Here is a 219292-nt window from a genome sequence, read left to right as displayed (position 1 = left end):
ACGAACAGTGGACTTTGGATCAAACTATCAAAATCTTGACTAAACGACTGAAATATGTAACATGTCGCCTGGGCGATTTGCCTGAATGTTTGGTAATGGTATGTTTTGGCAAAAGAAATCGTTGGAAAATGAGCAGTTGTTAACGTGTGACTTAGGCCCTGTGCGTATATAAATGTACGTTTTACAAATACATACACCTACTTTATTAACATTTGTCCAAAATCCACTGAAAGGATCAGAGAGCAAACACATATTAGACACATAATATATGAACTGTTAAATACGTGGACTTGGGCAGGATACGTCGCTCGGAGCAATGATGGCCGGTGGTCGAGAATAATGACCCAGCGGCAGCCAAAGGGGGGAACACGCTTCGTGTGCGGGTGCTACATTACAGGACCGTGATAGATGGTGATAACTTTTGGGAGACCTTCGTCCACCAGTTTATAGATCATGGCTGATGACGATGCCCACGTGAAGGTGACATCAATTAATGCATCAACACAAATATTTATTTAACACGTGTATAAGAGTGGCAATTTACAAGGCCTTGTGGATGGGGTCCCTTGAATGTAAAACACAACGGACAAAGCAAACAGGTGTAGTGTCGTGGGTCTCTTCTTCCTTCTCCGCGAGGCTTGTGTGTGTGTGCGGGAGGCACACCACCCACGCACACACACATGGAGACGAGGTAGTCGCAGGAGGCACCGTCTTTCCTTTATTATGTTCACGCCACCTACTCCGGCCCCCTCTCTCACGACCACGCTGCCGTACGTCCGGACCCAAGCACGACCCTGTCCGCGTTGCACCGACAGCATCGACCGGGACAGGCAACTACTGTCCAGCCATGCAATGATCGGGCGAAGGCGGCAGCGATGAAGGTGGCGACGATGACAGTGACAATGAGATGAGTCCACTCCTAGAACCGGCAGCCCGGAGTTCTTGCTCTCTGCTGCTTATATTCCCCTTGGCGCGGCTTGGCTCCGCCCTAGCCGCGTCTCCTTTCTCGAACCCACCAGAGGGTTCCAGGGTCTACCCTGACCCTTGCCCCTGTCCCTCCTCTCTGCCGGCACACCCGTGTGTGCTAAGTGTCCACCTGCAGTTGCAGCTGCTGTACAACAGTCAGCGCTGTGTCACTACATCACCCTCCCCCTCCGTTAAAAAAAACTGCCATCCCAGCTGTCATTACAACAGCCGCAACTGATAGGCAGGCAGGGCAACTCCCCTTCCTCGAGGAACTCTTAATATCAATGAAAATAATCCCGTTAAACCGCGGTATCCCCCGCAAATCAACAACACATCTCGCTACCCCCCGGTGCCCCCCGATAAACAAACCAACATCACCCCAATGCGACGCCCTCGATCTCACGAATCGGCAACTCCCCGCGGCATGGCGCCCCCATCCGCGAATCAGCAACAACTCCCACAGGGCCCCCCCATCCGCGAGTCGGCGGCAATGCCCACCGGGCCCCCCATCCATGAATCGGCGACACCTCACACACAGGGTCCACCCATAATTTACACACCGACACCCCGCTCTCCCTCAGTTCCCTTACCAGTGCAAGGGAGCGTCCCCCCATACCGGGACATAACTCACGTGATTTGGTCCATGGTGCCGATCACCCTTGTCTCAGCGGGGTCTTGCACCTTCGGAACCCATAGGGCCAAGAGACGATGGAGACAGAGTCCTCGGCTCAAAGGGCGTGACCCCTCACCGCTCGGCAGCATCTGCTCAGATCCGGTCCCCGAGACCTCGCACTTGGCGGTCTCAGTAGGCCTCAGGTACCCGGGTCTGGCGGGACTTGAGTTGACTATGCCGGCGGGCCAGAGAGCGCGGGTGACTCCGCTGGTGGACACTTGTCACCCCGACACTTCGCAGCGATGTGGCCCGACCGACCACACATGAAGCACTTGGGCGTGGGTCACCAGGGCAGAGGGAGCTGCCCCCACCGCGGGTCCTCCCGTGGGGATGATCTCGATTGCATCCCCCCGGCCCCCCACTGCTGCCATCATATCTTCCATGCTCCATGTCGCGGCCTCCCACCTTGCCCGCTGCTGCTTCTCCTCGAAGACTTGTATCTTCCGGGCCACCGCGGAGGATGAAATTTCTGTGCCAATGGCAGAGGGCAGGCCAACCCTCAGCTTTCTTGCCAGCTCCCGCAGCCTTTCCGCCACTTGAAGGTCGAGCGCCCCCTCACCCAAAAGTGGGTATGGCTCCTGTTCCAGTGGCAGAAGTGCTGCCCAGAAGGCGTAGGGCATCTCGTCCTCCATCCGCTCCCTCTGGAGGAATCTTGAGCGAGCCTCCCGCGCCAGATCAGGAGCAGCTTCTTGCAGCTCCGTCACTCTTCGCACCTCCTCCGCACGCTCCCGCGCTCACCTCAAAATGGCGCCTGCTGGCCACAGGAGGTCCTCCAAAGACAAAATGGCACCCGCCATGTGCACGGTCCCCTGTCCGGAGACCCTTGCTCCTGCTCTGATGGAAGCTCCCGCTTGGTTTTCCCCGCTCTCCTTCACGCCGTCCTCTGGGGTACGCGCCTCCTGCCGGCCTGCGCCCCTCTCCACATGGCGGTCCTCCGCCATGCTGCTTGGTCGGCACATGATCACAGGAAAATCTCAGCCGCTTTCCCCGTAGACGTGCAGCTTCCAATCTTTCCGTCGACTTGCAGCCCCCGCTCTCTCTCTCCGTCGACGTGCAGCCGCTCTCTCTTTGTAGACGTACGGCCGCTCTTGCCGTCGATGCGCAGCTGCTCCTGCCTCCTGGAGTAGCCACTCCCGTTGTCGACGCTCAGCCGCTCTCTCTCCGTCGACGTACGGTCGCTCTCGCTGTCAATGCGCAACTGCTCGCACCACCTGGCGTAGCCACTCTCACCATCGACTTCCAGCCACTCTCCCCCCACGGATGCGTGGCCGGCATAGCTGCTGTCCCGCCAATCCATGGTGGCTCCTCCGCTGCCCAGCAGCCCACGGGCTTCGTAACCGGGATCCTGGGCCCCGGAGCTGTCGGAGGGATGACCGTCTCGACATCCTTGTCCCGACGACACTATAGGTGGGTTTTTAATACCCCACTTCTGACACCAAATGTAGTGTCCTAGGTTTCTTCTTCCTTCTCCTCGAGGCTTGTGTGTGTGTGCGGGTGGCATGCGTCACACACACACTCAGTCAGAGACGAGGTAGTCGCAGGAGGCACCATCTTTCCTTCATTATGTTCACGCTATCTACTCCGACCCCCTCCCTCACGACGACACTGACCAAGACACGACCCGTCCGCGTTGCACTGACGGCATCGACCGGGACAGTGAACTACTGTCCGACTAGACGAGCCCACTCCCAGAACCGGCAGCCCGGAGTTCTTGCTCTCCGCTGCTTATATTCCCCTCGGCCTTCCAGAGGCCTCCGCACAAGGTCTACCGTGACCCTTGCACCAGTTTCTCCACCCTGCCGGCACACCCATGTATATGGTCAACGGCGTGTGTGCTAAATGTCCACCTGCAGTTGCAGCTGCTGTACAACAGTCAGCGCTGTGTCACTACACAGGTATCGCATAACTCCACAGCAAACACGAGTTTGAAACTTTGTTCACCAGAAAAATTACGTTTAAAAGTGACATTAGGCTCCATAAAAGAGCGGTCACTGGTGTGAGTACTGAGTGTCAGGTGAGAGGTGAATTTATTAGTTAAGTGTATGAGTGATGAAGGTCAGGTGTGTGGCATCACATGAGTAGTGAGGCTTATTTGAGTGGTGAGTGTCTATTGTAGACATGAGTGGTGAGTGTGTAGAGGGGGTCAAGTGAGTGCTGTGTGTCAGTTAAGTGCTGTCTACTGTTGGTTAATGGTCAGGTTAGTATCAGGTATCTCATCATACCATCTGTAGAACGAGCCACCCTCTAGTATGCGTTATAGATTATCTATTTAAAGCATACATTTGGGCTAATTTCAAAGTAAAACCTCTCAGCCACTAAACACGCAGCGTTGAGAAGGTGTGGATGACTGCCGTGGCGTAGCAGTCGTGTAGCTACCGGCAATGCATCTGCACCGAAGCTTCGGCGCCAGAGGAGTCTAGACACCACGAAGGGGAAGGGAATTGCACCAGGGCCCATGCCAACCACACTCGGCCACTATCACACAGCAGCCTGGAGAGCCCCCGGCTGATGGCTTCACACCTTCTCAGCTCATTATCGACTCTTGTAGCTGCGCGCAGGCATCGCCCGCGGCCACTATTAACTCAGTCATGGTGACATGGGCTGGCGGTGCAATACGCAAGCCAAGCTTCACTCTATTTCATTCCCACTTGCTCTCTCTCAGCAGGTGGCTAATGATTTGTGTAATTTAATGGACAGCGCAAATATATGTGTAATGATTGGCAGCGATGCAGCACAGTTGGGATGCATCAGCCAACTCTAGTTGCAGAAATCGCAAGTTCAGATTATTGCCAGGGTTTGTTGGCGGTTGGTCTTACCGCCATCAGATCATGATAACCTCTCGTCTCACAGCATGATGAATCTCAGATCTCAACATCAATCAGCATTTTATCCATTCTCAGTACCATAATCATCATCTACAATTTGTATAATCTTCGCCGTCAGTTAAACTGCCAGAGATGATCGGTAAGCTCCTCTGTAATTTTTGATGCAACTGCTCGTATCAAATTAGAGTTTACTTGCCGTGTGTGGATGTCTGAAAGGATATTCTGGTATCTGCTATAGCAATGGGAAATCTTAGCCACTACCAACTCAGCGCCACCAATCGAATTGTACATATAAAGCCCATCTGTATTGTGCCCTGGACCTGGTGAATGCTATTTTAGTAGTCATAATAATGCCCTTATCCATAAAACCAACTGCCAAGTCTCACATCTCATTTTCAAGAGTGGACATATGACGTTGAGATATTTAGCCAATGACATTCAATAGTATTTGGCTCGTGTGAGAAAACCGGCACACCCAGAGAAAAGCCACTCAGCATATTGTGGGAAAACACTCAACGCTGTACTGGTCGATTTCAGCAGTGTTGCTTGTGTAAAGACAACTCTGCACGCGTACTCTCCCCACCAACACTCTGCACTCTCCCTACCGACTTTCTGCACTCCTCGTTGAGACCACAGAGCCCGTGCGGAGAGTACAGAGTTGGTTGTAAGAGTGCAAGATTGTTGGGTAAGAGAGTGCAGACAATCTCTGTCTGCACTCTCGTCCCCTCGTGTGCTCTCCCCACCGACTCTCTTGCACCCTCTCCTCCTGTGTATACAGTGCGAAGGCTGTGAGCGCTCGCCAGGGGAAGCCTCTGGTTCTCTCGCTCCCTATAACAAAGCTCCGCCTGTGCGCAAGCCCCTCAGCCCGCGGGTTCTGCGAGGATCGTATTCCTGGACTCTCTCCCCCCCCCTCTTACCCCCCACCCCCTTCAACTCCCCCCTCCACCCCCTTCAACTCCCCCCACCCCATTCAACCCCCCCCCCACCCTATTCAACTCCCCACCCCATTCAACTCCCCCCCACCGCCTTCAACTCCCCCCCCACCCAATTCAACTCCCCCCCACCCCATTTAACCCCCCCCCCCCACCCTATTCAACTCCCCACCCCATTCAACTCCCCCCCACCGCCTTCAACTCCCCCCCGCACCCAATTCAACTCCCCCCCACCCCATTCAACTCCCTCCCCACCGCCTTCAACTCCCCCCCCACCCCTTCAACTCCCCCCACCCCTTCAACTCCCTCCCCCACCCCTTCAACTCCCCCACCCCCTTCAACTCCCCCCCACATCCTTCAACTCACCTCCTTCAATTCCCCCCCACCCCCTTAAACTCCCCCCACCTCCTTCTACTCCCCCCCCACCCCCTTTAACTCTCCCCCACCCCCTTTAACTCCCACCCCCTTCAACTCCCCCCCCACCCCCTTCAACCAAGGCAACGTTCCCACGTGTAGCCTCTAACAGACTGTTGGGGCAAGTGCTGTTATCGAGCACCGCTGAAGGCCTGTAGGGCACACGAAGGAGGTGAGATGGTCAGCACCACCCCCGGCCGCCTTCGTATCCCCAGTGATGATGTTATACACGTGGGACCAGGTAGAGTACTTCGTTTAAGGCTGAGTCGATCTAGGGAAGGCCCAGGACCCGTTCAAATATTCGCCGCTGCTACTGGCGGCGACCGGGAATCAAACTCTGGCCCCTAACTACTGCGCCACCGTTCCCCACTCACATACAATATGTATATACTACATACGTACACACATTAATGCATACATAAGCACACGGGACAAAGGCAATCACACGTGCCCACACATGCCTACACGAATACACGGCGCGATTGCACCGCCTGCACACTCGATAGCTACTGCCACAGCTCCACACATATATAATGTACGTCAAAGTGTCGAAATCCCGCTGGCAGGAGGTCATGGGGCAGACATAGGTGCCACGGGTCGACTGACTGAGACGACTGGCTGATGCACCACCTGTGTCCCTTACTGTGTGCCAACTTGCTGTGCTTTAGCCACCCGGCACTCCGCTCGTCGTTGTGAGCGTCGCTCCTCCGCCCTCCGTTGTTGGAGGGCGACTGCCTCCAACTGCCCAGTAGCGTCCTTCACAAGCCTCCTCCACTGAGGCCGATCTTGACGCCGCTGGTACCAGTCATCGGCAAGTCCACTTAGCTCCACGTTCTCCTGTACCACATCACTCCATCTCTTCTCTAGCCCGTGCCGTGCCCGTTTATTCCCCTCTATCCGGCTGAACAAAAGCTGGTTAGGCATGCGGTGGCTGGGCATGCGGGCTACATAGTCCAGCCAACGCAGCCTTGCCTGCCGGAGGAGCTCACCGATGGGACTTTGCCCAGATCTTTCAAAGATTTGTGAGCTCCTCACACAATCCAGCCTGGTTCAACCCAGGATGGATGGTAGGCAGGCCAGCCTAAATGTTTCTAACCGGCGACAATGTTCCATTAGGGGGGTCCACGTTTCGCAAGCGTAGAGAAGGGAGGGAATGACCGTGGCCGAGAAGACCTGAAACCTCGTGCGGAGTGACAGACCAAGTAGCTTCCACACAGCGTTACGCAACTGATGAAAAGACATTCGGAGTGAGACCTCTGCTGTTAAACCGGAGCCGATCATAAGCACACTGCCCAGGTATGAGAAACTCTCCACTCTCTCCACAACTGCCCCATCACCGATTGGGAGTTGTGGGGGTGGAGTGTCCAATGGTACAAAATACTCAGGCAGGTGCTTAGTTTTGGTGGGGCTGATGGTAAGGCCCCACCTCTTAGTGGCACGCTCCAGTTTCAGCAGCAGCGTCTCCAACTCCTCCTCTGAATGAGCAGCAATTACCAAATCATTGGCATACATAACGTGGTTGACCAATAGGGAGCCATCCCTTGACAGCACCCGGGCATCGATCAGCCTCCTATTATATCTGTACCAAATGGAAATTCCGCCGGTACAGCTATTGAAGGCTTCATGAACTACGTGGTCAAAATAGATGTTAAATAATGTGGGAGCCAGAGGACATCCCTGTCGCATCCCAAGGTGTACAGGAAATGGATCTAACTCCCGGCCACATAGTTTTACCCGGGCCCGCTCACCATCTTGAATGTCCTTCGTGAGCAGAGGGTCAGGGACTCCAAAAGCATGAAGAACAACCCAGAGCCCAGGCCTACTGATGGTATCATAGGCCTTGACCAGGTCAATTAAGCAGAGATGTAGGTCTTGTTGGAATTCCCTTCACCTCTGCTGTAGCAGACGGACAGAAAATATGGCATCTGTGCAGGACCGCCCTTTCCGGAAACCGCATTGGGGCTCCGCAAGCCTCTCCTCAGCGTGCCTAGCAAGGCGATGTTGAATAATCCTTTCCAAGACCTTTCCCGGCTCACTAAGGAGTGAGATGCCCCTGTAGTTGTTACAGTCTGTGCGGTCCCCCTTCTTAAAGAGGGCATCCTTGCAATTCTGCGGAACCCGTCCAGTGGTCCCCTTCTTAAAAAGGGGGACCACCAGGGCATCCTTGCAATCCTGTGGAACCCGTCCAGTGGTCCAGACTGTTGTTATCATATCATGTAGGGCAGTCTGTGCACAAACGCCACCCTCCCTCAGCATTTCGCTTGGCAGATCATCTCTGCCCAATGCCTTTCCTGGTCTCAGACTCTGGATCTCCTTCAGTACTTCCTCAACAGATGGCACCTCAGCCAGCCACTCACAGGGGGTGACTTCTTCTTCCAATATTTGAGGCACTGCAGCCTCAGCAGGGTCATCCCCACTTTGTGCCACGTTGTTTTCCTGGCTGAGGGATTTCCCCTCCCCTAAGACCTCACAGAAATGCTCAGCAAATCTGCAAACCTGTTCCTGGGGGTCAGAGATTGGATCACCGTTTTTTCCCCTAATGATAGTAATAGGTGTTGTGCTGCAGGTTACTTTTTTGATGGAGTTAAATAGGGATTTGTGATCGTGGGTCACTGAGGCAGACTCCATCTCCTCAGCAACCCGCGACCACCACCCATCCTTGCAGCGCCTCACGACTCTCCGAAGGCTGCGGTAAGCCTCCTCATTCTCTGACGTGGGATGCTGTAGACGATTAGAGTGGGTCTGTCGCTTTTTCTCAACCATCCTGAACACCTCCTCTGTCAGCCTGGGTCTCTGGGGAGGTCTAGACCGCATACCCAAAGCAGCCATTGTAGCTGCATGAGTCACAGTCCTAAACCTCGCCCATTTACCCTCGACACCAGGAGTGGGGGACGATGCCAACCCCAGCCGCAAGCGATGATGAAATTTTCGCTTACAACTTTCATCAGCTAACTGAGACCAGGCCACCTTAGGTTGGAAGGCGGTCCTGGGTGTGCACCCACCACCGGAGTGGAAGAATGGCAGGCTCATCTTACAGATGGTCAGAGGGCAGATCAGCTCCACGGTAGGTCCTGGTGTCAAGGACATGGGCTCGCATCCGCTGGTCCGTCACTATGTAGTCCAGCAGATGTTCTTGCTTGGACCCGGCATGCATCCATGATGTTGTGTGGATGCGCCGATGCCAGAACAGCGTGTTGGTAATTACAAGCCCACAGGCTGCACAAAAATCTAGCAGCCTCCTACCGTTGTTATTGAGCTGATCTGGCCCATGTCTTCCAATCACTCCAGACCAGGTGCCAGCATCATGACCAACTCGGGCATTGAAGTCACCCAACAAGATGACTCTATCCCGAGGGGCCACTGTAGCCAGCACCTGTGACAGGAGGTCATAGAAGGCATCTGACTCATCGACCTTGCCTGCATCCCACCACGGATGTTCGTCTTCAGTGGGGGCATAGGTAACTACGACCACCACTCCTTGCCTCCGGTTGATGGGAAGGCGAGCCCAAAGTAGCCTGGGGCTTACAGCTTCATTCTTTTGTTCAGAAGAAGAGCCACACCCTGTTGTTTGGCAGTCTCCTGCCCCGAGTAGAGGACTGTCCACCCCTCATGGTGGCAGGAGCCAGAGCCGGTCCACCGAACATCCTGAATGCCACAAAGATCCAGGTGGTACCGGTCCAGCTCCCGACAGAGGAGTGGCAGCCTCTCCTCCACAGTGAGCGTTCGAACATACATACATACACCTATGCACATAGACACTACATATAATTACAAATAACCAGCATACCTACATGCACATAACAAAACAAGACAAATCTGCCGCACAGCCACAGACACACGGGCACACAAACACATGCGCGCATTGTTAAAGTATAACTGGAGCAGCACCAGTTTGGGATCACTTCCTGAGTTAGATTTGTTCAGGACAAAGACACCCGTGACGCGTACGTGGGTTATCCGCGATGATAAAGTCACTGCAATTTCAAATGTCGTACCCCTCCCCCCCACCTAGATATCTTAGGATCACCACTCCACAACCCCCACCCCCCAGACGATCACATCTCACCCTACCCCCTTTCACATTCCCTCATCCCTCCCCTCCCACTTTCCGAGAGCCTTTTCCCTCCCTCGTTTATCGTTGTGTCACATGTCCATGTGGCTGTTTGGGTGTATGTATGGAGCGGTGGTGCAGTGATTAGCGCAATGCCCTGTGCACCCGGCAACATGGGTTATATTTCCGGTCACGCTTACGATTAAGTGAATAATTATATCCGAAGCTGGCTTTGGGGTCTACCTCAGATTGACCCGACTTTTAATGAGTGCCTGGTGCGGTGTGTAAACATCAGCACTGGGAAGACAAAGGCGGCCGGGAGTGATTCTGGCCACACCACCACCTCGTCCTTCGTTTCGGTCCTAATAGGTGCTCGTCAACAGCAATTGCCCCCTACAGTCTAGAACGCTATACGGGGATCTTTTAACATCTACCTGAGTTCAACAGGTTTGTTCTCGTGTTTTCCATTTGTTTTCAATCATCGTAAGTGGGGCGCTAGTGCAGTTGTTTAGCGCACTGTGCTATGAACTCCGCAACCTGCTTTCAATTCCCGGCCACAAACACATCATACCTGAATGAGTCATCGGTGCATCTTCTTCAACCGGTACTCACCAGCTTGGTAAATGATGGTCAAAAACCCTCCATGAACGACACGACGCGGGGAGGCCTTCGTCCAGCAGTCAACGAACAAACTGCGGCATATATTGTGTGCATGTGGTTATAAAGTAACCACAGCAAGTTCTATCAGATGGTGTGTTAGCCATTTACTCATCTCCCGCGATTCGGTTACATTTAGAAATCGATTACGCAAATTGCATTTGCCAAACCATTACGCAGGCTCCACTGGGTTGTTTTTTATATTTTATTAGATGTATTTATACAATACAATTAGTGCTGGTGATTAGTGTTGGTGTTATTTGGGGTTGTGGCGACTCGGCTTACAGCTGGGCAGCCAAGGAATTCACCTGCACAGACAGGAATGAATCTGCACAGGCAGGAATTCACCTGTCCAAGCAGGAATTCACCTGTCCGTGACGAGAGAGCACAGTGAAGACTACAAACCAATCTCGGACAAAAACTGCAAAGATAAAAAAAAACATCTTGGAAATGGGAAAGAAAGGGTAATAAATAAGTGGTTTGAGTGCGGAGCACTCGAGACCACTACTGCACCCGAACCCGAACCAACGATCCAACCGGTCACAGTTACTATCCCATAGACCCTGTGCAGTACTCGTGACAGGGATGGCGAAGCCACTCCACTCTTCGTGTTTTGAAGCTTTGCAATGACATATTAATCTCCCCGCTACATCAACAATACTTTCTGTCCATCTTAGTCTTTGTTTACATGTGTTCACATTCTCCGAAAGACCGTGATTTAAAGTGTGTGTTGCGTGTGAGAGTACGTCGGAATACCTGGAAAAAGGCCCATTACTCAAATGATATATATATTTTATTGTGGAGAACGCCCGCCCGCCCTACGGCAGAGTCGTTCCCTCAACGCCGACGGCTTTCTCGAGCCCACTTGCTAAACCGCCGTCTCCTAGCCATCTCACATTCAGCCCCAGATGATTTTGGATTGTGCACAAGTGTTTAAGTGATCCACCAACCTCTGGCTCCAAAAGCGCTAGACCAGAAGGCACGCATCGCCACTACGGTCGGATGAATGTAACTCTTTACAGCGGTGCTTCTTAACTTGGGATGCGAGATGCCCTTTCTGGGGGTTGCGAGACATGCCAGATTTTTTTTAAGGTTAATCATCGAAAAACAAATTAATCACGGGCATGTAAGTACAACTACTTTGTTTCATCAAACATATGTGTTGATTAACATTGTAAAAACTGTAACGATTGAGAAACAAAGGGGGTTGCAAAGCTGCAGTAAAGGTTAAGAAGCACCGGTTTACAATGAGCCGCACTGACGTCACGGTGTAATGAGCAATCAAGGAATGGCAGTGAAACAAAATGGAGATGTCCTGGTCTGTTGCAGATTGTCACACGGACTCGTCATCCTGTCTCGTTAGCTTAACAGCGTCTGTAGCTCACTCGCTTTCTTGTACTCTGAGCCGCAGGCACTTGAATTGCAATACAGCCAACGGTGAGACATGAGTTGCTGGCAAAGCGCTCTCAATGCACAGCACGAACACAAAGGCACACCCACATTCAAACACATACTTGAACACAAAGACAAAGACCACCCGTATAACCTCAAGACTGTTGGAACACGTGCTGTTAGCGAGCACCTATGATGGCCGGAACGTCACACACGAGGGGGTGGGTGGCTAGAACGACGCCGGACGCTTTTGTCTTCCTAGTGAGATACAACAAAGGCAAAGACCCCCAGTATAGCCTTAACAGACTGTTGGGGCAAGTTCTGTTAGCGAGCACCTATGAAGGCCGGCATGGCACACGCGGGGGTGGGTGGCCAACACCACGCCCGGTCGCCTGTCTCCTTAGTGGCGATGTTTACACATCACACCAGGTACTCATTTGAGGCTGAGTCGACATATACAACCGCCATTCGCCACTAAGTGGCGGTGACGTCACCACGACGCTTGTGCCAGGCTATGTGCACCCTGAGGCCACGTGAAGTGTCGAACGCCCGCCGGCAGGAGGTCACGAGGCAGACCCAGATGCCACAGGTCGACTGACTGAGACGACGAGCTGATGCACCACCTGTGCCCCCTACTGTGCCAACTTGCTGTGCTTTAGCCACCCGGCGCTCCGCTCGTTGTTGTGAGCGTCGCTCCTCCGCCCTCCATTGTTGTTTGAGGGCGACTGCCTCCAACTGTCCAGTAGCGTCCTTCACGAGCCTCCTACACAGAGGTCGATATTGACACCGCTGGTACCAGTCATCGGCAAGTCCACTCAGCTCCACATCTTCCTGTACCACATCACTCCATCTCTTCTCTAGCCCGTGCCGCGCCCGTTTAGCTCCCTCGATCCGGCCGAACAAAAGCTGTTTAGGCATGCGGTAGCTGGGCATGCGGGCTACATGACTCAGCCAACGCAGCCTTGCCTGGCGGAGGAGCTCACCAATGGGACTTTGTCCATATCTTTCAAGGATTTGTGAGCTCCTCACAATCCAGCCTGGTTAGACCCAAGATGGATCGTAGGCAGGCCAGCCTAACCGGTGAAAATGTTGCAATAGGGGGGTCAACGTTTCGCAAGCGTAGAGAAAGGAGGGAATGGCTATGGCCGAGAAGACCTGAAGCTTCGTGTGGAGCGATAGACCAGGTAGCTTCCACACAGCATTACGCAACCGATAAAAAGATAATTCCGCTTGACTGATTCGGAGTGAGACTTCTGCTTTTAAACCGCAGCCGGTCATGAGCACACTGCCAAGGTATGGGAAACTCTCCACTCTCTCCACAACTGCCCTATCACCAATTGGGAGTTGTGGGGGTGGAGTGTCCGATGGTACAAAATACCCAGGCAGGTGCTTAGTTTTGGTGGGGCTGATGGTAAGTCCCCACCTCTTAGTGGCAAGCTCCAGGTTCAGCATCAGCACCTCCAACTCCTCCTCTGAGTGAGCAGCAATTACCAAATCATCGACATACATAACATGGTTGAGCAATAGGGAGCCATCCCTTGACCGCACCGGGGCATCGATCAGCTCTCACACACACGCACACTTAAATACACACAGCACACAAACGCGCACAAACAGATAATGCACACACTCACAAACACGCACATGCATACACGCGCTGAAACCTACATAACACACATACACAACATATACCCTCTCACAAAAATAAAGACTCTCACAAAAATAAAGACTCTCACACACACTCGCGCACGTTTTCACGTACACACACACATACGTATAGCGTTTATAACCTCATACCCCCGTCCCCCACTTAACCGATGTAAAACGGGGTCAGAGCTGTTCGCAAGCACTAAGGACATACACGCACACATAACTTATCATCGTCATTAGCCATGATTAATCCACTGCTGGATGAAGGCCTCCCCAAACCGTCGGACCGCGATGTATAACAATCCACTCCAGCACCTGAACCAGATGATATAATAACTGTTGGAAAAAACAGGAGCAAGTGTTAAAACACTGCCGCGCATGCACAATATTATTTGAATATCACCAACGCGGTACATCTTTGCTCAACTACGATTAGCATTGCTTTGTATTCGCTGAAGTCAAAACAGTATCTTAATTAAGTAAAGTTATTTATTATAAAGTCAATACGGCTCTTTAAAATGCTGTATTTTCAATTGCTCAGTTATGCTTTAATCAATAATGATGCGACGATATTCACGAAACGGCTCCTGCCGAATTAACCTCTATATAAATTGGCTTTATCTCAAAATAAATTTCCACACGCACGTGTATACTCACACACAAACTGACAAAAGCCACCCCCCTTGTTAGTGAGCGCATATTCACGGCGGTACGGTGCACGAGGAGCTGATGGTGCGGTTTGTCTCCTCAATTCTGATATTTGCACATATACTAATGTGCAAATGTTAATTCAAGGGAAATGTCCATAATTGGTTTAAGGTGAGTCCCACGACTATTTCAGATGATCACCAGATGTTAGCTGCGACCGGGAGTCGAACTCGTGGTGTCGGGTTCGTAGCGCTGCCACTCACCACACCACTCACCACTACTCTGCCGCACTTGTCCCTATCGGCATTCCACTGTGCGTGTGTAAGAGCGAGCACGGATTTACTGATTAACATCAAACAAAAGGCCCCGTGCGAGCGTCACGGTTGGGTGAGACATATAACAACAGCGCCCCTTAGCCCATGTGTGCCTGGTTGGTGTGTGTGTGTCCATGCAGGCAGCGAATTAAAGGCGGGCGTGGGGGGTTGGGGGAAAGGGGTTAGGGTTTGAGGCGGGGTTTGTGGAGAGAAGATGGCCTGTAGGCAGGCGGGGATGTGGTGGAGGAGAAGTGAGAGGAATGAGTGGAGGGGTGTTTGGTTGGTTGGCTGAATATTGTTGCGCCCTATTCTGATACAGCGACACACTTGAGCATACCCCTTATACGCGTGTGTGAGCGAGTCCGTCAGCTGCAGACGAGTGTCAGTGCATGGCGTGGGAGAGAGTGTGCAAGTTGCAGATAGGTGTACGTTCGTGTGTGTTTGTGTGGAAGCTGCACAAGTGTGAGTGGGGTGAGTGTGCAAGCCGCAGATGGGTGTGCGTCATTGCAGGCGTGTGCAAGATGCGTGTGTGCGTGTGGGGTTGCAAGCTTCAGAGGTGTGTGTGTCTTAGGGGGAATCTGTGACGAAGGGCATTTGACGATGAACCCTACCACAGCTAACATCAGTTCGCAAGTGATTTCAAAACTTGTTCTGGGCCTCCTCCCCGAGGTCGTCTCAGTCTCACACAATTGCCTTGTGCGTTGTGCAAAATTAAGCACAGAGAAGACAAAAGGGGCCATGCGTGGTGATATACCATTCCCTCGTGAGAGCCGTGCCGGTCTTCTTAATCGGTGCTCGGTAACGGGACATGCCCCCGAAAGTCTGTAAAAGTGTGCAGGTGGGATCTTTTTTTTCATGCAGACTGCAGAGAATGGGGGCTGCACGGGCCAGACGAACCGGGTGGGCAAAGCGTTGCTGCTCCAGCCATCCAGGCAACACCCCCCTCCACCTCTCACTCTCTCCCCTCCCTCCATCGCCCCCATCCCCTCCATCCACCCTCCTTCCTTTACCTCGCCTCTCTCACCCACCCCCATCACAACCTCCTCCCCTCCGCCACCTCCTCCCCCTTCCCCCTCGACAGAGCGCTTTGTTGCGCACTCACGCTCGCCAGCCCCATCCCGAACTCGGCGCGCCGTAAGCCGAGAGACGCAGACGCACGCAGAGACGCACGCACGCACGGGCGGAGACGGGGAGAGGGAGACAGAGGCAGACCTGGAAAGCAAGCGCCGAGCCGCCACGGCAAGGGCAGAGGAGCCGCGGCAAAAGCGAGGAGCCTGACAGCACGCTGGCAATGGAGGAGAAAGATGCTGGCTGCTCTGCCACGGGGAGCCGCGCCACTCGGCAAAGTGCCGCGTGGCGATGAACGCCGTGCGGGTGGCTCCGGATTGCTGAGCGAGCGAGCGAGAAGACGCAGGGCTCTGCCTTTTGTGTTGAGCTGTGATTGTGGCTCGCTGGCTGGCTGGTTAGTTGGGTGACTGGCTGGGTAGTTGGCTCATTGGGTGGGTTAGTGGCTTGAGAGTTGCCTCTGCTGCGCTGGGAGCTATTGCAGCAGCAGCAGCATCATCATCGCGATGAAGGTGACCGTGTGTTTTGGACGGACCCGGGTGCTGGTGCCGTGCGGGGATGGGGACCTCACGGTGCACGCGCTCATCGGACAGGCCATCACGCGCTACCGCAGGGCCATCGGCAAGGTACAGACTCGCAGAGAGAGAGAGAGAAAGGCCATGTCTTTACTGCACTGCTTAGCACGTACACACACACGCAAGGACACACTCTCTATCATGATACAACTTGCACGTATGCTTTGCAGCCTCGCTCCATCCATTTCGCCATCCATGCCGCATGCCTCTGGCTCTCTGGCCTGCTCCCTCCCTTTTCTCTCTGTCGCTTTCTGGAACTCTTTGGTTCTTAATAATTAACAATAAAACATATATATTTTTTGTTTATTCTTCTACCTACGTGACCTTACCGAAAGAAGCAAAGAGTATGGATTGCTGCAGTCACGAAAGCTTCAAATCAATCTTTCTGGAATATTTGACGTTTCGTTGTTATTGCTGTTGTTAGTTAGTTCCACACTTCATTTGCATATAATTAGCCGAGCAAGATAAAAAATGTTTTAAACTGCGTTAGGAGCATAGGCAGCGCGCCTGTGTTGGGATGTGACGAAAGTACTGGCGATGTTGATGTTGATGCTGATGTTGATGCTGATGATGATTATAACGACGTCGATGCTGCTCTCTCCTCTTAAGGATTGGCACTCAACAAACATGGCGTTTAAATTTCGATTTAAAGCTTTCGTGACTGCAGGGATTCATCTTCTTGGTTCTTTCGGTAAACGTCGTGAGAATTATTTTATTATGTTTTATTTTTTATTATTTTATTACTTCCCTTCTACGTGACTTTACCGAAAGAACCAAGAAGATGAAACATTGCGTTTGTGTGTGCACAGAGTTACGTGGTATGAGCAATGTTTCGGATTGTCACCACCACTCTCCCATCACTCCATCATCACCTTCAGCCCCTCCATCAACTCTGAACTAAACTCTTCCTATGCCAACGTATGCTTGTATAATAAAAGTACGCGGCGTGCATCCTCCAGAAACCGCACCGTCTTATCCGGCAGAAACTGCACTAGACTTTTAATTCCTTGACGGATGATCGTTTGTTACCCATTACTGTGGGTGGCGAGACTCGCTGGGTGAGTGAGTACCGGGAAACCGTGATAATGATGATATAGAGATAAGATATTTCCGGAACATATTTTTTTTTATAGAACCCCCTTTGTAATATTTACGCGTGTGTATTAATAGTCGAGGCCGCCCTCTGTCGCTTTTACATATTGCTGTTCCTGGTTGCCTTGTCCATCCCCTTTAATGGTTGTGTGATAAAGACGTGATAATGATGATGACCAAGTCATCTCTACAGATCTCAGAAGCTAAGCATTAGCTAGCCTGGATAGCGCTTGGATGAAACAGATGTGTTGGGTTGCTGCAGGCCAACTTGTATCAGCAAGAGGGCATTTGGGGCAGAAATCCATCGTTTTCCTATTCATGTACTTCTATGCTCCCCGCCTATATAAAAAAACCCCGCACTGATCAGCGTGAGGAAGTATGGTGAAATAAACACCACGACCTACTCGGCGTAGGTGGGAGGCCCCCCTCTAGCAGTAGGTTGTCCATGATGATGGTGACAACGATTGTAATCGAGTACATGTGCCGTTTGCTCAATTGGCACAAGACGACCGTTACTGAGATTCAGGCGGTAGTCTTAGCCCATGCATGCGTGAGTAATGTTTGTTCAAACTCGTATTTTGTAAGCGCCAGTGGGTGTTCTTAGTTTTGCTGTGTTGTTTGCAAACACGTATCATCATCATCATCAGCATTGTGTTTGGCATGGATTCTGAACGCGTGTGTGGCATGTTCACGCGTGTGTATGTGCGTGCACACAGATTTGTACTTAGGTTTTGTGAGCCCGTGTTGTGTATTGGTCTACATGTAATGGTTTACAGACGTCTGGTGTTTTGCTTTTCGGGTCAAAGGCACCACGGATTATTTAATACTGAAGTTTACCGAGCCCTCGGCAATTTTGCATCTTTGGGCATATATTGCTGTTGAGCCCCAATGTATAATAACAAAAACACATGCAGTTGTCTCTTCTTTGAGTCGCAATAGTAGCCATACGTCATATCAATAGTTTTCTATCATTTAAAATAAATCAATAGCGAAAAATGCAATCAATACTCCCTTCCTTCTGCCGTCCGTGCTGTCAATTTTCTGCTCCTGTTCAAATGCAGGTTTATTGAGACATGTCAGCCTGTGACCGACTCCTCAGCGCAAAATAAACGTCCACGTTTTCTGTGCAGCATATTGTGATGTGTTCACGTTTAGACCCCACTATATGACTCCACATTGTGTTGTACATTGTGTTCAAGGATCTGAACTGCCTAAATAACTTGCAGGCAAATGCATTTTCCAGCGATTTAAACTTGTGCTCCGAATGTATTATCGTATTAACGTGTGCTGCAGATACACGTGTAAACGTGTGTCCCATCTCGATGTTGGAATTCTGGCTCTATTTTTGGAGGAGGTTATATCCGTGAGAAAAGGCCGCTTCCAAATACCTGCTTCGGTGCCGCGTTACTCCGCAGATGCTCCCCAACATAGTTCTCATGTACATATGAATGCATTGTCAATCCACTGCTGGATGAGAGCTTCCTGACATCGTGCGGGTGGTGTTATTTGACTGTATTTAACCATTATGGTCCGTGTCAGTTGGTGAAGGTGGAGAACATCCATTTGGGAGTGTAGAAGTACGGCACAACGATGTATTCTAGTGCACTGCCCTCGTATTGACTACCACACCGCCCTATAACAAACTGTGTGTGCATGGTGATGGTGGTCACTCATACAAGCACTGCCCAGGCTCAGATCTGCGGAACTTTTAAACTCTTTATGCGACTAGGTGCATTCTGAGTGATTTGGTCATAGGGGGCTGAAACAGATTGGGAGTCATGTTAAATAAATACTATTTACTCTAAAGAACTGTCAGCGTGCTATTAGGATGTGTCACTGCCCAGCCTGTGAATTTGAATAATTGCTCACGTGGTGAAAACCAAATAAATACATCTCTGCCGGCACTGACCTGCTGAGATGAAGGGCGCCGAATTGAATACAGTATTTATATGAACCAATAAATGTTAAAGACAATAGTGCACGACACTTTGGATATGTATGGCAGCTAAATGCATACGCATCTCAAGGTGGTCTTTGGAAACTGTGGGCTTATTTAATTTGGGGGGAGCAAGAGTTGGTCGGTGATAGGCACAAGAAAACAGGAAGGTCTAGAGCAGTGGTTCTTTAACCTGGGGTGAACCCACGCCCTGGGAGTGCGAGATGCCCTTTCTGGGGGTGCGAGACATGCTATATATTTTTTAGACGGTTAATCATCGAAACAAATTAAGAACGGGCACGTAAGTACAACTACTTTCTTTCATCAAACCCATGTAATTATTAACATTATACATGTGTTAACAATTGAGAACCAAAGGGGCAAGGCTGCAGTAAAGGTTAATAACCACACGTCTAGAGACTGGACTTGGGCAGGGAAATTCAGAATAGTGGGAAAGCCAAATTTAATCTTTTTGAACTTTCTAGAACGCAATTGGAAAGTAAACAATTGGCTCAGTCATACGTGTGTGTATGTATTAGATGTGTTTTCCTTTTTAACAAACAGCTCATTCACTGAACATTTAGGATGTCCGACACATTTCCCATGGGGGAATTCACAGTTATTGTTGTCGCTGCTGTATTGCCCACGTGCGTGTCTCATTGCCAATATAATAGCATTTCTGTCTAATGGCTTTATTTTTGTGTCAGAATCTGGGTTATCGAGTGGTTCAGTGTCACATTTACAACACTTGCGAGATCAAAATATATTGTATTTACAACCCTCCCCTCCCCCTCCACTCGTGGAACACAATCATCAAAAATGTCGACTCCAGCCCAGGTTTGACCGGCTCTGAATTGAATTGTCATCTTGGCTGTCTGACTATTGGTGTAAAATGCACCATTAACCTACAGTTAGAGGGTTTGTGCAAACAGAACCCAATAAATATGGAAATTATTTGTGTAATGAGTATGAATAACATCCAGCATCCACTGCTTCCTCACTTCTGAGGATGGCTCGTCATCCTAAACGGTGACGCTTTTTTTGTTAATTATCCCGCGCTAGTTGGACGTAGTTATTGACCAAAAATACAGTATATTTATGTTTCTTACTGTTCTTTATTATTCATGATGTACATATGTAATCGATTATTTAAGTACATTTGTGTTCCAGATCTTCCTTGAGAAAGAGACTTAGTCTCAATGGGCCTTCACCCAGTTTTACAGAGGTCATATTTTTTACTTTTTTTAAAGCCCTTTGCCAGTCCACTGCTGGATGAAAGCCTCTCTATGCCATGTCAGTCATGGGATGTGTTTAACCATGCTGCCTGATGAGGGGCAGCGTAGGGGTGGGGGGTGACGCTGGAGGAGCCCAGGGCCAATTCAGATATCGCTCCCCATTCATGTTAGCCGTGGCCAGGAAGAGAACTCGGGTAGGCATCTTATTCACACAACCCACTAGCCACTAGGAACCACCGCTCCAACCCATCTGTCAACTTCGTATGTAAAAAAATATCCATAGGTTTATGCAGTAGGCCTATTCCTGCTTAGTTTGTATTATTTAATTAGTTTTCCCATGTACAAGCTTTGATCTGTTTTTGGTCCTGAGGCAGTGGTATGATTTTCATGTTATGCTGACAGGGCCCAGTGTCCCACAGCAGCCATTGCTGATTGCCCACTCATTGGTGCAGCAGCAGCAGCGGCAGCATCAGATGGCCCTCGCATTGTCAAACCCAGAAACTGCACGAAACGAATTGCCACAAAACGGGGTCCGAACCCTTACAATTATGATCCAGTGCTATCTCAAGTGATCCACCCCGGTCTAATTATACTTAGTCTTGGTTTACCCATTATTGGTATTCATCTATCGCTTTAGATATATATGATTGTTCTTGGTTCTTTTTACCGAAAGAACCAAGAAGATGAATCCCTGCAGTCACGAAAGCTTTAAATCGAAATATATATGATTGTGACCCATTACAGAGGCTAGTTGTAACTAGTGACATTTCTATATAGAGGAGGGTGCTGGGAGGGCATATGCCCCCCCATCTGGAGGCAGCTGCTCATGGTTGCAGAGGAGGCACTTGAGTTCAAGTCAAAGAGGTCATCACGGCCAGTAGTGCCGATGACACCGCCACATCTCACTGTCGCTTACTTTTGCCTTTTGCAGCAGTGGCCCAGTCAATACCTGACCTCCAAGATCTGCTCTTCCAGTCTCTGTTACAGGATTCTTATTGAGGGTATGAATACGAATGCACCCTGCAATATTAGGTGGTGCCCTCTATTTCGCCCTCTGTTTCCAACGTCCACGAGCTCTGGTACGTCTCATCAGAACGTGACACGGGCAAGAAATTCATATCCGATGTGGACATGGGGGGGGGGGGGGGCATGACGGGCAGCGAGGGATCAGATCTGAAGTTTAAAAGTTAAATCTGAGAGTGGCGCAGGTGGGAGAGGCGCCTATTCCAACGCTGCCGTGTATCATGACCGTGTAACCCAAGGTCCTTTTGGAGCCCCCTCAGACAGGGTCCTGACGCCAATCTCCATCGCCGGGGAGGTGCCTTATTGATTTAGTATTGGATGCACACAAGCGGAATGCGTCAAGTTCATTGCCAACACCTGGGCTTATAGATTGAGTCCGTGTGTTGTAGCGGCACACAGGTGTGGCCGATTATTACTGGGCAAAGAAACTTACGTAAGCGCTGCATCCCGGCTCAAATCCTCTACAGCCGCGTGCTTTTATATTAAAAAAGAGGCAGGGTTAGTGGCACCAGCGACACCGAAGAGAAAGCGCAAACGTGTGGAAAGAAATGTGGAGAGATGCATGCTTGTGATTACACGTAGATTCGATAACGTATACACAGGCTTAAGACATAATTTGACTGTTAAGTAGATGTTTCTTGTTCATGTTTTTGTTTGTTGCGGTTGCACCCGAATCAAGAGCCGCATGGCTCACAGGGTTATACCTAATAAGTGAAACTGAAAACTGAATTAGACTTAGGTAGGACATGTCCGTTAAAACAGATAATGGATCTGAGAGATTGAGCGATGAGATCAATTCGTGTGTCGGTGCTGGGTGGATTGTTGCAAAAGAAGGGTGTGAGGGATGGCACAGATTGGGGATGCCTTGATCTAGCAGTGGATCGACCATGGTTGATAATGAATGAAGATTATTAAAATAGTCTCTGCCCTCCTCCACCTCGCCTCTTTGTTGCCTACTTAAAACGATCGCGATTGTGGGGAAATCTCAGAAGTGACGGAGATTACCATCTCCCCGCTGCATTCAAGAAACTGCTCACTTATAAAATAAAAGACTGGTGAGTCCCTACGTGTTGTGATGAGTGTCAACATTCAGTTCCTTTGTTGGCTGCACTGAGTGGTGTGTTGAATCATACGCAGCTGCTTGGATGTGGACAGATTGCATTGTTGAACTGCGCAAGCGAGTGCCACCGGAGTTGAGGTTTTCTTGGGGAGGTTTTCTTGGGGAGGTGTATGATGGGGGTGCGGGCGGTTAGCGCGCTGTGAATCCGGCGATCCGAGTTCGATTCTCGCTCACGGCCAACACCATTGACGAATAATTGAACCGGTCCTGGGCCTTCCCTCGGTCGACTTGGCCTCAAACGAGTACCTGGTGTGGTGTGTAAACATCGCCACTGGGCGTGGTGCTGGTCACCTCCTAGTGTACCGTTCCGGCCTTCATAGGTGCTCGCTATCAGCACTTGCTCCAACAGTCTGTTAATTTCATACAGGGGATCCTTGTCTTTGGGGGTGGAAGGGGGAGATGAGAGATCAGCCCCGATGTTCTTCCCCACCTCAAGCCACTTCCTCTTGCGTATTCCAAGTAGATCTGCAGCTACGGATGCTGAGTGCTCTGGCCTTCCGGTGTGATTTGTCGAGTTAAATAACCAATAACTCTCACGGATACAGCGAATGCAGCGGCTTAATTGGTTGCAGCACTCGTAAGGTTTTACTTACTTTGCGCAGGTGTGTCTTTTTAAAACTTTAATTTAAGTCTCAGGGTAAATATTTATCGGTTTGCAAGCATGTTAAATAATTGCACCTCCTTAATGTTCGGCATTACCAAACGACAGGCACAGAACAACAAGTAACATGTTACACATCAAACTGATTAATGTAAATTTTTCATCAAATGATCCTTGGAATGGTTCCCATGTCACATTACAAAGGGCTTTTTGTCCTTTCATGCAGTAGCCACAGAGTTCTGGAGTGGCTGGCTTGTTTTACAGCCCTTTATCAATCCACTGCTGTATTAAAGCTTCCCTATGTTGTGTTGGTTGGTTATGGGGGTTGTTTTGACTACTTCACGTTGGTAAATTGCCAAACTTTATAAGTAGTTGCAAGTTGTTGTTTCGAGCTCTGTAAGATACATTCTCCACCACTGGCACCCACCCTTCACGTCCATCTCTGAATGAGGATATCTTGAGCGGGTGAGCAGGTTTTACTAGGGCAGGGGTCGGCAACCAAAATAACAAGAAGGGCCATTTCTTTCCAATTCGGTACAAAATTCAGTATTTCAAGAGCCGCAATGCATCTGAGTACATACTGTACATACGTACATATCGTCAAGAAGCAGCCCGTAAAGAGCCGCATGCGGCTCCGGAGCCGTAGGTTGCCGACCCCTGAACTAGGGAATACATCTTTTGGCATTAATTTGCAGTTGCATCTTCTGGACTTTGAACACAAATGTAATCTAATTTTGCCAATTCCCAAATGCGGGTATAAAGCAACACTTTTGATTTAGATGAGTTGATGGTGAATGGTTACAGATGATCCCGTTTAGCCAGTTGCCACACTGTCACAAGGGAGATCCGTGGTGCTGAGTAAGCACAGTTGCAACAACAAAAACAAAAACGACAAAAACGTTAAGATTGCAGATAATGAGTACAGGATTCTTTAGCAATATTTCACAACAAACGGGGTATTTAACGGTAATTAACAAAAAGCACAAGACTAAAAAAGTGCAAAAGTGTGCTATCTGTCTGGATTTCTTTATTGCAAAACAAAAGTCTCAACTGGCTGTCATCTAGTTTTCAAAGTGTATTTTTGTAATTAATTGATATAATTAGTTTTTCAGTCCGGGATGAGTTTATCTCATTAGCATGAGGAGTGAGAGACCTTTAAAATTCACAAACCAGAGCTGCACTTATGCAAATTAATGGGCAAAGCTATTAGGCCCTAACCTGCACGCGCTCTGTTAAAATTATGTGCGTTACAATCGAGTCGCAGTAGCTGCTCCTGTGACGTCTCTTGACGTTCACAAGCAAACTTATATTATTTCAGAATTTGTGTTGCGTGATTGTGGCATTAACATCCCAATATGGGAGAGCTTGTCCGGTAAGGGTTCTCCGGCTAGTGGGACCTAGGGAGGCTAACCTGACCTCACCCAGCCAAGGTCCTCGGGTCTGGCCCCCGGCTCCAGGTCTTCCAGGTGGCTTCTTGAGTCTTCGAGTGGACGACAACTGCCGGGCCCATTTACGGACCCGGCTTTTTTTATTCACAGTCCCAGCTCACTCCGTGCCTAGCCACACCTTCCTTCTGGAATTTTCTCGAGGGACCTGGAGTGTGATGTCATCCCCCCAGTCCCCTTCTTGGGGTCTGGGGTCTGCACCCCTGGTCACGATGCTCCCCGGGGATTACCTTGGCCCAACGGCCCAACTTCACCTACCTAGCCGGCTCAGCCTCCCTTCCACCACCTGTTAACACGGGGCTGGTACTACCGGCTATGAGTAGTGGCGATCGCACCCAACACTGCCACTACATATGGACGGGAATTGTAATGGAATGTCAGCCAAAGGAGAGAACATGCCCCTTGGGAGGACAATCACTGCAGAGTTGGGGCAGTGAGATTAGTTCATGTGCACGAGATGCAATGTGACATTGCAGAACCATGATAGGTGGTAACTGCATGGGAGGGGGGGGGGGTTCTTCATCCAGCAGTGGATAGACAATAGCTGCTGATGATGACGACGATGAGCTTTACATTTGGCTGTACAACCCATGAAACAAATACATTCCTAAATGACACGGCAACTAAGAATTGTATTAAAGGCATTTTAATTCATTTATGTTTAACATGTAAGCCATGTAATTATCTGCACAGTATTTATAGACGATCATTTTAAAAAGTTATCAAGTGTGAATTTTAAATAGCAAGCAGAAAGACTGCAGTGGAAAAGAACAAATGCCCCTCTACCTCCGAAAATCCATAGATTACTTTGAGAGCAATACTACGCAGAAAGGGATTTCCAGACAGCAGGTGCTATTGTGGCCATAAGCTTGGTAGTTTTTTATTTAGTCTTAGTATGCCATGAACGTCAAATGACACCATTGTACTGCATGCAATATTTATTTGAGTATTGTTTGAGGCCACCAAATTTCAAAATCATGGCCAAATAATTGTCGACAGCAGTAGAACAATGAGACTACTGTGCTGGTTGTATCCATGTTAAGAATCGTTAGTAAAGTTTAGCCATCATTGCTGAATTGTGCCTCAAGGGCTTTTGTGTGGTCAAGCCGTCCATGATCACTGTGGTGGGAGTTTGGCTCTGCTTAAGGGCAAAGATAAACCAATGCCAACACTGTCTGTGATTGATGACAAATTAATCGGATTGTAAAATCTGGTGAGAAGTGTGGTTGTTACTTATCGTTGGTAAATACCATGATCATGCAGTAAGATGTTAACTACCTTGCCTAGTATGCAGGGGTCGTGAATACAATAATCTATGATTGTACTACCATTTCCAAACCACATCACACCAAATCCCACAACATGTGGTATTCCCATTCACGTACTCCCCAGGTCGAAGCCTACTTAGGTTTCCGAGGTGTGACGAGATCAGGTGCATTCAGGGTGACTTTTGATGGTCTGGTTTTGGTAAGAGTGTGCCAGTTGGAGTACTGCTTTTCATCACTGCTTGAGCGCAGTGCCACTGTTGTTTCAGCGCCTTCAGGCCTGTGAACGTGACCGAGCTTTCAGCCACAGACGTTGTTTGGGTTGGTGGGATTACAGCTCTTGGCCTTCGCGTGTCGATCCCGCGCGTGTTTTGTTGAGCCTTGAACGCTGAGTGATCGTTAGTGCATGCATCTGTGAATGTGTGTACGGTAAGTGGGGAGTGGTAGTGTCGCGGTTAGCGCTCTGCGCTACAAGCCCGGCGACTCGGTTTCGGTTCCCACTCACGGCCAACACCAGTGACGATTATCTGAACCGATCTTGGCTCCTCCCCTAGGTCGACTCGGCCTCAAATGAGTACCCGGTGCAATGTGTAAACATCGGCACTTGGGAAACAAAGACGGCCGTGCGTGGTGCTGGCCACCCACCCCCTCGTGTGCTGTGTTGGCCTTCATAGGTGCTCGCTAACAGCACTTGCCCAACAGTTAAAGGCTATATGGGGGATATTTGCCTTTGCGTGCGACAGCACTTGCCCCAACAATCTGTTAAGGCTATACAGGGGATCTGTCTTTGTGTGCGAGACACTCGTTGGTGGATGCTGCTAACCTCGCGTATTTCAAGTGCCCCCTCTGTGTTGTCCCCCTGTGTTCTTGCGCGCACTTTCTTCGTGGGGGAACGTGTGGTAAGCAGTGGCATCGTGGTTCGTGCGCTGCAATACGAACCCGACGGGCCGAATTTGATTCCCACTCTGGGTAGCATCGGTGACCGCATGCCCAAAGAGGTGCTGGACCTTATCTCGATTGATTCAGCATAAACATTTTTTTATCTCATTGGGGTCGTGAAGGGAGTGTAAGCAACAATGGGGAGACAAAGGCAGCCGAGCGTGGTGCGAATGACCACACCGCCCCCACGTGTGGTGTGTTGGCCTCAGTGGGTTTTATCTAACAGCTCCTTCGCCAGGAGGTTCTATTTATTTGCGTACGAGGGGCCTCTCCTGTCTGTGTATTTTGACGCCACATTGTTGACTTTATCCACAAAACCCTTCTGCACACCACATAGGTGGCTGATCTGCAAACATTTGTATACATTTGTATGTGACGCTATAGTGTTCGTGTGACACGAATACACACTGCTATTATCTGGTCCGTATGGCTATTTTCTTGTTCACAGTTTAGAATTACTATTAGTATTAGGGGTTAATGATGCATCGGTTAATCAAATAATATTGATTCTCAAGCTCTGGACACATGCTTTACATCGTAAGAATGAACACGTTCTTGATATGCGTTTGTATCTATATATATGAAATCGCAAATCTGTCTGTCTGTGTGTGTGTCTGTCTGTCTGTGTGTCGCCGGACCATACGCAGTTTCATTGGACGAAATGTGAGGGATTTGCGAGACACGATTGGTCCGTTTGGTTTTCCACGGCGGTTGCCCCTGGCAACGGGTAGCGACGCATTCGCTGCGTGGTGGACGCCATTTTTAATTCCCGTTAAATATATGCGAACGCATTAACACGCAATTACTATTATAGGGTCGGTAAATAATAAAATTATAGTGATTAGACAGTATTATTGTAGCGCGGGGGGGGGGGGGGGGTAACGGCCCCAGTACCCAGCCTCAGCCGGGTGGGGCAATTTAGGCGAGGCCGGAGGCTCTGCACGGTACTAGGCCTCGACACCCCACCACACTATAGGCCGTACATATTACTGCACAGCGGCCGAGGAGATCGTGGCTGGGGGGGGGGGGGGCAGGGGTAGCAGCCCATCTGTGTATATATGTAAGGTTATAAAGAAATATATTTTTCACCCGGGCAACGCCGGGTACTTCTGCTAGTCATATTTAAAGTAATGCTGGTACTGCCGGCCGGCCACTACGTTCATCATGAGAAATAAATAAAGTACGAATTTTGGGAAAATGTATCTCAATCCTGAATCATAACAATGTGTTGAATCATGTAGTAGCTGGTGAATCCTGACACCTGCAGTATTATGATAATTACATGACCGTATTCTCAAGATTACTATACGCTCCAAAAAGTGTTTACGGACTCAAAACTTGTGTCCATTGTTATATGGATCCGGTCACACACTCACACACTTACCGCAATATAAGCGTACCCCCAAGTTTTGCATTAAAATAAATTGGGGGAGGAGAGGGGGGTGCACTTGTAATCTGGAGAATATGATAAAAGTTCCAATTCCGATAAACATTGGTATTGTGCAATATTCTGAGGGTGGGGGGGGGTATCTTCATGTAATTAGCGAAAAGATCATTGTGGCTGACCATGTGAGCCAGGCAGCTAGGATTAGTGTATAGCCTGAATTTCTATTGGGCCCATTGAAACCATACCACCTCCATCTGCTCTAGCCTGGGTATCATGAAGGTGTGAACGTGTGCAATTTAAATGTGTCCAGTCCAGACCAGAACAGAGGAAACAGCAGGGAAATCTGCCAAACATCGGCCCAGTGTGAACCTTCTGTTGTTTCGCTCACCGTATGTGACTAACGATGGGGAGTGGAATGGGGGAAGTCTATTTGATTTGTTTTTACAGTTTATATTTTTAGATGTTCTCAGTTCAAGATGAAATGAAGTCATTTGTGTTGAGCAGTTTCTGTACATGTCTGCTGTCAGCAGCGCGTTCCAGCTACAGGAAATATAGAAAACTGTGGTCGCCTGGCCATGCCCCATGTGGACGCTAGGCAAACATATAATTTTTTTACTGCGACATTTTCATGAACAAAAAAATCTACCTGGTATCAATCCACTGCTGGATGAAAGACCTCCCCATGCTGTTGGTCATGAGAGTTTGTTTTAACCATATTTCGGCAAGTGTGATGTTGGTGACGGTTGGGGGGGATTAGTGGGGGGTGATGTGCAGGATGGGTTTTTTTATATCACTCACCTCTGGTGTTACATGGCTGGGAATCGAAATCAGGTTACCAGGTTTAATTAGACATTACAGTAATATTAGTATACAAATGGCAATACAATTAATTAGGCCAGGGGCCAGAGCAGTAACAACTGATAACCACCGAAGGTGAATGAATTACTTCTTAACCCCACTCATTTCAAAGGGTTGTCACATAATTCACTGTTTTTGGGCGCACAAATAAATTGGAACTATGAAAGTTATGTCACCTCAGTTGGTACTCACGAGTGACATATCTGGTCTGGCCTCGTGGACTCAATTTCTTTCCGGATGGTTCTGTGTTTGGAGTATGCAGCAGCTCGCACTTAAAAGAGACTTGTGAGTTCAAATCCCTCCTGACTTAAATATAGGAGTACCACTTTCTGCTGTAACTGTGACCCATGCCCACCGTGGATCTTTCTGGCCGTGATCGTCCTCGAGTGCACAGTGGGGGTGGTCAACAATAATTAACAAAATGAAAACCGATGGTTCTCCGGCGTGATCTTCTTGCTCTCCACACTTGGACACTCAGAATCCAGAAGACTCCGTTCACACACGGTGGGTTTATTGAACCAGCCTCTCCAGCACACGAGTATGTCGGACCATCTGAAATTACCAAATTTGCTGTCAATTTCACGCCCCACCGATCAAATCCCTGCGCCATGCCGAGCCGTTTCAAAAAATGCACAACTACATGCGAATCTGTACATTTGAACTCAGAAGCTGCCGATCGGCCATTTTGAGCCCTCTGCTCTACCACTTTAACAATATCATTAAATGATACGAACTTAAAGCAACTTATCACAAAATAACTATTTTTATCACCAGTATTCCAGTCATCCATTATTTGTTATAACGGGTGACTCCCCTGTGCACTCAAATACGCTACAAATACTAGTAGAAATAATTATATAATATGCCTCACGCGAGTAACGTCCTCCAATAAAGTTTCCCGCGCAAACCCCGCCCGTTCACATAATGTTCAAACTAAATTAATCTTATACCTGAAACGATCAAATGCGCTGTCAACTTCACGCCCCACGCCTCGCCGATCACATCCCTGCGCATAGGGGATTAATTGCAGGTTTTGAATTATTTGTACTTACACCAAAGTTAACCTTGTTAAACTCTCACAACCAAATTTAATCTCCAAAACCTTAATTGTAAAGGTTTCCCGGTAGTACGCACTTTAGTACTAATCGGTATTATCCTTATCAATTAATTTAGACGCAAGTGTTCATTTTATGGTTACAAATTGTATGTGTAGGGAGATCCCTCGTTCAGCGTCTCACCTGCACCACGCCGAGCCGATTCTAAAATCGGTGACGTACCACGCCGACTCAATCACATCGAATCGATCAATAAGCGTGTTCACGTGAAGTCTCTCCATGGCACCGGTCATCATCTCAGCAATTTGTCAAGAATATTTTCAAAAGAAAATAAAGAGGTTCTCCTTATAATACTGAAGCGTGAAAATATGCACAATTTAACAAGTTAATAACCACACAGGTTGCATAATATGCATGGACTCGCCCTCACCGTAGGAATGAAATTATTGAATGACTTTAGGAGGGTGGTGGGTCGGTAGTAAGTGTTATTTCATAATTGCTTAGAAGATCCTGGAGTGCAATGAATTCCCCAAGAAGCTCACTTGTAAAGAGAAAGCGGGATGGACCACCTTTGTCGCAGTGGTTCGTGGCTTCCTGGGCAATCACAAGGTCGAAAACTGTGGAGCTGGTTGAGACTGGTGAAGAACTATGGTACAATGGGCTGTAGGATGTCCCTCAAAGTCCATATCCTTGATGCTCATCTTGATAAATTCAACGAGAACATGGGAGCGTATTTGGAGGAGCAAGGCGAGTGCTTCCACCAGGATATACTGGACTTTGAACGCCGCTACCAAGGACAGTATAATGAGAACATGATGGGAGACTACATTTGGGGGCTGATTCGTGAAAGTGATTTACAGTATAATCCTAAATCTCGAAAAACTACTAACTTCTAAATCTTTTGTAGTTATTTTTGTATTACTTTAGTATAAATACATGTTCATTTTGATTCATATGTTGTTTTTTTCTGACTTCATGTCAACGAAAAGACATAAATTCGCCCGTTTTCTCATTGAAAATAGGTAAATTTCAAAATATCACTGTCCTGGTCACAAAAGCAAACTTTGTGGGGAATAATAGCCATTTTCTGTACTTTTGAGGCATAAGCAATTAGGGAATAACACTTAAAACCCATGAACAAAAAAATGGTTACAGTGTTATCACATGCCTGCTGGCTAAACAGTCTATCAATAGGGTCACCTGTCAAAATAGGTCTTGTTTTTTTTAATGTTGTGTAGCCGTCCATCTTCATTACTTTAGAAATACACCCTTATTTAATACAAATAAATGCATCTCGCGCACACGTGCGGGAATGTAGGATGTTTTTTTTTCTTATTCGAAGTCTGAACTCTTGTGAGTCAAGTCTATCACGAATGCGCACTGATCACACACACACACACAGAGTACGCTCTTTGAAATTCCGCCGTTTGAAATATGTTGCTAAACTGGCTCTGACTCAATATTGGAATCTCGAACATCTGCCGCTGGCAACAGGTTCCAGCTGTTGATGCCGGAGCGCCCCATTGAAACCGCGCTGGCCGCATCCCCGCACAAGGATTGCGCGTGGGCAGAGCAGCAGCAGCAGGATCATCGTGGGCTGGGGGGGATCGTCGACAGCCCCGATTGGGAGCCCGTTGAGGCTGGTATTGCACAATGCTCGGTGAGATAGGATGCAGCAGATCGGGGGCAGGCTTGTAGACAAACAGGCATAGTTTGTAAATAATGTTGCGTTTGACAGGCAGCCAACGTAACATGCCTCGTATCGAGCTCGTGATCGGATAAAATTCCCACTTCGAAACTATCAAGAGAGCCGCAGCATTGACTGGAGCGGAGTGCACAATTTGCAGCTGTGCCGAGAGTCGTACTGTAGGATCTTACCCACCCTCCCCACCAAAACAACACAGCATAACTTCCACACGTGACGTCTAACAAAACTCTTTCTGCAAAAAACACTCCGCTTGCAAAGCTTTTGTTTTCCTCTCATTTTACTTCGCATTCCGAGCGTTCTTGAGGTTTTGGTGGAAATTCCTTGGTGATGAGAGAGGTGATTTATTTCAATACCTTTCTCTCCAAAATGGGAGGTTGTCGCCAACCAGATAAACAGGGAACTCTTGCCCTTGCGTTCGTAAGGTAATTTTAGTGCTGACTGTACTGTCATGTACTGTGTGTACTTAGCAACGGTGACTATATGAACTGAGGTAAATATATCAGACACTTCCAAAATACTGGCGTAGCTGTCAAAGACGAAAGCTTTAATGTGGCCATTTCCTGTTGTAGGTTCGTGGGGCAAGAGATGTATAACTTCACTGGAGCCACGGTAGAATAAACTTGATTACCTTACACTGAAGAAGTGAAATCGTCACCGGATGGTTTTAGAGCAATATTCTACTTTAATTTGATTCACACCTTGGAAAATATACTTAGCTTTATCTAGCCATTCGCGGTCCTCCAGTGGCGTCGTAAATCTCGAGTAGTTGGGAGGGTTTCACCACATGAAACATTAAATCCCCATATTATAAATTGTGTCAGATGCTTAACCGATATTTCGGAAGCACCTGATAGGTTGACCATAGTCTATATGCCACGCAAGACCAAACAAAGGCACCGTTACACAATTCGGTGAATTCAATGATGCTCCTCTTATCCACGTTGATGTGAGGACCACTATTAATGGATACTATTATACGCGTTTAACATTCCTGTTTTCCCCGTGGTATACCGGCAGATAAACGAGGATAATAGAATGAGGTACACACTTTTGGGAGATTGATTCTGGATGTTCTTCTTGTCCATTACAAACATGGAATAGCTAGAATCTATCAGCGGGTAAAATAATTTCCACAGATGAATTTGGGACTACAGATACTCGGAGCAGCGGGCCATAGGGCGGTGGATAAGTGGTGTTTCTCTGATTACTGATACCATCATGCATCTGCTAGATTCCATGTTTTAAGTGGGTCTACACTTATCACCAGAACCTCTTGGCTTTGACAGCCCAGAAATATCCATTAATACAGGTGCCCAGTGGCATTGGACTCACCTGGGGTCCACAGCAGCAGGAGCAGAATAACTATATGCCTGCTGGCTGTGAGGGTCCATTGTTAAATTGAGCCAGGCTGTTGCCTACGAGCCCTCCATATAATTTAGGCACCAGTGAGTTTCAGTGGCACTTGGAAATGTTCATAAAATGTAACGGTTGAAGTCTCTGCCCAAAGACTCAATGGTGGGTGACAGAACGAGCATGTGGTGGTGCTCGCATGACACACACACAGACGAAACGAAACAACAAGACTCAATTTTGGCAAATCGCCTGATGAAGCTGATTGTTATCACTAGCGAAACGTCGTGCTCAAATTGTAAATGTTGTGGGTTTACTCTCCAACACACCGGTGTGCTGAAGTAGTAACTAATTGGCACGTTTTGTTTACGTGATAAACCTCACTAATTGGCTGTGTCCGGTTGTGGTGGGTTAACGATCTAACCCAAAAAAACTTGTATTATAGATTACACGCACACGCACAGACACGTGCATGTAAGCACCACATACAAATGCTCAGACTACATGCACTCTCTTCGACGAACCTCTCTCTCTCTCTCACACATAGCCTTCACGGCCTGTTGGGCGAAGTGCTTCTCGCAGGCACCCATGAAAACTGGCATGGAGCGTGACGTAGCCAACACCACAGCTGACTGCCTTTGTCTCCCCAGAGGCTGATGCTTACAAACTATACTCGGTATTAATTTAAGGCTGACTTGACTTAGGGGAGGAACATTACTTATTTGTATATCGCTGGTCAGTGGTGTTAGCCGTGGATCGGGAATCGGATCTGTGAAGTCAAGTTTGTTGCACAGTACGTTGTAAATGTGCATACAGTTCAATATTTCTAAAACTGTCTGAGATTAGCATTGTCCATATTTTTAAGGCATAGCTCATCATCAATACAAGATCACACTTGAGTTCTCACCAGGTTCAACAAAATATATTTGAAACATTAATATTGAAGGTTTCTGGTTGCTTCCACTCGAAATTACTCTGTGAAGACAGGCACTGACGGACCGACTCACACATGGACATACACATTTTTTAGAAGGGCATCAAAATATGATTGCGACTTCGGGCCTTGGATAACCTCAATATTATGCAAATCCTTAAATGTTTCCCCCCCCCCGCCACGAGTAATGTAAAATACCTTACTAAATTCACAATTGTTTTGGTTGCAATTTACAAGGAAGTCATTCAAATGCAATGCAAAACAACTGTAGGCTTCTTCATAGACAAGGAAGGTTTTTAGGCCGTCTTTGAGGTCTGGTTGTCACAAAAGCTAAAAGCATTCCTTAATGCCGTCGATCAACAATGCAGTATTCATAACTAACAACTGACATGCACTTACAATACGATCTTCATGAAACGAATGAGAGATGACATTTTTTGTTTGCAATTAATGTGTTTGCTCCCAAGCTTGGAAAATAAATGTTGTGGTTTTGGCCGGCGGTTGTTTGTCCATATGCTCTGCTGAGCTGCGTGTGGCCAAGACATGCTTGCGTGTTTTTTTCAGGAGCCACGAGGCCGATTCAATCACGGGGGAATTCTCTTTGCTTGCAGTCATTTATCCGAGGACGACAACATTGGGGTTGTCCAGACAACAGCTTTTGGTGCCAGTGGCTGGACTCTGCTATGCTTTTCTACAGGGATTTATTCTATTGCTGTACGTGTAAGATACTGTATTTAGCAAATGTCTTGGCGACGTTATTTGTGTGTGTGTTAAAATTAACTTGTGGCAGGATAGCAGCCCGCTGCAGTGGCAGCAGTGATGTTGGAGTGTCTTGTTTTGGCAAAGGGTTGCTGTTTTAATACTTGATATTGAAATGCGCTCTCCGCAATGACTGGCCTTAATTTATCACCACAGCTAAGTGATTACGTGAACAATGATATCAGTGTGTTATAGAATGACATCATATACAGAGGTGTGTTATCTTTATGTGCGCGTTCGTGTTTTTGTGTGTGTCTTTGGGTTTGCGGGCCTTCATAGGCGCTCGCTAACAGCACTTGTACTAACAATTTTTAATGCTCCACGGCGGAGCTTTGTCTTTGGAGTGAATCAGTGGGGAGCGGTGGCGCAATGATTAGCGTACTGCGCTAGGAAAACCAGCGACCCAAGTAATATTCCCGTTCGCGATCAATAACATTGGCGAATATTTGACCCGGTCCTGGGCCTCCCCTAGGTCGATTCAGCCTCAAATAGGTACCTTATGGGGTGTGTAAACATCGCCACTTGGGAGATAAAGACGGCCGGGCATGGTGTTGGCCACCCACCCTCTCGTGTGCTGTACAGGCCTTCATAGGTTGTCGCTAACAACACAGTACGGTGATAAAGAAGTTCATCATACATACATACTTGTCCCAACAGCCTGTTAAGGCTATTCGGGGGAGCTTTGTATTTGAGTTTGAATGAATGTTTGCCTCTGGGCGTGTCTTTGTACATGTCTGTGTGCATTTGCACGTGATTTTTCTTTGAATTTTACGTGTTTGTATGTACGCGCATCATTATTTGAATTCATTTATCTTTGTTTGCATATGTTTGTCGTTGTGTACATGCATGCCTTTGTGTGCACGTGTCTGTACTTATGTCGGCGTTTGCGTGTTTGTGTGCTTGACTTTGCGTGCGCGCGCGTGTGTTTGAGTGCATGTGTGCGTGAGGTGACACCATGGTAACAATCTCCCAGACATTCACACATCCACAGCTCAGTTCCGTTAAGAGAAATTTCCATTTACACTAATTGGATGGACGTAGGCATGCTGTGTGCAGCTGTGATTCACGCCCCTGTGACCGCTTCAGCAAGGGCATTAGCCGATTGTGTGCATCTTCAGGTTCTCTAATAGCTGGATCAAAATGTGGGCACCTGATGAAAATTAATTCTACGATGGCCCCTTCATAAGCCTGAGTACATGGAGTCTCATATTATTAGTGTTTGCGAGTTCGCCGAAGTGGTATTTAAACAAAAAAAAACTATATTTTTTTGACAATATTTTTAATTTAACTTTAATACATAGATAAAGGTGGTAAAGGCTACAGCCCTGTAATTGCTTGCTCACAGCACTGCTGGTGGTGTGGCCTATGCAAGAGGGAGCTCTGGAGAGCCCCTCTAGAGGGTGTTTTTGGCCTATTCTTCCACGCTTGCCAGACGTCTTGGAAGTGGGTTGGGGAGTGCCCAACACTTCACAGCAACACACGTGACATGCCAATGAACTACCAATGAACTACCAATGAACTACCCATTAATACTGCAGGGTGGATTCAGGCGGGTGGGGCGGGGGGGGGGGGGATTTCTCAACCACCGCACGTGAATATTGAATCCCAGGGACCTTTGGACTGCAAGTCCAGTGTCGTAGTCGTTACACCAGGGCAGCATCCATCTCCAATAATGCATAAGATGTTAGAATTATCTAGGCACTGTTGAAAGAACGCTCGCCGCACAATCCATCATTCCCTTGGGGTAGATAAAACGAGACTGACCCACGCCCCCATCATATACATTTGTAAATTCCACTGCAGACTCGGTGTCACCAGCTGAGATGGGCGTCGCCCAATGCTCATTTTAGTAAGAAATCACTGCGACTCTTTCTGAAAGCTATATTATTTGAAGGACAGCAATTGTATAAAACATATAGAATAAGTGCCCATCATTATATAATTATCATTGGGGTGGAACAGTGGTCTGTAGACTGCACTTTGAACCCATTGAGCTGATATTGCTCTCTGGCAAATGCTTACATCAGTGGTGAGCGATATCAGAACTGTTACTTGGTTTCTTCTCCAACCCAGCACTGACCAGCACCGTGCAGTATGGTCAAAACAACCCCCATGGCTGGCATGGCACGAGGAGGCATTCTTCCAGCAGTGGATTGACACTTTTCATTTATAAACAAATGTATCATTGCCACCTATTTTCTATTATTCATCTTGAAAAACCAACCTCGCATGATTCGGTTACTCCCATCGGTGCCACCGTATGGATTTTTTGTCAACATTGCTGGGGAGAAAGAGCAGTCGACGAACCCGTCACCCAGACACCGACAGTGACTAATAAAACTGGGGATTTTTTTATATTGTTTTATTGCATCATTTTTGCAGATCACCAGTGTCTGCAAAACACGTTCAGCACATCACCATGCAAGCTCGCCAACTGAATATCGAGTGCGGCCACAAACACACACACACGCTACATTATATTAGCACACGTGCATGCAGTGCATATTTCTAGCCCGTGCATTCGCACGCAGACATTAATGCTCTTCCACGTACGTGCACAGCCTTTGGTGGTGTGCATCTCTCGGTTACTCTCTGTTCCGCGCCATAACGGAGCTTAATGTGATTTCTGCCCAAGCGGCGAGTTTGTGCCTCTCTGGGTGCGTGCGGCAGGAAGGTGACCCGGAGAGTGATATTGCAGAGTGCTGACGCGCATTGGATGTTCCAGTCTTTGTGCACGCCCTTATGAGTGTGCGTGCGCACGTGCTTGTCTCTGTGTGTGTGTACATGCTGTGTGCGAGAAAGTGTGTTGTGTGTACATGATTCTTTCCCTTGTGCGAAGTGCACGTTCTTATCTTTGTGTGCATGCGTAAGTGTGTCCGTGTATTTGCACACTCGGAAAGTGTGTGCCTTGTATTTTTTCTCAAGGGTGTCTGCATTTCCTCGTGTGTACTACATTTGTTTCAGTTTGCACAGACCTTTGCTCGCTCGTTTTTGACTGTGCTGGCTAGGCTGGTAGCTTGCGCACGCACCGTGTGCATGAGTCCTTTGTTATGAATGAGAGTTTAATTATTTTTGTGCTGCATGCGTATATGCAGCCATGCATTCGTGTGAATGCTTGGACGTTGCCAGAGCATTTGCATGCGAGGTGGGCGTGTGATGTGCTGGTGCAAGGCGTGAGCAAATTGCCTGAGTTAGATTGCCAGGCACCCCATTTATCTTTGGGATGTATTACTGCTTGGCCCTGCTGCTGTCTGCCTGTCATTCTGCCACTCTTCTACCAGCCGACCGTTTGTCTGACTGCAGCTCAAATGGTTGTGTGCGCAAGCGCCTGTGCACTGATGAAGCTGTATACTCTGACCATACAGAGGAGTGCTATTCCAAACAGAGCATTCATTAATTGTCCCAGGTTTGCATGAATATTGCAAATCATTGAAATACTCCAGGTTTTCCGAACAACACATGGTGTCTTAATGAGCTCTCGTCTCATCTAAATTTTTACCAATCACTTTGTAATGTTTTTATGCACACACGTGTATATACAGTATATTCTTTGTTTCAATGTTTTTTTCCCAATTTAACACATAGGCTTTCACGATCAATGTCAATAATACAGGTTTTTAATTGGGTTCGATCGCGTAAATATAAATTTGTCATTAAAGCCGCCACCACCCAACACAGCCAATTAGTAAGGTTTGTCATGTAAACAGAACATGCCAATTTGTTACTAGTGTAATGACATGATAACACCTGCTGGCTGGGAAAGAGAAGCACGGGCATGGTTAAGACGACATCCAATCGGAGAGGGAGAGGTATCTGGGGCAAAAGTAATAGGTGGGGTTGGCCGAGATGCTCCGGGAACCTGCTTGAAGGTTCCACGAGAGGGCGTGGCCGTAGGCGGGGCCTAGTCACGCCTGGGGAGATATTAGGGCGAGCGGGCCCGGGGCCCGGCGTTCGTGTGTGGATTCTTGGGTCCGGACTGCGTCACTGCTCGCCGTCATCTCTCTCCGTCGTCCGGCCACGTGAAACATCTCCTGCGGGGTTTCCAACGTCATCCTCATCACGCCGCCAGCCAACGGCATAGCCGATGAGGGCGGTGGGACCACTGCCGAGTGATCGGCTGTGTGTGTAGCCAGTAGAGACGTTAATATCTCAGCGTGAGAAGAATAAGGTTGGCCTGTGTTGTGCTCGTGTGAGAAATAAAAGAAGTACCCTCTATACGACGTGTCGCGGAAGTCGCTCATTACACTGCTATAGCACACCGGTGTGTTGTAGACTAAAATCCACAAAATTTACAATCTAAGTACGACGTTTCACCAGGAATTACAACTGGCTGCCGCTGATGATGCCAGTTGTAATTACTGGCGAAACGTCGTACTCAGATTGTAAATGTTGTGGATTTTCTCTCCAACACACTGGTGTGCTGTTCTAGTAACAAATTGGCATGTTCTGTTTATGTGAAAAACCTTACTAATTGGTTTTGTTGGGTGGTGGCTGGTTGAACGACGCATTTATATTTATGCAATCTAACCCAAAAAACCTGTTATATTTTTCCCAACTTCATACCAGTTGTGTTGTTAGTCATTTCTGGCAACAAAGAATCAATTAACAATTTACGTAGATTTCTGAATCGATTCACAGAAAAAGATATTGCAGAAATGATTTTGAATTCTCTTAGACTGGCTGATTGTTTTCTGCACTCTGGGGCACATTGAAACGTTCATTGTATGGCGGTGAAACCACATTTTTATTTTAATTCTTCGAGCTTGAATATTATCAGAAGTAATAAAAAATACACTACTAATGCCTCTGTTTTGTGTGTGAATCTTCATTGTTGACCAGCCTGAGATTATCATAATCTCAGTACACTTGACAAAAGCCGGTTAAACTGCCGGTCTTTCAAACCCGGATTCAAACCTCTGGGTCTCAGCGCTCGCAGGTTTGGCACTCTTTGCCCTGAGCCCACCCAGCCACCTCTCATAACACACGCACACACGACGTGTCGTTTTAATGGAGGCTGTATCAGATGGAAAGAATGACCCGCTTATTGTGGATGGAACTTTTAGGTTTATCTCTTGCAAGCGAGTATGCTGTATGAAACTGCGTTCATATAAGGGGCTCTTCATAGCCCTGGTTTCCATGGGCGCAGGGACCACTTAAAAGAAACCTCCTCCCACAGTGTAAAGATACTTTTGAATGAGCTCAATTAACGGGCAACGTGCGTGCACCTTAATGCGTCATTCTGCGTAACTGGCAGTGCAGGCTCGGGGAGACACTGAGTCGGCCCGAGCCTGCAGGGGTTAGTGGGTTGGGGCCGTTTGGGATTTATGTAAAAAGGTCCCCTTTAATTAACCGGCAGTAATTAGTTTAAAGTATGGAGCTCACTACAATTACCGCCTACAGATGAATGCTGTGGACTAAAAATGAGAGGGGTTTCCAGAAGTCGATGTGTTGCAGCGGCCCTGGCCTTGGGGGGTGGGCGGACAGGGCGCCCAACGAGGTTATCAAAATGTAGCAAAATGTACTCCCGAGTACAGACTGCTTTTATTATATGTACGCAATTTTATGGATGCGTGATAAAGAATTTTAGTAAACTGGGTGACACTTATGCGAGTCATGTGACGGATGAAAAATGACAGCAGGGTTATTACCAGATAATTTACTTAAATGGGCGCTTAATTCTTATTTGCCCCCTGGACAGTTTACTTTGAGGGAATACTTTGCTTTACAAATGAAGGTACATGCATCTCATACATACACCGCCGATTAGCATGGTTGCCTACGTATGGTGCGAAAGAAGTTCAGTTCAAGTTCAACATCTTACGTGTGATTTTTTTCCCCCGAAAGAGTTGCATCGTATACAGTGAAGCCGTCGATGTAACATTTCCGGGGACCAGCAAATCGACTGTCTGTTGTAGAAAATCGCCAAATCGGGGAGCCCTGTGACTGTAGTTGCATCAGGAATTTTTTTAGTGGGCTTTTAAATATCTCTTGTGAGATACGGGGAAATGAACAAAGTGGAAACAATGTAACCTGTTAAAACTTATGGAGACTGCGAATCTCATTGACATTTACCGCAATTACTCTGGAGTCTTTCGATGTGATAATTGTATTCCACGAGAGAATATGCTTCTTAAAATATTTTCATTTTAATGTCTTCCACACAGAAGGGACCTCAGGTAATTAGCACGTCTTCTTAAAAGCAACCTCAGTGGCCACTCATTCAAACAGCAGTGACCATGTCCTATCCACGCCGAGATGCAAATTTGTCTCCATGGCGGTGTGGTCGGGCAGGGTGGAATCATCATCACCGTAATCATCATCAACCGTTTCCCCGGTCGTGCCCCTCCAAACACACCCACCCTCAAGCCTGGCCACCAAAAAACAACAGCCTGCTACACTCGTCTAATTTGTTCTCTTGAATGTATTTTTTGTAATCTGTAAGTTCCATTTCACAGCGAAATGTCATAAATGGCAAGACTACGGTTGTATTATTTTGTCCCCAAAGTCCAGTTTGGCGAGAATTTGTCATTTTGCTTTATTCACGTTCAATTCAAGGCAATCGTTAATGACGATGGCAGAACAAAGTGAGAGCACTGTGGGCTGCACCAGATGTCTACTTGATCGATCGCACTCGGTTGCAGTCGCACCGGTTATTTTTACGTACAGCAATTCCTTTTGGCGCGGGGCAGACACTGGATCGCTGCTTTATATGCAACGTGGGCTATCAGAAATGATTGCAGCATGTGCATACAGTACCGCGTTTTACATGTGCACTTTATTAACCCGTCCATGGTCTCTGCTTTACCGTGCATTTTTCAGCAAGATAGTAAAATAATGTAGCCAATGGGGTGGTGAGGCCAGCACCGATTTCAAAGCTGAGGGTATCTCAGGAAGACTAATGGTCAAAACACATGTCCTACACTATTTATCTTTATGGAGAAAGCTATATGTTCAAACACTGTTAGCGAGCACCTATTCATGGCAATGTGGTCTGGTCAGAAACTGCACAGGACCACCTAGAGCAAGTATCCCCTCGCACACATCCACTAACTACTGCACATACAGTATTTGAGATTCAGTTACTCTTGAGGCCCAGGACAAATTTAGATGTGAATTGTCACCAATGCCTATGGGATTATCGTGAGTTACAGTGAGGAGTGTGTTGACTGATCACCAGTCAACAGCAGCGAATATCTGAACCAGCCCTGAGCCTCTGCTAGGTCCACTCAGTCTTAAATGAGTACCTGGTGTGATATGTAATAAACGTTAGTGCTGGGAGGACACGGCCGGCCAGGGCGTGGTTCTGGCCACACCACCCTCTCTTGTGCCATGCCGGCCTTCATCGGTGCTCGCTAATAGCACTTTCCCCAACAGTCTGTTAAGGCTCTACAGCGGAGCTTTGTCTTTGGGGTGCAGCAGTGCAGTGCTTAGCACACTGCACTACCCTCCTGGTTTGTGTGCAGGGTTGGGTGGCAGCACATGGCTTTAATTTGGTGACTTGAATATGGAGCTGGCGATTTGCACGTGGCTGAGAGCCATAATGTACGTGACACACCAACCTGCTTGGCAGTAGGGTAATGCATTGAGGGGGCAATTTGGCTTGAAAGATTCAACATACCCTATGTTGTGTGATTGAACGTTACGCTTTCACGGGTTTCCTGATGGAACTCTGGTTTGCTATGATGTTGAGGATGCCATTCCCAACAAGATGGGGGGTTGTACAGAGCAATTTATACAATATGCTGCATACACAGTATAGTTTGGGAAATATTTGGAATGCCAATTACGAATACCATCAGACTGAGTCAGAACTGAATCCATGAAGCTAAGTCATGTCTTCTAAACATTCAAATGTGGTTAGTAAACTGTGGTTATCCTGGGGACAGACTGGCCCCTATCATGGCTATGAGGAATTTCCACCACCGTTAAGGGCATTCATCCATTGGAGATGAGTACCACTCAATGTTCATGTCCTTGAGCTTGTCATATCTTGGAAAGTTAAGCAAATTTGAGCCTGGCTAGGGCATGGGAGACTAATAAAACCAGATGTAGGCTTGGGCTGAAAAATAGCTACGATGAATCCATTGCTGGATGAAGGTTTTCTCAAGCCGGGATGTGATAATCCACCTTACCCATGCACACGAGCTGATTTTATTATTCACATAATTATTATAATTATCATTATCATCATCGTAAACGAATGAATGCACGACCATTAACTATCGTACAAAAATAACGCCAAGGTCTACCTTGGATTTTAAGCTTTTGTGACTGCTGTGATTGTCTCACCTGATGACGGTCGCATGTGTTGCGATCAAATCGTCGTGATATATTATTTTTTTCTACCTACGTGACTTTACTGAAAGAACCAAAGAGTAAGGTCTGCCTTCGCAAAACAGAACCTCTGCTGCCCTGTGAAAGCCACACCGAGCTTATACCCTTCTTATCCAGCAGCTGCTCGCATTCCTGCGAAGTTGGCGGCCGTGTGGCAGGGGTGGGTGGTGCCGTGCCACCCCCCACCTCCCTCCCCAGCCTGGGGCTGGGGGTCCCCCGGGGAGTGGCCGTGACGTGTGTGCTCAGCTGCTCACAGGCGCTGCCAGCCCAGGCCCCTGGCTTCTCTTTAGGGCTGTCTTACCCTACACTTAAGCCCTACTGCCGATACCCCCTAACTCTCACTAGCCATCGTCAATCCTCTGCCGCATGAAGGCTTCCTCAAGTCTTCAACATCCCTCGCTATCCTGCGGCGTAACAATTCACCTAGCACCTGCGTATGTTCTCCCCGTGGTCGTGTAGATTTTTCTACGGGCCCTCTGATTATTCTCTCCACATTTACAAACATGCGTTGAGAGTATTTGACTGCTGTAAATTTCCACATAAGCCACTTCGTTGAGCTATCAGTTGTGGCCAGGTGGCTTCTGAAAAAGAGCTATATAGCTATACTAGGTTGTTAGGGGGCGCCTATGGCGCCCCCTAACAACCACAACTTGCGGCGCCGTCCAACAACCACAGCCTGCGGCGCCCCCCAACAACCACAGCCTGCGGCGCCCCCCAACAACCACAGCCTGCGGCGGCCCCCAACAGGCTGGCCAAGTAAATATTTACGATCAACTCGCACAGTGTGCGGTGGGCCTTCATCCAGCAGTGGATTTAAGCAGCAAAAACACTACAGTACTAATGTAATTAGAACCGTGTGCATTGTTTGTCGGATTACATTTTTAAAGAACTCACCTTCAACTACTTTTGAACTTAATGTCTTAAGACACGATCGGATGTACGGCCGATAGTGAATTACAATTAAGAAACGAAAAAACAACACGAATGGCTTTGCTCTACTTGAGGACTTTCAATAAGTCGAAGAGCGGTTTTACGCGGATTTCACTTAAAACTTTCACTGTACATTTCGATTTAAAGCTTTCGTGACTGCAGGGATTCATCTTCTTGGTTCTTTCGGTAAAGTCACGTAGAAGGGAAGTAATAAAATAAACGCAAGCAGCCGTCCGGCTGCTTGCGTTGTGGCCGAAACGTCGTGAGAATTGTTTTATTATGTTTTATTTTTATTATTTTATTACTTCCCTTCTACGTGACTTTACCGAAAGAACCAAGAAGATTTCACTGTACATACCTTTATTAACGATCCCGCGAAGTAACTTGTATGTGAATGAATTAAAATGTATTTAAACTTTAGTTGTGATATTTACATTCACTTCTATGGTGCTACCAGGATGTAGATCTTCTACATCCTGGTAGCACCATGGTCCCTCACCTTAGCGATCCACTGGCCTCACTGAAACTTGCCACCTCTTTTAATACTTACTTCACCGACAAGCTAATCACCGTCGCAAACTCTTGCACGTCTACTCACACATCGCACTATTGTACCCCACTCAAATTACCTGAAATTGTAAGCACTCACCCAGACACCTTTCTAACTACGCTAAAGCCGGTGTCTACAAAAGACGTATTCTCTTTAATTGAATCACTTCAATTGAAGTAATCTCCACTCGACGTGCTCCCAGGTTCCTTGTTCAAGTAATGTGCTCCGGAACTCGCCATCGTGATCAGGAACATCGCAAATGCCTCATTCTCTATGGGGTGTTTTCTGTCCAACCTTAAATCTGGCCTGGTTTCTCCCTTGTTAAAGAAACCAAGTCTCGACCCGGATGACCCCATCCAGTTATTGTCCCATCACTAATCTCTTGAACCTCTCTAAAATCCTTGAATGACTAGCCCTCGCGCAGCTAAAACCACACATCACCTCCTCCACAAACTACTGCTGCTTCCAGTCAGCTTACCGTCAAAACTACTCCACAGAAACAGCACTCACTAGAGTGCTCGATGACATTTTAATGATCATTGATTCCGGCTCCACTGTTGCACTTGTAAGTCTGGACATTTCGTCAGCCTTCGACACCATCAACCACTCACTCCTTACTTCCCTCCTGAAATCCTACTTGGGTATATGTGGCTCAGCACTCAAGTGGATAGTTTCGTACCTTTCTGACTGGCAATCTTCAGTCAGGGTGGGCATGTCCACATCGCCTGAAACAAAAGCATGATGCGAGGTTCCCCAGGGCTCTGTACTAGGTCCCCTGCTCTTCACAGCCTACACTTCCCCGATCGGCCGGCTCATCGCAAGCTTCAGTGTTAAGCACCACTCATACGCAGATGACACTATTCTATTCACCGCCATCGATTCGAGCAATGCATCTGGATTCGAGAGGCTCTTGGAATGTACCACCTCTTTGCAACAGTGGTTCACTGTACACAACCTAGCCCTTAATCCAAAGAAGTCAGTGGCCATCATGTTAGGTACCAAGCAACGTCTCAACTCATCAGCACTCCCAACACACATACACATCTTCGGTCACAGCATCAGGCTCACCGATCACTTTAGCTACCTCGGTGTCATCCTAGATTCAACTTTATCCTTCGACCGTCAAACCAACCATATCATCAGTTCATGTAACTTTCACCTGAAGGCTCTCAGACACCAATGTCCTCTCATCTCCACTGAAATTGGCAACACATTGGCATGTTGCATAGTTGAGTCTCGCCTTGACTATTGCAACTCCGTCCTAGTCCGGACCTCCACTGGCAACCTAAACAAAACTTCAAAGACTACAAAACAACCTAGCACGCATCGTCATTGGCCACACTCATCCCTGTCTCGACTCACTAGCCTGTTTCCGTGCCCTCAACTGGCTACCCATCGCCAGTAGGGTCATATACAAGATCGCCTGCCTCTGCCACAGTGCCTTCACATCTGCCTGCCCGCCGTACCTTTCTTCATTATTGACAACTTGCAGCTCAGCACACGGCAGATGCCTGTGCAGCGCGACTCACGACCTCCTCTTAATACCAAGATCCAGGATGGTCATGTCTATGCGCCGCTTCTCGGTGGCAGCCCCATCAGTCTGGAACGCTATCCCTCTGCACATTCGTAGCATCACCTCAATCGCCTCCTTCAAGAGAGACTTAAAAACTCACCTCTATAACCACGCTTTCGAGCGACTCTGAGCTTGGCTCCAGCGCCTCTGAGTTGCTGTCGTTACGTCCGCAAATTTGCGCACGTTATAAATTGCATTATTATTATTAAGAGCTATGACTTATTAATGAGTGAAAGAACTGTTAGGATTATTCGGAAGCTCTTAAGGGGTCTGAGGAAGTGGTGGGAGGTGGGTTCCCCCTCCCCCTCAGCCCCCACCCCTGCCGGACCCTGAGCGTGCTGGCAGATCAGCTGGCCACAGCGCCTTATTAGGGCGCACATCACCTCGGGGGGGTACATGTTTGGGAGGGGCGCACCTCTGGTTGGCTGCTTGCTCGCGGTCAAGTGACGCACTTCACCTAATCCGTGCCGCGTTAATCACAGTCACAGAGTGACAGAATGACAGAGCTGGGTGTTTATATATATGTATTCTTTGGGTCTTTCGCTAAAGCCACGTAGATAGAACAAATAATAAAAAAATAACAATATCACGACGTTTCGATCGCAACACAAACAATTGTCATCAGGTGAAAAATATAGCGGGAGAGCTGCTGAGAATATATGGTGGGAGCACTGCTAAGGCAGGGAATTATAAAGATTTGAGATGGGTGTAGCCCAAGGGTCAGTGGGCGGGGCTAGAGATGAAATTTGCATGTAAATGTAAGACCAGAGACAAACGAAGCTGTGGAGGTGGCCATAGTATTGTGAGAGATTAGCATGTCAATGTGAGAAATGTGCTTGTAAATGTAAGCTCGGAGAGAGCTCGGAAAGAACCATCGCCACATGGAGGTGGAAAAAGATGGCAAGCTGCCATTTACTAATACGGTGGCTGTGTTAGTGAATGTAACTCAGAGAGTCGAAAATAACTGATAACATAGGTAGGTAGGGAGGGAACATCACAGCCAGTTATGACCTAAACTGGTTAATAACGTCCTTCCAATGATTGCTCAGTTTGTACCCATCTTTTCGGTTGAAATTGTCTCTGTGTTTATATATCTGGATGGCTTCATGAACGAATCTTTGCTTCATGAACGAATCTTTGCTAGTGGGCTTGCAGAGTACCCTCGTCTTGGCAAAATCAATATCGTGTGCGCCCACAGCGTTAAAACGGTGATCAGCCATGGCTGTTGTATTGATCCTACCATGTTTCAGATCTGCCTTATGTTCACGAACCTGGTCCGAGACATGTTGCTTAGTTTCCCCAATGTAACTGCTGCCGCAGACAAAGCTTAGTTTGTAGACACCGGGGTATTGCATGTCATGGATCACATCCTTCATAAGATGGGATCAAATCACACATTGTATGTACTGTGTTGAATCGTACCTGGATCTTGTGTTTGCTCATGATTTTGGAAATCTTTTTGGTGACCCTTGCTATGTATGGCAAAGTGATGGTTTTTGATTGCGTCCCCAGATGGTTCTTTCCCAACGGTTGGGGTGATAGCTTTACGTATTGTGTCACCTGAATATCCATTCATCTTGAGGGCTTGGTGTACGTGCTCCAGTTCACTGGCTAGGTGATGATGGTCGGAAATACAACAAGCTCTATGGTATAGAGTTTTGATGAGGGACTTCTTCTGGGATGGATGGTGGTGGGAGTCAGGTTTTAGGTAGGCACCCGTATGGGTGGCTTTCCTGTAGACAGTGTCCCATTGAGCCATCAGGTCTCTTTTCGATTAAAACATCCAAGAATGGTAACTTGCCATCATTTTCCACCTCCATGGTGAATTTGATGGCTGGGTGTATGTAATTGATGTGCTTGAAGCTATATACAGTGAGGGAATAAACGTATTTGATTTTGTACGTTTGCCCACTGACAAAGAAATGATCAGTCTATAATTTTAATGGTAGGTTTATTTGAACAGTGAGAGACAGAATAACAACAAAAAAATCCAGAAAAAGTCATGTCAAAAATGTTATAAATTGATTTGCATTTTAATGAGGGAAATAAGTACTTGACCCCTCTGCAAAACATGACTTAGTACTTGGTGGCAAAACTCTTGTTGGCAATCACAGAGGTCAGACGTTTCTTGTAGTTGGCCACCAGGTTTGCAAACATCTCAGGAGGGATTTTGTCCCACTCCTCTTTGCAGATCTTCTTCCAAGTCATTAAGGTTTCGAGGCTGATGTTTGGCAACTCGAATCTTCAGCTCCCTCCACAGATGTTCTATGGGATTAAGGTCTGGAGACTGGCTAGGCCACTCCAGGACCTTAATGTGCTTCTTCTTGAGCCACTCCTTTGTTGCCTTGGCCGTGTGTTTTGGGTCATTGTCATGCTGCAATACCCATCCACGACCCATTTTCAATGCCCTGGCTGAGGGGAGGAGGTTCTCACCCAATATTTGACGGTACATGGCCCCGTCCATCGTCCCTTTGATGCGGTGAAGTTGTCCTGTCCCCTTAGCAGAAAAACACCCCCAAAGCATAATGTTTCCACCTCCATGTTTGACAGGGTGGGGATGGTGTTCTTGGGGTCATAGGCAGCATTCCTCCTCCTCCAACACGGCGAGTTGAGTTGATACCAAAGAGCTCCATTTTGGTCTCATCTGACCACAACACTTTCACCCACTTTCACCCAGTCATTCAGATGTTCATTGGCAAACTTCAGACGGGCATGTATATGTGCTTTCTTGAGAAGGGGGACCTTGCGGGCGCTGCAGGATTTGAGTCCTTCATGGCGTAGTGTGTTACCAACTGTTTTCTTGGTGACTGGTCCCAGCTGCCTTGAAATCATTAACAAGATCCTCCCGTGTAGTTCTGGGCTGATTCCTCACCGTTTTCATGACCATTGCAACTCCACGAGGTGAGATATTGCATGGAGCCCCAGGCCGAGGGAGATTGACGGTTCTTTTGTGTTTCTTCCATTTGCAAATAATCGCACCAACTGTTGTCACCTTCTCACCAAGCTGCTTGGCGATGGTCTTGTAGCCCATTCCAGCCTTGTGTAGGTCTACAATTTTGTCCCTGACATCCTTGGAGAGCTCTTTGGTTTTGGCCATGGTGGAGAGTTTGGAATCTGACTGATTGATTGCTTCTGTGAACAGGTGTCTTTTATACAGGTAACAAGCTGATATTAGGAGCACTCCCTTTAAGAGTGCGCTCCTAATCTCAGCTCGTTACCTGTATAAAAGACACCTGGGAGCCAGAAATCTTTCTGATTGAGAGGGGGTCAAATACTTATTTCCCTCATTAAAATGCAAATCAATTTTTACATTTTTGACATGCGTTTTTCTGGATTTTTTGTTGTTATTCTGTCTCTCACTGTTCAAATAAACCTACCATTAAAATTATAGACTGATCATTTTTTTGTCAGTGGGCAAACGTACAAAATCAGCAGGGGATTAAATACTTGTTTCCCTCACTGTAGCTCTGTGGGACCTTACCTGGTAAAATAAAAATAGTTGAGTTTCAGTTTTCACGCAACCGCGTGCTCTCCTTTGACTGCCACTCTGTCTTTAGTCTCGACCACCGGCTATTGTCCCCTTCTACTGACACGTCCTTCCTGAGCCCATTTCTTACTTTTGAAGTCGGCTCAGGCACGACACATGGGTAAAATGCATGATGGCCATGTGTGTCCTATCCGACCCTAAACCCTACCGCTACCCCTAACCCATACGCCAACAATTATCCTGACTGCCATCAACTAGCACCCCCATGCAAACCTCCTCCTCTTTCATCCGGTCCTTCCATTTACTGGCCTCGTCTGCACTTTTTATTGAGTGGTTAAAAACAAACACATCTGTCTGTCCATCTATCACCTTAATGGTGTTTATGAACACTTGCATTTCCTTTCTCCCCTTTTTGAGTTTAGTGCGTGCATTTTGTAATGTAGTAGCTGAACGCTGTGTGTGTGCTTGCTTTACTCGGGTTTTGTTTTAATAACTCTGTTGTGTCATTGTGGCTGCAGAGTGCGTTGTTTCTCCTGAAATTGCATCCACAATCCTGGCAGGAACATGTTTAAAAATTGTCATTCTTGTTTGCGGATATTTGGCTACCCACCCACCCTTATCACTCACCACTGATGTTAGCCGTGGCCAGGGATCAAATTCAGATGACTGGGTTCAAAGCAGGGTTCTCGAAGCACACTCTCACTGCTCGCCCCTTTGCCAAATCACTTCACTGTAAATTATTAATTAACAACGTATCCTTAACATGTCTTCATTAAGGTCATTTTCAGCCGATCCCATAAAATGACGATACTTTTGGCTTTGAAAACAGTAACATTGATTTTCACCTCCGTATTGCATGGTCATCATGTGGATAAAAAAAAGCTTTAAAGGTTGACTGCATTTGAACTGTGGACGAAGTTCACTTGGAGAAGTGATATTTATTGATAATAGATTGTCGTGATTGTATACACACTGCATAAATTATTTACTTTGTCAACATGTCACAGAGGTGTAAATCTCAGGGACAGTGCTTGCATGTTTTAATTTAATGCGTAGGGGACGCAAGTGTGTCAGCGCAATAAAGAGACGAGTGGCATGTACAGCTAGTGATTTCTCATTCAGAGAGATGGAGGAAGGGAGAGCGACGTGGAGGTGCAGAGGCATCAATAAGGTGGAGACACAGACCGGGTTTCTCGTCCAGGGCCAGCGAGGGCCAGCTTGTCGAGAGGACAGCTGGATATGAGTGAGATCGATCATCATTATCATCGTTGTCATCCGTCAACCATCCATCATCCTCACGTCATCTATAATTGTCCTCATCAACTCACCATTATCATCATCCATTCCTATGTTATGAGCCGAGTACAATACCAGTTTTTTTACTTTTTAAATGGCACACTAAATACAGTACATGTTCAGCCTTTTGCCAATCCACTGCTGGATGAAGGCCTCTCCAGACCATGTCAGTAATGGAGGTTAGTCGGCTATACTTAACCACACTGGTCAGTGCAGGTTTGTGGATGGAAGGGGGGGGGGGTGCAGAGGACTGGTTCAGCTATCACTTTCCACTGACATTAGCCCTGGCCAGTACTCAAATTCAGGTTGCTGGTTCAAAAAGCGCAGTGTGCTAACCTCAGCACAGCTGCTACCCTCCAAACACGTACAGTACAGTGCTGCGTTTAATATGAATTCTGCACCACTCCTGATGGGCCGACGCCAAAATCGTACGCATGCTCTGAATTTTTCCTTTCAATGATCAATGGCAAAGGGGTGATAGGCTGGCTATTTTAAGCAATTTGAAAGCTTTTCTGGGAAATTAATTGTAGAGAACAGAGTGGTTTGGTGGTGTGGAATAAACCTCAGCAGGCTAATACGCTTGCTGGGCACGCATTGTTTTTTTAAAAATTAATATCACTTCTTATGCGCACAATACAATTGTGGAATTGTGTGTGAAAATCGATGAATCTACCAATTATGTAAAATATATAAAAAATCGATTTGAGTGTTACCTTCAGGTTGATGGAATGAACAATACTGTAAAACGAGACGGTAAAAATGAAACAAAACTAACACAGGTTTTCGCGACCAGGTTTATTAATAATAAGTGTGTTTTGTGCTAGATTGCATAAATATAAATGTTTCGTAAACCCACCTACACTCGTCACAGCCAATTAGTAAGGTTTGTCGCGTGAACAAAACGTGCTAATTAGTTCCTTCAGCACACCGGTGTGTCTGCTCCTAATTAGCTGTATCGGGTAAAGGTGGATTGACGATGCATTTATATTTACGTGATAACCCAAAAATCTTCATAATGAAACAAAACTAGTAAATGTTGTAATTGAATCACAACAATTAATTGTGGCAGTTCATCAAATTTCCTGGATAGGGTTAATCATATCATACCTAAAGCCAGTGTCTAAAGGCTTCAGGTGTATTTTATATTACGGTAAAAGATTTTGCTTATTAATTTAATGTGTTCTGTACAGTACTGCTTTAAGACGTGTCCTTACGATTGCCCTTCCTGTCCACACACCTGTCCTTCCAGTCCCTGACATTGTATCTGCAAGGTAGGCGTCTTGAGGGCATTGAGCCCAAGTAATCAATTCCTGAATATCTTTTCAGAGGATCAGATTGGCTTGAAGCTTACATTTTATATTTTCAGTTTCATCATCATCTTAATCATCTTCATAATCAGGCACGGTCAATCCACTGTTGAATGAAGGCCTCCCCAAACTGTCACCACCACTCACGATCCTGCAATGCAATCACCTAACTAGAACCTGCACACCTGCACATGAACTGATGTAATCACTCCATCTCCTTGGTGGACGTGGTCATGGATGCGTTGCGTTCCTCAGCTTTGTGTTATTTTTTATTTTGGCAAAGGGATCGCGCATGTGTATATGTTGGTGAGCCACAATGTTGAGGTAGTTGAGTCATGTGTAACGGCCGATGCTGTGATGGCAATAAGTGATAATTCTTGATAACCGTCACTCGTCAAGCGGAAGGCAAGAGGAATTGGTGCAAAATAGGCATTCCACCAAAATTATAAAGCAGCTTTTGTTTCGTGACTGTAGGAATTTATATTCTTTGGGTCTTTCGGTAAACCCACGTAGATAGAAAATATGATAAAAAATATCACGACGTTTCGATCGAAACACATTTTTTCACCTGATGATGATTGCTTGTGTTCCGATCGAAACGTTGTCATAATTTTTATTATTTTTTCTATCTATGTGGCTTTACCGAAAGACCCAAAGAATATCAGCTGTTGTTTGCTTTTAACCCACGGTCTAGAAGAAATCTGCAGAGATTTGACTTTCTTCATTGGTCAAAACGAAAGCGGTGGTGTAGTGGTTTGCGCACTGTGCTACGAATCCAGCTGACCCAATTTGATTTCCGGCTACGGCTAAAATTATTGGCGCGTCATGTTTGAACCTGGTAGGCTTACGGTGTGGCCCCCACTTCACCAACCAGCACTGACGAGTGTGGTGAAGTATAGTCAAACAAACCCCAAGATCCACACGATGTGGGATTGTTTTCATCCAGCAATGGACTGAAAGAGGGATTTAATTTTATATTCATGATTAAGTCACGATACTAATTATGTCTATGACCACAACACACACAGAATGCATCAGATCTTGTCGGACATGAAGCAGGGTGTAGTCTGGATAGTGCTTGGATGGGTGACCAACGTGCATAATAGCTAGTATAGGCTGTGGGGCTACGTGGTGGGCAGCACGTATACGCTCCTGCATCTATGCTGCCCAACTTCCCTAACCTGTACCGACCGTCTTGGTGAATTATGCTCAAATAAACCCCAAAGCCTTCATGGCATGGGGAGGCCTTCATCCTTGATGTATGGTTGTACATGATGATAATGACATGGTAATGCAGTATTGAAATGTTCAATGCGGCCATACCGACGTCACCACTGGTCTATTTTAGACACATCAGCAAAATCTCCTCTTCATTGGGGGCCGTATCACATAGAGGTTTTACGTGGGATTAATTGTAAATCCATTCCAAACGATCCGTTCGCATGAAGAGAGTGTGAGCCCCTGTAATTGATGATCGTGAGCACAGTGTCAAGTTTTTTACATTTGCTAGTTTGCATTTGATTGTCGGCCATTCATTATAATCGACCATGATCGCCCATAATTGATGGATTTGTTTATTACGGGGCTGTGTTGGTGTTCATTTGTTTGGAATGTTACAGTCTTAATTCTAGATTTGAAGCTTTCGTTACTGCAAGGATTCATACTCTTAGGTTTTTTTCGGTAAAGTCACGTAGGAAAAAATAAAAAAATAGAAATAATAATAGAAATACATTTTTTAAAATTATTTCTTATATATTTTTACTTCTATTATTATTTCTACAATTTTAATTTTTATTATTTATTATTAACTACGTGACTTTACCGAAAAAAACCTAAGAGTATGTTACAGTCTTGACCTTCTGGTCAGTGAGACTGGAGATGCAGTAGTCTGATTACTCTTGATGATGTAATTCCATCGTATTCATTTTAATCAAATGAAAGAATGTAAACCAATGGTGACGTAAAGCAGGGGTGGGGAGCCTTTTTTGCCAAGGGCCATTTGGATATTTACAACATCATTCGCGGGCCATACAAAATGATGAACTTAAAAAATTAGCCTGTTATATTTGGTTAAACATTGAATTAACTCACCCCTAATGTGATGGCTGGAACTGCTTCTCTTTGGCGAGGCGTGTTAGCTGGTATTGATGATGTTGCTGCTACTCGCAACTGCTTTTACAGGTTTGCTCCTAGATTTATTGAATTTCGAGTCCCACCTGAGATTGCCTTGGCAGGGCCACACCAAATGATTTTGCGGGCCTTATACGGCCCACGGGCCAGACGTTCCCCACCCCTGGCGTAAAGTGTCTGCTGCCACCATGTTGTGACCAAAGGGGAGATGGGACATGTTGTATTATGCATATATCAGGAGATAGATGAATTGCATGTCGAGTATGTTTGGTGAGTAATATTTTTTCAGTGGTCTACCATCTATCCAGCAGCAGATAGAGAATGACTGCCAGTCTTAATGGTATAGGAGTAACAATTCACCCCCACCCACCCCTCCTCCATGACAATGAAATGAATGGTCGTGATTAGCGTTGCAATTCGGTTTACCGTTGGATTTCTGGTAAATGCAGCACCTCTAGTTGCTGTGGTGGTCATGTGAACTCCATGACGCATGATGTTCACGAAGGAAAAAAGTCCGATACTTATACAAGAATTCCATGCATGTATTGTGAGCTTAAGAATCGACATCGATTGATGTGCGTCGTCACACCCTGAGTAAATGGCGATTACGGTACTCAACTAATCACTTTCTCAGGAAAAGATTGCTGAGTGTGCTTTGTTGCCGTTCTGGCTGACAATTATCTGTAATGAATGAATTAGTCAATTAAGCACAGCGAGTGAAGCTGTCTACGAGCACCGAGCACAACTAACAAACATTGCAATTGCTGTCTCTTGCCAGAGAAGCAAACGATCAGACGGAGCCCTCTGCGCTTCTCCATGCTGGAGCGAGACCGCCGCTGCTGATTTTTTCTAATATTATCCACACTGATTGGGCATCTCGTGGTCACCATGGAGTCAACACAAAATGAGTAGAGAAGGGTGGCAATGTTGGCGGTGTGGAGGGTGAATTTTGTCCCTTCCCATATTTCCGCTTTGGTGGAAACGGACACGGGGGCGTGGAGTGGTGGTTTAACAGTTTCGCGCACTGCGCTACGAATTAACGCGGCACCCTGAGTTTGATTCTCGGCCACGGTTGACATCGGTGGCGAATGACATCTGAACTAATCATGGCCGCTCTGCCCAATCTCCTCTGCCGTCACCAACCCACGATGGTCAACGTGGCGAAGCGTTGCCAAAAACTCCACCCGGACCGGCACGGCATGGAGAGGCCTTCATCCGGCAGTCGAATGACAAAGGGTTAGAAATAAATTCCTCCATGCAGCAAACCCTCCCAGCTACTCCACACCCCTCGTCTCACCCCCCATTCACATGGGGTCAGGGCTCTAGGAACGTCTACCAGTATCTCCCTTTGACTGCAATTAGTGGAAAAAGACAGGCTGCTGTGTGGCTGTTTTAATGTAAATTTTAAATGCAACTCTAACTGAGCAACATAGTTATGATGCATGTATTAATGAATTATGCTTTTGTTAGAATCCTGATGTGCGGGCGTTTCAGTGCTATCGCCTTGTATGCTTATTTGGTTTTCTCCATGTACTCCAGTTTACTCCCGGGTGTAAAAAACAAATCGTTTACATTTAATTATCCTAACATCCCAATGCAGGACCCTCGTGACAAGGAGCTTAGGGGTCTCGGTGATGCTTTTCTGGGTAAAATAAATACAATCATTTTTTGATTGTGAACGTTTTGTTCGCAGTCATGTAGGAACATTAAGATGCATTACATTGAATGTTTTCAAATAGCAGTGGCTCTCGACTCCACTGGATACTGTGATCTCCATACCCCCATGGCTCAGCTTTCTGTGCTGTTCAATATGCAGCCATAATTAGGCAATTCTACATCGTGCACGGCCCTTTATTCGCCCTCGTCTCGAAAGCCCGAAGGCATATATGATATGCACCTGGTGTAAAGGACCTTGTAGCCTTTGTCGACAATCAATGCTGCAAGCCTCCCACATGCGGAGCAACACGTTGGCTGGAATCTTACAGAGTTTTTGGGGATAATTTTGCACCCTCGCAAATCGCTAGTCGGTTCCACTCACCATCCCACGCATGGCTGTTGGACGATGGTGGTTTATGTTATTGTATTTGATGCCACAATCTGTTAGCCCTTGACCGAGTTGAGCCCCAAAGTTATTCCTGCAGAATGTCGAAAAAGTTTAACGTAAAACTTGGATGGTAATGAACTTTGAAAAAGGAGAGGGACGGAGGGAGCTTGATACTAGCATTTGTCCGTAGATTAATAACGCAATAAGATTACTGATGTGTTATTGCTCTTAAACCCGTGGGTGGTTCAAATTCACCTTGTGGATGGTTTTGAATTTGGACTCATCAAATGGCTGTAAAAGCATCAATTGTAAATTCTTACATTCTGAAGATTAAACGTAAGTTGCCCCAAGTGCTTTGTGTCCCTATGTGTGTTCATGTCTGTACCTGGATCTGCTTGTGTATGCGTTTTTCCTCTTTGTGTGTCCATGCATCCATCCATCTGTGTGTATTTGTGTGTAAAGTTATACGTGTTTTTAGCCGAGAGGCGCAACCGAAGAACAGCGTTGTTTATCATGGCGGTTGTAGGAGGGTCTCGTCACGTGCCGTTGAAGTTATGCGTTGCAATGGTCACGTGGTCAAAACAAATATAGTGCAGCCTCCAACATGCACTGAGAAAACATGCATATGATGGGATGTAGCTCTCCACGGATAAATTCAAGACTATTGCTGTACTGCCATCTTGGCCACATTACAAGAAATGGCAATGTGTGGAACAGTGCACAGTTGCCCTTGTTAAAATTATGTACCTATGACTCGATCAAACCACCGGGCACCGCACACACTATATGTTGGACGTTGTAATGTTGTGGAATTTCCGATGATACTCTGCTGCCTTTTTGTTTTCCTTTGATTAAATTGGTCAAGTGAGGCTACATATGAGGGTTTTGTTTTGCTAATGGACAGAACAATAACTGAAAAGTGTACGAAGAAACATTGGCCATATGCCTACTTGGAATTGCACTGAGAGACAAAAAGAAGAACACGTGGATCATGGTTGCTGATTACCACGATGATAATGATAATTGTGTAACAATTACATTAAGATTCATCTGCCCACTGTGTTCAGTGTGGTTAATGTGACGTGTGGTGAAAAACCGTCACTCAAATTGCATTCGCCTGACGTGGGGTCGTTGGGAATGGCCGTGATGGCTTTGAGCTCCGATCCTTCGCCCAACACTTCAGGTTGTGAGCGAGCTCAGATTTGTAAAGTCCCCAAATGGCATTTCCTTGTCAATACATAATAATGACAAACACCCATCTGACACAGCGATGTACAACATGTATTTTGCACCATCATGGTGGAGTGTAGGTAATAAAATTAAGGATTAATATCTATTTCACATGTAAATTAGTTGTTATTTTATTCGTATAAATGTATGTACAATTTGTGCTGTTATACACACTTAGGGGCTCTTGCCTATCGCACCAGGCAACCCGAAAGCATTTTTCGATTTAAAGCTTTCGTGACTGCAGGGATTCATCTTCTTGGTTCTTTCGGTAAAGTCACGTAGAAGGGAAGTAATAAAATAATAAAAATAAAACATAATAAAACATTATTATGTTTTATTTTTATTATTACTACGTGACTTTACCGAAAGAACCAAGAACCAGAAGCATTTGTTAGACAGGCCACATAGCTTATGAGGCTCGGAGAGTCAAAGCAGGTACAGTGTTTTCCTGCTTAAACAATTTCGCTGTAAAACTCTCTTATAACCGTTTCCAATGTAAAACAGACACATTTAGATAATATTGGCAGAAATAGCCCTTGCACATGACATGGGTTAGGAATGTTTTATTCCCCTTGCTAAAGGAAACGTTTACAAGTTGGCCACATGCACATTTAAACACCAATCATAGTAAGATAGGGGTGAGGAGCTGTGATTCGGTGGTCAGCACACTGTACTAAGAATGTACCCACAGCTAGCCATCACGTTTCAAATGTATTTTGTTAAATCGGGTGAGAATTCAAAGCGACCAGGATAATGTAATTCGCAGTCGTGACCTGAGTTGCCAAAATGACATCACTCACGAGCGATATCTGCAACAGCGCTGGGCCTCCTCGCACTTTCATCATCCCGTACTGACCAGAGTGGTGAGGTCACGGTGATATCTCCATCCAGCAGTGGACTGACAAAGGATGGAAGATTAAAGTATGTGCAGTTGTACACACTTTGTTGTATTTCTGTTAATAATCACATAACAGTCAATCATATCACAGTCAGTGACATCACAGTCAGTGACATTACATTCGAGGTGGGGGGTAGGAAGCGTTTGTTCTGATAACAGCCCCCCACAGTCAGTTTGACTCGAATTTTTGCAGATCCGTCTACGAATAAGATGACATTCATCAACTTTCTGTGTCTGTCTGACTTGTGATGTTATCAGCAGCCACAAGACTATTGAATATTTAGCTCCGTGTCTGTCATTTGAGATTAACAGATGTTAACACTGAATAAAAACACATCTGAGATGAATTGATTTTTTTTTTAAACACGCACATTTTCTTTACATTAATTGTCAATTGAGACTGTGAAAGTGTTCAGAATGTGGTTCAACGATTAATAATATGAGTAAAGCCTTGAAATATTCAGGAGGAAAAAAAAACCTTCACAGATTCTCAAGACTTTCAGGAGAGAGGGGGGGTCCCTGCTTTGGGATTTTCTCCATTTCCAATCACAATTTGTTTAGTGCATTGGAGGAAATGGGAGCACCTGCCGGCCAAGAACAGCATTTCCCTTGTGTGACCTCAAAGGCATTAATTCATTTAGAATACAATCCTCAGTGCATGATGATGCATTAAGATGTTGGGGATCGATGATAGGATGGCTGGAGTGTATCACCTGGCAGATGGGGAGATGGAGCTGAAGGTAGGAGGAGTGGGGGGGGTAGTAACGGGGTATGAGGGAGCTGGGAGTAGTGTTGTGGGTGGGGAGCAGTTGGCAAGCAAGTTGCTGAGGGCAGCCGAGCGGTATGCACACGTGGGAGAGAGAGGGTTTGGACCGAGTTTTTGTTTTAAATTGAAAACCGTGCTCGCAGCACTGATATGCCAGTGTATACTGGGGTATGTGAAAGACCTGGAATGGTAACAGCCATTGTTTTTTTAATGCTATATTTGTTTTAAATGTGCACGGTTCATATGCATCCACACCATTTCCCTGTGTCTACATGCCCCTGTTCAAGTCCAAGCTTCTGCCTATGTCTGACCCCACTACTCATGTAAAGAATATGTACATTTATATTAACTGCCATGTGTCAGTCCACCCACTGCTGGATGAGGGCCTCCTCATACCGTCTTGCACGTGGGGGTTATTTTGAACATACTTCCCCCACACTATTAAGTGCAGGTTGGCAAAAGTGGGGAGCGTCGACGTGGGAGAATCGAAGTGCAGTACAACGTTGGATCTTGCTGCTGCTTCCCCTTGCTGTCCACCGTGCAGCCCCGCATCCTGTAACAGCAACAATGGAGGGCTAGAGGAGTGATGCTCACAACAACGAGCAGAGCGCTGGGTGGCTAAAACGCAGAAAGTTGGCACAGTGGGGAGTACAGTTGGTGCATTAGCCAGCCATCTCAGTTGGTTCAACCCATGGCACCTGGGTCTGTTTCGTGACATCCTGTCAGTGGGCCTTTGACACTTCATGTGGCCTCAAAGTGCACCAAGCATGACACACTTGCCATGGTGATGTCACCACACTTAGTGGTCAATGGCAGTTATTGTTGTGTATGGGTGGAGCAGTGGTGCACTGGTTAGCGCACTGAACTAACCTGGTGACCTGACTTTGTGAACTGTCACAAACCTGTACTGACCAACACGGTCAAGTATGGTCACGCAACCGCCATGACTGATACAGTATAGGGAAGCCTTCGTCCAGTATTTGGATTGACAAAGCGCTGTATATAAAAATGCGCATTTTCTATATCTTTCTAAATAAAAAAAAGTTTACAGAATTTCACACAAAACGACTTGTGACTTTTCTCATGAATTTTGGACTAAAGGGTGATGAGAACAATACTGCACCATCTACACTATTTATTAAATATATCATGGTGAGCGAATGCAAAAGACAAAGTCAAGTTGGAATTTTGGATAAAAGTAAGGTGGAATGTGGTGGTAATTTACCAAGGTGAACAGACTGATGTTACAACCCCACAAGGAAATCTAAAAGCTGACTTGTTTTGTGCGACTATCGAGTGTGCTTCATTATGGGTCAGGAACATGGACACTTTCTGCTTCCCTAACAGCTATGCTAGATCAGTCCCTCTCCAGGTGAATCAGAGCAGCATTCGATGCCAAGTTAAAGGACCACATCGAGATGGGCAACTCTACATGGGTAGCCCGACATCTGATTGAGCAACTCGAGACGAGTGGCTCAGGTTCTGCAAATACGGCTGAAGAGACGACGGTGATGAAGATGGAAAAGAAGTCCGCATTGTTATTGTGGAGGCCGGGCCACAGAAGGGGGAACAAATGAAAGTGGCGGACACAAACCCACAATGACACTCTCCACGGGGACACCGGGCTACAGCCAGAGAATGTGGCCAGCATCACGGGAGACGGGAAGCAGTGGACATGTATCTTATGATCCAGCAGCAAGCAGACTGAATCAATAATTCAGTGTCCCATCGCCTGGATTAATTACCATACAAGTATCCCTTTTAACGAGGAAAACCTCATTGAGTATGGAGACTATTTTTCAGCGATTCCATTGATGTTTGGCTTCAGTTAGTGAGTGTATTTCATGTGGGAGGAAACCGGAGAAAACTCGTACAGACAAGGAAACGGTACTCAAAGGCTGCATGCAGAAGCATTCAAATCCATTTCCTGTACTACCTCCAAGCCCAATGGTATTCGCAGGCAGTCTGCCATCCAACTACTTAACCAGGTGCAAAATCTGGCAAGGTTGGGCACATTCATGGTCATTTGGCGATAAGATTTGGTCATAGGCGTGGTGGTACAGTGATCATCGCACTGCACTGTGAACTTGGCAACCATGACTTCCATTCCCGGCGACGGGTAAGATCGGTGACGAGCACTATCTGAACCGGTCCTGGGCGTGAGCGTATCTCCTTCCACTTCACCAACCTGTACTGATCAGCACGGTGAAATATGGTCGAGTAACCGCGACGACTGACGTTGCGTGGGGGAGGCCTTCATGCAGCAGCTGTAATTCCTGTAATGCAACAATTGAGTTTAGCATGGGGTGAGTGGCGGACAACATGCCAATGCAGGATATAAAAGGGGATGGGGGCACGTACGTACACACACACATACACCGGCACAGAATAAAACGCGTTAATCATCCCTGTCCCCCTGAGCGCACTCGCCCCTGTCATGTGATGCGATCGCCTGTAAACGAGTAGGTATTTTCTGTAATGAGGGATCCATGCTCTGACCGGATAACCACACACAAGGCCCCTCTTTGTTTTGCGCGACTTGCATTTATGCAGTAATTTCTACGGTTTACGATTTGATTAAAATGTTTTTCAATCCGTGTAATTTCCACAAGGCTAGTGGTGCGATGTAAAGAGTTAATTGTTTGTTGGAGTAGCCTCGGGGTGGAGCGGTGGTGCAGTGAATAGCACACTACGCTACAAACTTGGTGACCTCGGGTCAATTGCTGGCCATGACTAAGATCAGTGGTGAATGATGTCTGAACCAGTGCTGGGGCTCCCCATTCAGCAAACCTGCACTGACCGGCATAGTGAAGTATGTTCGAACAACCTCCACGATGGACATGGGATGGGGAGGCCATTGTCAAGAATTGGCTTGATAAAGGGCTGCAAATGATTATTATTTTAAAATGTGTATGTTCTGGGGGGGGGGGGGGTGTAAATAGTTTAGATAAGCAGAACTCCATTGTCTCTCAAATACGTATTTTTGTGACCGTATAACCCCTATATGATGCGGCAACATTTGTTGAAGCAAGCAAAGTGTTGACGTTTCCGATCTTATGGGTCCCATCAGCAGAGTCAGGCTTGTTCAGCAACTGCTGGTTAGTTAGTAGACTGTAAGAGCACTGCACATGAACGTTGATGCGTGGAGCAATGTTGTACACAAACGCAATACATGTTGCGAGTTGTTTTCCAGATTATCCTAGAGCAGTGTGCAGGCATCTAATCAGAATCCACACGTCTGTGTGCGTGTGTTAGTCACAGTTTGTCATGGGAATGGCGTTATTGGGAATACAAGTAGTCCTCTACTTATTATGGAGATGCGTTACGACGACCCCATTGTAAGTCAAAAATATCGTACGTCGAAGATGGCCTCGCCCACCCAGGAGTCTTAAAGAATGGTGATAATTTAGCAAAACAGAGCAATTTACAGTACCGTACTGTATAAACTACATACTGTATGTATTTATTAATTACAATACTGTATTTGTACAGTAAAATGTGTAAAAAAAACCAAGGTAAATTCTTAGCCTGCCTATATGAACTACAATTTAATAGAACGTTTTTTCAGGAAACAATCCTATCTGCATCACACAAGGCGGGAGATGCGTACACCCCGGCAGCGTCCCAACGTACAGTATCGTACCTCGTATGCTGCTGCGTTTGCCTGCCGTGCGAAAACTTAAAAATGTAACAATTTTGTCATATCGCTATCGCCATCGTAAGATCGAAATATCGTAAGTTGGAACATCGTAACTCGGGGACTATCTGTAGTTACTCATCGCCATGACGCTGTGCATTTCTTGTCGTCAAGGCGGGTGATGTAATGCTCTCCTCAATGTATGTTTAGTTTATGTTCATGAGAATGGTACCCTACTCATACTTCTTTGGTTCTTTCGGTAAAGTCACGTAGGTATAAAATAAAAGAAATTATATAACAAATTAAATACGGTACCCTGTTTCTAACCGTGTTTTCAAGCTGAGAAGTAATATTGTTTTATTCGCCCAATATCTACAGGAATGGACATTTGAGGATTACTTTGCCTTTTGATTCAAATGAAAGGAAATGACCTTTTGAACCGGTGCAGTGAATAGGTTGTTCCTAACAAACCACTTCCGCAACGTCCCACTTGTTCCCTACCCCCAACGAACATCAAACCTTCTGCCCTCACTCCATTCTCTCAATTTTCCTACTCCTAGTTTTAAATTAATAATTATGTTATAAGACTGTGTAACTGGCTGTACTTCCCAAATCACTCGTTGACGTGACCTTCAAAAATGAGTACACCTTGGGTAAGGTGTAGTTCATCAATCTCAGGTGCCTAGGATGTTTAATTAAGTTCAGATGAACATTGAAAGTGAGTTTAATCTGTTTAACACGTAGGCTTTCGCGACCAATATTATTCATAATCAACGTTTTTGGGTTTAGATCGCGTTATTTATAAATGTGTCGTAACCCTCCACCACCCGACACGGCCAATCATCAAAAAAAGTGTCACGTTAAATAAAGACAAATAGTTCACTGCTTTAGCCCACCGGTGTGTTGAAGCGTGAAACCACAACATTTACAATTTAATCTACTATACGGGCGCAGTGCTTAGCCTTGGCATACATTACCAAAGCCGCGCTTCTTTCGCTATTAATGAGCAGCATTGCCTTTGCAAACTCTGCGCGGACGAATATGTAATAATTCGACGTTACTTATACGTTCATGAAAATAAGGTCATTAAAAAATACTCCTTGTTCTTTGTCAATACACTATTAGATGAAGGCCTCTCCACGCTATGTCTGTCGTGGGGGTTGTTTGACCGCATTTCACCACAATAGTCAGTGTGGGTCAATGAAGTGGAGCAGCCCAGGACCCCCATTCAAATATATCACTCTCCACTGGTGTTAGCCATGGCCGAGTTATCGAACTCTGATAACATGGATTTATAGCAGTGTGTGATAATCACTATCACCACTCCACACCACATTACTTACACTCAGCTGTGTTTTATTAAAAGAAACTGCCCATCAACCAAGTATCCGTTTGCTTTTATGAGCATTTCGACAAACACGACAATATTAATCATGGCCTGCCTCACCTGCTGGAGTTAGCGCTGTTAGCGAGTGCCTGTTAAGGACCCATCGGAGAATAAACAGAGACCATGCAAGGCATATGTGTGGGTGTGTGTAATATTTTACTGAGTTTAACCAGGCTGGATTGTGAGGAGCTCACAGACTCTTGAAATATTTTGACACGGTTCCATCAGTAAGCTCCTCTTGCAGGCAAGGTTGTATGGCTTGGTTATATAGCCCACATTGCCAGCCACTGCCTGTCCAAGCAGCTTCTGTTTGGCTGGATAGCGGAGGCTAAATATGTGCTAGCGCCGAACGATTAATCTATTTCAAATCGAAATCGCAATTTAAATAATGTGATTAGCAAATCGCAAACGCTGAGATTTTTTTGCGATTTGAAAAGTCTTATTACTTTCTTATTGGAACTGTTGTATTATTTATTATTATAGTAACTTTTTTTATTTAACTTAACAATTGTTCTTTGTTCTATTTAAATTAAAACATATTAATAAATACATGTTGGAAGGAATTCATATATTTTAAGTTCTCATTCTTGCATTAGAATATATACAGCAATTCATATTTTGATGGTATCATGTGGTAATGCTCCATCACATGTTTTAAATCTATTACACAGTGGGTATTGAGCTGAAGCTTGACTTCAAACAATGTAATCGCAAATCAAATCGAAATCGCAATATCTGTCAGAAAAATCGCAATTAGACATTTACCCCAAATCGTTCAGCCCTAATAGGTGCAACACGGAATAGAGAAGAGATGGGCTGATGTGGTCCTGGAGGATGTGAAGCTGATAGCATTTGCTGATGACTGATACCAGTGGTGTCAAGTTTGGCCTCTGTGGAGGAGACACATGAAGGACGCTACTGAGCAGTAGCCATCTCGCGATAACGGAGGGCCAAGGAGTGGCACAACAATCAACAGAGCGCCGGATGAAAATAACATAGCAATTTGTTACAGTGAGGAATACGGTGCATCTGCCAGTCATCTAAGTCCATTCACCCATAACACCTGAGTCTGACCTCATACCAGTGAACCTTTGACACTTCATGTGTTCTCAACATTAACCTCGCCTGGCACAACCCCTGTGGTGACGTTACCATTACTTAGTGGCGAATAGTGGTTGTTATAGTCAAGTACATATATTCATTTAGGGGCCGTTCATAAATGACGTCACGCGACTTTTGGACGATTTTTGACCCCCCCCCTTCGTCACCCCCACCTCTTCGTCACACAAAGCTCTGCCTCCCCCTCAAAAAATTAAACATGCTTTAAATCGCTTTAAACTGTTGCCATTGTAGTACTGTATTTAATGTGGCGCTGCACTCTGATGTTGTAGGAGAAAACATTTATAAAAATGTATTTAATTAAGTAGAACGTGTTGTCTATATATATTTAAAGTTGCGCATTTTTATGTGACGTCACATTTCTCAACCCCCCCCCCCCTCGTCACACATCGTCACAAATGTCTGACCCCCCCCTCCCTAGGTGCGTGACGTCATTTAGGGACGACCTCTTCTGAGTACAATGGCCTTCAGTTCTGTCTAATTAAAATAAATGTCCGTTGTTGCATTTCATTTTTATATGTATACGGGAAGACATTTTAATTTCTAATGCTGACAGGGACAATCTTGGAGCCATGCACAAAGGCACACTCTGTATTATTGGATGTGTTTTATTTATTACATTGGTCTGGTGAGGGGACACGGTGTGCTTCAAACTTGTGTTATAGCAACGTGTGATTAAGACGACCAGATTCTGGATGCTGCCTTGGTTGCTTTTCCCTCTTTCATTGCGTGACTCATGCCCCCTCCCACACCCACTCTGTACCCTCTTTGACCTCCTGCCGAGAAAACCGGGGTTTGGCTCCGATGTGTTTAGGGGCCATCCGTTTAGTCCGTACGGATGGAGGGGGGGGGGTTAACCCAAATGAGTACGCTTGCGTATGGGGGGATCGACTGACAATGTACGTACGCATAGGAAACGGGGGGGGGGGGGTGTGAAGCCTCGATAATAATTTGTCTACATTGGCCTTCAAATTAGTTAGATAGTCCGGTGGTGGACTATCTGTTTGCTTAAACACGTTAATATTATTAATCCTTGATCGTTTCTGCGTGGATTAAATATCGGCCGTTCTATAAGATTTGGGGGGGGGGGGGGTCGGTGCATCAAGCGTCCGTACGCAGGGAGGGGGGGTGTAAAAAGTACACGTGCGTACAGGGAGGGGAGGAGGGGTCAAGTTTTGACAGATTTTTGCGTACGTACTAAATGGATGGCCCCTTACGGTTTGTATCGCGTGTTATTTGGCGCGATGTCCAACGTTTCGCTCCCATATTCTGGCGGCTTCTTTATGAACTGAAGGCACAACCTTATGTTCAACTTAAACTAAACTTTTTTAATTTACCAGGTAAGGCCCACTGAGCTATGTAGCTCTTTTTCAGAAGTGTCCTGGCCATAAATGATAGCTCAACGAAGTGGCTGATGTGGATTTTATTTATAGCAGCCAAATACTCTGAACGCACGTTTATAAATATGGAGGGTAAAACCAGAGGAGCTGGAGAAAAAATCACGTGACCACGAGGAGAGAGACACGCAAACTCCAAATATACAGCAGGCGCCAGGGTTGGAATCGAACCCACGACCTTCTGTATTCCAGGTGAAGTAGGTAACATCTCGCCACTGTGGCGCCCATATTGAACTGAACAAGAAGAATAAGCTGCAGTGGATTGACAAAAGGGCTGTCCATATTTTTTTTGAATGACAACATACATTTTTCTAATTGTCTTATATCCTATGGCGCCCTGCTGTTATTAAGGTTCTAATAATATGTTGTGTTCATGCTAAATAAATTGTGGCTATGAGCATTGTAGAAGTGGCTTTGGTGTTGACACCTTTCCCCTTGAAATGAATACAGTGCATCACCTGGCTATGAATATAAAGTCAAGTCAACATACATTATTCCCCAATTGAGTGTGGGGTGCTTCTCATCTCCTCTGCTGGTTGCTCTGAACCAGTGCAGGAAATGTCACGTTTTTTAAGGCAGGGAACTATCTCTTCACATAAAGAATTTCCGCACATTGGTACTCAGTTTATTGAGCCCCAGATGAGAGTGACTGGCTGAGACAATGCCTAACGGGGATGTAATTTCCCATCCTTCCTATTGTGAGGCTGGCACTCTTCCACAGTGCCACTCAGTTTGATGGTAAAAAGTAAATCATTGATACTTGATTTGGCTAAATTCTAATTCTGAGAATTAAAAATATCGGTAATACCATGATGCAATGAACGTGTAGCAGGATTGGTCAGAAATGTTGTCGCTGACTGTGCGGCCCAAAGGTCAACTGAAGAATTCTCAGAAGTAGCTCTGTTACATCCACTTCCTTGAGTCACTTTCAACATGAAGGGTTGCACTGCTCTGTTTAATTCCCAGAGGAAGTCACGTGGAATGCCCCAATGTCACAGTGAGCACGTTTGCTAAACAGTAGCTCTGATTACCAAACCTGAAATTTCCATTGTTGAAGAGGGTTTTGGCACCCGAGGGGAACGGGGGATGTCTTCCATTGTTTGTCTCTGTCCTCTCAGCAGTCCATTCTATCTGCATTCAGCCCCATCTGTGCCTGGCATGACTTTCTCAGAGGCCGATTTGGTGTTAAGTTGAACAGCTGCCGCACTGTGTCAAACGTCACCAGCACTGGTAGTGGGAGGTAAGGAAAGCTGTTCACTCCCATAGCTCACTTTTTTGTCTCACCTGCCTTAGAAGGTGCTCAGTAACAGCACTTAACCAGCTGTATGGTGCTGTGTGTGGAGCAATCAGTAAGTTGTGAGTTCAAATCCTGGTTGGGTGTGATTCATTCAGCCCATTATCCCAGTGTGGTCTGTATCATGATGATTAACTTATGGGTGGACATACTATCGGTAGATTGGCTCGTGCTCCAGGAATGTGGAATGTCCACCACTTGTGAAAGACCACCAATAAAAAGAGTATGGCTCGACTGGTCAAATGTTACTTTACCTTTGAAAAGCACTTCTGCTGAAACGCTTTCGACAACAAAGGGGCTTCTATGTCTCTGTGTGCCCGTATGTGCGCGCGCATTGCTTTAGGTGTGTTTACGCGACGTATTCCTTTTTACATACAATACATTTTTGCTTTCTGCACAATGACATGCCAATTGTGTGTCGGGATAAAGTCATGAAACTCACAACATTTCCATTCAGTACACTTGCAACAAGCAGTGCGCCACCCTGCGTCAGAGAACGAACTCAGAAGATGGCATGGGGTTGTTGGTTTGGCTTTCTTCTTTCCGTGACATCTCTCACCACGACGCAAGTGTAGTGTCCCAAGGCCCCCACCTCCCCTGAGTTGCCGCACACTTGGGTACCAAAGCTGCCGGGCTTAGCAGCTGTTAAGTTCGTCTTCTTTTTGCGTGCGTCATTTTACCCGCTGCACTTTACTTTTAAGTAGATCACAGACAATCCTCCTGACACTGGTATCCTGCACGCAGAAAACAACAACAACAGCCACGCAGACTCTTGGGGGAAGTGCTGTTTAGTAATAATAATGGAGAGCGTTGCCAGCTCGGTTTTATGACCCCTGAGCCACATGGTCACTCGACCACCCGGCCAACCCCTACTGCAACACTATTTACGTAATTTAATGAAGAATTTGCAGCCCTTTGCTAACCCACTGCGAGATGAAGGCCTCTTCGTGCCATGTTGTTTCTGTGAGTTTAAAAGAAGATATACTTGGCAAATTTCGATTTAAAGCTTTCGTGACTGCAGGGATTCATCTTCTTGGTTCTTTCGGTAAAGTCACGTAGAAGGGAAGTAATAAAATAATAAAAATAAAACATAATAAAATTATTCTCACGACGTTTCGGAGGCAACACAAGCTTCCGTCTTCAGGTGGAACCGTCACAGCCACGACAGCTGTATCAAGTAAATGAGAGATTGCAGGAGCTACCACTCCGTATATATAATGGTTGGAGAGGGGGGAAGGGCCAAGTACGGCACACTTTTTATTAATATGGTAAGGTGAGGCTTAAGAGGCTGAGCCTTTGTCATGGAGAGGTACGGTTTGTGACTAAGCCTGGCCTACATAACAATAGTGTGAAAAAACAACAACTATACATGGTAAAAAAACGTCGTGAGAATAATTGTATTATGTTTTATTTTTATTATTTTATTACTTCCCTTCTACGTGACTTTACCGAAAGAACCAAGAAGATATACTTGTCAAACTTCACCCTGCTGCTCAGTGCGGGCTTTGTGAAGGGGGGCACCCAGGACCGGTTCCGATATCACTCGCCACTTGTGTAAGCTGCGTCGCCACTCCCTTATCCAACAATTCCTCGCGCGATGTTTGGTTCTGCAAATTCCATCACCTTTGAACCTCACGTAGACATGACAATACTCAGTGAAATAAACGTATAACTGAATCTGACTGATTTTCAAATAATATAATATTAAATTTAGAGTCCATTGTCCCTTATTTCACCTATGACGGTAGCTCACAAGTGCAATTTGGGTTGATTGGCCTACTTCTTGTGCAAGTCGTACATATAAATTATTCAAGGCCGTGATCTATATTTCTTACACGGACTGTATCAAGTAAAAGTACGCCTGAGCATCAATTACTGTGGTGCCCCCCCCCCTCCCCCACCGTGACCCATCTAAGTGCTGCCACCAAATAGGTGGAGTCTGTAGGAGATGTCCTCAAAGGGGAACTGAGTGAAGAAGTGGGAGACAAGGAAAGGGAGGAGGAGGTAACAGGGGCGGGCGAGTGCTCCGCGGGAGAGGAAAGTAATGCGCTGCGTCTGTCTGCTTGTCTGTGCTCCAGTAATAAATGTGGCGAGAAGCAGTCAAGTACTGCACACGAAGGGAGGGACAGGTCTGAAAACTTGGATTATAGGAGATGGAGGGGTGGGACGGGGCAGGGTAGCTGAGCGTTTTAGGAGAGCTTTGTGGAGGAGTAGACGATGATGGTGGTGGTGATGTGAACGTGGTTGGAGTTGGGGTAGGGATGGTTGAGTTAGCAGAGGAGATGCGGAATGAGAGAAAGAGGAGTCTGCATTCACTTCAACTGCTCTTCGGAATCTTCATTATCGTTAAACTAATCCACATTAGGATTAAAACCTGTCCCCATATTAATGTTTTATGATTAAACTAAATAAACTGGTTATATTTTTTACTTCAGCGAACTGCCTGTTAAACTAAAAAAATAGACTGCGATGGCAGTCATCCAATGAAAAGTAAATTAATCGCATGAAGCAATAACTGTGCTTCATAATGTAAAGCGTGAAATTCCTGATCGGCTGATGTTTCCAGCAATGACCCTTCAGAGTAGAAAGGCTCTTTAGTGATGCCACCATGTAGAAGGGTCATTCCCTAAAACGTCAGCCTCTTAGATTTGATATTTTATCTTTGCAGCTCTTTGCCAATCTTCTGCTTGATGCAGCCCCCCCTCTACGCCTTTCAGTCATAGAGATTACAAGTAGCAATGGGTTCGTAAATAACTTCATAGATTATTTGAAAGTAACTTGGAATTCATAATGCAGCTGTATAATGAAAAAAGTAAATACAACTTGTGTACCCCCAGTTTGAACCTAGCGTGTGATCAACAGGGGCATTGTTCGACTTAAAAAAATAATAATCCAGGTGTATCCTTCGCTGGCTAATTCTACAATTGTGCTGATGCAGCTGCCGACTAATCGGAGCGAAAGCACCAATGTAGGCTGTTCCTCTGTAGCCCCCACTTTCCAGTCACATGGAACATTTACTTAGAGTCAAAACTCCTCTTTGTCAATCCACTACTGGATGAATGCCTTCCCCATGCTTTTTCGGTCAAGGGAGTTGTTTGACCATATTTCACCACATTGGGCAGTACGTGATGGTGAAGGGAGTGCCCACAAATGGCTCAATATCACTTGCCACTGGTGTGAGCCATGGCCAGGAATTGGACTTAGGTCCCTGTAACGGTAGATCCAGCATCAAGACAGCGTCTCTACGATAGGATTCGGCTGTATAAAGGGTCTTAAAAAAAGTGTGAATGAAGACGTTTTCTACATATTATTTGGTCAGTCATAGGTACAAGGATGAGGTGGCTTGAGACTGGATTTTAACTGTAAAAAGGTCTGTGCAGTGAAGACGTGTGGAAATCTACACCCATGGTTTAATTTTAGCCTGGATCTGTGACCCAGAAAATATTTCCTCATCTGACACCCCACATCCAATATACCTCCCACTGGCTGTGGCTAATAGCCTCGTGACTACTCCAGTCTAACAGCAACCTAGGAAATATTAGAGATGCATTGAGCCCTGTCTACTACACCTCTTTGATCAAGTGTCTCCACCATGCTCCCAAGTCATGCTTCGCACTATGGCCTCACCATGCACCCTCACTATCCAGCTCCTCCTTGCACTTCACCTGTTCATGGTGCCTGGCATATTTCAAAATATTCAAGGCGAAGAGCTTTGCTTAATACACCCATGATTGAAATGTTTTATAATGTTCCAGGATTTACAAAGAAAGCCGCACTTTTTACGTTTGAACTCTGTTAACCATTGATGGGTAAATGATCCATTACAAGGGGCAGAAAATAATTAACTGATGAGTGATCACTTTGGGAATGACTGCTGACTGGGATTAAGGTAATCCCTGGGTCCCAAGCCAGGGACATTACCCCCTCCACACATGATGAAAGTTGGTGGCCAGCAGCACGGCCATTCGATTTTTGTTGGCATGAAAGGCACGAGAGTGGGTTGTGGGGAGCGGTGGCACAGTGGTTGGTGACTCAACCGCAAGGACGGCAAGAGGGGAATTGTTGTCTTGGTGTGGGGAGCAGTGGCACAGTCGTTAGCGCACTGACATATGAGCCCAGCGCCCTGAATTTGAATCCCGGCGAATGCTAACATTGGTGGCGAGTAATATCAGAACTGGTCTTGGGTCCTCCTCGAGGTTGACACGGCTTTAAATGAGTCGCTGGTGCTGTGTGTAAAACATCGGCACTGTGAAACAAAAGTGGCTGGGCATTGTGCTGGCTACACCACATCTTTGTGTGCCATTCCAGCCTTTATAGGTACTTGCTAACAATACTTGCCCCAACCGTGTGTATGCTTGTGTGTCTCTCCTCTTCCCTAGCCAACAAGTTGGTGTTTTTTTGAGCGTTTTGGCATAGAATAAAGAAAATTATTAACAAATCTCCCTCCTGCTTTAACCATATTACCTATATTTTCACGTCTTTATTTGTAATGAGTTGTTTAATCAGCAATTAGCAGCTGTAAGCTCCGGGCAATATACACAGGTAGTCACCCATAGGCTTGCCAATCAGTGTGAGAAGAGATAACTCCGTTGACGTTGCAGCCCGCGGCATGAATAATGTACAGCCGCAGCCCTTTGTTGTGTTGTCAAGAAAATGTCACAAGCTCCTGCCAGTCGGTGACCTTTTTTTCAGTGACGAGGGAAAAAATGTTTTTCACATTTGGCAAGTTTGTCTCGGCTCAATCACTGGCGGTTGTTGTCGAGTTATACTCGTTGGTTCTTTCGGTAACGTCACCGTAGGTAGAAAAATGAAATAACATAAAATAATAATATCAGAACTGGTCTTGGGTCCTCCTCGAGGTTGACACGGCTTTAAATGAGTCGCTGGTGCTGTGTGTAAAACATCGGCACTGTGAAACAAAAGTGGCTGGGCATTGTGCTGGCTACACCACATCTTTGTGTGCCATTCCAGCCTTTATAGGTACTTGCTAACAATACTTGCCCCAACCGTGTGTATGCTTGTGTGTCTCTCCTCTTCCCTAGCCAACAAGTTGGTGTTTTTTTGAGCGTTTTGGCATAGAATAAAGAAAATTATTAACAAATCTCCCTCCTGCTTTAACCATATTACCTATATTTTCACGTCTTTATTTGTAATGAGTTGTTTAATCAGCAATTGGCAGCTGTAAGCTCCGGGCAATATACACAGGTAGTCACCCATAGGCTTGCCAATCAGTGTGAGAAGAGATAACTCCGTTGACGTTGCAGCCCGCGGCATGAATAATGTACAGCCGCAGCCCTTTGTTGTGTTGTCAAGAAAATGTCACAAGCTCCTGCCAGTCGGTGACCTTTTTTTCAGTGACGAGGGAAAAAATGTTTTTCACATTTGGCAAGTTTGTCTCGGCTCAATCACTGGCGGTTGTTGTCGAGTTATACTCGTTGGTTCTTTCGGTAACGTCACCGTAGGTAGAAAAATGAAATAAAATAAAATAATAATATATCATGACGTTTCGATCGCAACACAAACGGTCGTCCTCAGGCGGAAAAAAATAATCTAGCAGTGGAACTGCTGAACCAGGAAGAACACAGCGAGAGAGCCGTTACAACAAGAGGTTATATATGTGGCGAAGGGCAAGCAGGTGGGGTCTGAGCTGGAAAGGAATTCCATCCCCGCACGCAAGTACGTCAGTTGTGTAATGGGGGAGATTAGGGAGAGAGAGATTAGGGAGAGAGATTAGCATGAAATGAGCTTTTGTCACCGCATAAGAGTATCGTAACACAAGCTGTGGCGCTGCCAACTGCGCTGTGAGGCAAGTGCTCCAGTGAGACACACAGCCCATCACATAGCCAGAACCATCGATACATCGAGGCTAAGGGAGCAGAGGTGGCCATGTTAGTGAGACCCCAGCCCGTTAATGCAGAGGCACCTAACAGGGCAATGAAACTCAGAGAGTCGGAGATAACAGCCAAACGGCAGGGAAGAATGGAAGCACCACACCTCTGCTCCCTCTCGGTATGGCTCTGGATACCAGTTGCATGCCTCCTTCAATCTCACAGAGCACCCAGAACATATTTAGTGGGGGGCCGTATCATGGGGCCGTACCGTGCAAAATAGAGGGCAAAACTCAGTCACCTGTGCAGCTGAGCTGTGTTCTTTGCGCATGGTTTGATATCAGTAGATAGATGGAGTGTGTTGGCTCTTTCCAAGGTAGTTCTATATTATGAAAAGATGTCTTCAATAATAAAAATGAAACAGAAACTTTACCTTCCACTGCTGGATGAATTCCTCCCAATGCCATGCCAATTGTGGAAGTTGTTCAGTGTGTGCTGCTAAAGAGATGACCAAGACCGGTTTAGACCTCACTTGTCACTGATGCTAGTTGTGGCTGGGACTCAAACTTGTGTTTCTGGCTTCATAGCACTGTACTGCTATTTTTAAGAGGGTCTGAAATGGATGAAATGCATGCATGGTTAGTCTGATGCCAATCTCCAATGGGTCATTCATGCCATCCCCTAGTAAGGGGTTTGTGACCAAAGATCTCCGTGTTATCTTCTCCTTCACCCTGGCAAAGCAATCTTCTCTCTTGATATAATGCACTGACTGATGTTATCAATCTATTTATCTTTTCGTCACCTCCTGCTCCGCTTTACATCTATCTTGCGGTGGGAAGGTCGTCCTGCACATTTGTATGCCGAACAACGTGTCCAACACGTGAACAGTTGCATTGGACGTGCAGTCGCATTTACACGCGCTATAAATCCAGATTGTGTTGTATCATTGTATTGTATTTTTGCATTGGATGAACATTATCTTTCTCTGGTTTTGTAACTGGTACCCACTATTAATTGTTTTCCGGACAAAAAAAGACAAGTGAAAGACAAACCCAAGAGGGCTAATATGAAAACCACACTGCTAGAACCGCCAATTTGCCTTTCTCTAAATGCAATCAGGTTTAACCATTGCTCTCTCGCTCAAAACATTTCCATTTTTTTTATTATCACGCATGTTTCTGGCACAAGCAGCACTATGAACCCGTTGTCGTCGCCAACCACGTGATAGCGGAAACTGCCGCAAGAGTGGACCGCTTTGCAGAGGCTGCTGCAGTAGCAAAGTTTTGTTTGTAAATACTGGTTCTCTCCCTCTCTCTCCCCTGGCCTGGTTCAGGATGCCACTTACTGGGTCCACGTGCGTCACCTGGAGCACGGGGACGGGGGAATCCTGGACTGGGACGACACCGTGAGCGCCGTGGCGGATGATCGCGACAAGGTGAGCGCCCCCTGAACGCACACGTGCCCTGCGCTCGCGCAAATCTGGCAATTGCGCCCAATCACAAATGCGTGTATTGTTGTAAGATCACAATTTACAAGCAGCCACTCTTGAAGTTATAACAGATGGATGCGAGCGAAGTTTAACAACTGGCCTAGCAGTACGATGCGTGTGCAGGCGGCGCTTCTGTACCCGGGGCCCATGAGCCAGAGTGGCACAGGCGCAGGGCTATGAAGAGGTTGAAATTGGACAGTGGGCCCCATTGCATTGCTTACAGCAGGGTCACTGGACATACATTTCGGATACATAAGAGATGGAAGTAATGATCGGCATCATATGGCAACCGATGCGGACTGTAATTCAGGATGGAGTAATATCTCCACCTTTTTTTATAAGGAAGAAATGCTCACAAAAAACCCCACGGTGTCGGATGTCTTTGGTGGAGCTGGGCGACATTGGCCGAGGTTATTTTCAACGAAGTCGATGTGGCCTTGTGTGACCTCGACGTTCAAACAACCTCGCACACCCATTCAACCGACGCCAGGTCCCCCCTGACTTAGAGTAGAGGCCAGCGGCGTCGTCTCGCACAACGGCTGGCTGAACGTTTCGATACTGCACAAAGACAAAGATGTCCGATATGGTGTTAACAGACTGTTGGCGCAAGTGCTGTGTTAGCGAGCACCTGTCAAAGCCTGCACGGCACGCGAGGGGGTGGGTGAGTGGGTGGGTGGCCAGTACTACGTCTTTGTCTCCCTAGTGATGATATTTACTCATCGCCATGTGGAAACATTGATGTGTAAACACCAGGTACTCATTTGAGGCTGAGTCGACCTAGGGGAGACCCAGGAGTAGTTCAGATAATCTTTATTGGTGTGGTCATGAGTGGGAATTGACCTCGGGCCGCTGGGGTTGTAGCGCAGTGTGCTAACTGCTGCACTACCCCTACAACTACACACACAGTCATCGTGGAGAACCAGAGAGTGACTGGTAGTGCTTTTGAGGAGATTTTTGAAACATGGGGTGGGTGAGGGGTACTTTTTAAAAAATATATATTTAACTTTCACTCATTTGTTACATGCCTAGTGATGAGATTACTGTACTGAAGGAAGCTCAGTTGGAGAAAAAAAGATAAAAAGCGCAACCTTTTTAAGTTCAGCAGGGAGGCTAAATGCCGTGCGGGTCACACGCTGTCAAGCTGTGAGCACAGCTTTACGCTTGATATCACACGGCAGGTGCTCGCGCGTATGCGTCTGTATATATGTACACGTATCTGACTACAACAGATGCAACACATGTGCCTCCGCGCGTGACTGTACATGCACGGATTTCTATCCAATCAGTACAACTTCTCAAATGGGCTTGTCTGGATGATAACTCTCCAACAATGGAAGACTTCCTATTAAAGTATCGTACTTTTTGTGCTGAATTTTAACCACCATTTTTTACGGATTTGCATCTACGTTTTTATTCAGGAGTTTGGTGACTGTTGCAGGAAACCCGACGGAACGTTCCTGCCATTGCTTATCAAATTTCAGTCCAAATTTATTGGAATCCATTTTGGATTTTTGTCGTAACACCACACTACTCTGCTTATCCTGGTGTTACCAACCGCCAGGGTGGATTCGGGCAATGAGCGAATGTGTGCGGAATCAACTCGTGCCTGATATTAATTTTGTCCTGAACCCTAATGATGCTGTGGAACTTTGGCCTGTAAGTAATTGTGCTCGTCAGCAAGGATTTCAAGGGGGCCGCCGAGGCAGGAGACAGAGAGAAAGTGGTGGTGGAGGAGGAGTAGGGTGGGAGGGGGATGTAGAGAGGATCCTGGAAAAAGCCTTGTGGGGGAGGGTGAGAGTGGCTCCTGGCTGCTTAATGGGGGAGTGTTGGTCTACTTGGGATGGCTGAACTGGAGTTGAAAAAAAAACCTCTCAAACCCACGAAACCCATGGTGTGTGTACTGTTACGCCAGGGCTGTGGTGAGAGCTGGGCAGGGAGGAAGGGATCATGCTGCTCGTGATGGTCAATACGATGCCGCTCCAGTGCAGCATATGCACATTCACAGCAGCCCTTCGGTCATCAATTCACTGCTGGATGAGGACCTCCCCATGCCATGTGGGCCATGGGGGGGTTAATTTACCATACTTTACCACACTGGTCAGTGCGGGTCGCTGAAGGCAGGGAGCATAGAAGCACAGCACAACAATTACTTTTGCTGCACCGCCCACCATGTAGTCCCCCACAGCCTATATATAAACCTGTTGCATGGGCTGGTTGCCCATACAAACATTATCCAAGCTCATCCTGGCTAAGTATGTCAAGTCTGCAAAGAGTTGGTGCATTCCAAGCAAGTGAGCAGAAGCAGCATACAACAACAGCAATAAAACTATAACTTTAGTAATTCATTGCAAGGTACTTAACAGAAGATATACTTTCAGTGATGTTCCAAGATTAACAAGGATTGGTGCTCGAATAACAAAAGCAAAGACGACTCATTGTTCCCAAAACAATGTGCGGCAAATTTAATTCGAATGTGCCATGCATTTGGCATCATATCATGAGATTGGAGAATATAACTGGAATTCTCACAGCGCCATGCAACCCTTCATGCTGGGTACACCACTTTCTTGTCCACTATGCTACTGAGATAAATGTCCGTCACATAAGCCCAATATAGATATTAAAATCTCAGAATTGGACTTCAACCAAACTAAGTGAAAATCCATATTTGACATGATGTTTTTTTGTGTGGTTGATTTTATTCCGTGAGACCATCAACTCGATGTACTCGAGTACCCAGTTTTAGCACGAATTGGAACCCAGGATCTTCGTGATGCCCAAACAGTGCTCTCTGATCCCGAAACCACCCGGCCATGACCAGTTTTAAGCAACCACTTGGAACCGTTGGGTAGCCAGTTCATGCGCCTGGGTACTCACTGGGCCGTGGTGGTGAGATAAGTTTGCTATCTCGCCTGGTATACAGGTCATCCCGACCCTGACGCCAGTATATTTCGAGTTTGCATGTTCTCCCCGTGGTCACGTGGATTTTTCTCCGCGTCCTTCGGTTTTTTCCTCAATATATAGAAGCATGCGTTTAGAGCATTTGGTTGCTATACATTTCGACGTGATGAGCCACTTCATTGGACTCTCATTTGTGACCAGGTCACTTCTGAAAAACAGCGATATACCTCAGTGGGCCTTACCTAGTAAAATAAAACGTTGAGTTTTTCGTTTTTAATTTCTATGGGGAAGTTTTAAGCTTGTCTTTTTTCTCTCTCTCTCTGGGTTTTTTTTGTTTTCTCTCTCTGCCTGTGTCCTCTCTTTGGAATTTTCACACTTAAATTCTAACTTAGCAATCTTTCAAATACGTAATCAACCAGGCTATGCGTTGTGTGTTGACCGACTCTCTGTGTTGCATTACATTACATTTCGATATTTTGCTAGGTTATTTAATTTTAGTGTGTCTCTCTCCCGTTCTCCTAATTTTCAAGCTTGCGTACCATACCACGTCGTCGTCCTACTCATTGCCATGCTAATTTTTTCTCTGCCCCCTCCCTCTCTCCGCCCCCGCCCCCTCTCTCTATTTAAGGCCTCGTCACAGAGACGTTCTCTCTCTGTGTGCCTATGTGTTGCTCTCCCTCTCTGTGTATCTTTGTGATATCTGTCTGCTTATATGTCTGTTTATAGTTTTCTGGTTAGATTTTTGTTGCTATTTCTTTTATACCTGATGACAATTGCTTGTGTTGCAATCGAAACGTCGTAGTATGCTATTATTTAATTTATTATTTTATTTTTATACGTGACTTTACCGAAAGAACCAAAGAATAGTTGAGTTTTTCGTTTTTAATAGTCGAGATCATTACACATTTCCCACGAGGGATGGTTAAATTAGTCCATGCAGATATTAAGCCAGAGCACACACTCTGACAATTCCTCCATGTCAAAAGGCTTAAAACGGTGCGTTGGTGTTTATCTCATGTTAATGAGTAAAAATTAGCTCGAGGTAAACATCAACAAGGACGGGAAAAGCTTACTTTCCTTATAAATACGATTATGCTTAGGCATGTTGATTATGCAGGGAGTCATGTTTAGAATGGGTTCTCACATTCACGACGTATGCATCAAATCGTATGGATAATTAATATTTTCGATTCGTATATACTGTATTGCAGGTTATGCGACTCCTACAGCCACTAGAGGCCGCGGCGTTCACCATAATGTAAAAAGAAAATAACCGATTCTTGAATAAAATCGTGACCCCCAATTATGACGGTACATCACATCATCATGGTGGGCGGGGGGGGGGGGTGAATTGTTATATTTCTTGTAATTCTCAAATTGCAAAAAAAAAAATCATGTTTTCGATTGGCAGCTAATTTAACCTAAAGTTTCTGTCAACATCTAAAGTTACTGTGATCGCCAACCCAGACACCGCATTAACTATGCATTTCAATGAAAAGTGGTAAAACAGCTCAAGTAACAGTGCCCATGTTCTGTCTGTTTAATAACCTTATAAAATATTATACGGCGAGTTGGAACCTCTACATAAAAAAGAACAATGTCTGAGCGTAATACAGGGTCACCTCTCTTGTTAGAATAAACACATCATTCGAGACCCAAACATCGCTCCTCCTGGCTTTGGAATTCCCCGAAGACACCGCTGGAAGCATCAACTGCATCAAAGGATCGACAGGCTGATGTGCACATCGCCTTCATAAGTGGGAAGTTAAAGACGAGCCACAGTGCGATTGTAGCCATGCAACCCAAACTGTTGTCTGTGTTCCTTCAACGGAAGATGAATGGCACAACTAGCCCCTGAACATATTGCCGGGATACAAAATAATAGAAGAACAGAAACTCTCTCATCTAAACACAGCAAAAAAGCTAAACTCTATTTAATCACGAAAATGGACAATTGTAGTATTAACGTGCTAAGTTCCATCCCTGCTGCTAAAGTTATCTGTGAGGCTGGTAATAAGGTTGCATATTAATTCATTAGGTTACATATTCAACTCTGTGGCTTCCACTGTTTGCATTCGAGGATATTGTGCAGTTTAAATATTACATTGCTGGGCAAGTTTGCGTCTTGTGAATCACCGTCAACTGCTGCTGTTGTGTGAGCTTGTGTAATCCCCTCCGTGGGGGGCTTCCTGTGTGTGTGTCAGTGTGTATGCCAAAAATGTGTGGGTGTGATTGAGGTCTACTCGGCCTTAAATGAGCACCTGGTGCGGTGTGTAAACATCAGCACTGGGGGAGACAAAGTCGGCCGGGCGTGGTGCTGGCCACCCACCCCCTCTCGTGTGCCGTGCCAGCCTTCATAGGCGCTCGCTAACAGCACTTGCCCCAACAGTCTGTGAAGGCTATGCAGGGCATCTTTGTCTTTGTGAGTGTGAAAGTGTGTTTTGTGTGAGTGTGTGGCATGAATGTATTCACTAGGCACTTGGCATCCGTTGTTTATGTGTGTGCTAAAAGCACGCCTATGTGTGCAGCATATGTGTTAGGCTTGGGTCCATGATGTGATAACATACTGTATATTTACATTAGTACCAACACTGAATGAGTGCTTCTGTGGGCCCGGGTGCATAGGTATTTGTTTATATATGCGTAAAGGTTTGTCTGTGTTTGAGGGTTTAGGTGTGTGAGCGGCAGTATAGTGGTTAGTAACCCGGCGACATGGGTTTGATTCCCGCTCACGGCCAATACAAATGACTATTATCTGAACCGGTCCTGGGCCTCCTTTAGGTCGACTCGGCCTCAAATGAGTACCTGGTGCGAAGTGTAGCTATCACAACTGAGGAGACAAAGGCGGCCGGGCGTGGTGCTGGCTACCCACCCACTCGTGTTCCGTGCCGGCCTTCACCGGTGCTCGCTAACAGCTCTTGCCCCCAACAGTCGAAGGCTATGTGGGGGATCTTTGTCATGTGAGTAGTGTATGGACATTGGCTGTCCTGGCTTTTGTTGACTTGGCCATCACTTGTTCCCCGTCACCACAACGACTTGACTGGAATATGTGGCATAGATGTTTAGTGTGCAGGCGGTACAGTTGTCCTGGTGCCCATGTGCCCAGGTGCTGGGCTACAGAGGGTGGGGAAATTGGCTATGAGGCCCATTTTCATTCCTTGCATCAGAGCCATGCTACAACCGCTGTGTGTGATATTTGGAGTTGATGTGTTAGACTCTGTAAATGTAGTAGGCATGGTATCTACTACACGGCAAGCTTCAATCATGTTAGTGCCTCAATCGTGACAGTATCTTTCTGTTAAAGCTCCACCCGCTATTTGCCCCAGTGTCTCCAGTGTTCCTGTGATGATAGAAAAGCAGACAATGCCTACATATATGTCTCTCCACATAAAAAGAAATAAGACATTTTCTTCAATGCTCGTGAACTGTCAGATGTAATAGCCAAGGACTCTCTTTTTAACATATGGGTCCCAATGTGCGCCTAATAATTGCCCACCGCTTGGCATGTGACTGTGTAACAACATTAACTCAGGTCCCCACCCGAGTTCGATTCCCACCGTGGCTGACATCAGTGTTGGCAAAATATTGAGTGTCTGGCGTGGAGCCTTCTCGTTTATTTGCTCCCAGCAACAGCAGGAGCTGACAAAGCCCCCCTGTATAGGCTGCATAGACTGCAGGGGCAAGTTGTTGTTAACGAGCACCTGTGAAGACCAACACGACACACGAAAGGGAGGGTTGTGCCCAGCACCACATCCGGTCGCCTTTATCACACCCTCCCCCCCCCACTGCTGGTGTGTACACTCTGCACAAGGTATTCATTGAGTCGAACTCAGGTCGACCCGAGTTCGATTCCCACCGTGGCTGACATCAGTGGAAAATAATATCTCAAGCCCTATTTCAACGGGGTATGTAAGGTCCGACTGTGGGCCCTTACCTCCTTTCTCCCGACTCACTTTTACTGAAAGAGCTACGGATATTTTCAACCCGTATGCAATAATATGTAGGCTACAACTAGATATGTTATTTTAGTTCCACCTTGTTTTGGGTTTAGAGGAAGACAGTCTCACAGTGACAGTATTAATAAAAGGATTTAAAGGTACAATACTCACAAATTAAGTTACCGTGCGTCTTACTTTCATGCCGGTCCATTGGTCTAGGGCAGGGGTCGGCAACCTACGGCTCCGGAGCCGCATGCGGCTCTTTATGGGCTGCTTCTTGACGATATTTACGTGAGTACAGTATGTACTCAGATGCATTGCGGCTCTTGAAATACTGAATTTTGTACCGAATTGGAAAGAAATGGCTCTTCTTGTTATTTTGGTTGCCGACCCCTGGTCTAGGGTTTTCTCAAAAGGTGTGGGACCGCGCAACTTTTTGCTAGATTGATATGATAGCCAGCTGCGTTAATCGAGCTTGGTCCATGGTAGACTGAAGGTAATTTTTTATGAATAATTTTTCTTTGCCATTTGTACTTGTTTATATATTGATTTGGGGCCCCTTTTGTGACCGACTTGGCCCCTCTGCAACGCATACGCTGCATATCCCGTAGCCGAGCCCATCTCAACTGGTTCTGGCCTTCCCCTAGGTCTGCTCAACAGAGTGCACTCGTACACCACCGCTCCACCCTGAATGTACATACATAGTTTACATACCTGTGCGTGAATTAACTTTGTTTACAGCCAGGTCAGAGCACGCTGGGACGAAAGCCACTTTTGTAGGGGGGGACCTGTGGGTGCTCGCACTCCTCATTCAATCCCCTCCGGCTATGATTGGCGCTGGGTGGCCATGTCGTGTGCGTGCAGGTCCATGCATCCATATGTTTCTGTCTGAAATGTTTGTGGCTCTTTTGAGAGTTAGCTTTGTCTCTCTGTCTGTCTCTCTCTCTGTAACGTGGAATCACGAAAACGCTCGTTAAAATAAAGCTGCATTGCTAATAGCGACTCATCCCGCAGAAAATTACCCAAATTTCCCACAACTTGGGAGACAAAATGAGAGCCAAAAGGGATTTGCCTTTCCAGACGATGCACACGCACATCCCTTCGTTGTCCAGATGAAGTCAATACGTGTGACATCATATCGTGTGCGGCTTGAAACTTGATGCCATTGTCGCCCATTAAATAAATTTGAGGACAAGCTCACATTGGGAAGCATTTCAGAATCCATTCATTTACATGATTTTTCTTCCTTGTTATTTGTCGTTTGGCTGTCGGCCTATTCGTGGGCATGTTCGTGCGTGCGCACGCGTGTTGCCTGAAAGTGCGTATGCTCCTACATATCGGTGCTTCGCTCCGCTCTGTGAACCTTGCTCCACACTTTGGTCAGAGAAGCCCTTTCCTTCGGCAACCCAACCTCGACAGTGTGCTAGTGCCACTTCCCTTCATGTGCCAAGTTCATTCGAGAGTTGCAGCAGTTGTTCACGGGCACTCCTTGCATGCTTACATCAATTAAATTCGGTGTTCTTTAGACGAGAGCCCATTGAAATAAATGTTCCCGTTTAGGGGCAGAAAGTAGCTTGCTATGGATGTCTTCATTCAGACGCTGTCTTTCCGACAGACCTGTTCTTCACCTGAGGACGGCTGCTTGCGTTGTGGCCGAAACGTCGTGAGAATTATTTTATTATGTTTTATTTTTATTATTTTATTATTTCCCTTCTACGTGACTTTACCGAAAGAACCAAGAAGATCTTCCCACTGCCTTTTGCAATTTTATATAGTTTTCTTGTAAAGTAGTGCAGGTAGTCTGGAATGAACAAATAAATCAGGTCCTCGTGCACATAAAAAATGCCTTCATGGCTATATAAATCTCGGGGGCATGTGCTGTGAGTAAACAATGAACACCTAACACATGAGGTGGGTAGTAATGTGTATCTGTTTGTGGTGTAGCAAGCCCCAATGCATGGCCAGCCACCTTATTCTCCTGAACGCTGATGTTTAAACACCCCACAATTGCTTTAGAGCTCGCTAAAAGAAGGAGCGCGCAAAAGAGGACACTCACTGTGCAGACGGAGCCGTGAATTTAGCTCGTGTGCAGGAGCTAGATGGGTTGCTGCATCGCGAGACTGAGTGATGGTGGAAGTTTGGGGGGGGGGGGGTTCATCCATCAGGGGATAGATTATGGTCGATGAAACTTGGTGATAATCTAGAGAAAGCCAAAAAGAGTTTCTGACACAAACTGCCAATGGTATGTGTGTACGTGTATATATGTATATGTGTGTCTCTCTATATGTGTGTGTGTGTATATGGATGCTCAGCCAGGAACTGAAACCGGGTTCGGAATTGTCACCGGATAGGAATTTTGTGGCACGGTGCAGTAAAACCACTGTGCCACCAACGCACACTCTTTACAGGATGTAATTCTCTTATTGCTCACAAATCAGTCAGATGAGGCAACATTTTTTTCTCATAACACGGTAAATCAGTCCTCGTCGCATCACAATTTAAAGTGCTGTGTCACTTGTTTGGACAGAGAAGGCTCACATTCCAGCCGTTATGAAGGCCATGGCAGAGGGGAGTGACCTTTAGCATCTGCTCATCCATTCAATTTCTGTTGTGAAGGAGAAAAATAAACCCTGCTAGCGCATCCTTCCTTTAAATGTGACCTGGCTCGCAAATGAGCTCACACGCATGCTGCTGCAATTTTAAAAAGTGATCAGTTTTATGGCATTCTGTTGTAGTCAGTGCTGTTGCAGCAGGTACAACAAGCTGCATTATTGTGTTTTTTTTTATTTCAGCGGTGTGAATGAGACACACCAAGGCTTAATTTCAGCCGGGTCTGTCCGGATCGGTGACCCAGAAAATATTTCTGCACTCAATACACCACATCCAGTATGCTGCTCGCTATGGCTGTGGATGTTAGTCACATGCCATGTCTAGTCTACGAGCAAATGAGAACATATTGAGTGAGGAATTAAGCCCTGATCCACATGTAAGGGTCAATCTTTGTCTCTGTCCAGACACCACTCAATTGGAACCATGATTTTTTTCATCATTAGCCATCATTTGTTCACTGATGGACGAAGACCTTCTCACGCAGTTACCATTTGTCATGGTCCTGTGACATAACACTCCATATAGCAGCTGCTTACGAGATTAAATCATCGCTTTATCTTCATGACGGACGCCCTCTGCAAGGTGTGCGGGAAACAGAACTCACTTCTCTTGCCTAGCAATGTGGGGTTTAATATAAATAAATGTTGGTAAAAGCTGTCATAGAAGAGAGGCCGAATGTTATATTCATGCGATAAATTTAGCGAGTTCTTTTTTTATGTTAGTTGCATTCTTAAAAAAATATCTTATCATTTAAACTCTCCATTCCATCTTGGCTATAGCCCCTGCATGCCCAAGTACTAGATGACATTTCTTCCATTACTTTCATTTGACTGTGGTCAATGTCCTTCACTAAATCACAGGGACCTGTAGAGTCATTTTTTTATCATCACCATCATTTTAAATAGAACACATGGCATGGTCCATGAAAAAGGACCGTGGAATCATATACATTTTTAAAATCATATTGTCTTCAAAATATGTTTGAATGGGGGCTATGTTAACAACAGATGGCAGTACAGAATAATCCATTGTTTTATTGTACTACGTTCCAACGTATATGGTCCACACCCATCACCAATTTGCATTGGCCAGCGTGGGTGAAGTATGGTCAAAGAGACCCTGTGAGCTGCACGACTTGGGGAGGTTCTAATCCAGCAGCGGATTGAGAAGAGGGCGATGCGTGTTCGTGTGTAACTTTGGTGAGTTGAGCGTTTAAAACCAGAATTAATTTTCCAGACACCCGCATCAGTCTGACTGCCAAGTGTACTAAATACGATCTGAATGAAAACATACCCATTTGATTCACGGTGAATAAGGGAGATTGAGGGGATTAAACATATTTGAGGGTTTTATTCCGCTGCTTTATGAGCACATTAAGGGAACGCCGATGCAGCAACGGCATATATAATTAGCAGTGTCGGTTGGTAGTGTGAGGAATTAGTGGCACGGACTACAATTAGAGTATAACGCCAGGGACAAAATAACATAAAATAAGTGTAATGCGCTCGGATGGATTTTCTCCGGGTGCTCTGGTTTCCTCCCCAGATGTATAAACACTAATTACTTGTCTTAAACATTTTAATATGTAGATTTGCGCAGCATCATCTTGATGCAGTTGCATAAATGCCGCTGCTATATAATAGCTAAATAAGTAGTTCATATACATATAAAGTGACGTAACTATCTGTTTACACGCCTCACTGAATCACCGTATGGAACACCGTGCTCCTTTTTTATGACATACGTTGGCTCTTTGAAGCCGCAGGCATTTCTTATGAACCCTGAACCATACAAAACCACCCATTCATTACCGCTACTTGCTTGATCCATGCTGGGAACACAGCCCAGCGTCCTACCCTTTGAGGATGCTAAGCTGTTCTAGTACTCTGATGGGGAGTTTTCCAGACTGCTAAAAGAAAAAAACCCACTTCATACTTGTCATCATCGACTGCCTCATAACAGAAACGGTAATTGGGAAACAATCACGGCAGTGACCCTTTGGAGTAAAAAAGAAAGAAAGACCGTGACGAGGTTATAGTATTTGTGGCTAGTGTTGTTAGTACGTCACGGCCAGTGTTATTTTCTTGATTTTTAATAAGACCTTGATTTCATGTACTTATTAGGCTTTGTGACAGCCATAAACGTCGTATTTAGGCATGCTGTGCTCAGTAAGGTTATTTGGATCTCATTTCCACTTGATAAGTTGGACCAAATAGGAAGCCAACTGTACCTGACTGTGGGGAAAAAGGGACTTTTGATAATTGGAACCCTAACAAATGAAATCGCATGCCATGCTCACTAGTCATGCGTGAAATCAAACCATTAAAAATGATCATCCCTTTCCCAGCTAACCATCTTCTGGAAATATGATAACTTTTTTGGGTTCCATGTAATGATTTGGAATAATAAGCATTTAAAGAAAAAATTCACATCGCAAAGTGTATGCATTATTGCGTGACATTGCAATGTATCCATTACCGTATTTCATTAAATTCTATACTTATTATATCGTTATGTTGTGATTGCATGATGTTTTTTTTGTAATCGCGCTCATCATGTCTGCATGCACAGACATGTCATAATACAATATGGATTTTATATATATTCTGTAAGTGAAGATACCAGGTAGAAGGCGATACAGGAGAGGTGCTCTACCCATCTCAAATCGGATGACCCTGACATGTCGTATGAAGAGAGGAAAATATTGGATGAACGTGGAAGCATGAAGGCCAGATACTGAAAGGCAGGCCTAGAAAGTACAGGGCTGATATGAAGGACTGTGGAGAGTAGACGGTGGAGATGGCCAAGGGCGCAGGAGTAAGTGGAGAAACAGGACCAGGAGGACCCCTCACGTGAGTGGGAACGATTCCACGCAGAACAAGATTCTGTAAACACAGCTACAGTGCATCGTAAGATACTGTACAAACACTGTAATGGGAACATGGGTATCTTGGGAGAAGCATGAAACTTTTTTTCCCCCTTTAGCAGCGGAGTCAACGGATAGGAAGAATATGACCGTGAGAGAAAAAAGCCACTGAGGAAGAAGACACCATGTTCCGTATATGCTCGTAGCATCGACTTTGGAATAATTAAACTATTTAAGTTTAACCGTAATCTGTGGTCTTCTCGGTATTATTACTTGCAAGTTCACTGCAAAGTACGTTACTATTCCAATGTCTAAATATGGTACTTGTTACATTTTTGTGAGGAAAACAGCCATTTCTCACAAACATTTGACTGAAAAGAGTTCACATGTTCCAAGATAGCTCTAATGCCCTTTTATTAGTTGAAGGAACGCGTCGAGCAAATGGTTTCCCACCCGTTGCAATTATAGGAACGACTTGCCTATCGCACTGCAGATGTGCGGATAGGCAAATACCGCGTGCATGCCTAATCGCTCACATCATTGGTGTTGTTTGGCGTTGTTGATGGTGTCTGTGGGGTGGGCCCGCTTCTTTTCGCGTGGCGCCATCTGGTGGGAAAACATAGCATGATCTTTATATTCTTAGGTTTTATCGGTAAAGTCACGTAGGTAAAAACATTAAAAAGTAAAATAAAATAAAAATCACGACGTTTCGGAGGCAACACAAGCTTCCGTCTTCAGGTGGTACCGTCACAGCCACGACAGCTGTATCAAGTGTTGCCTCCGAAACGTCGTGATTTTTATTTTTTATTTTATTTTACTTTTAAATGTTTTTACCTACGTGACTTTACCGAAAAAAACCTAAGAATATGAATCATTGCAGTCACGAAAGCTTCAAATCTAGAAATAGCATGATCTGTAGTCCGACCAAATTCATTACTGTAAAGTCCTAACATTGCCTGCCTGCGCTGTGATGGAGGAGGCGTCGTCGTTGCTTGAAATGTCGCCCATTATTTTGTTTCGCCTTTTAAGGCGACAGTGGTACTGACGAATGTGTGGCGTTTGTTATTTGTGCTTGTGCACCAGTGCCAACGCAGCAGCAGCAGCGGCAACACCAAGTAAAATTGTCAACCTTGCCACTGTATATTAGAAGTTTTCGTGACTGTAGGAATCCATACTCTTTGGTTATTTCGGTAAAGTCACGTAGGTAGAAAATAAATTAAATCACGACATTTCGGGCGCAACACAAGTGCCCATCGTCAGGTGGAAACAACCACAGCAATAAACAATTGCTGACGGGCACTTGTGTTGCGCCCGAAACGTCGTGGTTTAATTTATTTTGTACTTACGTGACTTTTATCGAAATAACCAAAGAGTATGTGCCACTGTACTTCGGCGTGCACCGACGCCTTTCTGAAAAGTAAATAAGCAATGTCTCCTTCACATTTCTGTCTCTCCACGTGCAAACAAATGAACAACAACGAGATTTCTTCTTATAACGCAAAGGTCACTATGATACCTCCTTTACCAGTGGCAAAATATAGTAATAGGTTTTTACCCTTTCAACTAGTACAAAATCTGACACCTTTATACAAGGCATCATGTTTGCAATAACCACAACACAAGCAGTCAAAATGCAAACAAAAAGAAACAACTCTGATGATGATAATGATATGCACTGTCCTTGAAGTTGATTGGTCCACACCCGAGACAGCTTTTCTTAGAGCCTAGTCTCCATTGGTGTTGGACCAGATGACGCCAAAAGGCGAACGGGGTGACGCCAGTTGTATTGCTGGCCACGGCCCACATGAGTGGGGAATTACAATATAACCCCCGCCTCCCTTCTTTCACTAACGCACATTGACCAGTGTGGTGAAGTATGGTCAAGCTACCCGCCCATCTTTTCCGGCAAGAAGAAGATTTCATCCAGCAGATGACAGCGATGTTAAATTACACTGGTCAACAACAACAAAAAACATTTTTTTCTGGCCTGGACTTTTGCAGCTGTTTTAGACTAATTTCAGGGTGCTGATTCCAAATCTGATCTCAGATTTGATATATCACATCATTTTGATGATATCGCCATACCCAATTTTAATTGATTTTACCCGAAATTAACTCTGTCACTTATGATTGCAAGTTGTTGCGAGTCAGTCACTGTTTTAGTGTTAAAATATGGTGCTGTATTTTTAGGATAGTGTGTTTATAATATAATTTTATGTAGATATTCACATTTATTTAATATTTTTCTTCTGCAGTTTTTATTGAAAATGCAATATTTCATATCTCAAAAACCTGATGTTATAGACAAAACTGATGCCAGATTTGAAATCAGCACCCCAAAATTACCTTAAAACCGTTGGAATACCTTATTGCAGAAAAAGTGTGTTGACCAGTGTTATGGTGTGTTAATACCACACAGAATGATCCACGCAGAGCACTTCGTGGAGATGACCAGCAGAGGGCACTTTGTGACCGTGTGTTGCACTCGTCATTGAACCAAACCTGGGGACACTCACGCAGAGGCTCAACGATGTCGGTGTGAATTCCACTCCGCGAGAATGATTTGGGAAAAACAGGCGCATCATTGTAATGTGCTGTAAGACCACATTGCTGACACAGCATTGTGGTTTAGAGACCCCACTCAGAGACGTTTAAATGTAATTCCTTCCTCACGTTCCTTCTTGCTGTGTGCTATTTACTGACGGTTTTGTACCGGACATTTTTTTTAGCAAAAAAAATGGACTGCAATGACAAACAAGATTTGCGTGTTGTGATGTTGTTGTGCATGAATATACCCAGCAGAGTTACCCTTTAGAAACACCGAATGAAACACAGCTTATTGCTTACATCTGTGTCCAGTTGTGTAGCGTGGTTGGCATGGGCCCACGTGGAAGGAATTAAACGGTGCCTTCTGTTCAATTCCCCAGCCCCACCTCCCCCTCTTCGTAGCCCGGCGCCGAGGCCCTTCGGTCCCTGTGCAGTTGCACCGCCTGCACACACGATAGCTACGTCACTGTGCTTGTCTTTTCAAAACAGTTAACAGGTAGCTTATAGAATATTAAACATTTTACCTTCATGCCAGAATGTCTGTTTCAGAAATAACCTGCTTGTATAGATGCAGTTTGTGATCGTCGAACAGTTTAAACAAGTAAACAATGTTTACATAGTAGCACATTTAAGGTGGTTACTGAGGGCAAGTACTATGGTGTCTATTGCAGAACATACATTCTAGTGGTCGAAATAACTTAACTTAAAGTACCACGCCTGGTTGCACTTCATGAAAGATTTGCTCGTGATTGAAAGGCAGATGTCCAGTGAGGGAAAAAAGTATTTGATCCCCTGCTGATTTTGTACGTTTGCCCACTAACAAAGAAATGGCCAGTCTATAATTTTAATGGTAGGTTTATTTGAACAGTGAGAGACAGAATAACAACAACAAAAAATCCAGAAAAACGCATGTCAAAAATGTTATAAATTGATTTGCATTTTAATGAGGGAAATAAGTATTTGACCCCTCTGTAAAACATGACTTAGTACTTGGTGGCAAAACCCTTGTTGGCAATCACAGAGGTCAGACGTTTCTTGTAGTTGGCCACCAGATTTGCACACATCTCAGGAGGGATTTTTTCCCACTCCTCTTTGCAGATCTTCTCCAAGTCATTAAGGTTTCGAGGCTGATGTTTGGCAACTCGAACCTTCAGCTCCCTCCACAGATTTTCTATGCGATTAAGGTCTGGAGACTGGCTAGGCCACTCCAGGACCTTAATGTGCTTCTTCTTGAGCCACTCCTTTGTTGCCTTGGCCGTGTGTTTTGGGTCATTGTCATGCTGGAATACCCATCCACGACCCATTTTCAATGCCCTGGCTGAGGGAAGGAGGTTCTCACCCAAGATTTGACGGTATGTGGCCCCGTCCATCGTCCCTTTGATGCGGTGAAGTTGTCCTGTCCCCTTAGCAGAAAAAACACCCGCAAAGCATAATGTTTCCACCTCCATGTTTGACGGTGGGGATGGTGTTCTTGGGGTCATAGGCAGCATTCCTCCTCCTCCAAACACGGCGAGTTGAGTTGATGCCAAAGAGCTCCATTTTGGTCTCATCTGACCACAACACTTTCACCCAGTTGTCCTCTGAATCATTCAGATGCTCATTGGCAAACTTCAGCCGGGCATGTCAATGTGCTTTCTTGAGCAGGGGGACCTTGCGGGTGCTGCAGTATTTCAGTCATTCAAGGCGTAGTGTGTTACCAACTGTTTTCTTGGTGACTATGGTCCCAGCTGCCTTGACGTCATTGACAAGATCCTCCCGTGTAGTTCTGGGCTGATTCTTCACCGTTCTCATGATCATTGCAACTCCACGAGGTGACATCTTGCATGGAGCCCCAGGCCGAGGGAGATTGACAGTTCTTTTGTGTTTCTTCAATTTGCGAATAATCGCACCAACTGTTGTCACCTTTTCACCAAGCTGCTTGGCGATGATCTTGTAGCCCATTCCAGCCTTGTGTAGGTATACAATCTTGTCCCTGACATCCTTGGAGAGCTCTTTGGTCTTGGCCATGGTGGAGCGTTTGGAATCTGATTGATTGATTGCTTCTGTGAACAGGTGTCTTTTATACAGGTAACAAGCTGAGATTTGGAGCACTCCCTTTAAGAGTGTGCTCCTAATCTCAGCTCGTTACCTGTATAAAAGACACCTGGGAGCCAGAAATCTTGCTGATTGAGAGGGGGTCAAATACTTATTTCCCTCATTAAAATGCAAATCAATTTATAACATTTTTGACATGCGTTTTTCTGAATTTTGTTGTTATTCTGTCTCTCACTGTTCAAATACACCTACCATTAAAATTATAGACTGATCATTTCTTTGTCAGTGGGCAAACGTACAAAATCAGCAGGGGATCAAATACTTTTTTCCCTCACTGTAAAGGCCCGAGATAACACAAGGCTCATTACTAATCAGAAACTATTTATAATAACCACAGGAATGCATGTTTTTTGTTGCACTAATTTAAAATGCAGAAAGAATGTTCATTCTCTTGAAATGCCAACCATCGCAGCGGAGTGCCATTTCAGTCCTTGTTTTGTAATACTGGAAAACGTTCACTGGACAATTCATCAGCAAGTTTTGACATTTTAAAACAAAGTAGAAAAATAACATTAAATGACAGTAGGTTTTTCCCTTTTTTCTGGCAACAAAACAGGTGTTAAGATGTTAAAGCACCAAACTGAAACCTTTTACAAGCAATCATGTCTGCATTAACCACAATACTTGTGGTTAGAATGCAAACAAAAAACATACTCTGATAATATATGCATTGTCTTTGAAACTGATTGGTCCGCACCAGAGACGGCTTTCTTTTGAGCCTCAAGTATTGTGGTTAATGCAGACATGATTCCTTTGTAAAAGATTTCAGTTTGGTGTTTTAACATCTTAACATCTGTTTTGTATCCAGAAATAAGGGGAAATCCTATTCCCATATTTTGGTACTGGCAAAGGAGGTCCCATGATGTAGCAAAACACAAAATGTCATGGCATTTAATGAGTTAAGTTAAATAAATAAACAACTCTGCCATGTTCCTTTACAATTTACACTCCATGTCATTCGTGGCATCAAGAGGTCACATTATGCTTTCTTGGACAGTTAAAGTAAAATAACTCACTGATGTATATTTGCTTTGTAAAGCTCAGTGCCTAAGCTACAGACAGAGTTTTACTGAATGGTACAGACACAGTCTATACCTCAAGCCCTCAATCAGGAAAAGAGTGTTTGTAAAACAGGGTTTATCGCATAGTAGACGGTATGCCTGAGGAAGTGAGTGTTTGGGTTTTATGAGAATTGGGGAGTGAGACGACTACAGAGATGGAGCGATGAGGTCAGCTCATGCGTGGGAGCTCGCTGGATTGTTACATTTCATGACCGTGGTGAATTACTGACTTGTAAATCCAACAGCAGATACACCACGGCTAATGATGATGATGATGAAAGATGACGACGACGAGTATCGCAGCCATAATTGCCCATTGAGATTGTGTGGATGGAAGGAAGATATGAGGGGTTGAGAAGGGCCATGGACGAGACATGAGGAGTGAGAGTGGTGAGATTGGGAAACTTTGTCTGAGCAAGACAACATCTGAATCATCCAGCAAGCAATCATCACAAACTCTTATACGGGCATAGTTCATGTGCTTGAGGCAAATCCACACGAAAGAAAGTTTTCTGTGGCAAAAACTATGCACTTGATTCATCCAACCCTCGAAATGTGAGGTTGCCAGGAGGTGGTACAACAATGGATTATTTAATATATCTGTGTGGGGTTTTGAGTGCGCCCCCCCCCCCCCACCTGATACCCACGGGTTTTCTCTGCAAAATCCCCATTAGATTAATGGAATTGGCAAGGAATTAAAATTCAGGTCCTTCTTGAAAAGTAACATATATGACTTTGTTGAGGCTTTCCTGGGTAACACGCATTATTATTGGAATAAAATTAGATGTTAACTACCTTGTCTGGTATACAGGAGGGCGTAGGTGCGATCTGGACCCTGACGCCTGTTGTATATTTTGAGCTTGTATGTTCTTCCCGTGGTCGCGTGGATTTTTCTCCGGGTCCTCCGAGTTTTCTCTCCATATTTAGAAGCATACGTTTAGAGTATTTGTCTGCTATTATTTCCACGTGATAAGCCAATTTGTTGAGCTATAATTTGTGGCCAGGTCGCTTCTGAAGAAGAGCTCCATAGCTCAGTGGGCCCTTGGTAAAATAAAAAATAGTTTATTGTTTAGTTTTAGTTGATAAATGTGACCGTATCTTAGAAAGAGTGGGCAGCCAGCCATAGATAGAGGAAAATAGGAAGGACATAACTCAGTGGGCCTTATCTGGTAAAATTGCAATAGTTTTGTGGTTTTTGGTTTAGGAATCCTTGCTTTTGCCGTGAACCACAGCAAATACGTAGCCATTTGCTGAAATTCCTCCTCCATCGCAAGGCAGTGATGCAAACACACATTCCATGCAATTTGCAGAAACTTTCTGGAAAAAATGAAGCAGATGAGGATAGGTTCCGTAAAGTGTGTGTGTGTAATGTCAGGGCAAAGGGTATGTTTAAATAGAAACATAACTAAACATGCAGTTCCCTAATCACTGTTTAAATTAGATGAATCCACAATGTCTGCTTCTATTTACTTTTGCTCGCTTCCGTTTACTGCCTGATACTACTCCATGCTGATTGTATCAGTGCTGATTGTGCTTTTGCTGAATCGATCACCAACTTTTAAATTCACAATGGAACTTCAAGTCAAGTTTTAAGTTACATTAGCTATGGGGAGCAATGGCGCAGTGGATAGGACACTGCCCTATGACTGGCAACCTGAGTTAAAATCTCGGCCACAGCAAACATCGGTGGTGAATGGTGATAATTGAACCATCATTACTGCCAGGATATGGGAAAGCCTTCAACTAGCAGTGGATTTACGAATGCCTGTATGTGTAATTATACTGGGTGGGCCTGGAATTCCAAATGTTGGTAGACCAAGAGATGGTCTATGTTTAATGGAGCGATACAGAACAGAAGGTGATTTGTTTAGCACTTTATGTTGCTGTTTTTCACCACAGTAAACGATTATGCTTCTTTGTACATGCATTTACCCCTGCTAAAGCACGCAATATAAAAATGTCCTGAAATTCTAAACCCAATAAAAAGGGCGTGCGCCTACACCCACTTGCACAGTGCCAATGCAGCATTGCAATAACGCGTCTCAAATGGGAGTGTCCTGTGGAGAGAACGGAGCGGGGTCCAGAGAACCCGTGACACAGTCCGCCAAAGCTTGCCATTGATCGCCAAATTAAATGTTCCCAAATAATGCCCCCCCCCCGCTCCCAACAATCACACAACCGCCACCAGCAACCACCAACAACAAACATAGCCTCCGCTGTAAACGAACTGCATAACATCTCGCAAAGCAAAGTCTGTATAAAGTAAAAAAAAAACACAAGCGAATCCCTGCTGAGCTTGGAAGGCCGGCGGTAAATGAGCTCCTTGGATCGGTGTCCAAAGCAAACATGCGAATCTCACAGACGGGGTCATGGAAGGTTCTGTTTGGTTTATTAATATCGGCTCCTATTTTTTTTGTTTGAAAAAAAATCGGCTGATGGAGTACGGGACGCTGAAATTGTGGCCGGGTCCTGCTCAGTGTTATTTCAACCACGGTGCACAGAAAAAAAAAAGTTAAATTGTTTGCTCTGAACTCAGTGTCTGGCAGACTGGACGTGTGTATGTGTGTTAGCGAGAGTTCGAGCGATTTGTTTTTTATGCTAATAATCGGTGTGTGTGTGTGCATTGTGCAAACAGTGCTCGTATAAGATGTTAAAGCTGTCACATTAACAGTGGCAGGCGGTTCACAGATTAATGATGGTGTGCTCAGCTGAGCCACGTCTGTGGGCACGCGTTTGTGTATTTATTCACGTTCGTGTTGTGCTGTGATGGAGTAATGTGGTAAGCGGGAGCTTGAGTTGTGTGAGTCTGCTTTGTTTTTACAATCAATATTCCGGTGTCCCGAACAAGGTCGTTGAAAAATTGAAAATAGTTACTGCAACGGTAAATTCTCCCCTACTCCAACGGTATAAATGGGACACACCTTTGCCAGTCCAATTGGCAGACAATGTAGAGGGTCGGGTAATGATCCTCGAAAGATTGAGGCTACCAGCCTTGAGTATTGTGAACCTCAGGGCCGACCTTTGGTAGCATACACAAGGTTGAACTTTACTTTCATACCAAGCTTTCTCTGACAAAATGCATGTATTGCAGCAGGCTTTCGCATACTCCTAAACTAAAATAAATTATTGAAGTCAAAGAATTCACAATGGCCGGGGTTGTCCTTGTGCTCTTATCATCGCATGATGTGACGGCAATTAATTTCGTCCCGCGTAAAAGAAAATAATTGTACAGGCGATGCCATAACATCGCACAACGTGCCCAGTAAAACAGGATATGTGAATGTTGCATGACACTAAATACACCTTGTATATGTTACATGGGCTGTAATAACAAGTAAAGAATAAAAGAGCATTTGTTACAAAATTGCTGGCTGTTAAAAAAAAAACCCAATGATTAATGTATTTTAGTTATTACCATAACAGTGATGTGCAAAGTCAAAGCAATGAAGCTCAATGTTGTGACTCTGGGTGTAAAGTGTAAGTAAGTTGGTATGCATGAGTGTCCACACACACTCATACACACTTACCATATGACCCTCTCTACCAGCCACAATAGGCATACACACACTTACAAATACATTCTCTGTGATGTTGACAGAAGCAGCATGCCTATTGCACATCCTGAAATGAATTAATGCACAAAGATGGAATTGTGAGGGCCCTCTTTCTCCTCACTCCTCACCACAATCCCTCCCTCCTCCTCCCCCTCCTCCTCCCTCCTCCTCCCTCCTCCCCCCCTCCTCGCTCCCCCCTCTTCCCCCATTCTCCCCCCCTCTCTCCTCCTTCCCCCTCCTCCCTCCTCCCATTTATCTTTAGCATAACAGGGGGACGTCGGCGGAGCGGGCAGACGCCGCAGCATTGAAGCATAATTCGCTGAGCCCCACAGACGCTCAGTCCTCTGAGATCAAGGGGTCGTTACGGGAGTCTGGCAGGCAGTTGTGCGCTGGCCCTGCTTATGGCCACAGCCCAGGGGTCAAGAGTGAGTCCTAATTGCTGGCATGCACACGCTCCTCATTTGCAGCAGGCAATTGTGCCTGTCTTTACAGCAATGTCGGAGTCTTTTGAAGTGATCTGCAGAGCACACGGACGGATGCATAATATAGGCTGCGTGATTACTCTGCCTCTAAAAAATTGCCCCAACTGCACCCCCATCATTAGTCAATGAATTGTCATGATCCAGTCATCGTGATCGGATTCAAGAATCTATTCAGTTTTGTTTACGTTGTGGTTCATTCTTACACCTCCCGTGGCTGCAAGGGTCCCGTGAAATCATGAGAATTGGTTGTAAAAGGTAAAGCTATGTATTTGTTACACTCCTTGTGCTTATGGATGGACAGGGCATGTTAAGGTCATGGTGCAGCGTTGGACTGGTGAGCAATGGGGGGAATCTTATAAGCAAATCACCAAGAGTGTGCCCAAATTCGTTAAACCTGGGGAAGCTCGGCAGATGTGCACATGTTTAATTTTCAGTAAAATGTTTCTTGGGAATACCAGGTGATGTAGGCATGAGCTGCGAGGTGGCCAGGATATTGCAGTACAATGGATTCTTTAATCTATTTGCGCGGAGCATTGATTGTTGCTGGCCATGCACACGAGGGATAACCAGATCAGAGCTCCACACAGATGTAGGAAAAAAAAATTGCTGTACTGCCATATAGCCGCTTCAAAGTATTTTATTTTATCTCTAACAAACGACTGAGGTTGTGGCCTGGACTGTCCGATGAAAGTCTGAATCTTCGTTAATGGGTGAGAGAGAAAAAGAAATATGACGTTAAAGTCACCTTCAGGAGTGCATTCTTAGCATGTCACAGTAATGCCACGGCAGTGTGACTGCCGGACACATTTCATAAAATATCACTGCAACGACGAGAGCACCTGAAAGTCACTTGAAAGTCTCGGCTCAGTAACGAACCTTCAAACTCTCGTTGGACAGCTGGAACACACTGTCAGCACCAGGAGGACTCGTAGTAGTTGTCTATCCCTGCACGCGGGATGTGGCATCGCTGCTGAGCGTGCAGGCAGTGAATCTGCACCGTTGTCCATGCTGACCACGCGACAACACTGCACGCATGGCAGAAATGGTGTCACCGAAAAGAACCATGAACTTGAAAAATCTCAAAATAAATAAGCAGACAATACATCTCCTTAACTAATCCATCTCTCCGCGTGTAAAATAAAGTATTTTCTTACTCAACCCATCAGCTGCACGGTCTTCTGGCAGTGCATAATTTCAACAGCGTTGATTGGACATAAGCAAACTCTGGACAGATTTCGACATGCAGTGTCTCATCAGCAGAGTCAAGCTATCTTAAATCAATGCTGGTCAACTGTGTAAATAACAGTTATTTAACATTATTTAAAACTTAATACCCAGCCAAGAGGAGGAGGAATGTGGATGCTACGTGCTTTGTTCAGCTCCATGAAAGAGACACGGGGGAATTAAGCCAATTCAGTTTAAGCTACACGTGTGAGATCACACGTATTTTCTGAGCCAATAAAGTTAACTGGAGCGGTAATGTGTCTTATTATTTTCATCATTACTCTTTGCGTCACGTCGAGTAAATAAGTGGATGAGCCCTGGTTGTGTTCAGTGCCGCCCACGGATGTGAACGCGCGATCGGGTGCAGGCTCCGTTGCGGTGTTTCTGCATCAGTGGGACCCGTTCACCTCGTCAACACTGATATTCCACAGCCAAATTTTCCATTCTGGTTTAGCACAGACCCCCCCCCCCCGCCACACCGCTACCGCCAGACCAGTGCTGTCGTAGATTAAGCCTGCAAATCTGTTGCGGGAGATTATGGAAAATGATAATTGATTTAAATAAGTGCATGGGACGTAATGTAACATTTGTTTATCCTTGGAGATGTGAGGCCTTGATGCTGGGCTGATCGATGAGTGATTTCTCTCTGTGCTGGTATTCACAATGTTCCCCCATGGGTTATCATGAATCATCTGTGAGGGGCCCATTGAGGTGTAATAGACCTGACTTCCATCTTCAGAAAACACATAACCCTATGTTTTAGTTGAACTACGCAGCGCTAATGTGATCATATATCCGGCCTATAAGTTCAAGGAAAACATGAATATTATATGATGTCTACGCATTTTTACTCATGTGCCCATTTTCTACAAATACTGCTTGATGAACATAATACAATCATTTCATGCCATTCATTCACCCAGGAAAGTCTTACCAAGCCTCAAGTCTCATACAGAAGGGTTAGGGTTACCTTGGGATGTTTGGCGAATTCTATTCGTGGTATGTGTGCATGAGGAATTCACACCTTGCACATGAGGAGATAACAGAGTTCCACACATATTCTATCCATTGCTGTGCCACCATGTCCTGACCACCTTGCAATGCAGTATTCCCTGGCCATCACCCATATACGTACTGATAAGGCTCAGATCTGCTTGGCTTCTTGGATTTGACAAGATCTGGCACATTGAGGCTGATTTGGTCATAGAAAGGCGATGAACACAAATGTCTCTTATAAATATCACTTGGCTGTAGGCAACTCCAATTCATGTGAAAGAGGTCCCGAATACAATATCTGACTTGGCACAGAGCATGACAATGAAGTTTACAAAGGGCAGAGAATGAAATGTGAAATATTGTTAAATTAAACCATGAATGCCATTTCGCTACCCAAGACATGAACACTTTGGGAGAATTCTGAGCATAATTATCATGGTATGTTTAAGTATTTCTCCTGTTTATTTTAATTTGGAGAGGCATTTTTACATTGCAGTATGCGACAATCGCATTCGTTTTTTAAAAATCGGAAATCAGGGATGGAGTGTCGGTGTAGAGTGGCAAGCACACTCTGACCCCCAGTGGCTAGAGTTAAATTCCTGTGTGATATTTCAATTAGTTCTGGGTCTCCCTCTGCTTCACCAACCCGAACTGATCAGTGTAGTAAAATATGGTGAAATAACCACCATGACCAACATGGCGCGTGGGGAAGGGCTCCATCCATCAATGTGTTTACAACGGTGTCGTAAACAAAAAAGATGACAGCAACTCTGTAGGTCTTCACGGTTATGCCGTGTAATGCTCCGCTGTGTTTTCAGGTTGTTCCACGTGTCATTTGGCACAATGTCCTCGGTTTCATTCTCCGTGCTGGGAGCTTCTTCAGCAACTTTATTTAAATAGCTTGCAGCGTGTGGAGCAAAACATCGGAAATCATGCCGACTAACATGCAGCACGACCAGAAAGCACACGTCAGACGTGAAATCCTTTGAGTGGCATACATCGTCTGCTGTCAAAGGCAGAGTTCAGAGACACAATCCACATCTTGGCCACTCTCCTCCGAGGAGGGAGTTTAGCAGCTGAAGTGGTGAAGTGACTTCGGGGCCATCGCTGTCCCGGAGCTTGCGACGGTGGCGGTGCGCAGCCTCCCGGGCGCAATACGCGAGCACTGCATGGCAATGCCCCCCCCCCCCCCGCAGGGAAAACTGTTGACTTGGCAGATTTCATAAATAAAGCAGACATTCAGAAACCGTCTGCCACAAATATTAAATTAAGTGGGCCGATCAAATTAGGTAATTTCGTACGCGGAGTAATTAATCCGCTTAGGGAGACTGACACGGCCTTAATTGGCCTAATTGGTCTGTAGGCTGCCAACCTTCCTCCATCTGCTTCCCCGCCCAAGTGACACAGAAGCGACCTCGCGAGATGCTTTTTGGGCCTTTATTGTTTTGATCTTTGCGCAGCAGTGAATAAGGTTATGGGGCCTTAAAATTGAACAAAGCTTAAAACGTGCACAAAGAAGCATGGCAAGAAGAGACCCGTGCTTGGAATTGACACCGAGCGACAGAGAGAGGAACACGCGCGTCGGAGAACAGTTGAGCGACATCATAATGAGCATTTAGAAAATAGGTGAGCTTGGTTAAGAATCATCGTTAAAAGGAATGATGGCTGATGGATGACACTGGTTACAGTGACATTCAAAGGTGGGAGCATACCCGATGCTGAGCTGGAGCAATGAAATCAGGTGGGTGTACAAAAACTAGATGGATTATTACTTTGCAAAACTGTGAGAGATATAGTGAGTGGTGGCTTAGGAGGTGGCAGGAGGGGAGGGGAGGGACCCTTCATCCAGCAGTGGATAGATAGTGGATAGTGACAATGATCATTACGCCAATAGTACATTTAGGTGAATGAAGTGAAGAAAACCTTGTGTGTCCATACATGTGGATATGTGCAAGCTCTCAGTGAAAGCCTCTTTTAGAGCGGCTGGAATAAGTTACGTAAACATGAGCAATGAAAAAAAAGCACTCTGTGAAATATATGGAACATCGTTTGGAAACCTACGAGATAGGATACGTTTTTTTGCACAGTATTTGATTACACCCTCATAGTTGAACAAATATCAACATACAAGATTATCAGACGCACTCGGGGTTGAAGACTTATGATTCAAAAGAGTAAAATAAATATTTTTTCTGGACAGATGGGGATTAGATGGAGGTGGCGACATGAAATGTGCAGGGCCTTATTTTCTGCTCTCTTCCCTTTTTCTCAAGGCATCACATACACACACCAGCGTTTGTGTGTGTCTTTATGTGAGTGCCTCCACTTATATTTGTGGAGAGCAGTAGTGCAATAGTTAGCACACTGCGCTACAAACGCGGAATCCTGAATTCGATTCCCGCCCACGGCCCACATCAGTGACGAATATCCGAACCGGTTTTTGGGCCTCCGCTTAAATAAATGTACAAAACACGAGCACTGGGGAGATAATGGTGGCTGGGTGAAGTGTTCTGTCTTATAATACCACCACGTCATGTACCATGTCGGTCTTAATAGGTGCTCACTAACAGTACTTGCCAAAGCAATCTGTACAGCTTGCCGTGGATCTTTGTTTTTATACGTTTGTGTGCGTGTGTCTACATCTGCCCGTGCTCGTGTGTCCGTTACATTCTCTCCGACTGGGCAGGAAAAGAGAGAGTGAGAAGCCAAACAAACCGGGGCAGAATATCTGACACTAGTCCGCCTGCGCAGGCCCTCCCTCGTCCTCTTCTCATGTTTATCTAAGAGAGGGAGGGGGGTCTGTTCCCTCAACATCATTCTCACGCTGTTTTATGGGCAAACCTTCCGTAAGCATAACCCTCTCTGCCCCCCTGCTGGTTTAGAGCGAGCAAAAATAAACAAATAACGCTACTAAAATAAATTGCTCGCAAGTATTTTTTTCATCGCGCTCGCAGCCAGCGCGTGTTATCAGTACGCGCGATAATGGCCGGACATTCACCCTGACAGACGCCGTTGCTCCAGGCAGTTTCGCTCCAAGATTTCGGAGTCTCCTTTTTGAAGTCTGGCATGAGCTGTTTTGGTCTGCTGCTTAATAATATTTTTTATCTGAATTTATTTTTCACCCCCAAAAAAGTCTAATATTTTGGAATTCGCTGCTGTTACTCATGCCGGCATGTCTGAGAAGATGTCTGTTGCATCTCGACTGACAGTGCATGCGTACGAAACCACGACGTGTGTACGTGTGTGACCATCAACTATGGGGAGCAGGGGCGCAGCAGTTACTGGACTGCGCTATGAACCCCCCCCCCCCCCCATGACCCATGTTCGAGTCCCGCTCGTGTCCAACATCATTGCCAAATATCTGAACCATATTCTTAGGTGTTTTCGGTAAAGTCACGTAGGTAAAACATCAAAATTAATAAAAATAATAAAATAAAATAAAGATCACGACGTTTCGGAGGCAAGTCCTGGATCTCCGCTAGGTTGAGTACCCAGTGCGACGTGGGCACATCGCCACAACGGAGACAAAGTTGGCTGGGCGTGGTGCTGGCCACCCATCCCCTCATGTGACGTGCTGGCTTTAGTAGGTGCTCGCAAATAGCACTTGCCCCAACAATCTGTCTTTGACCATCAACTACTCTACATATAAATATTTAATTTAGACTTTTGTGACTGCAGGAATTCATATTCTTGGTTCTTTCGGTAAAGTCACGTAGATTAGATAAAAAATAAGTGAAAAATTAAAGCAAAAAACCCATGACGTTTCCATCGCAACACAAGCAGAAAAGAGGGCAAGCTTCGAAATGCAATTGCTAACAAGGGTTTCCAAAGTGAGTGGACGGGGGACGAGAGTTGGGGGGAGGAGAGCTTGTGCAGCGTAAACAGCATGGGCGGGGCAGCCAGTCAGACAATGGTGGGGAGGAAGGGGGTAGAGATATGGGGAGAGAGTGGGGGTAGAGTAGCCAATGGGGGAGTTGGGAGGAGGACTGTGTGTACACAGCATGGGTGGGGAGACAATGGGGGGGGGGGTGGGGAGACAATGGGGGGGGGGGGGGGTGGGGAGACAATGGGGGGGGGGGAGGAAGGGGGTAGATATAGGGGGAGAGAGACGGGGTAGACATGGGGAAGGGGCATTGCACCTCGCTACACACATCCACACTGCTGACGGTAGACTCAAAGTGGTTGTTGACATCTTTCCAATGATTGCTGAGTTTAAAACCGTCATCTCGTTTGAAATTGTTTCTGTGTCTGTATATATGGATGGCTTCATGAACGAATGTTTGTTGATAGCCAGTCGGCTTGCAAAGTACCATCGCCTTAGAAATAATGTGAGCCAGTCACATTAAAGTAATGATCAGCCACGGCATTAGTATTGGTCCTGCCAGTGTGTCAAATATGCCTTATGTTCATGAACACGGTCCGAGACCTGTCGTTTAGTTTCCCCAATGCAACTGCTGTCGCAGATACAGCTTAGTTTGTAGACGCCGGGATATTGCATGTCAGGAATCTTGTCGTTCATAGATGGGATCAGGTCACAAATTTTATGCACTGTGTTAAATCGGACCTGGATCTTGTGTTTGTTCAAGATTTTGGAAATCTTTTTGGTTATCCCTGCTATGTAAGGCAAGATGATGGTTTTGATTGGATCTTCAGATGGCTCCTTCCTCACGGTTGGGGTGATGGCTTCGCCTTGAGAGCCTGGTGTACGTGTTTGAGTTCACTGGCCAGGTGTTCATGGTCGGAGATACATTGAGCTCGATGGTGTAGCGTTTTGATGAGGGAATTCTTCTGGGATGGATGGTGGTAGGAATCAGGTGTCAGGTAGGCGTCAGTATGGGTTACTTTCCTGTAGACAAAACTACTCTTAAAAATCTAACAGCAGTGCGTACTGACTGTGGTGGTACCTGTTATGATAACAGCAGTGCATACTGTGGTGGTACCTGCTATGATTACAGCAGTGCATACTGACTGTGGTGGTACCTGCTATGATTACAGCAGTGCATACCGACTGTGGTGGTACCTGCTGTCATTACAGTAGTACATGCTGACTCTATAGCAGTATTTATGGACTCTATAGCACAAATAACTCACCTGAGAGAGTGGCGTGGTGAGACCTAGTCCCGTGCAGAGCCTCCGGCCTCGTCTAGATTTTCCAGCCGGCTGAGGTGGCACCTTGGCAGGCTGGGGCTGAACTGCTACCCCTGACCCCCCCTGTCTCGGCCTCGCTGTGCGCTGCGTTGCACCACTATCCGAGTAGATAACCTCTGGTTCAATAAACCTTCAGAGCCAGGGTGAACATCCGACTCCAAACGTATTTAATGAATTGAACGAGGTAAAACTGATGGAAAAACAAAGCACAAATACAGCATCTGTTAATACTTGGAAATATCAATATAATGAATGAATGCTACAGCATCATACCATTGTCTTAGATACATGAAACTCAACAATATATTCTGGATGGACCAGGCACCTACATTAGTACTGAATAGCTATACAAGAGAATAAGCTACTGTGTTAAATAAGGGCACATTGTGTAATCACCATACTGCAGCCTAAATGTACAGCACTACACATAACACTAACACTGAACTGTGGATGAGATATTTCGTCATCCTTGCTTTCAAGATCGCATTAAAGTTAAATGGGTACAAGTCTGACTCGACTTATTCAACTGCAAGTAACATTCACAATAAGGCAAGTGGCAGGCTTCGTTGTTAACTAGGCCTCATATTTATCATAACAATTTTACAGCATTATAAAGGCATTTACAGCATTGTAACGGCCATTCTAACATTATAACAGCATTCCCAGTATTATAAGAATATAAACTAACTTACATACAATGCTTCTTAAAGTCCCACAATGAACAGATGCACCTGTCTTCACTGAGACGCTATTTGTGCCACCATTTTGTACTCTGTGTAATGGCTGACACCCTGCCACATGGCTGAGAGAATCTAAAATCATAACTTCCTGGTCACGTGACCAAACTTAACATCGATACAGGAAATTCCTGTGTACACACACCCCCACACCTGCCATGAGGCAGAACATCCCCCCCGCCAGCCACGATCTCCCCAGCCGCTTTGCAGTAATATCTACGGCCTATAGTGGTAGCATCTACCGACTGTATAGTAGTAACTGCACGCATCGGGGTGGGGGGACATCACACAGTTAAGATTTAAGCTCAGCATTTAGTGTATCTTTATAGCATTTTTTACGCGAAAGAAAATGTCCCCCTCACTCCCACTGAAGGCATGCGACTTGGCATGGGCCATCCTCACCAAAGGCGCGTGAGTTGGTATGGTCATGCACGCGTCATAAATAAAGAAATAATTATAAAGCGCACAGAAATCGCACTAAATCGCTAATTAAACTAATTTAAAGTTGACGGATGTGAAAAAGGAATAGCGCTTGCTCACGGCATGGTTATCTAAAGTAAACACCACCTTTGGAGAGCCAAATCCTTTGCAAGCGCGCGAACACACACAAAGCCATACACAAACCCACAAACAGCCAATTTTTTACTTTTATATATATAGAAGAAGATAGATAGACTAGCGGGAGGTATCTGGCGTTGCCTGGGTGAAAAATATATTTCAAAACTTCTCTTAAAAACCTTACATATACATACACAGATACTAAGGTATTGTGAAAGCCCGGTGGGCCGTTTGTCCATTTCTCCACCAACAAAATTATAAGAGGCTTGCAAAAGTCCAAAAAGTTAGGTATATATACCTACACACCTTACATACAACAGAGGAAGTAGTATCTATTGACTCTGTAGTTGTATCTACTGACTGTACAGTAGTATCTACTGAGCCAGTAGTAGCTACTGACTGTATAGTAGTATTTACTGACTATAGTAATTACTGACTGTAGTAGTATATACTGTCCCTTCAGTACTATGTACTGACTCTAGTAGTAACGACTGACCGTAGTAGTAGTTTACTGGGCCTACAGTAGTATCTACTGACTCTATAGTAGTAATGACTAACTGTATAATAGTATCTGCTGACTCTATAGTAGTAATCATAATCAACGTTTACTAGTAGTATCCACTGTGTATAGTAGTAACTACTAACTCTATAGCAGTATCTACTCTAAGTAGTATCTACTGACTCGAGTAGCTACTCACCGTAGTAGTATGTACTGACTGTATAGTAGTATATACTGACTGTAGCAGTATTGACTGACTGTAGTGGTATATACTGACTGTTTAGGTATCTACTAACTCTATATAGCAGTATCTACCAACTCGATAGCAGTATCTACTATCACTACAGCAGTGCATACTGACAGTGGTGGCACCTGCTATGACTACAGCAGTGCATACTGCTGTGGTGGTACCTGCTATGATTACAGCAGTGCATACCGACTGTGGTGGTACCTGCTATGATTACAGTAGTGCATACTGACTGTGGTGCTACCTGCTATGATTACAGCAGTGCATACTGCTGTGGTGGTTCCTTCTATGATTACAGCAGTGCATATTGTGGTGGTACCTGCTATGATTACAGCAGTGCATACTGCTGTGGTGGTACTTGCTATGATTACGGCAGTGCATACTGCTGTGGTGGTACCTGCTATGATTACAGCAGTGCATACCGACTGTGGCGGTACCTGCTATGACTACAGCAGTGCATACTGACTGTGGTGGTACCTGCTATGATTACAGCAGTGCATACTGTGGTGGAACCTGCTTTCACTACAGCAGTGCATACTGTGGTGGTACTATCACTACAGCAGTGCCTACCGACTGTGGTGGTACCTGCTATGACTACAGCAGTGCATACTGCTGTGGTGGTACCTGCTATGACTACAGCAGTGCATACTGATGTGGTGGTACCTGTTTTCATTAAAGCAGTACAAATTGTGGTGGTTCCTGCTATGATTACAGCTGTGCATACTGACTGTGGTGGTACCTTTACCCTTTTACCCGGTATAAAGGGTAAATTACCTTACCTTGCCGAGGCCTACACGGTGGGGAGGGGAGGGTGGGGAGGGGCTGGGTGGGGAGGGGCTGGGTGGAGAGGGTGGGGCTTGGTGGGGGGTGGGAGGGGTTGGGCTGGGTGGGGAGGGGCTGGTCACCCCGTGGTGTCCTTATAAAACTCAACGTGTAACCTACTCACGCCGGCTTGTGCCCGCCCTCACAGTCGGGCATATTTGCGGAATACACCATGCCGCCGTTGACCCTGGCCATTGACCGAGCAACCCAACGTTCCTACCAGCTTTTACCCGGTAAAAAGGGTAAATTACCTTACCTTGCGATGCCTAGCGTCGCGTGTAAATTTGTGTGCATTTTGAACGGGAATGAGAAATCCCCCCCCACCCTCCACAGATGACGCACGTGCGTTGCCAGGGACAACACCCCTGCAGCTTGGGCGGCAAAAGTACATAATTAAGTAATGAAAAATCACACTTAATCGTTAATTAAACTACTCTAAAGGTGATGGATGGGAAAACGGAATAGCCTATTCCCACCGTGGGGCTTGGGGCGTGTCGCCCGGCAATTTTTTTTCTACATAAACCCCACCGTCCGAGAGCCAAATCCCTCGCAAGCACGCGTACGCAGACAGAGGGACAGACAGACAAAACATGCTTTTTATAGGTTAGAGAAGAAGATAGATTTGTGGGATTTTTATGGCTTTACATTGGCTTCAAATCGGATTTAGCATCTCACACTTCCACATTTTTTAAATTAAACATTGATATTTAGTGTAGAGAGGCAGTGTACATGATTCGCACATTGTGCTATGAGCCCTGGCAAATTTGCATTCGATTCCCAGCCATGGTTACTATTAGTGATATTCGCGGGAGTGATATTTTTTTAAATAATACTTTTAAAAAATTCTATAAGTATTTTTACACGATACATATAGGACTACTAGCATAAGTACCCGGCATTGCCCGGGTGAAAAATATATTTCTTAATAACCTTACATATATACACAGATGGGCTGCTACCCCTGCCCCCCCCCCCCCAGCCACGATCTCCTCGGTCGCTGTGCAGTAATATGTACGGCCTATAGTGTGGTGGGGTGTCGAGGCCTAGTACCGTGCAGAGCCTCCGGCCTCGCCTAAATTGCCCACCCGGCTGAGGCTGGGTACGGGTGCCATTCCCCCCCCCCCCCCGCGCTACAATAATACTGTCTAATCGCTATAATTTTATTATCTACCGACCCTATAATAGTAATTGCACACATTGGGGTGGGGGGGGGAGTGAAGAGGGCTTGAAACTTTGATGAATTTACCTCAGAGTCGCGTGGTGGGTGTCGAGGCCTAGTACCGTGCAGAGCCTCTGGCCTCGCCTAGATTGCCCACCCGGCTGAGGCTGGGTACTGGGTCCGGTACCCCCCCCCCCCCCGCGCTACAATAATACTGTCTAATCGCTATAATTTTATAATCTACCGACCCTATAATAGTAATTGCACACATTGTGGTGGGGGGGGAGTGAAGAGGACGTGAAACTTTGATGAATTTAATGCGTGCGCCTATTTTTAAGGGGAATTAAAAATGGCGTCCACCCCGCGGCGAATGCGTCGCTACCCGTTGCCAGGGGCAACCGCCGGACCAATCGTGTCTCGCAAATCCCTGACATTTCGTCCAATGAAACTGCGTATGGTCCGATACACAGACACACACACAGACAGACAGATTTGCGATTTTATATAGGACTATGTACGTATTCTCAATCACGATGCATGCATATGCTGTCCTTCGTGAACTGCATTTGTTTAAAGCTTTTGTATTTTACTAATATGTTTTAGTCGAGTGATTAAAAAAAATGCCTTGGGATGGCTGTACATGTTTCAGTGTGTGTGTGCGCTGCCATATTTGTGATTGTGCACCCATGTGTGTGTGTTGGACAGGCACGTAGCTGAAGCCCTCTTTAGTTAATCTCTCTCGGATAAGTGGCTCTGTTGGGGGGAGAAGGGCGATTGTGGGGGATGGGGAGTGCGAGAAATACTTTCGGGGGAGGCTGAGAAGTCCAGCAATGAGTGCACGCTTGCCGCTGACCTGCCCGCTTTGCTTCCTGCGCATCCGTGCGGCCGTCTCCATGAGAGAATACACGCGTTTGTACTTCGGCTCGGTGACACTGTGCGCAGAGTGCTGGACTGATACTCGGAAGGTTATAAGTCCAATACCCAGTCAAAGGATTAACTGGGCCAAATTTCAGTGACCTATGTATGTATGTTGAACTTCTTTTCGCACCGTATGTAGCCAGCCGTGTTAATCGGAGGTGTGGGGGAAGGACAACAAACTAAACGCAAAAAGCATTTTTAAAGAAATGAGTCTTCAATCCAGATGAATTAAAGTGCATAGCTCCACTGGCTACCAAATATCGGAAGAAAGAACGTACCAGACGGCCGCAGAAGTGAACCTGAAAGCGCACGTGTTGCGGCGACTGTCTTTGTTCGATGTTCAATTTGTGAGAAGTCAACAGTGGCCATATTAATCTTAAAAATTTGACTTCAAACTTTATTTATCTTTATCCAACCAGGATTAAACCCTTGAGATTCACGTGTTAATTTTTGCAAGGGGTACTTGTACAATGGCAGCAATACAAATGAATTTGAGGATCTACATAGCATATTTAGAGTATTTAGCTGGTATATATTTCCACATGATAAGCGACTTTGTTCAGCTATCATTTGTGGTCAGGTCACTTCTCCAAAAAATCTATATAGCTCAGTAGCCATTGGTAAAATAGAAAATAATTTATCTTTTAGTTTATTAATTGTGACCACATCTCAAGACACTTTACAGAAAGAGTGGGCAGCTAGCCCCACTCCTCCCCCTCCATCCCTTCCTCCCTCTTCATTCCTCCTCCCTTATTCCTCCTCCATCATTCCTCCTCACTCCTCCTCCCCTCTCCCTCATCCTCCCCCTCCCCCCTCCTCCCCCCTCTTACCCCCTTCTCTTTTTTACGATCTGTGGAAACAAGAAGATGCTCGGTGTAGTCAGCACTTTGCTTCGTTCATCATTTCGTAATTTTTCTTTTTTATAACTTTGCTTTTTTATAACTTTGCTTTATGTTAACCCCCATGTCTCGCTCACTCTCTCGCTCACTCTCGTTCTGCACACAGCCCTTCTCGTAATCCAACGGCCTCCGACGGGTAGCTCATATCAGCATGCAGAGCTCCCCGTCATCTGCCACCGAGCACACGGCCTCCTCCATCGCTCACTGCTCCTTGAAGGCCGGCACGGTGTGGGTCAGCCGCGCATGGCGGAACTCCAGCCACACCCTGGCTCCGACCAGAGCGCGGAAGATGCCCACGCTGCTGGCCGGACGTGTCCCCTCCAGGGCCACCTTCCTCGCATTGTAAATGGCGAGCTTGGCATAGCCGACGAGCACGTTGACCAGCCCCTGAAGATGTTGGGGTCCGTCGCCCTTTTGGCATCCAAAGATGTTACCCCCTTCTCTCTCTTCCTACCTCCTCCCTGCTTCTCCCTCCTCCTCCCCCCTTCTCCCTCCTCCTCCCTCCTACTCCCTCTTTTCGCATGATGAGTCACAGAGATTAGAAACTGATTTTTGGAAACGGCAACAAATATTATAAATTACGAGGCTCTTTATCCATTCAGTGGCACTGTCTATAAATTGATTTGGGCCCTGCCCTCCGATGGTCTGGATGGGGCAGTGAGCAGCTGACCACGTGTTCCGTTGTTTGTTCCACTCTAGAGTCGCACGTTGAACCGTCTTTTATCTACTTGCGTCGGAAGTCGTCGGCGCATCGGCTGTGCAATGTTCGAATGCGATTCACTTTGGTCCAGTTTGTGGGGGAAGTGAGAAGCCAGGAAGGGTATCCCTTGGGTCATTGATGTGGCCATTGTCGGTCCCTTGCGCGTTACTCCCTTCCGTTCACTTTTCGTCCGAAGGTGGTGCGTTTTGTTCAGCATTTTCAGTCATTGACCAGGGATGTTAATAATCAGAATCTCTATTTAACCTAGAAAAATCTGATGAGCTATGAATCTCTTTTTCATAGATGTCCAGTCGGGGTGGGTCAGAAAGTTACAAGAACAAACAATAAAAACGACTGGAATGTTAATCGGACTCGCAATACATCGGTTCTACTTAATATGTACAGAGAACGATAGGTCGGCAGATGTAGCAATCATTAATATGCAACACAATAATACATTATGTTAGTCGTTATGAAAAATGTTAATAAATAATGTTATAAATAATAAATGGAAAACGTGAATGTAAATTACAATACGATGCATTAACAAAAAAAGTTATCTGAAAGGTAATTTTTAAATGTGTTATAAAAGTGCTATGGAAGCAAGTGTGTGGAAGGAAATAAATAGATTTGTTAATCTGTTGTAGAAACTCTCTCCCACGAAGGTAATGTGGAATTTCTACCACCGACTCATCTCTGCTGTCACATTGCTCATGCAAACAGGAAGGACACTGAGATGATTGTTTTTACTCTTGAGACAAATCTTCTGTGAAGTGGACCCTACACATGACACATGGTTATTATCATTCACAAGAGTAACGTTTTATTTTGCCAGTGTTTCAGTCCCAATTACAAATTCAACAATTACCAGAAAATAAAATTGAATAACATCTCTCTCGGGTCTTCACGTAGCGATAGTTTATCTTGCAAAACGCGAAACGAGCCCCGCTGCTTTCCACCTGATTAAAAAAAACATTAATTTAGCATAACAATCCTAATTGCTTTTACGATGGAGGAAAACAAATCTTTTACTTTGACATTTTTATGATTCTCATAACTGCTCGGATTTTTTTCTGCCTAACATCAATTGCAACAATTAAACAATTAAGGGAGGGAAACAATTTCAAAATAATAAGGAAGGCAACGGGGGGGGGGGGGGGGATTATTAAAACGGTGATATTTATGGGTAAGAAGCTGCGGATCTCTAGATTGGCATAGCTAGGGAAGGCGCAAGGAGGCGGGGGGGGGGGCAGCCAGAATGCAGCATTGCTCATTCATTACTCAGGCACACGATTATCAGCAGCAACAACTTGCGGAAGATAAGATGAGTTCATGAGCTACGGGAGAGCGGAGGGGGGGGGCACTCCGAATTTAAGCCCAGAGACAGTCTCGCTGCTGCACATTCATCATCCCGCACATATTTCAGTTTGGTTTGTTTAATCTGCACTTTGTCAAAGATTGTGTTCAACAGAAGAGTCCACCAATAGCAATGAAATGTCAGGAGGTGTTAAGCTAAGGGACCCGGTGCCTTGCTGTGATTGCCACTGCTTGCTGTGCCCCACCACGCAGTCAATGCTGAGTGAACATGACTGCATTTATGATCGCTGTGCCCGAATTATTGCTGTTTGTACGTGTGTGCGCATGACTGTTTAAGGGTGTGTGTGTGTCCATTTGGGTGTACGTTTGGATGCACATACACGGCATGTGTATTTAGACGTGTGTATGTATGTGTAATGACGACTTGACATAGTTTTTTTGAGATGGCACTTTATTGAAGACGCATTCATTTGACATCAGGCAGAGATCCCACTGCAACAGCCCCGAGTCTCCCGCGTATCTCCCTTCTATACCAACCGAGGCCACGCTCCCTTCTCGAACATTCCAAGAGCCACCATTCCCTTTGCACTCACAACTGATACCCTGTCATTACCTTCCGTGGCCACTAGTCCACTCAAACTGCATGCAGGCTCTATTGGCACTACATATGTTTGAATGTATTGGTTTTTGGATGTGTGTGTATGTTTGTATATCTGGGTTATTGGAGCAAGTTCTGTTAGCGAGTACCTATTAAGGCCGAGACGGTGCTCTAAGACTGTGTTGTGGGGAGTGCTAGTGTAGTGGTTAGTGCACTGGGCTACGAACCTGGCATACCAAGTTCGATTCCCGCTCACGGCCAACACCAGTGACAATTATCTGAACCGGTCCTGGGTCACCCCTCGGTCGACTCAGCCTCAAATGAGTACCTGATGCGGTGTGTAAACATCGCCACTTGCGAGACAAAGGCGTCCGCGGCGTGTTGCTGGCCACCCACCACCTCGTGTGCCATTCCGGCCTTCATAGGTACTCGCTAACATCACTTGCCCCAACAGTATGTTACAGGCTATACGGGGGATATTTGTCTTTGTTGTGGCAAACTCCACACCCGGCCGCCTTTGTTTCGCCAGTGCTGATATTTGCACATCACACCAGGCACATATCAGATGTTCATTACTGATGTTGGTCATGGTGATAAAATACTCAGGTCACTGGTTTTGTAGTGTAGTGCTGCTTCTCTTGGGGACTTATATATGTGGGTGTAAGTATGTCTATGCATCTATGTGTTTGGACATGTGTATATGTGTCACTGGATGTGTGTGCTTGGCCACCCACCTCCTCATGTGTGAACTTGTCTCCGTGTGTTTGTGTCTGCATGCGTGTAGCTGCTGTGTGTGTCAACTTGTCCCCGTGGGTTTGTGTCCATGTACGAGTAGCTGCCATGTGTGTGAAATTGTCCCCATGTGTTTGTGCGTGCGTGCGTGCACGTAGCTGCTGGCTGTGTTCGAGGAGCAAGAACCCCCTCGGGGTGGCGATGGCGCCAGTGGAAGCTCAGCCGGCACCCAGAGCCCTGAAGCCTTCAGCAGTGAGACCCTCCCCAGTGGTGGCGGCGCCGGCATGGCCTGCAGGGTCTCCGAGCTCGGGGGGTCCTCATTCCGGGGGTCCGAGCTCGCGGGGGTGTCACGTCGTGACTCAAACAGCTACGGCTCGAGAGCGCCAGAGCCAGGGACGGTGGCCCCCGCCGCTTGCAGGGTGGCTGAGCGGGGCCCCAGCGATGGGGAGGCGGAGAGGGCTGGCGTGACTGGATTCTGCCCATACCAGCTCGGCAATGAGATTGAAGTGACGCCCTCATCTCTCCGCACGAGTGAGCAAGCCGTGGCAACCACCAAACCCCTCCCACACCAAATCTCTCTGAAAATATTCTTCACTTATTTACCAAGTTTGCAATTGGTTACACCAAGTGATTGTCATCATCATCATCATCGTCCGTGGTCAATTCACTGCTGTATGAAGCTTCGCCAAGCCGCTGCCATCTCTCATGGTCATGTCGTGTACTAATCCACCGAGCACCTGCACACCAACTCGATTTCATCAAAATAGTTTGCAAAATCCCTAGGATAGAAGAAAAACAATTATATTTACTTCCAGGAAACATGCAACTTATGCATGGGATAAGAAACAGAATAAATGTTATAACAACTCTTGAACACTCTTTGGTTCTTTCGGTAAAGTCACGTAGGTAGAAAATAATAGATCACGACGTTGCGATCGAAACGTCGTGATCTATTATTCTCTACCTACGTGTATTTATCGAAAGAACCAAAGAGTAAGGATTCCTGCAGTCACGAAAGCTTCAAATCAAATAATATATTACAAATATAATCTGTGCATGCTGGATTATGGCAAATAATGTAAATGAAATAAAAAATATTCCATTTAGGGTAGAAATGAGACAGAACAGACATGCAAATAATACCAGCAAGATGTTAAAAACGAGACTATTAAAATAACGATGCATGAGTTGAACTGTGACCCCCGCATTGTGACAATCCCTCAAACAGTGTACCCACTCGCTGAACAGAAACTTGCAAATAATTGGTTTGTCAGGAATGCCCTTTCTTTTTCAGTGATATAAAATATCAAAATGTAATTTTTTACTCGACCTGTAGTGTATTGTATACAATTGCAGAGGTGTAAACTCACACGGAGACGAGATTCTCTGTAAGGGATATTGCCAGTTTATTAACTACCACACTCACGTACAGGATCACAGGATCACACCAGAGGTAGGTACTTCTACACTTGGTCCTTCCCGTGGACCATCCCGGTACCCGCTTAACTCCTCGGCCTATCCTGACCTAAGCTCCCCACTAATCCCACTCTTTCCTCGGACGAGGGTCTTGGTGCTGAGCGGCATGTCTTCCGTTTCGGCGTGTCCTCCGTTCCTTCGGCTCCCCACAACGACCCCGCCCCTCACCCCGGGGTCCCCCTAAGTACCTTGCCCCTCTGGATACATGATGTCAAGCTATGACGTCATCCACTTTTTCCTGCCGATTGACCTCACTTCCTCCCACTACTCCTCTACACGATTACTAAAGCAGAAGTATTTCAAGCACTCCGAAAATAATAGTAATAATTACAGCAGTTTTGAAAAAAAATTATTTAATCAGTCTCAGCCCTTCTGATTTACGTTGTGGAATGGATGGAAACCAAGATGTTTACTTTCACCACGAGATGCCAGACAAACGCTAGCTTAACTTTTTATGTTCCATATTTATCCTATTAAATGCCAGTTGTTTATAATGCTCGGTTGGCAGTGGTGTACAAGCACAACCAACATAAAAACTCAACACATTCATTAAGAACACTGCTTTAAAAAATATCTCATTATTATGAAGGGCCATTGGCCAAAACATCACCTATTTTATATATTTAGGGCAGTGTTATTCATATCTATGTTGATTTGTTCTATACAAAATTATCTCAGTACTGTACATCAGTTGAAGGTCTCTACATACATTTGATAATCAAGTACAATACTGTTTTATTGGCAGAACTCTTAATATTGCATCCTGATGAAGGAGACAAACAACATATTTGTAACTTTCAATCCACTGTCTATTTATATTGTTTCTTTTCGCTATTTAAGAAAAAGGAAATAGTATTTACTGTGTATATCTGATGACTTTGGTGCTGCGTTCACATCTGTATGTGTCTGTGCTTGCCTATGTGTGCAAGCCTGTGCGCGTGCATGTCTACACGTGCATGCAAAGCGTGCGTGCGTAGATTCACGCTGCATCCATGCGTTCGTGTCTTTGTGCGTGCGTGCAGACACACCCCTGCATGTGCGGCGCAGCAGTGACCCGGCCCAGCTGGGACCATCCTCAGGGGTCTGCATGGGGGCCCTCAGCCACCTGCTCCCCCGGCACGGTTCCTCCCGCGATGGCTGCGGCGGCCCCCCCAGGGGTCGGGGACGCTGGGGAGCCAAGGCCGACACCCTGCCCCGGCCGCACCATGGCAGCCCACAACAGGGCACCCTGCCCTCGGCCGCTACCATCCCCCGCGCCAAGGTTTGCCACACGTGCCAAGGCATGTCAGGGTTTGCCAGGGTACGCTGGAGCATGATGGGATTGGGCCAGTACCTGCACCTCCCACGGCTTCCCCCCTCCCTAAGTTCATCAACCTACGACAACCGTAAGACTGCTTTGGGCACGTGCTCTTAAGTTATAATTATTAAAGCAATTTACTCCCTTTTGTCAAGTCACTGCTGGATGAAGGTTTCCTATGCCGTGTCGGTTATGGGTGCTGTTTAACCACACTCGCTGCTTAACGTGCCCCAGACTGTGTGCCCCGAAACTGGTTCACCACATCACTCGCCGCTGATGCTAACCATGACTGAGAATCAAACACAGGTTGCCAGGTTCATAGTGCAGTAAACAAACCGCTACGCCAGCACCTAGTCATGCCAGCACAGCGTACCATGACGTGGTGTGGCCAAAACCTTTGTCTCGCCAGAGCTGATGTTTATACACTTATCAGGTAGTAATTTAAGCCTGAGTCAACCTAGGAGCAGACCAAGGAACAGAATGAGATAATACTTGATCGTGAAGTTAACCACAGCCTGTATTGAACTGAGGTGGCCGTGTCACCTGACGCAGTTTGAAAACTCACGGTGCCACCATTCTCCACTGACAGCCCTTGCCCCAGCATTCTTAATGGCTTTACTTCTGTACAAATCCCACAAACACATTACGCACTTGCACATATGCAATCAATTTCCAAACATGCCTCATGTCCATGCTTATGCATTTGCACGCACGTACACACACGCAAACCATGTATGCACACTCACATGCATGCACACACTCGCATTCTCACACACCCACACACGCTCATATCTCCACACAAGCATGCACGCAAACACATCAACGCACACACACTCACATGCCCACACACGTATGCACACATGCATTTACAGAGGAGCATGTACAGATGAGAACTGCATTAAGATTCAGCACTCCACCTGCTTCAGTTAGGCACCATTATTACATTTCTTATTAAATTTCCAAATGTAAACTAATTCATGACAATAGTTATTAAAAAATGTTGTTGTTGTTTTTGAAAAAGGGAGTTTCAAAGGATACTAGTATTATCATCACAATACTCTGTTTTGTTTAAATACATTTTTCAAATACGAGGAGTGGCTGCAATTATTTCCAGCCTCCTCCATTCTATCCCCTCACTCCCTCTCGTCCCCACTCTCCCCTGTCCAACCCCGCCCCCCCCAAAAGGCGGAGGTGTCGAGGAGAATGGGGGGCGGGGACGGGTGTGGGCCGATGGCGCGGCACGCCGGGGGAGGAGCGTTCCAACGCGTAGCCGCTCGCTCATCCCTCAGTGCCGCTCACCCCATGGTCGACCGCTGGCTGGAGCGGCAGGATCAGGTGCACCAAGAGACGCCCATCCCTTTAATGCAGAGGGGTGGGGAAAACCTCCTTAATTTGGACCGAATTCGACTTTCTTTAGAAATATATTATTATTTTTACCAGGTAAGGCCCACTGAGCTCCAGAGCTCATTTTCAGAAGTGACCTGGCCACAAAATTATAGCGCAACGAAATAGCTTTAGTCACGTGGACATTTATAGCAGCCAAATACTCTTAAGCACATGTTAATTTTAAATGTGGAGGGGAAAATTTGGAAGACCCAGAGAAAAATCGACTTGACCACGGGGAGAACGCGCAAACTCCAAATATACAGGTGGCGGGATCGGTATTGAACCCATGGCATCCTGCATACCAGGCGAGGAGGTTAACATCTCACGAGCACATGCCTTGACGTTATCCATTATTAACGTGACGGATAACATGCACGCCGACTGAGTGTGATGATGCCCTTGTATTTACGGAAGTAACTGAGCGTGGCATTACAATGAGAAATACGGTGTTGTCAGGTAGAACATTTTGCCTTCTTGTGCCCGATTAGTGGGGCTAAGATGCTTCTTGCAGTTATGGGAAAGACATAATTACATTTGTGGACCGTTGTGAAGCAATAGGCTTCATTTGTCTGCGGGGCTGTATGAAAGGAAGTCGTGGGCTGGATATGGCCTGTGTGGGCCATGGGTTCCCCACTCAAATGTCCCGGTAATGTGATAGTTCCCCGGTGTGGTTACTGGATATGTCACGATAAATGTAATTCGTTGATTAAAAATTACTGCGTATAAATGCATCGAATTGTGCATGAGAATAATTTGTTTTTGATTTGTGTTTATTGTGGTCCTCCAATCCAGTTTCCATACTATATCTTCCAATATTGCTGCGAATAGCACTGCCAAGAGCATGTCTGCTTGTCTAACTCCCCTTATAACGTGATGATATGTGATGTATCATTGGCCCCTCTAAACTGGGTTAATTGAAGTGTGCAGAGGGCAAACAGTTATATGCTTTGAGCGAATCACATTTTAAATAACTCACCAGCTGAAGTTTAAAAGTTTATTTTTAGAATGCTCTTTCCCACATCTCCCTTGAAAAACGACTCTCACCCGATTAAGTAAATGACACTGCTCTGAAATGCCCTGTCTTATGAACCCTATCCTGCTTTTGTCAACACAAGGATGATGGAGAATGCGAGGAGAGGAGCGATGATCGCATGGATCCAGTGGGGCACGCAGACTACTCGCAAAAACACACGCACAACACCGGCACATGCAGGTGAGTGTGGCATCGTGGCCACGAACCCACGGGCACATGAGCCAAACAACAAGATACCCCGTATAGCCTGAACAGTCTTTGAGGGTAAGTGCCGTTGGTGAGCACCTATGAAGGCCGACACGGCACATGAGGGTTTGGGGGACTAGCACTACACCCGACCACCTTTGTCTCCATAGTGGCAATGTTTATTCATTGTACCAGGTACTCATTTGAGGTTGAGTCGCCATAGGGGAGTCCCAGGACCAGTTCAGATAATTGTCACTGGTCCTAGCCATGCAGGAATCAAACTTCAGTCACCGGGTTCATAGCGTAGTGCACTAACCGCAACACCAATATACATACACACAGGGGTGAATATTCTGTGTAAGTCATTCTGGCCACTGTGGGTTGTGTCATTATCATCTCCCTTCGTTCCTTTTACCCTCCTTTTTGCATTTTTCCCATCACAGTGACATGGTTCAGCTGGTGGAGATCCCCAACGACGGGGGTCCCCTGGGGATACACCTGGTGCCCTTCCTGTCATCCTCCAGCAGGTAACGGGGGTTGGTGGACAACCATGGAGGCAAGAGGCCCGGGGGTGGTGTGGGGGATTACTGGATTATTGTCCATGCAGGGCAGTGGTTTTGTTTTAGTCTTTTTCCAAATTTTGTACAAATTAGGCCATCAACGCCATGTCTCATTAGATGATGCGCTCATAGCTCTTGCAGAGTAGTGCGTCATCCTCCACACTGTGGGTCACAGCATATTCCATGTGCTCTGCTACGGAGAAATATTCATCGTGTCACTGTTAAATTTATATTTGTATTCATTCTCAGAGCTAAATCTGTAGCCAAATTAAGTGAAAAAAACCCAACTTTAATATGATGAGTTTTTTTGTACAATCATAAGAAACGGCTGAGACCATCAACTTACTACATTTCAGAACCAAATCTAACCATAGGCAGCTACAACCCAGATCGAATCCAAAATCTCAGGAGTGCTGGCTCAGTATTCTGATCTCAGAGCTTCCTCAATTGATAATGAATGTAGTCCGGCAGCACCTGTCTCCTCTGCTGAGAGGTATTACTCTGCCTATATTAGACCACAGCTGGCATTAGGGATTAGTGACTACTGCATCGGCCCTGGGTCAACTCAGCCATAAACGAGCACCTGGTGCGTTCTCCAAACATCAGCAATGGGAAGACATAGGCGGCAGGGGGTCATGCTGGTCACACCCCCATCCAGTTCTCCGTGTAGGCTTAAATATATACTCACTAACCAGCACTAACCCCATCAGTCTATGTAGGCTAAATGAGAATCTTTATCTTTGCTTACACATGTGTACATCCATGTGGATCCATGTGTGTGTGTGTACGTGCATGTGTGTGTTTGTGTGCATACATATCTCCTCCAGGAGCCTGGGGCTGTGCGTGCGTCACTTGGAGGAGGAGAGCCGCGCATGGCGCGATAGCCTCCTCTCCACGAACGATGCCATCATCGCTATTAACTCGCGCCAGCTGCTAGACATCGGCTTTGAGCTGTGAGTTACATGCACACATTCACGCACCCTCTCTCTGAGAATTAATGAATCCACTCACCCTCACATTACCTACGTGTTCATCGCATCTCCACATGAGCCGTTTTTCCCCCTCCAATCGTCATCACATGTCCACATTAGTCATGAACCAATTTTAGTAATTCGTTACATCTCCATATCAGCAGTTGATTCATTCATCATCACATTTCCACATCAGCCAAAGGTAGATTCATCTTCATATCTTTAAATCAGCCATTGACACAATAATTCAGTCAACACATCTTCATATCAGTCAATCATTAATTCATTAATCCACTACATTTCCACATCATCCACCCATTTATCCCTCTGCATATCTGGCTTAATATTAGGCCAGTAAACATTCCTCCCCCCACTCGATTCAATGAATGATCACGATTTGGCGTTTCATTTCGATGTTATGCCACCGCTTCCACCTGCAACCTTGCCGAAAGAAGTGGAACACATCGCCCACCACCAAGTAATTTTGATTGATGAAGTGAAGATATGTCGCGATTCATTTCAAGATTATTTTAACATCGTGGTGAGTGTAGCAACTCTCGTGGCTGCAGGAGTCACGTGCAGCAATTATATCCATTATACAACTGAAATATAAACTTTTCTTGCACGTACAATTTTACGCAGTTGTCGTTGAGCATAACAATCGCGTTGAATCAATAAATAAACGCCGTTCACTCCAAACAAAACCAGTCAAATTGTCCACCTCCACGTACATCCATTTGCACGTCAATCCTCTCTGCACCCCCTTACCATGACCTCGCGCGTAACACTCTGCACCACTGGCAGGGCGCAGCAGATGTTCCGGCATGCCATGCAGTGCTCGGTCATTCGGCTGTGGGTCGTCCCAGCCGCTCAGCGCGAGGCCTACGAGCGTGATCTCTCCTCGCCGGCCTCCCCGGCCTCCCCTGCCTCTCCATCGTCCCGTGCCACCTTCCTCCGGCCGCGGCCCTTTCCCTGGGGGGAAGTGTCTCCATGCGGCGCCGCTGGTGACATTCGTGTACTCGGCTGGGAGGCGCATGGCAGCTGGGATGCGCACGGGGCCACGTGGGAGTCGCACGGCGAGTGGGACGCTCACGCTGACTGGGGGCCACCACCGCCACCCCCCATCTCGGCGGCCACGGCAGTGGCATGCACGGGGCTCAATGGTGGTGGTGGCGGCGCTGTTTGCGGCTCTTGGCGTCGCCCGGACGATGGGGCCACCACCAGCGCCGTGGGGGCTTGCGCTCAGTGCGTCGTGTCCACGGCGCTCGGTCCCAATGGGCTCCTCCAGGACTGCCTCCTCTACCGGCCGCATGTACCTGCAGTGGCGGCAGCGGCGGCGGCGGCATTGACAGATGCCGCGCAGGACGCTCGCTGGGCGTGGTGCGGCGGCGGTGGCGGCGGTAGTGGCCCTGGCCCGCAGCCGGGCCCGCCGGCCCACACGCTGCCTCTCTGCCAGCAAGTGCACCGAGCGCCCTGCTCTCAGAGTCTTCCCACGTTTCCGTGCACGGTGGCGGCCATTGCCGCCCCCTTGGGCAACGTGCAGGCGGAGCGGACATCCTCACCGGTCGTGCCGCGCAGGCACTCAGGCCGGCGGTTCAGAGTGCAGCTCCAGAAAGGTGACGTTTCCGTGGGGTTTGTTATTTATGTGAGAATTGAGTTAGGGTTCTTAGAACAACTTGATGACCCCATGTGAGGAGGATTTCTCTGCCGAGGAGCATATGGGAAAGTGCTTCCCTGAGTGTGCAGATATGTGGAGAGTTTTAAGTTGATTGCACCAATAAGTGCAATTAAAAAAAAACTGGAAAAGGGACAAAAGCTATTGCATTGAAGAAATATGATTGAAAAACGTAAAATTCTAGTATTTAGTAACAAAGAATTACAATGAAGGTACAATAATAATGAGGTTAATCATATCTCCCTGTTCCACTCTGCTCAGGGCCGGAGGGACTGGGCTTCAGCCTAACGTCGCGCGACACGCCAGTCAGCGGGCCCGGCCACGTTTACATAAAGCACATCCTGCCACGGGGGGCGGCCATCGCCGACGGTCGCCTCCACGCGGGAGATCGCCTCATCATGGTGAGGGGGCGGCACTCGGAAGGTTGAGGTCATTGGTCATGCGTCAATGGTTGGAATCGGAGGGCATCCTGGTGAGGGGGCAGTAGTCGGAAGGTCGTGGTCACTGGTGATGGGTCAGAGGTCAGCCCGTGGCTATTGCGGTGATAATAATGAAGGGTGAGCAGTCAGGAACTTGTGGTCATTGGTCATGAGTCAAAGGTCAGAACCAGTGAGCAGTACTACTGTAGAAATATGTTTCTTTGACCTTCGTATGAATGATTAAATAGTCGATTTGTACATCAAGTAATTTTTGTTCTGTTTATGTCACAGACATTTATTTTGTTGCTGCTGAAAATCTCAAGCATTGGTGAATATTAGAAATGTAAATTGGGAGTGGCAGGCATACATAATGGGAGGACTTGTGATTTATTGTGCAGTCTCTCAGCAAGAATGACCATTGTGTTTAGCAGATTTAGGACCTTTTTTCTGTGGCGTGTGGGCTATATGGACAAACTGTTGTCCTGTTACTTCCCCCTGCTAGCCCGTGCATTACAACATTGTTAAATAAATCCCGCACAGTAATGAAATAATGCATTTAAATTTAATTATCCATGGCCAAAAAAGGTACATCTTGATAGTTTTATAATTAAATAAGATATGTAGAGACGTAGTAATAATGTCGCAAGGCAGGAGAGGATAGGGGTGGTCACTGGAGCGCAGCAAGTTTTGGGAGAGAGATGGAGGAAGCAGGGGAGGGATGTGATGGATTTAAGGGAGGGAAGGGAAGAGGCAGGAGAGCCAAAGTGAGAGAATTAAAAAGATCTTAATGGAAATGGGCAAAATGTCAAGCAATTTGTATGATTTATGAAAGCAATAATAATTGTATTTAATATGCGAGGCGTACAGAGGCAAATAGGTTGATAATATATCTCTCATCTCTATGGACATACGTATGGACGTGTTAGATAAAATAAAATATTAAACTTGTACCTTTAATAATGCACACATTGCCGTTGAGAATCAAGGAACTTGACGGAGCATGCGATCGCTTGTTAGGAACAGGATCACTTTTACGCACTCTTTAGTTTTAAAGCACACGCTTATTTTTCTAATGTCGGAATGCATTAGCTTGTGTCTGTCCCTCTGCGAACTGGCAAAATGGAACTGCAGATAAACATTGTTCTCGTTTTCCTGGCGCTTTGGCGATGAGGAAGGGGTGGCTATGGGTCATCTGGTTGTACTTGGACACGTGCAGAGCAGTCTTCTTTCATTATTATTTTTTTACATTCTGAAATAACCCAAATGTGGCAGGTGTACAATGGGAAGAATGGCATGTGTGTGTGTATGTGTGTGGGGAGCGTTATGAGCAGTAGTGCAGCGGTTAGCGTGCTGCGTTATGAACCTGGCAAACCGAGTTCGATTCCCGCTTACGGCCAACACCAGTGATGATTATTTGAACTAGTCTTGGGCTTCCCCTAGGTCGACGCAGTCTCAAGTGAGTGCCCAGTGCGATGTGTAAACATTGCCACTGGGGAGGCAAAGGCGGCTGGGCACAGTGGTGGCCACCCACCCCCTCATGTGCCGTGCTGGCCTTCATAGGCGCTCGCTAATAGCACTTGTGCCAAAGTCTGTTAAGGCTATACGGGGTATTTTGTGTCGGGTGTGCTGGTGTATATGTTTTTGCACTGTGCTACCAAAATGATGGCCTGAGTTGGATTTCTGAGCATGTCGTGCTTGATATCTGAACCAGTCTTGAGTCTACTTGGCCTTAAATAGGAACCTGGTGTGGTGTATAAACATCGCAGTGTTCTGCTGTCCACATCACCCCACTGTGCGACTTGCCACAGCGAAGAGGTACTCGCTAACAGCACTTGCCCTGGCAGCCTTTGTGTGCTTGTATTGTGTCTGTATAAATGCGTTTGCAAGATCCGATCAGCAGACGCCTCATTACCCATGCTGTGCTGACCCAGCACTTCCAAAGTTCGTCTCGTGGAAATGTGGGACATGTGCTTGCGTGTGCACTTCCTCCATGCGCGCGCAGGTGAACGGCGTGGACGTGAGCAGCATGTCCCAAGATCAGGTGGTGAGCGTCTTGCGTGGCGTTCACCCGGGCTCCTCCGTCGACCTGCTCGTGTCCCGCCACGACGCCCTGCTGCCCCCGCCACTGCAGGTGCCTCCACACGCTCCCTCAAACTCCCGTCGTCGTCGTCGGGAGCCCTCAAACCAAATCTCTCACACTTGCATCCTGCTGGTGTTGTTGCCTCTGTTATCTGTATGCCAGAGGTGTTTGCTCAGCTTTTGTGAAATAGGCTGCCGCCTGTCTCTTTTGTCTGGTTAGTGTATGATAAAAAGGTAAAGGTGCAGGCCTGCAATTGTTTGCTCACGCCACTGCTGATGGTAAGAGCTCCACTTAAAGGCAGCTCTACATAGCTCTTATCGAGGTTATTTTGGCTTACTCTTCCACTTATTGGAAGAGGTGAGAGTGCTCCATACTAGTAGTAGTGTGTGTCTGTGATGTTCAAAAACAATTCTAACTGTGTGTTTCATGCGTTTTTAAAATACATTTTCATCCAGAAAATGTTTGTCTTTCAATTACTTTAATTATTGTACTCATGTGTGGACATGTATCATCATTATGCTTTATTATTCATGCCACGCCTCCCACGCAGTGTCCAATAGGCATTTAATGATTCATATTACCTGACAAGTTGATGAATGTCGTGATTTCAGGTCTTGATTCAATTTGAAAATCAATTAGTTTTTCTCTCGTTTGTCTTTTCTCTTGTATTGTCCGTCTCATTTTTTCTAGCTCATTTGTTATTTCTCATTTATTTAATTAGTCTGAACCTAGCATTTGCATAGTATTAGCATAAACCTAAAACAATATATTATCACGCATAAGAATAGGCACATTAAAAATCGCACTCACAAGATCCTCCTCATACTCACCACTACTCCACTCCCTCCCACACACTCTGCTCCATCAATCATGAAAGGCCTCAGTCAACGTTTTTTGCCACTATATTTTGTAAGTCCTTTCCCCCAGCTATCCGTGCTGTCGACCACCTGCCCCTGTTCAAGTCCAGGCATAGGGACCTGCCTTTTGTCCTCTGCCAAGGCCAAACTGCTTCTCTCGAGAAACCAAACATTTCCTCTGTTTCTGTTCAACGTCCTAAGATGTGGTTGACTTTACACGCCGTTTACATCTAAATCGTGTTGTATAGTATATGCCTGTCACCTGTGTCCCATGCCTTCCGTCTCTTAACTCGATGTATGGTCATAAGGCCTAGTCGTACATACTGGTTCCTTGTTGTTGACATTTGTGCAGAGGAGGATAGGCGAGGCATATCAATGACTCGTACGTTACTCAGGCCACATCCTGGGCTTGAGCCTAGATGGCACAGATTGCACTCTTGATTTTACGTTGTGTTTAATTGTATTCCAGTAGTAAATCACATAACTTGAGCAGCTCCATTGTCTGTTCAATTATTAGGTAATAATTTCCTGCCAGGTGTGCTGCTAACATGATCAACTTAAAAAAATCGAACTACCTGCTTGCGAGTCCATTCACTTTCTAAGTTACCAATGTGTTTGTATCTTTGCCCGTTTGCCAGTCTTACGTGGCCACTTGCCAACTTAATAATTATTAATTTACCGCAGAATCCACACCTTGTCCAAGACCTCTATTTCAGGAGGGTTCTGCATTGAGTGTTATTTTTTTCAGACATTTTCAGACAATGAATTAGTGTTTATGCATGTGAAAGGAAACCAGAGCACCCGGAGAAAACCCATGCATGCGAGGTGGCAACATTATCTCATACAGATGGGAGAGATTATATTAGTCAACACTTGCTGCTATTCCGCCTTCTCCTTGTGAGCCAGGGTATGGTAACTCCCGGGCGCCCAAAGGGGAAGGGAGTTTCAAAACATTTCAGTGATCCACCAAACCCTCTCCTCCACAATGCTGGATCACCACCGCCCAACTAAAACTGAATTTATTTATTACGCGTTATTTCATTATAGTTCACAAAAATACGTCCCTATGGCTGTGCAAGCTTTAACTTGCAAATCTACTCCCTATAAAGTACCCACCTACCTAGCTAACTGACCTGCCCCTCTTTAAATTGGCACAACAGCTAGTTCTTTCACTCGCTCGCTTAAGCTACGTTGTTTGCACACGAGTGCCTCTTCATTTCAATCACTTTGGGACATGTGCACAAGTCCAGATTCTCTCTTGATTGACTTGGCTTCTGCACCAACCATTATGTGAATCCTTCGCACAAATCGTGAAGACTCTGTTGTGTTTTACCAAATATCTATGCTCTCCGAGTAGCCACTTTAAGTATTCACATCTTGGAAAATAAAAATCTTTAAAACAGTTGCAAGCAACACTGGAGACTTCAAACCTGATATCCTGTAGACACAAACTTGGGCAGGACGCCAGGCATAATATAAACAAATGACCAATCCAGTAGTCACTGTTGTACCTTTTTCCATCTAAAAATCACCGTTTTGCGTTGGGTATTATTATGACTCTTAAAATTTGTAAGCGAAGTCACTTTGTGTTTTATGAGTTTTTCATCATTTACAGAAAGCGTTCAAATTTATTAGTGTTATCATCTTGCCGATGTGCAGGAAGCGAGGTTAGTGAAGCAGATGCATCCAGACGTAATTTTAACTCTCATTACATGTTCCTTGTTCGGCGGGTGCCAGATGGGCTCGCTACTCTGCCTCTGAACGGTTGCAAATGATTCTGCTTTTTTTTATCACTCACATCTCTGTTCACGGTGCGCACATAAAACCCAAGATTCCTTGGAGATGAAATTGAATAAATGTGGATGTCAATGTCTGGTTGTCTTTCAGGATGACTGCTTGCGAGTTTGTACATGTTGTTTTTGAAGTGGCTGGTGACTGTCTCTTTATGTGAATATGTTGTGTGTCTACGTATGTCTGTAGTTGCCTCTGTGTGCGTGCATGTGTGTGTACGGTGCTCATTTAACAGGGCTTGCCACAATAGTCTGTATGACCGCACCTCCGATTATCACGGTTGGCTATGTATGGTGCAAAAGAAGTTGAACATACATACATATGAGGGATCCTTGGTGCAATGGTTAACACACAGAACTTGCAATCTAGGGGTCACCGGTTTGATTCATTCTCCTGACGTGGCAGTCAAAACAACAGTGCAAGTTTCTTAAATCCTCCATAATAACCATTGTCCACCCAGAAATATAAATGAGTATACCACAGTTGGACAGGTCATGTGTAGTGGGGTGAAGTGTGGATACTCCCAACATATTCCAAGACATCTGGCCAGCGTGGAACAGTAGGCCAAATTCTCGCTAGAGAGACTCTCTGAGCTTCCCCTGCTTGAGGGCCTTCTGCTAGCAGTTGTGTGAGAAATATTACATACCTCGTCTGGTATACAGGAGGTCGTGGGTTCAATCTTGTCCCTGACACCTGTATATTTGGAGTTTGCATGTTCTCCTCATGGTCGCGTGGATTTTTCTCCGAGTCTTCTGGATTTTCCTTTCAGATTTAGAAACATGTGTTCAGAGTATTTGGCTGCTATAAATTTACACATGATAAGCTGCTTTGTTGAGCTATCCTTTGTGGCCAGGTCGCTTCTGAAAAAGAGCTATATAGCTCAGTGGACCTTACCTGGTAGAATAAAAATCGTTTTAGTTTAATCTAGTATCAGAGGGGCTGCACTTTTCCCTCGATTATCATTGCATTGGCTCACAGAGCTTTATCTCTTCCTGCAACCCTCCTGAGCCACATTGCGCCGCACCCGTGCCTCTTGCAGCAGCAGGCGGAGCGCTCGGGTGGGATGATCGTGACGGCGTCGGGTCCCTGCGAGTGCCTCAACCTGGAGATCGCGCTGAGCGAGTGTGGCCCCGCGGGCCTTGGGGTCAGCGTCAAGGGCAACCGCAGCCGCGACGGCGCCCACGACCTTGGCATCTACGTCAAGTCCATCATTGCCGGCGGGGCCGCCGCCAAGGTGAGGGTGAGGGTCAGAATCCGGTGTGGGTGGAGGTGAGTGAGCAGTTGCATCGCTAGGTTAAGAGACTAATCACATTGGGAAAGGCTGAAATCGTCGCTGAATATTTTCCGGATCCGTTGGTAGACTGGGATAGGCACGCGAGTATTAGCCACAGCCATAGTGAGGGCTCTACTGGATGTGGTGTGAGTGGTATAGAAATATATTCTCCAGGCCACCGACCCAGAGAAACTCGGCTGAATTAAAGCCCTGCGCGTAGGTATAGATGCAGAATGCGGTGGCTGCTTTCTAATGCAATTGGATTATAACTGGCACTGATGCTGCTGCAATTCAATTACGAAGTTTACCATTCTTGAGTTTATCGACTACACTCACTTGTAACACCTCTGATAATATATGCGTCATACCATGCTTATAAGAATGAATCGTGATGTGCCTACAGTGATTGTACATGTAGCATAAGTGCACCAAAATAATTGATGGTTAAATTCAATCATCACCCTGAATCGTTACAACTTATAAAATCACGTATGGAATTTAATTGCAACATGCCTTTATTGCTGTGCTAGGAAGGGGTTTTTTGTGGGCTTGAGGAGCCAGTGATTGGTAGGCGGTATTTACAAGGTGAGAGGTACGTCCCAGATAAATACTCGTCATCATAATAATCCGTTAAACATTCAGAGATGTGCACCAATTCATTGACTCATGCACATTGCAAGTAAGTCATATGGAAATAAACGAAACTGCACAGATGAGATGGAACAAATGAGAAATAATACTTCCAAGCTAATACAAAAAAAATTCCATTTCTGGAGAAAGAAAAATATACTGTATTGTGACAATTCACGGAACCGCTGGCAGGGTAATGAGGTTCATGTGCGGCGGGTGAGTTGGTGACTTGCCGCAAATAGCCAGAATTAATTCGATCAAATCACGACCCCCGCGTTGCGACAATCCATAGAATCGTCGTTTTGGGAAGGGTGCAGGCGAGGGAGCACTTGGGGGCGAGTCGTTACACTTTCCCCGCCACGCTCGCGCTGCTGCTGCACGCATCTTCGCAGGACGGGCGTCTGCGAATTGGCGATCAGCTGGTCGCCGTCAACAGGGAGCCGCTGCTCGGCCGTAGCAATGCCGCCGCCATGGAGACGCTGCGGCGGTGCATGGCCACGGATGGGAGCGAGCGCGGCCGCATCCACCTTGCGGTGGCACGGAGGGCGAGCGACGGGGACGAACAGGTGAGTGTGATGCGCTGCGAGCGAGTGAGCAGGAGCTGCACAGGGGGGCAGCAGGTGTGGGGGGGGGGGGTTGCGGTGCGGTTGCCATCTGTCCTGGTTTTTCTAGGATTGTCCTCTTGTTGAGATAACTGTCCTGGGAAATCTGTAAATCAAATGATAGGGTGGCAGTTATTAGCTCGCGTGCAAGTGCTGGATTGTTTCTTCGCAAGAGCATAAAAGACGACGGTTATGACTTGGGGGGACTTCATCCAGCAGTGCATTGTTCTTGGCTGATGATATGCAAATGTAGGGCGGAGTGGAGGTGTAGTTGTTAGCGCGAGCTGCATAATGAACCCGGTGACCTTCATTACGAGCTACAGTTAACATCAGTGGTGAGTGACATCATAAACGGTCCCCAGCTTCCCCTTTACCAAACCACATTGACCAGTGTGGTGAAGACCTTCATTGAGCAGTGGATTGATAAAGGGCTGTGAATGAAACGCAAATGTTATGTTAATGTTCCATTCATGCTACTCGAGTGAAAAGACCGTACCTATAAGATGGAATCTGTTTACAGAAGAACAAACACAAATGCAATGGTAAAACAAGACAAAAATCACGTCCGTTAATCAATGAAATCGTGAACCCGAATGGTGACGATCCATTCAGTCACTCGTTGGGTTAAGGTGAATCATAGTGTGAATTGTACTAATGGGGTGAATCGTACTTTGCCCGGTACTTACGTGGTGAGGAGGACGAGGGCATGGGCAACGTGAGGGTGAACATATGAAACGATTATTTTAAAGGTACTTTTCGGCGCCACCCAAGCTGAACTTTTACTTGCTGTGCCAAGAGACAAAAGTGCTCTGCCAAACTCGTGACTAATGTCTTGCGTTCGTTAAATTTTTTTTTTTAAAAGCGGATCAAAAAGCCGCTGCTTAAGATAATTGCCTTTCTTCATGGTTCTGCGATGTTGGCTGTATTTTTGGAATGTGCCTCAATTATAAAGATAAAAACGAGTGCCGTTCACAGCGTCACACTTTTGCCGATAGCTTAGCTCATAGTTTGAGGGAGACATTTATCCCACCCTTACACACTGGCCAGATGAGATGGTAATGTTAAGGGTTCCCACATTTTACCCACCGTCATAAGCAATTTGGTGCAATTTTCTCATTTAATCTCTGGAATAATGGGTAAAGACATTTATCAAAAATCTTGGCCGCCTTGATGGGAATTAAACCCAACAATTCTTGTTCACATCGAGTGTAGAGTGTTTCCTACTTCTGTGTTGATTCCCAAAATATATTTCGATTTAAAGCTTTCGTGACTGCAGGGATTCATCTTCTTGGTTATTTCGGTAAAGTCACGTAGAAGGGAAGTAATACAATAATAAAAATATAACATAATAAAATAATTCTCACGACGTTTCGGCCACAACGCAAGCAGCCGTCCTCAGGTGAAGACCAAGTCTGTCGGGGAGACAGCGTCTGAAGCGTCGTGAGAATTATTTTATTATGTTTTATTTTTATTATTTTATCACTTCCCTTCTACGTGACTTTACCAAAAGAACCAAGAAGATGAATCCCAAAATATAGTTATTAATTTCGTATCAGTTGAATATGTGGAGACCTGTGGTCCAGAGTGGGCAGACATGGGCTCTGGTGCAAGGATTAAAATGGAGCCCTCTGTCCAACTTTCTCCACTCTTCGTAGCCCAGGGCCTTGGGCCCCTCTGACCCATGGGCCCCGATGAAAATGCACTGCCTGGACACGCGAAAGCTACGCCACTGATCTTGGCCAGAAACTTTTTACGTCTGACAAAGTATTTTTTAGAGGCCATGAAGGCCTCTTGGTAAGATGCAAATTGTGCTAATTGAATCAGCTTTCGTTCACTGATAGGTATGCACAAGTAGTGATGAAATATCTTTACAGTTGAGTTGATGGTATCTCGAGATACTTGCATTTTTGTTGCATTTCTCAAGAGTGAAAAATATGTTTAGAGAAATGGATGGTCCTTTCTGCTGTAGTTGGGATGACACGTGTATAAAACACGCAGACGGCGGCACACTCAAGGGGTCTCCAAAGGGCACAGTTGCCCCCAACTCCCTGACATTTTTAGATGGCCGTTCAACATCAGATCATTTTTTTTGACGTGTCAAGCAAGTAAATATGTAAATAAATAATGAGCAATTCATGCTGCATATTTAACACATTCAATACATTGAACATTATCTAATTAAAACTCGTTTTACATGCAATACAGTTCGCTATGCGGGACTTTGTATCACGATGCAATGGAAACAATTTACCCCCCACTTTGTTTATTAACTAAGCACAGACACACAAGAACCCACGTGTGCCTGCGCGTACACGAGATCATTCACGCACGCCGCCATGCAAACGTGCACGGGAAATGCGTTAAGCAAACACATTTCACTCGCAGTAGCTGTCCACCATGGAGAGAGAGAGAGTATCCGTTGCTTATTCTGGCATTGGCCCAGCAGCCGGGCATGTCGGAGTGTCTCGTTTAACTGAGAGTTGCGCGTGTGAATAATGCAAAAGCCTTGTAGCCTGTCACTCACGACAAACACCGTGGTGTGGCCAATCACTGCACGCTCGCCAGCCAGCCGAGCCATCTCGATCGCCAACCACTTCAGAGTGCTGAAGTGTCAGAAGGCTTGTGGAAGAACGGGGAAAAAAGCAGCAGCGATGGCAGTTTGTCTTACCCCAGTGCACTTGGGCTGTTTACGGAAGCTTATCAAAGGAATTATATGTTTATATACTCTTTGGTTTTTTGGGTAAAGTCACGTAGGTATCAAATAATAAATCACGACGTTTCGGGCGCTTGTGTTGCGCCCGAAACGTCGTGATTTATTACACAAGCGCCCGAAACGTCGTGATTTATTTTATTTTCTACCTACGTGACTTTACCGAAAAAACCAAAGAGTATGGATTCCTGCAGTCACGAAAGCTTCAAATCAATTATATGTTTATATCATTGTTGCTGATTGCTGCCCCCCTGTCAAGCAGCCCCTCCTCCTGAGATCTTGGTGAACGTGTACAGTATTACCATCATCCAGTCCCCAGCCAGCACTTGCAGAACTGTCATTCAATTTGAACAAAAAGTACAGTTCGGTATCGGGGAAAAAAAAGCCACGGTTGTGAATTCCGGCTTTATACGGCCAGGGGCTCTGAATAACGGAGGGTCCCGGAGTGGGGGCGTCCCTGATGATATAGGTTAGTTTGTGTTATTGTTTTTGGTGCTCCGAGGACCAGAGGCTGAGAATTCTTGGCAGCGCTGGGACAAAGGGACCTAGCTGGCACTGATGCTGATGGAAAGCGGCTGTTGGCGTTGGGGGCTGTAGCCTGGCAGTCAGTTGAATAGTTAAATCTTCATAAAAAAAATTGTGCTTAGAGCAGTGCACGCCTCTTTTGGATGGTCAGTATTCACGAGGGACTACGAGATGGCCATGATATGGCAGTACAGAAATAGATTCTTGAATGAATGCGTGCAGAGCTGTTGCACGCAAATCCGTGTATGACACTGGGTTATCTGGGTACTCAGGTTTCTTCCCACATGTCGCCAAACACTCATTGATGTAATTAGCCAAATATCCCAATACAGCAGGGCCTCCTGAACAAATAGCGGGGATTTCCTTGGTAAATAAACAAAGAGCATTGGTTTTTATCTACGGTTTGATTCCTTCCCTGCCTATTCATCTCCTCTTTGTTGTCTCTTAGACATTCACGCAATTAGTCCATTGTGTGCCGATGTCATAAAGAAATTAGAAAATAAATGTTTTGAATATAAATTCACTAAATTCGTAATTAAAACTGTCCCTCTACAACTGGCAATAGCCTCCTTTATTTAAGCAGATAAAATACCTCTGAGACAAGAATGCAATGTATAAGGTGAGTCGTGCATAACTATACTGCAGTGTTCTTTATTGCAAGGCCTGCGGGCCACTGGTGGCTCCTGGTGGCCTTTAGTGTGGCCCCCAACAATACGCAAATGTGAAAATGCCCCATCATGCTGTTAAACCCAATGGTTTGAAATGTGTGGCAGCTCTCACACTGATGTCTTATCGGCGAAAGTGGTCCCCCTCTGAAAATGTGAAGAACACTGCCATACTAGATGGTGAGTCATGCGTAATTATGCTGAAGAGCTCGAACAACAAGGACAACAGTATACTAATGGGTTGCTCATCCAACCAGCCAGACATTTGAACTTATTGAAATTAAATATCTGCACAATACATTGAGATAATGTATTATGCCTTCGTAAATGTTTCATCATTATTAAATGTATTATTCTTTCTAGTTATACAAAAACATAAAAAAATTCGATAAAACATTTAGGTCAAGCGTGACACATTAGCCTGCTCTATATTATTCTGTTAATAGACACTGTTAATGATTCATGTTCCTGAGCATCATTGTGTACTGTTTACATATTTTAAAATACACTTGCGGGTCACCTTAACATTGGCATTTATGCCACTATTGGCAAACACAGTGGCCTATGGCCCTGAATGATGCCGTAACTATTTCGTATGTGAAATTCTCTTCCGCACAGCCAGAAAAATTCACAAGCAAAAATTAGGTTTCATCTACATCATGGGACCTCCTTTGCCAGTACCAAAATATGATAATAGGGTGTCGCCATTTTTTATGGCAACAAAACAGGTGTTAAGATGTTAAAACACCAAACTGAAATCTTTTACAAGGAATCATGTCTGCATTAACCACAATGCTTGTGGTCAGAATGCAAAAAAAAACATACTCTGATAATATATGAATTGTCCTTGAAACCGATTGGTCCACACCAGAGGATGCCTTTTGGCATGCCTTTTGGCATCCTCTGGTCAAACACCGTTTGAAACGAGGCTCAAAAGAAAACTTTATCTGGTGTGGACCAATCAGTTTCAAGGACAATGCATATATTATCATAGTATGTTTTTGGTTTGCATTCTGACCACAAGCATTGTGGTTAATGCAGACATGATTCCTTGTACAAGGTTTCAGTTTGGTGTTTTGACATCTTAACACCTGTTTTGTTACCAGAAAAAAAGGGAAAAACCTATTATCATGGGCATCATCTGTCTGAATAGAATTGTCCATTTGACTGAATGTTTTAGCGGCGAGCACACCGAGCGATCCCACTAGGTTATCGAGTGGAATGAAGGAACTCTTTCTAGTCGACCGGCCACCTACATTGACTGACGGGCTATAGCCGATCGGCTGAGCAATGAGCCGGCCCTTGGCGCCATGAGTCCCCCGAGTCCCTGAGGGATTAATGGAGAAATTCACTCCCCGGCTTTGAAATGTTGACCCCAAGAGGGGAGGGGGCTGCGTGTAGGCATGGGCAGAGCACGGACAAAAGAAACCCCCAAAACACTCAAAGAATAACGTGGATTTTTTTTTTACAGGAAATGCCTGGCTAAGCTTGGCTAAGCAAGGCTATTTTAAATTTCTGCATTCATTCGCTGCCTCCATCGGGAAAGAACTTGCTTAATATTTGTTTTATATTGCCAGGAGTACGATTTGCCCATAAATGGCCAACAAACATAAATATGCAGTGAGAAAGAACAGAGCGTAATTTGTTGGGAGAGGGTGGGGGAGTTCCAGCAGCATGCGTGTACCCACTGGAATTTTAATTTTGAAATGCTGTTTCCAAAATGATTAACCGTGGAAACCGAGGAGGGCAAAAAAGTGTAAAACGGGAGGGAAAAAAGTAGCTTATTTAATTTCCTGACTCTCATTCAGTCATTTTCAACCTAAAGTGGAGGGGGTTTTCTTTGCGTTGGGGGGGGGGGGGGTCGAGGGGTGGAACAGAGGGTGGTGGGGGGAGCAGTTCATCGTCTGTTGACTTTGGATGGCGACTCCACTGTCTCCCGCTCCTAGGATGTTCCACGGGGGGGGCGGGGGGGCACTCGTTTATCGACCCCCACGAAGTTCTTTGTTTTCTTTATTTTCTGCTTCGTTTGGTTGTATTTACAGCTGCGGCGGCAGCCTGTTCCTCCTAACTGTGCCCTACAGTGCCGCTCACTCGTATGCGAGAGCGCGTTGCCCGCTCGAGTGCGACGGCGCACCGCTCGCTTGACCGTGCGTCATCGTCTTTTGTTATCACAACTTTCACAATCTTGTGCCCACAATGTAGACACCGACTGTCATAATCCCATTGTTTTTGTTATAATCGTTTTGGAGAGCACGCACTATCCGTTTCGGTATGCTGTGGTGGCAGTTGTTGCTCAAATGACTAAGTGTTTCTTTGTCCAAGCACTGTTATGTTGTTAGTTCTGCTTTCTTACCCTGTGACATGAATGCATACTTATTCACATTGACGCTTCTAATGTGCTGTCATACTACTTCATAGGATTATGGGTTTTCATCGTCATTTACAGAATTGATTGTCATACGAATGCAAGCATATTGCCTAGCTTTGAAAGGTTTTAATGAAGCAGTCTGTTTGCATCTGTATGAGAGTTCTAACACATTTGTGGGCTTGTGAGGTGCGGGATGTGTCTGCCCACGTCTACATTAATTATAACTTTGCCAATTCATGACAAACGATGACAAATGACGAGATGCACAAATCCTCACGCTACGCGTAATTAGTTTTGGAATCCCATGGTCCCTCGGCGGCCGGATGCCAGCTTCAAATGTGTCGAGTGATATCGATGCTTGTGTGTGAGCGCGTACTTAGTTATCCGTGAATTACATTTGCCTGTGTGCGTGCGCGCACGTGCGTGTACGTGCCCGTGCATGTTTGTGCGTGTGTGTGAAATCATTGTGTTATGGTGGGGGGGGGGGGGGGGGAGTCATATTGCGTTCAGGACCCAGAAACCAGAGTTTAATTTCCAACCATGGCTAACGTCGGCAGCAATTGATATCTAAACCATTCCTGGACCTTCACCTAGGTCGACTGAATTAAATTCCTGGTGCGATGTGTGTAAACATCGGCACTGGCGAGGCAAAGGTGATGCGGCTTGATCCTGGCCACTGCCGCCCCCAACCCCTCTTGTGTGCTGTGCCATGCCGGGCTCAATAAATGCTTGGGGGGGGGGGGATCTCTGTTTTTATCACCGTATAATGTAAGTATGTGCTCTTATAAATAATATGAGCACTGGGCGAACACTCCCACCATTCCAGCTCTTCCTGCATGAAATACAAATAACTCCCCATCCCCGCACCTGGCCAATTGTGCCCGTCTGGACTACTTCTGTCCTGCAGGGAAGGATACATTACCGGAAAGGACTTCACATTAAATGCTTTTTTTGTTACTTCCCTTTTTAAAGTTTCCAAATCTCCCTTTGGTGCACTTCTTGGCTCCACTTGAAAGTTATTCTTTCCCTTAAGAAGTCTCGTGTCTGAACAAGCCTCTCACTCTCCTCCTTTGCCCTGTTCTGTGTCACTCTGATAGCCGAATGTTCTGCTCGCGAGTGTGTGCGCGATCATACGCTTGGAGGGGTCTCTGACCCTTGCTCCTGTGTCCTCTATCCTCCTTGATATTGCTCGCTACTTCTCTTATGGCCCATGCGAAAGATCCAGCCGTGGCCCCCTTGGCTCCCTCTGCTGAAAGCGATAGCCTAAAGTTTTCACTCATGACTAATTTAACATCTCCTTTCCTTGAAAATGTATTTTTCCCCGCTACATCCCGAATGCAGGTAATTGTGGTTATTAAACCAGGTGGATAGTTGATTCTGAATACTGAGACTCGACAGGTGGTACCCAGGCAGCACTGCAGAAATGCTGAGTTCAAGCCTAGGATTGCTACTCCTTTGCATAATTTCTAGCATATTTGATTGCCTCAGCTATGAATCGGCAATGCTTGCCTGCAATAGAAACCAATTCCAAATATCTACATTTGCACGTGATCCAGTCATAATTTTTAGTGAGTAAACATGCATCAATGAATACATTCATATACATTTTATGAACTTACAATGCACACATGGAATAGTGTGTGTAATAAATTACGTTTTTCGACTTGTATCTGTTGTATTTAATTGATTTAATGCGAAAAAGAATGAATTCTTAAATCAAATTTGTGACAATACACAGAAGCGAATCGATTGGCAGGGTGGGGAGGGACACTTGACAACCAACTATTTAACGTATCATCTACCCACAGACTGTCACGAAACAATTAACTTAAGAATTAACTTTTGTCATCTTTCCACAACAAAAGCCTGCTTTCTGTACAATGAAATGTTGTGGGTTCTCAAGACTGTTTCCCCAGGTCAACCCCGCAGGTTCAAATTGGAAAGAACTCTTATTTACCCATATTAGATGAGATGAAATAGTATCAGCTGTGATGATTGCAGGGGGTTGTGGACTCTCACTTCATTGACTAAAGCAGAAAATTGTACAATTCTGGAGTTATTTGCTGTCCAGTGCAGATACTTCCTTGTTAGATTGGGGATTTCCATGCTGAATGAGCTTTTCCATCTGAGCAATTGTGCTTTAACAAAAATGTTGCTGTACGAATCCCAGTAGAAATGAAAAAAATAGATATATGTACTTTTTAAAAAGTTAGTGATTCCCAGCCCTGAGCCAGTGAAAGAAATTCCACATGCCTACGATGTTGACTTCCATGCAAAGTGGTACTCTTTTTTTTTATTGACCCGAGAGGGATAATTGGTTGACTCGCCCATCAACCAGGGTTTGAACTGGCAAACTTCAGATTGCGAGCCTTTCACTCTCCTGCTGAGCCACTAGGCAAGTAGTATTTTTTTTTTTAATAAATAATATTTTGCTGGCACTCTTGGGGGATAAATTTACATTGAAATAATATTATGCTGAATCTTAACTTTGGAGCTATCGTGACTGCAGGAATTATTCTTTGGTTCTTTCGGTAAAGTCACGTATACGTGACTTTACCGAAAGAACCAAAGAATAATATTATGCTGACACACTCGATTCCATGCAAGCGAGGGCCTCCCCACACAGTGTGGATCGTGGGAATTATCTGACTATACTCCGCCACACTCATAAGTGCCATTTAGTAAAAGGCAGGGAGTACATATGCCGGGGCAAATAAATACAGTTCAACAATGCATTTTGCTAAACTGCCTTCTTGCTGCCTACAACATAAACCTGCAGAAAGCTATAAATTCACGTCATGCATGTTGGTTACTCATCCAAGTACTAACTAGGCTACACTTTCCTTACCTTTCGAGATCTGGCGAGACGGGTCAAATTGTGAGTGAGCATTGGACAGCAGCAGGCAGCCTCTTAAAAAGTAACAAAGAAATATATATCATGAGAAAGTAAAAACATAATTGAATAGCCGTTTAGTGACATTTTTAATCTGCACGACTGGCAAACAGTGGTTGTCCTATAGATGCACTCGCTCACACCATAGGAATGTGCAATTTCCACCACTGGCTCTGTGCTGTAAACAGAAAATAAGCACCACCTCAATGCTCCTTGAAGCAAGAAAAAAAATTGACCTTGACTATCATCGTTCCTGCCGCCCGGCACAAGACTCTACAGCCGACGCTGTTCCTGTGCCCGCAGCCTGTGCTGTGCGTGAGCCCCGTGGAGCCCGAGAGGGCGGTGGATGCTGGAGTGGATTCCGGGGTGGAGGCAGCAGCGGTTGAAGTCGGCGGTAGCAGCTGCGGTAACGGCGGAGTTGTAGGCGGCGGTGTCGACGCATGCAGCGTCGCATCCAGCCCTCCCCCTCGCGCATCCCTGCTGGAGCAGCTCATCGGTACGCCACACGTTCACCCCCATCATCCCCTGCCTCCACATGTGCACAGTGAACACAACAGCAACCGCAATTCACCAAGTGGCAGTGACGTCAGGCTATGTGCACTTTGAGGCCATGTGAAGTGTCGAAGGCTCGCTGGTAGGGTGTCACAGGGCAGACCCGGGTGCCATGGGTTGACTGATTGAGCAAAGACACACAAAAGGTGCGGAACGGCGCATCAAATAATATCCATGTTAAGCTCATGCCACGTAAACTCAATCGATGATTTTATGGTGTATGAAAATTACATGTAAATGGTATACAAGTGAAATGTTAATTTAACATTTACTTGATGGAGGAAACAAAACTGTATACCTGAGATGGAAATAAATTGAGATGTTAAATAATTGATTCTTTAACGGAATGGTGACTGAATCATAACAGTGCCATCGGATCTTTGTGTTGAGGGTTGAGAGGGGTGGGGGAGACGCTGTTGCGTGCCTAATGCATGCGCGCACACCTAACGTGTTAGCACGCAGTGACGTTAATGCATCCTGCTGGGCGCTGCTGTGGTTTGAGCGCTTGACTCGGGAGTCGATACAATTAATAACACTTTGCAGAGAAGTCAAAGGTAATCCTGCTATAGATGGACTGTGCCCCCACCATGACAATGTGCAGTTTCCTATGCTGAAGGAGGGGTTGCGAGTGGAAACGAAGACAGCCACAATTGCTCATATAAGCAGGGACGTCATGGTATGGCATGTGTGTGTGTGTGCGCGCGCATTTGTGTGTGGGGAGTGGTAATGCAGCGGTTAGTGCACTGGGCTACGAACCTGGAGACCCGAGTTCGATTCCCGCTCACAACCAGCACCAGTGACGATTATCTGAACCAGTTCTGGTCCTCCCCTAGGTCTACTCAGCCTCAAATGAGTACCTGGTGTGGTGTGTAAACAATCACCACTTAGGGAGACAAAGCTGGTCGGGCGTGTTGCTGGTCACCAACCCTCTTGTGTGCCGTTGCCAGCCTTCATAAGAGCTCGCTACCAACACTTGCTCCAACAGTCTATTAAAACTATACGGGGGGGATCTTTGCCTTGTGGGAAGCAGTCGTACAGTAGTTAGCACACTGTTACAAACCCAACAGCGCAAGTTCAATTCTGGTCATGACTAACAAAGGTGGTCATCATCTGAACCAGTCCTAGGTGTCCTTTAGGTCGTTGTCTCACCCATAAAGTGGTTCTGGCCACCACCACTGTTGTGAGCCATGCTGACCTTAATAGGTGTTCGTCATGAGTCGGTATGGCTACGTGGAGTATCTATGTCTTGTGTTCACAGCTTCCAACCTGCGCAATCAGTCGTACACCATGGCCACACGCCTGCATCCCTTTCCCTCCCCGGCTCTCTCAGGGGTCATCGCCACGACAACCACAGGTCAGTTCCAAGGTCGGGAGGTCAAAACATTGAGGTCATCGGTAAAGACAGCGGCTTCTCAATATAGATTTCCAGACATGATATGGGGGGTCTAAGTGTAATTTAGAATCTGTTGTTAAAATTCACCATTTTCAAATTGCAGTGGGATGATATGGTATTTCACCTATTCTGTTTTCTGACCTTTAAAGAAAAAAGCCAACAAAACCACGAAGGTGTAGTGGTGGTGGTGGTGTGCAATGTAAGTGTGTAATGTATACTTATACTGGGTGATCCATATATAGATACCCACTAAAATTATTCTGATGAATTATGGAGAAAACAATAATTTGTTTCAAAGCTTCAACATTATCTGTCCGCAATCTAAATGCAATTTGTTTTTATATATACAGTCTCCTCTTTCGGTTATGGAGCCATTGCTTTCACAATATGCATTAACATATTGGGAAGAAAGTAAGGAGGCCCAAATAAATTAGTGGGATATCTATACATTTATCTCATGTCGGTATGCAAGCCATATGTGCGTTAAATGTGATTTATGCACACAAAATAAAAATTATTGTAAATAGTGCACTGCTGCGTGCATTTTAAGACGGTTCACACACAACATGAAGTGGGTGGGAGGGTGTGTAATGAGCGCGCAGGGCACAACAACTCCCCATTGAAGCTGCCCGTGAGGGCAGAGGCAGTCTGCATTCTGCGCCGCTCATGCGGCTGCTGCAGTGGGGAAAACGCACGCTTGGGGAAAGGAACAAAGGGTACCGCAGGTGAAGGGGGGGGGGGGCGAAGGCTGCCGACAGAAAATGCAGGTGACAACCCTGCTGGGAGATGTTTGCAAGGCATCAGGCGGGCCTTTGGTGGGGGTGGTGGGGTGAATGGGTGGGGGCGGGAGGGAAGGGATGTGCAACCATCGGGCGAGATTAACTGCTAAAGCGGCCACCTATGTGCGAACTGGTACCCTTGGTGCCTGGCCTCATTAGCTAATTGGTGTATAAGGGCATGCGGGCAAATCAGCACTTGTTCAGGTGTAATGAGAGATGCGGGGTCCCTTTAGGAGACTGCGAAAGCTGTTTAAAGTTGAACAGTTCATTGCTGTGTTGCATCAAAAGGATTAACCCCATACCTGCCTTATATTTTAATATTATAATCATCATTCTCATAACAACTTATGCCTTTTGTCAATGCACTGCTGGGTGAAGGCCTCCCTACACTTAGTCATGGGAGTCGTCTCATGACTACGTGTATATATTTCTCCTGCCTCAGCAGTTCGCCTGCTGTATTTTTTCACCTGAAGACGATTGCTTGTGTTGCGATCAAAACGTCGTGATTTTTTAAATGATTTTTCTATCCACGTGACTTTACCGAAAGACCCAAAGAGTATGTTTCACTTTACTTCACCACACTGTTCAGTGCGGGTTGGTGAAGTGGCAACGATCAGTACAGTTATCTCTGATGGCTGGGAATCGAAAATCAGGATCACCATATTCCTAGTGCAGTAGGCTAACCACTGCACCACCGGTCTGCTTAGTCTTGTGTGTAATTTATTTTACGGTTGGCTAATAATCGCGTAAGCAAATAAAAATTCGCTCAACATGTCAGAACAGCATAAGATATTTTTTGAGCTGTTGCAGCGTGCCGCACGCCGACACGGCCCTGGGGGAGATGTGGCTTGGAAGGTGCGGCGGGAGAGCAAAGGGGAGTGTGGGCCGGTGGTAGCGGGTTTTGTGAGGGACGTTCGTGCAATTCCACGTGGACGTTTTGCGTTGTTATTCGGAAAGAGACTCAGCTGTAGCTCGGCGAGCTTGCATAATTTGTTCACATTCCGTCGTGCGCTCGATGAAACCAGTGCAGTTTGATTTAAAATGTGTGTTCCGGTTTCACATTTCCGTTTATTTAAAATCTGGTTTTTAATTTTGACCCTGCTTTGAGTTCGTTTTTGTTTTGTTTTTAACCAGCTCTGCATGTGGTGGCTGCTCATTTGCACAGTGGGGTGACAGACGTGGACGTTGTTAGTATTTTTTGGCTCGCGTTCAAGGGGATGAACCTACGAGCAGTGACCAGGGCCCAGTCTGTGTTACGCTGCAGTAGAGCGATATTGTGTTGCTATTGTGGTGCAGGATGTGCGCACGTGTTACGTGATGCCACGTAGTAGTGTGTTGAGTGTTGCGCTATTGGCAAACAGTGTTGGAATTATTTTTAAGTTCGAAATGCGTGTGCAAGAATCCGCGGTGTTTGATTCACGTGCACTGCGTGTAATGGGTTCACATGACCCCCGCAGCTGCAAGCGGCTACTACATTCAGCACAATGCAAAAAAATTCAAATTCTTTAAATAAATCATGACATTGCTACAATTCATCAAAACGATGGTATTGGGGGGGGCGGGGGGGAGTGTGTGGGTGTGGAGGGGGGAGGTGAGTTCGTCTCTTGGCAAGGCTAGGGGTGGAAGCAGGGCCACAGTGGTCCATCGTTGATTCCGACGCCTTGTTATTTGAGGGATATTTGACCATGCTTGCCCAAGTTCGGTCAGCGTGGCTTAGCGAAGCAGGCCCCAGGAATGTTCAAATATCACGCGCCACTGGTAATGGAAGTAACCGGGCTTCGGCTCGTGAGTCAACAAATATATTTTTTTATGTATTATTTAAGTCGCAGTTCAACACAAAACTACGTGAATACATATTATACAGCCATATGACGCCACACATTAGAGTGCATTGCACTCAACAAACAAACAAAAGTCGACATCAAATTAACAAAATGACTCCCGCGCCTGGCTTCCCTTGTGTCCGCTGTGCCGCTTCGACCAGCACCGAGCGCCGCCTGCACGCCGGCAGAACCGGGCGCTGCAGCCGGTACCAACTGTGCTACCGTGCGCTCCGTGCTGGACGGCCCGTCTTGGCCGCGTCCCAGTGTGGGGAGGGAGGCGTCCGTGCTGTTGCCACCGCTGCTGGCATCCATGCCAGAGCCCTCGGCCCAAGTGACCTCAAGGGACGAGCTGCTGTGCGGGGACTTTTCGCGAGCGGAACGGGCGGCTGGGTGGAGGCGAGCGGAGCTGAAAGATGACGAGGAGGACCCCTCAGAGGAGAGGTGAGCGAGCGATACAAGGCGGAGTTCAGGGATTCCGCTAACGGTTGTGCGTGTGCGCGCGCGCGCATGTGCATTTGTCGATCGCGGTGATCCGAGTTAAATTCCCGGCAATTGAGTAATTCTCGGTTTCAGTTTTAACCGCCTGGCTGCCTTGCAGCTTTCCAGTGGTTCCTCAGCGATTTCGAGATGGAACTTGCATGAACGACGACACTATATAAATCTAAACATTATATTGTTAGTAGCTACACTACATTTGTGATTGTATTCGAGCGTCTTGGGTCCCAAACTTCAATTTCCATCACTTAAAATGTTTTAACAATTCTCCAGCAATGGAAGAGGGCATTGAATAATCCCCCAAACGAAACTCGTTGGTGAATTTAGATTGCTTGTTGTGAGTGTCCCTAGGTTGCGCCGTGTGGTGCAGTGGTGAGAGACGGATGCGTGCGTACACCGTACCGGCCAGGTCCTGCAACGTCCCACACTGCAGTTCCTCAGTGTCAATGCAAATGAGAAAATCACATGCTTACACTTCCATTACTCATTATGCCTTGGTGCAATCGAAATGTCACAGCGGTTGGTAGAGGTATTTGGAAAACTTTTTTTTTCCTGCGAGAAAAATGTATCTTTGTTGAGCAACATCTCCCACGTAACGATTACATTAGAAACCAACCAATTTTGTTAACCTAAACCCGAGACGGCAAAACTATACCCTGCGTGTTCAGAACCTAAATCGGATTGTGATTTTCTAAAGAGCCTTGCACCATCAGGACCCGGATGCTTAATGAAGTTTAGATTGAGATTTTTTTTTGGCTTTTCCCATACAAACTCACCATTTGGCAAATTCTGGAACTGACCTGGCGACCTCCCCTCCAGACGGCACACCCCTGCACTCGTCCATTAAATGTGCGGAACAGTGGCTTGATTGTGCAATATAAGCCAGAGTTTAATATGATTAACGACCTGGATGGCCTTAAGAAAGTGCAGAGATTACATTTCTCGGGTCAGGGGGCAATGGCTGCCATACGTGACACACTGTGAATGCTGCTCTGTCCGCGAGTCCTGTGTTTTGTGTAAAACACAGTTCCGGATCTGAATCCGGCACTTCTGACTGGGCGGCCACGCCTCAGGCTTCAATGCTTAAATAAACTATTACTCAACTATTTTGTAATAGAATATCCTGACGCAACATTGAAAGGAACGATGGCAGTCAACTGCATCTGTTTGTTGATTATAGTCGATTGTTAAGCTTGCGATACATGCATTAAATCGCATGTGTAAGAAAAAAAAGTACTTTTTTATTCCTATGCGTTTAAATAATTCACATGACCCGTGCATCAACAAGATAATGTTACTTAAAATTATGCCAACGAGCCAAACGATAAACGCAACAATTTTTCTGCACTTGCAAAACTTGTCATATTCGGCTGGGATGAATGAACTAGCATAGGCCCACACCACAACAGCTTTGTCCTGTAACAGTATCTCATGGAAAACAGACGTGTTCTTTTGCCAGATTGGGATTCCTGTGTCAATCTAGTTTCGGCGATCGTTTGTGCACGCAGGAGGGGTGGGTATGTGGGTGGGCAGGCGGGTGGGTGGACTAGTGAGTGGGCAGGCAGGGGCCAGGCAAGGGCAGGCTGCGCCGCTTAATCTTTCACGTGCTCGGCGCGTGCGCGCTGTGCCGTGGAAGTTGGGACCCTTCAGCGGAAGCTAGCTGTTTTGTTTACGTTGTCGTCTCCACTGACAAATTGCTCACCAATATCAAAAACAAGTAGCTGCCGCTTGGCTGCCCCGTGTTCAGTGAGCCGCATCAGCGCATGGGCCCCTAATGAAGACCGCCGGGAAATGAGACAAGAATGAGACGATAATTCGTCAATTGGTAATGGAGCTCAACCGTGGTCCCCTCAATATTGAGCCCACACGCACAGTAAAAAGCGACTTGGCCCAGATTTCCAGATTGCACGCATCGGCTGTGTGCACACGGTGGTCAGATGAATGGTCTATTTGTTTTACCGTGCTTTTTTGTATTGGGAAAAGTATAAGGGTTGTCACTGCCTAATGGGAACATCTGGGCATGATCTATGTATTGCCACATGTGGACTTAAAATGCATGAAACAATTGCCTTCTGCTCAACAACATGAACCGTTTTTCGTTCATCACGCTTAGGCACCTGCAGACCTTATAGGTCAGAATGTATATATCAACATGTCAACAGAGCATGTAATAATGCCCGTTGTCCTGTTTTCAGTCGAGCGGGATGAGATTGGTCAGAATGACAGAGTGGACTGTGTGTGGCCCACAAGACCCCAGTTTGCTATGAATAAAATACAGGCTGCTCAAAATTGTCCTTGTGTAATTATCACTTCACGTAGGGGGTCATACTTTTTTTCAGAGCCGCCAATCGCTTCACAATGCAACGAATTGTCAAAATTCAGAGCATGGGATTAGATTCATTCAGTGATTCTTCTTCTTGGTTCTTTCGGTAAAGTCACGTAGAAGGGAAGTAATAAAATAATAAAAATAAAACATAATAAAACAATTCTCACGACGTTTCGGCCACAACGCAAGCAGCCGTCCTCTTCACCTGAGGTGACTTTACCGAAAGAACCAAGAAGATGAATCCCTGCAGTCACGAAAGCTTTAAATCAGTGATTCTTGTTTTGAAATTACAGTGAATGTGGCGGCCTCTAGTGGCTGGAGGGGGTCACGTGAGCTCATTGCATTCAACATATGACATGCACTCCTATGCACATTATTCGATGTGTGTATTGTGTGCTTAAGGATTGCGAATAATGGATGAATTCATGCATTGTTACACCCCTACTAGCTTTACATGTACCCCACTTGGAGTGCTTCCATTATACCATGTCATTATCAGAAATGTAGGATCCCCCCGACCCATCCGATCTGTCATTTCAGAAGACCGGCTTAACATTGCTTCAATTGGAATTGATCGGAGTCCAAAATCGAATTGTAGCAAAATTGTTGCATTGGATTATGTCTGATCTATTTATTTTCATTAGCCTTCATGTAACATTTACACACCATCTGCATAGATCATAAATGTTCAAATTGATTCTCACACACTTGATTCTATGCATGCATCGTCTGATGAATCATTTATAGGTAAGATGAATCGGTGCAAGTCGTTTGCCAAGTGAACATCGTGGGAATTGGACGGAATGACCGTGTGTGTACTGTGGTCTCATACTCCACTGTGCAGCAGCACCAAGATAATTGCTTTTCTTCGTTGGTTTGCTTATGATTAACGAGCACCTATACTAGTAAACGGACACTCAAAATGTCACAGCTTGAATCATCATGAGTGACACTTGGTGAATATTATATCACCCAATTTTTTTTAAGTCACTCCATCGTTCGTCACCAGAATATTTGAACACTTTCAAGTAATTTTTTCTCGACAGTTTTAGAGTTGAAACGTCTTGTCTATGCGCATCCCGAACTTAACCAAGTTCAAAGAGGGGGTCAAAGGCAGAGTGACTGTGACTTTCACGAAGGGGAAAGATGTGGAAAAAAATAGAGAGAGAGGAAGAAACCAGGCCGGGTATAGGAGATTGGGGAATCTGGGGCCAGAGGTCGCCTTGTGGGGTTCCCTGCTGAGTCCGGTGTTGGTGTGCGGGGGGGTGATGGCAGCAGTTGAGTGGCTATCGAGCGCAGGTGGGACCAGTGTACCGGGGGGTCTTACATGCATGACTATGGAGAGGGGCGTGGCGTTCGGACAGCAGGGGACCCCATTTAATTTCTTTGTCACCAGGGCTCATGCCGACCAAACTGCACCACGAGGTGGGGAGGATGGCCGTCTTCGGCGGGAGATGCTAGGAAGCTATTGGTCTTGGCCACACAAGGTCCTTTGGCGAAGTCTGAGAGGAAACGTACAATTTACACAGTATGAGCTCCTTTTCCTTCCTGAGAGTCGACGGTGGGAAATGCTCTGACGTCTGTTGTTAATTTGTGACTGGAGATGAGGCAGATTCATTGGATGTGGCATTCAGCTCCTGCCGGGGTGCAACCTCGCCCCAGCTGTGCAGCGAGGTTGCAGTTCGGAGCCTTGCGATTTTTAAAAATGTTTTCTTCCCAGTGGAAATGTTCTCACTTTAAGTGCATTTTATTCCAAACTACAATTATAAGCAATGAGTCTGTCTCATTGCATACATATAAACAAATGGAATAGAAACAATATGTTGGTCCATCAGCCTAGTTTTGAGCTTTCTGGCCCAATATTTCCCGTAACTTATTTTGTCTATTCAACACATTCATCAATAACACTGCTTTAAAAAGAACACAATATAGCACAGAGATATTTTGTTTGTTGTTGAATTTCTTACCCACAGTACACCACAGCCAGCACACAGTGAGTTCTCATCCATATAAATGGATCACTGCGTTTCGAGGGCATAACAGGGCCCAGCTGGACAGCATGTTCTCTGCCACATTTGAGGGCATGTGGTTCATTGAAACAAAAGTGCCCATACTCTTTGGTTTTTTTCGGTAAATTCATGTAGGTAAAAAATAAAAGAAATGAAAACAAATAAAATAAATGAAAACAACAAAATGTAGTTGTTTTCATTTATTTTATTTTTATCAACGTGATTTTACCGAAAAAACCAAAGAGTATGAATCCTTGCAGTCACGAACGCTTCAAATCTAGAAAAGTGCCCATGTTTATTGGCACAAATAATGGACGTCACATAATCTTGCCACACATGCTCTCAGCCATCCACTTTGTCCGTAGATTTTATTGTACAGCATTACTTGAAGTGCAAATGCAAAGGGAAATGTTTTGTTTTACCTCTGTCAGATTGAATGCCTCAAGATGCAGTAATGTCAGTAATGTATTTGATGAGCAGCCAGGATCGAGTGACAGCTTTGTTACTCGAATGGGACGTTTTATGGGCTTCCTTTATAGCACGTTTTATTTACTTGAAATAACGCACATATTGCAGAGTGTTTGCCCGTGATTAATATTACATCAGTTCCTCCCGTTGTATATACTATTTATTGATAGATTTTTCATTATTTTTAAGTAATATATGAGCCCATAACGAGTGATTACCTTTATAGATATGGGATGTCTGTATGTAATATCTATAAATGAATTGTTATGATACAATTCATGGTTGTGATTTCATTTGAGAATCAATTACATTTTTGCAAAAAAAAATACTGTAATTTGGATTGTTTCTTATTCACTCTTTTTTATTTCCCCCTTTAGTCACCACGAAGCATTTGCAAATCGTTAGCATGAATGTTAGTAACCGATTTTTATATCTTCTTGGTTCTTTCGGTAAAGTCACGTAGAAGGGAAGTAATAAAATAATAAAAAATAAAACATAATAAAACAATTCTCACGACATTTCGGCCACAGCGCAAGCAGCCGTCCTCAGGTGAAAACCAGGTCTGTCGAGGCGACAGCGTCTGAATGAAACAGCACACGTGCTTGGACCATATATATAAGCTGGGTTGGAAGGGGGGAAAAGGGCGCCTTGACAAAAGAATATGCATATCAAGAGGAATTTAGCATATCTAACAGATGCTTGTATGATGAGCAGAAGAGTTTAGATGAATCATTGAATCTAATTATCGAATTGTTGCATGCTGAATCGTGCTGGTGGAGTTAGCAAATGCACCTATTAGATTTGGTAAAGGTACTGAAATATATTAATGGTCATAATTGCATCATCTGTTTGTCTTCCGCTCCCTACCACCCTAACGCTGCATCATTCCTACTCGCACTCCTCGCAACTCTCTCTCCCCATCACCTCCGCTGCCCCCCAACATTTCTCCGAAACCCCTGAAACCCCACCCCGCACCTGCCCCCCCCCCTCCTCCTGCAGCAGCCCCCAGAGTGTGGCGTTTGAACGCGAAGGCTTCGGGCGGCAGAGCATGTCCGAGCGTCGGAGCAAGCGCTTCACGGATGCCTCGCGCCTGCAGGCTCTCAAGTCTCGCAAGTCCAAGAGCATGGACCTTGGTACTGGCACAGGGTGGGGGCATTGCCGGGAACAGTGGTACGGGGGAGGAGAACAGGAGCAGTAGCAGCACGGGGTGCAATAGGGATGTGATGAAGCATCGCCACTGCCACCGCCGCACCTGCGTGGGAACTTGCAGAGTGGTGGTGGGGTGGTACCTTGGTAGCACCGGGTTGGCTGGAGATGAGAAATCTTGAGAGTGAGGTTTTGGGGAGGATTAGGTCGTCCAGTGGGGTGGGCCATTGTAAAAAGGACAGCAATTGGGGAGGGATGAGAACAACTGGTAAGGCTTGCGTGTCACAGTTCATGTCTGTGTCCCCCTCTGTTGGGCTTTCGAGCAATGTACATTTGCCACAGAATTGAATGCTCATCCTTCCGAGCAAGTTCTGTAATGATGACCAATGATCAGGCTTTGGGCTGTCCTTGGTTCGACCTCTTTGCTTATGATTCAACTGCCTATCGGTGAATACTGCAGGCACTCTGCTAGTGGAAGTGCATGCCTTTACCCGTACCATTGTCTGTGCTGGAAGAGAGCTGGCCCTTGTATCCGAACCCAGTGATGTATTTTCCCCCTCCAATTCAGTTTATGCCACACCCAGTTCAAATATTGAATGCAGCCATCAAACCCCATAGATCGTGTGGCAGCACTGACCAGCATTTGCATGTCACCACACACCTCTGCATCCACTGGTGCCCATTGCCTGCGAATGCATGCAGTGACTGCTGCAGCTACTAACCCACTTTGCCTACTGGATGGTCCGTCCTCTTTGCGTGCGTGCTTGTGTACGTTTCCCTGCGTGTGCGGCTGCGTCACTGCGCGAGTGTGCGTGCGCGTGAGCCTGCATGTGCTGCTGCTCTTTTTGTGCGCGTGCTTGGGTACCTATGTGCGTGTGTGCGTGCTCGTGTGCCAGCGCTACCGCTGATGGGCGGTCCCTCGGAGGAGGCGCCGTTGCACACAGGTAAGCTGCTCACCTCGTCCAGCTCTTAATTGCCCCCTCGGCGAATAGAGTCCCATTAATTAGGGGCCCACCCATTGGCTTGATCATGCCTCACTGGTGCCATGATTAATGAGCTCTCCGGGGGGAGGGGGTGCAGGTGAGGGGGGGGCGGGGGGGGGGGGCAGCTTCATCCCTACAGGCACGTGCGTGTGCCACTCACGTCGCGTTTTAAAGAGTTGTCGAGCAAATCGTGGTGGACCTTGTTATTATTTATTATCATTAAGGAATGTACCTGTGCTGTCAGTGACAGTATACCTGTTGCACGCATCAGTGGCTGTACGATGATGTGGCCTGTAAAGTACCGTGCTCCGAGGGAGGAGTTGTGCAAGCGGGCATGATAATGGAAATATTCCACCGAGCGCTCTTGGTCTGCATCGCCAAGCATTTGATTTGGCAACACCGAGCGGGCACGATTATTGAGCGCACGATTAGTCACTTGCTGTTGCTGGTCACGTGGAGCTGCTGTTTAGTCCCCATTTAAATTGTTAAAATTATGATTAGCATGTTGTAGATGTCTCTGCAGACTTAAAAAAAGTAACACAATGGACTCTTGATAGATTTGAAGCTTTCATGACTGCAGGAATCAATACTCTTTGGTTCTTTCGGTAACGTCACGTAGGTATAAAATAAAATAAACCACGACGTTTCGATCGCAACACAAGCAGTCATCATCTGGTGGGAAACCACAGCAATATATTTTTTTTGAAGTGGGAGAGAGATGCCGTGGTAAGAGGTTATATAGGTGAGAAAGGGGGGAGGGGCAAGGGGGGGGGGAGCGCTGCGTGGAACGCGAGGAGATGGATGTGAAGTTGGACGGGGGGAATTGGGCGGGGTTGGAAGTGGGAGGCCGAGAGAGCTGGGGATGTGGGGGGGGGGGAGTTTGCAGTCGATACCACATTGGGAAGTGGATTAAAATTGAATTACAAAATTTAAGGATACGACAACAACAACAACAGACGGAGTGTGTAAAAATAAATTTTCTTGCTGTGGTTTCCCACCTGATAATTGCTTGTGTTGCGATCGAAACGTCGTGATTTATTTTATTTTATATCTACTGTGACTTTACCGAAAGAACCAAAGAGTATGGACTCTTGATAGTGAATGAAGCGTGATTGGGGCGCATTGTGAACAGCGGCAGGCTCGTCTGCGTTGTGTTTTCCTTGAGAGTTGTTGCACGAATTAAGATGATGAACTTAGACGATGTGTTTTTTCTTTCCTGTTCTTTTTCTTTCAGATTCAGATTTGTGCTGCTTTACTGTGTTGTGGGGAAAAGTACAGTACCCGCTCTATTTCTTAAACCTCTTTCCTCGTTGTTGTGTAACACCACCATGTAGCCACCATCCCCTCTCCCCATGACCTGCCTCACCCCCCAACCCCCCCTCCACCCACCTCACTAGCCACTGTCTCGACCTGCGGTCATTCTGCTTCACGCTTGAGTGACCTTCCTTCATTCACGGCCGTCCTCATCGCCCCCCCCCCCATCCCCTACCCAAACCTGTATCCCGCCCGTCTGCTGGTCTTCACTTTGCACTGCATGGTGACTGCTTCTGCTTGGTGCCCACGATGATTGCGATTGTTGCTTTGCAATAATAATAATACTACGCCAAAGCATGCGGAAAGTTTGATAAAATTTGACTCAAAAAATAAAACAAAATGTAAGTCTCTTGGTTCAGCCCATTGTGTGTCTTGATGAATACTTGTCAAGTCGAATTCTCAAGACGACGCTGATTTATAATGAATCTTATCGCAAACTTTTTCTCAAGATGCCATATATAGGGACACGGGGTTTCTGAATTCTACTTCACTCTTCAAACGTCCACCCCAAGTAAAATAACCATTGAGTCACATGAACTAACAATGTGTCAGCGGCGTAGCTGTCGAGATTGTATGAGCGGTGCAACTCTGCACTGGGGCCCCACAGGCCGGAGGTGCCCCGGGAGCCGGGCTATGAAGAGGGGGGGAGAAATTGGACAGGGGGGCCCCAAATTAATTCATTTCATCAGGGCCCATGGCAACACTGCGCAACTGATGAAAACTGTTAGAAGGCACATTTTAAAACTGACAAGTCAAAGAAGTTGGAATCGAGGTTAGGAATAGAAAGAGGTTTTAGATTTTTCGAAGTACAAAATTAGTCTCACCGCAAGTACCATTTACACAGAGTAATTATGAACGTATGCTAGTTCTATTTTTGTTACGGCCCCCTTTGCTCGGTGCCGAGTGTGCTGTTGTTGCCTGTGGTATGGTTCATCAGGGAAGTTTGTCACTGTGTCGCGTCACAATGTCTCGTATCACGTGGGGATGGATATGCACGGTCGTGTGTGCTATATTGGGTAAAACTCTTGTGCCAGCACTACTTATATGTGCATGCACGTGTCTGTGCCTTTGTAGTGTGTGTGTGAAATGGTGGTTTATTGGTTAGCACATTGGCCTTAGGTTTGATTCCCAGCCATAACTAACATCTGTTGTAAGTGATATCCGAACCAGTCCTCGACCTCTCCTGGGCCGACTTAAATGAGTACCGAGTGCAATGTGTGACATCGGGACTGGAGAAACAAAGGCAGTCGGTTGTAGTGCTGGCCATACCCACCCACTTTTGCACTGTCCAGGTCTTAATAGCTGCTCGTTTAAGAGCACTTCAACAACGTTTGGTTTTAGAGGGATCTTTTCATTTTGTGATTCGTGCAATGTTCTATAATGCAAAACATCACGTTCACATACCTACCCCCAGTGCAATGCGATGTGGACATCAGTAAAGGAATAGCAAGAGAGTTTGTGGGTGTTGTTTTCGGTCTTAATAGGCGCTCGCTTATGGATTTTGCCCCAGCCACTCTACTCAAGTGTACGTAAAGACATTTAGCAATGTGCATGCCTTGTATATGCACAAGGAAACTTCCCCATGTAGATTTAAAATTACACACATTCGCGTGCGTGCATGCGTTGTAGGTGCCTGAACACACACACTGCTGCTGTTCTGTACAGGCTGAAATGTTGAAGGAGTCCATGGCAAGGGTGCCTCGTCTCATGCAGTGGGGCTCATTCCAATCGCACCCCGAGAATACTGCAGTTCTTCTGATAGCTACAGGACAAGAACATTTCCCTGCATGTCGTTATCTTGTCGGATCTTGGAAGCTAAGCAGGATTTTTGAGCGTGGTTAGTACTTAGATGGAAGGCTGCTTGGGAGTACGAGATGTTGTAGGTTTGGACCGAGAGGTGTTGAAGAGATTTCAGCATATGCGTAGGGTTGTCCTAGGTACTCTGGTTTCTGCCTCATCAACATTCCTTAGTGGAATTTCAGAACCCTCTGTGAAGCTTTTATGGATATAGTAAACGGCGTTACTTTGATTAATATTCTTATATAAAAACCATTCCAAAGCCAAACTAATGTATTTCAACAAGTTGAAATAAAACGCATTATCTGCTATCAAATTTATTCGAACCCAAGCTTGTGCCTTTCAAATGTAAAAGTGCAATGTTTTTGTTTGCATTTATTCAGGACTAGCGGGAAGTACCCGGCGTTGCCCGGGTCTTAAAAACAGCAGTGCGTACTGACTGTGGTGGTACCTGCTATGATTACAGCAGTGCATACTGACTGCGGTGGTACCTGCTATGATTACAGCAATGCATACCGACTGTGGTGGTACCTGCTATCACTACAGTAGTACATGCTGATTCTATAGCAGTATTTATGGACTCTATAGCACAAAGTACTCACCTGACAGAGCAGCATGGTGAGGCTTAGTCTCGTGCAGAGCCTCCGGCCTCGCCTAGATTGTCCAGCCAGCCGAGATGGCACCTTGGCAGGCTGAGGCTGGGCTGCTACCCCTGACCCCCCCCCCCCAGGCACGATGTCCCCGGCCGCTCTGCAGTAATATCTACGGCCTATAGTGGTAGCATCTACCGACTGCATAGTAGTAATAACTGCACGCATCGGGGTGGGGGGGGGGGTGGGACATGAGACAGTGAAGAATTGAGCGTTTAGTGTATTTTTATAGGATTTTTAACCCAAAAGAAAATGTCCCCCTCACTCCCACCGAAGGCGTGCGACTTGGCATGGGCTGTCCCCCCCACCAAAGGCTCGTCAGTTGGTATGGTCGTGCACGCCATAAATACATAAAATGGGAGTGCACAAAAATATCACTAAATCGCTAATTAAACTAATTTAAAGTTGACGGATGTGAAAAAGGAATAGTGCTTGCTCACGGCGGGGCTTACGGCGTGGTACCTGGCTATATTTTTACGTGAACCCCCCCGTTGGAGAGCCAAGCGCGACTACACACAAACCCCGCCACAAACCCATACACAGCTTTTGACTTTTATATATATAGATTTCCATATGTATACTCACTTGCACAAACAATTGCAGTGTAAAAATGAAAGTACAGTACACAGCAAAAAAGACAAATCCTCCTACACGAACACCCAAGCACACAAAACAGATCCACCATCTCGCCAAACTGACTGTTGGAAGCAAGTGCTGTTAGCAAGCACCTATGGAGGCCAGCACGGCACACGAAGGGGTGGTGTGACACGCACCATTTACGTATTCGCCACTGTTATTGGTCATGAGCGAATATCAAACTCTGTTCGCCAGGTTTGTAGCGCAGTGCAATGCTAACCACTGCGCCACTGCTCCGTATTGTACACTACACACACACAGGTGTGCGCGGGTGCACACGACGCCCGCATGCCCCTATGCATGCTCGTGCACGCACACATGCGTTACTGGGGGCAGGGCCCAAGGCAAGCTTGTTGTGGATGTTGCCACGTGTGGGACTTTTGTGTGAACCCCAAGAGGGATGGTGGGGGGGGCATGGCTGGGCAAGGTGAACAGACAGTGGAGTGATGATGATGACGCCTGTGCACAGGTGGGTGCTGTGATCATTGAAAGTGAAATCATGATTATAAATGTAAGGAATGCACTATCAGAGTAATGGGTAAAGCTTGAGTTGGCATTTGGTTGGCTCGTGCGGTTAATTTTAAGGTAGAGTTAGGGTTTAGGCCAGTTAGTGAGTGATGGTTAGGGATAGGGCCTGGTTAGCTAGTAAGATTCTAGTAAGGGATAAGGTCTGGTCAGCTAATGCGGTTAATGTTAGGGTTAGAGATAGAGCTACTTTTAGCCTCTGGTTGGCTTGAGTGCTCGGCCCCTTCAAAATGCCCCCCTCACCAAATGCTTTGTCTTCCCTGGCACTGCCAATGAGCATAATGCACCTGCATGTATTGTGAATAATAATATTTTTTCTACCTTTTTTTATTAAAGCGAAATTATTCTCAACCTGTTCAAATCAAATTCATATGAAAGGAAATTTGCCAATTTGGTTATAGTAATGGATGTGAATTTTTAAAGGAACATTAAAATAATATGTGTCCATACTCTTTGGTTCTTTCGGTAAAGTCACGTAGGTATAAAATAAATAAATAACTTTAACCGAATTTATTTCCTTAGGACCTCCTTGAAACTTGTAATGAAATCAATATAATAAATAAATAATAAATCGCCTAGGACAATAACAAAATCGCGTGATGACGCATGTGCAGCGCTGACCTCTCCTCCTTCCCTACGTGGCTTTACTGAAAGAACCAAAGAGTATGGATTCCTGCAGTCACGAAAGCTTCAAATAAAGAATAATATGTGTCATAGTTAATTAATTATGACAATATTTCAACCCCCCCCCCCCAGTGAAGAATATTTTCACAGGGCTTCTAACTCTGCAATGTTTGGTGGCATGTACCATACAATACGACTTGGCACCGCAGCCCAACTGTTTTGTATGAATTTGGTCACTACTGTAAGGAACCTGTTGGGCTTTGAATGCATGTTTTTCCAGTGTTTCTGCACAGCTTGCACAAATATAACTTGAACAAAGAGAACCGGTGGTGTAACTCCTGGTGTTAAGGCAGTGTTTAAGAAAACATTTAATTAAAGTTTCTGTTTAATGTAGATAGAATTGTGATTTTAGGTGTTGAGTCTTGTGTCAAAGACAAAGTAACAAAGCATGTAATTGCTTTTTCCATTTTCCAATTAAGCTCTCGGCACAGTGTCATTAAAATATATTCATTTCGTTTGGAACTCTTACAGATAGCGGTGGACCACCCCGTGTCAGAGAAACCATTCCAGAACATGAAATCATGGAACTACTCCTGAAGTCACTTCAATAGACCTATTTATGTGTACTTGGGGTACAGCTATTATATTCCTTGCTAGAAATGTTCATCTCATGTCAATATAATAAAAAGCGAGAATTTACGAAGATTAAGTGGAAAATCCTGATATATATTTATGTTATTGGTGACCAATCTGATTCCATCAACTCTACTACACAAGTTTCATCATTGGCAGCTGAAACCTGAATTCAAACCCAGGACTAAGTAGCACTCGCTCAGTCTCATGATTCACGTGCCTCCCGGCCATTTCGTTCTATGTTATTTGTATATTTGTTACATTATGTTTTATTGATGGAGATTTTACATGGTGGAGGGGTTGAGGCGGGGGGGTGGTAATATATTTTCTTGTTCAAATCATTCACAATTTAAGGATTGTTCAATACCGTTGTGCTCAATGACATCAAAAGCACCACAATTACCACGTATTTTTAATAAATGTAAACCATTTAGTTATAATCAGTTTAGATTAATATTAATGGAGGTTTTGTGAAAAAGATGCAAAAAATCTGCAACCGAGTGGCATCCACAGTGGCCACGTGCAAATTATATACCCAATGCCATAAGAAATGCCAATGATGAGAAATTCTACCTTGCAGGACATGTGCCACATCTCTCAGAAGCATGAGCTTGTACTAATATACACTGTATAGGGAGTTTTCCACTGCATGGTACCACTACTATGTAAGGATGTCACCGTATCTTGTCAGATAGCAGAAGCTAAGCAGTATTGAACCTGCAGAGTGCTTGGATAGGTGACCACGATGCAATAACTCAGGTGCTGTAGGCTGCAACATCAATTGTTGCACCATACTATTCTTCAATGCCTATGCTCCTTGCCTCCCCTAACCCACGTTGGTCAGTGTGGTGAAACATGATAAAATAACCCTCACGACCCACACGGAGTAGGGAGGCCCTCATCCAGCAGGAGATGACAAAACGGTTACACATATGTACATTCTGATATATAGAATAGTACGTGTCACCTTTCAATAGGAGTCTTCGAATTTATTGTTATTGTCTGAGGCCCAGAGAGCCAGTTTAAAAGCGGCATAGCAGCAGATTATTTGATCATCCGGGGGTCAGGCTTTTCTGTCACGGAAGGGTGACCCTGCATCTCACCGAAACCCCGAAGTGATCAAGCGAGATGGCCCCGAGGCATCCCATTTCCCCATCCCTCTCTGCTTCTGTTATCACATTCTATTGGAACTTCCATTGCCAGTGCCCGATTGATATTGACTCTTGCGGTAGGTGAAGCGTTGTTTCCTGCAACACTATTGATCCCCACGCCCTCAACCTCGCCCCACTGCCCACGTGTTAGAGTGCTCGCACACACTCCATGGGTGACTGCTTCCTCCTAGCTGGTCCAGCAATTTGACATCATCAATTTACAAGCCTCACTGTTTTCTCAAGTTATCACCCTCATCTAAATTACTCCGGATGCCAAAGCGCCCGAGACACCAGCACAAACAGTCCCCGGAATGCTTCATTGGCATAGGATGGGGAGCCCTGCTCCCTCCTTTTCCTAACCCCACATGGCTGCTCCTGTGTCTGGGTCCCATCAGCCCCATTCCCCTGCTACCACCCATAGCCCCATAGCCTTTCTGCCATTGGCCACTGCTACCTTCATCGCCTGCAAAGCTGTTCCTGCAGAGAGTGGGGTGAATGGGCAGCGTCTGCAGTATTTGGGCCTGGCACCAGGCCTTTTGAGTGAAATTTGGGGTCCGCAATAAATAATTTTGGCTGGGGGTCCCCATATCTTCCTTCGAGGCGTTACATTTACTTTTTTGGAGGCGTTATATTTACTCACCAAATTTTCATGTAATAAAAAAAATCCCACAGCTCAGAACAATTATAGCCCCCCCCCCCCCTTTTCTTCAGGCCTTTCCTAGCAAGATTAGTATTGGGTTGGTTTCTGGGTTGTGGGGGGGGGGGGCATAAGTTTCATGATGTATGAATAATAATTACATTTCCATTCCATCTTCGAGAGGCGGTGTGATTGAGATGTTAAGCAGCAGTGAGCCTGTGTGGAGATGAAGGTGGTCAGTGGAGGTGGTGGGAAGGACAAGTGATAATGGTAGTAGAAGGTGGAGTGAGTAAAAAGAAGGGGAGAGGTGTTGGGGAGGGGAAGAAGGTGAGCGGTAGGAGTTCCAAAAACGTACAAGTAGTTTTCAGGAGATGTGTTTTTACTGCAGAGGCTCCGTGACATATGCTGTAGAGGTACTAAGTCTGTAAGCGAGCCCATGTAATATTTTTGTGTAATTTCATCGCATAAATATCGCATATGCAATACAAATATATGTCGTCATGTCAGAAGTAATTGCCATAAAACATGAGGAATGATCAAGAAAATTTGACGAGATAATAGTAATTAGTGTGTGTGATTAATAGATGAAGTGGGGTCATGTTTCATAAATCATACGTGTCGTGTATCCACTCTTCCATGCTATTAGTGAGCCATTTGTCTTGCGGTAATCTAGTGTGAGCGAGCGTGCGAGCGAGTGTGATGGTAATGACGGTGGATTCATGCAATCCCCTTCTCACCTCTTTTTTGCTTTGTTCCCCTTCAACCACTCCACACTTGTCTGCCTGGGCCCTCTAACCCCCTCCCTCAATTCTTCATGCCTGCACCCACTCCCTTTCACTGCACCCCCCTCAAACACTCCCATCCCACACGGCCGGGCGAAGCAGGGCGAGACGTGGGCCCCACGCTGGGCCTCAAGAAGTCCACGTCGCTGGAGAGCCTGCAAACGGCAGTTGCCACGGCGACGCTCATCGGTGACGGCGACGCGACCGGTGGCCGGGCTGAGGCGGGGGAGGACCAGCAGTCGGCCCATCGCCCCCGGCAACGGCTGATCCGTGGACGTGCCTGCAACGAGAGTTTCCGTGTGGCCATCGACAAGTCGTACGGCGACGGAGCTGAGGAGGAGCAGGGCAGCCCAGAGCAGGGAACTGATATCGGTACGGGGAGGTTTTGGATGGAGATGCGTAGCATTCGAGGGATAGAGGTGTTCAGCCATGAGAGAGGGGTTGTGGGGGGGGGGGCTCGAGGTGAGAAGGCCAAACCAATTGGTTAATGCATTGCATATATAGCCCCTCTGTCAATCTACTGATAGAGGGAGGAAGGTCTCCCCATGCTGTTCGTCAGTGGGGTTATTTGAGCATACTTACATTTTCTCTGTTTTGAATTGAGATGAAGAGAGCCTTGGTGGGACTAAGGATGTGTAAGTCATGGCGGGCACTGCAGGGGGATGGGGTTGAACGTTAAAATGCGAAACTAATCTTGAATTATGACTTATTTATCAATCCACTGTTGGATAAGGGCCTCCTGATGCTGAGTCAATTATGGATACTGTTTGAGCATGTTTCACCATGCTGGTCAGTTCAAGTTGGTTAAGGAATGGTCAGAATGAGTTTGGATATCACTCGCCACTAATGCTAGCCGAAGCCAGGAATCGAATTGCAATCTTAGAATAGTGCGCTAACCACTGCACCACTGCTCCACTGCTCCACTGCACCACTGCTCCACTGCTCCACTGCTCCACTGCTCCACTGCTCCACTGCACCACTGCTCCACTGCACCACTGCTCCACTGCACCACTGCTCCACTGCTCCACTGCACCACTGCTCCACTGCTCCACTGCTCCACTGCTCCACTGCTCCTTCCTGGCAATGCGAGTTCTAACCTTGCTTTAAATAATGGATAATTAATTGATATTTTTATTATCAAAAGGTTCCCTGCTGAATACTTTGTTGGCTTGATGTCATCGATTGCAGAGATTAAAAAAATACTGCAGAGTATGGTAAATCCAAAAAAATGCCTGCAGCATCATATTAACCAAATGGTATGTGTGTGTGTGTGCGCACACTCCGCGGATTGAGGAGTCTATCGATCACGTGGGCCCGTGCCCATCAAGGGACCCACAAAAAACGCTGTTCGTGGAAGGGTCATGACATTGTTTTATCTAGCCATGAGGGGGGGGGGGGTGGGGGGGTGTGAGGCACAGTGGCCAGGAGGGGGGTGCCTGGGAGGAGGGAGGGGGAGCGAAGCAGGGCGAATGTCCGCACTGATCGCAGGCTGATTTGTGTGCATGGGAATGCGCTCGCCGCAGAGCGAGCAACGTGCGTTTGTCGGAGCTAAAGCGCAGGCTATATACAAGCGTGCTCCTCAACTCCCCAGGCCTTTGGGACCCTCGGTTGCCCCAGTTTTCCATGTCCCACCAATCAGCAGAATTATATTACATGTCTCAGCCAATTTACAATTGAATCATGTGCCTAGTTTACACGTGAATGTTAAAACTACGGTTGTGGGAAGTATTTCTCGGCGTACTTCCACGTGCCCTGGAGTGTCAACAACTGCTGGGCCTCGTCAGCTGTGAAGCCGCCACATCTGTATGTAATATGGCCCATCATGGCCAGCATGAAGTATTATCTCGTGGAGATGGCCAGGTTGCCCAGGGGTCAGGGTGGAGCTGGCACTTCTGAGACTTTAGGTTCGAATCCCAGTTTCAGCCACCTTCGAATATGCCAGATTCGCAAGTCTAGATAGTTTATGGTCTCAGCCTGGTCGCCAATGACTACACAATAAATCTTTTCACACAAACTCAGTTTTCTTGATAATAATTTGGATAAATTCCAGCTCTGAAACTTAAACAATTGAATTAATTGACATGGGACAAACATGTTTTCAGGCCATCGAAAGGTGTGCTCCAATGATGGATAAAGACATCTTTTGATATAATTTCAAAAGTAGTTACACAACGTCACATTCAAAGGCCATTCTCGAGCACAGGGTGATGCATTGCTGCAAGCTGCAGAGTTTCGAATGAAGGGCAGTGTGTCTGCCTCACATAATGTGGGCTTTTATCCTGAAATGTTCTGCACTGCGTAATGCTTACTTCTCGATAATAATAGCTTGTGTACGCTTTTAGGGTTTCATAATAAATTCACTATAATGTCTGTGGATGAAAAACTTTTAACGTCACCCAGACACTGAAATTGGCAAAAAAATGCATCCCATATAAAGATTATGCATCATGTAATAACTTAAAAGAATAAGTGCAATCTTCTAAACGAACGAATGAGTTTAATGAAAAACATAATTCGTTAGATTTTTGTTACTTCAAGTATTATAACAACTTTAGAATGTATTGCAATAAACTTCCTGAAAATGTCAACGTATCAGGGAGAGACTTTGACACTTTGGCCTTTTAAGTGTTGCATGGTGGTACGGTATAATCGTTATTATTGTTGGCTGGCACTCTTATCCTTCTGCATCATTACCGTCCTTTGATCTCGAATACATCTTTAGTTGTAAACACGATGAAGCGCTATAGAGCGCAAGCGCGTAAAACCCTACGCGCTCATTACTGTCCTTCGTTGGCGGACTTGGGCATCGCCCCTGCTCCCATTCTCCATCTGCCACTTCGATCATTTTGACCATCGTCCGCAGACGAGGAGGCAGAGGCGAGCGGCCGAGACTCAACGTCGGGCGGCAGCGACAATCCACAGGGCACCGCGCCGGAGCTGGACGTCCCCGTCGCCGGGGCCGCTGCGGCCACCGTCAGGGCCCCCGCTGCCAGGGCCCCCGCTGCCAGGTCCCCGAGCCCGCAGGACGCCGGCGCCAGCCCTGCTGCGAGATGCCCTCCCCCAGGCCCCGCGGCCGGCTCGACGGCACGGGACAAGAAGAAGAATAAGGAGGGTGACAAGGGTGACAAGAGTGGGAAGAAGGGAGACAAGAAGGGGGGCGGCGGTGACAGAAGGGATGGAGACGAGAGTGGAAAGGGGCGGCACAAAAAGTCCGGAGTGCTCAAGGGACTCGGCGTCATGTTCCGGTAACTTGCGCCGTGTGCACACAGTCGCCAGGTTCATTCTTATCATCCGTCACTGCTAATGACAGACTCCCAAAGCCAATTCCATCCTCGTGGTCCTGTGATGCCACAATCCATCTAGCTCCTGAAGGTGAGCCGATTTAATTGCTTCATCTCTCCACGGTGGATTTCCTCCCGGGTGTGTTTTCCCCCGTTGGCTGCCATTCCATCGTTAGTTCTTGACCACCGGCCATCCGTTCTAGAGACGTCTTGCTCAAGTCAACTTACATTTATTAACAGTCAATGTGATCCGTCTAAATTAAGTTTGTTCTCTGATACATGTCTTCCTCTTTCTGTTTCTTGGTGTAAGTGTAATCCAGTGTAATTCCAGACTCATAGGCAGAATGAATGAAATATCATTCCACTTCATCGAATGGTTCTAGGTTGTGAGCTATAATACTAGAGCTGGTAGTGTTGAGAGTTAAGCCTATTTGTATAGATAGTGGTCTGTTTCTGGCATGCTAACTAGGCACACAACGACGGCTTGTGTTGTGATCGAAACGTCGTGATATATTATTTTTTCTTTTATTTAATTTTTCTACCTACGTGACTTGACCGAAAGAACCAAAGAGTATTATTCATAGATAGGAGAGTTTAAAACTATGAAACTAAACTATTAAACACACTTTTTTTTATTTTAGCAGGTAAGGGCCACTGAGCTATATCACTCCTTTTCAGAAGTGACTTGGCCACAAATGATAGCTCAACGAAGTGGCTTTTCACGTGTAAATTCATATCAGCCAAATACTCTAAACGTATGTTTCTAAATGTGGATTTAAAAACCGGAGAGAACCCAGAGAAAAATCTACACGACCACAGGGAAAACATGGAAACTCCAAATATACAAGCGCCAGAGTTGGGATCAAACCCACGACCTCCTGTATACCAGATGAGGTAGTTAACATCTCGGCATCGCGGCGGTTGAGAAGGGATGGTAGCTGAAGTGATCTTTGGGGACAGCCGAGGCCTATTTATATTCCCAGGATCTCTGATGGGTTTGGTCGAGGGGACGAGGAAAGGGGGGAGGGCGGGAGACTCGACGCTGCAGTGAGTCCGCGCTGGTGTTCACACTAAAGGCCACCACGGGCCTTTTGAGCAGGAAACTTGGCTAAAGTCTCTCTTCAGAGACATTCTGCCGCTCCTGGATAATACACACTGATCAGGGTGCTGGTGTGATGGGCACTTGTGGACGTTACCGAAGGAAATAAACCCATCTAAGTAGGCGCACTAAAGGCACATGCATCTTTTATTTTCACGCCCAGATCTGGAATATTTTGCAATATACTGTGCATGCATGCATGTCTGTAAGGAGTTGGGTTGACCTTATGAGTGTATTGATGCGTCGATGAATTTATTATAATTGAGTCTTTTGATATGAGTATTGAAGTGTGCTTTCGAGAATATGTACACATTGTATAAAATGGGGTTACATGATCTTTGCTGTCACTAAGATGTAGCTACATTCAGCACAATGTATTTTTTTAAGAATCTTGAAAAGGATCGTGATCCATAATCGTGAATCGGGAGAGGGAGGGGAGAATCATTACAGGTCTAGTTAGAATATCTCGAGAATACACCAGTGCATCGTAAACATGCACTAATTTTGGAACCGCTGATTATTTTGTTTATTAAACGTTCTTCTTCCTCTTCATCCTTATTCTTCTTCCAAAGTGCATGTGTGTAGAGGATGTGCAAAGATGAGAGAGTGAGAGATAGGAGGAGATGCTGTCGGAGTTGCGAGCCCCACAATAACGCGTCTGCGTGTTCTGACGGGTGGCAGTTACGTCGATAATTGATATGGTTCATACAACATTTGCACTTTGGCTGCGAGAGCCCCCTAAAGCTCCCGAGCAAGCTGTTTGGCAGTCCCTGTGTAATCTCTCGAAAAGAGAACACTCAAAATGTTTCCCTGCTCAAGTCACCCTGTGTTGGCAACCCAGAATCAATGTTGTAAATTCCACATTGCTATGGCAGTGGCTACAATAACCACTCGTGACTTCCTATAGAGTGTTAGTCATTATAAGAAAAACTGTTACAACCCCTGGAATTGTTTTATTTAAGTGAACTTATAATTGTTTTATATAGTATTTAACTACGTAATATTTCACTGTGTTATCTTCATAATTTCTGTTGGAAATTACTCAGTAGAGGTTTGACCTGCAATGGTTAATTTATGTGCCGAAAGTTTACATATAGCACATTATGAGATTCACTGAAATTCACAGGCTATATCTCTTGTAAAATACAGATGACTCATTTACATATCTCGGCAGTCGCTTAATGTGAAATAGTGTGCAATAATCGATTCTCACGTACACAGTGCTATGTGTGTATCGTGAGGGTAACGATTTTAAATCAGTGATGAATCGGTGGATCGTTAACCCCTGCTCGAAGTCATCTTGAAATGCTTTACAACCGCGTTGATGCCTCTGGAGACACACGTTGAAAATGTGTTAGGTCACCCTTAAACTTGTGCTTGGGCGTTGCCTGAACTGAACCACATGGCATCACACTCTATGCAGTCCCGCAATAATAACGACATGGCGTCATTGCTTTTGTAGTTTCTGTTCAAAAGTTCCAAGAAAAGAGACAGGCTTCCCATAAATTCGTCTCATTGCAAATGCAGGTAACTGCTCTTTACTCAGCCATCCCATGCGTGATAGCAAAGAGGGCACTTTCTACGTGTATAACCTTTTATCTACACACTCCTGGATGAGGGCTCCCCACACCGTGCCAGTCTCCAGGGTTACTTGACCATTCTTCATGCTGGCCAGTGCAGTGGGTTTGTTGATGGTTGGGTACCTAGATGCGAGAGCATATAATTACAGTACAACAATGGATTTTGCTGCACCGCTCTCTGCTGACCAGAAACGTAACCCAGCAAGCCCTATGACAACTGTGATTGTGCATAGCCTCTATCTGTCCACGCACTATCCTGACCCAAATCCTGCTTGGCTTCCGATATCTGATGAAATCGGGCAAAATCCATGTGATTTGAGTAAAGGGCGATGTATTGTACTTGGCACGTAATGGCCTCTCCAGTGTATCGGAGGAACTTTGTCGTGAACTACCACATGGTAACGCAGACCAAAGGCGACAGGCGTCGGGAAAAGGAAGGCAGACACACTCGTGCCATGTGACTCGTAGCACCCACGCCCAGATGATATTTCAATCTGGCGAGCCTTGGGCTGCGAGACGGGCACGCGAAAACCCGACGCCGGCGCCACTGTCTCGTCATTGCCTCTTACAATATCGCAATAGTGATTGAGCCGCAATTGTTGGCATGATTACTGGAGAGCTTTTCAGGGCAGCATCTGACCCCAGAAGGCATGTGATGGGGGAACTTTGACCAGCACTCGAGTGGTCCTTCTTTCACTTTTTTCCCTGCGCTCTGCCAAACGTGCCGAGAAGTATGTGTGGCAGTGCTGGACCACCCAGCGCCGACGCGAAGCAATACCTTAATGCAAGAGTCGCTCGCACACGCGCCACCCTGCACCCGACAGCCGAGCCGCATCCGGGGTAGGATGCCTGAACTTGCATGAGCAACTTGGGCGTAAAATTTGAGTGCTTTCTTTGCGTGGCGGTCGAAAAAACAGCCATTTTCGTAAAAGCCTTGTATTAAAGTGTTACCTGTTTTTGTTCGTAAGTTAGGCTTCTGACAATTTAATTGAATGTAAATGAAAGGTTACAGTTAAGGGGATCGCTCAAACTGTTGGGATTTATTTAATTTTGGGTCCATTAATCTTTAATTAAAGAGCATTCTGCCGCAGCGGTAATAACACCAACATTGCTTGAATTTCTATCCAGCAACATCCTTTGAAGACTAAAATAATGTTGAGGGTATTTTGGCTTTAATACATGACCCGTGGGGCCTTTAGAACAGGCAATTATCATTATCCTATTTCCAGCTCTGATCAGGATAAATGTGAAGCGTGTGTGTATTCATATTTGAGAGAAGTGATACGAGATGTGTCACTGCTCTCGGCATAACGCTGCACTACAGTTGCAACGGGTGCAGGCTCGATTCCTAGCAAAGTGCTAAATGGTGGCAAATGTGAAACCCCAGTGGTCGTGGGCACAATAAATGCCTTCTGTGGGTGTGCCAACACGAAAGGAATGAAATGGCATGGCGCTGATGTCAGCGCCCCCGTGTGTATTAGGTGCTCGCTAAAAGCATTTGCCTTAGTCGTCGAAACCAGTCTAAAAAAACGGAACATTGTCTTTTTATTTGCCTGTACAAGCGCGCTTACGGAGAGGGTCCTGGTTTTCAAATGGGAAGAGGTGGGTGGAAGAGACGGAGTTGTGGAGTGGGGAGGAGGGTGCCGGAGACTGGGGTGGGGGGGTACTGAAGGGAGTGGCGGGCGTACATGAGTAAAGCACTACCCGCTCAGGAAACGGCGTGTAATTGGTTCCATCTGCATTGGCCCACTCATAATAAGCTCTCTCTTGTTTTCTCTCTCACTCCATTGGACTTTTTTTTCCCTTTCTGCTGTTTTATTCGACGCTGCCTGTCTGAAGGCGGCTTGCCCACAAGCCGTGTGTGGGCCAGTGGAGATCGAGGGCAGGGCTTTAGTGTTGGCGTTAGGAATTGAGGTCCAGTGTTACCGGAACGCAGCAAACAGCACAGCGCTTGAAGTGTCTGGCCGTGGCAGCTCTCAGCTGTGAATCGCCGATTGTGTGCTCAAGCGAGCGCTTGTGCGTGTGTATGTGAAGAGCTATAAATGCGTGCTCGCACCAAAGGAATTTGTGTTTGTTTTGCTTTGGGTTTTGTATGAGTCGGATTCTTGCTTTCTCCTTGACTCATGTGCCCACATGGTTCAAATTTTCATATCTACCACTCACCAGGGGCAAGGTACAATGAACACTACTGTGTATCGTTTGAAATTACACGAGTGCTGTGCTGCCCTCGAAAATGACGTACATGTAACATGAATGCATTTTAAAATTTTATCGTAGTAATCCTGACCTATGTTATTATGACTGGCTGTGTTGTGTGGGCACTATGGAGGGATGTGCAATGGATTCCGTTTGTTTTTAAACCGTGTATTGAGATGACCTGGTTCATTAATGCCATATTTAAATTCCTGCAATTTAATACGTCGCTCAAAGTTCCCAAGTTACGTTCCAAGGGTTAAAACTAAATTTGTGAATTGTTCTATTTATCAAGAACCTATCTTCTTGTCCCAATCATGTTTTCATGGACAGTTAGATTGGTTATTTGGTCACCACTAGAGAATACAAATACATTTGAACTATAGCCTATACCACTGCTAAAAAGTTGCATAATTCACACTACTTGATTGTTAATGATTGTTCAGTTTATTCTATTGAATGTATTCAATATTGATGATTTTCGTTAATTTATTTATATTTCATATTTCTGTGTGACCCAGCAGTCCCTTGAAAAAAGAGACCTTTGCCCTCAGTGGGGCTCTCATCTAATAATATACAGTACGTAAAAATGTTGTCTTAAACAGCAAACGTCACAGGAATCCCAGCATGCTTTTAATGTGAAGAAGACATAGCAATTCCTGCACACATTCTATACACGGTCATAAAAATGTGCTAATATTGATGGAGAGGATGATATAATGCTATGTTGGTGAGATGTTAACTACCTTGCCTGGTTTGCAGGAGGTCGTGGGTCCAATCTTGACCCTGACGCCTGCTGTATATTTGGAGTTTGCATGTTCTCCCCATGGTAGTGTGGATTTTTCTCCTGGTTCTCCGGTTTTCCCCTCCACATTTAGAAACATGCGTTTAGAGTATTAGACTGCTATTAACGTCCACATGATAAGTCACTTCGTTGAGCTATCATTTGTGGCCAGGTCGCTTCTGAAAAAGAGCTGTATAGCTCAGTGGGCCTTACCTGGCAAAATAAAAATAGTAAAAATAGTAATATTTTCTATTTTTTTTTAATTTACAGCGATTTGTCGATTCACTGCTGGATAGAGACCTCCCCAAGCCATGCAGTCTTGTGGGGGTTGTTTGACCATGCTCTGGTGACGATGGAAGGACTCAGGACTGGTTCAGATATGACTCGCCACTGATATTAGCCATGGCTGGAAGTCAGACTTTTGTCATCGCACAGTTTGCTTACCGCTGCCTTTACTGCTCTAATTAAAACATATATGTTGCTGTACAATTTACATACAAATTGAGGGGATTAGCGGATTTGAAATGTCAAGGCATATTTCGCGAGCGCCTGCGAACTGTAATTTGGTGAATTGCTTTGGTGTGAACGGGGTTTCTTAGAATTAGCCTAGTGTCATGACAATAGAGTCTGCATGCGGTGCAAATGCACTAGTGGCTACGGGAGGTAATGACAGGGGTATCAGTTGTGAGTGCGAAGGGACTGGTGGCTATAGGAATGTTCGAGAAGGGAGCGTGGTCAGGTGACGGAAGAGGACGGTAGATTCTGCCGGTAGAGCTGCGGGGAAGACTCGGGGCTGTTGCAATGGAGATCTCCGCCTGATGTCAAGTGAATGTGTCTTCAATAAAGTGCCATCTCAAGAGAAGTGTGTCAATTCGCCATTACACTAGCATTAGTGTTTGTGTGTGTGGAAAATCAGATGGCATGGTACGGTGCATTTCCAGTGACCGAGGTCCAAACGTTCCCGAATTAAGGAAAAGTGTTCAAATTGGCATCTAATTGACGAGCATACTGAGCGAGATCACGTTTAGAGGCGCATGGAGAAAGAGAGCAAGACAGTGGCCTGGGGGAGGTTTGACAGCGCCGGGGACAATGACAGTCGGTGAGGTGGCTTAGGCCACCCACCTCCTCATGCGCCGCGTTGGACCCTTAATGTAAGCGCTCATAACTACGCCTGACCCCGTGTTCCCAGAGGTAGTGAAGGGGGAATCTCGGCCTTTGTGTGCACGTGCATGTTTGTGCACACGCCACACGCTTTTGTTGTGTAATTTGCGCGGGTTACTTGTCTGGTTTGACCTGCAGGAGAATACATTTCATTTATTCAGCTGCACTGGCTTATTTCGCTCCGTTTTAGCATCTGCTTATTTCCATGGGGAAGGAACAAACATATTACATGTGTGCGCACGCATTCTGATGGCTGTGTGTGTTCATGCAACATATATCTTGTGAAATTGTCTTTATTTATTTTTTCATATTCCCTTAGTGTAATAATGTCAACTTTATATTGAATATTTGTCTTTTTATGGTTATGATATTGTGGTTTCATGTAGTACACAGAAAAACATACGATCGCATATTCTTGTATGGGACAATGGTGGTGCAGTGGTTAGGCCACTACGTGATGAACCCAGAAACATGAGTTAGATTCCTGGCCCTGGCTAACAGCTGAACCAGTCCAGGGCCCCATTTTAACCAAAGATGACCAGCATGGTGAAGTATGGTCAAATAATCCCCAGACGGACACAGCATGGGGAGGCTTTCATTCGCCATAGGATTGACACAAGGCTATTTTATTAATTAAATGATGTAAATTTACAATTTGCGTAATGGGTTTGTGAGACCCATGCGGCCACTAGTTTACGATGATAAATCCATGGTCTTTTTCATAATGAATTGCAAACCTGGCCAACTGCTGCTTTGATTTTCCTCTTTGTCTGCCTCTAAACGTACATTTACACTCATTACAATTGTACATTTCAAAAATATCATGAATTTTGAACTTCTTTCATATATTATTCTTTAATTTAATTGCGACCCTGAATTTTTACGGTTCTTCAAATCTCCAGGGGTGGGTGCGGGGATAAATAATTTCACCTCTAGTGTATACAAATGTATATTAAATTAGAGCGATAAAGGAAAACCTGTAAAACCCTACTAAATTTGTTCAAAATCACGAGCCTTTGCATGAGAGACGGCTGCTGTAATCCAACCGTCACGCTGCATTAACTGCATCACCGCTGGTCTGCTCAGATCACGCCAATCAATAAACCGACTTTATTTGGGCACACGGATGGAATGCCATTTAAACCAAAGGTTGTTGTTGTTTTTATAAAGGAGACTTGGGATAGAATACAGAAAAGCAGAATCTTTTAGAAATTAAAACGATAGAGAGCAGAAAACAAATTAATGAAGAAAAGTCTATTCCCAGATAAATTTCCAACAATTATTGCACTGATTAACACGCTTAATTCACAGTTTTGTTTCTGTTTTGGTAAACTGTACCTAGAATAATTGGGAAAAATATGAGGGAGCAGTTTTGTTATTTGCCAGGTCTGTTTAAATTGTTAGTGATGACCAATATAGCCAGTGTTTAACCAACCTTGGCCAAGGACAATTCTACAAATGGTCATCTCCATATACTATAAAAAAGGCAAAGTTATGAATGTGTGTCTGTTCAAAATGTTTAGCGTACTTCCCGACATGCAACAAACTTGAAATGTGCCATGTGGGTACTTTCCAGACTGTACACCATGCAAACATTATTAAAATACACTTTTGTTAGTTTTTTTGGGGGGGTGGGGGGGGAGCTCAATAATGCATTTATTTTTTGCACGGCAAGTGAGCAGTGACGTCAAATCTGTCACGTGACCCGCGCATGTGGCAGCATAACGCATTGTAGTGTAGCGGCGAGCGCGCTGCGCTACGAACCCGGCGACCTGAGTTCGATTCCCGCTCACCACCGGTGACGATTATTCGAACCGGTCCTGGGCCTCCTCTAGGTCGACTTAGCCTCAAATGAGTAACTGGTGTGGTGTGTGAACATCGCCACTGGGGAGACAAAGGCGGCCGGGCGTGGTGCTGGCCACCCCACCCCCTCGTGTGCCGTGCCGGCCTTCATAGGTGCTCGCTAACAGCACTTGCCCCCTGCAGTCTCACAAGCTACACGGGGGATCTTTGTATTTATCCTGTGTGTGGGGGGGGGCAGCGACTGCGTGGCGATTCGTGCGCTGCGCTACGAACCCGGCGACCCGAGTTCGATTCCCGCTCACGGCCACCACCGGTGACGATTATTTGAACCGGTCCTGGGCCTCCCCTAGATCGACTCAGCCTCAAACGAGTAATTGGTGTGGTGTGTGAACATCGTCACTGGAGGGACAAAGGCGGCCGGGCGTGGCGATCCAAGTACCGGGCTTAGGGAAATTTGTGAATATGTATGTCTGTTCGAAATGTTTAGCATACTTCCCGACATGCAACAAACTTGAAATTTGGCATGTGGGTAGCTTCCAGAATGTACACAATGCAAAAAGTCTAAAATAGACTTTTGTATTTTGGGGGGGGGGGCGCGATAATGGATATATTTTGCACGGCAAGTGAGTGGTGACGTCACATCTGTGATGTCACATCTGCGATGTCACCCGCATGCGGCAGCGTCACGCAGTGTGCCTGCTGACGTCACGCATCCCCCCCCACCCTCCGCGTAGGCCGTGTATTAATCTAAGACAAGAATCCAAGTCTCTGGCGAAGCCGGATAGTAAAGCTAGTCTATAAAATAATAAAGGCAACGATAGCTCTGTATCCTGTAACACGATGCTGTATGCTTGCATGACAGAGCCCTGGAGTCAATTTTAATATTTCCTTAACACAGGCCCTGTTTGTTTGTTGGCCAATATAGCAAGGTTAGGTTATAGCTTGTCCCAGCACCCAACCAGTTTGCACTTGGTCAGCTGTTTGATTCCTACAGCCGTGCAGCAGTTTTGGAGCCGTTGTTTCCAAAATGTGCATTTCACTGTGGAGTGGACATTTAGCCGGCATAATGGTTTTATATGTCAAAATATTTTGCAAACGTATTATTTATTGTGCTTTTTTCAATTATAGAGAACAATAATATCCTTTGTATTCAGGAATACCTTGTGGAATCTCCAAAGCGTTTCAGTAGGGTGCTGCAAATGGGATAATTGCTTGGTTTTGTAGAAATCAGAGAAGCTGCATACGAGAGGATAACAATCAAACCTCCGCATGGATATATTCAATAACTTTATTTTTGCTGCAATATCCTCAACACCTCTCGGTCCAAAACTACAACATCACATTCTACGGCAGTCCCCCATGTTAAGTACTAGCCAGGGTCAAGCCTGCTTAGCTTCCAAGGTCCGACAAGATAAAGACATACAGGGCCATATTGTAGCTATGAATAGAACTCCAGGATTCTCAGGGTGGGATTGGAATGAGCCCAGCACAACATTCCAGCCTGTACAGAACATCAGCATTGCGTGTGCTAATGCACCTAGAACACATGCAAGCACACGAATGTGCGTAATCTGTATTCTACACGGTGACGTTCGCTTCTTATGGTTACAATATTTTTGGCCCTAGTTAAAAGCCAGCACTTGCCGTGTTATTGTAATGACAATGGCGGTGAAGTATTTTCAGGCCTTAGTTTCTAAACCGCCGCTAATGCAATCCCTCAGCCTTCATTCGAAGTGAAGCCCTCAATCCAACCCGCAGGAGCGCTCCCGAGTTTTGGGCGCGACAAAGAGTTGCATAAATGTGACGGTGGCGCTCGTGGTGGTGGTGGTGGTGCATGACCCACATCGTGGGGAATAACAGCCGTTATCTTGATATGCCAACTGATCAGCTCAATTTGCGTGTACATTGAATAATCTGTGCTTGTTTTTTTACGTGGAAGTATGGCCTGGGTCCATCCCTCAAGGCATTCAGTGGGGGGGGGGGGGGGGGGTATTTCCCGGTCCTGAAGCTGAATGTGTTAAGTGTGCATGAGCACATTTGGCTGGCTGCCTCACGGGTGCAGGTTCCCTAAATTCCTGTTGCCCCACATCGGTTATCAGTCAGGAGCAGTAGGGGCCATGTTTCACGCATCCATTAACCCATCTGTGTGTGTATGTGGCGCTGCTTTGAAGGGGACCCACGCTATTATTGCATCGTCGTGATCTCCTACGTGATAAGGCACTTGGGTTATTGCTATATGCCCTCCCCCAGAGGTCAATGGAAATTGCTGCCTATTCACACCATGTCTCTAACCTGACCTGCCTCTAACCGGACCTGCGGACTTGTGCAGAATCTCATTGGTGATCAGATCACGTCTCAAGGTGAAAAATGCACGATTTGCGTCCTCGGATTTATTTATTTGCATTTTATTGTGTTTGCACGAGACTTTTAATCGATCATTAATAGGCCTTTTTAGTATTTTTGCAAAGGAATTGCTTTATTTCGATTGTTATTCCTTCATTAAAACATGCACGTGAATACACGCACCACATTATTCGTGTAATCAAACCTCAGTTGCAAAAAAAACATATAGGTTCCAACTAATTTATAATTTACGTCCAGGTAGCTTTTAAGCTGATGCCACGTGACTTTTGTTACACTTGGCATCAATCCATTTGGAGCTTGGATTAAGGCATGGCCCACGAGGCAGCCAGTAGTTGGCAGTACAGCAATGGATTTTTAAATCCATCTGTGCAGAGCTTTCAATGTTTACCCCCCCCCGACCCCCTCTTCATTTGGCGAGTATCCATCACACTTGTGTCCGCCTGCCCTTGTCTTCCAAAAAGACTGCAGGAGGTGGTCATAAGAAAGATTTGTTTTATTTGTTGCTGGTTAAACCCCCAACTGCGATGTTGTTTTGGTGGGAACAAGGGAGGTGGCGCTGCTATGTATTTGGGGTGAGATGTGGATGCGGGGAGGAAAGCCTGGGAATGATTAAGTCCGGCCTGGAGAGAGAGAGAGAGAGGGGGGTGGGGGAAGAAAGAGGCGTTTGCAAGAAAGTGGCTGCCCGGCCCTGTTTGTTTCACTTGGCGGCCAGCATAATAGTGAGTATTGTTTCCATATTAGCCCTGGAGAAGTAATCTTAACAAGCTGTCGGAGCAAACCCCAATCACCCCTCCTCCCCCCACTGATAGCATCACATATTTTTCCAATGTCATATACTTCATTTTCCGTATTGATTGTGGTTAGTGGGAAGTAGGTATAGGGGAGGGGGTGGATTAGGGAGGACAATACAGAGGTTGTTTTGGGGAAGTATAATAGACACACTCGCATTCAGAAAGTAGTGTATTCAGTCAGCAGATTTTGTAATTCCTTGAAGTGACACAGGTGCCTGGGATAAAATTAATTGTGGATACTTTGGGAAAATAACAATTAATTGATGAATTTATCACTTTGAGCTTATCAAGCCAGCAGACTAAGGAAGTCCTTCGGTTGTCAAGGAATTTTTATATACTACAGTGGGCGTGTAATATTTCTTCAAATCTTCGATTCACATATTTTCTGGCGCTTACAGTATTCGTATTGAATGCATATGTATGGCGAATGTCAATGATATGTCGATGTTCAATTTTGCTTAAAGGAGTGAACAAAAGTGTACAAATCAGGCAGAACAAATGAGAAGCAACATAAATGAGACACCAAAAAAAATTAACAAAAATAAAATGTATTCTTGAGACGGATTGTGACGGTTCATGAAATCCCTAGAGAGTTCTTACGTTTACACGTGCATGCAACGTTCCTGCTCTCCAGTAGGAAAGTAAAATTGCATTTATTCATCAATTAATATCGATTCTTAAGCTCAAGATACAAGTGTCAAACAGAATTTGCAAAAACCTATTACGTATTTTCCCACATATAGCCCGCAGAAGCATATACCCCGCAAAAATAGCGTTTTGTGTAAAACTAATTTCAGATAGCCCGCACCTCCATATACCCCGCATGCATTCATATCTTTAACGTCGTTACCGCAGCTTAATTTCATCAAATTAATACAAAGTTTACATTTGTAATACATTCCACTATCAATTGTTTACATTAAAATCACAACGTGCACAAAGAAAACAAACTAACCGGAAACGAGTGAACTTGAAACAGTAAATAAGTAACAAAAGTAAATATCCAATAAATAAGTAACACATAACTGGTAGATAAGTAAGTGTACTGGTAGGCTTACCAGCATTCGACCTCATCATATTACAGCTACTGGACCGGTAGTTACCCCTGTACAGTTTTAGCACTGCTAGATTGCGCACTGCGCAGACAATAGCGGCACTACGGTGACGCCATTGCCTCCTGGCAACAAAGCCATTGGAAGTTTGAAACAAAGCTCATGGTCGCGACTGTGTAGTGCTCAGCCAATAGCAGCGGCCTAAGGGACTCGGCAATTATGATTCCGCGTCTGGTAGACGCTTGTTAAGGCCCTCCCCATTGTGCAATCCATAGCCTCAAGTGAAACTTTCGCACCCCCCTACAGCCACTGAAAGTATTAAGGTATAGAAAGTGCGCCCACTTCAAACAATGTCGTTTCATTGTACAAACAATTCGAATAATTTATAACGTGATAACATGTGCAATTTGTGTGTGAGTGGTTTATTCAGCAGTGCTTTAGTCAAAGGTAAGTGTTGCATAGTGGATAGTCCTACCATGAAAAAATGTAAATGAGTTATGACATTATGGGAACCTCATTTGCCAGTAAAAATATGATAATTGGGTTTTTACCCTTCTATCTGGCAACAAAACTGACACCTTTTTACAAGGAGTCATGTTATTTTAGGGATAGCCCGCACTTCCATATACATGACTCCTTGTAAAAAGGTGTCAGTTTTGTTGCCGGATAGAAGGGTAAAAAAACAATTATCGAGTTATGACATGTCACGTGTGTAAAATATTTTAGGGATAGCCCGCACTTCCATATACCCCGCATTGTCTTGTTTTGTTTGTAAAAAGTGGTGTATCCCACGGGTTTTATGCGGGAAAATACGGTATTCTCAGTTTACATATGCTTTGTGTATGATGAGTTCATGTGACTCCTGGAGCTATTACAATCTACTAAAAGCACGATAAAATGTCACATTTTTATGAATTTATTCTCGAATGGAATTGCAACTCTGAACCGTGACAATCTACTGAATTGGTAGCGCCGTCGCAGGTTGAATCCCACCTCTATTCTGCAGTCTACTGTACATCAGTCTACAGTGGGATGTCAAACTGCATTCGTCAACATTAAGTTGAAGTTTAAATTTCGATTTAAAGCTTTCGTGACTGCAGGGATTCATCTTCTTGGTTCTTTCGGTAAAGTCGCGTAGAAGGGAAATAATAAAATAATAAAAATAAAACATAAAATACAATTCTCACGACGTTTCGGCCACAATGCAAGCAGCTGTCTTTCGTACAGACCTGTTCTTCACCTGAGGACGGCTGCTTGCGCTGTGGCCGAAACGTCGTGAGAATTGTATTTTATGATGTTTTATTTTTATTATTTTATTATTTCCCTTCTACGTGACTTTACCGAAAGAACCAAGAAGAAGTTGAAGTTTAACCTAATAAATAAATAAAACACCAACACGTTTATGAGCAACCCGTGTGAACTACAATGTTTTTATCCATGCACGTACCATGCTTTAGTTGACAATTTTAAGAAACATTTTACAATGAAATCGCATGTGCATAATCCTATTAATATGTTGTAAACGAGAAGGTATAATTATCCATTGTGAATGAACATACTAATTAAATTTTGCTTAATCTGCTTGTGTAACATATGCACACGCAACCGTAATGATTGTGCGTGTGTGTGCGCTCGCTTACTCAAAATACGTGAATAGGGTTCTCACCTGGAGGAATAAAGCCTACCCCTACTGAATAAAGTCTACGAGGTGCACAATGATTTCTGCACTGCACGACGTTCACAGCGTGCCGAGTGTGACTAATGGACACAGCTAACATAAGTGGCGTGTGAGAGCTGAGTTGGTCCTGGGCCATTCCCCATTCACCAACTCGCACGGACCAGTGTGGTGAAGTATGATCAAACATATTCCCATGACCGAGACAATATGCGATGCCTTAATCCAGGAGCGGATTGATCAAGTGGCCATAAATAAGAACAATAATTACTTTATGTGTAAAGTTACATGGATCCTTCAGCTTAAAGGAATACAAATTGTATTTGCAAAAAACGTATGGCAACAAATGAAATTCACAAATGCATAACCGTAAGTAGAGTTGTAGGGAGAGTAAAAATTAGGAGGCACACGTAAGTGAGATAGATTGCAGATATAATTGTTAATAATCAGGATGATATGGAAAGTTCAACTATCATGAGAATTCAAGTTTAAACATATGCATACACTCGAAGGGATTATAGTATGTTTATATAACTTAATACATTATCCATCTGTGCAGTTATAAATAATCAATGGGAAAATATATTCCAAGAGATTGTCAAAATACACCTAAAAGTTGGTGCAACTTTTAAATATGTTGCTTCTCATTTGCTCCCTGCATAATGATTTTCACTGCTGGATGAAGGACTCACCATACTATGCGGTAAAGGGAATTGTTTGACCATACTTCACCATTCTGGTCAGTATGGTTTGATAAAGATTGTGCCAAGGACCAGTTCAGATATCACTCAGCATTGAAATTTACCATGGATGGGAATCGAACTCAGGTTGACAGATGCATAGTGCAGTGTGGGAATCGCTGTGCAACACCGCTCTCTCGATGTATGAATGCTATATTGTGCATTGTATATCTTTTTGAACGGCAAGAAGAGACAGCCTGGCCTTGCCTCTTTCAAATAGATCACATTAATGTTTAACCATGTTGTTAAAATTGACGTTTCCTTCAAATAAATGCATTAATAAATTAACATATGGATTTCTGGGGGGTAAGTAGGTAGATATGTTGCTAGGTAGGTGGTTAAGTGAATTGGTTAATGGATGGAAAGTATGATTGGACTGAGAGAGTAGATGAGATGGATATTGAATTTACTAAAATAGTCTTGTCTTCCGTAGCAGTGCGTACGTGTGCGCCAAGTGCAGTGACTGAATCACCTCGAACACACCTGGTCTCGTCAGATCTCGAAAGCTCAGCAAGTTTTGAGCCGGGTTAGTTCTTGGACGAGAGATTGCTTGGGAATAATGGGCGTTGTAGGCTTCACTAGCCAGAGACGGCAGAATGGCAATTGATTCTTGATTGCTATTTTTTCCTGCTACTCCAATTTCCTCGCGTATGAAGCCGGATACTCAATGATGTTATTGGCCAAACTTCTCATTACATGACTCTCCTAAAGAAGTCTTAAGATTCAGAGGCCTTTCTGGATAAATGAATGGCATTACTTATCATTGCGACACACAGCAACCCATGAATAACGCAACACTCGTACGTAAACTAACAATACCCTTACACGTGCAGTCAACCCAAACGTTTGGCCGGTGTCTTATAGTCGCTCTGATTGTATCTGCAAAACATCGTGACCTGTGGCATTAGTCTGTAGATGTTCATGGGCAGATAGCTGTTCACAGTTATTAATGCTGCAACGTGATGAGTAAGCAGTCACACTGAGGGCAGCACCTGTCCGTGTCACACAATCAACCAGTCTTGTAAGACCAGAGGTGCTAGGGGCTGAAGGGGAGGGTAAGTGGGCAGTTGGGGAGGTGGATGGGAAGGTGGATTGGTGGCTGAGTGGGGGAGTGTGTGAAGGGGGAAAGATGGATGCAGAGACACAGGTGGGGGAGTAGTGGCTGCACTGCGCACGGCCGTTGCCAAAGAGGCATTTGGTTTGTAGATGCGAGCTCGAGATACAGGCCGTACGCACACGTGCATGCCAGGAAAAAAAACAACACAGGTGCATGTCACAAAATCACCTGTGGTTACCGGGGAGCAACCAAACGCCCCCCTACCGCCTCCCCCTTCCCCAGAGCAGTTCTCTGCGCAGGGCGATGCTACAGAGTAGGGACTGAGATAAAACAAAACATGTATTTGCTGCAGCCACGCAAAGCATAGGATGGCTCACAATGGTGCGAAATGAGGATCGGGAAGAAAGTGGACAGTTGGTGTGTAATTGTTGACTTGAGACCGAAGAAATGAATTGTCACGATTTGGAATCACGATTTGATTCGACAATCTTGTCTCGCGTTTGAAGCATCATTTGTGTTGTTTTATTTACGGGGGGATGGGAGGGTGTGTCGTTTCCACTGTGTTGTCACCCCCATTAACCAAACCACAATGTAACAATTGTACACAAATGTATCAAAATAATCGATTGGTCGTATGCACGAGCATATGAATCGATTTTAACTCTATGTGTCGTCAAAGTGTCGAATAGTATTGTGGAAAGTGCGTATTCACCAATGACCATCGTTTTTAAAGAAATAAAAATCAGAGCCTGTGTGCCGCTTAATGGAGCTGCATCAAACCATTCGATAAACTAACAGGGACTCTTCTTACATCTTGACGTAAAGCTTTCATGACTGCAGGAATTCATATTCTTTGGGTCTTTCGGTGAAGTCATGTAGATAGGTTCAAATAAAATAACAAAAGATTACAAAAAACTACTAGTTTTAACTCTTTGTTTTTTTCGGTAAAGTCACGTAGAAAGAAAATAAATTAAATAATAGAATACGACGTTTCGATTGCAACACAAGCAATCGTCATCAGGTACGAATGAATGAGAGAGAAAAACAAACCTAGTAAAATTTCGATTTAAAGCTTTCGTGACTGCAGGGATTCATCTTCTTGGTTCTTTCGGTAAAGTCACGTAGAAGGGAAGTAATAAAATAATAAAAATAAAACATAATAAAACAATTCTCACGACGTTTCGGCCACAACGCAAGCAGCCGTCCTCAGGTGAAAACCAGGTCCGTCGAGGCGACAGAGTCTGAATGAAACAGCACACGAGCTTGGAGCATATATATAAGCTGGGCGCATTGACAAAGGAATTTGCATATCAAAAGGAATTTAGCATATTTATGGGAAATGCAGGAATGTGATTAGTACTGCATATGCATGTGCATTATGCAGGATTAACAGCATCAAAGGGAGCTGCAGTTACTGCTGCTGCAGCAGTTGCTGCTGCTGCTGCAGTTGCTGCTGCTGCTGCACTTGCTGCTGCAGTTGCTGCTGCTGCTGCACTTGCTGCTGCTGCTGCACTTGCTGCTGCTGCTGCACTTGCTGCTGCTGCACTTGCTGCTGCTGCTGCAGTTGCTGCCTTATCCATTTTAATATAACACTATGTATTATTCTACCCACCCTAATGTGTATCATACTGCTATATGTTTACTGTACAATTACGACACCATACATTACTCTGCACACTGCACCATGCCAGTGAGTGGAACGTGGTCTGAAAGTCACCGTAAACGTGAACACAATCAGTTAAGATCCGAAATGGTTTATTACGTCCTTCCAATGATTGCTAAGCCAGAATCCATCTTCTCGGTTGAAATTGTCTCTGTGTTTGTATATGTGGATCGCCTCATGAACGAATCTCTCATGATAGCCAGATGGCTTGCAGAGAACCTCTGTCTTGGAGAAGTCAATGTCATGTGAGCCCACTGAATTGTAACAGTGATCTGCCACGGCTGAGGTGTTTGTCCTACCGTGTTTCAGGTCTGCCTTATGTTCACGGATGCGGTCCGAGACATGTCGTTTGGTTTCTCCAATGTAACTGCTACCACAGAGGCAACTTAGTTTGTAGACGCCAGGGTACTGTATGTCTGGAACCACATATTTTACAGACGGGACCAGATCACGGATTTTATGTACTGTGTTGAATCGGACCTGGATCTTGTGTTTAATCAGGATTTTGGAGATCTTTTTTGTGACCCCAGCAATGTAGGGTAAGGTCTTGAAAGGCTCCTCAACAGGATCCTTCTTGATGGTTGGAGTGATGGCTTTGCGGATTGTGTAGTCGGAGTAACCATTAGCCTTAAGAGCTTGGCGTACATGTTTGAGTTCACTGGAAATGTGTTCATGGTCGGAGATGCATTGGGCTCTATGATATAGAGTCTTGATGAGGGAATTCTTCTGGGATGGATGGTGGTGGGAATCCGGTTTTAGATAAGCATCCGTGTGGGTGGCTTTCCTGTAGACAGAGTGGCTCATTGAACCATCAGGTCTCCTTTTGATTAGGACATCCAAAAAGGGTAGCTTGCCATCATTTTCGACTTCCATGGTGAATCTGATGGCTGGGTGTATGGAATTGATGTGGTCGAGAAATTGGTCTAGAGCAGGCCGGCCATGTGGCCAGATGACAAAAGTGTCGTCTACGTACCTCTTCCATAAGGTCGGGCGTAGAGTGGCAGTCTGGATGGCGTCCGTCTCAAATTTCTCCATGAAGATGTTGGCTACAACCGGAGATAGGGGAGAGCCCATTGGGGTGCCCTCAATTTGCTTGTAGAAGGTTCCATTCCACCTGGAATGGAACCTTCCACCTGGAATGGAACCTTCTGGAATGGAACCTTCTACAAGCAAATTGAGGGCACCCCAATGGGCTCCCCCCTATCTCCGGTTGTAGCCAACATCTTCATGGAGAAATTTGAGACGGACGCCATCCAGACTGCCACTCTACGCCCGACCTTATGGAAGAGGTACGTAGACGACACTTTTGTCATCTGGCCACATGGCCGGCCTGCTCTAGACCAATTTCTCGACCACATCAATTCCATACACCCAGCCATCAGATTCACCATGGAAGTCGAAAATGATGGCAAGCTACCCTTTTTGGATGTCCTAATCAAAAGGAGACCTGATGGTTCAATGAGCCACTCTGTCTACAGGAAAGCCACCCACACGGATGCTTATCTAAAACCGGATTCCCACCACCATCCATCCCAGAAGAATTCCCTCATCAAGACTCTATATCATAGAGCCCAATGCATCTCCGACCATGAACACATTTCCAGTGAACTCAAACACGTACGCCAAGCTCTTAAGGCTAATGGTTACTCCGACTACACAATCCGCAAAGCCATCACTCCAACCATCAAGAAGGATCCTGTTGAGGAGCCTTTCAAGACCATCACCTTACCCTACATTGCTGGGGTCACAAAAAAGATCTCCAAAATCCTGATTAAACACAAGATCCAGGTCCGATTCAACACAGTACATAAAATCCGTGATCTGGTCCCGTCTGTAAAAGATGTGGTTCCAGACATACAGTACCCTGGCGTCTACAAACTAAGTTGCCTCTGTGGTAGCAGTTACATTGGAGAAACCAAACGACATGTCTCGGACCGCATCCGTGAACATAAGGCAGACCTGAAACACGGTAGGACAAACACCTCAGCCGTGGCAGATCACTGTTACAATTCAGTGGGCTCACATGACATTGACTTCTCCAAGACAGAGGTTCTCTGCAAGCCATCTGGCTATCATGAGAGATTCGTTCATGAGGCGATCCACATATACAAACACAGAGACAATTTCAACCGAGAAGATGGATTCTGGCTTAGCAATCATTGGAAGGACGTAATAAACCATTTCGGATCTTAACTGATTGTGTTCACGTTTACGGTGACTTTCAGACCACGTTCCACTCACTGGCATGGTGCAGTGTGCAGAGTAATGTATGGTGTCGTAATTGTACAGTAAACATATAGCAGTATGATACACATTAGGGTGGGTAGAATAATACATAGTGTTATATTAAAATGGATAAGGCAGCAAGTGCAGCAGCAGCAGCAAGTGCAGCAGCAGCAAGTGCAGCAGCAGCAGCAAGTGCAGCAGCAGCAGCAAGTGCAGCAGCAGCAACTGCAGCAGCAGCAGCAACTGCAGCAGCAGCAGAAACTGCAGCAGCAGCAGCAACTGCTGCAGCAGCAGTAACTGCAGCTCCCTTTGATGCTGTTAATCCTGCATAATGCACATGCATATGCAGTACTAATCACATTCCTGCATTTCCCATAAATATGCTAAATTCCTTTTGATATGCAAATTCCTTTGTCAATGCGCCCAGCTTATATATATGCTCCAAGCTCGTGTGCTGTTTCATTCAGACTCTGTCGCCTCGACGGACCTGGTTTTCACCTGAGGACGGCTGCTTGCGTTGTGGCCGAAACGTCGTGAGAATTGTTTTATTATGTTTTATTTTTATTATTTTATTACTTCCCTTCTACGTGACTTTACCGAAAGAACCAAGAAGATAAACCTAGTAAACTTAGAAATATAATGCAATACAACACAGAGAGTCGGCTAACATAACAGTCAACACCCTACCTGGTTAATTACGTTCTTCCAAAGAGTGCTACATTTGAGAGAGAGAAAAAACACAGACACGAAGACACATAGATATACACATAAGCAGAGAGAGACAACACAGAGAGACACACACACATAGGCACACAGAGAGGCCTTAAATAGAGAGAGAGGGGGGCAGAAAGAGAGAAGGGGGGGTAGATAAATTAGCATGTCAATTAGAGATTTGGAGCTTTCGTGACTGCAGGGAATACTAGAGCGACAACACAGAGACACATAGAGAGAAAATAAACTTAATAAAACAAACTTCAGTTTAACACGTAGGCTTTCGCGGCCAATATTATTCATAATCAACGTTTTTGGGTTAGATCGCGTTATTTATAAATATGTCGTAACCCTCCACCACCCGACACGGCCAATCAGCAAAAAAGTGTCACGTTGACAAAAGACAAATAGTTCACTGCTTTAGCCCACTGGTGTGTTGAAGCGTGAAACCACAACATTTACAAACAAATTTTGAGTACGACGTTTTGCTGGTAATTGCATCCAGCATCGTCGGGCAATTCGCCAAAATGGTGAGGCTCTGCTCTTGCTCCCGGTCTTAAATAGAGCCTGATGATGATTGCTTGTGTTGCAATCGAAACGTCGTATTCTATTATTTAATTTATTTTCTTTCAACGCGACTTTACCGAAAGAACCGAAAAGTTATTCCCGCTGTCATGAATGCTCCAAATCAAGTTTTTACTAGTTTTTAGTTATTTTAATAACAAAAAAACTACTAGTTTTTAGTAACTTTTTTGGTATTTTCTTTGACCCTATCTACGTGACTTGACCGAAAGACTCAAAGAATAGGGACTCTCCTTCTTTGTAAGCAAGCACCCCGTGTGTGGCTCTAATGGAGGAAACCTGTTCCAATATAGCTGCACTAATGCAATAATTGGCTGTCTTTCTGTTGGACTTAGAAAATGGGGGAGAGGGGGAGCTGGTGGGGGAAAAAAAAGCATTTAAATTTGGCTACAAGCTGCTTTTAATGTCTAACTCTCGAGGACGAGTGTCAGGGAACTGTGGGGGCACGTGGGAGAATGAAGGCTGAGGCTGGACCCAGCCACTCGGCTCCCACTCACCACTCTCTCTCTCTCCCCATCAACAACATACCGATCCCACTCTGCCGCCTCACTGCCACTGTAGATGATTGCGATTTTTACTCTCATCTTTTCCTTTTCGTATTTTCAGTTATTTGAGGGCAATAGGTGAGGGCATATATATGCACCGTACTACATTTTTTCCCCCCATATTGAGAAAAGTAACCCTCACTCGCTGGATTTTATTTTAATTGCACGGGAATGCAGTGGACTTCATCTGCAGATTGGCAAAGTGCGGCATTTTTATTAAAGTTCTAAATGGGCTGCGGAGTGGTTTTAGTGTATTTCAAAAGATAAACATCCTGCATATTTTCTCAAATGGTCGAATGCTCTGAGTGGCGCTGTTCTCTTTCTGTCTCTGTCTCCTGATCTCTGTCTAAAATTAGTTTCCATCTCGCTGTTTCCAGAGCTTGTCTGGCTTGCAATGCAATGTTATTATTGTAACTATTGCCCATGCACATAACTTCACATTGCTCTCTGCAGCCGCTAACTGCTCTCATGTCCAACATCTTGCGAACGGCTATGTTACATGAACATTCTCCTGCCCTCTTCCCAATTCTTGGCTCCTTCCTCCCTGGCTCCCTTCGTCAGGTTTGGCCGACCCAAGAAGGAAGACAAATCTACAAAGACAGATGGGAAGAACACAGCAAGAAGACCAGAGGAGAGTGGGCAAGACCGGGTCATGAGCCCAGCCGAAACATTAGATGGTGGAGCTCGCCTTGAGCCGGACAGGTGGGTGGTCATGGGTCACCCTCGCACCTACCCTCGCACTCACACTCACACCCACCCTCGCACCCACACTCGACTTCTCCAGCATCAGCTTCATTTATTCGTATTTTCTAAAATCTGTCCTGTCTGCAGTATATGCACACATGAGATCAGTCAATTTCACACGCTCAGTCTGATTGGCCACTCGCAAATCAAATGGCTTGAGGATGTTGTTTGTCCACACCGTAATTGTGACTCCTTGTGGCCAGCAGTACAATTAAAATAGCAGTCAGTTAGAGCTCAAGAACTCTCGATGAAGACTGCATAATGCTGTGTGTAGCTCAGTTTGTCATACAGAATTTTGAAATGTGGTCATATTTAGACGCTATATAAATCGAAACTGAATTGCTTTCAATGTCTCTTTCACCACCACCTTTTGGCCACGTCCATCATGGCGAAGAGTTGCCATGTTACAGCACTGTGATTACAGTTGCCAGGGTTACACGGAAGGAAACGTTACATTTTCAGCTAAGGCATCCCTTCTCCCCCCCACCCCCTTCCCCAGTGAGAGTCAACGTTGGCTCTCACTGGGCGCCACGCATAGAGATGCAAGGCCCCTGGAAGTGTGTGCCATCTTCGCTCACCTGTCCGCTCACCCAATAGTATGGTGGTTTAAAAACAAAATCTATGAGATTCCAGACGTGTCCGTAAACAAAGCATGTAGTGTGTCAAAGTTGTGGGCATAACATTTTCATGGCCATTGCAAAGCTGTGTGGCTGCCAGGGCATTGTCTTCGTGGAAAAAATAAATTGAGTAAAATACATAAAACTATAAATGGCCCTTCTATTAAAAGCAATTTTAGACGGCCTTTGAATATCCCTTGTGTGCTGGGCTATTCCCACAGCCCAAGTGCATCAAGTTAATTGCTTCAAACTAATGTGTTATGTCGTTCCTCAGTGTTCTGTGCTGCCCTGTGCTGCCCTGTGCTGCCCTGTGCTTTCACTATTTTGTGCTGCGTTGTACTCTACTTCAGTGCTCTAGACATCCCAACAGTAGTGGCGGTAATTGCACTTATATAGGAGATAACGATCAAGAAAAACATTTAATTGCTGATAAATTCAATGTTTGGAAAAGCCATATTCAACAGATGTGTCTTCGAGCATGATTTTAAATCTGACATTGAATTGGGCAGATCTTACTGAGGGTGGTAGCGAGTTCATAAGGTCAGGAGCATCATATCACGAAGTTATATCACCCATAGTGTGTATTATGAGCCGAGGAAGTCTTTATGGTCCAGCGTCTTGTAGGGCACTCATTTCCCTCCAAGTTAAAGCATGACCTTGAAATCTACTAAAATACGAACTGGGAGCCAATGTAATGAGGCCAGAATTGGAGTAATGTGAACAGATTACTTAGATTTTGTTTAAACTGGCAGCGGAATTTCATACAACTAGTAGCTGGTAGTAAGTGTTATTTGCAAATTGCTTATGCCTCAAAAGTACAGAAAATGTATATTATTCCCACAAACGTTGCTTTTGTGACCAGGACAGTGATATTTTGAAATTTGTGTAATTCCTTCACTTAAAGTCCTGGTCACAAAAGCAAAATTTGTGGGGAACACTAGACATTTGCGATACTTTTGAGGCATACGCAATTACAAAAGAACACTTTCTACCCAGGAACAAAAAGCGTGTTATTGCCTTAAAAATGTTCTTTTGGTTTAAGTGAAACACGGCTGTTGGCGACGTCTGCATGGGGGTGTGCACGTAAACAGGAAATGTAAGTAGCTATGATGGCAGCGCAGCCTTGGAAAGCACCAGAGTGTTTTCCCAGCACAGCTGCCACCAAAAGTGTGGATCCAACAGTGAGCGTGCGCCCATTAGCCTCACTTACCTTGCGATTACTGCAAATGTCGCTCCTACCGCAGCTGGCAGATGCGTATGTCTTTGTTTGCATTTCTGCACGTGTGCATATAAGTGTGTGTGTGTGTGTGTGCTTGCCCGTTTTGGAGAGCGGTAGTGTAGTGGTTAGCGCTACTAACTTGGCAACCCGAGTTTGATTGCTGCACACCACCAATAACTGTTGTCAATATTTGAATCGGCTCTGGGCCACCGTGAGATCAACTCAACTGGAAATGAGCACCTGGAGCAGTGTGCAAACATCAGCATTGGGGAGACAAAGGTGGCTGGGTATGGTGTTGGCCACCAACCACCCTCGTGTAATGGCCCTTGCTCCTACAGTTTGTTAAGGGGCCAAAACGTGGGACCCTTTGGGTTTGTGCATGCCCGTGCACAAGCTCGTCCTGTCTACTTGTGTGCAAACACTTTTGGGCACACTTGGTGTTTGTGGAAAGCGGCGCTATGCTGGTGAGAGGTCTTCGCTACAATCCCCGTGACATAAACAAATACACGTTGCTGATCAACTCCCCACCATACCAAAGAAGTGAAATTGTTTTTATTCCTAGTCATGGTGCATGGGAGTTACATCAAATGTCCATGTTTAGAAAGCATTCGAGTTTGCGTTTGTCTGTGGGAGTGCTGTGGTTCACACTGCAACCTGGGTTCAACTCTCAGCCAGGGATAACATCAGAGGGCCTTAAACGAGTAAGCGCCTAATGTCCCCGCTTGCATGGGAACACCTTTATGCAGTTGTATTTCAAATGTGGCCAATAAACGATGAATGATGATTTCTTATTCATCTGCGCCTGCCTGTGTGTGTGCACGTGTGCACGTGGGGGGTGGGTAGGGTAGTGATAAACGTGCTGCGCTACAAACCCGGCGACCCGAGTGCAATTGCCGCTCACGTCCAACACCAGTGACGATTATCTAAACCGTTTCTAGGCCTCCCCTAGGTCGACTCAGCCTCGAATAAGTACCTGGTGTGGTGTGGGCGTGATGCTGGCCACCCACCCCGGGTTGGCCTTCATAGATGCCCGTTAACAGCACTTGCCCCAACGGGGGGGGGGGGGTTGTCTTTGTATGCGCGTGCACATGCATGATGCGTGTTCACCCCAGGGCATTGAAGGCTGATGGGGGGAGCAACACGCCCGAGTGGGAGCAGGAGGCGAGGGGGATGCCCTACCCGACGGCGCGCTGGGAACCGGCCCCGGGCTCGGCGGGATCGGGGGTGCCACGGGCCGTCCGACCCGAGGATGGCAGCTCGACGCTCAGGACCACCGCGGCCACCTCGTTGTCCTCCACCTTGCCGTCGCAGACCGCGGCCGTCCGGCTCCGGGAGCCCAAGCCCAACGGGGAGCGGTGAGGAACAACGCATTTTCACTCTGTGAATCTTCATCGCAGTGGGGGGTTGCGTGGTGGGCACGGGCTCTCTTCGTAGGCGAGCGCTTGGGTCGCTAAGGCAGCCCAAGGGCCCCAGTGCAGTTGTGCACTGCCTGCATGCTCGATAGCTACATCACCGATTCCCCGAGCGCAATGTAATGCAATTTGTTATGCATCTACAAGCAGCCTGCGTCTCAAGATGCTGCGCAATTTGGTTACATCAGTAAACATCGATGCAGACTAAGGATAGTCATCATAATAAAAATGGACAACTTGTTTTAAGGGAATGATAACCACATTCAAGCAGTGGTGATGTGACTTGGAATTAATTAAATTTCAGCACTACTGCCCGATAAACATGGCAGATGAGTAAACACATTCCCTCTCCTTCCCTCTTCTCCTCTCTCTCGTTCCCTCTCCTGCTACTCCTCTCCTCCTTCTTCATCCTCTCCTACCTCCTTGCTTTCTCTGGCTTCTTCATCATATAAGCCGTTACGAGCACACAGTGGCTGTGATCAATGAATTTCGTGTGGCCCTTGTAATCCTCGCATGCGGTTCTCCGCTAGCGTGCGGTCCACGTGTACGCAGCGTAAAGATGCCAACAATGAGGAGCTTCGTGCAGCCACCGCCTGCACCCCCGCCACCCCCCTATCGGCCCCCAACCTTAATCATTCGCTGGGTACACCAACAGCTCCTCTCCACCCCCCACACCCGCTATAATAACCTGTGTTTGGGGCAGTAGCAGCATACGAAGTGTTTTATTGGAAGCACATGCCCCATGCGTCATCACATTTATTACAGTAGTTCGCAGCAATTGAGCTAAGGAGCCGTGTTAAAGGACACAAACAGCGTGGCGCAGTGTTGAGTGGAGTGCGAAACTTTTACAGTTGTGGGTTTTCGAATGCACAAGTGGATGCTCAATCGCGTGTGCATACACAATACATGCTCACCATCGAATTTCTTCAACGCTGGTGATGTGTTGACGTGTTTAATCCCCACATTGTCTTCTCAGTACAAACGTTTACATCAAAGCAACAATGCAGGAGTCATGCGGTCTCTGACATTAAATGAAAAATAAATGCTGCAGGTCAGACAGCTAGTGATCAGGGTATGGGTTCATTTTAGCTTAATACTTTGTATAGAATACGCAACATTTTCATTTGTTCAGTGGAGAAGTTACCAAACTGCACTATCAACCCAGTGATCTCGGTTCAATTTCCAGCCATGGCTAACACCAGCAGCGGCAAGTGCTATCTGAACCACTCCTTCACTCCCTGCCCCCTTAACTAACTGACCGCCACTAACTGGCATGTTGAGGTATGGTCAAACGACCCCCATGACCAACACCGCGTGTGCAGGCCAATGCACTGTGGATTGACAAAGGGCTGTAAATGATAATGAGTGTTATTGTCACACTGTAATTTTAACTTTACACAAATAAATTTGCGCCGCTAGCATTCTGCATATGGATCGCAGGAATGTGGCACATCTTCTGTGATGTTTCGCAGCGAGTGTACAGAGTCCTTGAACAGATAACTGTGGCGTTTATTTAATGTTAGATTACATAACATAACTCTCCGAACTGTTGGTACTTCTTTAATTTGGCCGTTCTGTAAAATTTCTTCCGATGTTTACGCTTCGCCATGGTTTATCTGCTGTGTAAATCGACTTCACTCTAATATAGGCAGATTATTCGAGTTGATCTAGTCATGGGTTTATTTGATATACAGGAACATTCGAAATGTTTGTATGTGAGCACATATGTTGTTAATTCCCTGTTTTTTTCCCAATAAAATGTCGTACGCTTATTGTACACATTTCTTACGTTCGTGCAATAAAGTCACGACATTTATTTACTAGATGTACTGTTCAATATAGGTGTATGAAACTTGCTTACATTGCTTTTATTATAATTAAAATAATTTGCCTGTTTGAAGCCTGTATCAATCGTGTTATTGGCAGTGGTGCATTGCTTAGCCCACTTGGCTCTGAACTTCACCTGGGTTTGATTCCCAACCAATGTTATCTGATGCTGAGCCGTGTTTGTGCTCAAATCGCATGCGAAGTGAACCAAGCTGGGCCGAGTCGGCTGCTCATGCCTCACGTGGGCCTCGTCCCTTCTATGCATCCCGCTTCACACCACACACTCCCGCTTCTGTCTTTCCCCCATAGCCTGGTGTCTAACCCCTACAGGATGCAACTGTGTGTGAGGATATAGTGTGACCCTATTCAGGATGTGATGTTTAATTAAAAAAGAACAGTCTATACAGTATTTTATGTAGGTGGGTTAACAGGAGGGCCATACATTAGGCCTACTGCCCCCGCTGTGCCCCCTCCATCACAGATGAGCTGGAGCCTGACCTGGGCAGCAGGTCTAATTAGCATACATCATAAATAATACATTCACAGATGCTCATTGAGAAGCATATTCCATGCCCAATATGTGCATCTCATTTCGCCACCTTTAACATTTAGTTCAAAGTCGTGTGCTCTCCCGTGCTGGTAGTCCCTCAGAGTTTGCACTCGGGTAGCTCTGTATATAAATCCACATGTCCATCATCCCCTCCATCCATCTGGACTTCTTTCCTCATCTGTCTTATTACCTATCAACTTTCTAATAAAAATGTTTCATTTGGGCTCGATTGGTGGGCTGGAATTAAATTTGGAGTCACAGCTAATATCATTGGCGAGTGATACCCGACCCAGTCCTGACGCCCCACTCTTCAGCAACTTGCCCTCACCAGTGCGGTGAAAATGTTGTCAAACATCCCCTATGACTGACATGGCATGGAGACGCCATCAGTGGATTGACAAATGTTTCTACATTTATTATTTAAGATACTATACATAATTAACTTCATGGTTATTTTTCTGAAGGCATACATTTTCCTCAAAGTGTCATTTTCAGGGTCACACTATATCCTAACAAGGGAATATGCTAGAATATATCATTTTGTTTGTTTCAGCATAGTGAGTGAGGAAACTATGAAGGAAAATTTGTTTAGTGTTTATAAAACCATTCTTTCGCTTATAATATGCGCGTAGGATCCCGCGTGTGATAATTTATTTTCTACCATTTTTGCAAATCATGTGGCAATGTTGCCTGTGGCCTTACAGAGCAAAAAGGAATGTAGTATTTAATCGAATCCTGACCCGCATCATTGCAGTATATCACATTGCAGTACCACAGGGGGGAGGGAGGGGGGGTGGATCGTAACATGACGAATAAACAAGGGTCTTCTGGTCACTAAGCCAGATGAAACTGTGAACCAGCTGCAGGCTTATGGATAATGCTGAGTCTGGAACTTGTCCCAACCCTTGGCCAACCCAATAGGCCTCACCCTGGAACAGACTGAGTACATCGCCCTTCTCTGCACCTGCACTTTATTAACGTGCTCGCGCAGCCCATTGCGAGTGAATCAGATGCAAGCACCCATTTTTAAAATGTTTTTTTTTACGAGCGTTGACCCGACAAATCATTCCAGACCCAGGAGGTGATGGAACAGCTGGGTTTCCATGATAATTTACAGCCTTCTGTCAGACCACTGCTGGATGGAAGCCCTCCTTTCCCACGCCATGTCGGTTGCAGAGGTTTGTTTGACCACGTTTCACCTCGCTGGTCTGCGTGGGTTGGTAACAGATGGGGGTGTGGGGGCCAAAATCGCTTCAAATAATACTCGCCACTGATGTTTGCCGTGACCGGGAATCTAACTCTGGTTGTGGCATCTTTCCCACCCGGGGTTTGCGTAAAATGTGACTGTCCATCGACTCTGAGTGCAAACATTTTTACCCGACAAACTAAATGCCACGATGTGTGTGTTTGTACATAGCAGAACTGTGGCGATGCATAGATTAATCAATTAATATAGTTATTAAGTTCACAACACCTGCATCGGATCGTGTAAGAATTTCTGTATTTTGATACATGCATGTTTTATGTAATGTATCTCTCCTGCAAGTCACTGGAGGTGCGACCATGCACAGAGCCGTACATTTTTTAAAATCGATTCTTTAATCGAATTGTTTCCCTGAATTGTGATAATTTGCTGACGAACCAGGTGGAATGAATCTTTCAACTCCTTGTAGGGAGCTAATAATATTGAATATTGTCACGTGAAACAAAAACACGTGCTTTTGCATTCAATTATCGGAATGCATTTGATTGACATTTTGGTGGAAATCCAGTTAATCCAGTGGTTTTTTAACGTGTGTTCAACACGGCTGCTATTACACGGGCATTTAACCTGACGCGCCTGAGCCAACGCAGACACCTGATTTCCCAGCTCATCTCTATTTTAAGACCTCAGCCATGAGTAAATGTCACCTCCGTTGAGCGATGGGGGTGACGGGGGTGACGGCAGGGGAGGCAAGAGAGGGAGAGGGCAGGACGAGGCAGCGGGTGGGCGGGCGCCGATGCAGGTGAGAGTTGTCACGAAAAAACAGCGGGGACGGGAAGCCCCAGGCTGCCCATTCTGGGATGGTGCTGCGCCATAACTCTCCGGCTCAGTTCCTCATGCGCTGCCAACGTTGCAGCAAAGGAAGCGCCTGTAACAGCGCGGGCAGGAAAAGCGCGAGGTTTCTCGTTTTGAAGTGGCGGCGCAACGGCCCCTGGCGAGATGGCACATCCATGACCCCTGGACCCTGGCCCCACCCTCGTATATGAGCGAGAAGAGGCGCCCATGAGCCACTGCCGCCAGCATTTTTTCTCGTATCCTCAATCGTGCGTGTGTGTGGACGTGTGTGTGTGCACGTGTGTGTGTGCACGTGTATGTGTACTGAGTGGGGAGCGGTAGTGTAGCGGTTAGCGCGCTGCGCTACGAACCCGGCGACCCAGGTTCAATTCCCGCTCATGGCCAACACCAGTGACGATTATCTGAACCGGTCCTGGGCCTCCCCTAGGTCGACTCAGCCTCAAATGAGTACCTGGTGTGGTGTGCAAACATCGCTACTGGAGAGACAAAGGCGGTCGGGCGTAGTGCTGGCCGCCCACCGACCTGTGTACCGTTCCGGCCTTCATAGGTGCTCGCGAACAGCACTTGCCCCTACAGTCTGTTAAGGCTTTACGGGGGATCTTTGTCTAGGGATCTTTGTCTTTCTACTTAGTGCAGAACAGTGGTGCAGTGGTTAGGGAACTGCACTCCAAACTCAATCAACTTGAGTTGGCTAGCATCAGTGGCCAGTGGTGCCTGAATATGTTCTGGGCCTCCCCTGAGTTGATCCTTAGATCAATCCCCTTGGTCTACTCAGCCTTAAATAGATACCTGGTGCAGGGTGTGAGAATATCATCAGTGAGCTGACAGCAGCAGCTGAACATGATGATGGCCACACGATTGTTAGTAGAATTGACAAAACATTTGAATATAGGACTGTATTGAGAACGAGCCTGAAGATTTGGTGAAACTTTCTTCAATGAAGGGCATTATTATATAATTACATCACCCCAGTATGTTTTTTGCCAGCCTTTTAAGGTACTTAAAATGGTACCTGCTAAGAGTGTATATGGCTTAATAACCTGTATCTTTTGTTCCTATTAACCAAGGGGAACATTGGTGGCAAGTGACATATGACCCCTTCCTGGATCAGAGTTGTGCTGGTGCCTTAACGTGCCCAAACAGAACCGAACTGAGACAAGTTGTGTTCCCACCGATGGCATGGCCGCTTCACCTACCATTCAGCTCTCTGACCCTCTCCACACTCCACACTCGCACTCTCCCTATATCCCCCCTGAGCCTCCGCACATTCGTGTCCAGGCTACAGAGAATTCATCCAGTTAGAGCGCGCATGCATTTGTGTGTGCTTGTTTGCACAAGTGAAATCTTGCATGTGAGAAAGTGCTGTTCGTGAGCACGTTATATTGGCTGGTACAGCAAATGAGAGGAGGTGGTGTCTGGCAAGCACAACGCCCGGCTGCCTTTGTCTTCCTCGTGCCAATGTTAACACACCGCAGCAGTTTTCTCATTTAATATTGAATTGACCTAGGAGAGGTCCAGAACTGGTTCGAATATTTGCCACTGATGTTGCCAATGGCCGGGCATCAAATTCAGTTTTCACGAAACACTATGATTCTGCAGCCCACCACCGCACGTGTGTTAACGTACATATTCATACGCGTATTTTTATATGAATGTGTGTGCATGTTTATTTGTCCATTTGTTGGAAATCCTGTGTTGGGCACCCCGATTGATTGATGGATACTGTGTGCGAGAGGCCGGTGGCAGGAAGAGGGGCTCATCGCAGCCATGAGGGGTTGGTGTTGATGTTTGCGGAAGGGGAAGATGTGCGACTTTGTGGGAATATAAAAATCCTGGCTATATGGCCTCTTTTATTCCTCCCCTGGGCAATGTTCCTGTAGAATATGGGAATTCCGGTGTATCTGGGAAGACTTCCCGTGTAACACCATCCACATGCCGGCCTTGGCCTTGGGCAAGATTTTCTCTCTTACACTCACTTGCTCGCTATTTCTTTCCCTTGCTCTCTTTCATCTCCCTTTTATGTTCCACTTCCTGCACATGTATCCAATATCGCCGTGACGGCTCCTGATCAGACCATGAGCTGATTAAGGCGGCTCGCGTGTCATTCCTGGTGACACAAGGTATCCGTTACCTCCTGGGTTTTGCTTTAACTGTGTTCTCTGACGCCATCCCGAGGAGCTGCCCGTAAATCTTCGTGGTCTCCTCTTCTCAATGACTTCCAGTAAAAAAATAATATATTTAATTATTTGCCATGCGCATGCCCAATCTTTCACACTTCTCTCTTTTTTATTTCTCCAACTCCATGAGCAGTGGCACAGTGAGTATTGGCACTGCTCTCCAAGCCCCGTAAATTCAGTGGCGAGTGATTTTTGAATTGGTCTGTATGTATGTTGAACTTCTTTTGCACCGTACGTAGCCAACCGTGGTAATTGGAGGTGTGGGGGAAGGACAACAAACTAAATACAAAAAGCAGTTTTAAAGAAATTAGTTTAACCCAAATTGGTGAACTATAGTTAAATAACTCCATCAAACGATACAGCCTGGGGAGGCCTTCATTGGCTGTGGATTTACAAAGGGCTGTAAATTCAATCTCGCTTCCATTCCACGAGTTAGCCCAGTGGCACCAATTCATAAATTACCCTGGTTGTCTGTTCCAGAAATAACACTTGTTGTACGTGTTTTTTGTGCGTGTGTTTGGAGCCAAAATAAATAGCTTTAATGTGCTCGTACACACACTCTTGCAAATATACGCACGCACTCGCACGTAATTTATACAGTGGCGTAAAAAAAAGTTACCTTTATGATGTATGAATGAAACGCAGAGCCGCAGTCGTAAAGGCTGAACCTTTGGCTTGCACGCACGTCCGTCTTTATTGTGAAGCATCTCGCTTAATTTCACGCAAGCACAGGTCACTCATGCCATTTGGTGAAATTTGCTTGTAACTTTGTTTCGTTACACCCCCTCCCCCAACCCCTATTTCACCAAACGACACTGACCAGCATGGTGAAATATGGTCAAACAACCCCCTTGATTGTGACATAGCGTTAGGAGAACTTAATCCAGGAGTGAATTGACGAAGGGCTGTAAATTACAACTGTTTTTAAGGACATATCGAAATATACAGTACGTCCACATGACATATGCTCTGTTCTTTTTTTTTCTTTTGACTTACCGGAACATCGCTTGAATTGTAACTTTATTTATCACCTTCCAGATACTTTTTTTTTTCTCCAACAGCTTCCGTTATATTCTCATTGTTTGTATCCAGGCACTCGCACCCTATGTTTCCTGTTCATATGACTCCAATATGGGCTGCGTATATGCCGTGGAGATCTCAGCTGTTCCGGATTAAGGCATCCATGCGTGCGTTCATTTGCAATCATCCATTTCCACATGCACACCTGATCGTTATGCTAACCCCTACATATCACCTCTCCCTGGTGCTCTCTCTTTTTTTCCTCTCCTCTTTTCCCTCTACCCTCTCCAGAACGTTCCACCAGGACCGAATAAGTCAGCTGTTCCAAGAGTTCCAGTTGCGGCGCAGGGAGGCGAGGGCAGGCGGAGGTGGAGGAGTCGGGGCATCATCCCGGGACGGGATCGAGGAGAGGCGTAAAACGTACAACTTCGAGCAGCCCTGGGTATGTAACACATTCCTGCAGAGGGAGCTGGTAGGAACGTTGGGTTGCTCGGTCAATGGCCAGGGTCAACGGCGGCGTGGTGTATTCCGCAAATATGCCTGACTGTGAGGGCGGGCACAAGCCGGCGTGAGTAGGTTAAACGTTGAGTTTTATAAGGGCACCACGGGGTGACCAGCCCCTCCCCACCCAGCCCCACCCCTCACAACCCCCATCCAGCCCCACCCTCCCCACCCAGCCCCTCCCCACCCAGCCCGTCCTTGCACGACGGACGGACACAATAATCCCCTGTGGGCTGGTGTAACCAGGAGGTTCCTACCAGTATAAGGGGACTTCCTCCTAGCTCTCTGATGGGTGGCAGCATTTATTGTGGCCCCTGCTGTCTGCTGCTTGATTTACATATTGTGTTTGAGCAGCTCTAATGTATGATTATGTGCGATAATCTTCCAATACGTTTTTTGTTGGCAGAAATCTAAATACATAATTACTGGACTGTATATGAGGCTCTTAATGTGTGTTTGTGTATATATGTAGTGGTGTTATTTCACACGGACAACTTTTTTCCTCCTGTGTCACTTTATTCGTACAGAACTCCTCGCGTTCAACACCACGTGTCTCCGTCGCAACTCTTCCTCTTGTACTGCTCGTCTGCTACGCTCCACTCGCTCTCTCTCGCTCCTCTAGCCTGCGATTTTCACTCTGCTAGCTAGCCTCTTGCTATGCACTCTGCTAGCTTCTCTACTGCTAGCCTTATCACATTCACACTTAGGATTCCGCTAGCCTCTCTACTGCTAGCCTGTCTACCCTCACTCCTCCAACCTCGCCCATGCCTCCAGCGGGGGATCAGCCAACACCGCTGGAGAGGACGAGGTGTGGAGAGCAGAGTCCTGGACTTCTTTTGTAATAATCTTCTGTCTTCACTCCAACCAACTCGCTCATTAAGAGACCTCAGGTGGCCCTCGTTGAGCCGTCGCTCACGCGGCGTCTCCATCTCCCGCCTGCGAGGATGCCTACACCGTGTTTGCATTTGCAGCCAGCCAATCACCGTTATGCATCTTAATTGGTCGTCTCTCTCTGGTCGCTCTCTCTTTGTCTCCCTCTCTGCACCTGTTCGCCCTGAAATGACCACATTGTCCGCAGCTCACACATGCGTGCACACTGTTTGCAAACCCCCGCGCGCGCTACTCCACTACATATATACACATACATTAGTAGCAGTATCACATTGTCCTTTCTGTGCAGTTATTGCTCACTGCTATGAGACTGGCCATAGTTGAGAACCAATTTTCACTTGGGGTAGTTGAAACCCACATTCAACCAAAGACCTCAGTGGTGCTGACTTGGTTCTTTGACGAGATAATAATGAGCCTCATGAGATACTCGGCTAAATCTGGGGTGCAGATTTCAGTTTCTTTCAATTGGGAAGGTTTTCTCAACTTGGCAAATCTTGGCAAAGCATTGCGCGATTAAAAATGTTTGAGACATGGGCAAAATATGACCCTCCTCGGACAAGAGAACCCACAGTCCGAGCGTGTTTATTTTTTCTCTTTTTAAGAGAAATCATGGCAAAAGTTATCTTCAACATCTTTTTTTTATTCCACAGAACAAATCAAAATAAACCCCAGGTGAAAATATATAATTTTAAGAGCACTTAAAAAAAAAGGTGCTCGGGCACGCAAGTTTGGCAGCTTCGCAACCTGGTCACAGCTGCTGCCCAGACAGTATTAAAGATAGACAAAGTGGAACATTGTATAGTTTCATTATGTGTACATTGGAGTGTTCTTGAAATTGATTGAATGAAATACTCTCTCTTGAATGAAACACTGCCTCTGTGTTGTCTCTCTCTGCTTATGTGTCTGTCTGTGTCTCCGTGTCTGTGTTTTGCCTCTCAAATGTAGTTCTATCTGATGACGACTGATTGTGTTGCAATCGAAAAGTTGTATTCTATGATCTAATTTATTTTCTTTCTAATTGACTTTACCGAAAGAACCAAAGAAGACGATATTACCCTGCGATACGTGGCTCATTACACGGAACAAATTTGAACTTTTTGTTTCATTCAATCGCTTATGAATGATATTGGTCAAGAAAGCCTACGTGTTAAACATCTGTTCTCTTTACATAAAGGGCTGCAAGAAAAAACGCAGTCATGGGGGGTGTGCACGGGCATACAGGCAGCCATCGGAGGAAAGACATGAACGTGTGATATTTTCTCCGACAAAGCCAAGGTTGAGTTGGAGTGCAGAGGGAGAAGATCGCGGTGAATGGTGTGGTTGAGAGGGTAATGCGTTGTGGCTGATATTGGCACAGTAAGGTCCCCCCCCCGCCCCCCACCTAGCCTTGAGTCGTAATACTGTGAGGAGCGATGGCCAAGCAAGGGGGGCAGTTGAGACGAAAGAATTATGGCCGTGGCAGTGGTAGCTCTCCGTGGGTTGGAGGTTAGCGAGGCTCTCAGTTGGCCACTGCATTCCGCATCTCGGGTTATCGCTGCATGCGTTGTGTGTCTCGGACGAGCTTTCGGGCGCTGCTTGGTGAGTCGTTGCGGTGGTTGTGGTCGTTGCCCTGATACCGGGATCCCAGGAGCTCATGCGGTCGCGCTGATGGCAAGTCCTCGCTTGTGCTCCGACTTTCTTTCGTTTCACGATTCATGTTGTCCCGTTCTCTTCAAAACACAAATGATTTCCTTCTCAAATGAGCATTGAAGTGGTGCTCATGTCCTGTTTACAGCCCTGAGCTAGTTGTGGAAACACTACATTCATATGGCAGGGGTGAGGTTATCCGTAGAAAAAGTTTGTACCACCACGACATTTTATCAACACATAGGGATGATGGGCTGAGTCAACACCCAACCAAGATTTGAACTCGCAACTTTCCTATTGCGAGCCACTCGCTCCACCACTGTGTGCCACCCGTGTTACGCTTTCTGGCCATATTTCACTGATTCGCTAGTCTCGTTATTGACGTGGCATACATGTGAATTCTAAACGGCTGCACATTGCCTTAATTGGTGGAAGGTAAAACAAATATTCTCGGCCACACGGAGCTGAAGCTACGCACACCAGACAGAGAGAAGGCTTCAAAAAGCAATAAGCATTGCATTGTGGGCAATAATGACAGCAGTAGTCTTGCTCCTCGAACCAGAAAAAATATCCTGATCTACAAAATGTATTCCCAGTTTAGTTGAATGTCAGAAATGTGAATGCATAATCATTTTTTTTCATTACAAGCACAATAATGCATTTTAAGGAAGCTAACAGACGTGTGGTTTAAGAGGCATGGACTCTGAATCTGGCACGCGTGCCTTGTACGGGGAAAAAGCATGAGCGCTCCCAGACTCGTGCTCGCTCCCAGACTCGTGCTCGCTCCCAGACTCGTGCTCGCTCCCACGCGCTCATCCATGCGGCAGAGAGGAAATTACCCTGCTGGGAGCGTTGGAGAAGACAAATGGATATTCTGACTACACAATCCGCAAAGCCATCACCCCAACCATGAGGAAGGAGCCATCTGAAGATCCAATCAAAACCATCACCTTACCTTGCATAGCATGGATAACCAAAAATATTTCCAAAATCTTGAACACAAGATCCAGGTCTGATTTGACACGGTGCACAAAATTCGTGACCTGATCCCATCTGTGAAGGACAAGATTCCTGACATGCAATATCCCGGCATCTACAAACTAAGCTGTATCTGCGGCAGCCGTTACATTGAGAAACCCAAACGACATGTCTCGGACCGTGTTCGTGAACATAAGGCAGATCTGAAACACGGCTGGACCAATACTTCTGCCATGGCTGATCACTACTTTAATGCGGCTGGCTCACATGAAATTGATTTCTCAAAGACGATGGTACTTTGCAAGCCGACTGGCTATCAACAAAGATTCGTTCACGAAGCCATCCATATATCCAGACACAATTTCAACCGAGACGACGGTTTTAAACTCAGCAATCATTGGAAAGATGTGGATGGGTGTCGCTAGGTGCAATGCCCCGCCCCCATCTCTACCTCCTCCCCCCCACCATCTCTGCCCCACCCCTCTCTCTCCCCCTGTCTCTGCCCTCTCCCATCGTCTGCTCCTACATTAACGCTGGCTGACTGGCTGTCCCGCCCATGCTGTTTGCGCTGCACAAGCTCACCTCCGCCTAACTCCCCCTTTGTTTTGCTCCTGCATTAGCGTGCCTCTTGCGCAGCTCGTGTTGCTTGCATAGCTCTTTCCCCCGCCCACTCACTTTGAAACCCTTCTAAGCAGCTACATTTGGAGGCTTGCGATAAGGGAGAACCCATTGGGGTACCTTAATTTTATTCGTGATTTATTATTTTTATTTTATTTCTATATACGTGACTTTACCTAAATAACCAATGAGTATAGTAATTCATACAGTCACGAAATCTTCAATGCTATATTTACCCTAATTTTGTTTGTAGAATGTACCATTCCAGGTGAAGTAAGTGTTGGTAAGGCAGTGCCTCACCAAAGTTGGTACATCAGGATTCGGTCCCTGTTGGACCAAGTCTTCAATGATTGCAATGAATGGTGTCAGGTACAGGTACCTTGGTGAACAGAGAGACTACATCGACACTAACAAGCAAATCATCTGGAGACATTGAGATGTCCTTGATTAGAGAAACCAAGTGAGCTGAGTTAAGTACAGCTGAGGTGGTCTTGCCCGTGAAAGGAAGCAGGGTTGATTGGTCAGTTCGATTGGAGAAGTCGAATTGGTGATGATATTGTTGGTTTGTGTGGCCAGGCGGTTGGTAGGATCTCTAATGATTTTGGTAAAGCTGCTATCATTAAGAAGGTCCTAAATTTTGTTATTGTAAGTGGTTTTATCCATGATGACAGTGGAATTGCCCTTGTTTATTACTTGCGTGTTTTTTCTAACTCAATCACCCCCTCATCCTTGTTTTGGCCTCCATCCCATGTGTCCCTCTACACAGGAGTTTCCAACGTCTGACCAACAGAACGGGCACGCTCTCCCATCGGGCGAACCTCAGCCCCCACCGCCAATCCAACCAAAGGTGCAGAGGCCCTACAACTCCCTACCCAGGTAACCAAGGCCACAGAGATGGGGAGTGGGGGGGGGGGAATCTAGGGCAGTTTTTCCGAATCCTGAGATCCAAAAGAGGGCTGAGGGAGCCTCAGAGAGGGCCTCACTAAATAATTGGCTCACTCGTTCATGAGCTCATTCAATTACTCATTATTTTACTCACTCGCACACTCTAAGTCTGTCACTCGCTCATTAACTCACTCGTACTCTCATTCAATCACCAGCTCGTTTACCCACCTATTCGACTGCTCGCACTCTCCCTTGTTCGTTTGCTTGCCTCACAGCCCACCTCTCGCCCATCATCGCACTCAACATCACACCCGGCATCACACCTCACCTCGGCTCACTGTCTCGCTGCCAGGGGAAAAATTGGGAAACGTGAGCGCAAAACAGCATCATAAGCAACAACATGCTTTATTAATCAGCACTCTATCAAGATGGCTTTGGTGCTCTCATGCATGAACAAATAGCCACACAGACATCACGCATGATGCTCTGATACAATCATAATAATTAATAATATTACTATACTTCAGCTTGCCAGTGATTGTAGCTTGGTGAAAATGGGGGGGGGGGGGGGGGGGGGGGGGTTGCACCTTGGACCAGTTCATATGAATTCACTGCTGATGATAATGGTGGCTAGAGGTTGAACTTGGGGTACCAAGTTCATGTTACATTGCACTAACCCCTATGCCACCGCTCCCCCCCCAGTCTAATAATATAACAGATGAATGTGTTTTTTTCGCTCATGAACATTTCAGAAGACCAGATTTAATGGAACATCCACACACAAGGGAAAATCTTTGAACTCTGCAGAGAAGAGCTCTGCAACCTACTTGCTGCACTGCTTCCTACAGGCAGATAGTTTTCATACGTGCCTCTTAATGGATCTACCTCCCATGTCTCCCATGTTTCTGGACGACAAGGGCCTCCCCACGCCGAACAGTTTGTAGAGGTTATTTAACCATTATTCATTTTTGAGTGAAAGTGCGTCCCTCATTCACAAGTGAGCACTGGCGAGAGAGAAATTGTTCATCTCCATTGGCAGCCCTGAGCTAGTGGTGGGAATCCCACATTCGTGTGATGGATTCTACTGTTTACTGCCCACAGTGTGAAAGGTGGTTGGCTTTTAGTCGACACGAAACCTGGATTGGTGCTTGCAACTTCCCGGTCAGGTGTTTTAACCACACCTGGCCCCCAAACATTGACCGAAATGTGATGGTTGTGTATTTGTATTAATGTGGTAACAAATATCTTGATGCACTGTGAAGTCAAACCGAAGCACCTTGACAAAATCATTACCAAAAGAGTGACGGGGTGTGCACAGTCATAGGGGCTTGGGAGGTGGAGACGGGATGAAAGCGTTTCTGTGTTTCAGGAGAGGTCAGGCGCTCTCCCAGCGCATTCCGTGTAAACAGTCAATGGAGCACTCACCCACCCCCCAGCCCAGGGAATTCTCATTCCTGGAAGACAGCTCTTCCCCAACGACGGTTCTTTCGTGTCTCTACCCTCTGTCACCTCCAATGCAGTTTAAAATTTCCATGTTTACTCATCGCTTTTAACCACACAAAAACTGCTTTGGAAATTGTCTTGAGATATTGTCGCATTTACACTCTTTATAAACAAAAGTTATGTTGTCTCTCCAATCCATGCAGTCTCGCTCACAGTTTTACTTTTCATTAAATTATCCAGCATAACGTTAATTCCCTTACAATACGATGTTCGTGGTCATCATCAGCCGTTGTCAAGCCACTACTGAATGAAGGTTTACCCACGCTGTTGCCATCCTTCATGGTCCTGAGATGCCACAATCCATCTCACTTCTGCACATGAACTGCTCTCGTCACACCATCTCTGCAGTGGTCATCCTCTCAGCAGCTTACTCTCTCCGTAGGCTACCAAACTGTCTCGGTCTCATGCATCGGCCATTACCCCTTGTAGCCATGATCTGCCCTGCCCAATCTCACTTTGTTTAACAGTCAATAATGTGTCTCAGATTTGCATTTGTTTTCTAATCCACGTGTCTCTCTCAGTTTAATTCCAAGAAACATATCCTTTAGTCTCAACGATGTGGCTTTTAATTTAATGCTTTAGTTCACGTGATTTTTAGCTTAGCTTCCATGCGTTTTTTCGCATGTAATGTGCAGTGTCAAATTAGGCAGCAGTAGGCAATGATGGCTGTACTCTTCTGATCCCTAACATTTTGGCGTTCTTTGGTCTAACACTGGAGAGACGAGGTCCTAAAGAAGGCTGTCTCTGATGTAGGCCAATCAGTTTTAAAGACAATGTATATATGAGCAGACCATGTTTGTTTGCATGTTCACCACAAGTCCGTGTGGTTAATGTCGACTTGATTCCTTGAAAAATGTTTCTATTTGGTGTTTGAACATCTTAACACCTGTTTTATTGCCAGAAAGGGTAAAACCTCTTCTTATTTTTTCATAACATGGATGATACTGTTATACAGGCCTCATTGGTGCTCTTAAGACAAGACTGTATGCATTGTATGTGCAGCGTAGTGATCTCTCATGCAAGGCATAATGGTCACAAATCACACTTTCTGCAGCGTAGAAATCGCATCTGGCGTGTATAATTTGTCACTTTTTCAGTTTGAGTTGTTTCTCGTCATTTACAGAAAGTGTTCGATATGGTTTAGTGTTGAAATTTACATACGAATGTGTAGCCTGTGAACAATTTCACTGTTAGGGGGGTGGGGGGCAGAGATCAAAGTCACAAGAGACTGCTTTTAAAATGCTCACTCACTCGCCCGATCCCTCACGATGGCGTGCCTCGTCCGATTGCCATGTGGTTCAGGCATCCCAAGAAGACGTCGCAGCCCGCGAGTTGGCTTGTGCAAGCGCCAAGTGGGAACCTCGCAGCCGCGGGTGCCAGCTCGGGTGGCAGCAGCAGCGGCGGTAGTGGCAGTAGCGGTTGCAGCGCGACGGGCCCGCGTGCCCCGAGTGTCACGCAGCACAACCGCAGCTCCTCCGGTAGGCCCCGACCCGCCAGCACGCAGCCGCGGACGCTGCCCTACGGGTACAATGCACGCGTGCTGCAGGAAGCGCAGGAGCTTCTGCGACAGGAAGAGCAGCGGAGGCTCAGCGGTCAAAAGCAGCAGCAGCTGCAAGGAAATGGGGCATGCGAGGTGCATAGCAACGACAACCTGGCCACCACGACCGCTGCACCGGCATCGCAGAGCGAAGACCCGGACCAACGAGGCCACATGGCGGAGGAGCAGCAGCAGCAGCGCACGTCGGGAGGGGCCTTGGGGGCAGCCAGGTTGGGCCACAATGGCTACCGCAGCGCCGTGCGGAAGGAAGGATCTTCCTCCGCAGCATCGTCTGCCGCTGCCAAGGACGTCGGTCTTCTGTCGCCACCGGCTGCCATTTGAGCTGGCCGTACGCCTTTGGCAGAATGATGATGATAATGGATGAAGTCTTCAACACTCTGTTTCAGTCACGGCGGTTGTGTGATCATACTTAATCATACAATGTGGGTTGGTGAAGGAGGGAAGCCCAGGACTGCCTCAGACATCACTTACCATTGTTGTTAACCATTGTTTCAAACTCAGGTGGCTGGGTTCATAGCACAGTGCGCTAAACACCGCACCAACGCTCCACCCCTTCGCATATCCTGAGTTAATAGCGTGAATGGTGTGGGCCATATTAAATTAACTTTCTCTCATAGGCTGATGTGCGACTGTATGGATGGAGGTATCGGTTGTCAGAAGGTGCTGCCCAGCATTGGAATGAGCAGTTTAAAGTTGGATCTGTGAAGCCATTCCCTTGACCACAATTGGAAGCTGATGCATCTAGGCTAGACTGCGCTGATGGGATGATGACTTAAGCAAGCTACTGGGCAAAGTGAAATGCTGTCGGCTTAAGCCTCTGAAAATTTCCAAAGATAGACACACTCCTGGATGAAAGACTTGTTATTTAACATGCTGTTGACTTTAAGTGGTCATTACAGCAGCTGTAAAGAAAGAGGCTTTGTGTTGGTATAAAATAAACTACTTAAAAAAGACAATGAAAATGTACCATTATTTTAAATACTGGAAGAGCTGGAGCTGAGCCTTGGCCACACACACCATGACTTTATCCCAAGTGTCAGATGTCGGAGAACGCACACTGAGATGTGTGCTCCCTTACGTGCCTTGCCGACTGGCAATTTAGTTATATATATTTTTTAACAAACTCGCATTGTATACGTACGTGTGGCGTTTATATGTACGCATACACTTATCTACTTTACATATACCTGTATTCTTTTAATTACGCGCATTCACATGAACGCACGTGGTTTATGTTTGCCACAAATTCGGTGAAAGCCGCAGGGCCGAGCGACCAGCAGCTGCGGGAAGGCTTCAGTTAATGAGAGAACGTGACGATGGATTTGTTCATAGCACATTTCATTTGCCTCGGTGCTTGGCATGGCTGCTTCAGGCGTGTCACTTGCTGCTGCCGCCACATACTGCAGCACCCAGTGTAGTGGTTGACCCACACATTTTCTCGCACGCCTCGATTATCGCGGTTGCTTTCGCCCAAAGCATGCCAGTGCGTTTGTGATAACGTCATACGCTGGCATAATTTACACTGTGCAATTTTCATCTTTTATTTTCTCATGGGCGTGTTTTACAGTTTTTTCAACAATCATGTGGTTTGCCTTATTAAAGACATTTTTTTCGTACTATTCTTTGAATCACATCATCCGCGTGCACCGTGTTTTGTATTCTTCACGTTCGTAGCTACGTCGCTTTTCGTATTTTTTTTACAGCTCCGTACCCTCCAGCTATGGACACGACATCATCCAAAGCTGAAAGTGGCGACGTGACTGTCAGAAGAACAATACGTTTAATTCTCCAGTAGGAGTCAACATTCACACCACACACCCCACCACCGTCCCCTCCTCCTCCGCTCTCCTCATCTCTCTCTCTCTGGCCCCAACTGCATTCCCTTTAGCTCACCTATTATCTGGAAACATCAGCTTAAAACGGCGATTTTTTTTTTACTTCAGCCTTCGTGATCCGTCCGCGGGCTGGCTGTCCGTCGTTTCGGCGATTCTCCATTCACACCAATGCCGGATTTTGCATGATTCGCAAAGCGGCGTAACACGGCTCGTGTGGCGCACGTGTCTGCACATCCCCATGCACAGTGAGCCGACACGTGGGCAGATTATACGGACTGCAATTTAACACCACCGGATAATTATAATCGGAATCTTCACCTATTACGCCGAGAATTCTTAGAAAGATCTTTGCGAGGCACACAGGCACCGTAACGGGACATCGTCAGGTACTGTAATGATGGATATTCTCGTTGCACATGCTCGTTCTCAAGTTTCAAAAAAAGAGAGAAATCAGTGATTTTTTCTTGAGAGTGGCGAATCGCCTATGTTGAAACATAAGTGATTAAGTAAAGTCCTGATTGGCCACATTATTTCGAGCAGGTAGCTCATGGGTAGATCGGTACGAGGCCTGTTAATATTCACCTTCCCCCACCCTCCGATTGATTTGACCAATTGCCACGATTCATGGAGTAATTCAAGAATGTATTATTTTCATCTCATTTTAAATTGAGCAATCATTGGAAGGATGTTATTAACCAGGTAAAAAAAACCCTAGCTACTTTGTAACGGTTGTCTTCTTTCACACGTGCCGGGTACTGGTCTATTATTCCAAGTTAACTACCCCCCCCCCGCATCCCCAGCTCTCTCGGCCACCCACTTCCAGCCCCGCGCACTCCCCCCCCCAGCCTCACTCCCCCAGCCTCACTCCCCTCTCCTAGCGTCCACGCAGCGCTGGCCCTACCCAACACCCCCCTCCTCCTCCCCCCTTTCTTACTTATATAACCTCTTACCACGGCATCTCTCTCCCACTTCAGCAAAAAAAAACGTTTTCTTGCTGTGGTTTACCCACAGCAAGACTTTACCGAAAGAACCAAAGAGTATGGATTCCTGCAGTCACGAAAGCTTCAAATCTAGATTGAAAGTGTGAAGGTCAGGGATTTTACATTGGGGGAGACGTGGCCTTCACAACAAACCCCAAAAAACACATGATTGAGTTACTTGTATTAACAATTCTTCCATCGGTGCAGTCCGTGATACTGCAATTGTAAAAATTCCGGACGATTAAACCCAAGACCTCGTGGTGCCGAGTGGATGCAAGCACAAGGAACATATATGAAAGCTTTTATTCGCGATAAAAGCAACAAAAAACAAAAAGTGATGGCAATGTTCTGTGTTTCAGACACGTCTTGAAAAATGTCAGTCAGCTGTAATGCGTTGCGACTAATGTGATCGTGGGGGGACATCGCGTCCGTGGTATTATTAGTTTGCGTTTAAGATGCTTATTGCTTTGTCAACATGAATTACCTGTAAAAATCGTGTTATCAGCAACATCACGGTGCAAAACGTGCCGAATAACTAATCTGCTATTTAATTGAATTCCTCCCTATTTTTGTTCAGCTTTGTATTTTTTACAATAAGAAAAAAAATGTGAACATGTTCTTCGTGTGAAAAAGTCTAAAATGTTGCCATCCATCATGTCCGTAATGCCTACTCGACACAACGATTCATTCCGATTGTTATTCTCATTTGCTGTCGGAATCACTAACTGCACCGCATAATGATCGCGATCCTCGCTAGTTTATTAAAATCGGGGCGTGCCAATTTTGATTCCAAAGAACAGGATGAGATGTTACTATCCTTTGTGCAGGGATAGCCAATGAACATAATACGCGACTGCTAGCCCATCTGCCACGCAGTGGTGTGGTAAAGGGAGCCTTAATGGTCGAGTGCTGGATGACAGGTGAGTGTGACTTTATCTTAACCCTACGCTAAGACGGCCATGTGATCGCTGTACGAGGGAGGAGTGCTCTGCTTCAGGTTTCTAACATTCCCACAATGATTGAGGTCAAAATGTGCAATTGTAGACTGCTAATTTTTATTTATTCAACAACTGGAATAGCTCTGTGATGTGTTTTCAGGTTACACCTCGTGGTGTTCGGCACCGTGTCAGTTGGAGAGTACAACCGTGAAAACCCATGCAACACTGAAATATAGCTAACGGTTTAGATGCCTATATTACAGACAATAGATATGACCACAATACGGACACCAGCTATTGTGGATAACTTACAAACCTGGGAAAGACAGCTTCTACGCTTCCCTCATGCTTGCATAACACAACATATGGCGGTGGACATACCACTGTATTGGGTAGGATGTATTTTCAAGAATAAAAAACATTTAATTCATGGCAGGGGTATTGCCGGGATTTGAGTATGGTTGTGGTCCTGAATCAATTTGTGAAATGTCAATTTTAGCAAAACTGGATTGTTTTATTTAAAGTGAAGCAGTGACTGGTGGGTCGACTGCCAGGCTGGAAGACAAAATTGTTCTGTCGGGAGCCAGGAAAACAACAATGTTTGGGTTGTACGTTGTGCGAACTTGTTTAGCTGGGGCCCCAGTTGCAGCGAGCTCCAGTATTTCCCTGGGTCTGCGGATCTGGGTGGGCGCACACCAACAACAGTCATGGAGGAGGAACCTGTGCCTAGTAGCGTCCTGATAATTTGTTTTAGTATTATCTCCTCCCCTGGTGCGCCGAGAGCCTCTTTTTTATTTATTCGCTTTGTGGGATATGGATTTAATGAAGACTGAAAAGGCTAGCATATAAAAAGTAAAGTACGGAAGGTGTCATGAATGTGTGTGTGTGGGTTTTTATGTTCTGGTCATACGTTCTGCTCAATGTTGGGCTCCTATTCAAGCTGCTGTTTATACGTGATCATAATAGTAGATTAAATGCATTGAAGGTTACAGTATTACGTTCGGAAATAACTGTGAGTGTCCACGCTTTTAATATCCTGTTTTCAGAGCTCTTTAGCCAAACCTATGTTGTCCTAAGACTTAATCTGGAACGTGTAAGGTCCACGGAGCCCACCGTTGAGCTTGTAGTTTGCGGTCTCAAACAACAGTAGTCATCCTATGGCAAACTGTCTCCCCCACGATAGGAATGTGGAATTTCGAGCAGTGACTCCCTCTGATATCAGTGCCCTCTTACTTTGACTTTTGTGAGTGAGGTCGTGTCATTTCCAAGGTACGTTAGTTTACATCGGCAAGCTCGAACTGTGATCTGAACTGATGAGCAGCACGTGCTGTTGGCTGACATTAAGACTCAGCCCTGTAGAACATCGCAAGCCACTCAACGTTTAACAAGGACTTGGTCCAGTAATTGCTGCTCCGTTGCCATACCTTCGCCATGCAGAGTTTCATTCATAGAAATGTTGTTAGTGTTTAAATCCCAATCGCGGGTCAATTCAACATGTCAGCCCTCCAAAGCTGAACAAACTTAGTGGCACCATGCGCGAAGGTCAACATAAGCCATCTTGCAGATATTCTCCACCATGGAAATGTGGAATTTCCTAGATCAAGGCCAATCACGGCCGGTTGACCTCTGCTTCAAATGTGAATTACCATCCCATTGCCGTAGGAGCGTGGAGATACTTCTACTTTAAACACGACATAAAAAGCAGGAGCGTGGAGTGCAGTCGCAATGTGTTGTTTTTTAAACGGTACAGCAACCTCTTCAGTGTCTTGGTAAAGCTCACCATTTAACACGTAGGCTTTCGCGACCAATATCATCTATAATACAGTTTTTTTTTTGTATTATGTAAGCTGATCATGTTGCCAGCCTTCATAGTGCAATTGTGTGTGATCCATTATAGAGGTATCTTGCAGCGCATGTCCCATTCACGCTTGATGAGACGCCATCAACTCCCATTGTCTCGCTCACATTTCACAGAAACTTCAGTTCTTGCTCGTGGGCTGAACACACGTGGGTCGGCTTTCTGTGCCCGATCATCTTCACCGTCGTATTTATAGGCACGCTGCGCTCTTTTTTTTGTTGCTTTGATTTGTCTCGGAAGTTTGCAAAGACATGATTATGTTTTGAGTGGTAGATGCATCTGTGAAGCCTCGAAGTTGCCTGCACAGACTTCGTCTGAACATTTTGAACAAAATGGATGTTTAGGTGTGTATATATATATTTTTTTCTCCTGGAATAAAGTTCTCGGACAGATATTATCACGCATGCATTAAAACAGGTGCCAGTCTTTAATTACAACGTGTCAATGTAAATTGTAGGTTCTTTGTTGGATTGTTTTTCAAATCAGTGTGTGGCTTAACTAAGCAACGCTATCGAAGTGAAAATGCTCCGCTCGTTGTGCGTTGCTCGTCGTGTCAGGCGTCCGGAGCTATGTGCAATCGTCTTGGCGAATAACAAACGTGTCCATGGTTTAATAGGCACATTGCCTTGAGCAGCATGTGGTTAAATGCATTAAGAGCCTGTAGTGAGGATGAGGTAAGGGCCACCCCTTAGGTCTTGCGTGCAACATGAAGCTCCACTCACCGCATCTCACCACGACCAACCTACCCACAATCATCAACTTTCTCCATTGAAATGTAAACCAGGCAATGATGGACTGAATCTGTCCATTAATTGGTAGACATGGGGGAAGGCGGGGGCTGTGTTTGGGGGGTGATGAGCAATGTTTGAGAACGTCCGATTTAGAATTTACTCTCTCAACACGTTTCATCCCTTAATTATATCCACCGTAGGACGTTACGCGGTCGTTAACATTTGGTATATTTGCGTCCGTGACTGTACCTTTAGAATCTGGATGCGCATCTTACCTGCACATTATGGACTTGATCTCAAGTCAGACTCGCAGAGACTTCCAAACTGAAGTGGTTCATACTGTGGAGTTTAAAGTGATGTATATGCTTATTTACATTATGAAAAAAATAACAATACCAGTCATTGCTGTGATTTCTATTCAATATACTGTCACTTTTAATAATGCAGTTTAAGCTGGGTGCAGGTGTCGGTCAATCATTCCTTCATCAATTTCAATTGGGATGGAAGCATCATGTCAGGAAACAAAGACTCATTGAGGAAATCTCCCGTATGGCAGAGCAATGTTGCAGAAAGGAGTTTTCTCCGAAGCTCTCCCAAATAATCATTTGAGCGGCCTTTTTGTCCTTTACAAGTGGGATAGCACTTTCCCATGCACTCTGCTATGAGATGGTTGCATTACAGTGACGCCGATATTCGAATTATCATTGCTGGAAGTTAGCCAAATTAAATAGCAAAACCAAATGTTACGTTTTTTTATTTTGTGTGTGCTCATATGTGACCAGACTGAGACCATCACCTCTGCTGTCCATGAGAAGCCGGTTTAATAATTAGTCGCTCTCTGGGTTCAAAAATGAGGATCTTGGCGGTGGCGTCTCCCGGCACCTTCACCTCTACACCACGCACCCCCCTTTAAAACGTTTCACTTGAAAGCAATCGAAAAGAAGAATGGAATGTGTCAATTTAATTGTGTTATGTTCTCGGCTCAGTATATCATTTACGGCTGCATTATAAAAGCGTTGCAAGTCCACGCCATGGAAATATAACACTTCAATGGGGGGCGTTTTTTTTACTATGGGGAAAGCGTATTAGAGGTAACCAGGCACACGGTTTCTCAGATACCAGACGTTAACCACCTCGTGCAACCGACTACTTTGCCCTACATCATTTTTGAATGGATAGCAAAGTGCTATTGTACAAGATAGACGAGAGTTGAAATCATAAAATAGGCATCTTCAACACATTTTATTCATAAGTGAGCCTGCCACTGCGAAACAACATTCACCACCTGGAGTCAGACTGGCAAAAACTTGGTAAAAGGTACAGTAATGGTTGCACATCTACCTCATGCAAAGTCTGGCAATGTTCGCAAAGGCCTTTCTGCGGCCATATCCATAGATTGGCGAAGGTTGTCCCACTTTATCCAAATATTGGTGAAGAACGGCCCGTGAAAAATCGCCTAACCGATGCGTTTTTAGGCTGTTTGGTCAGGATGTCAATCTGTGACCAATTGGATAAACACCTTCAATAAATGTTGTCCTCTGTTGGCGTGCATCGCTTGACATGACGAAGCAAAGCACCATTATTTTAGGTGTTTTACAAAAATTTGGCCAGACCCCTGTAGAAACGAGTGGACAAGTGTGCATGCAGCTGTGTATCTGTGACATTGTCTATACACACTTCAATATCAGTGCCACGATGGTGACAAATGGATATCTTTTCGTGGTACTCAGCTTGTCGTACGCTGACTGGAATATATTACGCACCATACATGCACATCGACGGACGTTTATTTTATTTTCTCGGTCCGTGACTGTACACACCTAACGATACAATTGTTTTTCTAAGGCGCTACATCAGTGCGGTACCTTGGCTCGCATAATCATCAAGTCTCTATATTTGGCAAAAATAAAACAAAATAGCAGAACTTCACAGCCCCGCTGAACTGCATGGCTTCGCTCAACGATTTAAATGTTTACGCGCCGGGGCATGGAAACTGGGCCCTTTAAAAAAAACAATTCCGAAAGGGTTCCGACCAAACACTCCAGCGTTCGGGTGCGTGGGACGCGGTGTATGTCCACATAAATTACCACGAATATACACTGGTCGTCCCAGTGAGCTCTGTACAGTTAACGCTACTTTGGAGACTTCAGTGTTAAGTTTGTATCAGCTCTGGGTTGATTTCCTCGGTTATCTGCTGTAACTTCTTGTCGTGTTTAATAATATAATGTCCATAGTAGCCTGCTTTAATGAACAGTATTTGTGCGTTGGGGCTGCACTCGTGTGGTCACTGTGCCGTCATGCGGTGTACTGAGCCTGACCGGTGCGAGGAAAGGCACCAGCGTCTTCTTGTTGACATGATAACAGGTGCCACGGAGTCGGCAGTGGAGATTCATGCGCCATGCTTTGCCTCTCATTGTTATTGCTCAGTCATTTGCATGCTTTTTTTTAACATTGACGAAAACTTGTATTTACATTTTTACTACATAAATAAAGCTGATATTTCCGCTTTACAGAGCGAATTTCCGCTTTACAGAGCGAACCGTGAGTGCTATAACGTGTTATAAGCGTGGCATATGGATCGTGTGACGTGATGGAGGTTGAGTGGGAGGGAGGCGGGTGGGTGATGTACTTTGAGTTCATCGTAGTGGTTCATAACTCTGATCCATCTCTTTGGAGGAAAAGTTGGTGGATCATTTCGAGATTTGCGAAATTCCCAGATCCACTGTGCAGCGAGGCGCCCAGTTAGTTTGCAGAACAGCAAGTCGGTTGGTGGACCCATCAATGTGTGTTGATCTTTGAGTGTGTGGTGGGTGTTCTGGTAATCCGGTTTCCACATGCAATGAAATTGACCAAACATCGCAATGTAGCACCCACCTTGGAAAATATCTAGCCTTTCCTGGATGTATGACATCATTTTTTTCAGGTCTTATAGTCCATGTCTTTCATCACGATATGATCATCTTTTTCATTGTTCGTTTCTAAGAATGCAATCATTCAATCCTCCCCCTAAATACACTTGCCAATTCGATGAATTGGTAAATATTGCAGCCTCTAATATCTACAGAGGTCATGATTTCCTAAAACGCGGAACATATACAAATAAACAAAAACATCTGACGAATTTGTGCAGTCACGTAGAATGGAAATAATAAAATAATAAAAATAAAACATAATAAATAATTCTCACGACGTTTCGGCCACAACGCAAGCAGCCGTCCTCAGGTGAAAAGACAGTCTTTCGACAGACCTGTTCTTCACCTAAGGACGGCCTGCTTGCGTTGTGACCGAAACGTCGTGAGAATTATTTTATTATGTTTATTTTTATTATTTCATTATTTCCATTCTATGTGACTTTACCGAAAGAACCAAGAAGATGAATCTCTGCAGTCACGAAAGCTTTAAATCGAGATTTGGTGCAGCTTTAGGATCTACATGAATAATTAATTAAAATTGTTGTTGCACACTTTTTGTTTTTTTTCTGCTATGTGGCCGACACTGGACAGTTCATATTATTCGTGGTCGGTTGTGTAACAAACAAAATATTTGTTTTGTTCCTGGGTAGTGTTTTTTTTCTAATTGCGTCTGCCTCAAAAGTACAGAAAATGGCTATTATTCCCCACAAACTTTGCTTTTGTGACTGGGGCACAAAAGCAAAGTTAATAACACTGGTCAACAAAAATACATTTCTGGCCTGGACTTTTGCAGCTGTTTTAGACTAATTTCAGGGTGCTGATTCCAAATCTGATCTCAGATTTGCTCTATCACATCTCATTTTTATGCTATCGCCATACCACATTTTCATTGATTTTACCCCAAATTAACTCTGTCACTTACGATTGCAAATTGTTGCGAGTCAGTGACTGCTTTAGTGTTAAAATATGGTGCTGTATTTTTAGGATAGTGTGTTTATAATATAATTTTATGTAGATATCCACATTTATTTAATATTTTTCTTCTGCAGGGCGTGATCTAACAATGGCTACAACATCCGAAAGAATGAAATGCAGTAATGACCCAGATATCTTCTGCTACATCTGTGGCAGCTTCACTTTGCAGGATCAAAGGCGCAACATCAATACCTTTGTCAAGAAGATTTATCTTGCCTACTTTAAAGTACGACTTGGAGACCAAGACACAAATTGGGCTCCTCACAAAGTGTGTAAAACCTTTACACTATGAGATCTTTTTTACCAGTGGCAAAATATAGTAGTAGTTTAAAAGGGTAAAAACCAACTACTGTGTAAAACCTGTGTTGAAACTTTGCGATCATGGTCTAAAGGAAAGAATGCTAAGCTGAAGTTTGGTGTGCCAATGGTTTGGAGAGAACATACAAACCATTTGGATAACTGCTACTTCTGCCTTTTCAATGTAAAATGTTTCAATAAGAAAAACAAACAACACTTACAATACCCAGATATCCCATCTGCCTGACGACCAGTTGAGCACTGTGAGGAAATACCTGTGCCTGTATTTACTGAGCTACCAGAGATTGATGTTGAATCCCTCAGTTTACCTGCTTCTACAGATGATGATGATGATGATGCTGCTCAGATCGAATATACGCCATCTGATGCAGATTGTGATAAAATGTCTCTGTTTAGTCAGCCTGAATTGAATGATCTTGTAAGAGATTTGTATTTGCCAAAGCAGTCTGCTGAATTGTTGGCTTCCAGGCTGCAAGAGAAAGGACTACTCAGACCTGGCACTAGTGTCTCCTTTTATCGTAGCAGAGAAGCAGCACTGCGAAAGTACTTCCATTCAGATGGTCAACTTGTTTAGTGTAATGATGTTGATGGGCTTCTTCTCAATATGGGACTGCCCGCATATGATTCAAGTGATTGGAGACTTTTTATTGACAGTAGTAAAAGGAGTTTGAAATGTGTGTTACTTCACAACAGAAATATATATGGTTCGATCCCAATAGGACACTGAATGAAGAGTATGCCAACATCAAGATTGTTCTGGATAGATTGGAATACCATGTTCATGGATGGCTAATTTGTGTTGATTTGAAAATGGTTAATATTCTGCTGGGTCAGCAAGGAGGTCACACCAAATACCCTTATTTCCTGTGCTACTGGGACAGTAGGGCTACATTAGAACACTGGGTTAAAAAGAACTGGCCACCAAGAATCAGTTTGACGCCTGGTGACAAGAACATCAAGAATGAGCCTCTGGTTTAAAATTTCGATTTAAAGCTTTCGTGACTACAGGGATTCATCTTCTTGGTTCTTTTGGTAAAGTCATGTAGAATGGAGATAATAAAATAATAAAAATAAAACATAATAAAATGTTTTATGTTTAAAAATAAAACATCATAAAATGTTTTATGTTTAATTTTTATTATTTTATTATTTCCATTCTACGTGACTTTACCGAAAGAACCAAGAAGAAAAAAATGAGCCTCTGGTTGATAGGAATAAAATTGTATTTCCCCCACTGCACATAAAACTTGGGTTAATGAAGCAATTCGTCAAAGCTCTTGGTCACACTGGAGACTGCTTCAGCTATACATGTTCAACCTTTTCAAGTCTCAGTGCCGAGAAGAAAAAGGCAGGAATATTTGATGGCCCTCAAATAAGAACACTCATCAGGGATCCACACTTTGTTACAACAGTGACTGCGGCAGAGGCTAGAGCTTGAAATGCATTCTCTGATGTGGTGCGGAATTTCCTTGGGAACAGGAAAGCGGACAACTATCGAGAGATTGTGGAGGAGCTGCTCTTGAGTTTCCAAGCATTTGGATGTAGAATGAGCATCAAGGTTCACTACTTATAGTGAGGGAAAAAAGTATTTGATCCCCTGCTGATTTTGTACGTTTGCCCACTGACAAAGAAAATGGTCAGTCTATAATTTTAATGGTAGGTTTATTTGAACAGTGAGAGACAGAATAACAACAACAAAATCCAGAAAAACGCATGTCAAAAATGTTATAAATTGATTTGCATTTTAATGAGGGAAATAAGTATTTGACCCCTCTGCAAAACATGACTTAGTCCTTGGTGGCAAAACCCTTGTTGGCAATCACAGAGGTCAGACGTTTCTTGTAGTTGGCCACCAGGTTTGCACACATCTCAGGAAGGATTTGTCCCACTCCTCTTTGCAGATCTTCTCCAGTCATTAAGGTTTCGAGGCTGACGTTTGGCAACTCGAACCTTCAGCTCCCGCCACAGATTTTCTATGGGATTAAGGTCTGGAGACTGGCTAGGCCACTCCAGGACCTTAATGTGCTTCTTCTTGAGCCACTCCTTTGTTGCCTTGGCCGTGTGTTTTGGGTCATTGTCATGCTGGAATACCCATCCACGACCCATTTTCAATGCCCTGGCTGAGGGAAGGAGGTTCTCACCCAAGATTTGACGGTACATGGCCCCGTCCATCGTCCCTTTGATGCGGTGAATTTGTCCTGTCCTCTTATCAGAAAAACACCCCCAAAGCATAATGTTTCTACCTCCATGTTTGACAGTGGGGATGGTGTTCTTAGATTCATAGGCAGCATTCCTCCTCCTCCAAACACGGCGAGTTGAGTTGATGCCAAAGAGCTCCATTTTGGTCTCATCTGACCACAACACTTTCACCCAGTTGTCCTCTGAATCATTCAGATGCTCATTGACAAACTTCAGACGGGCATGTATATGTGCTTTCTTGAGCAGGGGGACCTTGCGGGCGCTGCAGGATTTCAGTCCTTCACGGCGTAGTGTGTTACCAACTGTTTTCTTGGTCACTATGGTCCCAGCTGCCTTGAGATCATTGACAAGATCCTCCCGTATAGTTCTGGGCTGATTCCTCACCGTTCTCATGATCATTGCAACTCCACGAGGTGAGATCTTGCATAGAGCCCCAGGCCGAGGGAGATTGACAGTTCTTTGGTGTTTCTTCCATTTGCGAATAATCGCACCAACTGTTGTCACCTTCTCACCAAGCTGCTTGGCGATGGTCTTGTAGCCCATTCCAGCCTTGTGTAGGTCTACACACTTGTCCCTGACATCCTTGGAGAGCTCTTTGGTCTTGGCCATGGTGGAGAGTTTGGAATCTGATTGATTGCTTCTGTGAACATGTGTCTTTTATACAGGTGTAGTAAGTATATATGGAGGCTTGACGACAGGATCGGAGGCACACTTATTTATTACACCAACACAGTTATTACAGGTCACTTGGCTACAGGGAAT

The 219292-nt window shown here is 45.8% G+C and overlaps 1 protein-coding gene across 6 annotated transcripts; it reads left to right on the top strand.

Moving 5' to 3' along the window:
• Positions 1-15610: 15610 nt before the first annotated feature.
• Positions 15611-214625, top strand: LOC133345142 (partitioning defective 3 homolog). Of its 6 annotated transcripts, none has more exons than XM_061555640.1 (25): positions 15611-16213; positions 75410-75511; positions 114331-114703; positions 116671-116909; positions 118131-118280; positions 119447-119544; positions 119994-120077; positions 120938-121063; positions 121886-122697; positions 123018-123157; positions 125178-125306; positions 128946-129137; positions 130199-130372; positions 139873-140065; positions 141380-141475; positions 144278-144557; positions 150414-150547; positions 151457-151504; positions 160392-160664; positions 163156-163537; positions 186161-186301; positions 189292-189534; positions 197516-197666; positions 202605-202714; positions 205529-214625. In XM_061555640.1, the coding sequence occupies exons 1-25, from the start codon at positions 16094-16096 to the stop codon at positions 206103-206105; spliced, it is 5367 nt and encodes a 1788-aa protein (XP_061411624.1). In that variant the 5' UTR covers positions 15611-16093; the 3' UTR covers positions 206106-214625. The 6 variants fall into 6 exon arrangements, with proteins under 6 accessions (XP_061411624.1, XP_061411625.1, XP_061411623.1 ...); XM_061555641.1 differs by having other exon boundaries at positions 128943-129137; positions 150417-150547; XM_061555639.1 differs by having other exon boundaries at positions 128943-129137; positions 160395-160664.
• Positions 214626-219292: the final 4667 nt, after the last annotated feature.

This window comes from Lethenteron reissneri, chromosome 21 (genome assembly GCF_015708825.2).
Source record: "Lethenteron reissneri isolate LAM-NWPU_2019-01 chromosome 21, ASM1570882v1, whole genome shotgun sequence".
Classification (NCBI taxonomy): domain Eukaryota; kingdom Metazoa; phylum Chordata; class Hyperoartia; order Petromyzontiformes; family Petromyzontidae; genus Lethenteron; species Lethenteron reissneri.
The sequence above is the reverse complement of the archived record's forward strand: the minus strand, read 5'-3'. Positions and strand labels throughout refer to the sequence as shown.

What these genes read in the sequence shown, in the direction of transcription:
- LOC133345142 (XM_061555638.1), top strand. Translation starts at nt 16,094, where the DNA reads ATGAAGGTGACCGTGTGTTTTGGACGGACCCGGGTGCTGGTGCCGTGC. An exon ending in TGCTGCCCCCGCCACTGCAG is followed by an intron (nt 125,307 to 128,942) that starts GTGCCTCCACAC and finishes TGCCTCTTGCAG; the next exon opens with CAGCAGGCGGAGCGCTCGGG. An exon ending in CCCTACAACTCCCTACCCAG is followed by an intron (nt 202,715 to 205,528) that starts GTAACCAAGGCC and finishes CATGTGGTTCAG; the next exon opens with GCATCCCAAGAAGACGTCGC.